At 40.6% G+C, this 288,358-nt stretch overlaps 15 protein-coding genes, 1 long non-coding RNA gene and 1 pseudogene across 21 annotated transcripts; 10 read left to right on the top strand and 7 right to left on the bottom strand.

Moving 5' to 3' along the window:
- Positions 1–11,668: 11,668 nt before the first annotated feature.
- Positions 11,669–12,724, top strand: LOC132979926 (trace amine-associated receptor 13c-like). The gene has a single exon (XM_061045751.1). The coding sequence runs from the start codon at positions 11,693–11,695 to the stop codon at positions 12,722–12,724; it is 1,032 nt and encodes a 343-aa protein (XP_060901734.1). The 5' UTR covers positions 11,669–11,692.
- A 4,313-nt stretch (positions 12,725–17,037) lies between these two features.
- Positions 17,038–18,369, top strand: LOC132979865 (trace amine-associated receptor 13c-like). The gene has a single exon (XM_061045700.1). The coding sequence runs from the start codon at positions 17,059–17,061 to the stop codon at positions 18,079–18,081; it is 1,023 nt and encodes a 340-aa protein (XP_060901683.1). The 5' UTR covers positions 17,038–17,058; the 3' UTR covers positions 18,082–18,369.
- A 5,242-nt stretch (positions 18,370–23,611) lies between these two features.
- LOC132979925 (trace amine-associated receptor 13c-like) lies at positions 23,612–24,625 on the top strand. The gene has a single exon (XM_061045750.1). It carries the CDS (start codon positions 23,612–23,614, stop codon positions 24,623–24,625), a length of 1,014 nt encoding a protein of 337 aa, XP_060901733.1.
- Positions 24,626–26,798: 2,173 nt separating this feature from the next.
- Positions 26,799–29,000, top strand: LOC132979864 (trace amine-associated receptor 13c-like). The gene has a single exon (XM_061045699.1). It carries the CDS (start codon positions 26,799–26,801, stop codon positions 27,816–27,818), a length of 1,020 nt encoding a protein of 339 aa, XP_060901682.1. The 3' UTR covers positions 27,819–29,000.
- Positions 29,001–43,545: 14,545 nt separating this feature from the next.
- LOC132979924 (uncharacterized protein F54H12.2-like) lies at positions 43,546–44,817 on the top strand. Its single transcript, XM_061045749.1, has one exon. It carries the CDS (start codon positions 43,546–43,548, stop codon positions 44,815–44,817), a length of 1,272 nt encoding a protein of 423 aa, XP_060901732.1.
- Positions 44,818–52,384: 7,567 nt separating this feature from the next.
- LOC132979863 (trace amine-associated receptor 13c-like) lies at positions 52,385–53,488 on the top strand. Its single transcript, XM_061045698.1, has one exon. The coding sequence runs from the start codon at positions 52,385–52,387 to the stop codon at positions 53,402–53,404; it is 1,020 nt and encodes a 339-aa protein (XP_060901681.1). The 3' UTR covers positions 53,405–53,488.
- A 1,950-nt stretch (positions 53,489–55,438) lies between these two features.
- LOC132979923 (trace amine-associated receptor 1-like) lies at positions 55,439–58,058 on the bottom strand (annotated as a pseudogene).
- A 4,080-nt stretch (positions 58,059–62,138) lies between these two features.
- LOC132979922 (trace amine-associated receptor 1-like) lies at positions 62,139–63,134 on the top strand. Its single transcript, XM_061045747.1, has one exon. It carries the CDS (start codon positions 62,139–62,141, stop codon positions 63,132–63,134), a length of 996 nt encoding a protein of 331 aa, XP_060901730.1.
- Positions 63,135–66,184: 3,050 nt separating this feature from the next.
- LOC132979921 (trace amine-associated receptor 1-like) lies at positions 66,185–68,843 on the bottom strand. Its single transcript, XM_061045746.1, has 4 exons — positions 68,833–68,843; positions 68,415–68,490; positions 66,892–67,180; positions 66,185–66,822 (listed from the first exon to the last, which is right to left on the bottom strand). Exons 1-4 carry the CDS (start codon positions 68,841–68,843, stop codon positions 66,185–66,187), a joined length of 1,014 nt encoding a protein of 337 aa, XP_060901729.1.
- Positions 68,844–71,379: 2,536 nt separating this feature from the next.
- Positions 71,380–72,375, bottom strand: LOC132979919 (trace amine-associated receptor 1-like). Its single transcript, XM_061045745.1, has 2 exons — positions 72,087–72,375; positions 71,380–72,017 (listed from the first exon to the last, which is right to left on the bottom strand). Exons 1-2 carry the CDS (start codon positions 72,373–72,375, stop codon positions 71,380–71,382), a joined length of 927 nt encoding a protein of 308 aa, XP_060901728.1.
- A 3,152-nt stretch (positions 72,376–75,527) lies between these two features.
- LOC132979918 (trace amine-associated receptor 1-like) lies at positions 75,528–76,523 on the bottom strand. The gene is made up of 2 exons (XM_061045744.1): positions 76,235–76,523; positions 75,528–76,165 (listed from the first exon to the last, which is right to left on the bottom strand). The coding sequence occupies exons 1-2, from the start codon at positions 76,521–76,523 to the stop codon at positions 75,528–75,530; spliced, it is 927 nt and encodes a 308-aa protein (XP_060901727.1).
- A 3,217-nt stretch (positions 76,524–79,740) lies between these two features.
- On the bottom strand, positions 79,741–80,831 carry LOC132979917 (trace amine-associated receptor 1-like). The gene is made up of 2 exons (XM_061045743.1): positions 80,543–80,831; positions 79,741–80,473 (listed from the first exon to the last, which is right to left on the bottom strand). Exons 1-2 carry the CDS (start codon positions 80,829–80,831, stop codon positions 79,836–79,838), a joined length of 927 nt encoding a protein of 308 aa, XP_060901726.1. The 3' UTR covers positions 79,741–79,835.
- A 2,877-nt stretch (positions 80,832–83,708) lies between these two features.
- On the bottom strand, positions 83,709–180,154 carry ngef (neuronal guanine nucleotide exchange factor). Of its 2 annotated transcripts, XM_061045621.1 has the most exons (16): positions 180,145–180,154; positions 111,948–112,188; positions 103,884–103,989; positions 101,800–102,144; positions 101,342–101,406; positions 97,960–98,210; positions 95,208–95,368; positions 94,958–95,110; positions 90,840–90,969; positions 88,338–88,412; positions 87,761–87,850; positions 87,302–87,465; positions 87,042–87,200; positions 86,397–86,476; positions 86,202–86,306; positions 83,709–86,105 (listed from the first exon to the last, which is right to left on the bottom strand). In XM_061045621.1, the coding sequence occupies exons 2-16, from the start codon at positions 112,180–112,182 to the stop codon at positions 85,846–85,848; spliced, it is 2,379 nt and encodes a 792-aa protein (XP_060901604.1). In that variant the 5' UTR covers positions 112,183–112,188; positions 180,145–180,154; the 3' UTR covers positions 83,709–85,845. The 2 variants fall into 2 exon arrangements, with proteins under 2 accessions (XP_060901604.1, XP_060901603.1); XM_061045620.1 differs by lacking the exon at positions 180,145–180,154 and having other exon boundaries at positions 111,948–112,480.
- On the top strand, positions 120,975–124,671 carry mrps23 (mitochondrial ribosomal protein S23). Its single transcript, XM_061046093.1, has 5 exons — positions 120,975–121,154; positions 122,114–122,293; positions 122,968–123,042; positions 123,426–123,549; positions 123,838–124,671. The coding sequence occupies exons 1-5, from the start codon at positions 121,039–121,041 to the stop codon at positions 123,964–123,966; spliced, it is 624 nt and encodes a 207-aa protein (XP_060902076.1). The 5' UTR covers positions 120,975–121,038; the 3' UTR covers positions 123,967–124,671.
- On the top strand, positions 127,062–238,522 carry myo18ab (myosin XVIIIA b). Of its 5 annotated transcripts, XM_061045590.1 has the most exons (44): positions 127,062–127,171; positions 129,584–130,710; positions 165,548–165,613; positions 166,227–166,314; positions 167,448–167,554; positions 169,448–169,624; positions 169,796–170,006; positions 170,682–170,824; positions 170,962–171,062; positions 171,389–171,452; positions 172,228–172,372; positions 175,360–175,530; positions 175,844–175,934; positions 177,806–177,998; positions 179,585–179,671; positions 182,392–182,533; positions 182,837–182,996; positions 183,228–183,414; positions 183,555–183,762; positions 183,966–184,075; positions 187,018–187,083; positions 192,093–192,221; positions 197,134–197,277; positions 197,578–197,667; positions 198,341–198,460; positions 201,170–201,281; positions 203,112–203,239; positions 204,018–204,172; positions 204,637–204,760; positions 205,939–206,046; positions 206,319–206,411; positions 207,550–207,660; positions 209,018–209,122; positions 211,488–211,634; positions 211,754–211,867; positions 215,561–215,677; positions 216,701–216,784; positions 218,339–218,476; positions 219,649–219,834; positions 220,484–220,623; positions 223,840–223,884; positions 229,957–230,079; positions 231,415–232,930; positions 235,056–235,188. In XM_061045590.1, the coding sequence occupies exons 2-43, from the start codon at positions 129,691–129,693 to the stop codon at positions 232,919–232,921; spliced, it is 7,557 nt and encodes a 2,518-aa protein (XP_060901573.1). In that variant the 5' UTR covers positions 127,062–127,171; positions 129,584–129,690; the 3' UTR covers positions 232,922–232,930; positions 235,056–235,188. The 5 variants fall into 5 exon arrangements, with proteins under 5 accessions (XP_060901573.1, XP_060901576.1, XP_060901575.1 ...); XM_061045593.1 differs by lacking the exon at positions 231,415–232,930 and having other exon boundaries at positions 235,056–238,522; XM_061045592.1 differs by lacking the exon at positions 165,548–165,613.
- On the top strand, positions 153,761–160,061 carry LOC132979846 (uncharacterized). Its single transcript, XR_009674104.1, has 3 exons — positions 153,761–154,681; positions 158,823–159,400; positions 159,925–160,061. It is a non-coding gene; the product is annotated as an uncharacterized LOC132979846 (long non-coding RNA).
- Positions 238,523–250,861: 12,339 nt separating the features above from the next.
- pipox (pipecolic acid oxidase) lies at positions 250,862–277,161 on the bottom strand. The gene is made up of 8 exons (XM_061046091.1): positions 276,965–277,161; positions 275,344–275,492; positions 270,943–271,156; positions 268,995–269,177; positions 266,523–266,675; positions 263,573–263,722; positions 258,755–258,830; positions 250,862–251,687 (listed from the first exon to the last, which is right to left on the bottom strand). The coding sequence occupies exons 1-8, from the start codon at positions 277,073–277,075 to the stop codon at positions 251,557–251,559; spliced, it is 1,167 nt and encodes a 388-aa protein (XP_060902074.1). The 5' UTR covers positions 277,076–277,161; the 3' UTR covers positions 250,862–251,556.
- Positions 277,162–288,358: the final 11,197 nt, after the last annotated feature.

The raw sequence follows: 288,358 nt of genomic DNA, 5'->3' as shown, positions 1-288,358 counted from the left end.
GCAGCCAGCTTCTACAAGAAAATATCCTTTGCGACAAAGAAACCCACCTAAAACACTGACATACAACACATTAGGTCAACCTTCAGTTATACATAGAAAGTAATGTTTACGAGAGAAAATGAAAGACAAGTTCATAGTCACATGTTAAGTTCATGGCAGTGACAGAAAAAGAAAGTAAATAAGTTCATGGAAGCACTTAAGGCTAGTGTTAAAAGGTAAATTAATGTAGCATAGGATGTAAATGCACTTGATATATTACGTTTAGTACCAGAAAGTAGACCACTAACACATTTAAAGACACTGTGATTTGTGTGAGGCATACAGTTGTATATGTGGGTCTGTATAAAATGGGTTATTGGTAGTAATAGGGTTTTCACCTTGCAGTCCAAGATATTAACCCGCAAAAATGGCGGAGTAGAACTTCAGGTGTCACCTGGCCAGTGATGTCTGTTGCTCACACATGACATGAAGAGGGAGATGTATGTCATGTAATAAACTGTTGTTGTGCAGAGAGTATCACGAAAGACTGACTCCCATTCAACCTACCTTCCAACTCATAAGTTGAAGACTGAAAGACTCTGGGAAATTCTTAATGTCGAGACGACATTTATTTTGGAGGGGAGAGTGTGGGGCCCGTATTAATATCAGGCATGTTCATGGACACTAGGCACCCCCCCAGTCTCATATTGTTTTTGATATTTTATTTTATTATCTTGTTCAATCATACTGTTAGATATTCCTGTACAAAGGCACTGTGATATTTTAGTTGGTACATTTGTGGGTCAAATTGAAGAAGTATCACACAGGCACTTTTGGGGCAGCTCTGGGCAGCACAGGGGTCTTGGATGCCATGCGTAGCTCAGTCGACCCAGTTGTCCGAGAGTGTGCAGCCACGCTGAGTTGATGTGTTTGTGTCTCTGTGTTTCAGGTGAGCAAAAGTGATAAAAGTGACAGTAGGAAATCCACAGTTAGCCTTCTTTAATATTTACTGTGTGTGTGCACAGAATATTTGTATAAGTGTGTGAGAGAGTCATAAGCATCATCTTTGATTAGCAGGTCTTGGATGCCATGCGTAGCTCAGTTGACCCAGTTGTCCGAGAGTGTGCAGCCACGCTGAGTTGATGTGTTTGTGTCTCTGTGTTTCAGACCGAAGTAAAAGAATAATCATAAAACCCATGCACGCTTGGTTCTTTGTGTACAAGTGTGCAACAAATATTGGAGGCACCGCTGGGATGATTAGCGTCGTGTACAGTGTGACAAGAACGCGCACGGAGAACTTTGAGTGATGACGACGGGAGCGAGCAGCCTCGGGGGCGCGGCCGCGGTCGCAGCCGCAGCGGACATGCAGGAGCTTGAGTTGGCAGAGACATTGTCACAGAGACTATGGCTGCTACAGATGGATAAGCTCAAAGAGGTGTGTGTTTTCGCCAAGATCTCAAGTGAAGGTGTCACAACTAGACGAGCGTTAATCAGATTAATCACCGAATCCATGGACAATGTTATTGATAAAGAAGAAGAAGATGTTGCAATGTATTTTCTAAAGACACTATTTAACACAGTGGAACATAATAAAGAAAACGTTTTAAATACTGAAAGTGAAGAAAATACAGAGAACACAGCACAAGACATTCAGGAAACCATGAAAGAAGTGAGTTTAGAAGAAAAGTATTCACAGCTACAGAAAAACAGTCTTGCTCTGCAGGATGAAGTGAGAAAGTGATAAAAGTGACAGTAGGAAATCCACAGTTAGCCTTCTTTAATATTTACTGTGTGTGTGCACAGAATATTTGTATAAGTGTGTGAGAGAGTCATAAGCATCATCTTTGATTAGCAGGTCTTGGATGCCATGCGTAGCTCAGTCGACCCAGTTGTCCGAGAGTGTGCAGCCACGCTGAGTTGATGTGTTTGTGTCTCTGTGTTTCAGACCGAAGTAAAAGAATAATCATAAAACCCATGCACGCTTGGTTCTTTGTGTACAAGTGTGCAACAGATGGTATCTGACAACTCTGGGGAAAACCAGGGGTTTTCTCGTCCCTTCACCCTGAATTTCCTGATAGGAGCATGTTTATTTACAATTTTCACAAAATGAAAAATCCTTAAAGAATGTCCAAGTTAGCTCAACATCCGGCAACAGACCTATATGCCCCCAACTAACCACAGACAAATCATGATGATAAGCTTGTTCATTGATTTTTTTTAAATTCCTCTTGAAAATAATGCGTGGTTTACATTTGGGGATTTTAGTGTCCCTGCAAGTAGCAACAACACAATGATCACTCAAATCATTGCAGAAGACTCCCAAGGATGAGAATTTATGAGGAACATTTGTTAGAATTAGATCAATCAAAGTGGACTTATCAGAACTTTTAAGATTTGGCCTTGTAGGTAGGTTGACCAGCTGGCTAAGATTAATAGAGTCACAGAAAGATTTAAATTCATCAGAAACTGCATTTAGCCATTCCCAATTCAGATCTCCAGCCATTAAAACTTCATTATAATTGAGGTTGAGGTAGCTGCTGCTGGGGGTAGCTGCTGCTGGTGGTAGCTGCTGATGATGGTGGTAGCTGCTGCTGGTGGAGGTAGCTGCTGCTGATGGTGGTAGCTGCTGATGGTGGCTGGATGCTAGCAGGCCAGGCAGGTGGCTGGAGGCTGGATGCTAGTAGACCAGGCAGGTGGCTAGAGGCTGGATGCTAGCAGACCAGGCAGGTGGATAGAGGCTGGATGCTAGCAGACCAGGCAGGTGGATAGAGGCTGGATGCTAGCAGACCAGGCAGGTGGCTAGAGGCTGGATGCTAGCAGGCCAGGCAGGTGGCTGGAGGTTGGATGCTAGTTGATTGGTGGAAGCTGGCTGCTGCAGGGCTAGTGGGAGCTGGCTGCTGCAGGACTAGTGGAAGCTAGCTGCTGCTAGCATACATCACCAGGTAAGATTCCAGAATGGCTCAAGGCTTCCAACAGTCCAGACAGTTCAAACAGTCCAGTGCTAGGCCATGCACTACCAGGCTGATTCCAGAAAAACTCCAGGCTTCAAACAGCCCATAAGCAGGAGCAGGCCTCAGCAAACCCAGAGCAAATTAATATTAAAGTGTCCAAAAATAAGCTCCAGAGATCTCAGAGTCGAAAAATAACGAAGCACTTGCAAAACATCCCAGACTCAAACCCAATTTTCATAAAATAGAAGACATATAACAACTTAAAATTCAGACCTCACATTCAGACCTCACAAACAATGCGGGTTATGCGCCTTGAGCTGGAAAATCTGTGTTTGCCTCCGTTTGAGCCCCTGGCAGAGATGGTTATCAGCAAAGGCTGATTTCCTCCTCGCCATTACTACAGAAAAGCAAGTGGGGGAGCTCTCTAGATCCTACATGTCTGAGGAGGAGCCCAGATGACTCAGGGGTCACCTTACGGCCAAAGGCCACATTTCTGCCTGAGGTTCTTTCAAGGTCCAACCTTGATCAGCCGATACTGCTGGCACGGTTGAACCGTCCACCAGGTAAAGACAACAGCAGGTCAGTATTGCTCTTCCCAGTGCGGGCCTTACGAGCTTATGTAAACGGTACTTTGAGTAAGCGTGGATGAGACCAATTATTTGTGTGTCATGGTGGTCCTAAGTGAGGTCATGCTTTCTCGAAGCAGCGGTCTTCTTCTGCCCTCTGGAATGTGGTGCCATTTCACGAGGGGTGTCTAGACATCGTGGGCAGCCCTGAGAGAGGTGCCCCTGGAGGACAATTGTGCTGCAGTCTCTTGGGCTCTCGCCTAGCACCTTCATGAGGTTCTACAGAGTGAACATCCTCAACCCCCATCCACTGTGTCTGGTCCTGTTACCAGATTCATCAGATTCAATGCAATGAGGTTGGTATGTGGGGATTCCTCGTGACTATGTTGGTATGAGTCATCCAGTGCTTAAAGCACCGCCTCTGGCGGTCGGGAAGGATGCCATAGAACGAAGGTTTGGTGTGTATGCATCTATGAAACATGGATGACCACCAGAGCTTCTGGTCACTTGGAATCATCGTGTCTTGTGAGAAGATTCTGAAGGAACAGATCCTCCTATGACACCTGAAGATATAGACCAGTCGGGGATATCAGGGGTCACACGTGACTTTGTTGTTATAGCTACTCGACCTGCGCATGCGCGATATGGTACAATTCAGTGTTTAAAGTCATCCTGGATTCATAGAAACATAGTTTCATATGTAACTGTTGTTGTCAGAGTTATATATTACTCCTTTAAATAACAATCTGGATTATCTCTTTAAGACTACGAGCCATAATTCTCCTCTGTCACAGGTTGCATATGCAGACTGACTGGGCAGGTTGGACAGGTCAGGGAGCAACTTGTTGTGGCATGTAATAGTAAAAAAAAATAAAAAAATAAAACAAACAATTTAATATTGTTAAACACATACACAGGTGCTGACATCAAGTCCAATTTGTCATTGGCCGTCAGGGCCATTAGTCCAAGAAAAGTGACTCCTGTCGGCCATTTTTAAAACTCCCAGCAAATCATTGAAAAAGTTAAGTTTAAAACTTTCAGCTAAGAATCCATTGTTGAATTGTGAAGGGACATTCACTACCTGCTGTATCTCTTTTTCTGTCTGCTGGGAAAGATTGTCCAACCTCCATTTCTGAAGGTCTTTTATTTAACCTCTGACTTTACTGGCTACAGAGGCAGAGCTCATTTGGTAGAAGAAAAGCCGACCTCATGTGGCAGATTATGCTCTGCTGGCCACACTGTCCTGCTAACTGTGGAAGGTATGTTTAGTTTTTGTATGTATGTATTTGTACAGTATGTAAACTTGCCCTCATATCTTTTATTTCTAAGAAGATGAAATTATTGTCTGGAAATGTTTGTTTTTGTAATTGAGCAGACTGTCTATTAGCAATGGGGTAGGCCTAATTAAACCTTATGTTTTACAGTAGTTCTAAGCTGTGTGCAGAATCATGAACCAAAAGAAATAGACAGTTGAGACCTGATTTTGATTCACTGATTTTAAGCCAAACTTTAGTCCGATTACTCTTTTTCTCAATAAAATCCATTCCTATTTCGTTCAATTCTCGTTTCATTTCAAACAGATGGAGCCAGAACGCTGCTTTGAGTCCAGAAACACTTTGTGTTTGAAGTCAAATTATCCCATACCTCTACGTGTTACCCTCTACATCATTTTAGGGGTCATAATCATCCTAACAGTGTGTGGAAACCTTTTGGTCACTTTCTCAGTGGCTTATTTTAAGCAGCTCCATACGCTAACAAATTACCTGATTTTCTCTCTGGTTATGTCTGACGTGCTTTTAGGGATAATAGTCATGTTTCCTGGAATGATTCGATTTATAGAGACTTGTTGGTATTTTGGGGACTTCTTCTGTAAAGTCTCAATAAGTTCAGATATCACGTTGTGTACAGCATCAATTCTGAATCTGTTATTCATTTCAGTCGACCGATACTACGCTGTTTGCCAACCTCTGCTTTACAGAAGTAAAATATCAGTGAATGTTGTGTTGATCCTGTTCCTGATCTGTTGGAAGTTAAATATTTTGGGTGTTGAAGAGTTTTACTATAACCATGTTGCATGTGAAGGAGGATGTGTTGTGTTTCTGAGTGGAGTGTCAAGTACTGTCTCCTCAGTGATTAACTGAGCCCGAATTTCCCCTCTGGGGATCAATAAAGTATTATCCTATCCTATCCTATCCTAACTTTTACTTGCCCGGAATAATAATGCTTTGTGTTTACCTTAAGATTTACCTTGTAGCATGTAGACAATTTTGCAGCATTCAGAATGCAGGATGTGTGAACTCAGTAAAAACATCAAACACAAGCCAGACAAAGGCCACTAAAACCCTAGCTATTGTAATGGGGGGTTTTCTGTGCTTTTGGACTCCATTTTTTGTTTGTAACATCCTCAGTCCTTTTGTTAGTTACTCAACACCCCCAAAATTGTATGAAACCCTTGTATGGTTGGGATTCTTGAATTCTGCTGTGAACCCAATGATATATGCATTCTTTTATAGTTGGTTCAGAAAGGCTTTTAAATTATTAACCTCAGGTAACATCTTTAAATCTGACATTTCAGAGACAACACTTTTCAATGAGTGAACTGATGATGTTTTTGGGTAGTTAGTATTTATTTTACAAGCAAAATGATTCTGAATTGATGTTGTAAATGTGCCATTTGGCTCAAATAGATCTGTTACATCCCCAATCTGCTCTGAGATCAATTCATTTTAAAAAATGTTTGATATTTAGAATTTAACATCTTGACAATTACGTCATGAAGGGGGTCTGGCGGAAGTTGTGTGTGAATACAATTGTAGCGTAATTAAATTATTAAGATGTTATATCTTTATTTAACCTCGGATTTAAGAAGGGGTACCACTTCCTGTTAAAGGAAGAAAATAACTTTAATGGTATAAGTTAATTAATGAATCAGTCAGTTTCATATCTTTAAAGAAGTAAGTTCTGGAAATGTTAAACAAGAAAACACACAGACAAAGTCCTGAATTTTATGTGTAAAATTTAATATAAAAGGGGTAAACAATAATGTATAGATGAAACAGATAAAGAATAGGATTATTATGATCAGGATAATGCAATTATAATGTATGGTGACATTTTATATTTAGTAACGAGATAAGACGCGATATTGTTTGAATGACTTAATCAGAAAATGATCAAAAAGAAAAAGTTGATAAAGGAATTTTGGGATTCTATTTGGATTTAAAGGAGGGCTCTGAATAGACACGACTCATGACTTAATCTTCCAACGCCCCTTGCCACCAGCAGTCTTACTGTGAGATGTGTTCAATTGAACTCCGCCGGCTGGTCCCGCGTTTCAGTCTCTGGCAAGCGATTCTTTTCAGGCCCAGAGAGGTCCACGGGCCAGATTAGATGCCTTGACACCTTGGTCGGAGTATGCAGCTGGGATGGAGATTGTACGTCAGTTCAGCCTTCGTCTCAGAAGCTCCAAGAGGATCCAACAGGAAAAGTATTAAAGAGTCTTTTGATACGTCGATTTCCAATTCAGATTAACCGGATGGCCATCTTGATGAATCCAAATTAAGGAATTGGCGTTCAAAATTGAAGAGCAAAGACTTTGGAGAAGAAAGTTCAAAAACCTTGCTTGAGCCAGAAAGAATTGATGTTCCAAAAATTGTGCGTGAAAAAGAAAGTTCGGCAGAGACTCGTCTCTACGGCACAAACTTAAAAGAAGTGATTCAGACCGAAGTCCGAAGAGAAGAGAGCAAGAGCTGAAGCTCTAAACTTCAAGAAACCAAAACTAAGAAGAACCCAAGATCTGAGCTCAGTGTGAACTCTTATCTGCTGGCTGAGAGGAGGGGGGTCTGCAGGCAAAGAGGGGTGCCGCCCACGGGTGACTCCCATTCTGACCGGAGGACAATTGTTTAAACTAAACCAACTTTACTCAATAAGATTAAGACTAAGAATCTAAACATATATACGTCACCATACATTCATTTCGATATTATTTCTATCAGATCCACGTTGATGTAGGTTCACGTCATCAGATTCATGTTGAGATGAAAATCACACCATCTGGGAACATCCTCAGTCAATCCAATCCTGTAGGTGAACAAAACCATGTTATACAGTCAGCATTCTTAATAAGACATATTAATAAAGTAGAAAAAGAAGTTGGTGTCTTTAAATAACACCTTCTATAGCTAATATCAAAGAGTATGCTTTATAACACATCTAAATGTATAATTATGAAGGTTACGTATTCATGGATATTCTAACACTAGATGGCTATAGCGCTCCACATCAAATTCCTATTAAACATAATATAACTCTTATTCCTGTTCTGAAGATCAGATTTTGAGTTTAAAAAAGATGATTATAATACATTCAATGTGACAATTACAAATATCTAGATGAAGAAAGACATAAATGTTAATTTGATGCAGAATTGAAAGCTGTGGTTTAATTCAGCTCTTCAGCAGTCCTTCAACAGATGGTCAATTTTACGACTTTGCAGAGACTGGTTTCTTTCACAGTTCATGTCTTTGGGGTCAATTCGTAGATAGCAGAGTGTTCTGTTTCCGCTCGATTGTTTATTCCAGGTGTTGTAAAAGTTCATAACATCCTGTCTGAGAGGGAGACTTAAATCACTGATCAGTTCCTTTGTTCCTTGGTGAAAGTAATGTTAATCCACAGTCCTGAGTCCTGCAGGAAGAGAGTTGTAAACGTGGCTGCTGATAACGGCTACACAATAACCATGCGAGACGAGGGACAGTAATAAGCAGTAATTTTTCTTTCCCTCAGCACAAATCATTATAATCCTGATTTAACCACAGGCTCCATTGTTTACGTGAGGTCACATGAGGTGGTAATGAGGTGATAATCTTTGTAAAGTCCTGTTAGTGTGTGATGTGCCAAGATTTTCACATGTGTTTAGATTCTCCTTATGTGTGTGATGCTACCAGAATTCAAAATTGGGAAGGATTTTAAAACTCCAGGCACTGCAGCCAGGCTTAAAATTAAATAATCTGGAAACAGCTGACTTTTATATTGTTATGCATGTCACAGGTGTGGGAAAACAAGGAGGTGGATCCAAGTGCAGAATAAACTAACAAAAACGATTTATTTTAACAAAAAGGCTAGAGGAAAAATGCAAAACAAAAACTTACAAGAACAAAATCCAAAAAAGGTAAAACAAGGAAACACTGGAAACACTTGAAACTCTGACATTGACGGACAACTACTCAGAACTTACAACAATGATATGACAACACGAGGGAAGGAACACAGAGGCAGGAATACAATACATGAAACACTGAGGACAACTACAAACTGAATCATGAAACACTAAAGACACACAGAACTCAAGAATGTAACTAAACACATTACAACACAGAGATACACGAGGATAAGAAATGACAAAATAAAACAGGAAACACTGAATCCAAAACTAGGAAACCATCAACACTAGAAAACATTAACACAAGGGAAACAAGCAACACTGGGATAAAACGGGAAACTCAAATATACAAAACTAAACCATGACAATGCAGATGATACTCAATTATCCCTTTTAAAGAAATCGCATCAAATTATTTAGTTTCCAAAACTAAATGCATGTTTTAAATATGTTAATGTGTTGTGGCCTAAACAGCTGAGAGACTTTTTGAATTATCCCTAAATGGCATCAACCTGCCTCTACCACCATTGTATAGACAAGGCTATGATCCTTCAACTTTCACAGAAAAATACATTATAGTAATTGTTTTTTGACTTGCATAACTGCTAAAATCAGGCACATCCTGTCTGAAAAAGCAAAAGCATTTTTGATTTCTAAGCAGGGTTTTTGACTTTAAAATCTTTAACTCACTTCCAAAGCGATTGATGGGCAGGCGCCATCATATCTTACAGATCTACGGCGCTCATAGTGCAGTCTTAGGGCACACTCATGCTAGGCAATCTGTACCGTGCCCAAGCATGCTTCAACCCTAAAGTCCAGTTTGTTTGACTAGTGTGAGTGTTCTGATCTGTGCTTATAGTGTGTACAAGAGGTAAACGTGCTCAGGCCCGGTTAGCCCTGGCATTCATTGAGCATTCAATTAAAAGCCTACTTTCTGATGAACCATCTTCCAGTTTGGTCCTGGGAGGAAGACATCCTCTACATTAAGAGTAGGCTGAAAACATTCCCTTTCAGTAATGTTTATAGATAGGGCTGACACAGGCCTGACATGGACCTGCACTTAGCTTTGTTGCTATAAGTTAAGACTACCAGTGGGACATTTTTTCTAGGAAGATGATATGGTTGGATCTTAACATTAAATTATAACTGGGGAATATATTCTATCAAATTGGACAACGTTTGAGTGCCAGATTTCATTAATGTCAGTCATGGTCTAACTGCCCTTTTCTCACCAAGGTCTGATTTTCCAAGAACGTAGTTTGAAAACACTTGTCAAATGTGCATTTATTGGGGCGCTGGTGGCGCAGTGGTTAGTGTGGCCCAGGTTCAAATCCAGCCTGTGGCTCATTTCCCGCATGTCATTACCCATTCTCTATAGCCACTGTCCTATCTATCCATTAAAGGCACAAAGAGCCCAAAAATAAATATATATATATTTTTTTTTAAAGTGCATTTATTCATTCATCCATATCACATAAAAGCAGGTCAGGGCAGTTAGACAATTGTATATCTTTCCAGCAATGTTTTCAAGCTACTACTGGAGTATTCCAAGATGTTCCCTCGCCAGATGGGATAACTTCATCCTAGCTTGTTCTAGGATCAACCAGGGTTGTCCTATTGGTTCAATGTTCCTGGAAAACTTCCAAAGGAGGGCACTTGGGATAAATCAGATCATAACACCCTCTGCAGGCTCATTTTGATATAAAGGAAACAAAGCTTTACTCTGAGTTGGGGTCGAATAGTAAACCCATGTCAATACTGTCACTTGTATAACGTTCTGCCATGAAATAGATTTTTGCAACACCGTCATCATGTTTTAATTACACACATTTGGTTGTTGTGCACACATGGGGCAACATTGATGCCACCGATAGCTCAACCTGCCAACCACGGTGGTAGGTAGATAAAAGTAACGTAAAAGAGATTTGTGATATACAACAGCTCAGATTGAATCCCGGAATTCTACATGTTTCCCTTTGACACTTGAATAGCAGAGCGAGGCAGATCTACACGCTCACTGACCAAGTGACACTGCCTCCTCCACATGACAGAGCGGGTGTCAATATTCCCAATAAAAGTTAATTGCTGTACAGCAATAACGAGTTCTATCCACGAGATCCCTGTTCCATTTCCTCCAGGGTTTTGCTCAATCTGACGGCACTGCCTGACCTACTGGGTCTGTATCTGAAAGGTAACCACAGTCATGAGCACTCGCAGGCTCAGAAGATCACAGGACAACTACAAGGTTGCACGGTAATAAAGAAAACAACGTGCGAAAAACAGGTTACTTTGTCTTTCCATGATCGATTTGCTGTGAATTTGGTGCCTGTTTTGGCATTATGTTGATAACGTGATAGGATAATGAACAGAAGTCTGTTGATTGTGTTTCATTTTGAAACTGACTGGATGCTCTATGCATCCAGTCAGTTTCGATGTTGATGTTCTCTGTTCAGCCAGTAATATAACCTCCAGTAATCTTCCAATATGGTGGGAGCAATTGTAAATAGTCTGAAAGCGAACCAAATGGATTTTATGTTTCAACCAGTCTGAACATTTTGATTTAACACATACAAGGCCACACATGATTTGCATGTGCTCAGCGGATATATACAACTTATAGCAGTGTTTACCCACCCACCAATCATGCCTTGAATATATATACAGTATATTTTCTATTTTTCAAGATGTATGGCATATTTTTTTAATGTAATACTTTATATAACAATAAATGAATCAGAATAAGAATCAGCTTTATTTGCCAGTTATGCTTAAACACACAAAGAATTTTACTTTGGTAAACTGTAAAATTCCTGACTACTTTTTAACTAATTTTCCCAAATTGAATAGTGTGTGCAGACTGTTTATTCATGATTTTCATTGTCCAAAGAACTTTCGATTGGATGGCCAAATATGTGACACAGGGTAGGCGGCGCTAAGACACTGTATTTTTTATTACAAGACCGAGATAGCCTCTCTACATACTTCCCCAGCACATGCCTCTTTATCTCAGTTAATGTATTGGTATATGTTTTTAGTTCATGATGGTAGTTGGACTTTCTCAGGAGCAATTCTGTTTTCCTGAGTCTAATGCCTCTTGTGTCCTGACACAGTTCAGTGTGGGGACCAAATTCATCCTCTATTTGTTGTTTTCTTTAGGCATGCTGATTACAATTTTAGGAAACACTGTTGTCATTGTGTCAATTGGCCATTTCAAGCAGCTGCATAATTCTACCAATGTGCTTATTTTATCTCTTGCTCTGGTTGATCTACTAGTTGGTGTTATTGTGATGCCTTTCAGTGCCATCAGAACTGTTCGTGGCTGCTGGTTTTATGGGGAAGTCTTCTGTCAGTTGCACTCCAGCTTTGATATGTTTCTTACTAGTGTCTCTATCTTCCATCTAATTTGCATCGCTGTAGACAGACACGAAGCTATATGCGATCCTCTGCATTATTCGATGAAGATTACAATGCCAGTGGCCTGGATTATGGTATGTTGCAGCTGGGCACTGGCTGCTGTCTACTCTTTTGGACTACTTTACTCAAAGGCAAATGTTGCTGGGTTGGAGGATTACATAGAATCAATTTACTGCCTTGGCAGCTGTAACCTTCTCTATAACCACCTTTGGGGAATCCTGGACAGCATTATTGCCTTTTTCTTTCCTTGTATTGTAATGGTTTGCCTGTACACTAAAATATTCATTGTTGCTAGAGATCACGTTCGAAAGATTGGAGATATGAAAAATTCTTCAAATGAGAGAGGGAAAATTCGCTTTGTTAAACAATCTGAGCACAAGGCTGCAAAGACTCTAGGAATCGTGCTTGGTTCTTTCATCTTCTGCTGGATGCCTTTTTTTCTAAATTCAATAGCAGATGCATATACTGGCTTTAGCACACCAGTTGCTGTCTTTGAAACATTTGTTTGGTTGGGCTACTTTAATTCAACCTTGAACCCAATTATCTATGCCTTATTTTATCCTTGGTTTAGGAAATGCTTTTACCTCATTGTTAACCTACAAATATTTAGCCCCAATTCTTCATCCATAAAGGTGCATACTCTGACACAGTTATGACAACAAGTTTCAGTATTTCTGTCTTGCTTATTTTTGCATAAAGGGCATGTTCAGATGATACCGGTTGCCTTTTTTAATGAAACTTGAAAGACACAATGTCCCATTAATTTTCCTTTCTGCATCTTCTATGGATTATAGAGAGCCAGTTAATGCTACATTTTCAAATGCTTGGACACATTTGATTGAAATGCATGTCATTATCTTAAAGACATTTTGATCTAAAGGCTTATGCTGAAATGTTTGACGTGTTTCTTATATAAATAGAAAAAGTGAAGTGTATGCATTTCTTTCCAAAACAAAACTGATATAAAATGTTTTATTTTTATAATTTTAATACTTTTTTTCTTACATGTGGAAAATAATACAAATAAATATCAGTCGTATGCCCGATATAGAGCTTACAGTAGCTATATTGTAATCATATAGTATACTGTGTTATTGATAATACTGTTACTTTTGTGTGTCCAAACTTTTGACTGGTAGTGTATAAAATAATATTATTATTTTACTGTCCACAGACAGTAAAGACAAATTTATAAAATCATTTGACCAAAGGTTAATGTTACATTATATAGGCTGGTTTATTCAATGCAGAATTTCCTTTTCTGCTGCTTTGTGCACTTTTCTGATGATGCTTACATTGTATCACTACTTTAATTATTATTATTATTATTTTTTTTTTTTTCAAACTGACATTACTGGATAATAAAAAAAGAATAGCAAAAAATCAATCAATCTTAATATTAAACATGTGGGCTAAAACATTTGAAGTGGTAAATAAAAACTTGACCTTTTATTGAAAGTGCAAAGGGTTGATTAAAGGTCCACATCTTGTACTAGTTTGCCTCCTGTCTATGCGAGATGTTCTGCAGCTTGCTTCCATGTGTACATTTAATACAGGAACAAAAAAAAGCATTCTCTGACATCTATAAACCTGATTTTGAAGCCAAAGATCAGATGTTTTTTTCAGCCTTGAGTGCTTAATACATGATTTAATAGACAATTATTTTAAAATTGTCTTGAAGCCTTAGAAATAGAGCTGATTATTTGACTAACTTTCATAATGATGCCTTTACCAGGAGCATTAAAAGTAGCTGCATTATAAGGTGTATAAAGCTTAATTAACAATATGAGCAAAAACATATAATATAAACATCAAGTCAAGCAGTTCAGTAAAACTGTTAAAAAAGTATATAATCTTGCATTCATGCAAAGAGTTCTAGGATGAATATTGAGTTCATGTATGGTTAGTTAACTGGAAACTTTGATATGATAGATGTGCTGCAAAATGTAATCTTTGAGGATTTAATTTGTATGATATCACATTTCAGCCACTCAACTAAAAAAAAAAGATTCTCATGGAAACTGTGAGGCAGCAAGGATGAGACGAGGACTAATTTGCGGTGACCACGCTTGAATAAAGATCTGCATCAATTTGAGTCCTCTGACCTTTGTAATTATAAAAAAGCCATTTTCCCTTTGACACAGGTCAAAGTCCATACAGAGTCTGTCAATTTTCATAAAACAACAGAACACAATCAGTTGAACTCAATACATTTATTTTCAACAGATGATAACGTTTGTGAAAACAAAATTCCCTTGAAAGCAAGGGCCAAAATGAACATGCTATTCATGAGCATGTATCTCCGCTTGGAATGCCAACAAAAGGACGACCCAAGTAGGGAAACATGAAAACTCAACCATCTGCTGCAACAAGGACAGAGAAGGACATAATGGATGAAGCCAGGTTTAATCTGTAGAACCTGGCAAAGATTGATGAGGATGCCCAGCCAGCAGCAGTGCACACCTAGGGCGGCTGTGGCTCAGTTGGTAGAGTCGTCGTCTCTCAACCGGAAGGTCGAGGGTTCGAATACCCAGCTCCTGCAACAACATGTCCGATGTGTCCTTGGGCAAGACACTTAACCCTGAATTCATCCTCGGCGTATGAATGGGATTAGTTTCTTCTGATGGTCTCACCACATAGCAACCTCTGCCATCAATGTGTGAATGGGTGTGAATGGGTAGGTGTGACATGCAGTGTAAAAGCACCTTGAGTAGTCAGAAGATAGACTAGAAAAGCAATGTATAACATTGTATATGTGGAATGCGCTGAGAGCCTGGAAGGGGTGTCCACTCTAGAACTCTATACTTCTTCCTACTCCTTTTTCAGGCATATCAATTGAATATATGTAATTTTCTTTTTCTTTTTTTGTGAAATAAATTGAACATTGTTTTTTGTTTATTGTATTTTCGTGCTTTTCATTTTGTTTTGTATTTTTGATATGTTTGATTTTATTTGATATGTCTGAAATAAATTTAATCAATCAATCAATCAATCAATCAATCAATCAATCAATCAATCTAGTATCCACACATTAGCCACGTAGATCATATTAACTATCCAATGGACCAGACAGTGTTTAGAGTCAGAGACTTCTGCCCATCGTAGAGGCTCCGTGCTTCACAAAACATACATCAGACGTTTGAAAATACTTTGTACAGTCAACATAGTGCCCAAGAACCCTCACTGGGCACAGATTGTGAAGCCATACATCCTCAGCAGAAAGGTGTGGAGGACAGAACGTTAGAAAGCCCTTAGACTGTGCCCTCAAAGTAGCCAAAGAGCTCTTGCATGCATGTTGATGTAAGACACCACTGCCATGCTGTCCATTCTCAACATAACTTGCCTCCCTTGTAAAACAGGTAGAAAGTGTCGCAGAGCCATGTAAAACGCCTCGATCTTGAGGAGGTTCATATGCATGACCCCAGTGACCCAAAACAGACCTACGCTCCCAGACAGCGCCCCAGCCTGATTTGGGGGTGTATAGATGGCTTTTTTCAACATCAAGATGTAGCCCGAGCAACACCTAATGAGCCAACACCTCTGCTGTGTGCCTATGTGCCAGAAATTTTGATGGGGTAAAAACAAATCAGTTGTCTAGGTAGTTGAATACCCGAATGCCACTTGTCCCCAGAGGAATGAAAGCAGCATCCATATATTTTGTGAATGTGCGTAGGGAAAGGGAAAGATGAAAGGGGCAGACATTGTACCACCTTAAAGGGATACTTCACCCGTTGAAACATGAATCTGTATTGACATTGGGTCATATATGTAGTAGAAATGTGAAATAAATTTTAAAGTTGGTGCCTTCTTGGCCGAGAAAAGGCAAAAGGCAAGTGTCTTTTTGGCTCATGTGGATGAAAGACACCAAATCCTAGAATGCACAGCACCGCAGGCCACTCACACTAAGGTCCGAATCAGTATCAGAAATACTTTATTAATCCCAGAGGGAAATTCGATCGTTACAGTTTCTCCAAAATATACAGTATAGCAGTAGAAATATAGTAATAAAAACATTTACAGACATATTTACTTCAACACATAAGGCCATTTCCTCAACTGATTCCGAGATTTCTTCCAGAATTGATCTTGGAAATTCCTGGCAGAAAACAGACTCTATGTCTGTGTCCATAGACAAACAGTGAGAGCACCGACACTACCAGTCCGCCCCAGCTCGAGCCGGCCTGAGCCGACCCACTGATCTGTGATAGGTCTGTAGCTTCAGTGGTGGAAAATATGAGGAACTAGCGTTGTAGTTTCACCCCCGCTAACCGCAACAGCTTCCGATGACACAAAATGACGATTTTAATAGACATCTTGTGAGCTCCATTGAAAAAAGTCAAATGGTATCATCTGAACACAACAATGCAAAAATAATAATGAAGCATTTCAAATGTTCCGGTTTACAATGATGTAAAAGCATTTCTTAAGCCGGGGAAAAAACAAGGAATAAATAAATTTCTGACAGCAAAGACCCTGAACATGCGTTTCACTTCACTATGAATAGATTTAGTCTTCTTTGCTATATGACCACGTCTGTCATATTCGCCGGTTTGAAAAGCGCTCAATGGCTGAATTGTGTCCACTCCTGAACTAACCTGAAGGCTGTCTTTGAGGGAAGCACACAAGCTCCCTGCCAGGAAAAGTCCCATTGGCAACCAAAACTAACAAGAAACAAAACATCAAAATACAGGAAGAGGACAGAGTCTCTTCGTACACAGTCACCACCCGACATGAATGGATGCCCATTAGTGATTATTGAGTGGTACTACTTTTGTAAATTTGTATATTTGACTTTTTAGGAAAAAGCTACTGAATCTATCATTTAAAAATGAATAATACATTGTCACTATTACACTTTTTGGCACAGTGAATCACATGATTGGTGGGTGGCTTTGCAACCATGTTTTCAGTTACATTAAGACTTCAGCATGTTTGTCTCATCGCCCACTGTCTGTTGGGTTGTCTCTGAGGTCTTTGTGTCTAAGGATATATGATGAGTGGTGGCCTTTCTGCAGAGCATTACTGTTTTCCAGGCTTTAATGTATCATGTGTTAGGACACAGTTCAGTGTGGGGACCAAGTTTGCCCTCTTTTTGTTGTTCGCTTTAGGCATGGGTATAACCATTTTAGGAAACACGGTTGTCATTGTGTCAATTAGCCATTTCAAGCAGTTGCATAATCCTACCAATGTGCTTATTTTATCTCTTGCTCTGGTTGATCTACTAGTTGGTGTTATTGTGATGCCTTTCAGTGCCATCAGAACTGTTCATGGCTGCTGGTTTTACGGGGAAGTCTTCTGTCAGTTGCACTCCAGTTTTGATATGTTTCTTACCACTCTTTCTATCTTCCATCTCATTTGCATCGCTGTAGACAGACAGCAAGCAATATGCGATCCTCTGCATTATTCCATGAAGATCACAATGCCAGTGGCCTGGATTATGGTATGTTGCAGCTGGGCATTGGCTGCTGTCTTCTCGTTTGGATTGCTTTACTCAAAAGCAAATGTTGCTGGGTTGGAGGATTACATAGAATCAATTAATTGCCTTGGAAGTTGTTACCTTCTCTTTAACCACCTTTGGGGAATCCTGGACAGCATTATTGTCTTTTTCTTTCCCTGTATTGTAATGGTTTGCCTGTACACTCAAATATTTATTGTTGCTAAAGAGCATTTACAAAAGATTGGAGATGTGAAACATTCTTCAAAGGACAGAGGAAGAATTTGGGTCATTAAACAATCTGAGCACAAGGCTGCAAAGACTTTGGGAATTGTGCTCGGTGCATTCATCTTCTGTTGGATGCCATTTTTTTTAAATTCAGTAGGTGATGCATACAATGGCTTTAGCACACCAGTTGCTGTCTTTGAAACATTTGTTTGGTTGGGCTACTTTAATTCAACCTTGAACCCAATTATTTATGCCTTGTTTTATCCCAGCTTCAAAAAGTGTTTCTATTGTATCATCACACTGGAAATATTTAGCCCAAATTCTTCAACCATGAATGTATCTCTTAAATGACACAGCTTTAAGAAGTTTAAGAAATGCTTTTACCTCATTGTAAACCTGAAAACATTCCTCAACCATAAATGTGTATACTCTTACATAGTTATGTCCTCGTGTATTATTTTTGCATAAAAAGCAGGTTCAGATGATACTATTTGCCTTTTTTCAATGAAACTCGGATGATGGATTTTCAAAATCTCCCCTTCATTTTCCTTTCTGCATCTTCTGTGGATTATGCAGAGCCAGTTATTGCTGCATTTCCCGGGGCACCTATACTTTTTTAATATGACAGTTTTCCCATTTTCAAACGCTATGAAGACTGAATAATTAAATTAAATTTTAACATTGAATTCTATATTATAATCAACATCATTATTTTTCTGTCCAGTTATTTGTTAATCACAAGGCCTGTGTACATCCAGTTAATTAAATTGTTATAACATCTTTGACCAAATGTTAATGGTGTCTTAAATAGGCACATTAATTTATGCAGAATTATGTATGCTGATTTTTGCACTATTCTGGAGATGGTATCAGTCATAATAACTTTAAATGTTTTAATGAGTTGTTTTTAGCAATGATCTCAGTAACGAACTGGGTCATAAAAAAAAAGATAACTCAGAATGGTTTCTTTAATTTTCAAAAACGTATCACATGCTATCCTACACTGAAGTGTGCAATCATTCTCCACACTAAACATTAGTTTGAAAACAGTTAATACCATGAACATGAATAATAAAGTGTGGGAAGGGGTCATGAAGTGGTCCAAAAAACTAAATTGAAAGTAGAAAGGGTTGAAAACCGATCCACATCTTGTTCTAGTGTGTCCCCCATATGTGCCGAATGTTCTGCAGCTTGCCTCCATGTGTACATTTAATGCATGAACAAAAGAGCATGGATCACCAATCCCTGATTTTTAAGCCAAAGATCAGATAGACATTTAACCCTCCTTCATAATCAGGACTTTATCTGCAGCATTAAAATAAGCTGCATCCATACAGCTAGAAAAAAAAAAAAAAAAAAGAAGAAGCTGTTCAAAGGTTAAATAAAAGTATTTTGTTTAAATCAGAGACGGGTATGTATTCATAAAGCTTGAGTCTAACCCTAACCCTGGACGAGGTGGTGGTAATGGGAGGACACAGTCCGATGGTGGTGGCTGGGAATCAGGGACGTTGTGTGGTTGTACTGCCAGATCACCTTGCTGAACGTTTGGGGAGCTCCGTCTACTTGACAGCCTTGCTTCTGCTGCTAAGACAAGGCCTCCTGGGCTGCTGGCAAGGAAGGGGGGAGGGGTCTATAGCAGCAGGCCGTGCTCACCAACAATTCAGAGGTACCTAAAGGACCTGAGAGCTCAGAAGCTTACAGGAAAATATGTGCTCATTAAATACGATTTATAGATAGCAACCTCCAATATGATGTGAATGCACAGAGAGAGAGAGAGAGAGGGAGACAGTTCCCTCGGTAGTCTAAGCCTATAGCAGCATAACTAGGAGCTGGTCTATACCTGCACCAGCCCTAACTATAAGCTTTATCAAAAAGGAATGTTTTAAGTCTATTTTTTAAAATACAGAGTGTGTCTGCCACCAAGACCCTGACTGGTAGAAGATTCCAAAGGAGAGGGTCCTGATAAATTAAGACTCTACCTTCCATAGTACATTTAGAGACTGTAAGTACCACGAGCTGGACTGCATTCTGGGAGCGTAATATTCTCGAAGGGTAATACCGCACTATTAGCTCTTTAAGATAAGATGGCGCCTGACCATTAAGAGCTTTGTAACTGAGAATATTGATTTTAAATGAAAGTCAAGATTTTATAGGGAGCCAGTGCAGATAAGCCAATATGTCCCTTTTCCTAGTTCAAGTCAGTACACGAGCTGCAGCATTTTGGAATAGTTGAAGAGTCTTTAGGTAAGGTGGGACCCTGTTTAACAATAACAATGAAAGCTTTAAATTAATTTAATTCAATTCAGATGTAAACAGAACTGCTCAGAAAATTGGATTATAAAGAGCAATTAAAACCACAAGCGGTGATGAAGGGCCCTCGCACCCCGGTGCATGTCGGGGTGTGTCGCGACCACGGGAGTGCAGCAGCTGCGGAACGTGGCTAAGCAGCAGGCCGTGCAGTTCGATTTGTGAAAAAGTGGTAATACTGGCATGTTGAAATAGGCAGCGTAATGAAGATCACAGAAAATGTTTACGTAGAGCAGTTCAGGCTGGCACTGTCATGATACCTGTGACATTTGGAGCAAATTGAGCATTGTGTAGTACTTAGTCCTTGCAGTAGGAGGTGCTATCCTTCCAGTTACTGCCATCAGTCAGACGCTACAAAGTTCCTCTGGCCCGGAAATCCTTCATTCCCTCTGGAATAACCATTCTGAACAAAATCAAATAGACCCCCCCCCTTTTTAGAAACTGTTGTTTTTAAGTCCTCTTTTAATGTACTACACTTTCTGTTTTTAATATAAGTTGTGTTTATTGTTCGAGCCTTGTCAAAGGAGAATTTCTGTCTCTGTTGGGACAGACAATAAAGTATATCTATCTATCTATCTATCTATCTATGGTTAAAGTTGACTATTGTTATGTCTATGTGTTCAGAGGCCAACCCTGATCATACATGTGAAATTTCAATCAGATTAGACAAAGTATATATGATGTATTACTTAGTCCTTGCAGTAGGGGGCGCTATGGTTAAAGTTGAATAATGTTATGTCCATGAGTTCAGAGGCCAACCTTGATCATACATGTAAAATTTGAAGCGGATCAGACAAAGTATATAGGATGTAGTACTTAGTCCTTGTAGTAGGGGGCGCTATGGTTAAACTTTATTATTGTTATGTCAATGTGTTCAGAGGCCAACCCTGATCATACCTGAGAAATTTCAAAAAGATCAGACAAAATATACAAGATGTAGTACTTACTCCTTGCAGTAGGGGGCGCTATGGTTAAAGTAAATGATTGTTATGTTAATGTGTTCAGAGGCCAACCCTGATCATACCTGGGAAATTTTAAGCAGATCCGAGAAAGTATGTATGATGTAGCACTTAGTCCTTGCTTTAGGGGGCGCTATGGTTAAACTTTATTATTGTTTTGTGTCATTGTGTTCAGAGGCCAACCCTGATCATACCTATGTAATTTCAAGAAGATCAGACAAAGTATATAAGAGTTACAATCACTTCCTGTTTGATGGTGATGTGATTTGTGGACTTCCTGTTGAGTTTTGGGCATGGCTCGTAGAGGCTTTTTTGTAGGTTTTGTCATGTTGGAAATGCATAGTAAAATTCAGAATTGTACGTTCAACGTGCTACGGGGGCTGAATGTTTGAAATATTGTAGGGGGCGCCACTGAGCCATTAAGCCACGCCCACTCACTTAAACGGTATAATATGTTTGACTTTACTACCAGGATTATATGTATGAAGTTTCGGGACAGTATGACAATGTTAAGCCCGTGAAAAAACTACTTCCTGTTTGATGGCGAGCGACGCGTCCGTATGGCGACAGCGTTGGACGTAGGCGTTTGAGCTTGAAAGTGTTGTATGGCCAAGGTGTTAGCATGGTCCACACCAATTTTGAGGGGAAAATTAGCTACCATGTAGCAATGGCTAATGCTAATTGGGAAGCAGTAACTTCCTGTTGTCAACAGGTGGCGCTGTGACTAATCAAAATGTCAATCATGGATGTGTTCAGGGCGGGTCCCATATCATGTATGAGACATTTTAATAGGATTAAACACTAGATGGCAGAGATATAAGCATTTACTTTTTTGGCAACTTGCCAAAACACTCAAAAAACTTAAAACGCACGCCACGGCCACGCCCTTTGACGAAATAATGTGCAGCGCACAACGAGATATGCTGAGCCTGTCTAGAACGCACGGACACTGAGTTTGCGCTGATCGGATGAGCGCCCTCAGACAAGTTTGTTGAATTAGGAAGGCTGAAATGGCGATTTTGAGCGATTTTGGGCCGTTATTTTGAAATTCAACTTGAATTTGTGGACTTCCTGTCGGGTTTTTTTTAAACGTTGCAAGAGGATTTTTAGTCCGCCCTGACAAGCTTAATATGCGTACCAATTTTCCTGAGTGTACTTGAAAAAAACCCTTTATGGGGAGGCCATTTTGAAAATTTCAAGGGGGTCCCATTTTGCGAACTCCATTTACGAAACCACCAAAATATAAAAATTTTCACGAGACCTGATGAGCGTGGAAAGTTTGCAAAGTTTTCTGGCACGTTCAGGCCCTCAGAAGTGGCCTCAAAGAGGCGGAACAATAAAAAGAACGAGAATGAGAAAAATAATAATCGCTAGGGTTTCAAGAGGGTCCTCACACGTTCGTGCTCGGGCCTTAATAATCAGCCTGTTGTGCCTGATTGGGGCAACAGATCAGTCAAACAACTCATGCAGCCAGAGAACAATGTCGAGTTTCTATTTTTAATAGGGCTGGGCACGCTAACGCGTTATTTTCGCGTTAACTCATTAATTAATTATCGCAATTATTTTATCTCGCATTAATGCAGTTTTTATTATTTATTTTTTTTATTGTAAAAGTCTGTTGCTCACTGGCTTTTATTTTGTAAAATTCCATCGTGAGCGAGCGTAGTATGTTGCTTACTGCTGCGCATGTCTGCTGCGGCGCTCACAGGAAAGAGGAGACAGTTGCCAACTTGGCGACTTTCTCACTAAATCTGGCGACTTTCCAAACCCCCTTGGCAACTTTTTTTGTCAACAGCTACTAGCGACAAATCTAGCGACTTTTTCTGGTGTTATCGGAGACTTTTTTGGTGTAAGAAACTGACGTGAAAGCACGTATTGCTCTGCAGTTACTGTCCTCAATGAGCAGCGGGTGCTGCCGTGAGCCCCTCCCCCTTCCAAAAGCTCTCACAGGCTGTCAGTTTAGCCTCGCGCAGAAGACCCAGCTGCAGTCAGAGAGCAGAGAGGAGATCCACACACACTCTGCGTCCAGACTGCAACGAATGCAATAAACTTTAGTTTTGTATTTATTTGCTTTGATTACATTGTTTAAGTTGAGAAGTACATTTACAATAAAAGTGCGCTATACACTACTTTTGAATTCATTATTGGATTTTGCGTATAACAATGCGATTAATTGCGATTAATCACAGGAACTCATGCGATTAACGAGATTAAAACTTTTAATTGTTTCCCAGCCCTAATTTTTAACCACCCTGTGATGATGATCCTAAACTTAACCTTGTAGGGCGTTTTGCCTTAACATGGCCTATAGTTTATGCTTAAAACTACCCAAAGAGACAGGTTCATGTTAAGCATGTCTGTGGAAAAATGACAACATAATTTATAGAGTTTAGAGTTATAACTCTTTTCCAATTCACTGAAGAAAGACCTGCCAGTCCGTTGTATTGTATATTGTATTTTACCTGCAAGCTTTTGATTCGTTGGCACAGTGAATCAGGTGATTGGTGGGTGGCTTCGCAACCATGTTTTCACTTACATTAAGACTTCAGCATGTTTGTCTCATCGCCCACTCTCTGTTGCATTGTCTCTGAGGTCTTTGTGTCTAAGGATATATGATGAGTGGTGGCCTTTCTGCAGAGCATTACTGTTTTCCAGGCTTTAATGTATCATGTGTTAGGACACAGTTCAGTGTGGGGACCAAGTTTGCCCTCTTTTTGTTGTTCGCTTTAGGCATGGGTTTAACCATTTTAGGAAACACGGTTGTCATTGTGTCAATTAGCCATTTCAAGCAGTTGCATAATCCTACCAATGTGCTTATTTTATCTCTTGCTCTGGTTGATCTACTAGTTGGTGTTATTGTGATGCCTTTCAGTGCCATCAGAACTGTTCATGGCTGCTGGTTTTATGGGGAAGTCTTCTGTCAGTTGCACTCCAGTTTTGATATGTTTCTTACCACTCTTTCTATCTTCCATCTCATTTGCATCGCTGTAGACAGACACGAAGCTATATGCGATCCTCTGCATTATTCCATGAAGATCACAATGCCAGTGGCCTGGATTATGGTATGTTGCAGCTGGGCACTGGCTGCTGTCTACTGTTTTGGATTGCTGTACTCAAAAGCAAATGTTGCTGGGTTGGAGGATTACATAGAATCAATTTACTGCCTTGGTAGTTGTTACCTTCTCTTTAACCCCCTTTGGGGAATCCTGGACAGTATACTTTCCTTTTTCTTTTCGTGCACTGTAATGATTTGCCTGTACACTAAAATTTTTATTGTTGCTAAAGCGCATGCACAAAAGATTGGGCATGTGAAAAAAGGTTCCAATGAAAAAGGAAGAGCTGGGTTGCTTAAACAATCTGAGCACAAGGCTGCAAAGACTTTGGGAATTGTGCTCGGTGCATTCATCTTCTGTTGGATGCCATTTTTTTTAAATTCAGTAGGTGATGCATACAATGGCTTTAGCACTACTGTCTTTGAAACATTTATTTGGTTGGGCTACTTTAATTCAACCTTGAACCCAATTATTTATGCCTTGTTTTATCCCTGCTTCAAAAAATGTTTCTATTGTATCATCACGCTGAAAATATTTAGCCCGAATTCTTCAACCATGAATGTAGCTTTTAAATGACCAAACTGTACTCTGGAAATGTACTATTCACCCTTAAAGATTTCTGAAATTGAAGCCTGCATGTGCAGGGTCTTTGCTGTCAGATATTCCATCATGCATGTTTATTTTGCAAATGTTACTTTACAATACTTGTCAATAAATGTGATGTTTTCGAATGCAACCTGTTTTTTCCCAAATTATTTTCTCCCTATGACTGCTGTTGCACACACTTTATTTATGACCTATGTTTCAGTATTTGAATTGAAAAATATATCAATGATCAATGATGACTTGTTAAATACATTTGTATCTATCTTATATCAAAGATCAATTTACACTTGTTACAACTAATCACTGTCTATAATTTTTTTAAGATGATATGCAGGGCTTATCTGAAATATTTTACATCGTTTGCAGAATCCTTATCTTGTGTGTTTTTCTCCACTAATGGTGAGAAGATTTTACAAAGTTGACACTGTTTTTGTTGTTGTTTCACACTTATACTTCAGTTACTTTGTCCCATAAATACATACAAATTGTCATTGTTGTTAAATTTAAGAGGAGAGCCTATAATTTATAATCGGTTCAGTCTTCAGAACAGTAATTGTGAGGATTACATTGTCCCAACTAATCAGCATGACTGCTTTATCCTTTCTAGTTTATTCAGTGGACACGGATGCTTATGTGTTGACTTCCTGGAGCATTAAAAAAAGAATGTGAATAGAAATATATATTTTGCGATTTGCGTTGAAAATTTAGACAATAATTTTGAAAAAGGGATTTATTAAGAAAAACTTGCAACACCTCTAAAGGTCATCTAGTTCAATGATATTATAGTATTAAGTGTGTTCATCATTTTTCATAAATGGTTTTAGGATAGGATAGGATAATACTTCATTGATCCCCAGAGGGGAAATTCGGGCAATTGCAGCAGCACAAGAAAAGTAGGTCAAACAAAATAAACATTTAAACAGAATAGATCAGATAAAAAATGATACAAATAAAAATAGAGGCTACAAGTACAATATGAATGGTGAAGTGAACTATGCAGGGAATTAAGACATTATGTGCAGTGAATGGCAAGATAAAGTGACAAGTGATGATTAAAGTGACTTGTCATGATTAACAGCAGCGTAAAGAGCAGTGAAGAGAGGCAGTGTTGTATCGCTGTAATGTAGAGTGCAGTTATATAGTACAATATAATATAGTGCAATATCATACAATATAGTGTAATATAATACAATGTAATATAATATATAGATTAATATAATATAATAGGAATATAAAGTATATATATATATATCAATTCTAAATGATAATACAGTATAATAATACAATATAATACATTTTATGGAGATGTTCATAAATGAATTTAGGTCTGTATATGTATCTGGCATATTTCGGCACATGAATCTATGATACTTGGCTGCCAAATAAGGTATCCCTGAGCACTCATTTTGGTCTTGTACTAAAGAGAACAAAGTGTGGAATGAGATTTAAGAATGGATGTCTGTTTTATGTCGAACAAAAATCTGATTTTCAGCTGAAAATGAAATTAATAAAAAGTAATTCTAAAAAAAATTTTTTTAAAAAGGTATACTTGACCAGACTGCAACGAATGCAATAAGCTTTAGTTTTGTATTTATTTGCTTTGACTACATTGTTTAAGTTGAGAAGTACATTTACAATAAAAGTGTGCTATACACTACTTTTGAATTCATTATTGGATTTTGCGTATAACAATGCGATTAATTGCGATTAATCACAGGAACTCATGCGATTAACGAGATTAAAACTTTTAATTGTTTCCCAGCCCTAATTTTTAACCACCCTGTGATGATGATCCTAAACTTAACCTTGTAGGGCGTTTTGCCTTAACATGGCCTATAGTTTATGCTTAAAACTACCCAAAGAGACAGGTTCATGTTAAGCATGTCTGTGGAAAAATGACAACATAATTTATAGAGTTTAGAGTTATAACTCTTTTCCAATTCACTGAAGAAAGACCTGCCAGTCCGTTGTATTGTATATTGTATTTTACCTGCAAGCTTTTGATTCGTTGGCACAGTGAATCAGGTGATTGGTGGGTGGCTTCGCAACCATGTTTTCACTTACATTAAGACTTCAGCATGTTTGTCTCATCGCCCACTCTCTGTTGCGTTGTCTCTGAGGTCTTTGTGTCTAAGGATATATGATGAGTGGTGGCCTTTCTGCAGAGCATTACTGTTTTCCAGGCTTTAACGTATCATGTGTTAGGACACAGTTCAGTGTGGGGACCAAGTTTGCCCTCTTTTTGTTGTTCGCTTTAGGCATGGGTTTAACCATTTTCGGAAACACGGTTGTCATTGTGTCAATTAGCCATTTCAAGCAGTTGCATAATCCTACCAATGTGCTTATTTTATCTCTTGCTCTGGTTGATCTACTAGTTGGTGTTATTGTGATGCCTTTTAGTGCCATCAGAACTGTTCATGGCTGCTGGTTTTACGGGGAAGTCTTCTGTCAGTTGCACTCCAGTTTTTATATGTTTCTTACCACTCTTTCTATCTTCCATCTCATTTGCATCGCTGTAGACAGACACGAAGCTATATGCGATCCTCTGCATTATTCCATGAAGATCACAATGCCAGTGGCCTGGATTATGGTATGTTGCAGCTGGGCACTGGCTGCTGTCTACTGTTTTGGATTGCTGTACTCAAAAGCAAATGTTGCTGGGTTGGAGGATTACATAGAATCAATTTACTGCCTTGGTAGTTGTTACCTTCTCTTTACCCCCCTTTGGGGAATCCTGGACAGTATACTTTCCTTTTTCTTTTCGTGCACTGTAATGATTTGCCTGTACACTAAAATTTTTATTGTTGCTAAAGCGCATGCACAAAAGATTGGGGATGTGAAAAAAGGTTCCAATGAAAAAGGAAGAGCTGGTTTGCTTAAACAATCTGAGCACAAGGCTGCAAAGACTCTTAGTATTGTGCTCGGTGCATTCATCTTCTGTTGGATGCCATTGTTCACAATCTCTTTGTTTGAAATGATCTTAGGTTTCTCCACACCAGCTGCTGTGTCGGAGTCCATTTTCTGGTTGAGTTACTTCAATTCCACCTTGAACCCAATTATTTATGCCTTATTTTATCCCAGCTTCAAAAAATGTTTCTATTGTATCTTCACGCTGAAAATATTCAGCCCGAGTTCTTCAACCATGAATGTAGCTTTTAACTGACAAAACTGTACTCTGGAAATGTACTATTCACCCTTAAAGATTTCTGAAATTGAAGCCTGCATGTGCAGGGTCTTTGCTGTCAGATATTCCATCATGCATGTTTATTTTGCAAATGTTACTTTACAATACTTGTCAATAAATGTGATGTTTTCGAATGCAACCTGTTTTTTCCCAAATTATTTTCTCCCTATGACTGCTGTTGCACACACTTTATTTATGACCTATGTTTCAGTATTTGAATTGAAAAATATATCAATGATCAATGATGACTTGTTAAATACATTTGTATCTATCTTATATCAAAGATCAATTTACACTTGTTACAACTAATCACTGTCTATAATTTTTTTAAGATGATATGCAGGGCTTATCTGAAATATTTTACATCGTTTGCAGAATCCTTATCTTGTGTGTTTTTCTCCACTAATGGTGAGAAGATTTTACAAAGTTGACACTGTTTTTGTTGTTGTTTCACACTTATACTTCAGTTACTTTGTCCCATAAATACATACAAATTGTCATTGTTGTTAAATTTAAGAGGAGAGCCTATAATTTATAATCGGTTCAGTCTTCAGAACAGTAATTGTGAGGATTACATTGTCCCAACTAATCAGCATGACTGCTTTATCCTTTCTAGTTTATTCAGTGGACACGGATGCTTATGTGTTGACTTCCTGGAGCATTAAAAAAAGAATGTGAATAGAAATATATATTTTGCGATTTGCGTTGAAAATTTAGACAATAATTTTGAAAAAGGGATTTATTAAGAAAAACTTGCAACACCTCTAAAGGTCATCTAGTTCAATGATATTATAGTATTAAGTGTGTTCATCATTTTTCATAAATGGTTTTAGGATAGGATAGGATAATACTTCATTGATCCCCAGAGGGGAAATTCGGGCAATTGCAGCAGCACAAGAAAAGTAGGTCAAACAAAATAAACATTTAAACAGAATAGATCAGATAAAAAATGATACAAATAAAAATAGAGGCTACAAGTACAATATGAATGGTGAAGTGAACTATGCAGGGAATTAAGACATTATGTGCAGTGAATGGCAAGATAAAGTGACAAGTGATGATTAAAGTGACTTGTCATGATTAACAGCAGCGTAAAGAGCAGTGAAGAGAGGCAGTGTTGTATCGCTGTAATGTAGAGTGCAGTTATATAGTACAATATAATATAGTGCAATATCATACAATATAGTGTAATATAATACAATGTAATATAATATATAGATTAATATAATATAATAGGAATATAAAGTATATATATATATATATATATATCAATTCTAAATGATAATACAGTATAATAATACAATATAATACATTTTATGGAGATGTTCATATATGAATTTAGGTCTGTATATGTATCTGGCATATTTCGGCACATGTATCTATGATACTTGGCTGCCAAATAAGGTATCCCTGACCACTCATTTTGGTCTTAAGTACTAAAGAGAACAAAGTGTGGAATGAGATTTAAGAATGGATGTCTGTTTCATGTCGAACAAAAATCTGATTTTCGGCTGAAAATTAAATTAATAAAAAGTAACTCTAAAAATTTTTTTTTAAAAAGGTATACTTGACCAACAGGGTACCCCATGCACAGCCAACCTACAACCTCAGGTTCAAAGAACATACAATAAAAAAATAAATGAACTGTGGCCCACATGCCATGCTGGACGAACCTGAGGAAAATAAAGGCCAAACATGTTGTTCGCTCACAATAGAGTCATTTACAGTGTGCCACGGTTGATTTATTTTTCATAATAAGGTATCCCTCTTCCATAAATTGAATCAGACATTAACCAGTTAATGTATCTGAGATCAGTGATATATATTATTAGCTTGTTGTATTTTATTTTTGTTTTTGCTGTTGTTGTTTTTTTTCTTCTTCTGTTTCTTCTTTGTGCTCTGTAAAATGTCTTAAAATAACAATAAAACAATGAAAATTGTGGAATTGATTCATACATATTTATTGTATTATTATTCTTTTTTGGTGTGTATATTTCTGTTTGTTGGAATAAATCCTTATTCACTCAGTATAGAAACAGGTTAGCTCTTTTTTTTTTTTTCAATTGAATCTGTGTGTGATCTCCCTTTCTCTGAGCAAGGTTATGACACATTGGGGCTCGTCTTTATTGCTATCTGTGTGGTTAAGAAAAATCCAGTATTAAGGCATGATCACACAAAGACAAGGTGCTAGAAAAACGTTGTCACCATAACCATTGTTTTCCTATGGTACAGCTCTCTTTCATCTGCTGCTGTGGGATATGTTTTTCTAGGAGATTTTGGGGGCACATAAAATAAAAAAATTAGATAAACTTTCAACTCAAAATGGAGAGTCGCAGTGCTCTTGAAAAATAGAAAATTTAAAAAGTAGGAGCGTGCTTAACCCCTTACCAGGCAGGGCTTACTGATGAGATGGAGAGATTCACTATACTATATACTGTTCAATTTTTTTCAATATCATGTACGCAAAAATCCAGCTTTTTATGTAATTTCCCCATCCCTGCTCGCCAAGGAGCAAAGCAAGCACGAGAGCTCTACATTTGCTCAAATCCATTTTTCCCACTTATTTTATTTGGTCGCACACACAGGTGCTCGACAGGCACTCAAGTGCTCAAGTCAGGTGCTCAAGAGGCCCTTATTGTTATAACACTTAAATACTTAAATTTTGATTGGAAATCTGGTTTGGTACTTTTTAAAAATGATTTCTACATTTAAATTCAAAGGCTTTACTGTAATGAAAGAAAGAGATATAATGACGCTTTTTGTTCAAGCTTTCAACTTAAACTTAAATCTGTTCTTGACAACTTATTTCACTTTGCAACATTATTTGTAAAAGAAAAGCGTGGTTTTTTGCACATGCTTCTTACAATCTTTATTCAGTTAAACGAGGTAAAGTAGACATTGCTCATAAACAGAATATAACAAATAAAATTTTTAACAAAAATGTATTGTGCCAAGTCTTCAACAGCTCTCTGACCTGTACTATAGCAAGTCACAAGAAAGGCCCCTGCTATATTGGGCTGCTCTGGGCGTGCCCTGATGAGGGATTTCGAGTAAAGACGACATAAACATACAAAACATACCGATTATTAAATTCATAATGTAGTAATATTTGTTCTGTCATATACATTTCTGCAATAAATTCCCAGTTGTAACATTCTAAAGTTTAAAATGACTTGATTGCATGCCTGGTTGATTCGAATGCTGTCCAAACCTGTTGTAACAAGACCCCTGAACAGATAATTAGAAGACAAATTGTACATTTTAATTAATCTGTTTGTGAAATGATCAACAACTTCTTCCTGCAACAGGCCTCTACTTTTAATCAGTTTATTCCATGAAAAATGCTGTCTCTGAAAAGTCAGATTTAAAGATGGGTTGTATTGAATGCAATATTCAGAAAATAGTTCAACAAAGTCCAGACCTATCCAGAAAAAAACAGACTTTTTTCCAACTTTAGCTATTGTGAACATACTTTAGTAGGTACATAGATTAAATATATGAACCCCAAAAAGGGCATAATATGACCTCTTTAACAGAAATGTTGGTCTGAGACACATTATGCTCACGACTTCAAACGATCTATCAATCATTATATTAGTGTTACCTCGAGACCCTGTGATGATGATCCTAAACTTAACCTTGCAGGGCATTTTGCCTTAACATGGCCTATAGTTTATGCTTAAAACTACCCAAAGAGACAGGTTCATGTTAAGCATGTCTGTGGAAAAATGACAACATAATTTATTGAGTTTATAGAGTTATAACTCTTTTCCAATTCACTGAAGAAAGACCTGTGAAGTGTCTTAAATATCTAGGACAGAGATATTATAATGATCTTTAAGTGTATACTGCACACATCTGTTAAAGGGGTTTCCTTCAGTGGAATGGTTGTTTAGAGGTGTTGTTCGCAGGATGAGTGATGAGTGTCAGGAAATGCCTAGATCAAAGCTAGGATCCCCCACAGTGGAATGGGAACAAATGGACCCTTACGTCCAGAGGGTTGCCCAGGGACAGCTGGACAGGAGATTGTATCTGTGACCTGTGTTGTCCTTTGAAGTTTATGACATACATATATCTAAGACAGAAACCCCTGCAGTTGTAGTAAGAGGGGTTGTCCTGAGTCCAGAGAGATACCCAAGAAGGAACAGATGTCCTCATGTGCCCTGTAACATTGTGTATAAATAGCACTCTCAATGTATGCTTGGGAGAGATCACTTTTGGCTGTCTCTCCCAGGTCGAACCATGGCGAGCCTGGCGATGCTGTAACTTGTTTGTCAATAAAATGATCATTATGTAAGCAAGTCAGTGTCAACGGCGAATTTCTTCATCATCAAACATATCAACAACAAGGAAATCCACATCAATTTTGGCATCACGAACAGGATCAGTTGGGGCCTTCTGCAGTGGACGAGAGTTTCAGTGGGAGCATTCCTCCATCACCTCAGAGCGTGAGTGTTGTTTTTACACATTGGGGAGTTGATTCTGTCTGACATTTGGCTCCACTGTCAAAGAACTGAAGTGCAACGATGTGTTGATGTTGGAGTAATTCTCTGTCTAAATTGGGGTTTATTGAGTTAAAAAGTATATAAATAAAGGTGAATAAATAAAGAAAAGAGAATAAGAGATAAAATAAATAAAATAAAAGAGAATAAGAGATAGATAAATAAGAGTTGAAAGGTAAAGTTAGCATAAGCGCAACAAGTAACTAGAGAACAGTTAGCTAAAAAACTATGCAAGTTTAACAAGGACAGGGCCTGTATCCTTTTAACAGTAAGTCATGTGTAAATTAGACACTGAAGTGAAAGTTGGCTTTAAGAAGTAGTCAAATTGAGTAAAAATAAAACAAAGGGGATCCCTGGCCAGGGAAATGGGAAATTTGAGAAATTAAACATATAATGTAGGAAATACAGATTAAATAGATGAGAAATAAAGAAGAGAAGTAAAAAGATGAAAAGAGAGCTAAAAGAGTTTTGAGAAAAGTGGAAAAATGAAAGTGCTGAATAAAGGGAAAAGTGTGCATTGAAGCATGCAGTGTGAAGTAATTTGTTAAAAGACAATTTGTTAAAAGTTTGGCCAAAGTAAAACATTTTTGATAGAGGGAAAATTATAAATAAGTCGATATTTAAGCCTAATAAAGGACGTTTATAGATAAATATATATAGTATCTGTTTTCTAACAGAAGTGGAGAGTGCAGTGAGGATAGTCTGCACATATTCAGGGAATAGGAATAGAGAAAAGAAAATCATCTGAGAAAGTTAAAACTGCCGGCTGATTGGAGTGTGAATTTTTCCCTCTTTCTGTCTGCTTGTGTGCTTATGCTGCGAATTTTGTCTGTTCAAAAGAACGAATAGTCTTCTTTAAAATAGGTGGAGATGTTAGTTTTTCAGAGGATACATTTTGTATTTGGCTGTTGATTGGGAGAATATTGTGCTGATTTTTGTGTGTGCGTAGACTCTGTGCATTAACTGCGCTGGGTTTGGACATGATGTTAACTCTTTGACAGCCAGGTTATACTGGAAGCCCTTGAGAAATTTAGGAGGGGGTCCAAGAGGCGTTGCCTCAAATAGAGAGCCAATTAGATTGCTCCTCTTTCTTCTCTCTGGGGGACACAGAGGGAAGGAAAACACACCCCCAGCAGGGAGACAGCTTTTGACACAGATAGAAAAAAAATGAATGACAGATAATGTGTGCATATTTCACTGAATTGTTATTGCATTGTGTATACAAATTCAGAGCGACCCTAAGACACTAAACTTTTGTTTTGTTTCTTTCTTTTGTCTTCTCTGTTTTTACTATGTTGTGCGAGAACTGGAGGAGATGGAGTGTCTGAATTGGATCAGTCCAAAAGGCAGATGATGAGAAACCTGGCAGTACTTCACAAACACTGGAAGCTTGCAGATGACAGCATGTAGGGATCCTGAATCCAGCTTGATCAAGGCCAGTGCGGTTTTGTCCACAAACTCTTTCAACAAACACCTGCATTTCTCTATGTGTGAATACATTTCTTTATAGTCAACATTTTTGACATATGTTTAGTTTGTTTTCACATATAGGGCTTACAGTATTTCTTCGTATATATCACATTGCAATTATTTAGGAGGAAATCTTGGCAACAGACTGACTAATTGAAGCATTTGGTTAATTAATGGAGTATTGATGAGTTGATTGATAATTTGTGGAGAAGTTGATTTGATTCAAATGCTGTGAATGCTGGTTTCATTATCTGAGTATGATTTATCTTGATTTGGGGCTATTTTGAGATGGAACATTGACATTATTGCCATAATTTAAGATAAATAGGTGTGATTAGATGTATTAGGTAATAAACAAGTGCTTTTGCTTTCATAGTAAGAAGCCTTTGGTCTCCTTTGGGGTTGGCAAATTTATTCACTTTCAAGTGTGGTTACACGGTACTTTCTAAAATAGTTTTTAACTATTTCAGTTTGACTTACAATACGAGGAACTAAGAGGGTCATTGTAATGTCAAAGATGGACACCAAAATTACAAAAGCAATCACTTCTGTTGATGTAGTACAGAAGACGAATCCTCTAGTTAAAAATATTCCAAAAATATCGGAAAAATGGAGCAAGCGTTGGCCTGACATTGAACAGCCTTGGCCAGTAGAGGGGACTTTGAACCCGGATGTGATCAAAACAATACAGGTGCTTGTGTCTACATATTAGGTAAAGCAGAAGAAAGGCAAATGGGGAAAGAGATGTAAGGAGAAAAGACAAACTGAACTTGGCATTCTGCAGTTGTTTAAAAATGAGGGACAGAAATTGTTAGAAGCTGCGAGAGAAAAAAGAGACCACAGTATGCAAGAAATACAGAAAAATTATAAGACAGCAGGAAAGTTAATGGAAAAGGTTAACACATCCTTTTCACATACTGCATTAGCAACGAAGCCCCCACCTTCTGAGAAGGAAGTGAAGTTTACTGATGTTTATCCTCAGCTCCCAGTGATTAGACAGGAGGGCAACTATCACATCACAGATGATGGATGCAGCACTTTAAGAGAGGTTGAGAGAACTATAAATAGATGTCTTGTGAACATAAGTGACTCTACCAGTGCAGAAACCAAGCAATTATTGGAAAAGCAATTACAGGAACTGCAAAAAACACAGAGAAAAATACAGAAGAAGTCTCAAAAGTATGACACTTTGGGGTATGTATTACGTCCAAGAAAAGAAAAGAGACTCGATAAAATGTGCCCAGTAATTGTGCGAGGTCAAAATTTAGAGTATAAACCTTGGCAAAGTACAGATATGTCAAACATACTTGAAAAGTTACCCACTCTTCAGGATGGAGCACATCCTTGGATTTCAAAGTTAGAAGAGGTTTTGGTGGGAACACAGCCTGCCATGGGAGACATTAAGAGAATCTTGGCTAGTCTCATTGGGGTCCCAGCGATGGAGGAAATCCTGCAAGCAGCTGGCCTTAATAGATATGTGGTGACTGCAGTGTATGATCCAGAATTGTTAGCTGCAAGTAGAGGTCGGATGTGGAGAGCATTGAGAGATACGTTTCCAACAAATGTACACCCTGATAATATTTTCATTGAATCATTAGGCCCACAGGAAAACCCAAGAGCTTATGTGTCTAGGGCTCATCAAGTGTGGAGAAATGTCACAGGAAATGACCCGGATTTGAATCAAATGGAGCAATCAATTTTGAGAGCTAAGATACAGAAGGGGTTGCCCCTACCAGTGAGGAGCAAGTTGGCAGAGGTGGTTGGTCTTGGAAGCATGGCAAAAGGTGTGTATACGGATCACATAGCACATCAAGTTGAGCTATGTCGGAAAAAGGAGCATGACCAGAAAGAACAGGACCAGGAGACTCTTAGAAAACTTAACCAACTACAGCTGGTGGACAATAAGGAAGAGAAGAAATAAGCTGTAGTTATGCAAAGTCAACCTCAACCAAATCAATTACCACCGCAATCGCAGCATGAACAGAGCCAGTTTCAGCTACCTCAGCTGTTATCAATGATTCCCACTGCACCTTTTCCACAGTCAGTTTTTGATCAACCACAGATAGGAAGTTTAGGAAGAGGTAGAGGAGGAAATTTCCAACAGTCTTCAGGAATGTGTCATAATTGTGGACAGCTAAGTCACTTTGCTTGAGAATGTTACAGAGGAAGAATAGAGGAAGTTTCAGAGGAGTATAGATAGATGCTGAGGTTGGAGAGGACTTTTCTGTTGTTTACAGGAAAGGTCAAGGAGTTACATTTATGTTGAAGGTATTGTAAGGTAGAATAGTGAAGGTTCAGGAAGTAGAGAGATAAGTGAATGCTCAGATAATTAAATTGTTAGACCTGCTAGGTCTGATGGTTCAGGAAGCACATGGTTTAGCTCATGTGCAAGGGGGGAGTTAGGAGACAGATTATGAAATAGTATGGTTTTTGGGTACTGTATTTGCTTGAGCAGATTGATTATGTCATAGGCAGGTGTACAATTTGTCTAAAAACAATGTTAGGACACCAAAAGGTCCTATGTGTGAGTTAGTTGTGGATTTTGTTGATATGATAAGACCGGTAGGAGGTAAAAGATATATGCTAGTTGTTGTGGATAGATTTTCAAGATGGCTTGAAGCCTGTCCAACCAAGCGAAAAGATGCTCAGTCTGCTGCCAAGAAAGTTTTTGTGTTGTAAGGTTATAAGCAGGTGGGGTCTCCCAGACTGCATATCTTCAGATAATGTGAAAGAATTTGTGAATAAAACAAAAATTGGGAATTAAATAACGTCTAGGAGCTGTCTATCATCTGCGAATCCAAGGTGTTTGTGAAAAAATGAATGATGTGTTAAAAAATGTATTGTTAAAATCTGCCAACACATAGGTCTGAATTTGATGAAGGTGTTTCTGTTGGTGTTAATGGTGTTTTGATTAAAGCCACTTAGAGGTCAAAGTCTAAATTTAACTGGAGGTGACTGTTATACTTTGATCCCTGATGCTACTGACAACATGACTAGTGTCATAGATGCACTGAAACTTATAAGGAATTCATTTGGTCCATCAGAAGGAGCAGGATGGTCTGCGAATGCTTGGTTACAAGACCAATTAGGACCAATGGGAGCTATAGTGGCTCAGATTCTGGTGGCTACTCTTCTATCACTATGTGTGATGTTTTGTTTTTGTACGCTGTTGTTGACCTTTGCTAAAGCTATGATATTGAGATGGGTAGGAGTAGATCAATTGGGAGAAAAGATTCAGATGCCACTACTGAGTGGTAATGATCTAAGCGAAGATGAGGAGGTCATAGAGATTGGACAAGAACTGGTGGAGAAATATCCAGGATGAATATCTGACTTCATCATTGACTCCCTATTATTTTGAACAAAGAAGTGAATGGATAAAAGGGGGGAAATTGAATATGTTAATCGTGTAATGGAATAATGTGAAAGTATGATACAAAAATGAATATATTTTTGATGTTTTTGTATGTGCAAAGATACTGGTTGTTTATTTTTCTTCCTAGGACAATATTGGGGAGACCAAAGTGAGGGTGGCTAATTGTCCAGAGATCCTTCCAGCCTAATGGACTTGAACAACCAAACTTAGGAGAATGGAGGATGGAAATGAACAGTGGAAACCTGAATGAGGACATCATGATGAGGGGTTTCGATTGAAAAATCATTGAAGGGTTATTACAGTAGAAGCTGATGCTGCTAAAAAGCAACAGTTTTGATATATACGTATGTTTTATGTATGTTTTTATAGTATTGGATTTTCTTCATTACAATGTAACTTGTATTATTGGTTACTATAATGTACTTTTTACTATATAGTAGATATTTTTAGTAAAACATATTATTTGGATTAGTATTGGAGTTTTTGTATGAGATGCATATATTGGGACCTCAGGTGTTTTCTTTCTTTATCAATCCTTAGGGAAAGTGGTGTTAGGTAGGGAAAGGTCCATTGGAAGGTGCGATGGGTCGACCAGCCTGACTTTGGACAACTTTTTTGATTTTATTTCTGAGGGTTTTAAATGTATGCATTTATATATCATCCTATAAAGTTTTTATAACCTTTTTCTTTTTGATTTGATTGGTTTGGAGTACTATATGTGGTTGCCTGGGGCAGAGGGACCGTGAGAGAGTTTTCCTGTCTAGATTGTTTGATGGATAAAAAAGAAAGATAGCTGCCAGATGGGTTTTTCGCTCTCACACTCAGGAACAAACAAATATTTTACTATATTGCTAAGGTTAAGCATGGATAGAAGTGATTCTTATGAGGCCAATTAACATCATAATTGTATAATTTTTCTTGTTTTCGAGACTATTGTCTCGAAGGGGGGAAATATGAAGTGTCTTAAATATCTAGGACAGAGATATTATAATGATCTTTAAGTGTATACTGCACACATCTGTTAAAGGGGTTTCCTTCAGTGGAATGGTTGTTTAGAGGTGTTGTTCGCAGGATGAGTGATGAGTGTCAGGAAATGCCTAGATCAAAGCTAGGATCCCCCACAGTGGAATGGGAACAAATGGACCCTTATGTCCAGAGAGTTGCCCAGGGACATCTGGACAGGAGATTGTATCTGTGACCTGTGTTGTCCTTTGAAGTTTATGACATACATATATCTAAGACAGAAACCCCTGCAGTTGTAGTAAGAGGGGTTGTCCTGAGTCCAGAGAGATACCCAAGAAGAAACAGATGTCCTCATGTGCCCTGTAACATTGTGTATAAATAGCACTCTCAATGTATGCTCGGGAGAGATCACTTTTGGTTGTCTCTCCCAGGTCGAACCATGGCGAGCCTGGCGATGCTGTAACTTGTTTGTCAATAAAATGATCATTATGTAAGCAAGTCAGTGTCAACGCCGAATTTCTTCATCATCAAACATATCAACAAGGAAATCCACATCACCTGCCAGAGAGTATATAATGTACTTCTTGTCAAAAGTGACAGGTCTATTGTTCTCATTGTTCTGTATGGACCAATAAGAATGCAGCATTAGGATCAACCCCCTCCCCCTTTCATCCAATGCGAATGCAGCATTAGGATTAGTCCCGCCTCCTGTCCATCCAATGAGAATGCAGCATTAGGATTAATCCCGCCTCCTGTCCATCCAATGAGAGGCAAGGTTACCTCATTATTCTTCTGATCAGGGGGGGTCGACGAGACGCAACATTGTCTAGGTTTTTTTAATCTATACTTTTTTTAATCTTTTTAACAACCGAATTAAAAAATATATTTACAACGGATCGAAAAATAAACTGCAACGATGCGTTGTAAACAGAAACCGTTAAAAAGACACACAGAAACACCCGAGGATTCTTTAGTATCAGAATCTTTAGCGATGCGTTGGAAACTAGATTCTACAAAACGAGATAGCAGGGTGCTTTCTGAAACTCCTGTGACATGGTTTCAGGAAAAATGGGAAAGTCCAAAGAAACGTATAGCACATCTATGCCGCCTTCAGGCTTCTTCTTCAGGCTTCTTCTATGCTTCTCCATAAAAATTGGCCGTTGTTATATGGTGGTTGCTGGGGTTACTCGTTCAACTACAGCTCTAACGAAGCCTGTTTTTATCAGATCTATAGCCCTTCGACTGAGTTTAAGGCCAACCTTACCTCCACAGATTGGTCTATCTTGTGCGTGTTTGGATCAACAACGTCAAAGCCAGAAGCCCCTCAAAATGGTGAAAATGGAGAAAGAATTGTATCCAGCATGGTGTGGGAGTCCAAAACTTCAGTCTCCGGCAAATGGTACTTTAGAGCTAGCCATCAGATGTGTACAGAAGCAGAGAAGACCGCCGAGTATTTTGTCCTGGAGTACTTTAGCAGCGAATGTGGGATATTTCAGCCAACATTGCGCATTCCTCTCGAGGAATGGTTGAAAGTGATGGAGGTAGAAGACCGCAATGTTAAGCAGCTATATGTTATTAGCCGAACCTTCAGCGATATAATGAGGGTGAAGACAGTTTTGTAAACCGTAGACACTCCCATCTTCTCCACAACAGCCAATCAGGAGCTTAGCCCTCCTCCTCCTCACCATCTAAAGTGTTTAAAAGACACGAGAATTTGTATCTACAAGTACTTTTTTTTTGGCCCGCCTCGAGACAATGGAACTCACTCAGGAAAATCTGCAGCCCACTCCTCCTCCTTCACCACCTCCTTCTGACCCTGAGTCAACGCCGTCGCCGTCGCCGACGCGTAGACAGCCAAGACCAACCATCCTGGTGCTTAAACCTAAGCGTACAGCTTCACCACGGAGAAGGGTTAGTAGTAGTAGTCCTTTTCCAGAGTGTCGCAATTTTTTTCGGAGCCTGAGCTTCTGCACCATTCTTGTTCTTCTCTACCATCAACCATGCAGGAAGAGATCGAGCCAGGGTCTCTGCTCGACTCTCAACCATCACCACCGGCGGAACCTCAACCGCTAATACCGGTGCCACCTCCTGCATATTCACCAGCAACACCATCAACCCCGCCATCTCCTGAGCAGCGAGAGGACGAATCAGAGGACGACTCGGAGGCCAACAAAGAGAATGAGACCGACGGTCATCTGTCCGCCGTTCTCATGAACACGGTGAAAGCTGTGGTGGTGTACGTGTTGGACCACGTACTGAAGTTGTATCGACAGGAGATTTGCAACGGCTGAGTGGTGAGTCATCCTAGCCAGCATCAGCACCCGTGCTTGGACGATGAACCCGACTTCTTCTACATGTCACAGTTTGAACCTGTGAACAAAAGACTGTTGAAGGAGACGCTTATTTCAGCCGTCTCAGGTGCTCTTGAGAGACGGTTCATTCGTATCTCATCCGGCAGGATCCTCGGGCTCGTGGAGGCCTTTCTGTATGATCTGAAATACGCCACTCGCATTAGCAGTAAAATACAAACGGTACTTGACACGTTGGTTGGCGACAACAGAGCTAAGCAGTGCATGTTGAAGGATGCGTTTGAGATATGGGAAGACAAACAACCAGAGGAGGGTAAAATTGTGCGTGTGGAATTCTAAATACCGCAAGTTGTGTTGTCGTGATTAAAGATTTCTTCATATTCTCCTGAAAACAAGCAAAAAAAAAAAAAAACATGGGGAATCTTCCTCAAAGAATGTGGGCCTGTGTAGAAGAACACACGATCGTTTAATATCTGTTTTGAATCAAGTTATTAAAAACAAGACAAATTGCTATCTGTTTAGAGACGATGAGGTTATTCACAGATTGTGTTTTTGCTCTTACTTTTGTTGTAGCTAAAAATGAAAATAATGTGGTGTGAATAAAAAACATAAAATGCTATTCATGTTTTGTCGTTTTTCATAAACTTTGGAGAGACGTGGGTTAAACATGTCTGAGAAATGTGTCATGAAAAAAGTGTATTATAACCCCTCTCACCCGGGGAGTTTTGGAGGGTTAGATAGACTACACAGAGCTGTGCAGGATGAAATCGGCGAAAAAGTAAATATCGAAAAAGTCAAAGAATTCCTTTCAGAGCAGGACACTTATACTCTCCATAAACCAGCCAGAGTACATTTTACCCGAAATAGAGTGTTTGTACCCCGACCTCTGGTTCAATTTCAGGCAGACCTTTGCAATATGCAGGCTTTGGTGAAACACAACGACGGTTACAATTATCTCTTGACCGTTATAGATGTATTTTCAAAAAAGGCCTACGTAAGGACACTAAAGAGAAAAACAGCCCTCGAGGTTGTCAAGGCCTTTGAGTCTGTTTTGATAGAGAGCCAGAGCCCTGAAAAGTTACAGACAGACGCCGGTAAAGAGTTTTTCAACAGAAATTTCAAGAGCCTGATGAAGACACACGGCATTACTCACTTTGCCACAGGGAGCGATCTCAAAGCCTCGGTGGTGGAGAGATTTAACCGCACGTTGAAAACGAGAATGTGGAGGTATTTCACAGCCAAAAATACACGCAGGTACTTGGATGTGTTGCAGGATTTGCTCAAAAGTTACAACAACAGCTACCACAAGAGTATAAAAATGACCCCTGTGCAGGTCACGGTTGAAAATACTCCTCAAGTTTTTCAAAACCTGTATGGTTCTTTTCCTCTCCGCTACAAAGAAAAGTTTAAGCTTAATTTTAAGCAGGGGGATCTGGTGAGAATATCTAAACTGAGAGGTGTGTTTGATAAAAAGTACGAACAGAGCTTTTCCGACGAGCTGTTTACTGTATCTGAATGCACTCCTCATCTACCCCCTGTTTACAAACTCAAAGATTTTGATGGGGAACCAATAAAGGGGACCTTTTATGAAGCCGAGTTGCAAAAAGTACAGGTGGCTCCCGACAAAATGGACAAAATTTTAGACAGGAGAGTAGTACGAGGTGAAAAACAGCCTTTGGTACGGTGGAAAAATTAGCCCGAAAAGTTCAACAGCTGGGTCAAGGTCAAGGATCTGAAAGACGCATAAAACCGCTTCTCTACCACCCCACAACCTTCACTCTGTTACTACAAGTACTCCATCATGGATCAACGGCTCAAGGAGGGTTTTTACATTACCCTACCCTCTAACGCTAGCGTCACTGTGTTTAAAAATAACACAGCCTCTAGATTTCAGGTGGATTTAGCCCAGCATATACATTTAGAGGGTCCCTGGCAGGTTGCATTGACGGAAATCTCCTACCCTCACACCTGGTTTAACGTGCCTATAGACACGGGGTTCTTTGAATGGCGAGATAAACCTGTTGAAGGTGCCGCTTCAGAGCCCGAGGTCAAACGTCAAAAGATTAGAGGAGGTTATTACAGTAACCTGACTCAATTTACACACAAGTTAAATGCCTTTCTAAAAAAAATTGGAGCGGATGTGCAAGTAGTCTATAGCAACATTCAAAAGAGATATGAATATCAGGCAGGGGGTGCAACTCATCTACGCTTTCATCCCCCCTTGGCCTACATTATAGGGGAAATTCCCGGGAAATGGGCTATTTTCAACGAGAGGATGGCTCCCTACCCGGCAGATATAAAGGGAGGATTCTATCACCTCTTTTGTTACAGTGACATAGTAAGGCACCAGGTGGTGGGTGAAAGGTACATTCGGGGACGTGATTACCCAGCATTTTAACCCACCCTACTATCTACCTGTAGCCAAAAACCACATTGAAAACATTTCCGTTGAGATTAAAACGGATCAAAATCAACCGCTCAAGTTTACCTTTGGCAAGACGGTGGTGAAATTACATTTTAGACCCGTTTCTTCTCAGCTGTAAAAATGATGCATCAAACCCTCGACCCTCACCGTTTTGTGAGCTATTATGAAAATCATATGGGAGGAGCCCTCCCTGGTTTTTACGGGGCCCCTGTAATGTACGGGAGAGGGATAGGTTCTGTATTTTCAAGGCTATTTCGTTTTGTATCGCCTCTGGTTAAGAAAGGTTTTGCCATTGCTAAACCCCATCTAAAAACAGTGGCTAAAAACATAGCCTCACAGGCCATCTCCCACGCTATGAGCAGAATAGCCGGAGAAGGAGATTCTCAAGAAGGCTCCGGAGGTATTATGGTGATGGCCAGAAGACCCAGGAAGAGACCCCCGGGGGACCGTGTTTTAGCAAGGTCTAAAAATAACCGACGCGGGGCAAAGAAGAAATCAGTAGGGAGAGGCCTTCCTAAGGGAAGGAGGTCCGTCGCAGGCAGAAACCTATACTCTGGAGACATATTTCTCTAAACAAAAGTTTCAGAGAAAAAACAAAACAAAACAAAACAAAAAATAAAATAAAATGGCTTTATTGCATCACAAATCGACAGAGTGTAGCATGGCTGAGCTGGATTTACTTTCAGCTCCCATGACGCAGTTGTCTATCGACGAGAAACTCTACACAGAGGTCATGCCTCTGTCGGCCATTACAGATACAGGTCCTATAGAGTTTTTTATACCAGGGGACGGTGAAAAATATTTGGATCTAAATGACACCTTGCTCCATCTCAGGGTGCAAATTACCAACGCCGACGGCACAAACCTAGTGGCCGATGCCCCTGTAGGGTTAATCAATTACCCTCTGAATACAATCTTCAGCCAATGTGATATTATTCTGGGGGATAGACTGATATCACAGTCCAGTGCCACTCATCCTTACAGGGCTATGATTGAAGCCCTGCTCAACTTTTCAGAAGCTACTCTACAAACACAGTTTAGCTCAGGGCTGTTTTACAAAGACACTGCCGGCTCTATGGACTCTGTGGTGACCGTCAATGGTCCCAATCGCGATCTACGCAACAGAGCCGAATTTACAGAGCAGTCCAGAGAGCTCCACCTGTTGGGACCTCTCCACGCTGATATATTTTTCAGCGAGAGGCTCCTTTTGAACTCTGTGGACTTGAGAATTAAGCTGACCAGAGCATCCGACTCCTTTTGTCTCATGGGCACGGCCAACAGCACCTACCGTCTGAAAATACTGGGGGCTGCTCTGTTTATGAAAAAAGTCACCGTTTCTCCACCCATGCGTTTGGGTCACGCCGCCGCCTTGATGAAGGGCAACGCTCTCTACCCTCTGTCACGGGTGAACGTGAAAACCTACTCCATCCCGCAAAACTCGAGGATATGCAACCAGGAGAACCTCTTTCTGGGTACAATGCCAAAGTATGTGGTGATAGGGATGGTACACCACGAAGCTTTTACGGGGAGCAGGGATCTGTCTCCTTTCAATTTCATCCATAACGATGTGGAATACCTGGCCTTGTGTCAGGATGGAAGACAGGTGCCGGCCAAAGCTTTTCAGCCTCAATTTAACAACGGTGTGTCTGTCAGAGAGTTTTACAACATGTTTACAGCTACAGGGAGACACTTGAAGGATTTACCTCTGAGCATCAACAGGAGAGAGTTTGAACAAGGATACTCTCTGTTTGTCTTTAATCTCAATGCGGGGGAGGATGCTGACGCCCTATCCCCCGTCTCCAACGGGAATTTAAGGCTGGAGATGAGATTCAGAGTGCCTTTACCTCAGTCCACTACACTGATTGTGTACGCCTGCTACGAGTCTATTTTGGAGATCAACTCTAAAAGGCAGGTCATGGTGGATTATTACTAAAAAAGAAGAACATGAACAGCCATCAACTAGAGAGTCTAATGACTCGCTTGGTGGGAGACGCTTTCTGTGGAGTGTGGGCCTCAGATCAGCTGCAGCTGCTGACGTCATCTTTTAAAACCCCCGCCTACTTTATCGTCAACACACACCCTGCGCATGAGCCGGGGGAGCACTGGCTGGCCTTAACCCTAGAGAAAGATGGAACGGCAACTTTTTTTGATTCATTTGGATTTCCTCCTCGTTTTTCAGTTTTTAAAAGACCGTTCCAGCGCTATTTTATATCACTTAAAAAAGAATTAAAAAATGACGAGACTGTAACTGCGTTTGTGAAAAAATATCAAAGCTGTGTGAAGCGTTATAAATGTAGTGAAGTTCTCTCCGCTTCCGAGGTGTGCAGTGACATAAAGCACTCAGCAGAGGAGCGTTCCTTTTTATGCGCTCAGACATTTTTAGGCAGATTTTTTAGACAGATAAACCACCGGCCACTGATGAGGAAGTGTGCTGGCTCTTAGTCTGTAGCGCTCTGGACAACTCGGCGTGAGATCTACAACTAAATATGAAAAGGGGTTCTGAGTGGCGTCTTAAAAACTCTGAAGAAAAAAGCTTTTTCTCCCTGGAAATATTTGCTGAGCCAGCACATTGATCTGCAGCTTGTCTCGCGGGTTGTTAAAGAGCACCAGGTAGTTGGTGTTCAAGCTGATGGTGCGACTGTGTTTACCTTTGTAAAAAAGATTTTGAGTAAGCAACATCACGCTCATATTTTTATGATCCCTGTATTGCGTGAAAATTCTTGCCACTTCAGGATGCTCAGCAGCCTGTAATAACACATCGTCCAATATAACGAGGTGAGTTTGATGAGGGGGAAACAAATCAGGGTCGTCAAAAGAATCAGCCAGTCCTTCGATGAATTTAATATTTTTATTATTTTGTTGCAGTTCATCATACATCGGTTGACAAGAAGTATAAATCCATACAATATTGTCAGGGACTCGTTGCATAGCATCTTTGCAGTTTTCTAAAACATTTTTTACAAAATGGGTCTTCCCGCAACCACTAGGTCCTACAATCTGACATGAAAAGGGAACACACAATCTAGGATCAAACTCTATTTCTTCAGACATATGTGACATTTTTTTTAAATTATTTTTTTTTGCCCCCTCAAAAACCGAAAGGCAGAGTATGACCGTTAGGCAGCAGCCTTCTCTTGTCAAACACTACACAAAACTTTTTTTGAAATGATGTGTTTTTGAGAAGGAAACCTTTCTTATCACGCTGAATTCCCTATTGGGGGGTTTCAAGAAAAAACCCCTCCTCCTCCTCATCCTCCTGCTCCTCATCCCTCTCTGCGCCCTGCGCTGCAGGGGGTCGTCTGCATGAACGCTTCACAAAACCCTCCACCAGCTTTTTTACACTGTCAAAGTTGATTTTCTCACAACAGGCGTGCGTCTGTGTTATACCCTTCACCTTCAAAACCACTTTGTTGTTTCTTGTTTGATAGGCATAACTTTTAGGACCCGCGGCTGCAAATTCCTGAATGGTGTCTCCCCCCAACTCGTCCGTCAAGTCCCCCAGATAATTACCCAGCTTCAGCATATTCTCTCCTGTTTTCGTCGTGTAAATGAGGCTGTCTGTGTCAAAATAAAGCACTCTCGCCTGCATTCGTTGTAAATAGTCGTACAATTTTAGACGCCCGTACGCCGTCGTGAAAGCGGCGATGAACACGTTGTCTACTTTATTCCGAGGGGCAATGTACCGCTCACCGTAGATCCACTGGACCAGAGCCACTCTGTCGTTTAGAAAAGAAAAGTATCTGATAAAGTGTTTTTCTGAGAACATTAACGAGAAAAACTCTTCAGGCTCTGTAATGAGCACCGTCTGGCAGAGGTTGCTTCTCTGCGCAAACTTTCCCCAAAAACTGTTGAGGCATAATTTAGAGAGTTGTCTTTTGGCAGGATTTGGTTTAATTTTGTCAGCGTCCAACAAGATGCCCAGATGCTATTGATATTCCCTGATGTATTTTTCTCTGCTCTCCTGGTCTACAGCCTCGGGAGGGTAACCCGAAGCCTCTTGCTTTCCTTTTAAAAACGTCTGCATGTACTTTAAAAAGATTGAATCGTCGCGACGTTCAAAATGCCAGACCTCTGTGATTTGTGACAGGCGATAACCCATCTCCAGAGCCTTGTTAAATTTGGGAGTGACCCATACCCCCTTTATCGCTCTGGCCTCATCGTCGTGACTACAGGGTCCGCTTTGAGCATTCAACTCAGCGCAAGTGCGGCACAGTGTAAACACCAGTTTACCAGCGAGTGTTCTGTAAGGTAACACGGGAAAATACAAACCCCTCGGCGGATACACCGTGGCTCTGATTAACCCAAAGTAGGCGCTCGGATCTTTAAAATCTCTGTAAATGATTTCCGGGTGACCTAGAGGATAAGGGAAGCTACAGTTTACATACGGGTAGAGAGACGTGACGTCTACGTAACGCACGCTCTCATTCTGTTCTGCCGTATGTCGCAGTCTCACAGCGCAGGTCCTCCCCCATACAGAGCGTCGTGGGGAAGGAGCGGCTGCGGGGGGTCGTAACGCCTGAGGAACTCTTTCACGCTTGCGTCACTTTTTTTCAATTCATTCCATCTATGCTCCCTCATAACTATCACTTTTACCCCATACACAGATTGTAGCGTTTCCAACCTCCTCATGGTGCTCGAATGAAGCTCTTCGAATGTGGTGTGGGTGAGCGGACAGCGGTCCTGCGGCTGAAAACACTGGGGGCAGCCATGATAAAAACAGCCTAAAAATTCCCACACATACTTATCACCCCCCCTCTCTGCATAACCGTCTACACAGTAGGTCCCCAGCTGTTTTTCACCCGCGTTAAGCGCGTGGCGAATAAAGATACCTTCTTCGTGAGAGACCCATTCCAACCATTGTATGCTGCAGTGTGAGAATGATCTGTATTGTCTTTTGTAGTGGTCGGGTGAAGGGATGGCCAACGAGTTTGGGGTCAGAAAATTAGTGACAAATACTTTCATGCAAGACGAGGCTATAGTGGAGCGACTAAATGGATCTACTCCCGTCTCCTCAATGAAACCTTTTCTAAATGTTGTACAGGCTTCTGCGAGAATGTTGACTTCATTTTCACAATAAAGGAGTGACTCTTTTGCAAAGTTAAACACGCCGTGACGCACCTGCTCGTACCACGTCTCAAATTTAAGTTTGCCTTCTACCGACATGCGCTCTGTGCCGTAGGCTTGGGATGAGGGATAGGGACCCACGTACTTCAAAGTCGCTTTTGAGCTAAATCTGTGAGGAAAATAGCCTTCAACTTTATCTTCAAAACCCAGAGCCCTGGGCATTGCTGAAAGAGGCATAGTTAAAAAACACAGAGAATCTATGTATTTTTGTTGAAAATCCGGTTCTGTAAAACAGATTACTTTACTCCCATGCATGATAAGAGAAGGTTTTATTCCTAGAGCTATCATAGCGTTGAGAACTAGGTACCCGCCAAATCCTTTTGAATTGTGCGCTATAAACACAGCGTTGCGATAGGATGTGTTTCTGAAACGCAGAACAAAGTCGGTGGCGCACACGAAGAGCCCCAAGAGCTCCATTTCTCTCCCTTTAAGGATTTTGTGCACACCAGGAACGGTCTGTGCACGGATCTCTCGTCTGCGTATGTTTCAAAGTCGTAAAAAACAATGTTTTGGTTGTGACCTTTGTCGGGTTTTAACTGTTGAATGAAACACTGGTGGGTTTTTTTTGCCATCGCCCTCGGGAAGTATTTCTCCACATATTTTACATTTAAGTTTTTCACACACGTGGGGTTTACACCCGCCGTCAACCCCTGTGTACCATAAACGGTGACAATTTTGGCATTGTTTATACAAATCGCATTGGCTGCGTTTGACGGAGGTTTCTCGCGGAGCCGAGCTTGTTCTATCCACCTGCTCTTTATGCTTTCTCATACAGTAATCCGAACGACACGTACGGTGACAGTCTGCGCAAGAAACGGGCTGAAATGTCAGTTTACAACACCGGGGGTCTAAACACACAGAGCAGTGATCCCAACAGCGATGGCTGCATACGCTGTTGTATCCTGTATAGCACTCTTTACAGACATAAGAAGTGCCCAAAAAAGACTTTAGATTTCTTATGCCATAGTAATGATTTTCATGGAGAAAAAGATACGCTGTTATGTCTTTTTTGGGAGTTGCTGTGTGAAATTTAGCGAGGGTGCGGCTGCCTTTATTTCTGTAAAACACTACGGTCTTACAGTCTAAAGCCTTTTCAAAGAGTGACACATCACTAAAACTCACATCTCTGTGATCTGTGAATCCCACTCTGTTCTGAAACTCTGCCCCTATTCTCTCAGCCTCTCTGTGACTGATGGACGGGTGTAGCAGGAGAGCCAGATTAATGGCAAAACACAGATTGTTGTCTGGGTTTTCTACAACGTAGAGAAACCTCCTCCTCCTGTGCACTACTTCGTTATCTAACATAGAATCCAACTTTATACGACCTGCACCACGCGGATTACGAATCAACTGAACCGCTAATTCTAGATCCTGATCGGTCATGAGTGACATATTAGACTGAACGAGTTCATCCAACAAGTTTTGAAAAGTTGCAAGACCTGTGTCATCTTCGTTTGTTCTCGTTAAGCGGGACACGTTCTTACTAAAGTGTTGTCCCCTCAGTTCAAATCTCCGTAATCAGCCACACCTGAAGGAGTGGGAAACCTTAATATCTGTCTTATTTCAACGTTGTTAAATCTATCACGAATCACTACAACGGGTTGAGACTGCGGTAGAGGATCCCTCTGGGGAACTCCATCAACTGTCTCATCTCCCAATTGTTGCTGCGGTGTTCGCGACCGAGGCGGTGATAATGCTGGGGTTAAAGGGTCAAGAATATGTTCTCCATCTACAGAGGAGACGGGACGGGGGGATAGGATTTGCTCCGTGTTACCCCCTGTCTGAATTTCCAAAAGCTCCAGGGCATCATCTAAATCTCTGAAGCGTTCTAATTGTGATACTCCGGGGTCGGGTTCATGGTTGGGAGAGCGTGCGGCCCTGTGTGAAGGCGTGCAGGGCTCTGAGAGGTATGAATTGGAGGTTTCATTCTCTAAGCTGACAGTCTTTAACAACGAGTGAAAATGATCTAAACTTTCGAGTTTCGGGGTACTCATCAGGATCCATGATTTACTAATAAAAAATAATAAAAAATAATAAAAAAAACATTAAAACATTAAAACATAATACCCCTTCTTGCATTGTTGTTGTTGCAAAAGTACTCTAGAACCCTTTGGAAGTTTTGGCAATATCTACAGACAGGACCCCATGGTACGTGGGTGTAACGGCTTCTCCTCCTTTCTCGTCTCTCTCTCCGTCGGCATCCTGGATTAAAAAATAAAATACAATAAAATAAATAAATAAATATATACATTTATATTACAGATCTAATGTTTAAAATATAACACACCTTATAAAAAAAAAAAAACTTACGGTTTCTGCGAATATCGTAGTCCGATCCCGAACTACTCTCAGTCGGGGTCCTGGAGCGTCTGCGCCCGCGGGTACTGTCGGCACTCGGGTCCCGGGAGGAGGATGAGGAGGATGAGGAGGATGAGGAGGAGCTCGATGCAGAGGTGGAGCTGTCCCGTCTTCTGGTTGTCTTTTTCGGCCGGCTGCTGCTTGGAGCATGGGCGGCCGTCTCTCTCTCTTCTCGTTTAGCGGGGATTTCTCTATCATTTGATGATGCACCTGCGACAACGGGGCTTGATGGACCGGCGAGAACTGGGCCTGGGTCTGGTTGTTTCGTCAAATTTCCCTCAACAGGCGGGCCTTCTACAGCTCTTGATGGAACGGCAATAGCATTTGACGGCTCGCCAGGCGGGCCGTCAGCGGGTTTTGATGCAGCCGCTGGGTCGGGTGAAGGCTCTCCTGGTTGACGCGTTGAATCTTCCTCAACAGGCGGAGTGGCAACAGCGTTTGACGGACCGGTTAGGATGGGGGGTCCGACCGGCTCATTTGCGGCGACAGCGTTTGACGGGTCGGTTAGGCTGGGGTGTCCGGCCGGTGTATCAGGTGTGTTGAGGAGTTCTGGAGGCGGAGGAGACGGCGGGGGTGGAGAAGGGTAACCTTCCACTGAAACATAAATAAAAATATATAATAATAATGTAAAAACACACTAGAATTTGTGGTAAAATAAAATAACACACTTACAATGATCGAAGACGAACTCCAGTTCTTCAAGAGTATAGTCTCTCACGATTTCTGCAAAATGTCATTATATCATAAATATGTCACAAATTACGTGTTAGCAAAAAATAAATAAAATAAATAAATATAACTTACGGGGCTGGTTCATGTACATCGTAAGAGCGTTTCAGGGTTTCTGTCATGTAGCAGAAGTTGTCTCCAGATGTCTTCTGAACAGGTTCTGGTATTTTTACACACTCTCTCTTATAACATTTCATTTTCGATGGATTTTCGCTCTTAGCTATTATTTGCAGATTTTTCCCATACGGTATAACTCTGCGTTATATAGATATGTATATTATTCTCTGTTTCTCACACAGCATAACGCTAAAAAGGGTGGCGACCTTTGACCTAGCAGTTATGAGAACCGTATGCGCAGCGGGTTGTATGTCTGCTATAATACCAAGACGAGACGGAAGGATTCGATCTTCAAAACCTGTATAATGTGGGAACCCTAATTTTCATTGTATTTTACACAACTCCCCTTTTCTCGAGGACCGCTTCTGTTTGTGGTCTCTGCTCTTTTCATTTCTCCCCACAAACCGGAGAGCCTCGCACGGATTCACACCTCTCCATCACCCCGTAGTTCCATCAACGGCCGTCTTTTTAACATTTTTATATTTTGCAGTTTATTTTTCGATCCGTTGTAAATATATTTTTTAGTTCGGTTGAAAAAAAGATTAAAAAATGAAGAATATAAAAACCTAGTCTTCGGTACTAGAACCAGCCGGTGTGTCTTTTTTCACTCTGTTTACAACGAATCGTTGCAGTTTATTTTTCGATCCGTTGTAAATATGTTTTTTAATTCGGTTGTTAAAAAGATTAAAAAAAGTATGGATTAAAAAAAACCTAGACAATGTTGCGTCTCGTCGACCCCCCCCCCCCCCCATCAGAAGAATGATGAGGTAACCTTGCCTCTCATTGGATGGACAGGAGGCGGGATTAATCCTAATGCTGCATTCTCATTGGATGGACAGGAGGCGGGACTAATCCTAATGCTGCATTCGCATTGGATGAAAGGGGGAGGGGGTTGATCCTAATGCTGCATTCTCATTGGTCCATACAGAACAATGAGAACAATAGACCTGTCACTTTTAACAATAAGTGCATTATATACTCTCTCCTGCCAGTCCGTTGTATTGTATATTGTATATTACCTGCAAGCTTTTGATTCGTTGGCACAGTGAATCAGGTGATTGGTGGGTGGCTTCGCAACCATGTTTTCACTTACATTAAGACTTCAGCATGTTTGTCTCATCGCCCACTCTCTGTTGCGTTGTCTCTGAGGTCTTTGTGTCTAAGGATATATGATGAGTGGTGGCCTTTCTGCAGAGAATTACTGTTTTCCAGGCTTTAATGTATCATGTGTTAGGACACAGTTCAGTGTGGGGACCAAGTTTGCCCTCTTTTTGTTGTTCGCTTTAGGCATGGGTTTAACCATTTTAGGAAACACGGTTGTCATTGTGTCAATTAGCCATTTCAAGCAGTTGCATAATCCTACCAATGTGCTTATTTTATCTCTTGCTCTGGTTGATCTACTAGTTGGTGTTATTTTGATGCCTTTCAGTGCCATCAGAACTGTTCATGGCTGCTGGTTTTATGGGGAAGTCTTCTGTCAGTTGCACTCCAGTTTTGATATGTTTCTTACCACTCTTTCTATCTTCCATCTAATTTGCATCGCTGTAGACAGACACGAAGCTATATGCGATCCTCTGCATTATTCCATGAAGATCACAATGCCAGTGGCCTGGATTATGGTATGTTGCAGCTGGGCATTGGCTGCTGTCTACTGTTTTGGATTGCTGTACTCAAAAGCAAATGTTGCTGGGTTGGAGGATTACATAGAATCAATTTACTGCCTTGGTAGTTGTTACCTTCTCTTTACCCCCCTTTGGGGAATCCTGGACAGTATACTTTCCTTTTTCTTTTTGTGCACTGTAATGATTTACCTGTACACTAAAATTTTTATTGTTGCTAAAGAGCATTTACAAAAGATTGGGGATGTGAAAAAAGGTTCCAATGAAAAAGGAAGAGCTGGGTTGCTTAAACAATCTGAGCACAAGGCTGCAAAGACTCTTAGTATTGTGCTCGGTGCATTCATCTTCTGTTGGATGCCATTGTTCACAATCTCGTTGTTTGAAATGATCTTAGGTTTCTCCACACCAGCTGCTGTGTTTGAGGCCGTTTTCTGGTTGGGTTACTTCAATTCCACCTTGAACCCAATTATTTATGCCTTATTTTATCCCTGCTTCAAAAAATGTTTCTATTGTATCATCACGCTGAAAATATTTAGCCCGAGTTCTTCAACCATGAATGTAGCTTTTAAATGACCAAACTGTACTCTGGAAATGTACTATTCACCCTTAAAGATTTCTGAAATTGAAGCCTGCATGTGCAGGGTCTTTGCTGTCAGATATTCCATCGTGCATGTTTATTTTGCAAATGTTACTTTACAATACTTGTCTCATACACAAGTATGATACTCAATGATGACTTGTTAAATACATTTGTATCTATCTTATATCAAAGATCAATTTACACTTGTTACAACTAATCACTGTCTATAATTTTTTTAAGATGATATGCAGGGCTTATCTGAAATATTTTACATCGTTTGCAGAATCCTTATCTTGTGTGTTTTTCTCCACTAATGGTGAGAAGATTTTACAAAGTTGACACTGTTTTTGTTGTTGTTTCACACTTCTACTTCAGTTACTTTGTCCCATAAATACATACAAATTGTCATTATTGTTAAATTTAAGAGGAGAGCCTATAATTTATAATCGGTTCAGTCTTCAGAACAGTAATTGTGAGGATTACATTGTCCCAACTAATCAGCATGACTGCTTTATCCTTTCTAGTTTATTCAGTGGACACGGATGCTTATGTGTTGACTTCCTGGAGCATTAAAAAAAGAATGTGAATAGAAATATATATTTTGCGATTTGCGTTGAAAATTTAGACAATAATTTTGAAAAAGGGATTTATTAAGAAAAACTTGCAACACCTCTAAAGGTCATCTAGTTCAATGATATTATAGTATTAAGTGTGTTCATCATTTTTCATAAATGGTTTTAGGATAGGATAGGATAATACTTCATTGATCCCCAGAGGGGAAATTCGGGCAATTGCAGCAGCACAAGAAAAGTAGGTCAAACAAAATAAACATTTAAACAGAATAGATCAGATAAAAAATTATACAAATAAAAATAGAGGCTACAAGTACAATATGAATGGTGAAGTGAACTCTGCAGGGAATTAAGACATTATGTGCAGTGAATGGCAAGATAAAGTGACAAGTGATGATTAAAGTGACTTGTCATGATTAACAGCAGCGTAAAGAGCAGTGAAGAGAGGCAGTGTTGTATCGCTGTAATGTAGAGTGCAGTTATATAGTACAATATAATATAGTGCAATATCATACAATATAGTGTAATATAATACAATGTAATATAATATATAGATTAATATAATATAATAGGAATATAAAGTATATATATATATATATATATCAATTCTAAATGATAATACAGTATAATAATACAATATAATACATTTTATGGAGATGTTCATATATGAATTTAGGTCTGTATATGTATCTGGCATATTTCGGCACATGAATCTATGATACTTGGCTGCCAAATAAGGTATCCCTGAGCACTCATTTTGGTCTTAAGTACTAAAGAGAACAAAGTGTGGAATGAGATTTAAGAATGGATGTCTGTTTTATGTCGAACAAAAATCAGATTTTCGGCTGAAAATTAAATTAATAAAAAGTAATTCTAAAAAAATTTTTAAAAAAAGGTATACTTGACCAACAGGGTACCCCATGCACAGCCAACCTACAACCTCAGGTGCCGGTAGGTTCAAAGAACATACAATAAAAAAATAAATGAACTGTGGCCCACATGCCATGCTGGACGAACCTGAGGAAAATAAAGGCCAAACATGTTGTTCGCTCACAATAGAGTCATTTACAGTGTGCCACGGTTGATTTATTTTTCATAATAAGGTATCCCTCTTCCATAAATTGAATCAGACATTAACCAGTTAATGTATCTGAGATCAGTGATATATATTATTAGCTTGTTGTATTTTATTTTTGTTTTTGCTGTTGTCGTTTTTTTTCTTCTTCTGTTTCTTCTTTGTGCTCTGTAAAATGTCTTAAAATAACAATAAAACAATGAAAATTGTGGAATTGATTCATACATATTTATTGTATTGTTATTCTTTTTTGGTGTGTATATTTCTGTTTGTTGGAATAAATTCTTATTCACTCAGTATAGAAACAGGTTAGCTCTTTTTTTTAGCCTTGTTATTTTTTCAATTGAATCTGTGTGTGATCTCCCTTTCTCTGAGCAAGGTTATGACACATTGGGGCTCGTCTTTATTGCTATCTGTGTGGTTAAGAAAAATCCAGTATTAAGGCATGATCACACAAAGACAAGGTGCTAGAAAAACGTTGTCACCATAACCATTGTTTTCCTATGGTACAGCTCTCTTTCATCTGCTGCTGTGGGATATGTTTTTCTAGGAGATTTTGGGGGCACATAAAATAAAAAAATTAGATAAACTTTCAACTCAAAATGGAGAGTCGCAGTGCTCTTGAAAAATAGAAAATTGAAAAAGTAGGAGCGTGCTTAACCCCTTACCAGGCAGGGCTTACTGATGAGATGGAGAGATTCACTATACTATATACTGTTCAATTTTTTTCAATATCATGTACGCAAAAATCCAGCTTTTTATGTAATTTCCCCATCCCTGCTCGCCAAGGAGCAAAGCAAGCACGAGAGCTCTACATTTGCTCAAATCCATTTTTCCCACTTATTTTATTTGGTCGCACACACAGGTGCTCGACAGGCACTCCCAGTTGTTTTTTCCACCAGATGCACTCTGGTGTTTTTCAAGCAGGCCGGGCCTAATAGGTCTCTATGTGAAGAGGCCCTTATTGTTATAACACTTAAATACTTAAATTTTGATTGGAATTTTGGTTTGGTACTTTTTAAAAATTATTTCTACATTTAAATTCAAAGGCTTTACTGTAATGAAAGAAAGAGATATAATGACGCTTTTTGTTCAAGCTTTCAACTTAAACTTAAATCTGTTCTTGACAACTTAATTCACTTTGCAACATTATTTGTAAAAGCAAAGTGTGGTTTTTTTGCACATGCTTCTTACAATCTTTATTCAGTTAAACGAGGTAAAGTAGACATTGCTCATAAACAGAATATAACAAATACAATTTTTAACAAAAATGTATTGTGCCAAGTCTTCAACAGCTCTCTGACCTGTACTATAGCAAGTCACAAGAAAGGCCCCTGCTATATTGTGCTGCTCTGGGCGTGCCCTGATGAGGGATTTCGAGTAAAGACGACATAAACATACAAAACATACCGATTATTAAATTCGTAATGTAGTAATATTTGTTCTGTCATATACATTTCTGCAATAAATTCCCAGTTGTAACATTCTAAAGTTTAAAATGACTTGATTGCATGCCTGGTTGATTCGAATGCTGTCCAAACCTGTTGTAACAAGACCCCTGAACAGATAATTAGAAGACAAATTGTACATTTTAATTAATCTGTTTGTGAAATGATCAACAACTTCTTCCTGCAACAGGCCTCTACTTTTAATCAGTTTATTCCATGAAAAATGCTGTCTCTGAAAAGTCAGATTTAAAGATGGGTTGTATTGATTGCAATATTCAGAAAATAGTTCAACAAAGTCCAGACCTATCCAGAAAAAAACAGACTTTTTTCCAACTTTAGCTATTGTGAACATACTTTAGTAGGTACATAGATTAAATATATGAACCCCACAAAGGGCATAATATGACCTCTTTAACAGAAATGTTGGTCTGAGACACATTATGCTCACGACTTCAAACGATCTATCAATCATTATATTAGTGTTACCTCGAGACGCTTTACAAAAGAGCATGGGATAATGCGCAGGTAGGATTTATATGTGACTTAGCTCCTCCACAACCTAGAGAAACAAGCTTTTATCTAGGAATGCCAGACCTGTTGTTACAGGACCCCTGAATAGATCATTTGAGGAAAAATTGCATACTTGAATTAATGTTGTTTCTGAAATATCAGATTTAAAGATGTGACCTGAGGTCAATAATTTAAAAGCCTTTCTGAACCAACTATAAAAGAATGCATATATCATAGGGTTCACAGTAGAATTGAAGTAACCCAACCATATAAGGGTTCCATACAAACTAGGTGGGGGTGAGTGACTAATAAAGGGATCAATAAAGTTAAAGAAAAGAAAAAAGAAAGAAAAGCCCCCATCACAATAGCCAGGGTTTTAGTGGCCTTTGTCTGGCTTGTGTTTGACATTTTTACTGAGTTCACACATCTTGCATTATGTATGCTGCGAAACTGTTTCTGGGCCACAAGGAAAATCTTAAGGTAAACACAAAGCATTATTATTCCTGGCAAGTAAAAACAAATCACTGAGGAGACAGTACTAGACACATCCTCCTTCACATACAACATGGTTATAATATAACTCTTCAACACCCAAAATATTTAACTTCAGAAAAATCATTCCAAAACCTAAAATAAATTAAATACTCCAACTGATCAGGATCATGATCAACACAACATTAACAGATATTTTACTTCTGTAAAGCAGAGGTTGGCAAACAGCGTAGTATCGGTCAACTGATATGAAGGACAGATTGAGAATTGATGCTGTACTCAATGTGACATCAGAACTAATGTAGACTTTACAGGACAAGTCACCAAAATACCAACAAGTCTCTATATATCGAATCATATATAGGAAACCAGGAAACATGACTATTATCCCTAAAAGCAGGTCAGACATAGCCAGAGAGAAAATCAGGTAATTTGTTGGAGTATGGAGCTGCTTAAAATAAGCCACTGAGAAAGTGACCAAAAGGTTTCCACACACTGTTAGAATGATTATGACCCCAAAAATGATGTAGAGGGTAACACGTAGTGGCATGGGATAGATTGTCCCTCATAGCAGAGCTCTGGCTCCATCTGTTTGAAAGAAAACAACAACAAAAACATTCAGGAATGGATTCATGTTCAATAAGGCCGTGTTCACACTAGACTTCTTTTTTCAACTGCCAGCGCCTTTTTTACATACAAGCCTATGGGAAAATGAAAAAGGATGACGCTTTTTAAAAAGCGGACGCCTTTTCAAAAAGCGCTGCGCCCGACGGCTTTTTCAGTTGAATTCTTTCAACTTTTCAGAAAAGCGCTGGGTGACGTCAAGCGCCTTTCTGACAGCTGACCAATCAGGACGAGTAGTAACCTACGTCCCTAGTTACCGGTGCCCAAAAAGATGTCATGCACCCAAAAACGGCAAACTTCCACCAGATATGTATGCATTGCGTGTCCGCTCCGGTCTGTTACGGGTTCGTGCATCCTCATCCGTCAACACCCACCGGCTGCGTTCTCAGTCTGCAGCACGGAGAGCACAGCCGGACAGCTGGAGTACGGAGACACAGGAATTTCCGCGGTAATTTAACAGATTCACAGGCGACAGCATGAGATAATACGATGTCCGTGGTATAAAACTCAATAAAAACCTTATAAACACATAAACAAACCGTCAAAACGGAGGGTGTTATTCTGAAAATAAACCGGATGTTTTAATGTTGTATCGGTGTCTGACTTCCCGTCCCGTTTGTTCTTTTCTGCACCGCAGACTAGATCCTGTTGTTAAGGTTACAGAACACTTGCACATAAGCGCTCAAAAGGCGTAAGAAGCCTTTTGTCATATCTTCATTTTGTTCTTTATTTTATGAGCAAAAGTAAAGGTTTTCAGTTTGGGTTTAAGGCAACTTTCTTTGCAGAAATCACTCTTTCAGTTTAGTTTTCATGATAGGCAGATCACTCTTCTTGGCTTTGATAGTAGCATTCGACAGAGCTGCAAAAACAGCACCTAAAACTAACATCAGAAGGTTTGGTTCCATTCACCTGTATTATTTGACATCTGTCCATAGGATATTTTAGGGCCTTATTAAAAAGGCAATTGATAGAGAAATTGAGTAAAAGCACTGGCTAAAATCAAAATACCAACTATAACAATCTGAAAGTACCCCTATATATTGGATAAACATTAGACAAAATCCATCTTCAAGTCTTACATGTCGATTCATTTTGACTTTTCTTTTACATTTCTATGCAGCTAAGAGCTATGTCCAATTACTGAAACTTGTTTTTTTCATTGAAAGTGAAGACAAGCCATAAACCAACAGTCAGCATTCTTAAAACAAACATTTGTTATCAATTTAGTCAAAATATGTTCCTGTATCACTTCAAATAAGACCATCAACAAGCTCTTTAAATCCTACTAAGCAAAATTGCCCACCAGTCCCCACACTTACCTTCCATACTAAGCTGGACAGTACGGCCACATCCACTTTCTAATATGAAATCAGTTTGAGTACTTATGTGTTCTCTGGTACACCTGGCCACTATAGACAGGTCCAACAATCTGTCCCAGTGGATACAGTAAGATGACACTATGAGATGTACATCCTTTGCAGGTCATTATATTGTATGAAGACCTCTAAAATATTTTTTTTAAAGTTTGTTTTCCAGTTGAGCCTATAGTTTAAAAACAGTCACTTCTAATCAACAACCAATAGAAATTATCCTTAAAATTAGAAGTATTGTTGCACACCTATGAGGATTTTTTGTGTAAAAATATGTTTATGATCATTATAGATGCACTTTAATGTGCACACTAAAATGTATGGTTCAAAGTTCAAACAATTTTGAGTGCACTTAAAATTGCACACATAAAAGAGCACTTGAAGCATCCATCTTTGAAGTGCACTTGTAAGTGTACATCAAAGTGCACTCATAAGTGCAACATTTGAAGTACAAATTGCACACTTTAAAGGGCACTTCGAAGCACCTAGTTCAAGGTTTACAGGATAGCCTTTAGCCACACCTTTTGGCCAGGCTGGTAATCTGGGGCTGGAATGTGATGGCGGTCTGCCAGTCTCTGGTTCTGAGCAGCAACTGCTACGACCTTCTCCTGGGAAGAGTGGGGGTTTGAAACCGTTAGAAGCTATGAATGGAGACATACCTGTGACAGAACAAACCAGGGAGTTGTAGGCATATTCAACTTAGGGTAGGTGGGTGGACAAGGAAGCTGGGTGATGAGCGGTGACACAAGGAAGTGCTGTCTCCAGGTTCTGATTCGACCGCTCCCTCTGGTCATTGGTTTGAGGGTGGTAACCAGATGACAGACTGGCAGATGCCCCGATTGCCTGACAAAAAGCTCTCAGAGCGCACATTAAGAGACAAAACAGGCTCCAATTGATGATAGATGAGGCTGAACAGTCTACGCCTTGATTGTGGATGGATTGTTAAACTAGGGGAAAATCTAACACGAGCAGTGAAGTGGATGACAAAAATAAGGGAGAGTGAAATTGTTTTGTGCAGTACGGTGAGTGACAAGTGTAAGAAGCATTTCGTCTAAGGAAACATGTCCTTGGATTTAGGAAGGGGCCCTGAGGGTAGATTAGACTGAAACAAAATCAGAGTCAATATAATTGTCATCTGCAGCAGAATCTACCAAGACTTGGAGAGGGAGACACACTTGAGACCAGGAAAAAGCACCTTTAGGCTGCAAGCACTTTGGGTCGATGTACATCCTCTGCAGGTCACTAAAAAGTAGGAAGACATTTAAAAGACAATTTCAATTTCAGCCTATTGTTTAAAAAATATCAACAAGACTGGGACATGTCACTATAGTATGCACGTGTGAGATTTGGGAAATCAACTTTATTTGTGCTTTGTCTGTAATAAGATATGGTTTTCTTATGAAATAATTCATATGGTCTATATTTCTATATTTTCATTTAAATACTTCCATGCACGATGAAGTGTGCACTTTGAAGTTCACTTGTGGACTCTCAAGTGAACTTCAAAATATTGCACTTAGAAGTACACTTTGATGTACACTTATAATTAACCTTCGAAGATGGATGTTTTTTTTAACTTATGCACTTTTAAGTGTTTGAACTTTGAACCATACATTGTAGTGTGCACATTGAAGTGTAGTTAATCTAATCATGAACCCATTTTTAATCTGACTGCAACATTAAAATTTAGATTATGATTTTGCAAATCTCCTCACAAGAGCATATGGTAGTGACTTTATCAGTCTTGTTTGTAATTTTTAACTAGGCTGAAATAAACTTTTGACTCAATTGACTCAGATGTCAATTTAATGACCTTGGAGAATGTACATCTCATAGTGTCTTCTTACTGTGTCCACTGGGACAGGTTGTTGGACCTGCTTATAGTGGTGAGGTGTACCAGAGAACACATAAGTAAACAAAATGCTGACCCTGATCTCATACGAGACAAAGTGTTTGTGGCCATAGTGTCAAGCTTAGTAAGGAAGGTAAGTGTGGAATTGGTGTGCGATTCTGCTTTGCAAATATGATTTAAAGAGCTTGTTGATGGTCTTATTTGTAGTGATACAGGAACATATTTTGACTTAATAGATAACAAATGTTTTAAGAAATCCATGTTTTATGGCTTCTCATCACTTTAAATGGAAAAAACAAGTTTCAGTAATAGGACATAGCTCTTTGCTGCATAGCAATGTAAAGGAAAGTAAACGTGAATTAATATCTAAGACTTGAAGAAGGATTTTGTCTAATATTCTTCCAATATATAGAGATACTTCCAGATTGTTAAGGTGGATCTTTTAATTTTAGGCTGTGCTTTTTCTCAGTTTCTCTATCAATTACCTTTTTAATAAGACCATCGAATATTAAAGAACATGTGAAATAATAGCGGTTAATGGAACCAAACATTCTGATGTCTGTTTTAAGTGCTGATTTTGCAGCACTGTTGAATGCTACTATCAAAGCCAAGAAGAGTGGGATCTACCTATCATGAAAATTAAACTGCTGTGCCTGCTGCTGCAAATAAAATTATATTAAACTCAAAATGAAAACCTTTACTTTGGTTCCTAAAAAGAACAATATGATGATGTGATGACATTAATCCTCCCTGGTTTTTTCTTTTCTTGTTTCCTTTCAAACAGATGGAGCCAGAGCTCTGCTATGAGTCAAGCAATGCTTCATGTCTGAGGACAGTCTATCCCATGCCACTACGTGTTGCCCTCTATGTGATTTTAGGGGTCATAATCATTCTAACAGTGTGTGGAAACCTTTTGGTCACTTTCTCAGTGGCTTATTTTAAGCAGCTCCATACTCCAACAAATTACCTGATTTTCTCTCTGGCTATGTCTGACCTGCTTTTAGGGATAATAGTCATGTTTCCTGGTATGATTCGATATATAGAGACTTGTTGGTATTTTGGGGACTTGTTCTGTAAAGTCTACATGAGTTCTGATGTCACATTGAGTACAGCATCAATTATCAATCTGTCCTTCATATCAGTTGACCGATACTACGCTGTTTGCCAACCTCTGCTTTACAGAAGTAAAATATCTGTTAATGTTGTTTTGATCATGATCCTGATCAGTTGGAGTATTTCAGTTGTTGTAGGCTTTGGAACGATTTTTCTAAAGTTAAATATTTTGGGTGTTGAAGAGTTTTATTATAAACATGTTGTTTGTGAAGGAGGATGTGTTTTGTTTCAGAGTGGAGTGTCTAGTACTGTCTCATCTGTGATTTCCTTTTACTTGCCCGGGATAATAATGGTTGGTGTTTATGTGAAGATTTTTCTTGTGGCGCAGACACAGTTTCGCAGCATACAAAATGCAGGATGTGTGAACTCAGTAAAAATTTCAAACACAAGCCAGACAAAAGCCACTAAAACCCTGGCTATCATAATGGGGGTTTTTCTTTGTTTTTGGACTCCATTTTTTATTGTTAACATCATTGATCCTTATGTCGGTTACTTAATACCCCCTGAATTGTTTGAAACCCTTTTATTGTTGGGCTACTTGAATTCTACTGTGAACCCTATGATTTATGCATTCTTTTATAGTTGGTTCAGAAAGGCGTTTAGATTATTAACCTCAGGTTACATCTTTAAATCTGACATTTCTGAGACAACACTTTTCACTGAATAAGTTGTATAAAATAACATTATGAGAAGTTAATATTTATTTTACACAAAATCATTTAAAAAATATTAATGGGAGAAAAATTACACTTTCCTTAGAGGCTTAGAAAGCATCTCCATGGAGTCCCCCTGACTTCTATCTAAGCTGAACCTCCCCTGACCCACGTTGTCATGGCTCTCTCACTCTGGCAACCTCCTGATTGAGGTTCATTCCTTTCACCTGCACACCAGCTCTCCATATCCTCATCAACTCAGCAGTATATATACCCCGTCTCTCCATCCACTCATCGCCAGATCGTTGTATCAACTACTGCGGTAGACTACGGCTCAGGCTAAATTAAGATTTTGAAAAAACCTTTGAAATTAATCTTTTGTGCTTGTGCTTGTTTTGGTTTTTGAGTCTCACCCTGTTTTTCCTTTGCTTCAGGATCACCATTCACCCACCTGCCTTCCTGCTCAGCCATCTGCCTCCACCTGCTCTCTGGACTCAAAACTGCTCAGCCACACTCACACCCCTACTCTGGTCTGGTCAGCCTTCATCCCCTTCACTCCACTAACCTCCAAAATCTTCAACCCATCTCCATCTCCATTTGCCACAATAAACCTCATTACCAATCAACCCCTCTGTTTATGTGTCCTGCATCTGGGTCCTAAATTCACTGGTCGTAACACACGTAGAAAAAATGTCTTTCAAAAATGAACATCAATTTTCATTGAGAACATCCCAACAGACCTAGACACACTTATTCTCACCAAAAGACCAAGTGTGTTATCATGATTTTAGTTCATATGGTCAAATAGGATTTTTAAAACTCCAGAGCAGACAAAGCCTCAAGCTCCCTCTGAGATCTTTGGTGCCCCCACTAAGGGGCCTCCGCACCCCATGTTGTGAACCAGTGATGAAGAACATTGTTTTGCGCTGCTTCATCACATAATTTGTATTCCATAATTTTTAATTCGTTCATTTTTTTTTTTGTCCAGTGTTGTTTATTTTTTGCCTTTTACATATTGTTAAAAGTACAGAGCCCCTAAAGGGACATTGGAGTAAAACAGTTGAGACTTAGTATCTCAATATAATGAGATAGTTTCTCATTATACTCAGATATTATCTGATTATATGTTGATACTAAGTCATTTTATTGAGATACTAAGTCTTTGTATTGAGATACTATCTCGTTATATTGAGATACAATCTCATTGTATTGAGATACTTAGTCTCAATTTGTTTTTCTCCCATGTCCCTTTAGGGGCTCCGTATAAAAGGGCAAAACAGTGATTAAAAAAAAGCAAAGACAGAGATGAAGCTACATTTTACCTGCAATGGGACATTTAGCAAATTTGAAACCAGCTGCACAGTAGGAATTGGCTGGAAGAGCCTTTGTATTGATGCTGTTTCCACAAAGAAAAACACACGTGATTTTTCACAATTTACACCTTTGTCCTTTTGTCTTTTTACTGGTCCCTTGCAGCAATAGAAGAATAAACGTACCAATAAAACGTCAAATAAATTAAATGACTAGTGTCAGTGATTGTTACGTTTTCTTATGAATTTTCTGCTCGACATTGTTAATCTGATGCAGTGCCATAGGAGTCACATTTGCCAACAGAGTGGCCAATCATTGCATTTTATAACTTTTTATCGCAAAAAGTTGTCTCAGAATAAGGACTGGGTTTGAGATAAATGTATTTGATGTATAAATTAATTGATCAATTTGACCCATGTTCCATCCATGTTTTTTAACATATATTTGGGTGGCCTGAGTGTATAAAAATGCAAAAAAAAATGCAAAATGTGAAATAAACCCATTGAGTCCTTTGTTTGTGGTCTGCATAAGTCTTAAAACACAGAGAAAAATCATTGTTTCAATTTTTTTCTCCTTGTGACATCACAGTGGGATTCTGGTTAAAAAATACACTCCCCTCCCCTGGTACCTCCACCCATGGACACCACCCCCAGCCTAGAGCAAAACTTTTGCGCAGGTCTGCCATTTTTATTTTCGCTAGCGAAGGAGTGATGTCTACTGGGAACACTCAGGGGGGGCTCATTGCATTTAAAGAGACACACACACCAAAACGGAGCGTTCTGCGAGAGCTGGTTTATACAGGGTCACAAACCTCCTCTGGTGCTTGATTCATGTTATATTTTGACCAAAGCACAGCACAGATGTTTCATTTAGACTACAGGGGACTGTTTGAAAAGGTGGAAAAGGGGTATAATATGTCCTCTTTAAAACATTAATTTTGATTAAGGTCATAGTTAAGGCTATAGCTCAGGCTTGGACCAGTCCTTAGTTATGCTGCTATAGGCTTAGACTGCTGGGGGACCTGGAACACTGAGTCGCCATTCCAATTCAATTGTTATTACTGACATTGTAGCACAAAATCTGCTTTATCTGTTGTTGTCATTCTTGTTATTTCTGTTTGTCTCATTTCCCCTCTCTGTCTGCAAGCCCAACACAGATGCAGCAGACGGCTAGTCAACAAAAGTCTGGTTCTGAACAAGGTTTCTGCCTGTTAAAAGGAAGTTTCTCCTTGTCCGTTTGCTTATAGTGGATTGATTTTTGGTCTCTGTAAATCATATAACAAAGAATATGGTCTAGACCAGCCTTTCCCAAACTCAAGACTACCACAGCCATCTTTGAAATACAAATTACTCTGGGGCCATTCTAAAATAAACGTTTCATGACTACAGCTATCACTCTCACATATGATAAATTATTGGACAACAAAATATTATGGCAAGATAGATGAATACAAGAAAGTTTACTAAACAGATAGTAGAATATTATATTATAGTATGTCCATGAAAAGTCATGAATAGGCCTGTTTAAGTAGCCTGTAGAGTTTGACCAATGTGCACTTGTGTTCTAAAATTTGTAAGTTTGACTTGACTTAAGACACTATGGTGCTTACAATACTGATGACTGGTTGCAATAATTTATAAAGTAAAGAGGGAATCCTCTCTTCTATAAATCCATACATAACAGAATCAATTTAATGTCAAACATTATACGAAGACACAAAGTCCACACCTACTGTAATTTTATTTTATACAGTTTATTCAGTGAAAAGTGTTGTCTCAGAAATGTCAGATTTAAAGATGTCACCTGAGGTTAATAATTTAAACGCCTTTCTGAACCAACTATAAAAGAATGCATAAATCATTGGGTTCACAGTAGAATTCAAGTAGCCAAACCATACAAGTGTTTCAAACAACTCAGGGGGTGTTGAGTAACTAATAAAAGGATCGATGATGTTACAGACGAAAAATGGAGTCCAAAAGCACAGAAAAGCCCCCATTACAATAGCTAGGGTTTTAGTGGCCTTTGTCTGGCTTGTGTTTGACATTTTTACTGAATTCACACATCCTGCAATTTGTATGCTGTGAAACTGTGTCTGTGCCACAAGGAAAATCTTCACATAAACACCAAGCATTATTATCCCAGGCAAGTAAAAGGAAATCACAGATGAGACAGTACTAGACACTCCACTCTGAAACAAAACACATCCTCCTTCACAAACAACATGTTTATAATAAAACTCTTCAACACCCAAAATATTTAACTTCAGAAAAACCATTCCAAAGCCTATGATGGGAGAAATACTCCAACAGATCAGAATCATGATTAACACAACATTAACAGATATTTTACTTCTGTAAAGCAGAGGTTGGCAAACAGCGTAGTATCGGTCAACTGATATGAAAGAAAGATTGAGAATTGATGCTGTACTCAATGTGACATCAGAACTCATGTAGACGTTACAGAAGAAGTCCCCAAAATACCAACAAGACTCAACAGTTTGAATCATACCAGGGAACATGACTATTATCGCTAAAAGCAGGTCAGACACAGCGAGAGAGAAAATCAGGTAATTTGTTGGAGTATGGAGCTGCTTGAAATAAGCCACTGAGAAAGTGACCAAAAGGTTTCCACACACTGTTAGAATGACTGTGACCCCTAAAATCATATAGAGGGTAACACGTAGGGGTATGGGATAGATTGTCCTCAGACATGAAGTGTTTCTGGACTCAAAGCAGAGCTCTTGCTCCATCTGTTTGAGAAACAAGAAAAGAAAATTCAGGTATGGATAAACGACAGAAATATACAAACGTCCTCATAATGTTCGTTTACATTTGTGCCAGAAGTAATAAAGAAGCCGTGAGGTAAATTACTGTAAAATCTGCTGCTCTTTTTGTCTTGCTTTATGGTTATTCTGAAAGGGATCTATATCCATATCCTATGTCCTTTTTTCCAACTTTAATTCTCCACATATTTTTTTGTAACAGTCTTTCACCTTATTATTCAATAGTAAAAAATATCATAACACACAGGTTACTGCCTCCCTGGCTACAATAGAAGGGATCAACACTGCTGAAAATCTTGAATGACATAAGAAGGTTACCTTCACACCTGTTGTATTTAAAAATAATCTTAAATATTTTATCCTTTAGAAAAAACAAGTTAACATACTGAAAAAGCTTTGGAAAACATTAGAAAAAACAGATCGGAATGGTGGATGAATATCTGTGAATAGTACAAGACATTTCATATTTTTGCCACGGCCACTGATGATGAGCTATCAAACAACATTCAGAAATCTCAGCTAAACACTTCACGATCAATACTGAAGTCAAAAACTGCTTCTAATTTAAATAGACCATTGGCTTGCTTCTCAAATCAGTCCCATACTTACCTCTGATAATCACCTGGACAGTATTGGCAAAAGGAGTTAATCAGAAATGGGATCAGTTACAGTGATTCTTACTTTCGTACTTATTAGCTCTCGGGTTAACCTCGCCACTATAGGCAGATCTTAAATCTTAAATCTGAAGGGAGTGAATTTGTCCCAGTGGACACAGCAGGATGGTACTGTGTGGGTTGAATAACCCTTTGCAGGTCATTTACTTGTAAGAAGACAAGAGAGTGGAGTGGTGGTTAAGGGAACACTCACTCAGGTGATGTCTCTGGTTAGCCCCGCTAAAAAAGTTGTGCTTTCTAATGTGCCCCCGTTTTTAAAAAACAACATGTTGGTGAAGGAGCTGGCCCGACACGGGCGGTTGGTGTCACCGATTAAAATGTTACCTCTGGCTTGCAAATCACCGAACCTTAAACACGTTGTATCTTTTAGGAGGCAAGTGTTCATGATCCTCAAAAAGAACGAGGAGCTGAATTTAGTATTCAGTTTTCGTATTGATGATTTTGTTTATGTTGTTCATGTGTCTTCTAAGACTTTAAAATGTTTTGGGTGTGGAGCAGAGGGACATCTGGTCCGCTCGCGCCCGAACAGAGCAGGTGACCGCGGGGCTGCTGCGCCTGCAGCGGAGCCGCCTGTCAGTGAGGACGGTCGGCCCGCAGCGCACACTGACACACAGAACATACAGAATCACACACCAAACACGAAAAACAACACCAAACACGCAGAACAACATACAGACTGAAACACAAGACAGTGAGAACAAGAATGAAAGTGTTGACAGTGACATTGAGTCTGATGACGTTGACTGTAATATCGCTGACATGGATCAGAGTCAGCAGGATGTGCTCACTGATCAGAGTCAGGTTAATCCGGATGTTGTAGATACATGTCCGTTCTGCACGCAGAGAGAAACAGTGTTTGATTGTTTCTTGGAGTGTGATCGTCTTGTGTCTCTGTTCCAGATGTTGATTCTCATGTTTTCTTTGTTTGGTGAGGTTTTTTCCCACCAGATGTTCATTTTGGGGTATAAATACATCAGACATCAAAAGTTGAGATGTCAACTGTTTAATTTCCTGTTAGGTCAAGCAAAGATGGCTGTGTACCTGAGCAGGAAAAAAAAAGATGGAAGGATCTTTGGATGCTGATGCAAAGATTTTTTATGTTCATATGTTGAGTGCTCGTCTGAAACTAGATTTCAGATTCTTCAGTTTATCGAACAATCTAAAAGAGTTTGAAGACACTTGGTGTATCAAACATGTTTTATGTTACGTTGTGAATGATGATTTTTTTTTGTAACATTTTGATTTGATTTTGGTTTTATTTTATTTTGTTTTATTTTTGAGTGTTGGCTGTTTGTTATTTGTGTTTGTTTTTTTTTTAAATGCTTTGAGCAATTAAAAGAAGTTTGAAAAATCTAAAAATCTCTCTCTGTGCATATACAGTACATCATACTATTGCATGTATCTATCTGTAAATCTCAGTCACTAACCACCTACTTTCCTGGGACCTCTTGAGCTCTCAGGATCGTTGGTTGACGGCCTGCCAGAACAACCCCCCCCCCCACCCCACTGGATCGTTGATGGACGGCTTGTCTGAACAACATGTTTTGTTGGTTAGTTAAATTTATATTTTTGTGAGGGGAAACACCGTGATGTCAATACCACTGCTCTCCCAGCCAATCCCAAAACAGCAACACTCAAAATTATATTAAACCTACAGAAACACTTGATGTATCTAATGCTGATCTAATAAAAGCTACAATTAGTGAATAGCATCAGCTGAATATAGACACTGATCAGTGAGCAGCTCGAAGAGAGAAGGATGTGAAAGGACAGTTTGTTATAATGAACGCAGGTGGCACCACAATACAGACACAAAACAGTCTTTGATTAAAGTTCAAAAGTTATTTATTGTAAGTCTGTTGGATACTGGCTGGAGTTCTGAGGTAAGAGAGCTGGCTTCTTCTTGTTGAAAGTATGCGGCCCCAGAGTCAGTGCTGAAGCAGAGGTGAGTTCATAGAGCTTGGCATGTAATACTGAAGATGAGGTAGGAAATCTGGACACAAAGCAAGTAGCAAAGCGAATCTTAAGTTCTGACAAATATGTTAAACAAGCCTGACTAAGGAATACCACAGGTGGTAAACAGACGACCTGGCATTGAGTGGAAGACTGAGCCGGCCTTTATACTGTGGACTGTGTAGGTGGCTTGATTGAAAATGAGCTGCAGGTTTGCAGACCTGATTGGTGGCAAGGTGTGTGGATCCACACCCAACTCCAGGTGAACACACAGGACAAACAAGAAAACACATAGGGAGGGGGAAAGAGGAAAATAGACTAGGATCCTCACACAGTTGCCATTGCTATCTGCTGCAGAAATGGAGAAGCAAGTTTTTTTTTTTTTTAAATCTGCCCACCCTTAACTTTATTCCTTGTTGCACACTTATATTATACAGAAAAAATAAAAAGCACTCTCAGTTTTTACTTTATTAAATTGATTTATTCTTTATTTATTTTATTTTTTTGAACAAGGTAAAGAAATATACATGCTGGAAAACCAAAACAAAATTAACTGTCAGGAAATAAACATTCAATTCAAATGCAAATACTACTGCAAATCAGCTCAAAGAATCATTTACATCAAAATCTCAGAAGTAATGTAGCTCTTGGAGAAATAATTTTCATTTGTTTGATTTGCTTTAAATGTTACTGTTTTATCTCAACTTTATCTTCCTCATCAAGTACCCTTTTATGAACATTACACTAAACAAGTACATACTTGACCTCTCCTGTAGTCAGGTCCGATGGAAGGCCTATGCTGTATTGGAACTTTCCTGGTCACCTCAGCCACGATATCGAAAGATACAGATATTGTGCCCTGAGAAGTATATTTGAATAAATATTTTAACTCTATGACATCTCCTCCAGGAAGGCCTATGCTCTTATCAAATATTCCCTGGTAACCTCTTGTTAAAAAACCTATCTTCAGCCCTTATATAGAAATAGTTCTTGTCTTAAGAAAAATAACATTAAAAACTGTTTTTACTACACAACAAACAGTAGATTGGATTTGCGCAATATTTTCTCCTCAGGACTTAATGCACTCTTGCTTGTGTTGCATTTGTAAGGTTTGCCTTTTTTTAAGACTTTGCTGCAACTTGATCCCAAACTGGTGGAATCATTTGACCTGACTTGACAAATTATGGTGCTTACAATACTGATGACAGGTTGGAATAATTCAACACGTAAAGAGGAAATCCTCTTCAATAGATCCATAAATGACAGAATAAAGTTCAAATCAAACATGATAGCAAAACATTTTACAATATCCATATCTACTTTGATCAGTCCATTTTCTGGTGCTGTCATGTTATTTTAACAAGAATGATTCCCTTCTATAGCTTTAGGATTACAAGTACTCTCTTATAACAACATAAAGTGCAATGTCAGCATGATGCTATTTAAAATGTCACTTTTTTAAAAACAAAATTTAAGAAACTCAATAGGGAAGAGCATGGCATAATCATTTCATGCAAGTTTCTACTTTTTTTTATGAAGTTATTCAGGTAAAAGTGTTGTCTCAGAAATGTCATATTTGAAGATGTTACCTGAGGTTATTAATTTAAAAGCCTTTCTGAACCAACTATAAAAGAATGCATAAATCATTGGGTTCACCGTAGAATTAAAGTAGCACAACCATGCAAGTGTTGCAAAAAATGCAGGGGGTATTGAGTAACCGACATAGGGATCAATGATGAAACAAACAAAAAATGGAGTCCAAAAAGAAAGAAAAACCCCCATTATGATAGCCAGGGTTTTAGTGGCTTTTGTCTGGCTTGTGTTTGACAATTTTTTTGAGTTCACACATCCTGCATTCTGTATGCTGCGAAACTGTCTACGTGCTACAAGGTAAATCTTTAGGTACACACAAAGCATTATTATTCCAGGCAAGTAAAAACAAATCACTGTGGAGACAGTACTAGACATTTTACTCTGAAACAAAACACATCCTCCTTCACAAACAACATGGTTATAATAAAACTCTTCAACACCCAAAATATTTAACTTAAGAAAAATCATTCCAAACCCTATAAAAACTGAAATACTCCAACAGAGCAGGATCATGATCAACACAACATTAACAGATATTTTACTTCTGTAAAGCAGAGGTTGGCAGACAGCGTAGTATCGGTCGACTGATATCGATAACAAATTGAGAATTGATGCTGTACATAACGTGATGTCAGAACTAATGAAGATTTTACAGAAGAAGTCCCCAAAATACCAACAAGACTCAACAGTTTGAATCATACTAGGAAACATGACTATTATCCCTAAAAGCAGGTCAGACATAGCCAGAGAGAAAATCAGGTAATTTGTTGGAGTATGGAGCTGCTTAAAATAAGCCACTGAGAAAGTGACCAAAAGGTTTCCACACACTGTTAGAATGATTATGACCCCGAAAATGATGTAGAAGGCAACACGTAGGTGAATGGGATAAATGGTTTTCAGGCATGAAGCATTGATTGACTCATAGCAGAGCACTGGCTCCATCTGTTTGAAGGGAAACAAGAATGAACAACAATTCATCAGTTGAATGAAGAATAGATACAACTGTTAAGATCAATTACCCTCTCATTGGCTAGTAAAGAACTGTCGAACAGTGCTGGAAAGCATTGATATTCCTTTGCTTCCAAAATTGTAGACAATATTAAATAATATTGAAACTTAATTTCCTACAGTACATTTTTCAGCTTGGTTCAAAACCAGAATGAGTTCATCAGAACAAACCCAGTTGGTCTTCAGTCCCACACTTACCTTCCATAACCAGCTGGATTGTGTGGCCGACAAACGTTTTGCCTCCTATGTCAAACGTTTCAGAGATCATTGTACTACTAAGTGCTTAAGTAACTTGCCAAATAAAGTCTGAGGTTAAATAATAGATCTTAGGGTGAGGTTGGACATTTTTTCCCAGTGGACGGCATAGGATGGTTCAGGTGAATTCCTTTTGCAATTAATCTAATAGTATGTAGATGTTAAACTAACTAAAAGTATGTTTTTTAAAACTTTACCTTTAGATATTTAAAATGAAATAAAGGATTTCAATTTTTCTGATATGATTTGTAGTTCTTTACACACTTGTTTTCTTTTCCAGGTTTAATGCAATGGTTCAAATTTAAATCAGCTTGTAAAGCTAGAAAAAAACTTCTACTAATCAACAAATGATGACTGAGATGGTGAGTTCTTAAATATTTAAAAACTAGGATTGTTAAATTATATTTTTTTGATCTCTATTGGTCGCTGAATTTCGTAAGTTAATCACAATTAATCACAATTTTAATTTTCCCTTGTTTTGCATTTCAAAACAGTTTTTAACTTCACATTAACAATGTAAAACAAGCGGATGGCCCACGTTCATGTTCGGCCTATGGCTCCTTTCCTGCATGTCATTCCTCCCTCTCCCTATTCCCTGACTCCAACTCTATTCACTCTACTATCAAATAATGTCAGAAAGACCAACATTTTATGTTAAAGTAAAGCCATTCATACCAGTGACTTGATTTGGGTATTAAATAACTGCAAAGTAAATACCTTTTTGAGCTTGATCTTTAGATGTAATATTTCAATGACGACTTGAAATAATATGATGGAGCCACTGCGTCACCTCCTCCCGGATGTTGATGATGTGGGGCAACCTGAAAAGGTAGTCAGCAACAACATTGGACTTCCCTTATTGTTATTGGATGGTGAACTTGAATGGCTGGAGTGAGAGATACCATTGTTTTTGGCAGCTGTTGTGGTCTATCATTTACTTGATCAAGGTTAAAGCTCTGTGGTCTTTCTCAGGATCAATCTCACATCCAAGCAGATAATACTGCAGGCCCTCGAATGCCCACTTGATGGCCAGGCCCTCTTTTTTCACTGTGGAATATCTGGTCTAATGTGGACCTTAGCTTGCAGCTCAGGTACAGAATTGGATACTCTTCTCTTGGGTCTCCTTGGACTAGAACTGCTCAAAGGCCGACTGCTGAGGCATCCACCTGTACCTGAAATTTTTGGTGGAAATCTGAACTTTTGAGGTCAGGGGAAGAACTCAGGTGTGCTTTCAGGGTGCTGGTCCTTGCTGGAGACTACTGTGTTTGATGCAGCGATGGTTGCAATTTGGGGCACCATCCTCCTGTACCAGCCAACCAATCCCAGGAAAGAGTGTACCTCCTTCTTGTTGCAAGGTCAAGGGCAGTTCTGGATAGCTTTCCCCTTATCCACTTTTGGTAACAACTCTCCTCAGCCCAGTAGGCAACCCAGGTACCTTGTCTCCTGCCAGGCAAACTCACACTTTGAGGAGTTGAGGGTCAGCCCAGCAGGCAGGATTTTCCCAAGAACCAGGTACAGATGTTGTACATGATCCTCCCAGGTATTTCTGTATATTACCACATCATCCAGGTAGGCTATCAAAAACATGATTTCATACCACTAAACAAGTACATATTTGAACTCTTTGACCTCTCCTGTAGTCAGGTCTGAAGGGAGGCCTATGCTGTATTGGAACCTTCCTGGTCCCCTCTTGGTTAGAAACCAATCTTCAGCCCTGATATGAAAAGATACAGAAATTTTGCCTTGAGATAAATAATATTAAAAAGCAGTTTTTACTGCACAACAAACAGTGGACAGGATTTTCTCAATCTTTTCTCCTCAGGACTTAATGCACTCTTGTTTGTATCTGTTTTTAGGACTCATTTAACCTGACTTGACAAACTATGGTCATTACTATACTATTGACAGATGGCACTTCTTCAAAATGTGAAGACGAAATACATACATGACAGAATATATTTCATATCAGAGATGATATTAAGAAACAAAAAAATTGCACACCAAGTAGCTCCCGTTAAAGGATTTATTAACAAGTGACGTGTCAGGCCAACATGCTCTTCCTCAGACTCTACGAATCTGAAATACATCATTTTCTAATCAGGTGCCAAAAACATGGAACTATACATTTTTAAGTAGCATACTAAATTTTTATCATAAATATATCTTCAAAATAGAGACATCCTCTGTAGAACACAGACATCCATAACACGTGCGCAGTTAAAGCATGTGTGTCATGCTTCTACACACAGAGAAACATTAAATAACAACCTACCTGCATATGCATACCTGACACAACTGTGATAAATACCAATGAAAAACATATCAGGATATATGGGAATACTATGTACATAACATAGAGCTATAAACATTAAGATATTTATGTAATCCAGCACTCACTTAGGGATGTGCATCTTTTTTTAATATCAAACATGATAGCACAACATTTTTACAATATCCACATCTACTTTGGTCTGTAACAGTCCACTTACAGGTCCTGTCATGTTATTTTAACAAGAATGATTCCCTTCTATAGCTTTAGGATTACAAGTACTCTCTTATAACAACATAAAGTGCAATGTCAGCATGATGCTATTTAAAATGTCACTTTTTTAAAAACAAAATTTAAGAAACTCAATAGGGAAGAGCTGACAGTGATAAATGCAACCCAAATACAGTGACTAAATGTGACATTTGACAAATGCAATAATTTATATTTTTGTTAATATTATGGTCGACCCAAACTCTGTAAAGTCCAGTACCATTGATTCAGTTGACCCAATGTTGTGCATGTCATAATCATTTCATGCGAGTTTCTACTTTTTTTTATGAAGTTATTCAGGTAAAAGTGTTGTCTCAGAAATGTCATATTTGAAGATGTTACCTGAGGTTATTAATTTAAAAGCCTTTCTGAACCAACTATAAAAGAATGCATAAATCATTGGGTTCACCGTAGAATTAAAGTAGCACAACCATGCAAGTGTTACAAAAAATGCAGGGGGTATTGAGTAACCGACATAGGGATCAATGATGTTACAAACAAAAAATGGAGTCCAAAAAGAAAGAAAAACCCCCATTACAATAGCCAGGGTTTTAGTGGCTTTTGTCTGGCCTGTGTTTGACATTTTTACTGAGTTCACACATCCTGCATTCTGTATGCTGCGAAACTGTCTACGTGCTACAAGGTAAATCTTTAGGTACACACAAAGCATTATTATTCCAGGCAAGTAAAAGGAAATAACTGATGAGACAGTACTAGACACTCCACTGTGAAACAAAACACATCCTCCTTCACAAACAACATGTTTATAATAAAACTCTTCAACACCCAAAATATTTAACTTAAGAAAAATCATTCCAAACCCTATAAAAACTGAAATACTCCAACAGAGCAGGATCATGATCAACACAACATTAACAGATATTTTACTTCTGTAAAGCAGAGGTTGGCAGACAGCGTAGTATCGGTCGACTGATATCGATAACAAATTGAGAATTGATGCTGTACATAACGTGATGTCAGAACTAATGAAGATTTTACAGAAGAAGTCACCAAAATACCAACAAGACTCAACAGTTTGAATCATACAAGGGAACATGACTATTATCCCTAAAAGCAGGTCAGACATAGCCAGAGAGAAAATCAGGTAATTTGTTGGAGTATGGAGCTGCTTAAAATAAGCCACTGAGAAAGTGACCAGAAGGTTTCCACACACTGTTAGAATGATTATGACCCCAAAAATGATGTAGAAGGCAACACGTAGGTGAATGGGATAAATGGTTTTCAGGCATGAAGCATTGATTGACTCATAGCAGAGCACTGGCTCCATCTGTTTGAAGGGAAACAAGAATGAACAACAATTCATCAGTTGAATGAAGAATAGATACAACTGTTAAGATCAATTACCCTCTCATTGGCTAGTAAAGAACTGTCGAACAGTGCTGGAAAGCATTGCTATTCCTTTGCTTCCAGAATTGTAGACAATATTAAATAATATTGAAACCTCATATTCTACAAAGACATTTTTGAGCTTGGTTCAAAACCAGAATGAGTTCATCAGAACAAACCCAGTTGGTCTTCAGTCCCAAACTTACCTTCCATAACCAGCTGGATTGTATCACCGACAAAGCCTCTGCTTCTTATCTTATAACTTTAAGAGATCCTTATTCTAATGAGTTCTTAAGTAGCTTGCAAAATAAAGTCTGAGGTAAAATTATAGATGGTGTGATTGGACATTTTTTTCCCAGTGGACAGCATACTGTAGGATGGTTCAGTAGGATGGTGAATATCCCGTTTTGCCTCCTATGTCAAACGTTTCAGAGATCATTGTACTACTAAGTGCTTAAATAACTTGCCAAATAAAGTCTGAGGTTAAATAATAGATCTTAGGGTGAGGTTGGACATTTTTTCCCAGTGGACGGCATAGGATGGTTCAGGTGAATTCCTTTTGCAATTAATCTAATAGTATGTAGATGTTAAACTAACTAAAAGTATGTTTTTTAAAACTTTACCTTTAGATATTTAAAATGAAAAAAAAGGATTTCAATTTTTCTGATATGATTTGTAGTTCTTTACACACTTGTTTTCTTTTCCAGGTTTAATGCAATGGTTCAAATTTAAATCAGCTTGTAAAGCTAAGAAAAACTTCTACTAATCAACAAATGATGACTGAGATGGTGAGTTCTTAAATATTTAAAAACTAGGATTGTTAAATTATATTTTTTTGATCTCTATTGGTCGCTGAATTTCGTAAGTTAATCACAATTAATCACAATTTTAATTTTCCCTTGTTTTGCATTTCAAAACAGATTTTAACTTCACATTAACAATGTAAAACAAGCGGATGGCCCACGTTCATGTTCGGCCTATGGCTCCTTTCCTGCATGTCATTCCTCCCTCTCCCTATTCCCTGACTCCAACTCTATTCACTCTACTATCAAATAATGTCAGAAAGACCAACATTTTATGTTAAAGTAAAGCCATTCATACCAGTGACTTGATTTGGGTATTAAATAACTGCAAAGTAAATACCTTTTTGAGCTTGATCTTTAGATGTAATATTTCAATGACGACTTGAAATAATATGATGGAGCCGCTGCGTCACCTCCTCCCGGATGTTGATGATGTGGGGCAACCTGAAAAGGTAGTCAGCAACAACATTGGACTTCCCTTATTGTTATTGGATGGTGAACTTGAATGGCTGGAGTGAGAGATACCATTGTTTTTGGCAGCTGTTGTGGTCTATCATTTACTTGATCAAGGTTAAAGCTCTGTGGTCTTTCTCAGGATCAATCTCACATCCAAGCAGATAATACTGCAGGCCCTCGAATGCCCACTTGATGGCCAGGCCCTCTTTTTTCACTGTGGAATATCTGGTCTAATGTGGACCTTAGCTTGCAGCTCAGGTACAGAATTGGATACTCTTCTCTTGGGTCTCCTTGGACTAGAACTGCTCAAAGGCCGACTGCTGAGGCATCCACCTGTACCTGAAATTTTTGGTGGAAATCTGAACTTTTGAGGTCAGGGGAAGAACTCAGGTGTGCTTTCAGGGTGCTGGTCCTTGCTGGAGACTACTGTGTTTGATGCAGCGATGGTTGCAATTTGGGGCACCATCCTCCTGTACCAGCCAACCAATCCCAGGAAAGAGTGTACCTCCTTCTTGTTGCAAGGTCAAGGGCAGTTCTGGATAGCTTTCCCCTTATCCACTTTTGGTAACAACTCTCCTCAGCCCAGTAGGCAACCCAGGTACCTTGTCTCCTGCCAGGCAAACTCACACTTTGAGGAGTTGAGGGTCAGCCCAGCAGGCAGGATTTTCCCAAGAACCAGGTACAGATGTTGTACATGATCCTCCCAGGTATTTCTGTATATTACCACATCATCCAGGTAGGCTATCAAAAACATGATTTCATACCACTAAACAAGTACATATTTGAACTCTTTGACCTCTCCTGTAGTCAGGTCTGAAGGGAGGCCTATGCTGTATTGGAACCTTCCTGGTCCCCTCTTGGTTAGAAACCAATCTTCAGCCCTGATATGAAAAGATACAGAAATTTTGCCTTGAGATAAATAATATTAAAAAGCAGTTTTTACTGCACAACAAACAGTGGACAGGATTTTCTCAATCTTTTCTCCTCAGGACTTAATGCACTCTTGTTTGTATCTGTTTTTAGGACTCATTTAACCTGACTTGACAAACTATGGTCATTACTATACTATTGACAGATGGCACTTCTTTAAAATGTGAAGACGAAATACATACATGACAGAATATATTTCATATCAGAGATGATATTAAGAAACAAAAAAATTGCACACCAAGTAGCTCCCGTTAAAGGATTTATTAACAAGTGACGTGTCAGGCCAACATGCTCTTCCTCAGACTCTACGAATCTGAAATACATCATTTTCTAATCAGGTGCCAAAAACATGGAACTATACATTTTTAAGTAGCATACTAAATTTTTATCATAAATATATCTTCAAAATAGAGACATCCTCTGTAGAACACAGACATCCATAACACGTGCACAGTTAAAGCATGTGTGTCATGCTTCTACACACAGAGAAACATTAAATAACAACCTACCTGCATATGCATACCTGACACAACTGTGATAAATACCAATGAAAAACATATCAGGATATATGGGAATACTATGTACATAACATAGAGCTATAAACATTAAGATATTTATGTAATCCAGCACTCACTTAGGGATGTGCATCTTTTTTTAATATCAAACATGATAGCACAACATTTTTACAATATCCACATCTATTTTGGTCTGTAACAGTCCACTTACAGGTCCTGTCATGTTATTTTAACAAGAATGATTCCCTTCTATAGCTTTAGGATTACAAGTACTCTCTTATAACAACATAAAGTGCAATGTCAGCATGATGCTATTTAAAATGTCACTTTTTTAAAAACAAAATTTAAGAAACTCAATAGGGAAGAGCTGACAGTGATAAATGCAACCCAAATACAGTGACTAAATGTGACATTAAAATATATAATTTATATTTTTGTTAATATTATGGTCGACCCAAACTCTGTAAAGTCCAGTACCATTGATTCAGTTGACTCAATGTTGTGCATGTCATAATCATTTCATGCGAGTTTCTACTTTTTTTTATGAAGTTATTCAGGTAAAAGTGTTGTCTCAGAAATGTCATATTTGAAGATGTTACCTGAGGTTATTAATTTAAATGCCTTTCTGAACCAACTATAAAAGAATGCATAAATCATTGGGTTCACCGTAGAATTAAAGTAGCACAACCATGCAAGTGTTACAAAAAATGCAGGGGGTATTGAGTAACCGACATAGGGATCAATGATGAAACAAACAAAAAATGGAGTCCAAAAAGAAAGAAAAACCCCCATTACAATAGCCAGGGTTTTAGTGGCTTTTGTCTGGCTTGTGTTTGAAATTTTTATTGAGTTCACACATCCTGCATTCTGTATGCTGCGAAACTGTCTACGTGCTACAAGGTAAATCTTTAGGTACACACAAAGCATTATTATTCCAGGCAAGTAAAAGGAAATAACTGATGAGACAGTACTAGACACTCCACTGTGAAACAAAACACATCCTCCTTCACAAACAACATGGTTATAATAAAACTCTTCAACACCCAAAATATTTAACTTCAGAAAAATCATTCCAAACCCTATAAAAACTGAAATACTCCAACAGAGCAGGATCATGATCAACACAACATTAACAGATATTTTACTTCTGTAAAGCAGAGGTTGGCAAACAGCGTAGTATCGGTCGACTGATATCGATAACAAATTGAGAATTGATGCTGTACATAACGTGATGTCAGAACTAATGAAGATTTTACAGAAGAAGTCCCCAAAATACCAACAAGACTCAACAGTTTGAATCATACAAGGGAACATGACTATTATCCCTAAAAGCAGGTCAGACATAGCCAGAGAGAAAATCAGGTAATTTGTTGGAGTATGGAGCTGCTTAAAATAAGCCACTGAGAAAGTGACCAAAAGGTTTCCACACACTGTTAGAATGATTATGACCCCGAAAATGATGTAGAAGGCAACACGTAGGTGAATGGGATAAATGGTTTTCAGGCATGAAGCATTGATTGACTCATAGCAGAGCACTGGCTCCATCTGTTTGAAGGGAAACAAGAATGAACAACAATTCATCAGTTGAATGAAGAATAGATACAACTGTTAAGATCAATTACCCTCTCATTGGCTAGTAAAGAACTGTCGAACAGTGCTGGAAAGCATTGATATTCCTTTGCTTCCAAAATTGTAGACAATATTAAATAATATTGAAACCTCATATTCTACAAAGACATTTTTGAGCTTGGTTCAAAACCTGAATGAGTTCATCAGAACAAACCCAGTTGGTCTTCAGTCCCAAACTTACCTTCCATAACCAGCTGGATTGTATCACCGACAAAGCCTCTGCTTCTTATCTTATAACTTTAAGAGATCCTTATTCTAATGAGTTCTTAAGTAGCTTGCAAAATAAAGTCTGAGGTAAAATTATAGATGGTGTGATTGGAAATTTTTTTCCCAGTGGACAGCATACTGTAGGATGGTTCAGTAGGATGGTGAATATCCCTTTGCAATTAATTTAGTATTATGTAGAGGTTAAACTGACTAAACATAGTTTTGAAACATTACCTTTAGCTACTGTTTAAAATGACAAAAAGGATTTAAATTTTATTGATACGATACGATGATACGATGGGTTCACAAAACTTAATCAACAGGCTGGTAAAGCTAAAAGAATTTTTGCTAATCAATAAACGATGATGTTTTGATCACTATTAATTGCTTAATCACAATAGTTAATCACAAATTTTAATCTCCATTCTTTTGCATTTCAAAACTGTTTTTAACTCAACATTCACAATGTAAAACAAAGTGCAGATGGCCTAGCTTAGCAATTAGGTCACGCCCCATATAGGAGGCTATAGTCCTCCAAGCAGGTGACCCATGTTCATGTCTGGCCTGTGGCTCTTTTCCTGTATGTGGGTCTCGTGGCTCCGCCGTGTCATGTTGCTAAGGTACATTAAATTTATTCTTCTTCATTTGTCTTGTTGTTTCTACTTCTTCGTCTTCACTTGTTAAATAGCGGTTAGCAAAAAGCTCAAGCAGATTACCGCCACCTGGATTGGGGTGTGAATACTGCTCCATGTGATTGCCTTTATCTCCACTTTGAAGTATTCGTATTGTGACTACATCAAACTGTAACAACCGTACTGTAACAGTTCAGGACGAATACAAAAACTGTAACAGGCCTATTAAGTGTTAAATCCTTTAATGGATGTCTGTCGCTCAAACAACTGCTCAACCCGGCACACAATACATGCCTATGGAGCGTCTGGGTAGGAGGGGATGAGTGTTTTATTCTCTGGACAAGCTGATGTGGGTAAATCAGTTGATCTGATATCTGAAGACAGATCAATGATACATGTCATTAACATGTGCATTAGTTGGGCTCTTTGAGGTGTCATTCCAAATCCACGATCAGCCTATATCTTCTTCCTGTTTGAAAAGTACAACTTATATTGAACAGAACTTGAAAGCTATACAAAGTAAAGACGAGGAGTTGCTTCCAATTAGACATCATGCTACTTGCAATTGTTTGCAAACATATTTGTCTCTTGTGTATTGGAAACAGCAAGCATTCAAAAGTCTAAATGTGTGTCTGATGTAATAATGAACGCAACATAAACATTAATTAAAGGTGTGAATAATGGTCTGCTGGGGGCTCAGCTGATGCCATCCTCTCTGGACTTCTCACACCTCCAAGTACAGGGAACTCATTAACATTGGTAGCAACTGGCACCTTTCACCCAGGGAGCTAATTTTCCAAAGTTTATGACTGTGGCATTAATCGCATAATTTTATGTCAAAGAAATTAGTGACATGTCACTTGATACCAAAACACAATTGCTGGGACAACAGAAATGACATGCTATAAACAAGCTTAATCAAGTTTATGAATCATAATTAACCGCCACCTTTGTGACATAATCAATCACTAGTTATGTTTCTAACTTCACTAACTGTTGACATACACCACACTTAACTGCCCACTTGAAAAAGTTTCTGTGCAGAGAAGAATGTTGTCAATTGTTGCTGATTGTTCAGCATGTTGTCTGTTCACCTATAGTTCAAATTTACTCGTCTTTAAATAAGTATATTTCCACAATTCCACAATTTTGCTGAATACAAGGCAGATGTCCATGGGTACTTACAATTCATCCACCCTCAATATGCATATTCTGGATTTACTTGGTAGCCCGTGCCTTTACTCCTCCTGCCTGAACAGCTGATTGTCAGCCCAAGGTTGTCTTGAAACCTCCCTATTCTTTTAACTGAATTAAATATATATTGTTTTCTTTCCCTTCTAATAACTTAATGAGTTTTCCTATAAATACTTGAATCTAAACCATCGTCCTTTGATTTGAAAAAGAAAAAAATACTTGATTGAAGGGATAGCTTCACAGCGTGGCTGCATTAATCAAGTAGTGGACCGTAATGGACCTGGACTACCTTTTTGTTTTGGTGACTCTCAGGGACGTTGTCAAATTGACTTTTAAAAAGCCAACATGTAAAAGTATGTTTTGAGGCCCAGGGGGCAGACCTGACTAAGGGAGGAAAGCTGTTCCACAACAGAGGGGCCTTGATTGCAAAGGCTTGGTCACCTCTAAGTTTCCGATGAAAACAAGGTAAAGTCGGGAGGCCCATGTCTGAAGATCTAAGGGGCCTAGTGGTTGTGTAAGGGCTAAGGAGGTCATTTATAAAAGAGGGTGTCAAGCCTCTTTCTTGCTAGAAATTTAGTTTCTCCAACACCTTGATTTACACTGAATGACACCCAGTATCAGACGGCAAACTTAGAAAAAATGTAAATCAGAACACTTTCTATGCTAAAATTCAGACATCTAAGTACATTATTTTACATTTGTAGAATCTGTAAATACAAATCACAGCAGTTCTGCTCTTTGTAAAGATTAAATCAGTCAGTTGTGATTAATGCTTTTTTATGAACAATAATTTACATTTTACAAAATGAAAGAACAATTATTTAGTAATTATTACTTTAAACATCAGATGTTTGCAATACTGTACACCGTATTTAAAGACACGTTTTACAATCATGCTGATCCATAGTGATGATACAGTACATTCTTTACAGTTAGAATATATTGCAATTATTTGGCATTCAATTCTTACTTCTGTGGATTTAAAGTGACACAACGGAAACTGTATGTTTTGAGTATGAACCACTGTAGGCTTAGAGGATGGTAGTTAGTGTGAAGTTTGTTCTTTGACAGAGAAGACAAGCGGCAGTCTGATTGAATTCATGGCAGGAAGAATAGGGTTTTTTTTTTACTAGCAGAGATATCCTTTTTAAGGTGTAATCAAATGAAAGCCTTCTTGCACCAAGGTACTGTGGAGAAGACATGAACTGACTTTGATCAGTTTCAGACTAGCAAAGGTATTGAGTGAAGAACTTAAAGGCCTTTAAAAAGGCTATCATTTCTAAAAAATATAAGCTGAGTAGGCTGTCATTTTGATTTGGGAGTGGAGCTATATTATGAGTTATGCGTTTGCCAGCATAGGTGTATTTTTTTAAATATGTAATAATCTATTTCATAGTCTTCTATACTTCTATTCGAGGTGCTGGGCTAAGGAGTTAGTTGGTTGAGTTGCCCACTAATAAAAAGATCAAGGATTTGATTCACAGTATCTCGAGTTTAGAAGATGACTTCATGACATGTATGGTGAAGTGCTTTAAGCGGTTGGAAGACTGAAATAAACTTAAGACCCCATCCAAATGATGTTTGTTATAAATCGATGGCACTAACGTTAGCTGCTTTTAGCCTGTGTTTTCAGCCTGCTGCAGTGTCACAATTGCTGCAATGCTTTCTGTGTTCATTTTCTTAAGACTGTCATATATATGTATCCTGTTCATGCCCAAAGACGACGCTCAGACTTGAGGAGGATTGGGACAATTGCAACCGGATTCGTCCCTTTTAACAATTGGAAAATAATCTGGTTAGGGATCTTGGTCTGTATCGACGATCTGCCTAGATAATCTGGAAATCCAAGGACTTTGCAGATAAAATCTCAGACCATTCACAGACTCATCCATGCAATTTCTAATATTTTAATTATTTAGGATTAACAATTTTGATAAAGGGGTCAACATTTAAAGAAAGGGAAGACATCAACCTGAGGGAAGCCAAGAGTAGTTCCAAGCAACGGTAAAAATATGGCCTTGTATGTTAAAATGCTAGCAGGACAATATTCTTTCGGAAGGAGAGCTCTTTGGGAACAACTTACATTAATTGGCACATGACTTCATGTTGACATTTTACCTTTACCTGAAGAGAAGTCTCAGGTTATTCTGAACTCCGTGAGGAAGCAATGGCAGCGATGTAGCTTATTTAGTTAAACTAAATGAGTACAAATTGAAAGGTGAAAACAATCAATTGTGCGCTCCAATCTCGTTGGTTTCTATAGAGGAAGTGGCAACCTTTGTGTGAAGCCAAGATGACTGCTGCCTCTGTTCTCCGTCATTGAGTCTAGTTGGTCTAATGTTATAAACTTATAACACCCATAACATACACTATTTTTGGTGGAGTATCACTTCAACTGACTCTCTTTTTAAAATATTGTAAGACAGACTTTTTAATGGATAGTTGGTGTTTTCCATACAACACTTATTGTATGTATTCTGTAAGACTGGACTGTTGTGTTGTGTGGGCTGTAATTCAGTGTCGAAAGGTATTTCACAATGAAATTAACATATTAAGAGTTTTAAAACTTGCCCATGCATCTGAGGAACCTGTGCAAGAAATTTCCAGGTTCTTGCCACCCCTTACAAAGCTCATAACCAAACACAGAGCTGGTTGTCCTCCATGCATCACAAACGTTTTTTGAGACATGCAGCATTGCTTGTACAAGGTTATCTACCCAAGCACTTTGATCACGCATCCCAGATCACCGAGACCAAAACTGGGGATTTCTAAGAAAACCACCCACCGCTAAGTGTCAATCAAAGTGTCTTAGTTTGTGAATAAAGTCACATGTACCCTGATTATTTCTCTCTTAGTGCACATGGGACTGAATGTTCACATTCACCACTGTTACTGCTTCACTGCTTCATTTCACTGCTCTCCCCTTTCGGATCAATCCAGTTGTTGGAGAAGCTGGAGACTTTCGGTGTACGTCTCCCAACCCTTAAGCCGCTTCTGGTTCCAGTTTGTGGGCCTCCTCCGCCTTCCTGGGCCTGCTGGATCCTAAGGGCCTCTCTCAGGTTCTGAGCTCTGATCTCCTTGCTATGAATCTCCTCCACAACTCGACTTGGGAACCAGCCCCTTTCGCCGTCATGAAGCCTTTCACCCATCATCCAACCTGGTAGACGAATACACAATAAGACCAAAAGTGAGGTGAAGATTTTTTTTAAAGCCGTAAAAGGAAATGAAGAAGCAGATTTGTGGCTCTACACACCATCATCTGTTCTCTCCAGAAGGTTCAAAACATCGGCCATCTCAATGGAGAGTTCATCTGGCTCTTGGGATGAGTATGACTGAATACATTGCACCTGTGGAGAGTCTGACAAACATCACAGATGGGTTAAGTTCATCACGTCTCATGTTTGAATGTCTGGGACTGGTATCTGTAGGTGTCACCCCCTTTTCTTACCTGGTTGGTGTGCACTGGTAGACATGAAGCGTGTGCGTCGGTTTGGAGTGAGGGCACACACCCAACGAAGCTTATCACTCCTGTGCACAGGATGTGATAGATTAGAAAGATAAAGGAAGGCGCTTAACAAAGTCCTAAATATAGCATTACTACATCATAATTTTAGGTTGTTTTGTCCTTAAAATAAGCTGAATATCGTGGCACAAACGGCCAAGTCTGCAGCGGTGTAAAGCCTAGTCTCTGTGCTGGCACTTTGATTGGTTTCTCTATGACATGCATCTCCTGTTGCTGATACGCTTACTTTCGACATATACCTCACACTATCCCAATTCAAAAATCCAGAACTGTCCCTTTAACTGGCAGTGACTAGGCTACTTTTTTAATCCCCTTTTTTTTCCCCAAAGACATCCCCTCGTTCAGTGTTTGATGATGTTGATGGTGGCGAGCATAACAAGTGAAGGGAGATCTGGTGGCTGTAAAGGTCATGATGTCTTATTAACTTCATTTTTGTTCTTATCAATTCAGAGAAGCCAATCGTCTCTTAAGCTACTTCAACTTTGAATTCCTGCTAGGTCACTCCATCACCTCCATCTTCTCTACAAACAATAATTAGAGCCTTTTGCTGATTCTGTGTCGGATACTCACATGCTGCTGGCCTTGAGCATGTAGCTGACCGGGCGCTCCTCTTGGTTCTCCAGCAGCTTCAGATTAAAGACGTTTGCAAGCATCTGGCCCTGATCCTCCAGATCCTCAGTCCTCAACATCGCCCTCGTGCACGAGTCAAGAACTTGGAACTTGTCCCCACTGATAACAAAGTCATTGAATTAATATTTCTTTCTTCAAATGCAACAATATACTGATTTTGATGAACAGGACATTTTTTTAAAACTACCGTAATAACTTACCTGGAGCTACGTTTGGTGACCAGCAGCAAATTGTTAAAGAGGAACAAGTACACAGGCTGGTAGAGCTTACGACTCCGCATTGTCCTGGTGCTCTTCGGGCCAGCCATCAGCTGCACCTCACCCTTCTTCAGCAGCCAGCGCGAGTGGGAAATGATGGGCACAGACTGTGAAGGTGTAAAGAAGTGTAAATGTTTATTAGGACGTGTGCTTCTGACTTCTTGGCCAGGTCACCCTTGTGAAAGAGACCTTGATCTCAATGGTTAAATAAAGGTTAAATTAAAAAAAGAGGGTTGAAAGTAAAATGTAAAGATTCAAAACTTAAAAAGTAACATCTATATTTGCTACTGTTTGACTTTTATAAGCAACAGTGGGTCACAAAATCTTCCATGTGCTTACCTGAAAATCAGAAATGTTTGTCATTAAAGCTGATGAAAATGCAAGATGGTTGACGATGCTCACCTTGGATTTAAACTCCAGAGTTTTCTCGATGCTGATGAGCTCCTCAGTGCGACTCATCTTTCGCACCCCCTCGTTACACTCTTTCACAATCTGAGGGGGACACATAGATAGAATACATGCCATCAGTCCAAAGAACAACATATTACCCTCCTTTATTTCTTGTAATTTTTATTATAATACCAGAACCAGTTAAGTCTGGGCCAGGAGGTGTTCTACTGACTCCATTTTTAGATCCAGTGACTTTTTTAATGAATCCCAGTGTTACAGAAGTATGTGTAAAAGGTATTTCTTAGTACAGGACACATTTAAAAAAAATCCTCCATCTGGCTCTCCTATCCATGGAAACTTACTTTTCTCCATTATTGATCCCTGACTTTACACTTCAGGAAAAAAGAAACACTCAAAAATGTGAGCTTTATGGAGTTTCAGCAGCAAATACACACAAGCTCAAGTTCTTGCAAAATAACTATTTGAAATATACCGTGTGATTGTTAACATGTACCTGATTGGCCAGGGCAGTAAAAGAATATAGATGTGTCACCAGACTTATTGTCATATAACCAAATCTGAAGCTCACCTGCTCCAGCTGCTGGTGGGCTTTTATAGCATTTGCTTCCCTCTCTGAGTTCTCCTCTGCTTTTTTCAGGATATTCTGTGGGGGGAAACAAAACCTTTAAAAACAACAGAATGCTGCTTCAATGCAACCACACCTCAACAAAATTTATAAACACCAATCTGATACATGTTCAAAGCAAATAAATCAGAAAAAAACCCTGAAGATAGTGATATGTCAGTCATCTCTGAAAATGAATTACTCATCATCTGTGTGATCTGCTGCCCTCTAGTGGACACAGCCATTAACTCATAGAGAAACTAACTTAGAGGGTAATTTCTGTCCTTTTTGACCTGGGAAACATGACTTTTGTCATCCATGCTATGGAAGCGATTAGTGATCAAAATTCTGTTAATGCATTTGAATTCTGATCACTAATCGCTTCCATACCATGCAACCTAAAGGCTCAGGTTGTAATTCTGAAGCAGCTGTGTTATCTGCTGCCCTCTAGTGGACACAGCCATGAATTTACAGATAAATTAACTAAGAGGGTGATTATTATTGTACTGAATGTGACTCACAGGCTCGGGTTGTAATTCTTAAGCTCCTCTCAAGTAAAAAAGACAATTACTCTTCTCAGTGATGTTTATCTTAGAGGCTACAACCACATGGAGAGGCCAAGTGAAGCGCTGGTATGTTATAAAAAGCACAATGATGCAATTTTCTGAGTTCTGGAGACTGCAACATTAAATAAATTAACAATCTTGAATGCAAATATTGTTTGGGCTTCTTACTGTTTGGTTAGCAAACAAGAGCACACTGTAACTGTGACAACACTGAGGTTGTCCTGATTGGTGTGTAGTTCTTTCTAATGTGTTTCTGTGGCCTGCAGATTGTGAGAGGAGCACGGGGTCGTTAGGCCAACCACGCACACCTGGATCATTGGCTTCCATGCAGCTATGGAAGCGACAGACCCACAGCTCTCTCCCTCATTCACAAGTTGTGACTGTGTTTTGTAAGGTGTCTTTTTTGTTATGAATTAGGGATAAACAAATAAAGATTGATGATTCTGTTGGACGCATTAATCAGAAGGCAGTGGATTACAGCTATTCTTAGGCCCTATAGTCCACACTTAGGCCTGTTGTTTTGAAAACTGAGGTTTTTCTGTGAGTTTTGGCCTGTCGTTCACAGACATATGGCGTTTTAGGTCACTGAATAAACCAGGGTGAAGATATTCAGAAACTCAGTTTAAGGTGTTTATGTGTAGATGGGGAAAACTGGGTTTGGGACTTGTAATGTCACACTGTGTGCCAGTTTCTCCTCCGTTTGACGGAGTGTCATTGTGCGACGCTGTCACTTCTGTTTGAATGAGATAAGTACCAAACTACTGCTCCTACTATGTTGACAGTCAGAGGTGCCTGAATGGACAACTTTGTAAAAGAAATGGTCATTGCAGAAAAATTGTGAGAATATTTTAGCCTGTCGAGAACATTGTTTTTTGCAGAAGTTTTTGTGGCAGAAGTATGAGTAAAAAAAAGAATTCTTGGTGATTGAAAATACTTTTGTAAAGAACTCAAGGAACTCTAAAGCAAACATTTCTAGTTCATTTACATCTTGTTTTTTTTCAGGTCTGCAGCAGCTGAGGCCAAAATGGAAATAAATGAACTTTGAGTAATCTGTGGGAGTTTTAATCGGTGTGCGACACAAAGCTTACTGCTACCCATAAAAACATTAGCAGAGGCTCACAGACTTTTACTGCAGATCATGTGTTAGCAGACAACATGTCTGACAACATTAAGGAAAGGATCCATCATCACTACATAATGAGAGCTTCATTTATAGAACCTTGATGTCTTCATTCCAACCATACCTTTATGTATGCTAACTGGGCACCCTGCTGAATTTGAATGTGGGGCCATTAACAGTCAACAGGCTGTAATATCTAGAAGTGTATACACACAGGTTTTATTAATGAGTTTACTTCTATTAAATTTGCCTAGCGTCCTATTCCTTTGGTTTCTGTTTTGAATGTGGTTATGAGCTGCAGTCAATTTTGTTTTAGTCTGTGTCAGGGTTATCACGATACCAGACATTTCAACTTTGATATGAAAATTGTGGAAAACGGACGATATTGCTACCTGTTTGGGTACCATGGCAACAAAAATACAAGTCCTAGGCACCCAATATTGACTGATTTCTTGAGAGGCATAGTTGTAACTTTTGCCTCTTTATGAGACGCCAAAAGGACTTATGAATAAATGATGAATGTTTGTATTTGCCAACTTGTGAATCTGAATGAACCACAACTTCTCTCTCTTTCTCTTGCTCTCTCTCTCTTTCCCTTCTGGCAACTTTGGGTAAAAATATGACTGAAGATTTGAAGTATTTTAAAGCTTTGGTACTTTACGATACTATCGATCATTAAATTAACAGATGTTGTATCCAACATGTGGTATCGAAAAGTATCATAGAGTCAAAAATTGTGAGTGTATTGACAACTCAGCCAATCCATGATGGCGTGCACACCTGTATGAGCAGCTTGAGCCTGGTGATCCTCTGGAAAGGAAGGATGAGGAAGGATGTGAAGGACAGACCCCGGACACGAGAATGGTTCTCAAGAGTCGCCATGGCCTCCCTGAACGCCTGGTTTCCCTCTCTGCATAGACAGACATGGAAAGACAACACACATTACACACAGAAATACACACGCCTCTCTTCTTTTTTTTTGATGCAGTCATAACAGAGAGAGATAGTCCAGTCGAGTGTCCGGTGGACTAGCAGATCTTCAGACCTTGTGCAACACTTTCTAACTGCGTCTTAACTTTGAATAATCCAGCAATGAAAAATAAAACACAGGCAAGTAACAGCAGGTTCATAACAAAGACGCTTTATGAGCTAAAACCTTCATGATTTCTGGACTTTGATAGACTTCTCCTTTAGTGGGGCTAACACTCTCACCACCAATGAACATTTATTTTGGACACAAGGTGGCACAAGATGTCACTGCTTCCAAGTTTAAAAATGAATTTGTGGCTTTTATTTACTGAATACAATTCATCACACTAGCCATATATTTTATGTCTACCCCCGATTAGCTTTTAACAACCTGAATAAAAAATCCATTGAGCAGCTTCACCACATTCAGCACAATGAGAAAAAAAGGGAAGTTTGTATGATTACATTAACATTGTTAATGACTGGTGCACTAAACACGAAGGGCCTGATTCACAAAAGGAGTAATCAGCTATTGGGCTGAACCTGTGCAAGTGAGTCAGAAAGGCACAGATGGCCTAGCGGTTAGGTCCCATCCCATGTACGGAGGCTTTAGTCCTCCAAGCAGGTGGCCGTGGTTCAAGTCTGACCTGTGGTTCTTTTCCTGCATGTCATTCCTCACCCTCTAAACCCGATTGCCTTCTCTATCCACTGTCCTGTCCAATAAATGCAAGAGCTGTGAAATAAAAATAAAATATTTAAAAAGACACCATCTAATTCACACATGCAAAGAGTATAATGATCCTCTAATAGCTCTGCAGAGCAAAAAGGGTCTTTGTGCGCTGGTGCTGTCTGCCTGTATTGAAATGATCCATTATGCATTCATTTGGTGAAAAATTGCCCCCTTTCAACGCTGATGAGCCTCATTGTAAAAAAGTCTAATATCCAGACGACTGCACTTACAACCCCGCTCAGTAAGGGTGAAAAATCACCATCTGCTGAGACTACGTGGTAACTGTACCACATGTCATGCGCAAACTTTCCAGTGATCAGGATAATAATTCCACCTCTGATGACTGAAAAATAAATCATCGATTGATACTACCAGGCAGACACAGGCTCGCTTCATCCATATGTGTGGAGACTGTCTTGTGTCACAATGCATGGCATATATGCCAGTTTTTTTTCCTGTATGAGTTGCCCTTAAAGGGAGGAAGCTTTGTTTATAAATGGAGAAACACAAGTCACATTTTTTGAGTCTGGCCTCACAATAAACTGGATTAGTGTCCCCTCCCCTCCCAGTTTACCATCACTACTGTATGTGGACAGCACTTGACAACTTTATGGGCGTGTTTGTACTCAAATATCATAATATTCAATATATTTATATCACAATAATTTGATCTTAACACAGTAAATGGTCCTCCACACTTCTTTTTGCTATTAGCGGCTTGCAATTCAGTCGATTCATCTGAGTCATTAAAGATAACACAGACTCTACTGTACAGTCATCAGGGGAAAAGAGTCACTCTGAAGATGCCGACACGTCAGCAGGGCTATGAATCCTGCTTGAAGCTACTGCTGTAGCATGCATGTTGTTGGTATTCTCTCAACAGTAATAATTAGACAAATGACTGTCAATCACTCTGCACAAGTGACGCCCGCTGTAGAGCAGTGATTTATTCATTACTAACCTGTGAGGACACACTGTTTAAGAGTTTTAAAGCCAAGCGTCTGAGCTAGAAAATTATGATTAAGTTCAACAGAAGAACAATCAGAAACAATGCGTAAACCACACCCACCAGAGGAAGAAACATCATTCCACAAAGTGCAGCAGAGAAATAAAACACCAACAACATGCCTGTGACTTTGCAATTCAACAAATCGTATGTTATTTTAGCCTCCACTGTCTTCCTGAATAGTGCCACTGTTCTCATTGCCTTTTCTGAAACGTGTCTTTGTGTTTTATTGTTGTTGTTAGTTAAACATTTTGAATCTACAAGCCTTGATTGATGAGAAAACCTTATAAAAACAGTTCTCCTCCGAAGCATTGGATAATCACTCACTTGCTTTTCACACAGTTGTGTCATGTTTTTAATACCTCAGCTGATACAACAAACATTTCCACATTGCAGCACGGCCACAGATGTGATTGTATTTGACAAGTCATGATGCCTGCCACTCCTCACACTATAACAAGTGTGATCAGACTGACATTAAACCTTCTGTGGAGAGTTTAAAGAACACAATTCACGTCTACAAAACCAATGATCAACAAGGTCGACTTTTTTAATTTGGTAAATCTTAAACAACTTCATGTAATTCTATGTTTATATTATTTAAAACAACCATCACTTCCCAGATGTGATTCCAGTATTTGGCTGAGATCCAGGTGCCACCTGGCCTCAGCAGCTCATGGGAACGCCACACTCTCTGTCAGGTATGTGTTTGATGAAGAGCAACATACGCATTACATTCAAGTCAACCACACCCTGCACATTACATTTGTCATGATCCAAAGCAAACCTGTTCTCTGCTGAGAAGAGACGGCCGGCTGCATTCACAGACAGAAAAAGTGGCACTGAAACAAAGCTGAACGATGGATGACGCCTATTATCCCTTCTCACAGTTCATCTCTCTTATCAAGCACATATTCATCAGCAGCAGTCAAGCAGGCTAAAGTTTGACTCAACAGCTAATGGCTACTGGACTCCACTGTTAACAAATAGTGTGTGAACAGACCCCAGGATCTACCATTTGGACATCATGGGGACATTTTCAGGGCTCCTGGGCACAAAAGTCCTCGGCAATAGGAGAAAAGAAAGACGCTTGTATTCCTATTTTTAGATTCTGAGCTCCAGTAAATACATGGTCCAAAGCCCGACCCATTCTCCTAATCTTGAAATTATCCAATCTGAATGTAAAAGTTATTTCCAGGAACTGATTGTTATGTCGGAAAAATGGTTATAGAAAAGGTGATAAGCAGTGACAGGAGTTACTAGTAACCTAGCAACACCTAAATGTACCTCCACTACTTTTTAAATTCAGTAACATCGTTACAATGAAAGAAAATGGCTAAATACTTGCTATTTTATATAACATAGCCAACAACTACATAAGATGAAGGTCTTTTAACCAGTAGCATATCCATGGGATGGCCTTTGATTGTATTGGCCTTGTCAGAGGCAGGAAGTTATCAACTATTATCAACTATTTGGGCTTTGTTGGAGGCTGCTAGTGGCTGTCTTAGCATTTCAATGTAACACTTTCCCTTTCGTCTTTACTTCTGATTGATATTTTAGGAATACATCTTCTTTTGAAGCCCAAAGGGAAATCTATATGTTTACACTCGGTTGTGTTACTTATCAAACTTCATAAACTGTATGCAGGAATAAAACATATTTAAGAGATACTTAAATATTAGTTAACAGATATTATTAGTGCCAATAGAAAGGGTAAATAATTCTTCTCGTCCCGGTGTGAGACCACATAAAACTTCATGACACCCCTGTATAAGTCAGTGCCACAGTTTGGTCAAGAAAGTCTGACTCTGCCACTGCTATTAAGATCGGATTTTGGCCAAGAGGTTTCACTAACTTCAGCACAGTAGCATCCTGGGAGAAAGAATATCGCACACAGTAAACACACACGATGGCAGGTTTGAGCTTTCTGTCTTGTAAATTATGACATTATCTTTCCCTCCTCAAGGTAAAGAACAAGAAGAATATAGTGATGAGTCTATACCCAGGACAGGAAACTTTGTCCACCACAGGCAAACAGATGGGGAACAATCTGCTCAGATTTAAGTAGTTTGTGAATTAACTTAATCACAAAGCAAAAATATTTGTTTTAAATTGTGGTCTTAAAATTAGAAGAGCTCTTTGAATAGCTTGACAGCATTAATAAGTTTGCAGTATAATCCAAGTACTCACAGAATGCGTCTGTAGTTCTTCTCCTGGTACACCTGGTTAATGACATATTTGATGAAGACATTGAAGTGCTCCGCAGCATGGTGCGAAACGATGTCACACACATCAGAAATCAAAATGGACTTCTCAATTCTGTGCTCAAGGTCCATCAGGAACCTGGAAACATTCAGAGTTTAATAAGGCATGTTAAGATTTAAATAAAAATGTGTTTGCTGGAAGAGAATATGAGAAGATAATTGAGCCCCCGTCCTACCTTTCACTGGCCTTCATCACCTCCTCGATGTTTGAAAACAAGAAGTGCATGTCGGACTGGCTGAGAGTGTTGATTAAAGCAGGGTTACGTAGAAAGTGGGTCTCCAAAATCTCCAAGCTCTTGTAGTAGGATGCTTCTGAGGTGACAAGCTCAAACATGGCCTACATGGAAAAGAAACCAAAATTGTTATTGCTAATGACGCAAGTATAATGACTAAGAATGATAAGTCTTTTAAAAGTTTATTTTTAGGCTTTTTATGCCTTTATTTAGAGGACAGTGTATAGAGTCACAAATCAGGGAGGGAGAGAGAGAGTGAGAAATGACATGCGGGAAAAGAGCCACAGGTCGTATTTGAACCGGGGTCGCCTGCTTGGAGGACTATAGCCTCCATACATGGGACATGTGCACTAACCACTAGGCTACTGGCATCCCTAAATTAAGTCTTTAAATGACAAACACACAAATTAAAACACTAAGTTTAATCATGGATGTATTTAACAGTGGATCATAATGATTTATATTACTCATCATTGAAGGAGCAATTATAAGATAACAATCTTGGCTCAAGGATTCACTCACTAGTTTTTAGGAATTCAACTGCATATTATGGTCTTTATTGAACAGCAACAACGTCTTTACATAGAGCAATGCAGGTAATACATGGTTTAACCACACAAGTTCAATTCCCTTAAACTGCGTCCGATAGTAACTTTAAATATTTAAATGCCAAAGCGTCGCCGATCCGCAACCAGTTCACAGTGTTTATTAATTCATGTTAATGTTGTGAATGTTTTACAGTCTGGTTTGGCTTCAGAAAAGGATAAATAATCTGGGCTGAAAAAAGGTGTCGATGTGATCTTTTTGCTCTCACACGGGGCATCAAAACAGCTCCACTGATGAAGAGAAGGACCAGGTATACAGGCAAGACTTCCACATTTTTGATTCAACCATCTACACAACCATGTGTAAGTATAAACTCTGGGATTTAAACCATTTTCTTGGTCAATTGTCTGAATGAAGAACAAGAAACATTAACATCAGGTGTCTGTTAAAACCATACGAAACCACTTACACATCAGTCGTAGATGGTTTGACAAGGATTAAGGAGACCTTCCAACAGAGATACCATCTCCTCTTTTTCATAACCTTTAAGTCTATTGTCGTATTTTTCTCTTGTGTCCAACATGATGGCTACAGAACCAAGATTCATTCACTCTAGAGTGCCACTTGAAGTGGTGGAGAGCTCAGAGAAGCTTGTAGTTGAACCTTCAAGGTTAGTCTGTCAATATACACTCAGTTGCCAGATAACTTGGCACCAAAGCTAATATGAACAAAGTACAATACACAGACCTTCACGAAATCCTTTTTTCTTGAAGGTCATAAAGTTCAGTGTTGGCTGAGGTGTTGAATGGAAGTGTTGTAAACAACTTTAGGATCATTATATTGAACCTCAATCACATTAATCGCATAATTTGTTGTCCCTTTTGGCTCAGTGTAGGTAAGCGAAAAAGGTTTTTAAATGCAAAATAATTAAATTTCAAATGTGCTGTTAAAATGTGATTAATTGCAGTTAACGTCTGCTATTCAGCAATACGTTGCAATTAAAAAAAGGTCAGACCTTGTTTTTATTATGAAGACACGTAAATTAAATTGTATTGTACAAATACTGCAGCGTAACTTTTACTAAAATGCAGCATAAGTTCACTTCCAGTTCATATTCTGTTTGTCATGGATAATCAGTACACCATTTCTATGGAGGAATTCAAGTCTGCAAATTATTTTAACTCATTGAAATTATCTTCATTCAATCTGTCCCCTATCAGCTTCAAATTAACTGCAGACCTTGCAGGTCACCTGGAACACAGAGCTTTATCTAACACAGATGTTTAGTATAATTTATATAAGATGTGTTGATAAGTCTGTTGTAAGAAAGAGCTTAGTAGTAGTTAGTTTCTGTGTATGTATTGTTGACTTTTATTTGTTTTAAGGCCGATTTAGGGACGGGCATTGCAAATTAGCTTAGGCTATAAATGCTGTAGTGTGTGGCAATGGTTTATTTGCTCCATTCTTGTCCCTGTAAAGATAAACATGAAATAGATCAAATATTCTCTAGAAAATACTAATGAAGAAAGTTGAAGAACTCTTTTTGTAATTCCAATTTAACATGAATTAACTCTCTGGTAAATTACTGCAGATGTAGGGGCTGCATAACTTGTTTTTACAGGTTGCATTGTTCCTAACAACCATAATAGCACACCTTTTTGCATCTGTTTGCATTCAGATTAGTTTTATTATGTAGATTATTAACAGGTTTCGATTGTTGGGTGTAACATTTACAGTATGTCAAGTTTTTATGATGGTGTTGATCAGCCTCCGCCTCTGATGATTGCCATCCATATGAGATGGTAGAAGAAGAAAAGTAGCATGCATTCATTCAGAGGTGAAGTCCTTCTTCGGAGACATTGTCCAGTGACCAGTGGCCATTGTGGTTTATACAGTAACTGTCTAAAGAAAAAAAAGAACCACTTCCACCATCCCTACAGAAACAATAACCAATGACCTGCGTGGGGATTCATTGTCTGCCATCTTGTTAGTAGCTACATCCTTCTTTGTATTAATTATTTTATCCCAATGTTTTAGCTAGTTGTACCTTTTAAACTGGCTACTTGCGGTGTGCAGTAATACTCCAACTAAAATGTACATGCCCACATCTCATGCTAACGTTGGTACCTCGCCAACACAAACTTCTTACCTCCTGCATGATGACTTCTTTCTGTGGCAGCTGGTTGAGCAGTCCGCTGGCCTGAACCACGTCCAGGTTCTGCCACAGAGTCAGAGAGCGAGCGCTGTTCCTGAGCTGCAACTGTAACGCCGGGGGGGGCACGACCCCAGACCCCTCCACCACCGTCCCTGCAGTGACCCCCGGAGACAGATTCTCACGCTGACGCCGCTGCTCGATCTCCTGCTGCTTGGAGGTGTCCCGGTACTCCTGGTACAGGAAGGCTGGACGGTCACAGAAACACAAGAAACCCAAGTTTAACTTCAAGACCCGAGTAAGACTGTGACCAGGTGATATTTTTAACGCTGTTCTAGTTTGTGTTGAGCTCACGGATTTCATCAACAAGGAACTGTAAATCGAATCATAGTGAAGCAAAAAGCAAAGCGGATAAACCTTGTGTTGGCTTTTACCCTTGGATGCGGAGTTGGCCTAATTTCTGTTGAGCAGGCAGGTGCCAGACAGCGGTGGTTAGCTTGTGATAGCGTGCGGTAGCTTGAAGTGTAGGCACAAGCAGTAAATGTACACACTGTGTCCTGCAGTGAGTGTGCACTTATGAGCTCGATGACTCCAGGAGGAGGGGCCTAGTTTTGTGTTTACAAGCTGCAACTAACAATGCTACTGACTGCACCTTTAATTATAATTTATTCATCTTACATCTTTCAATAAGAGAGTCCACCTCTCCCGCTTTTGACACTGCCATACAAAGCCGACAGGTGATCAATGCACAGTAATGCCTCTGCCCATTAATCAGTTATGTCTGTTGTTAAGCACATGAATGTAAATCTTATCAAACAGTTCAACCCAGCCTGTAAGAGGATATGCAGGAGACAAACTAAATGTAACATTCATTCATTGCAAACTCATGAAAACCGCAGCCTACTTCTTAGATTCAAAGTCACACATGAACACATCTTAATTTCTTCTTTTAGAGGTCGGATACTGAAAATATGCAGCTCCTTGGTGATCCATTTATTTTCTTAGATATATCTCCATCCTGCATGCAGGAGGACTGTCACAGCTGAACAGATCTGGAGCAGTCAGACAAACATCCAGCACTGTGTACATTTCCTTATTGGATCGGTTCTCCCACACACAGCTCAGATCTGTTATAAAACTCCACACTCCTACATTTACAGTCAGAAATGAGACATAACTGATAGGTTAAACCTCTTTCAAGAATGAAAAACAACACAACACAAATATTATTGCTATTTTTACAAACTGATTGTAAATATTGTTGGCTGTATTACTCTTTAGAACTCCACATTCAGAAACCTCTCAATGATTTTTGAGTATCTTCTGATATTCATATCTCATATCAAAGCTATAACCAGGACAATGACGCTTCATTTTCTATAATCAAGTGAACCTGAACCTGTAATCCAGGTTTTTGTATCTTCCAAGTCTTTATTTCTGTAACTCTGCTTCACTGGAAGTCTTGTAGTTACAATGCTGCAGCCAGAATTGTCACCAAAATGATCTCCCTGAAGATCCCTTTAAGTAAAGTTTCAAATTCATGTGCTGTATTGGTATGTGTGTTTTATTTTGTATTCTTTACAAAAATATGTCCAAACAAATGTTCTCTAATTGATCCTGATGCTGCACTATTTTCAACACTGAGACGCAGATAGAGACTCATTAGTTTACAAACATCATCTTGACAGAAAATGAGGAGATTCGACATCCACAAGAAGGCTGAATTACTTATTCCTTTTGATTTAATTACATTCTCAATAAAACAACGCATGGCTTCATCACAAACCCGATGAAGCCATGCGCTGATCCTCATTTGCCTACAAGATGATGCTTCCTGCCATCACCTGCAACAAGATATAAGGACTGACATTGCCGGACACATTTGTTTGATTTGAGTACAAACTTGTTTAGACCTTAGGAAAACATTACTTCTGTGTGTATAGCATGAAGAAGGTGACTCTGAACACGGGGGCTTGTTGCATAATCTGCCTCAGTCATATACTGCAGATTTGTGAGGTGGGCGTAGAGCAGGAATGAGAATTACATAAGAGAGAGAGAAACACACACACACACACATAGAGACAAACAGCAGCTTCACATACGTCTGTATTTCTGCCCTCTGAGCAGCAGAACAGTCCTGCAGGTGAGCTGCTGTCTTGAGTAAATGTGGACTAATCCCTGCAAATAACCATTATCCTGAGCACACAGAGAGCGAAGCGACAGTCTGTCAACACGCAGACTGTCAGCTCAGAGGCCTCAGTGCTGAGAAACAGCTCAGAGATTTGAATAATCTAAAGAAACTGAAACCTCCATGGGTTAATTATGTGATTATTTCAATAAGTGCATTTTGAGTCCTCATAGTGAGGGGAATTTAATATTTTTTCTGTGATCAGTCTTTTTCAGTCAATTCTATGATTGGTGGTCATGCACATGATGTTTACATGAGCTTGGTATTTTAAAAAAAACATTAGAAAAGGAATAATTTAACCTCTGCATGTTGATTGTTTGCTTTCTCATTCTGCAACACTGTTCATCTGTAACGTATTGAAATGTGCAGCCATATTGAGGAATAAAAAGTATCCCTGTTTTCTGACCAGAATTAAAGCATTGATTCATAAATAATCACAATCTGTATCCTATTCAGACTTCAAAATGTTATTTTTTTACGAACACGTATTTGTGTCCCTAGTTCATCTACAAACCCCCTAAGTATGAGTAAAGTCCATTCGCCTGCTCCACTTTTCAGAAAATGTGTGCTCAAACAGGCTGTTTGGAGATTTTCACTTGACATCACAAAGGACAGTAACCCCTCCCCCAGGTGGGTGACACTCCCACAACTAGGTGTTTGTTCTGCCTTCTGAGTCTGCCTTCTCAACGTAAACAATAGGACATGGAGCGAGAAAGAACCGAGACACCCGAGCCCTTCCAGAGAGGGGCATGGTCAGACACAGCTCATTTACATATTTAAAGGTACAGACACAGAAACAGCCTGTTCTGAGCAGGGCTGAAATAGAGGGGTTTATAGATATGATCAAAAACAGGATCAGATTGGATTTAGTTTTAGGGACCTCTGAGACTTACTTGTTTAAAAGGAAGATAATGTGTGGCCTTAAAACAAAGTTTGCTGCTCTTTACAAACTGTTGTTTGTTTGTTTTGATGCCTTTTTGTATCCAGACGCTCTCAAACGAAAGTCCCACTATGATTTGCTCTTGATTTTATTATTCAGGAGGATTAGGAAGATGTTTCTGTGTTGTACTTAACAGATACATCACAGGATCAACATTTCATTATGTGAAAAAAGAAAAAGGACTAAAGGAAGAGAAAGGAGCTCTTATATGGGAGCTGTCTCTCTACACTCACCACCTCGTCTCTACTCACCGATGTTTTTGACGATGTTGATGCCATGGTGGATCGTCTGGGAGCCGTCTCCATTGCTCAGCAACCTGAGGAGGAAAATAAAAAAGGAAGTCCATGTTTGGACGGTGGATGATTAAATTCACTTCATGTTTATTTTTTGTACTATTTAAATAATAATAGAGCAGCACTGCTCTAGCAAGCAGTTCTCTCATCCATCAAACCCAAACACAGGGATGATTCTCTGCATTTTGATGGAAATAACAAAAACATCTTTCACGCCTCTTCACATTCACATTCTCACCACACAATGAGTCACTAATCAGTCATTCCAATCATTCCTTTACCTGCTTTCTATTGTTCAGCAAAAAATCTGTTTTATTTTGAGTTTTATATCTAGGATTAACTGTTAGAAGAAAGCAAGATTCAAAGCTTTATAAAAACAGTTTTTTTTATACATTTCTTAAATATTTTGGTCTTACCCGAGGTTGCCGTTCTCCCGGTCTGCTCCGTCAGAAGTCGCCCTATGTGAGCTCATGGTTTTCCCTCTGACTTCCTGTACGCTGCAGGCTGCGGAGGTTTGCTCGGACAGCTGCTTGATGTCTCCACTCTGGATGTTGTGAGTCCGGTAAGTGAAGCTATCGGCTGTGAAATCTCTCTGCTGGTTGTTTGAGGAGGAAGCAGAGATGTCCACACTCCTCCCTCCTCCCACACCTCCTCCCGTCCTCTCCGCAGCATCTCTTTTGTACTGAGCTTGTCGGCTGCTGGCCTCCCCATTGCTTGGCAACGCCGTTCTGGAGTGATGGAGCAGTGGTGAAGGCGGAGGGCTGAATTAAAAACAGAAAATAACACATTTTAGAATCACATATTTAACAGCCATCTTCATCTTCACACAGATATTCAGATTACTGACGGGAAGATTCTCTGCTTGTGTCTTGTGCTGTGTGGCATACACGTCTCTTTGTGTTGTGAGTCGATGGGTTAAAGAATGAACAGACCTGACTGAGGATTGTTAACCTGTTGATCAAAGGTAACACCTGCTCTGCTGCAATCAATATTTGGACTTGTTCAGAACCAAAGTTGTCCTCCAACCTCAACATTTGTCTTCCCTCTAAAGCAGTCAAAGTGAACGTCTCAGTGACTGTGATGCATGAACAGAGAGTCATGCTTTGGAAGATGCATGAGCTCTTTCTGACCTTGCATTCAATTGGCTGATTCATTTTATTCAAGATACGCTTGGCAGTCATTTCACATCATGACAAAAATGTGGTGAAATCTTTTGTCACACAGGCGATGGGCTGAATTTTAAAAAGCGCCTGCATCACAACTCTATAAGCATCAAGGACTGAGATCATATCTTCAAAATTCTTCTGTGGCAAGACTGCTGGGGTTGTATTCACAAAGCATCCTGAGTACAAAGAGTTGATCCTAGGGAAAATTCTACTAGGACTAGATCCTTTTAAAGATGAAAGTTATCCACAAAGCTTCGAAGCCCGTAAGGTGAGATAGTGTTCGGAGGAGTGAGGAGGACTTTTACCAGGCTTTAGAGTTTCTCAAACTGAGGAGAAATATTCTCCAAACAATACACAAAGAATAGAATCTAATCATCGTAGAGAAAGAGACAAAAATGATTCATGCAGACATTTCAATCCATCTATGACTTTTTTTCCGTAGAACTTGAGACTTGCATGTTGAGTTTCTCTACATGTTGTTACCTCCACAGGTTCATCCAATCACCTTTACATGCTGATGTAACTCTCAGCATGTGAAGAAGCTGCTGCACAAGTGGGCATGTGATTTCAAACATCTTGTAGGCTGCATACTTTTAAAGTAAGTCTTACAAATGATCACACAGAGATGCTAATTTCTTAATGTTCATAATTACTCATTGTCTGATTGGATTCTCAATTTCACTGTCTGTCTTTGCCCATTATCACTAAGGCCTGGCACACACTAAAAGAGTATTAAAATCTTAAACCATTTTGAAAATGTGAACCAACCGACTGAGCTTTAGCTGTTTGGTTTAATGAATAATAATTAACCAAATGACTCAAAGATTTTTTTTTATTTATTTTTTGCTGTGGTCTGATTTAGCCTGCCTTTCAAATTATATTTTTAGGTGATGATATGTGCCTGTGGGTCTAAAAAAAGTAAGTGAGTAGTTAAGTATCTTAAGATAAAAAAAACAACATATCAGTTCTGATCGTTGAACTCTGAGCACACAGTTTTCTGAGGGCACCTGAACACCCCATGAGGCTGCAGAGCCACTGTCACTAAATCAACCTTCAGAGAGACTGAGAGTGTTCTTATCACAGACATGATAAGCCATTTATAGTATGTTATGTGCAGTATAAAGTGTGTGTGTGTGTGTGTGTGTGTGTGTGTGTGTGTGTGTGTGTGTGTGTGTGTGTGTGTGTGTGTGTGTGTGTGTGTGTGTGTGTGTGTGTGTGTGTGTGTGTGTGTGTGTGTGCAGTGTCTAAACAGTCACAGCGTGTGTGTGTGTTTGTGTTTCTGGGTGTGTTTGTGTTCAACTGCAGGGTTGGGCAGTGCAGGCATGCAGACTCACCGTCTCGCCCCAGGCAACAAGGGCGACTTTTGGGGCGAGGGTGCGTTAGAGGGGGAGAGTCCTGCTCTGTAACAGGGACTTTGGTCCGAACCGGGTCTGGTCAAGTCTGCAGAGAGAGAAAGAGAGAGAGAGAGAGAGCGAGGGAGATAAAAGAGAAAAATTAAAGAGAGAAGAGGAAGACATATTCTTTAAAATCCACTCTGTAAATGGAACAAGGAAATTAGACTGCGGTTATTAACACTCCCTTTTCAATCACTTGTCACTTTCAACACAGACACACACTGCCACAAGGCAGTTTCAAGGCTTTTAGTATAATTTCTGTAGCTGCTGCAGGTCTGATAATCTTTAAATCCTGCTCTCTCTCACTTCAACTATTCTGGTCATGTGAAAGGAGACTATTTAGAGTGTGACAGCATTCAGGCTGCACAATCAGCTGATCCCCACTGTTACCAGAGCTATTTTCACAAACAGAATCTGCTGCTGCACGTTAATGTGTGATGATCCCAGTGTGTGTGGGCGGGTGCATGAATATTTTACTCAGAGGGATTCAGATAAATAAACACAGACTCTTCAGATTTATGTGAAATTCCTCTCCACAGTTGAATAAAAAAAAAAACGATCGAGTTCTTCGGACAAAACGTACATCACCAACCTTCAGTTTAATCAATGTGTTTACATGATCAACCATACAATGATGACCTCCTCTGCCATCCAATGCAAGCCGATACAACTCTATGATTAATTCTACTTGGAAGTAGCTTCTGCATTTATTCGTCTTCGTTGACAATAGAGGTGATCATTCTGCTGTAAAATTATGACTGACGTTGTAGTGGGTGGTGGTGTGCTGGAGTGTACTCAAATGAAAGGTGTTACTAATATTTTGCCCCCCTCATGTATGTTAATGGATCGGCAAGATATAAGTATAAGAAACACTTTTAAATGTAATGCTGCCACCCCCACCACCACCCACTATGACTCTAATAATACATATAAAGCCCTGAAATTCTTATTCATTCTGACACAGCAAAATCTGAAACTAAAGCAACTTTTTAGAAATATAAATCATAGTAGAGCTGTTGTATTGGATTGCATAGGTGGCCATAAAAATATTAAAAATAAAATAAAAAAGTAAAAATTCTGTGTTTTACTGACATGTGTGTTCTTTTTTAAATGTTTTCTTTAAAAGCTCCACTGAGTCAGATTCCTGACACGATTAGAACAAATCACAAACCACCAGGAAAAACAACTGCATCAACTACGACTTATTTAGGGGTGCAGAAGTGTTTGTGTCTGTAGGGGGAGGGATAAAAAGTTGAGAATTGATCAGGATTTCCAGAGTTGTGTCTTTCAAGAACAGACGCTCAAACACATCTCTGAGGTCACTGAGTTAGTTACATTTAGGCTAGCGAACCAACACTGTTTTTTAAATTAGCATAAGCATTAGCTGTAACAGAGACATTACGATTTTAGTTTTCAATCCAGCATTAGCATTAGCTTTATCAAAACGATAAGTAGTCTATGATTTTGGACTTAGGTTCTACTTTATCTTTAGTACTTGCTGAAGCAAACACACATTAGTATTTGTTGTTAGCATCAGCTTTAACAGAGACACAAGGATTTCTTATTATTACTTTCTGTTTTAAATTAGAATTAGCATTAGCAATAGGTCAACCAGTGACACTGTGATTTCTTTATTTCTGTTTTGTCGACGTAAAGCGCACAGTCAAAAGCACAAAAGTGAGCATGTCTGACACTCTTCTTTTTTTTTATGCGACACACTGGGTGCTAGGTGAGACGCAGGGTGCAAAGAGGTTGGATGAAGTCAATTGATTATACAAAGGTGTGTTTTGGGCGTAACTTGAATCCAACCAATCAGAGTGTCAGCTCTCATTCAGTTTATGAGTCCAGATTTCATTGTGAGATAAATTCCAGCCGGGTCATTTACTGTAGCTTCTCTCCTCTCCCTGAACACACAGAACACACAGAACACACAGAACACACACAGGCTGTAGGAAATATGGTGGATTAAAGTTATATGTCGCTGAAGCATCACCACAACATCAGAAACGATCAGAAAGACACAGTGAACACTTCTGCAAGAGGCACGAAAGCATGACCTCATTCATTGGGTGTCAACAAGATCAGACAGGATCTTGTGTTCTGTGAGCTCAACATCAATAAAGCTAGGCTGTAAACATTAATTAACTTATTACTCCCTCTATAATCCTTGGCTATCCTCTTAAATGTGTGCGTAGTGGAAACTGGACAGTCTGTATCAATATCTGTTGGCTAAATTGTTCGTGTGCACTCATGGTTAGATAAATCTAATTCTCAGATGCATGAAAAAAAGTATATGTAGTTATTGCAGATCATATCATAATCTCAGTCCTGAACAATGTTATTGCACACAGCAGATTTCAACATATTGTGGGGGCCTAAAAGATGAGATGCCTGCAGAGCAAGGAGGATAAAGACAACAGGCTGTTCACCATGCTGTCTGTTCATCTGTGTGTGTGTGTGTGTGTGTGTGTGTGTGTGTGTGTGTGTGTGTGTGTGTGTGTGTGTGTGTGTGTGTGTGCATACGTGTGTCTGTCAGTGATTCTGTGTGTCTGTTGTCTTTCCATCAGAGCAGCTTCTCTCCTCACCCTCGTCCTCCACACTGCATCATAAAAATAGTTCTTCTTGTGTAACATACAGAGATTACAGCTAGAGCTTACTGTGGAAACTGTGCTGAAGAAAAACAAATACATGAAGCGTGTGGATCAGCTGGTGTGCAAATCAAGCCCTGAATTTCTTATTATAATAGATAAGACGTATTATAAAGGCAAGTGGCCACTAAAGAAGGCCAACATGAGAAATACAAAATATTACATTCCAGTGGCGATATGAGGTGCAAAGCCAGAATAACAAAAAAAACATTTCAGTCCATTATCAGTGATGAGGAAGAGTCTAATTTTGTCAAACTGCCTGTTTAGATCTGCCTTTTAAAGGGCAATCAAGCCTCTATTCTAATAATATCAAAACCATATATAACACATACTCATCACAGCTTCCCCAGAGCATAAAGTGATGTTTTAAAAATGCATCCTTTATAAAACCAGTGCAAACCCAAAATACAAAAAGATAACTAGCTGTGGATCCTCATATGTAAGAAGCAGCAACTAGTGTTTGAAAGATTGATCAATAGTCAAAGTTTTGATTTAATGTCTCTCAAAGTCATTCAATTGGTGCAGCTTCAGTCTTAGATGTGGCAGCTTTGCAACACAAGGCCATGTTTCCTGAGTGCCTTGAGGGAAATAAAGCTTTCTTTATAGGTTTTTGGTACCTGCAACACAATCAGAATCAGAGTCCAAAAATAAACTTGGCTGTGTCTCACTGCGATGCTGGGATATAAAATGATGTCATGCTACTCTGAGTTTTTGCAAAGTCATACGTGTCCGCGCACGTTGAGCCGAGAGGCAGTAACTCATGCAGAGGCATCCCATCATCCATCCTTAAAGTAAACATCAAGTTATAGATAATGTAAGAGAGGCATGTCGTTGGAAGGTGTACAAATGTATAACACAAAAGATTCAGCTGCGTGCTGTGAGAAATATATTTAAACCCTGCTTAATGCACATTCAGAAACACAACAGATGCTCCAGTATAGTATATACTCCATAAGTATAGTCTTATTTGAGTAGAGCTGAATTAATTGATAAAATTGATGTAATACAATATGATAAAAGCTAACAAGGGACATCGGTGGCCTAGTGGTTATGTCTCACGCTGAATGTACAGAGGCTATAGTCCTCGTCGCAGCAGCCATGGGTTTGAATCTGACCTCTGCCTTTGCTGCATGTCATCTCCCCTCTCTCGCTCCTCTCAACGTTTCCTGTCTCTCTTCAGCTGTCTTATCGTATAAAGGCAAAAATGGCCCAAAAAAACAGCTAAATAAAAAAAGCTAATACGAGTGACAGGTAGCAGAACATGTCAAAGGTTACATGGAGTTAAAGATGTTAGACGTTATAAGAGATAAGATTTACCGATTGATGCTCAATTATGACCTCGTATTACTGTGCAGGAGTCAATGATATTTTCTCTAATTCGAGTTATTCATGCCTACTGATCACACTGAAAGGAAGCTGCTTTTTTCCATCTTATACCCTCTGTTTATTTTATTGTATTATAAACATCCATTTCCCGACAGAGCTCTAATAAATTACTTCAGGTAATTTAATTTCATACTGACGACACTCAGTACACATTCTTTTGTTTTCAGAACCGGATGAGTCAGTTTCAGGTTTTCTCAGCATGTTATATAATCATGAGAGTGTTTTGGACTAATTGTGTAATTTATCAAAGAGTGGCCTTTAAATTAAGTTCTAAGAAGATTTCCCCTCTCCTTACGTCAATGAGAAAATGCTCAGGACTTTTGATTCTTTCATTTAAGGATTCAAGAAAACATGAAGAGGTGTAAGAGTCTGCCAAACAATCAGTGTGGTTCATGTTGACATTAACATTTATAAATAACTGACTTTTTGTCCACAAACTGATTTTTGCTTTTGCTATTCCAACATCATTCTTTGTCTTTCTTTAAAGACTGGACGGTCAGTTCTTTGGAGCTGAAAACCCAAAGTCAAGAAAAGGACAACCAGATAATGGTTCACCTGCAGAGACGGACGTCAAAGAGAGTATCATTGTGCCCACAGAAAAATATAATTTTGTGAAAATATTTATGCACAATGACCGATAATCAAGTGATCAAACATATTGATTTACAACGGATGCAATGGAGATTAATAATCTTAATTTTTAAAACTGATAAAGATTGCTGGAAAATAATGTGTGCAGACAAATAAATAACAGTCTCACTTGTTTCATATTGAGTTAATGTAAGGCTCTGATGGTGCACGTCTTTGGAGGGTGATTTTAAACCTGATGGAGATGAAGGGGGAGAACAGCTCTATGGGGAACAAAATCATTACGTATCAGATTCAGTTATGTAATTTGTTTGCAGTTTTCTGTTAATCTGTCAAACATGGTTTTTCTTCTTCTGTGGAGATGAAAAACTTTCTCTACAAAACAGTGGGTTTTTTTTTATTTCACTTTTGCCCATTAAAAATGTCAATACTAGTGTTACTGCTGTGTGTTTCTCCCCTTCTGCTGTCTTCAGCTCTACCCAGGTGAAGCTACTGATCACCTGACGAGGTGCACCTGGCCTCAGTCATTAAAAGGCCAGCGCTGGCTTCAGAAGGAGAGAGGCTTTAGGAGTTAGGACTGCGGCGCCGCTCAGTCAGGGATTGTGTTGTCTTCTTGATTTAGTCCTTTGGTGACTTTTGTTAACTGTTTAGTTATTTTTGTGTGTTATTAAAATCCTTTCAGTGTTTACTTTGTTAAGGTGTTTGATGTCTATTCAGTAAATCAATGTATGGGTTGTTGTTGGCCCCATGGTGGGGTGTAACAAATAGAAAATATGAGATCTCCAGAAACTCTCCTAAACAATAGTTTTTAGTGTACCAGTGATTCTTGCACGAAGAGTTTTCTGTTCCTCCTGGACTGAGAGAAACAGGCATGTATCCCCTTATGATGATGATATCAGCTTAGATGCTTTATAAATAGATTACCTTTAGTTAAATGTTAGTAAATGGACTTGGGCTTGTATAGCACATTTCTAGTCTTCTGTCTACTCAAAGTGCTTTCACACCCTGATGGCAGAGGCTGCTTTGTAAAGAGTCCATTTGTGTTAACTAATCCATTCATCCACATTCGTACGCTACCAACAAGCATCGGACATGTTGCTCCAGGATCGAACCCCTGACCTTCCGGTTGAGAGATGACTGACTCTGAGAACAGCCGCCCAATAACTAATGCACAACTGATCTCTGTAACTGGACCGATTTCCTACAATGTACACTGCCATCCTTTGCACTGAGGATGTCAAAACTTTCAATACTTTAATACTTTCCGATACCACTTTTTTTACAGGATACAATCTCCATTAATTTAATGATTGATAGTATTGGAAAGAACTAAGCCTTCAAAATAAAAGAGACGGATCTTCAGTCATTTTTAACCAAGTTGGTAATAGTCTATACCTAAATATTGCCACCGTATTTGTGCCATTTAGAGTGTGCAGTGTGCAGGAGTTTGTCTGCAATTTTTGTGAACTGAAAAACAAGAAACTCCCTGTTGCCTAGGAAATCTATTTTTGTTGCCGTGGTAATATAACAAGAACCATATCATTGGATTTTTTACTAGAATCATATCGATGTTTACCCTACTTAGCACTCTGTGGTCGATATTGATGTATTTATGCGATAGTGCCATCACAGAGCGGTTAGCTGATGTTTGAAGCGTTGGCTCATTTTCAACCCTTGTCTCTTGTTGAACTTGTACATATACAGTGTGATAGCATTTACAGCGTTCAGCATCATAAACCAGATAACACTAAAGATATGACGATACAATAAAATACACAGCAACAAAACACACAAAAGTCCTTCAATGTTTTTAAATCTGAAATAGAAAAAATGGAAGCAGATTCTACAGGATGTTGATGTTTTTAGCTCAACTGCTTGAACTACTGACTCCCAGATTTGACTCATAGATGGTTCTCTTTTAATGCAGTGTTTTGTAAATTGTACTTTGTCTCCTTTTTTGTCTCTGTAACTCTGTGTTTTTGCTGCTGCCTGTCTCGACCAGGTCTCCCCTGAAAAAGAGGTTCTTAATCTGAATGGGACCAACCTGGTTAAATAAAAAAATAAACAAACAAATGTGTATCTGACTCAACATATTTGTTCATCGAGTTATAAGACGAGCCACTCGAGAGTTTCTCTATAAAATGCTTAGATAAAAACTTCCAAAGGGAGGTGCTTTGGAGGGTCCTGATCAGAAGCAGTTTCTCTACTCTGAGCTCTAAACTCGACCTCTTGGGCTGAGCAGGGACTCCTGACAAAGGAAACTCATTTTTGGATTACTTGTAAATGCAACAACACTCATGTCTCAATAAATTCATTACACAAATATTATGGTGCTTAATTTCTATATATGGATGTGATTTTTACAGTGAAGAGTGCTGGTTGTCTAACACAGTCTTATCAGTTTCATATTTTGCTGTGACTGCTTCTTCCTATATCTGACATGCCATCTTATCTGTGGTGAAAAGGAAAGCCCCAGAGTTATTAGTGCCATGTGCAGATTATCTATAAACCTATAAAATAAAATATTCATCAATAATCATCATTTATAATCTTTACACTCGTAGTCTTTTGTGTGAAAGCACTCCACTGGTTTAAGTTTCCTTTTTCTATCGTCGTCTTAAATGATCATGTGAGTGGATTCTGTCACGTTATTGGGCATGCTTTGCAGTTTTATGATTTAATGTTACTTTCCCTTTTTATGAGCGAGTGTGATGCTGACAATCGGCTGGAGTTATTGTGTGTTAAGTAATCGCTTTGATCCCTCCCTGTGAGGCCGGCCAAAGTCTCAACTCAAACACTTTATTGTTGAGTTTGATTTGGCTCGGAGGGGAAAAAAACACTGCATTCCTCTTCGAGAACATGCACTGGACAGAAACCCATTAACATTTTGAAGGAAAATAATCATTAGAAGTTCCTGTACCTTTAAAAGACTGTTCAATAAATCAGTAAAAGTCACAACAACAACTTTTCTGTTTCATTACACATGTGTAATAATAGGTGTATTGACAGGTGTTTTCTGTTGTTTCATTCAAACACACTAACGTCAGGTTGTTTTTAGCTTGAAGTCATGAGGTCAGAGTGTGTGCGTGTGTTTGTGTGTGAGACCTGTTCAGGTGTTTCTCAGATGTGTGCGTCTCAAACAGAACAAGTTTCTCTGGTTGTTTTCATTCAGACATCACAGCCTTTTGTTCCACTCACAATATTCAGTTTCTACGGAGGCTCCTTTAACATGCTAACGAGCTACTGATTATCTAGCTGAATACACAGGTGAGTATCTGATTAAACACCTGTGGCTGCGGGGCCAGGAAATGGAAAGTGAAATGTAAACGAAGCAGCATTCTTCAGGTGAAGCAGGTAAACATGAAAGCTGAGGAGTTCTTACTGTCAGACAGCTCCCCTGCCGCCTGTTTCTTCTTCCTCATGGAGCTGTAGAAGCGGGAGTTCCTCAGCTTTGTCTTTCTGCTGAAGCCCACTGATGATTCGTCTTCATCATCCTCATCCATGTGACTGGGCTGAATCACAGCTGCTGAAGGCTTCTCCTTGCTTTCAGTCTTCTGCCCCCACTTGCCTCTAAACAGGGCAGTTACAGACATGGTAGATGATTCCTTATTCTTCATTTAGGGGTCGGGGGGGGGGGGGGGGGGAGAAAAAAGTGAGTCAGGAAAAGTAGTGCTGTCTGGAGGAAACTTGATTGAATTAACCAGAATCCAGGAGCAGATCCATGCCGAGAAATGAAAGGTAATGCTGAAAAGTAAATCCAGAGAAGAAGAGGAGCACAAACAGATGTGTTCCCTGGGCCCTGTGTGACGCCTGTCAGATGGACAGAAGTGTTGTTAGCTACGCAGGCAGCCTGTTGAACCAGGAGAGTTTTTCTGAAGCTGTAATTATTGCATTTATGACTCTCTCGCTCTCTCTCTCTCTCTCTCTCTCTCTCTCTCCTGCTCTTTGTCCCTCCTGTCGGCCCCGTCCCTCCCTCCCCCGTCGCTCTCTCTACACCACCCTGTTACGTGCTGACATTCCTGAACTGAACCTGGCCTTACCAGCCCGCCTGACTCTGCTCCTAAATGCTCTCTGTGGACGAACCTGAAAAGCCACCTGATGACTAAATGCAGTCTGCTCAGTGCTCCATGAACCCTCCTATAAATGTGTCACTCCTCTTTATTCATGCAGAGTTTCACTTTATTTTTGTTAAAGCAGAAAAGAAAAGAAAAGATGAAGCAGTGAGCAGGTGGTGTGTGTCCCCCTTCCTGTGTGTTCCTGCGTGTCTCTCCAGCCCTCTTGAACCGCGCAGTAATAAAGGAGTTTTATCTGCAGTCAGCTGACAGTTTAAAGTTCACTTTCTCCACACAGCAGTAAGCCGTCTGTGCTGCTGCTCAACAACACACACACACATGCGCGTCTTAAATCCATGAAACAACCGGCATAATGTCCACAGAGAGAATTCCTTGCATCGTAGTCCATTCAGTGAAATGTTAATGACACACAAAAAAAGGCTCAAACATTTCAAAAACGTCATGAAAAGTCTGTTGTGGTTATATTACCTGCTGTTAACCCCATTAACATAAAGTTCTCCCTCATATGTTCCCTTAAAGCATAAACCTGGCATCATTTTGTATTTTTCTCTATTCTCTCCATCCCCCCGTCTGTTCTCTGCCCTAAAATCACCAGTCGTGTAGAGATTTCAGAAGGTTAAAGCCTGATAAGAACTGAACCGGTGCCTACATTTTCGCCCTACGCTGCTGTGAGAATTTTACACCCACAAAACTGTAGCTAGCGTTGGAGTTTAGGTCCAGCATTTTTGGGTTCTTTATGTACAACACCGACTGAAACTGAGTGGATCATGTTGGAGTTACTTTCACTGCAGCACTGAAAATCTGCACACACTATATAGCAAGACAGACACAGAGACCAGAAACCAGTATTCATGTTTTAGCATTGTCCCTGGAACACTCTTTAAGGAAGTATGTAAACTTTATTTATGGAGCACTTATCATGGATAAAGGTCACAAAGTGATTCAGATCAACAAAGGACAACAAACAGAAATACAAACAGAAAAAAAGGGGATGGCTCACAGGCCGATAATTGGCACAATAAAACCTGGATGATTCACAGTAAGTAGACTGGGTAAACATGATTACCAATAGGCCTGTTTAATGAAAGGCCGAGTCAGCAGAAGGTATCGACCAAAGCAGAGGATTCCAAAGGTTTGGTGCTACAGCCTCAAAAGCACGATCTGCGTGTCTTAAAGTCTGTTTGGTTGACAGCAGGTGTAGCGTGTCTGACTTCAGTGAACAGCTTCAGTCTCAATGTTCAGGCCAGTAAACGATGCTTCATCAGTGAAGGTGACTCCAACGCTTATTTCCATCAAGTGGTCCATTTGAGTTCGGTTCAGTACAGAACAGTTTTATACACAAAACCCAGATCTTGCTTGCGTAGGGGGCGTGTAAGTCGGATGGGGATAGTCAGCTACGTAATAGCGTGACATCATAGCAGTGTGACACAGTATCCCCCACCAATGAATTCAACAGAGATGAAGAACGTGTAGCAATGGAGGAAGCCCGGCAAATTTTGTGTTCTTCTCTTCCTGGCATGTGGCTGTTTATTACAAGAAGCAGTCAAGCTTGGTTTAAGAGAAGGTCGCATCCTGGGATACATCAGCCAAAAGCTGGAAAAACAAAGAAAGTTTGGGATATGATACTTGAGAGCTCAGGTGAGAAGGACAATCTACCAACAGACTGCAGTATGTCTAGCTCCGCCTTTTAAGGGTCAGATCCGTTCCTTTGGCACTCCAACAGAAGGGAACCAAAAAAGTAGGGCGGTACGGATCAGTTATTTTGATACCATTCACAACTTTTGACAGTGGAAACACCAATAAATGCATACTGTACTGCTCAAGCAGAGAAGCAGGGACACCTCCTCTCCAACAACCAGCTCCATATCTTAAAGGTGATTCCTGAAGCATTCATGAGCCACGAGTGTCACGATTGTCGGAAAACGAGTAGAGGTGGACCCAAGTGCAGAATGAACTAAAAGTCTTTAATAAACAAAAAGGCAAACAAAAACTTACTTCCAAGATTCAACAAACAACACAAAAACAGGGAGCCACAGAGGAGCATGAGCAAAAACTGACATACCAACGAACGACATAGAAACAACATACAATGAACTGACCCAGAGGGGAAGAAACACAGAGACTAAATAGACATAGGGTAATCAGACACAGGTGAGACTAACAAGACACAGGTAAGGACAATCAGGGCAAACACACTGGGAAACACACAGAGGCAGGAATACAAGAAACACCGAGGACAACTACAAAATAAATACATTTGTTGACACACTGAAGACACACAGAACTCAAGAATGAACAAAACACACTAGAACATAAAGAAACACTAAACACTGAAAAACAAAACTAAAAAAGACCAAATCATGACAACACGAGAACCTCTATAACATGCTTAAACAAAAACCTCCATTGGGGACATGTTCTGGAGAATCCTGACCAGAAGCAGTTTCTCTGCTCTGAGCACCGACCAATCGGGCGGAGCACAGAGTCCTGACAAATGAAACTAACTTTTTGTTTGGTTTACTTAAATATTAACTACAGATTGTGTGTTCATGGTGATGAAGGAACATGTCAGCCAGTGAAGCAGCGTGGCTCAGTGGAGCTCAGTGGCTCTGTGTCTGACAGCATCACAAAGTAAATACTGTGAGTGAAGATGCATGGAGATGTTAAAAATCATTAGTCAGAGTAATGATATTTCTATTCTTTCAAGGCTGCACTTTTGCACAAGTTTGAGATATTCTGCATGTCTCTTCCCCGAAATGTGGCCAGTAATGACTTGAGTATTAAACAATATTAACATGAACATTCATTTCGTTTTTTTGTCTTAAATATATTTACCGCAATGAAGAAGAGCTGCTGAACACAGCTGGCAGACAGGGAAGAAAAAGGGCCCATGAAAAAACAAACACATTACTTCACTTCACAGTCCAGAGGAAACTAATAATCTGAAACTTGGACAAGGTTTTGTGTTAAACATCTTGAGAATAAGATCACGTCAGGGTGTAGGGCTGCATTTTTTACATTCCCCGGAGCATTTATGAAGAATTTACTTGTTTTCATGCTGCCAGGCGGATTTTGTAAATCCACTCTTTTCTAATTTGGTCGCAGAGGATTTACAGTTTCCTTGTGTGTGCAGAGAGACAACTAATCCACTGTCGTCATGTGGAGAAGAGGAGATCAACACAAACAGAACGGAGAAAATACAGATCAGAATCAGTATCCGTCACATCCATGAAAAAACAAAGAAAGCTGACCCAATTGCAGACTAACTATAACAGTTTACTTAATAAAAGGCAAAAAAAAAAAAAAAAACGTACTTAGTCTCAAATCCATACTAATTCTAAAAGATCCACTAGGCAAAACAATGAGCCATGCGGATACATATCACAGAACATGAGTAGGAAGACATGAGCACAGAGGTGAAAATAGACAAGGGGGCTGATCAAGACCAGGTGAGTAGACACAGGTGAAACTGATGAAGCCAAACAAAAAGGAGGAAACCAGACAAAGAGAGGAAGAAAGACAAATCAAGAAACACTGGGGGCAAGGCTCAGGAAATGCACACATAGGGACATTTAGAAACACAAGGAGGAGACAAAATAAAACAGGAAAGACTAAAAACAGAGAAACACAAGGATACAAATGTTATTGATGTTTTGGAGAGCATCTGAGACAATAGGTTAGCCAAAAGTGCACGGCCACATGTGTCTGGGGTTTGCATAATACGTGTCGTTTATAACAAATTCTGGTTGTATGGCTACTATTTGATCTATCAAGCGACATAGCTCCCCTTGTAACTTAGCAACACAGTACGTCTTAAAGGTACATTCCACAATTAAAAGTGTTACAAGACCGTTCAGGTTTCTACTTTTTTCAGGTCTATAAAGTCAACGTAAGTCAGAGATCAAATCTTGGAGAGCTTTGAAGGTGAGGATTAAAATCAGAACATGTCTGTAGTTAATAGTTAATTGAAAGACTATATTTTATTTTGTTGACATTAAGAGAAAGGAGGGGGGGGGGGTTTCCTTCCTCTGTTTTTTTTCTAGTCCTGCTCCTGCTCTCTGTACAGTTTGGATCCTGTGAATTGTTTTCCTCATAAAAGCCTCATGGGATGAACTGAACAGAGAGATAACATCTTTTTCATTATGAATCTCCCCTGAGACTCACGCTGAGAGACGGACAATAACCATTTAATATTAGAGTCCCCTGTTTGTCCACAGGAAGGGGCTGGACTTCACCTCTGTGAGTGGAGAGCAGAGAATTAAATGTCAAATTAAAGCCAAGAGCCAGAATCAACTGAAAAAAAATATTCTTTGGCCCAATTTATCCTTTGCAATAAACATGTAATTGTGATCAATTTTTATTCAATCCTCGACTAAACAAAGCAAATATAGGGATTCTAAAATGTTCCAATAGTACAAAATAAACTGTTTTTTTGTTTGTAGTTCTGGTTTCATGTACGTTGAAAAGCTTGGGATGTTTTTTTTTTATTTATTTAACCTTTATTTTACCAGGCAGAATTGCTTGAGATCAAATGACCTCTTTTTCGAGCAAGGCCTGGATGTTTATGTAACTACTGCCAATTTCTTTAAGTCTAAAGTGAAATTTCACCCTGACATGTTTCATTTATTCTACCTGTTAATCTTGACATCTGCAGTCAAACACATCTGGATCAGCCTGTTACGAAACACAGCACCTTAAACATAAAACTGTACATAGAAACTCATCAAACAGGACTCTGTGTTTAATGCAGTGGGACAGAGACAAAGACCCCAATACATGCTCAAAGTTTACCTCCAACATCACTAAAAGATGACAAAATGAAGGACAACATGTCTGGTCGAGGGAAATCTAAGAAGTCGTTCAGAAAACTGAAGGACAAGGAATGTTGGCTTTTCTAAATGCGACTTGATTTGAAAAAAAAGGATTTAAAAGGAAATTAATTATAAGGTAGACTACATGAAATACAGATGGAGGTAAAGCAAACTGACATTGAATTAACCAGAATCCAGGTCTTCTCAGGTAAATCCAGAGAAGAGGAGCGGAAGAAGAGGAAGAAGAGGAAGATTGTCAGAGCTCGGAAAATGTGAATGGAAATTTGAAAGAAGAAGTGTAGAAGCAGTGAAGGTGTGCAGAGGGTGCAGGAGGTGAAGATTCTTGAGCCTGTTGGGGCCTATAGGCAAAGATCAATCAGCAGGGCAACAAGAGTGAATGCTGTCAGGAGAGGGCTCCCTTAGGGAAGTTTCCTACTGTGATTGCAAAATTTGCACATATTGGGCCGCTGCTTTGGTTTAAAGTTTGTCAGCCCTCTGGGGCCCCTACTGGTCTGGGGCCCCAAGCAGTTGCCTCCCTTGCCTGTTGACAAGCAGCGCCTCTGTGTGTAGGTATATGGCTGACGCATGGAGTTGTCAAACAAAACAGCGGAAAGAAATCTGTGAGGAAAAAGATAAAAATAGCTGAAATCTAAAGCTGACGGGATGACAGTGAGACTGAAATAGAAATCCATTTGGCTGGGATGAAACTAACTGACAGCCAGAATGTGGCTTTAAATTTGTCGGACAAACATTAAGTTTTACCAGACCACATCAGTTATCTATTAGAGTAAAGGCCCTTTCATCACAAACCCATTCAGTACTGGAAGTTTGGACGCAGCTCACATGTGTGTAGACATTGTGCAGCAACACTTTTGGATGTCAAGTGCCTTTATAAACCAAAGAAGAAGAAGTAGCCTAGTAGAAGAAGAAACCCCCAACTTATAATAGAATAGAATAGAATAGATGTTTATTGCCATTTGCACAGGTACAGGACAGTACAGGTACATTGGAATTCTTGTGCGTTTCTCCCTGAGTCAGCTTCTACAAAAAAGTTAAAATTATATATAAAATAGACTAGCATTGTAAGAAAAAAAGAGAGTACAAAAAGTAAAAACAAGTTGTATTAACAGCTAAGTAAATTAAAATAAACTGTACAGAAGTTATACACTGTATTAAAACTAAGATATAATACAAAAAAATAAAAATAACAAGGGGAACACTGTACAATGAAATGAAAATATAAATATGTTTTCTTATTGCACTTATTATCTCTTATTGCACCTGAGGTTATTGCACACATATTTTTCACATTATATAATTGCACTGTTTTTTGTTTTTAAGGTTAATATTGAACACTTGTATTGCACTGTGAGGTGGTCAACTGTCCATCTAGTCTGTGAGGTGTGGGGTGAAGTACTTCCTTCCCATCTTAATGTCCTGTGCTACAAGTCTCACGGCAGCAGGGAAAAAGCTGTTGTGGCAGCGGGCCTTGTGGGTGGAGATGCTCTCTGGCCTGTGATGTCGCAGGTTATAGCCCGAGTTCTTCCACCTGAACAGAGCATGAGCTGGGTGCCGTTTGTCCTTGAGGATGCTCTGTGCTTTTCCTCTGCAGCGCTGTGTGTACAGTGTGTCCATGGAGGGGAGGTTGGAGCCAGTGATTCTCTCTGCCGTCTTTATGACCCGTTGAAGCGATTTCCTCTCAGACAGTGTGATGTTTCCGAACCACACAGTGATTCCACTGGTGAGGATGCTTTCAACGAGTCCTCTGTAGGCCTGGGTGAGGGGCTGACGTTTAAGTCCAGTCTTCTTCAGCAGCCTGATGAAGTGGAGCCACTGCTGTGCTTTCTTCACTGTTTTAGCAGTGTTTTGGGCCCAGCTCAGGTTTTCCGCGATGTGAAGACCAAGGAACTTGTAGCTGTCAGCCCGCTCCACCACAGTCCCCTTGATGGTGAGAGGCTGTCGAGGGGGGGCTTTCCTCCTGAAGTCCAGAATTAACTCCTTTGTCTTGTCTATGTTCAAAACTAAGTCGTTGTCCTCTCCATAGACAGTGACTTTGTGGACCAGCTCCCTGTAAGAGGACTCATCCCTCTCTCTGATGAGGCCAAGGATGGTCGTGTCGTCTGCATATTTAATGATGATGCTGTTATTGTGGGTGTCGGTACTCCAAGGTCTGCCAGCTTCCCAGTCAGCTTCATTGGCCGAATAGTGTTAAAGGCGGAGCTGTAATCCAAAAAGAGGAGGCGTGCGTACATGTTGTTAGTGTCCAGATGTTCCAGTGTGGAGTGGAGTGCCAGGGCCACCGCGTCGTCCACCGATCTGTTGGTGCGGTAAGCAAACTGTAGGGGGTCTACAGTGTCTGGAATCACAGAGTTGATGGAGTGAAGGACCAGCTTCTCCAGACACTTCTTGGCCACCGGCGTGAGTGCCACTGGCCTGAAGTCATTCATTGTGGTTGTATGTGGTTTCTTAGGGACTGGAACTATGACAGATGATTTAAAGGTGCGTGGGACGGTTTCCTGCCTGAGAGAGGTGTTGAAGATGTCTGTGTACACCTCTGCCAATTGTTCAGCACAGGCTTTTAGGACTCTTGGTGCCACCCCATCAGGGCCTGCAGCCTTGTGGGGGTTCACCTTCTTCAGAGCCCGAAGGACCTGTGTCTGTGTTACTTGTAGTGCGGTCTCCTCTGGGTTATGGGGGGACTTTGTAGGGGTGTCGCTGTTCTGTCTGTCGAATCTGCCATAGAAACTGTTCAGTGTGTCTGGTAGGGTGGAGTCACAAACTTCGACTCTGTTTGTGTTACTTCTGTAGGTGGAGATGGACTGTATTCCCTGCCACATACTCCTCGTGTTGTTGTCCATGTAGCAGCTTTCAAGTTTTTGGGAGTATGTTCTTTTGGCAGCTCTGATGGACTTTTGTAGCTCGTACCGAGCATGCTTGTACTCCACGGTGTCCCCTGACTTGAAGCTTTCAGCTTTGTGGTGTAAGTAGGCTGTAGCAAGACTGCTAGGTGGTCAGACTTTCCAAAGTGAGGTTTGGGGACAGCAGCATAAGCATTTTTGATGTTACTGTAGTAGTGATCCAATGTGTTGTTACCCCTGGTGGGGAAGTTAATGAACTTAATGAAGTTAATGTTAATGAAAGCAGTTTAACAGTTCCTGCATGATAAGGGCTGGATGTGTGGATATTAAAAGTGAAAGTGTCAGTAATTCTTTATTTGTTATCCTGCGGAGGCCAGTCATACCTGGTAGCGTCTAAACTGTCACTCACAAGTGGAGGAGGAAGAAGAAGACAAACCTATCTGTGGAGAGCATCTTCACTCTCTTCACTGCACTCTGCTGGATGAAAGACTTATAGATAAGTTAGATAAGTGTGTCTGTGTAGTTGCACGGTGAAGGATTTGAAAGGGTGCACTTTGGGTGGACACTACATATTTTTTTGTCCTGTGTGAAGCTGATAATACCCAGTAGGTGGCGGTAATGCAACAACTACGGATGCCAAGCGCCATTAAATGCCACAGAAGTAGAAGAAGAGTCTGCTGGATATTCGTTCGTAGAAGAAGAACGACACCTCTGGTGGCACACATGGATGTATGATCATAACGTGTACCGCTAACGTCATTAACGTAACCTTTGAGGGCACATTAGTGGACCAAAGAAGTGCAATGGCTGGCAGCAGACTAGAGAAGTTTGGGAATGTGTTTACCCGGTAAGAGAGCCAAACTGTACGCTGTGGCTGTTAGCGTCTGCTAGCTTTAGAAGCTAACAGAGGATATACACGTCAATATGACGAATAGCATGTTGTTGTTCACTGTGTTGGAAATAGTGTGATACGATGCGTTATTTAGTTAACAAAGACAGTAAATATAAACATGAAAAGCAGCTGAAATGAACAGATCATACATTAATGTCATTTCTCAAGAGCATGACCGCGACCAAAGACGCTGAGTGCCTACGTCATAGCTATGCGCCCAAAACTGTAGTCCTGCTTGTAGGTATTTAGGAAAACCTGGGACTCGGTGTTTCCGAGGGAAATAGAACTGACCTTTAGGGTTGGGCGATTTTTTTGGACCAAAATTATTTTTCGATATTGTTTAAGCTGAATTGCGATACACAATATATATTAATATTTTAAATAACAGAAACAAAGTCAGATTAAGTCAAATCCACATGGGCCAAATGCCACACTGTCACTTTAATGAACAGTGCACTGCTTAATGTCAACATGCACACGGAAAATAACACAATTAAAATGGTCCTTTCATCAATACAAAATACACAAAGCTGTGCATTTTACACAAATAAATCTTAAAAAATAACAATGCACAATCGATCAATATCCAGAAGGTTTTTCAGAGCTGACACTTAACACATTTCATACACCTATTCATAAATTATAAAAAAAACTATGCTTCACTGCTTCATATTTGCTTACAAAATCCATTTTAATTAGGTGTTGAAACATGGTGTTTGACATGAAATAAAGGGGTTAAAAAGCAAAAGTGTTGGTATAAAAGTATATATAACAGTCTTATCATAGGGCTAGCACAAGTGAAAGTTCAGTATGTAGCATTTATTCTGATTTGATTTGCAGTTTGTTTGTTTTTTATTTACAATAAATGACCCATCCTTAAGACTCTGACTCTTCCATCTTTGTTTGATTTTCAGGGTCCGAGATCTGATGCGCTCTGGAGTCGTTAAGCGATCAGCGAAACCGGTCTGGTACGAAGTTTATGAAGCTTTTCCTCCAAAGAGAGACCCGCTTCATGTGAAACCATGGAGGAGACCCGGGATCAAGAAACAGGAAACCGTACCAGAGATCTTCTACAGAGAGGATGAAGTCAGAGCGTAAGGACGATCATCACTGTCAATGAAATAATAGAATGTCAATTTAGGCCCTGTGTCCACCACACATTTATTTTTTTATTACTTAGCGCTGGCTGTGAGCTCTGGAGCGTTGGGATGAATTGCTTGAGTGCTGAGAATAAAACGGCTACATGTGTGTCTTGTCTCTATGACAACAGTCACTTTTAAACGTCCACTGCATGACCATCGCTGCTCCCTTACTTTTTACTGTAGCCTATGTTTAATTCTTCAGACAGTTTTCTTTCTGTCACAATGCTCATGATGATTGCCCTTCTGCTTTGTCTGGATGAGGAGCATGGAGGGTGTGATACATGACGCATCTGTTGGGGACAAAAATAAGGGGTATATCATATATTTTGAAAAGAGCGCTGGGGACGTCAGCGCCCATCTGGAAAGTTTTGAGGATTTTCAACTCTGAGCGGCCGCACCAAAAAAGTGGAGTGCATGACGCTGCACGCTCTCTCCTCATATCGGCAACAATTGAAACAAGACGCTGCCGCTCAAAAAAACAATAGGTGGACACAGGGCCTTAGTCAAGCTTTTATGGATAAAAACAGTGATTTTAATAAGATTCAGCTGTTTCATATCAGCATGAACAGTTTTTGTAAGATTTGTATTCAGGCGATGCTCACACTGTTCTGTCTGTCTGCTTTCAGAAAGTTCTACGAGCTGTACGTACCTGGTCGGCCTTTTGATCTGTCCAGGTCCAACTTTGTTTCCACGTGTCAGAGGTACTTCACTAAACAGAAGACAGACATTAACATTCTGACTGTGTTCTATGAAAAGATATGATGTGCTGACATGAATACGACTGATGTGATCTAAATGATATGGTAAAGTGTTTTGTGTTTTAACCCTTATGGACTCTTTAAAATGCAGTTCATCACATGTTTTCTCTTAACTAAATTTTTGTGGCTGTGTCTTTTAGGGTTGTCACAATTCCAGATTTTTAAGCTACCTTGTGTTTCTGGTAAAAAGTCTCAGTACCAGTTTTGATACCACAGGAAAATGTTTTTTATTTGTTAAATTTGGACCCTGCTGTCTCTCTTTATGTTGAAAATGTCTCAGAAGATCTGTACTTTTTGACGACCTTAGTGTCTCTGGGATTCTGCAGGTTTGTAGATAAATACACAGAGTTGCAGAGCCGTGCTGAGTTCGAGGACTCGGCTCTGTTCGAGGAGACGGGGAAGGCGTTACTCGCAGAAGGCATCATGCTCAGACGCAGAGGAGATCCACTTGTGAGTATAAGGAGTAACCAGAGCTGCAAGCCAATTAAACAGGGTTGAATCTGAACCATTAGCTGCTGGTGCCTTACTTTTGTTGTTATTATAGCATCTACCTTTTTGTTCAATAATTAATCAAAGAGCTACACATGCTCACAGCATTCAGCCTGCTGTATTGTTATGTCTATTCATGGAAATATTTTCTGGCTTCTTTTCCTTTCTATGGCAGTAAATCACACTTGGGTTAATGGTGAGAAATGTTTTATTTGAACCCACGCTGATAGTTCTCCTCCCGCCCTGCAGGTGTCAGCAGAGCCCAGAGACGCGGTCCTCAGCCTAAATCTGAGGGACATGTTGGCCGAGCAGCAGACAGATGCTGACGGCGAGGAGACGACACAACAGACCACACACACAGAACCACAAACTGCATAGACTTTAGCGGCTCGAAGGATGATCAGCTTTTATACTTAACAAGTCATCTGATTTATTCACGTGAGCGAGCCCTGACATCAACATGAAAATGTCAGCGGTCATGAAAAGAGACTTTAAACGTGCAGCTTCACGGCTCCTGAGGCCTATAATACAGAGATTCGATGAGTGTGTACACATGAAAGCGGCGGTGTAAGCTTCCTATAACTTATCACCATCATGAACGAGCCTGCCGTCAGCTGATCGTCATATTCAACAAACTCTGAGCAAACTATGTAAAGGAAATGATGAAGAAGTGAAACACAGGCTGCTACAGACTAAAATCAATGTTCTGAAGCAGGTTAAGTGTTCAGCATATGTTACCATGACAGTCTATCCCGATCAGAAGTGAACCCTGATGTGACCTATGATGATGATAACCGCAAATCCTGCTTCGTACGGTAACCCTGCTGGATCGATTTCACTGACATGTTAAATCCTACAGAGCATTTCTGCAATACCAGGATGTTTCTCAGTGCTTCTGAGATAGTCCACTTCTTCAGGTTTCTTTTGTGTGATTAATCAGACATGTGAATGCAGCGTTACTTGAAAGGATTTCCAGTCAATTTTCATGTTTCAAGAATGAGCTGATGAAAGTGTTTTTTCTGTTCACAGTTTACACACTTGCTACAAAAAAAAAACCATCAAAAAAATAAAAACATACTTGGATTTGATTGTTTTATTCTCTTTGTGCTCTGGTGAAATGAAAGTCTGACACAGTAACATCTCCTCTTCATCATCTTTGTCGTGTTCCCTGCACCATAGAGAGGAATCTGAGAGTTTTTGTGTCCGTCAGTCGTGAAACCAGCTGTCAGTCACTTTGTTTGATGGCTGTGTTAAGTGTGTGGAGGGGCAGATGGTGTACAATGTGAAAGAAGTTGGGACATTTTAATGGCTCAGAATTATTATTGCATTAATATTTTTTGTAATCGCTGACTACTCACCCATTATCTTTTACCACTTGTCTTGAGCTGATCCCATCTGTCATTATGCAAGAGGCGGGGTACACCCTGGACTGTTCACCAATCAATCCCAGTGCTGACATATAGGGCCAGATTTACTAAAGGTTTGCGTGTCTTAAAACGTGTGCAAACTTGATACCACCAGCAAAAAAAGTGCTATCTGATCTACTAACAACACGCAGTGAGGATTGCGTCTTTCATGTGAGCAAAACAACACGCATTGTCCATTTAGTACGTTTGCCTTAATGAATATTCAATATGGGGCGTTTCTGCCCTAAAGTGCAAAATACTGGGAGGAGAAAATGCAAAGAAGTTAAGTTAGTACCCGCATTGTGATTTACCAAGCCTGACAAAAATTGCGGTGATTGTGACGGTGTCTGAATTTAACACCTTGGAAAGGAACCTGCTAATCCAGGAGACCAGTGTTACACACAACAGGCTGCTGTTATTGTAGTTAGGAGGAGACATAGGAACAACAAAAGAAGGCATAAAGATCACGTTTTTCCCCACATGTGTTTACATGTTTCAAATGACAGAAAAATAAATGGCATGCATTTATTTATTTTATTTGATTCAATATTCTAATCGTTAAGGAAGAGAAACACCATGATTAAACTACAGGCTATTGTTGCCAAACAAAACTGAACATTCACAGCCTCTGCATTCTAAAGAATTTCAACACTGACGTTTATGTCTTCCTATTTCCCTCTTCTCACCAACATTGCATTTTAAACTGGGGATTTCCTTTTTCTCGGGTCGCGCGTCTCTCCCCCAGCTCGCCCCCTCCGGTGCGCTCTTCTCCATAATGCGCTCGTCTCCTCCCTCTAAAGCCCGCTGCTGCTACTCTGTAGGACGCTTGGATTGGGGTACCTCACCACTGTTTGTACCCCCGTCTTCGACACCTCTTTCCAGGGAATTTATGTCCGATCAGACACAGCGCTGACCAGCTGTCTGGTGCGCAACAACGGCCCGAGTGTAGAGCGCAATGTATGACACTTCATTCTTAAGATGAAGGGAAGAAAAGAGAGGCCCTGTTTAATGCCGAGGTTTTCTTATATCCAAAATCTTCTTTGTAATATTCAGATTTTTCTCCTATAACTCGAAAGTATTGTGCGTTTATTTGCCTCCCCCACTAATACATATTTTGCGCTTGCAGTCATCCTGCTTTCTGTCCAAACTCTCCGTGATGTAAACCAGTAGAACACGCAAAAACCTAACTTAAATAGTACCGCCTCCACAAGGTTTGCACCTGTTGTCATTCACGCAAATGTTCTTAGTAGATCACCCGCAAAACGCCCACCAACCAAACCTTTGGAGTGAACACGCAATTTAGTACTCTTTAAATGGGAGCTTAGTAAATCTGGCCCATAGAGACTCACACCTAAGGTCAATTTGTTTTCACTAGTTAACCTAACGAGCATTGGACTGTTTGTATGGACTGTGGGAGGAGGCCAGAGTACCTGAAGAGAACCCACACATGCATGCAAATTCCTCTAAGAAAGGCTCCTGTCAAACGGGGATTTGAACCAGGAATCTCTTTGCTGTGAGGCAGCAGTACTTACCACTGCACCACCATGCGGCCCACACAGATTTAAATCGATAGTGATGACCAACAAAAGCAAACAAAAACACAAGATTTATTATTTCTATGCAAATATCTTCAGTGCCTAAAATCACTGCTGGCGGGTAGGTGTCAGACAAGTTGATTCTGAGCTTGATGGAAAAACATTCTTTTTTATATATTTTCCACGGGAAATAATCACAATGATTGTTTAAGGGAAGTAGGAAAATATTGTTTTGCTGTTAAAATAAGCAAATTTAAGAGGTACTGCTTTGTCCACAGTCTTGAAAGAGACTTTTTGGTGAATTAAAACAAATCAATGACATCGACCCCATTTATCTACAAATAGAACACTAAATGGGACTTTATCAATGTTCTTGTATTTCTTATTTTAAGTGTGTATAGGTTAGTGTGTACAGGTTAGTGTGTACAGTGTATGGTTGGTTACACGGCTCCGGTTGTATCTCTCTCTCTCGCCCAGCAGGTGTCGCTGTTTGACCGCCTGTCCCTGCTGTCTGTGAGCCTGCAGAGGCGGACTGGGAGCAGCCAGCTCTGATAGCTCACAGACCAGTCTGCGGCTTCTGTTCCCAACGAGCCGAGCTGCGCCCACCAACACACACAGCACCCTTTGGTGTCCTGGAGCACAGTGAGTATTTCTTCATTTATTAAGCATGTGTGTTCCCAGTAATGGAGGCACTTTGGGTCTGAGGATAGGACAGCCTGGGATCATTTTCACGGGATCCCGATGTGTTGTTCCTAAAAATGAGGACTGACTGGAGCCAATCAGGCTAGTTAGCTAGCTGGATTACTCACTGGAAAGTTAAACACAATCATAACGTATCACTGCTGGCTCTTTCTGATGGTGCCTATGAATTTGCTGCGGGGTTAAAAACGCAGATATTTGTCCCGATGTAGCGTTACACCCTCACACAGAAACAGCAACACCAGCTAGCTACAAGAGTTAGCCGAGAAGCTACATCTATTTTAGCTCTGTCATGCTTTTTGTCCTCTGACTTCAGGGGGCTAATAAACGCTGCTTTTGTACCAAAGTGTGCCAGGTGTTAGCCCGGGTTTTAAGCTCAACAACCAGGGAGATAAACAGAACAAACCCTTCATTTAATTAGATTTATAATCCCAGGTTCTTAGGACATTTTATTTGCAGGCATAACATGAGGCTAATGATGACACAAAAGCTGTCAGTCAACTGGCCAAACATGACTGAAAACATCTTTTAGGAAACTATTTCCGACTAATTAGACATCACATTATCATGAGCTGCATTGTTTTAGGGATTTACTCTGTTGTTATCTGTGTGTTGTGTGTGTGTGTGTGTGCAGGGTTTAATCTGTGACCATGTATTTATCTGACAGGACGCTTTCCAGGCACAGTTTAGACTTCTGACATTTCTATCTGGGAGTACAGACATCTAAACCCACTGTAATTACCTGTGTGTAATAACAGAAGTGTGTGTGTGTGTGTGTGTGTGTGTGTGTGTGTGTGTGTGTGTGTGTGTGTGTGTGTGTGTGTGTGTGTGTGTGTGTGTGTGTGGTTCAGCTTAATGAGAAGCAGGGCTGCCTCTCTGCTTGTGTCAGTCTGCAGCAGAAAGAGTCCCCTGCTTGATTTTTGAGGGTTTGGATTCAGAGACTCAGTTTGAAAAAAAAAAAAAAAAAAAATGAAGCCAGGAATGTGTTTTGGTCCTGCCAAGCTCCTCCAGTGGGCCTCAGTAATGTACGAGTGCTGGAGGTCTTTATTTTACAGTCTTCTTACGCTTCTGATGCTGTTCAATTGTCTCATAAAATAAAAAAGAGAATCTATTAAAATATGCAGCAGCCAGGTGTTAGGTGGAAGCAGGGCACTTATTGTCCATTTAAACTGCTCTTAATCTGACAGGACAATGCATTGTTGTTAGACTACTGATGTAATATTTCAGCGAGATAAGCAATGAATTGTCAAGAAGAACCTATGAAGAACCTAATAGTAAACTGAGACACAATTACATATTAAAGAAGTACTTATACTTTGCTGACATGTACCGAGTTGTCAAAATGTAACTACCTGTTGGGTTTTTGTTCTATGGCTGCAACTGCAAGATGTTTTAGTGTGAGTTTTGTAGGTGTTAGAACATTTCAATTTTACTACACTTTTATTAAAAAAATAAAAATAAAAAAAATTAACAAGACAATTTCACAAACAGGATCATATGGACATGCACTAATGGAGACATGTCAGAGTCAGGGGCAGTTTCTGCCTTCCTTGCTCAAGGGCACCTCGGCAGTGCTCAGTAAGTGAACTGGCACCTCTCCAGCTACCAGACCAATTTCCAGACTTGGTCCACACCTGGATTTGAGCCGGCAATCCTCTGGTTCCCAACCCAAGTCCGTACAAACTGAGCTACTGCCCCCCCACCCCCTTAACCACCCCTTTTCTTTCTTATACATTTTATGACAGTAAAGTTAAGTTCTACTGAGTAAAGTTTCTTTTCTGTTTGGACAAAAGCAAAGACTTGGCTTTGGAATGATTCTTTACATGTTTTGATACCCATTGTGAATATAATCAGATTGAAGATAATATGTCCTTGCAGTTCTTATTGAGTTTTATTTGATTACTGCTGACCGTATTGATAACATTTTTCAAATTTGAATGCTTTAGCTTCCTACCATGCAACAACAGCCCAACAGAAGATTTCACATTGTTCGTTTTGGCTCAACAAATGTCCAAATCTTATTATAGTTACAGCAAATAGAGAAAAGAAGTAAAGCAATTTAAGAAGCTTGAACCAAAGATGGCGACCAATTTTGACTTGGTAATGGTTTTGGGGAAATAATGATATTTATATGTTGTGAAGAAGTATCTTTATTTGTGAAGTTTTCATATCTCAGCAGTCTTTCCTGGTTGGATATTTTTGTGATATAGAAATAGGTTAGTGTAGTATTATTTGTGAAAAATCCATAATAATTTTTGTGTTTTCAAACTTCACAGGATTAATCAGCGACATGTTTTGATGAATGTTTCCTCTTAAATGATTCTGACTCAGTTTGCTCTGCCTCCCTCTCCTCAGGGGATTCGTCCCTGTCGGTTACAACCAAAATACCTGACAGGTGACCTGGACCTGCAGCTCTGCAGGGAAATTCAGCTACGCTTGACGGGAACATTCAGTCTGTCACCATGTTTAATCTGATGAAGAAGGATAAGGAGAGAGAAGGGAGCAAGAAGGATAAGAAGGACAAAAAGGAGAGGATGTCTGCCGCAGAGCTGCGCAGTCTGGAGGAGATGAGTATGCGCCGCGGCTTCTTCAACCTCAAGAGGGAGTCCAAGCGCGAGTCCAAGAACAAACTGGAGATCTCCAACCCCATCCCCATCAAGGTGGCCAGCAGCCACGAGCTCACCCTTACTGACATCGAGTCCGATGGGCTGAGCAACCGGAGCAGCATGGTGCTGGACGACCAGCTGAGCGCTGCCAGCTCCACCGACGACCTGAAGGGGGAGGGCGGGGTAGGACAGGATGGACACCGCAACTCGGTGAGAGAGCGCGTCGCTCAGTTTGGATCAATTGCCAAGCAGAACTCCGCTCAGGTGGGTCAGATGATGAAACGCTTCTCCTTCTCCCAGAAGAGCAAAGAGGAGAGTCCTTCAGAGGGATCCACACCTTCAGGACAGAACTCTGCAGCCCCCTCCCCGCAGGTAGAGAACAAAGTCTTTAGCATGCTCCGCAAACACAGCCTGAAGCAGCAGGTCGGAGCCCCTCCCACCAAAAAAGTCTGTATCCCTCAGGTGGTGGATAAGACCTTCCCCGCTGTGCTGCAGCTGCCGGCCGTCGTAGCTCCGAGTGCACCCGAGATACGAGAGCTGGAGCTCCAACGGCGCAACACCGGAGACTTTGGATTCTCTCTGCGTCGCACCACCATGCTGGACCGCAGTCCCGACGGGGGCGTGTACAGGCGGGTGGTCCACTTTGCAGAGCCGGGTGCGGGCACCAAGGACCTGGCTCTCGGGTTGGTGCCAGGGGACCGACTGGTGGAGATAAATGGGCGGAACGTGGAGAACAAGAGCCGTGATGAGATCGTGGAGATGATCCGTCAGTCGGGGGACACGGTGAGGCTGAAGGTGCAGCCCATCCTGGAGCTCAGCGAGCTGAGCCGCTGCTGGCTGAGGAATACAGAGGGCCAGCGCAGAGAGGCAAGACATGTAAGTTTGTCGTTTATACAAACACTGAAAGGTCACTGGGTCACTCTTGGTGGGGCATTTTTTTTTTCAATCTTCTTTCTCTAGAAATGTTATGAGTTAATAGTGTCTGAAGTCTCAGGAAATGTCCCAGAAATCTGACGGATGCAGTGATTGCTTACAGCTATACCAAGTTTCTCTAGGACATCAAATGAAAGAATCTGATCGCTCAGTGTTCTTCTAGAGTCCCTCTCCTGTAGTTCCATGTGCTCTGATGGAGTCAAAAATGGAGGTCTAAATCACCCACATGTTTCCTCCGTCTCTTTTAAAACATTATGCAACAGAGGGCTGATCCGCTCTGCACACTATTGACTTAATAGTGCTTTAAAGTGTATGTTATCATACTGTTAGAATTAAGTGTCTTTACTGTAAAATAGTGCATTAAATGTCTCAGTATGAAACTCCTGAAAGCAAACATCAAGCAGGCAGCTGCACAGGAGACCATTTTTTACATAATCCTGTTTACATCGGAAATAAACAAATATAGTAGCTGGAGCGTTTGTTCCTTTTTGCAGCTGATCGGATGGACAGCAGTCTTTGCACCATCATGTCATATGTTTGGTATTTTTCTTATTGAATATCTATGTGCACCATTATCATTCAAATTTTCACTCTGCTGCTCATAATAATGGACTTGAACTTTTAACATTTTTAAGGATTTGAGATACCTCCATTATTATGAGCAAAGTTCAAGTTCAATTAACATCTTGAGTGTTCAGAAATATTTTGTTCATCAAGTGAAAAACTGTCCTGAGTTCTGACAAGTCAAAACTTGACTTTCTGGTTTGAAATCCTGGACGCCCCGTTCTCTGGGCTAAAGAGGAGAGGGACCAAGCAGGCTTGTTATCAGTGCACAGTTCAAAGTCAGCATCCGTGATGGTAAGGTGGTGCATTTGTGCAAATGGCATGGGTAACCTGCACATTTGTGAAGGCTCCATTATCGCTGAACCATTTACACACTTACAACATGTTGTTAAAGAAAAAAAAAACAGAGTAGTAAACATGACCCTTTCCAAAACTTTTTGAACATCTTGCTGGCAACAAATTCAGGTTGGCTCATATTCTGCTTTTACTTCCATTCTACACAGCATCCTGACACGACTGGTGGTTGTATTTGTATATCTTACTTTTGTACTGTGTGCCATTATATACCACGTTTTTCAATGTTCAAACTATTCGATCAGTCCAGTGTAGATTATGTTTCGTATCAGTAGTTTTTTTCCTTGTAAATGTAATGAAAACGTGATAAGAGTCCTGACATTAGTACTCAGAGTGTCACATTTCCTGCATTAACAGTATCCGAGTGTCCTCTGGTCGGGCCTGCTTGGCAGCATCAGAGGCTTTGTTTGTTTGCCTCTGTTGGCTCTGGTTCAAGGGTCCTTGTGACACAGTCGGACTGAAAGGGACTCTGCCCCCACCCCACCACACACACACACATACACTCAAGGAGACAGGGAGTGACTCTGTGCTGCCCACTTTCTCATTCTTCCTCGAAGACTTTAGAAAAATGTTCCTCTGACTGGACGAGAGTCTGACTTTGTTTCATGTGAAGAGCTGCTGTAATGATTTCCATGAAGCAAACAGGAAGTGCACACCGGAGAGAGCTTTGTTTAGGTGTACAGGCACCGTCGGGTCACACACACACACACACACACACACACACACACACACACACACACACACACACACACACACACACACACACACACACACACACACACACACACACACACACACACACACACATGCATTTCCCTTCCTCTAACTTCATGAGTCTATCTGTGCAGCTGATTTGTGTATGTGTGTGTGTGTTAAACAGCAGGCCTGTCTTCAGCTCTTTGTCCGCCCTAACAGATATCACCAGCTCGACTGCTGGTTCGAATAAAAACAAGCCAGCAGGAAGGCCATCATTCAGTCCTGACCGAGGCTCTAACAGGAAACTGTACCTGCCTGATCTAGGGTTGTCGTTAAACCAGAAGACTTTAAACTCTGATACTTTACTAGTAAAAAAACAATATTGTTACCTGTCCTGTATCCATCTACAGCAACAACTCCTAGGTGCCCGTTATTGGCTTATTTCTTATTTTTAATTATCAAAAAGTGAAAGCAAACGCCTGCACCTGTCTAAATTGCAAACGTGGTATCTTCTGTATCTTTATGCAAAAGACACCAGAAAAATGTTGTTGAAAAACATCTTCAGTGATATTCTTACATCTATATTTTGAATCTCCTGTTCTATGTTGAATTTGGTAATCATACTTGCCTAAATATTTGAAGTGGCACATCTTCATTTTCCACACTGAACTTGATCCAGGCACATTGGGTCCTGGTTATAGAATATGAAGTTACACGGCTTTAATTATTTAAATGATATGGAAGAAGTTAACTCGGGCAAGCGTGTTCACCTCCAAACTTGGCTTTAGATTTGCAAAACTCATATATCATGTTGTTTCTTTGAAGTCCATACTTTTAATTGATTAACCTGAAACAAGTCAGTTCGGCTGGTACCCCAAAAGGATCTATGTTTGATGACATTTCTTAATAAACATTTACATAAATGTACAATTCTAACAATAATACAGCTGTGTGGGGAATTGAAAAAAAAAAACACTTCTCCAAATCAGCAGTTCGGTACACTAGATGACAGCATAAGAATTGATACGATACAACAGACCAACATTGGATAATGACGTTGGTTCATGCCCCATTATTTGCGTTTGTTTTGATGCCTGGGCAGATATCAGCTGAGACTGATGTTAAACCCCTTAGTTTTATTGATTAAATAGGTCAATCCTTCCTTTCAAAAGATAAATGATTGGATTTTATAAAGTGGTGTTCTGGCTGTTCATGCTGCGGTCAGAGTTAAACAGCCCAAGTCGTTTAGTATTGTGTAAGTCCACTTAAAGCGGGTGCCAGGAGTCCTCTGCACAAACAAGAGCGCATTAAGATTTAATCAAGATTTGGAAGCAGACAAGACAGGATGCACCTTTTCTTTTAGACCAGTACAGACAGGATGTTCTTATATAAAAAAAAAAAATTCCACTGGGATGTCTTCAGACAATAGGTGTTTTTGGAACTGAGGATCTCTTCAGTAGTTTTGAAAACAGCCGGAGGACCCTTCCCTTTTTCCTAGTGAGCATACTGTAACTACTGGAGTGAACTACATCACTGTTTAGAAGGAACTTTAGAAAGAATAAGGCAGGTTTTCTCCCTATCTTTGAACCTGTTTTCCATCGTCATATGAAGATTTAGGTTCTTTGGATGACGGCCAAAGTTACTGACATTTGACATCCATGTAAAGACTCTGTACTTACTACTTGTGGGTCTGGATTTTATTGGCAGTGTTCTGGTTTTTGTTGTATATTTATAGTCTGAGTAGTTTTGGTCAGTTAGGTATTGGCAGGTTTTGGTGTAGGAAAAACAGTCCGATCACAATCCTCCATAACGACACCCCGGCTCCCATCAGAGGTAATCTGACAACAATGTGTTCATCTCTATAAACAGAAGTCTGCATGTAAGTGCAGCTAACAATCTATACTGAATCAAAAAAATCAACTTGAGTGAACCATCTGCTTGACGCTGTGATGATCAGCGTTAAGATGAAGATTTCCCCACTTCCTGGAATGCATCAGAAATAATCAATCTGACCATTCAACAAAAAAACATTTGAGTGTTTTTTCTTCTTCTCTTGAACACAGACTTGACATGGCTTGAATTTGTACTACTTACAAATCTTCACCATAATGTTGCTATTTAAGACCCTTAAATTAAAAGTAATTCACAACAAAATGTGTCATTTTTTGGGGGTTCATACGGTGATGTAAGCCAGAGGGAAGCCTCTGTGTAACTTACTAATTCCAGTTAAAGTGAGACTCACCAGAAACAGATGAACAAATAAATCAAGAAATTACATCAATGTTTATTTTACAGACATATCTGGAGGTGCAAATTTCGCTTTCCATTCGATCTAAAACACGTTTGCTTCTCAAGTTGCTAATTGGACTGCAGCGCATGGAAAAGGAAGTCATGGAAGTCATTATGGCTTACCACTTGCTACTCCAGAATAGCCGGAAAGTTGGCCATTGTTCCAAGATGCATAAATGCTTGTGAGATCATAGTTGGTGGGTTCTGAAATTGCATCAAAATTTGTCCATACAGTGAATGGATAGACTTTAAAGATGTACCAACACACATACAAGTGGAGCAACAGTGAAGAATAAATGAAGCCGTACAGCCTCAAGTTTAGCGTGTTCCCTGAGCAGAGGCCTCAGGACTAGGTCACGGAGTTGCTCCAGTAAAACCGGATGTGCAGCATTCATCACTGTGCTGTGTGCATGCAGACAGAGGCTACAGCTGACTGGGACTGACTGTCCTTAAATTTCCTCCAGGCTTTACCCTGTAGGATGTTGATGCTTGTGTCTCATGTTTTCAGAAGGTTCAGGTATTTCCTTGTTATTAGCATTGTGTTGAAGCAGGTCTATTGCTGACGACAAAGAGACAGCATAGCAACCCCAAAAGTCTTCTTAAAGCTGTCTGTAAGCACCACCCCTCTGATATGTCTTTTCATTAAATAATGTAGAAGTTAAAGTTTGACAGATCTGTCCTTCATTAATCATTCTATTTTTAATCCAATTATTGCAGTTGCACTTCTCTAGTTTTAATTGTAGACATTTAAAAGCACATCCATCTTTTCTCTCCCTTAAGTCTTCCTCTCTGCTGTGTGTACCCTCAGCGGTGCCTGTTAACTTTGGCATAGTCGTTGTTGTTTCTGCCCATTCAGGAAGTAATTCTGACTTAACTCGCTTCCACTTTGATTCTGGCCCTCTCAAACTTTTCTGCCTCAAACAATTTCCTCAGACATCCATATAATTAAAAGATTTCAGACTTTTTGATGATAAGAGAAGTATGACCTGTGTCATTGTTCAGTTATGTGTTTTCTCTCTCCATGTTGCTGTCAAACTTGGGGGGGTAAAAATGTTAGAATCCTTTATAAGTTAAACATTCCTGGTTATGATCAGTAACAGAAAGTCCTTGCCATGGCTCGTAAGAAAACCCTTATTGAATAGCTACCTTGGACTTACTCAAAGTTCTTTTTTTTTTTGAGTTAAACACCTTTTGACTGCTGTTCCGAAAATAATGGAAGTCAGTTTGGTAAGAAAAGGAAGTTAGATTTGACTGGATTAGTGGGACTTGTTTGTATGTATAGACTTGTTTCAAAACCCAACTCACCATGACGTGTATTGGCTGAAGCTGTGAGTCACAGTGAAGTAGAAAAGGTTGTACCACTGTACAGTTAGAAAGAAGTTTACTAAGAGTCCTTACTGGAACATAGAGCATTGGACAGCCAACAGACCGGAGGCGTAGCAGCCAATGGACCGGATTGATAGTAGCAAACACACCGAATTTGTGGTGGCCAACAAACTGGAGTCATAGTAGTCTAACGACTAGAGTTGTAGCAGCCAAGAGACATGAGAAGGATCAGCCACTAGACTCCACAGACTGGAGTCAGAGCAGCAAACAGATGGTGACCCTCTTGCAGGGCTCCCGATGGGCTGACAACTAAAGAGTCAATAACAGTGGAGAGTATGAGCTTTTGCCTCTATCTGCTTGAAAATAAGTTTTAAGTCATCGTTGGAGCAGAGAGCGTTGAAGCAGACTGTATTTTACTCAGTTACTTTGTCTTGATAACTCTGCGACCCTTGTTTTGTGACCAGATGTCATGTAAGATTAATCATAACACTTGGTTAGGTTATTTCCTCCTGTGGTCATCCTTCTCTGTTCCCATAGGAGTATTAACAACCAGATGATTAAAATAGCTTGAGTTGTAAAACCTGAATTCCCAGGTACACACTGAACAGAGCTAGTTAAGCAATCATCATGTCTGGTTTCATTTACATCAAACTGATGTCATTGTTTTAGCCTGAGAACAGCACAAATCTGTGCGCTCATGTTATATTTGCTCTGGCAGGTGCGTCCAAGATTGCTGCTACTTATGGGTTGCCTTTTGAATCCACTCTTAGGTCTAGTATTAACCAAACTTTACGGTAATAAACCGTATGAACTAGCTACCTAGCCTAGCATCCTGGAGCTATGGCACATTTTCATTGCTGCAAATGTTTGAGTTTTCCAGGTAACAACAAAAGTTGCTGACACATGACAGGCTATTACTCAGTTGTAGAGCCACTGGAAACATAAATCAACTTGAAACTTTTTCTGCACTGCATCTATGTGCAAATGGGAAACTTTGACAACTAGAGTGCAAAACCTCTGAAATGACACTCCTTTTAAAATATGCCATGACATAAAGGACGGGAGAATCAGCAGAGGATAACATTACCATATAATTTTTAAGATTTTTGTAAATTGTTCTTTAAAATGGAGACTTCAGAGATAGCTGTTGATGTCAGAGTACCCACCTAAATGAATATGTACAATTTATTTCCTTACATGTTGTGATTTTTCCTCGTATTTCCTCTTAATTCCAAATATACAAATTTGAAGATAGGAAAGCACATTGGAGGTGGAGTTGCTGGAATTTATATATAAAGAATGAAATTCATACATGAGTTCAGGGGCATTAAACGACCTCATACCTCCAGTGATAAAAAAAAAAAACAAGTGCTGTGTGAAGCATTGCTCAGGAAGCCTGCATCCTCCTCGTACACACATGTTTTCATATATTCTCCAAACCGCACTCACAATAAGCCTATTAGTTAGGATAATATACAGTATGGAAATACTTAAAGTAAACTTGTCAGCTTGTAAATCTGCAGGAGACTTGTGCCCCAAACTATTTGAATCTTGCAGAAGGAATTCAGATGGAAGCGGCTTGTAGGGAGAGGAGGGGGGGAGGCTGGAGCGTGAGAGAAAGAGAGTGAAACAGGAGGTTAAAGAAGCAAGACGCCATCTTCACTTGTCTTAACAGGCTGACTGGAAACAACGGGAAGCAGGCCTCTCCCTTTAGGTCTCACTCTGGTATTTGTGGAATCTTCTTTGGAACAAATAGGCCGCTTCCTGACCCTTTCCCCCCGGGATTTTCTTATGGGAGGAAGGACGTTTTTGAGGCTGACGGGGGGGAGGGAACTTTATGTCTGTGGATGTACTTGATAAAGACATTGTTTGTCCATATACTGTATGTCTGTCCCACTCCTTAGCAAAGTAATCTCACTAAATTGCATCCTTTTTTACATTATTCAGTCCCATTGGTCAACAGAGCTGTCGATCATATTTGTTTATAAAGCAACAAATAAACAATTCATAGAAAGGTATCAGAAAATGAGATGACTTGTACATGAAATGGCATGATGATAACTATCACCGAGTGTGAGACGAATATGCGTTTTGATTCTATAATTTGACACGTCCCGTCTGCTTTCAATAAGGAGGCGGGGTTAATGACCTATAATGCAGCCAGCCAGCAGAGTTTTTCTCCGTCCGTTCTTCATATCCAGTCTATGAAGAGAAGCATATTAACGGCCAATTACTATAATGACAGCAGACATATCAGCCTGTGCCGGTAGCTGAGGTGTAGTGTGATTGGACAATGTTTTTTCACATTGTTAGAGGCAACAAGTGTCACATATTTCAGTATAAGACGAAAACAATGAACATTTCTCTTCATTGTATGAACACTACTGAACAAACAATGAGTGAATTCTAAGCTGCAGATCTAGGAATAATTGAGTTCTTCCAGTATGTTTAAACCTCTCAGTCAAACACATTTCCTTTGGCCCTCTCATTGTGTCATAATGTTAACCACTATGTGCTGTTGACGCTTACATCCTCTTGTTTTCTGCCTCCAGTCTGAGACAGGAAAGAAAGGCGGAAACAGCAGGAAAATCTGAGCAACATGTGACCACATGTTCAAGACTTAATCAAGACGAGTTAATGTTTAGGTTTACCATCTAGATTTTAAATCTTTACAAGCGTAGTTATGTCAGGAAATTAACTAGAAGTATAAAACTTCTTGTTCTATTTCATTGGTGTAAAGACAAACGACAGCATCAGACACAGCGTGTGTCCTCCTAAATCTTCTTAGTTTTTTCCATTGCATGAAAAAAATTCAAACCCCACAGCGTGTTGTGAAGTATTTTATACAAAGAAAACATGTGAGACATATTTGGCATCTTTTGGAAAGCTTGAAAAGCCCATGAGAATCTGAGATGAAGCTCGGGGCCGTGCTGAGAGAGACCACAGTCAGAATGTGTGATGTGGTCGGAGCACAAGTGTGTTTCCATGCTGCGGTTATAAACACACTGTTGAATTCTTCTGACAATAAATGAAAGTCATACTGTCGAGTTTTTGGATTAAATAAAAAAACAGATTGTTCATTTGTACATTGGACAACAACAGCAAACTCAATGCATGCTCCAAAAACTTCAGTCATGAAAGTTTAATATCCCTCAGATTTTCATTGATACCTATAACTTTTATTCATTTATGGTTAATTTGATAGGGACAGGTACAATAAACAAGCTGAAAACCGCCATGCGATGAAAGTATCATAGTTTTTATAGCGGATCCTAATTTGCAACACCCCGCCTCTTGCCCAATGGCAGCTGGGATCGGCTCCAGACCCTCATGGGAAAAGCGGTATAGATAATGGATGGATGTCCCTAGAAGGGGTTTTGTGTAAATACAAGATTCAAAACCTTTCAGTTAAGTTGGGTACAGGAAGATACAATAAGACACACATTTAGCTGTGATAGCTACACAAATTAAAGGAGTACACGTCTGTTGCTGAACTAACCGCATGATTTGGTGGCTTTCTTAAAAGTGGTGAATTTGCAGTACGTTTCAAGTGAGTTGGCGAGTTCCAGGACTTTGCTCCTTTCATAGAAAATATTGTGTTTAAACCCCTCAATGCTCAAAGTCATTCCACTTGACTTTAGTATCCAGAAATAGGAACACTTGTCTAAAGAGAGATTTGTTCTTTCTGTTGGTGGTGCTCTGTTGTGTTTCTTCATCATCCTACATTGAAAAGTGATATCCTTATTTTGTGTTTTGACTCCTGTTTTATGGGCTTTGAGCTTCAGAAGCAGTTTTTATTATTATTCAACCACATATAGGCAGAGTAAGAACCTCTTCTTCAGGGATACACAGCCAAACATATCTTAAGTCCTAATCTGACATCTTTGAAAGGTCTTTAAAGTCCTTCAGTTTGGTTGTCAAATCTGGTTTTGCAGCAGATGAAGTGATGTCTTCTTGTGTTTGTGTTGTAAATGAGCTGTGCTGGTTTTGATGAACGGGCGTTGAAAGGCTGCGCTCTGTGTTTTCTGTAAACCTCGCTGTGTGAGAGTTCAGAGAGCAGTCTGGACAGACGAGCAGGAGACAGGAATGACGTAGAACAAGTTGTGAGGCTGTGTGAGAAGCGACTTACGCACACGCACACACACACACACTCTTAATCTCTTTTAATCACATCTATGCGGAAACAATGTGCCAACTTTAGGATGTAATTACTGGTAGACAGATACGAGCTGCACCTCAGGGTGGGTGTCTAAAAATACATCAGACATCTTTATCTTTATCTTCAGGCTGCCTTCTTTTATAAACACTCGGGGACAGAAATAGAAAACTGCAAGAATTTACGTGCTTACACTAAATCTGAATAATTTCAGAGTTGAACCGTTGGGTGTGAAATTTCAAGAATCAGAGTGAATTAATTAGCTCCTTATGTAATGAATGAAGAAACGACTAGTAGGCGATGTTGGAGAATTACAAGGTGCAGACACATTGTTTGAAGTCTTAACATGCAGGTCAGAAATACTAGAAAATTAGAGAGAATGAGAGACTTTCAACTCAACACAGCTGACATATAAGAATGCTGTCTCGTTTAGGCTCAATCTAAGAATGTGACAGCTTTAGCCATTGTGCAACGACTACTGGTTTGTTGACGATCTTTTTAAACAGGGCTGAACAAAACTTTGTTTTAAAATTGAAATTGTTTGATGTGCAAACTCCAACTAGTTTCTTCGTTTTCCATGACTAATCTACAATAAAGGTCACTTGAACTGGGGCGCCGGTAGCCTAGTGGTTAGCGTGTGTGCCCTATTTACAGAGTTGACCTTCAATCGGACGGCCTGGGTTCAAATCTGACTTGTGGTTCCTTTCCTGCATGTTATTCCCCATTTTGTCTATCCCTGATTTCTGACTCTATCCACTGTTCTATCTCTAATTTAAGCATACAAAAATAAACCTTTAAAAAAGAGAACTGGCTGCTCTGCAGACTGTTCCCTGTCTGTAAAATGTAAACATGCATGCAGAGCTGCTGTCATGACAGAAGCTGCAGCATTATTCCTGTAGCAGATGCACGATACAGATTTTAAATTGGTGTATTCCCGCTCTAAGCAGCACCCTGTCCATGTGCTGCTTGTCACTGTGTCTACATATATGGACCCTTTACAGAGTGGGTGTGCTGTGGATTGTTCACTTTGACTGGCTACACCTGCAGCACACACCGTGAAATATTGTGTGAGTCACTTAAAAACAGATTATTGTTTCACTTGATGCTTGAATGATTGATGGGAGAGAGCCTGACGACTTCCAGTGTGCTGCTTAACAGTGTGTGACAGGTTTTGCTAATCTGTGTGATTGGTGAAAAGAGTGTGTGTGATACTCATTAGTCACCCACAGTCACGTCAGAGGATCATAAACCTGATGTTTCTGAATCACCAAACAAGAAGGTTAACCCGACACTGCTGGGCTCTTAATCCTCTTTCCCACTTATTCACCTCTCGCTGGCTCTCTCTGGGCCTCTCGGAGCCAAGTGGCCCGATCAGAGTCTCCACCAGATGTTCCAGTGAGGCTCATGCTGGGAGCTAATCCTCGCGCCTTCCAGAGACTGGGATTAACCAGAGCTGCAACCGTAAGAGAGAGAGTGAGAGTGTGATGCTGTTTAATGACGAGGAGGAGGGTGAAGAGAGACTTTACTGCCTCTGACGGGGGCGAGCAGATGAACGGGCATTAACACAGACTATTCAAGCTGACAGTCATCAACAAATAATAACTCAATGCTTTGACAGGCACAGAAAAAAGTGTCTGACCCGACCCACATTCTTCACTCTGAGTTTGAGCTTTTACCCTCTGGGAGAAGATTCAGGGTCCCTCAGAGACCAGACCAGCCTGAACCGCTATAAACCCTGGGCAGCCTGTATCTCCAACCAGACGGGAGAAGAACCAATTCCTCCGAGAGAGGACGGTCGGTCAGAGCTAGCCAATATTGACTTTGCTTTACTAACATTTTTGTCTATTTTACTGGCTGCTTTAACAAAAATGGAAAGGCAATTTTTGTTGTGCACTGAAAGGTTATCATACCATAAGATAAAAGTAAAGGTTAAAATGCACTCAATAAAAGATCGGTAGAATAAAACATCAGTGTCTTGTCTACATTAAAAGTATTCATTCTGTGCAGAAAGTCGAGTCTCTGCAGGCCCTTTATGCAGATTGCATTTGTGTTCTGGTCACGATCTCTATTTATGTACTTTTAAATTCTCTCTAACTGCAGGACATAGTCAAAGACACATTTCCCTTTAGGGTCAACAAAGCATATCTTATCTTACCTTATCATATAGCAAATTAAAGAACATGAGTTACATTAATTTTTACAAACAAATCACTAAACTTAAGGCGCAATGAAAGCAGCCAAAAACAGCAAGACAATACAAATGTACTGTCAATATGATTTATGACCAAGAGGACAAACAAGGTAAAAATGTAAAAACACAACAGAGAGGAATGCAGCTAACATAAAGACCTAAAACGTAACCTTCTTGGTGGTAAATATAACACTCCTTAAGGTTGGACTAAAGTCCTGTACTATCTGTTCTCTTTTTATAGACAGGGCTTTTCCTTAAACAAACAGTGTGGTGAGGAGGTCAGACGCCATGTTCCTGTAGGTTCTCTGAATGTGTAGATGTATTTCTGGTGCCAGTGTGGCGACGTTACACTTTCTGCTGTTTCTGTTGGCTTGTTAAACTGATGTGGCAGCACACTGACCTTCCCTCCAGCTTCAGGATCAGTGTGCGTCTGCTGCTGGGGCGTTGGGTGTCTCCCCAGCTCTTTTCTTTTTTTTTTTGCAGACTGAATAATTTACAGTGATGCTGCAGGCCAGATGAATAATACAGAAGAGAGCTGAGGGAAGACTTGTCAGGACAAAGACGGCAGGTCTGCAGAGTTCAGCAGCTGCTCTCTCTAGGAGACATGGCATCGATAACTAGAAAAGAAACATGTGAAGGCGTTACTACTGATGTCCCAAAAAGTCATTTAAAACATAATGTAAATGGACAAACGCTCCACAGCTGAAACAGAACGCTGTTAGTTAGAGTCCATCAGATAAGTCCTGGTACTGCTCCGAGCTATCAGGTCGTCAAACTGGACATTTGTCGGCCTCAAGTAGCTGGAAGCAGAAGGAGAGTTTATCTAGATAGTTCATGGAGAAAGATGGAATATTAACCCAGCTGTGTGAGAGTCCATGTGATACCGACACAGACATGGTGGAGTTAAGCTTTCAAACAAATGTGAAAGGGAACATTTTACCTGTTTTTTTTTTTTTTTTTAGGAATGAACAAAAAAGATATCACAACATGAGAAAAAAGTGTTTCTTACCTTTTCTAACTTCACAGTTAGAAAGTACAGAGTAAGAAAAAAAGCAACATACATGTGTAGGATGATTGTAAATTATAATAATTTTTAATTATTGCTCGCCCATTTCTTACCCTGGAGCTTTTGTTCTTTAAGAGTGTGTCAGGGTGTGTGTTTGTGTGTGGGAGTGTGTGTCAGGGTGTGTGTTTGTGTGTGTGAGTGTGTGTCAGGGTGTGTGTGTGAGATTGTGATGGGTGTGTGTTTGTATGTGTGGGAGAGCGTGTTGTGTGTGTGTGTGTGTGTGTGTGTGTGTGTGTGTGTGTGTGTGTGTGTGTGTGTGTGTGTGTGTGTGTGTGTGTGTGTGTGTGTGTGTGTGTGTGTGTGTGTGTGTGTGTGTGTGTGTGTGTGTGTGTGTGTGTGTGTGTGTGTGTGTGTGTGTGTGTGTGTGTGTGTGTGTGTGTGTGTGTGTGTGTGTGTGTGTGTGTGTGTGTGTGTGTGTGTGTGTGTGTGTCTGTGTGTGTGTGGTCCAGTGTTTTGCCGTTGTAACCGTGTCTGTGTTTGGCCTCTCTGGGTGCTGACTGCAGCTGACTGAAAAACACACCGTCAGCACTCTCCTTTCTCTGCACGCCCAGCACAGTGACACAGCTAAATCACCTGGCTGTTTCCATGGTAACGCGACCGCTCTCCTGACCTGTTTGCGGTAATGTTTAGGGAGAAAAACTGTCGATTAGAAAATGACTCAGACAAAAGTGAAGGTATTAGAACTCAGTGTACAGTAGAGGGAGGAAGAGAAGATATTTATCTAAAAACCTTAGAGCTGACTTGTTTTAATATAGCTTGATTTTAAATAAAGTCCTTGTATGAGTCAAGCCCTGCAGATTTCTGATGAACTCTGTGTGTTCTGGGCGTGCTCAGATTGATTCCACATGGGAAAACATGGTAAACAGGGAGTTGCTCTTAAATCTGATAATTACAGGCCTGATGTCAGTCTGCAAATACCAATGCAAATAGAAGGACAGAAGGCAGTAAATAAGTTCATCTCATCAGCCCAAATACTGCTCAGAGACTCCTCGAAGTTCCCCTGACATCAAAACAAACTTTTATGTTTCCCACATATGTCATGAATTTATTTTCCCGTTTATGCAGCTATCCACAGGGCTCCCGTGGATTCAAATTCAAGGTCATGAAATGTCTTTATTCTTTACTTACGAGAGGTGTTACATTTTGTATGGCACTTTGACTGAGACATGGCTGAACACTTGATCTGATCTACCCTGGAGTGGCTGTGGCTCAGCGGTAGAGTCGGCCGTATCTCACCCTGAAGGGCTGGGGTTCGATCCCCAGCTCCTGCAGCCACATGTCCGGTGTGTCCTTGGGCAAGACACTTGATCTGTTTCAGCCAGAGTCATATCAGAGGATTCTAGTGAAGATTTTCTAAAGTAAAAACAAAATATGTCGGTATTACCGCTGCTCATGTCAACAGATGTTTGCTAATCTTCTGTTTCCTTACATGACAGGCAGCTTCATGAACGTAATCACCGTCCCTGCTCCGTTTCTCCAACATTTCTCTCAGTGCACAGTTGTTACAGTCCCGGACTTGTTACCATTTAGTTTAGCATGTTTCCACGTCGTCAGGCATGTTGACGGGCACGTTTGTCGCTCTGCAGTGGAAATGACAAATCCTACAGATGTGGATAATTGCTGCCTCGGTCTATCTGCTTATCTTCAAAACGTTCTGCCATTGTTGCCCCTGCTCCTGTGTTGACTCACATCCCTTCTGCCTCTACACTGCCCCTACTGTTCATTTGCAGATGGTCAGCTGATCCTGTAGCGTTGACTTTTGAGGACGTGCACAGCTGACGTTACAGACACAAGACATCCTGTGCAGCCCTCAAGCACACATGAACACATGAAGCAAGGATATCTCTGACCTTAAAGATTTTAAAGGTGGTGATCTTTCACTGGACGTATTATCAAAATATGTTTACTTTCCCTTTCTTTTCTCAGGGGGCATTCATGATATACTTGGGTATGTTATCATGATCATATTTTGCTTGTCCATTCCAGGGAGAACTTATTAAGCCATTTCCTGTCTCCACTATCCGTCCAACATTTGCAGCGTGACCGTTGACACTCCAAAGTCGGGTGGAGGGAGGTCGGAGGGCACAGGAACTCCCATTAGCACTCCCCTCTGAGATGCTGGAAGGATGTTGGTGCTATTTACATCTTGAGCTGCATGTGGGAGGAAATCTGTTTGATCAGTGGAACATGTTTTGTGCTCAGTCAGAGTTTAGGAAGGTGAATGTTTGAGACAACAAAACAAATCAGGGGATATTTTAGACCAATCGTCAACTCCTCAACTCCCACTGCTGGTGGGTGAAAAATTCTGCTCGACCGCGCACGGCTTTGTTTTCTCAATGAAAAGGTTCTTTTGTTCGTACCAACCTGCTTGCATTTATCATAACTGCAAATATACTGGAAAGTCAACGTGCCAATGTTACACAATCACTCTGTCAACACATGCACACACTCGACTGTGTCCAGTGGCTCTCAGCTTATCTGCTGTTGAGTTTCCGTTTGAGCAAACGGGGCAGTGAGAGTGTTTTATCTGAGCTGACCTGAGCCCTCAGGCACACACACACACACACACACACACACACACACACACACACACACACACACACACACACACACACACACACACACACACACACTGAGCAGCATACTCTTCGAATGTGTGTGGGTGTGGACATATTGTAACTGTATTTATTGTCTGCTTCTGATAATGCAAAACTAATACAGAACTGCTCACCATTCATATGACATGAAAAAAACAAGCTAAGCTTTGGCTTTATGAAATCAATATATTGAAAAGTCAAGCGGTGCTGTGGTTAGCCATGAACACAGGAATGCAGTTACAATGATGTTTGCAGTCCTTCTGCAGTAGCTGCTGAACCTTTTTTAAAACCTATTTGGGATCTGAAGGAGTGGCACTTAGCAGGTGACTTTAAATTATTTAAAGTAACAAACTGTGTTTAGTTTAGTCTTTACTGCAGCACTGTATGTGTAGTGATTGAATGAATATTTGATTTTGGTGTCAGGTCATTGATACGACCCGTCACACATGGAATTATTCAGACACATTAGCTAAGACAGTCAATCAAATGTTCCAGCATGTCACTTAGCCAACATCACAACGGCACCATTAACATGACCCACCCCCCTTAATAAAAATAACTAAGGCCTGACCGATATGGGATTTATGGGGCCGATATAGATATAGATATTGGGAAAGAAAAAAATGTGATACCTATATATCGGCCAATATGTTTCTTTGATCTATGAACCGAGGCTCTGATAATAACACTCCAAGCAGTCAGACACAACCATTATCAACACAGCCCCCCCAACACATGTGTAATACACCAATACAAACAAAACGAATCGATCGACTTTGTGTAGTAGTTGCCTAAAACTATGTGATAGTCACTGTTGAGACCAAGTGTGGACTAGCACAACTATATGGTCCCCCCCCCCTCCCCCAGTTTGTACACTGTACCCCCAGCTGCTCTGTCTCTGATCCCCCCTGTGTCTCTAAACCCTCGGTCTCTGACCCCTCTGCTCATGTGAGGTTAAGAGGAGCCAGATTCTTCAGAGTTCATTTTAAATCATTGTGTTGTGTCCTGCCCACACATACCTCAGAGATTAGAGTCAGTGTGTACATGACTGTGAGGCTTGTACATGTTGTGAGATGACTGCTTCTTATCTGCTGGATCTAAACTCTGTTCAAAGTCAGCCCCTGAGGAAAAGAAACTCTTATTGAAAGACTAAACATGGAAACTACCGTCTTGAACATATAGTGTACTTGAAGTGGTACCGCAGAAAGCCAGATCGATCAGGTTTTTATTTATGCCTCTTCCGGTTACAGATGATGGGATTTGTTTTCTATTAAACGTTTTTATTTGTCTTTTTTGTAATCCTAGTTTTACACCAGCTGTTCACTATGATATCTTTGCACAGGAGATACATGTACGTCTTTGTACATGTTGTGCAACTTCAATCTTCTCTGAGAAGTTCTGTTCATTAAGAATGATTCCATTAGAATTCAGTTTGAAGCTACAAAGTTCAGTTGTTTAGTCGTGAATTTTTAAACCTTAACTTCTTTTATGGACGAACAGTCTTTGCTTTAAGCCTCTTAAATTGTGGTTTTGTTTTTGCTCCATGTTTAAGGCATAAATCTGAGTATATTTCAATCCTTTATCAAAAGAAACAATACAAGTCGTCTTTTTGGACTTTTATAAACATAGATCGACTTTTTTCCTTTTAATCGACCACACTCTAATTGATAGAATATAACTTTATTTCTCCACAATGTGGAAAATTGTCTTTGTCATCATCACGGTCGACTTGGTTTCAAAATAAAAAACAATATTTAGTCAAGTAATAAGTGAGTTTTAAAAACAGTCATTTTTTTCATATAGTTAGAGTTTTAACACAGGCAAATTTAAAACAAGGACATTAAAAACAACTGAAACAACTTCTAAAATAATCCTAAATTGCAGCCTGAGTCTTCCTGAAAGATCATTAAATCAACCTTAATAATTCTCTTTTAAAGGTTCACCTTGAAATGCACACTTCAATCTTTGATTATTTTTTTCGATGTCAAAAAAAAGATCTAACAGAGATGTGATGTCATAGATATCTCAGTGTCTTTATTTCTGATGTGATGCAGCTTCAGTTCTCGTTCACATGGACACACTGTGGTTTCAGACCGTTTAGTTCGAGGTCAAAGTTTGCTGTTGCATTCCTCAGTGTCGGGTCCGCCTTCATCTGTAAACATGCTTGGACAGATTCCAGTGTTCCATTTTATGTCACACATACATGTATTTAACATGACGCAGCAGTCCTGCATGAGTGTTCATGCATTCAGGTATGAAGTCAGCAGTCTTTGAAGTCAGTAACAACCTGGGTGTGATAGGTTTGTTGATCAAAAATCTGTTTTAAACTTTAATTCCTACATTTAATGTTAATAAAGATATTGTGAATGGGGGACTAAAAGAAAACTAAAGAAAAAGTGGAAGCTTCACATACACACACTCGGCCATGCACACACACACACACACACACACACACACACACACACACACACACACACACACACACAGCGCTACTCTTCCCTGCTGGTTCCCCTGATGTCGTCTTGCCCTCTGGTACTACCTCCCAAGCCCCTCCATTACGCATCAGTGACATTCATAGAAAAATGTAAGACGTTACAGAAGCGTCAATATCGGGACAGTCTGAAAAGGACTTTAGTTTCTTTCCCTGAGATAAGGCAAATAATTGTGATTTGGAGCGGTCGTGTGTGTGTGTGTGTGTGTGTGTGTGTGTGTGTGTGTGTGTGTGTGTGTGTGTGTGTGTGTGTGTGTGTGTGTGTGTGTGTGTGTGTGTGTGTGTGTGTGTGTGTGTGTGTGTGTGTGTGTGTGTGTGTGTGTGTGTGTGTGTGTGTGTGTGTGTGTGTGTGTGTGTGTGTGTGTGTGTGTGTGTGTGTGTGTGTGTGTGTGTGTGTGTGTGTGTGGTTTCTGTGAGCATCACATGTGCACTGAGACACAAAGACATCTTAGACCCTGTCTGACCTACATCTGCCGTCCTGCAACACATATGAGACGTGAAGGAGTTTACTCGAGCATAAAACACACACACTTCATCACTTACTTACACACACACACACACACACACACACACACACTCTCTCTCTCTGTTGCTCCTTCTTTGTGGATGTTAACCTGCAAGTGGGACTGAAGTCTGGATGTTCTAGCGGTGCTGATGTTAGCCACACTCGGCAAACCCAATCACATTGTTTTGTCCTCTAATTCGACTGTTCTGAGTGTTTTCTAACCTTTAAGCTCGTCAGTTAGTCTGAATCATAATTTTCCTTTAACTGGGGAAGAAATGAGTCACCTAGAAACATCCCTAGTTAAGGACAAAGACTGGAGGGAGAATACATCTGCTTACCTGGCTCTTTTAAAGAGTGGGAGCACAATAATAAATATGCTTTATTTTCATTGTGACTCCTGTTTAGGTAGCATGAGTGCAGATAGAAACACATACACCAACATGTTGTGTTTTTAGAAACAGATGCGTCTTGCTTTTCAAAGGGTTGGAGCTCCACACTGACTCAGTTAGCTCTGTATGTTTCTGAAGATGATGCTGCTGGTCTAATGCAATGGATGGTGTCTTGGATTACTATGTTGTGAATGGCGGCAATTTGACGCAATGTTGAGGAGTGGAGAGGTGTGTGTGTGGGTGTGTGTTTGTAATGCAGCAGTCATGACATGTCAGGAATTTTGCTGAACCAAGTTTCAATTTGCTACTGTAGGAAAGCCTGAGCTCACTGATGTCTCAGGCTACGACCCATCATGATGTTTTATGTTTTTTTTAATAGTTACTTTGAGTTTTTTTTTCTCATCTGAGAGTTTATTCCTTACCCCCTCACCTCCACCTTTTCTTGCATTCATCCCCTCTCTCTCTTCCCTGGATTTCCACTCTCTCTTCAGTTTCACATCTACTGCAGGCAAAAATGTTCTACATTTTATCTTTAAAAAGCCCTTACATTTAATTTTTTGCACAAAGAAAATCAGCTGAAGTAACATTAACTATCAGAAAATCCACCAACTACCTTCAAACTTTGACAGCGGGCCAAAGACACACTCTGTTACATTGAGAAAAATCACAGATAACTTAACATTTTGGAAAACACATTTCCATAAATCTCTGTTTCTCCCTGTGTGAAAATACTTCAGTCGGGTTTCCGTTCAACCTGTGACTTGATCTGCAGTTCTTTCAAAAGTCTACCTTTTGAGGCAGTGATAAAAGCAAAAGTTGTGTTTAAAATTATAGCTGAAGAAGTGTGGATGTATCCTGACTGAAAAGGTTCTGGGACAGTGTGTTCATTGGGGGGGGTTGGGTTTGTGTGTGTTTAACTGAGCGATGGCACTCGTTCAGCGCCGAGAATCAATGTGTCCCTCAGAAAGATGTTCAGTCACGTCAACACGGCGGCACAGATGAAATCAGCTCCTGTTAGCAGGAAAATATGATTGAATGGATTTTGGTATAATCTGTATGTGTGTGTGTGGTGCAGATTTATCTGCTAATCCCTCACAGCAGACGGTATTACAGTCCTGCAGGATGCATTAGAGGAATGTCACATGTTGAAGAAATGCACGTTTAAAGTGTCACTTTAGTGAGTGCAGGAGAAGACTGCGTGTTTATAGGACTACTACTACTACTTCTTAAACAACAACGACAAGGCCTCCTGGTCGTTTATATCAAAGTGAGTTGTAAAATATGCTGACCTACTAATCTTAGTTTGACAGTAATATCTCACAACTGACTGAGCGCTTAAAGACTTTCCCTTCATGTCTGTTTTCATTTTTTTTTTTTTTTTTTACGAGCGAGACTTCCGTGAGTATTTATTGGGCTCTTAGTGCTGCCAAAACAGTGGTGACCTACACTTGATGCTGTGCTTGAACTCATCATGTGTGACACAAATTAAGCTACTTTCATGCTGTTCACACTATGAAGGCTGAAGCAAAAATCCAATTATGTAACTGAAAACTGACAGGAACAGGGTTAGAGTTTAAAGACTTTGTTACTAATGATGTGTGCACATAGTCATCATCATCCACATGATCAAGCATCACCACACCATCGATGTTTGTGTAAAAGCACTATGAGAAGTCAGAACAAAAGCGCTATACAAGCTCAAGTCTATCCACCATTTACCATTTACTTGAAGAAGTTTGCAGCATTACAAGTCTGCATCTCTCCTCTGCATGTTCCTTTCACTTCTTCCTTCTGGACTGAAGACTTTTTCAGGATAATCTTTCTTTGGAAAGTTTCACACTAACTTCCACATTCCTCTCAGCTTCTTAAAGCAGCTTCTTTCCATCTTACACACTTCCTCTCCATTCATAATAGTTGTTGACTCTGTTGTTACATCACTGCATTTTTATCCTCACCCTTCTCACCCCACCCTCTTCTTTAAGCTTCAGTCTTTCTCCTCCTCCTCCTCCTCCTCCTCCTGCTCACAGTCAGCTGGATAAAAGCTGTCACTCTGTTCATCTCACAGCACACTTTGTTAGCAGTGCATTGATACCACTGTGATGTTTCCTCTCTGGAATATCATGGCAGCCGCAGGGAAATAATGGAGGCTTTGTGTGGTGTTGTTCCTGGACCTCTAGCTCCCTCCTGTGGTCAGAAGGCAGAGGTGCACTGCTTTAGCTGCAGCTGATAGTACCCAAATCGATTTAATCTGTTGCTGACAAATATGTCCTCATGTTGGTGGATAGAAGGAGTTATTTTACTTAAGTAGAAACAAATGCAATACATCAATACTTTCTGATACCACCGGGTTTAAAACATCATGTGTTTTAACAATCTCAGGGTATTATAACGGTTGATAGTATCAGTAAAGAATCAAGTATACTGCAGTTTAAAAACACAATACAGATCTAAAGTCATATTTCAAACCAAAAGCTGCTGTAAGCGGAAGAGTGAGACAGCTTTGTCTAAATTGCACAAATAGGCAATTGGCAATGCTTTTGCATGCATGTGTGCATTTAAGACAGTGTGCAGGAGTCTGTTTTTTGTCATTAAAAACAAGAAATTCTAATGCAGCAGTGTCGCCTGTGTGTCTACCTTTTACATTTACACACACTCTGCATGCATAGTGGTCAGCAGCCATGCACTTTAGGGGTATCAGTCAGATTTGATTGACTATACTATAGTCATGGAAAACAAGGAAACTGAAGGTTTTGGTTTGCGTCAAACAACAGAGTGATGACAGCATGACATTCTTCAGATCCTGTGATGTGTTCTTTTGTACATGCACACATCACAATTGCATTGGTAGAGCAATATATATCATTCAGCCCATGCAGAAACTAGAATACAATGGTGCACTGCAGACCACTCACCTGCATGTCTGCATGTTTGAGTCATATCGGTGTCAATGTGAACAACCCTGATTCAATGCTATTCTTATTAGAGGTGGGGGAAGAAATAGATACAGCATAGTATTGTGATACTTTATGTGGTGATATTATATCGTATCATGGCCGCCAAGTATCGCTAATTTATTTTATTAATAGCAAATATGATTCTTTAGTTTTTAATTGCTGAAGGGGTTGCACAATTCATTTTGAAGAAGTTGCATTGTTAAAAATGAATGCAATTGTTCAGTCGTCTGTACATGTTTGTGTCCAGTTAAGTTGGATTAGACTGAAATACCAACAGTTCAGAATGTGAATGAATGAGAATGAGCCTTTTACAGGGTTTGACTTTAATCACTGTGTTGGTCAGTCTGTGCGCTTGACTCCCCTGTGTAGAAATAAAAAGACTGAAGTGAGATGAGGAGACTGAGGATGTTTTCTTATTTGACAAAACCAGTTCTTAATTTAGTTGAATTTTGTGGACATTGGGTGTTGAGTAAACCTTCATCCTGTTACGTGCTGCTTTGAGATGGTAAAACTGATACAATGACATCACCTCTATTATGTGTGTTACCTTAACACACACAAACCACATCTTTGTGAGGCATCAGAGGAAAATGTTGAGCTGTTTTTTTTTTCTTTCAATGCCAGCAGTGTGTTATTTCTGGTAACATGTTGAACTCTGCTTCTGCTTTTCTCTGCTCTGCCTTCCTTTTAACGCTCCTACTTCTTCCTCTCTGCTGCACACGAGCGTTTCAAACAGGAAGACAAGGCAACCTGCACTCATATGTCGAGATACAGACTGAAACAGAGGACGTGTCTATTAACTGAAACAAATGGTTAGAAGAACAGGGGGAGAGAGAGATCGTGAAACAGGGCACAGAAGGTTTTGAAGTCTGGATGTGGGATTTAGCAGCCAAACAATGACGGGACGATGTGTGAAGGTACGTCGTCGTTTAAACAGAACGCAGCATCACAATAGATGCTGGTTTCTAACCAGCGCGCTAACTTGCTTGTTGAGCTACTTCAGGTTGGGATTCATCTGACTAGATATGTCTCTGTTAACATCCTAGAAACACCTTTTTTCAACTGTCAGATTTTCTGTATTCTGTCGGATTTAGCAGAAAAAATCATTTGAAGTATTTTGAAGTAAAGGAAGATGCAGAAAAAGTCGGGGCAGTCTGGTGTGTGTGTGTGTGTGTGTGTGTGTGTGTGTGTGTGTGTGTGTGTGTGTGTGTGTGTGTGTGTGTGTGTGTGTGTGTGTGTGTGTGTGTGTGTGTGTGTGTGTGTGTGTGTGTGTGTGTGTGTGTGTGTGTGTGTGTGTGTGTGTGTGTGTGTGTGTGTGTGTGTGTGTGTGTGTGTGTGTGTGTGTGTGTGTGTGTGTGTGTGTGTGTGTGTGTGTGTGTGTGTGTGTGTGTGTGTGTGTGTGTGTGTGTGAGAAGAGAGGTGTTGGTGTGAGCGCAAAGTCAGATCGTCATGTATCCTGAGGAGTGAAGCCAATATACATGAAAGCTGTTTGTACACATGGCACCCGTGTGTGATCCTAGTGGGAGGACTGTAATGGAGACATGTTATGTTAATATATGGAAAATATTCTCATTCAGAAAACTTTAGATTTAGACTAAACAGTGAATATGGTTACCATTCAAACATTAGCTGTAGCTTCAGCTATCAAGCAGGTTGTACTGTGTTTGGTCTGAAAGCACCAGCAGAGCCCTTTTGCTTTTTACCATTTACAAGATTCAAATAATTATTAAGGAGTTTTTATTTTTGATCGTTTAAGTTTAGAATTTTAGTATCAGTGCTCTCTATTACAGTGTCAGAAAAGCCCCTGAATGCACCATCATGTTTACTTCCTGTCCCGATAATTATTGACCTACAAACCCAGCATGTTGTCAATGACATTAACACACACACACACACACACACACACACACACACACACACACACACACACACACACACACACACACACACACAGAAGCAGCTGAGATGACACCAACTGCAGCAGCAGCAGCAGTGTGGCTGCTCTGTGGTGGAGGAGGTTGTGGGATTGAGGTGTTGTGGTGGGGGGTGGGTGGGCGGGGCTTCATGGCAGACCCATCCAGCCTGGAGAGCAGAGTTTCCTATTTTTACCCCCACTCAACACCCTCATATCACAACAGCTGTCCCCACAGCTCTTGTCAGTCTCTGTCAGGAATAACCGTCCAATCAGATCGCTCCCCCCTCCTCGGCCCGGTCGGTTCTCTCTCCATTCTGTGCGTCTCGAGCCCCTCGATCAGATCTCCTGCACTTTGGACAGTTTTTTGAACTCATCGCTGATTCGAGTGGATTCAGGAGTTGTGGAATTACTTCACTGACAGGTAGAAACATTTGTGGATACTTTTTTGGTGAGACATTAGAAGGAAACTCTGACAAACGTGGGGCCTGGAGGCGCCACAGCCGGTGGGACTATTTTTAGAAGAGAATTAGCTGAGGTTGGCAGCTCGACTCCTTTTTCCACTGAAAGAAACTTTTTTTTACAAAAACAATTGTTGTTTTATTTTGACGTCTCTGATTTCCTTTCTCTAAGGTCAGTCATTAAGAAGGGTCAAAATTAAAGGTAGAAAGATGTGGGACACAAAGAGGGGGTCCACATGTAGGTCTTCTAGGATACATGCTCTTGTGCCGGTGTGTGGACTGCTGGGAAATGTAGTCAGCACTTTAGATATAAAGCACTAGTTTTAAAATCATACTTAACATTTTGTCATTGAAGGAATCTGATAATGTCGTATGAAAAATAATTGTCGTATTTGTCATGTTTAGACTGTGAGAACATTCAAGGCAGAATAATAGTTCAGTGTTTTTGGACTACAGGTCTGAGTATATCCTGATGATTCAAACTTATAGTCACCATTTAAATTCTGTTTCTGGATTATGATCTGAATCTGTCATATCCTCTCATATCTTCAGCTGTTACTTTATGTATTGATGATGTTTGTCATAGTTCATACAGAGTACTTTCTCTAGAAGTCCAAAGAGGCTTGATTGAAATTCAGATCAAGCTTGATTTGTGCGCTCGTATAGTTTAATGAAATCGAATCAGAGACAAACTTTCTATCAAATCCAAAAGGTTAGTTTTAATTATTTAACCTGAGACCAAGAGGCTGTGGGAGCTACCTTTAGATAATCTCAGTTCAGTAAATCTTAAACTGAGAAACTGAAGAATCTGTGAGATAAATATGATAACTCTCTGATTAACAGATCAGCTGAGTGCTTGTTGCTTATGTTTGTTGGAGTTGTAAATCAGAAAATATATAATTCCTGAAGGAATCTTGTTATTTTTCCTGCAAAGCCCAGGTCTCTGTGGGTCGCTTTGCTTGTGTTTTGACTTTGTGTCTTTTGCTGTGAAGCATCACGCTGCTGTTTTCTCTATATTTGGGCTATGAGTGTCACAATACCAGATTTTTAAACGGCAATACCATTCTGATAAAACTCAAACAATATCGTTAAGCGTTTTTAAACTGAAGCAACAAAGATAGAAGTCCTAAGTCCCCAATATTTGGTACATTATTGTTTTTAAACACCAAATTGCAGGCAAACTCCTGCAACCAAAGCTTTTGTCCTCATCCTAGAGAGAAAATGTCACAAACCAGATTTTTAAACTTTGACAGGATTCTAGTGAAAGTCAAACTATATTGATACCTGTTTTGATACCACAACAACATGAACAGAAGTCTTTGGCACCCGATATTGGGTACATACATTCTTGTTTGTAATGACCAAAAATTGCAGGCAAACTCCCGCACACTGTCTACATCGTCGACAACATTGACAACATTTCAGTACGGAAAGGTTCCCAGGAATCCAAGTATTGAACATTTTGACATCCTAAGTTTTGACTAAGTTTTACATTCAGAATAGGCCTCCTTTTTTATATTAAACTATGACTGTTAGTCTTTCAATTTGTCCAATACAAACCAGGTTTGAGTCTGTTCACTGTCAACATTACTAAAGCGTAAAGCAGCTGTTTGTTTCTGGTGTGGAGGAATGTGTTAGGGTTTTCTTTTCTGCTTTGTAGACACATGAGCTCTGTTGCCTCTGAACATTGCTCTCCGATTTCCTCAGCCAGCTGTATGATATGCCTTGTGACAAATTACCACTAACTGTTATCAGGTATCTAACGTACAGCCAGCTGCATGGCAGACTGTTGGGAGAAAATACGTTTTTAATAAGTTCTGATCTGTTAAATCAAGTGTTTAAATGCTTTTGATGCAATGTTAGGAATCACTTTGGTACGTTTGAAGTATTTCAACCATAGTTCTTTGGATTTAGTCTCTATATTTAATAAAATTCAGTCTTAATGCTGTGTAAAAGTTGCTTAAAAGTGAAAACCTGGGTCATAGGAGGTCATATTAGTCCAGAGTAGAATGAACAGTGACTGTACATGATGGTAAATAATACAGGTTATTGGGTTTGTGTTTAAAGGAATATTTTAAAAGTTAGCAGACCCATACTGCAGTCTGCTGCAAAGAGTCTTCTAATGTTATAGTCACAGTGAAGTCCAAGGAAACTCGTATGAACTGTAAAAACTGAAGGTTTCCCATGGGCATCTTTAATCCAGGTGAAAATGACATTTATAACATATATGACATATATGATGTTGTATTGGCATTTTTGCAGAGACAGTGCACACTTTGAGTATTTGTGACAGAGAAAGCTGGTGGCCTATTTGTGTCTGTTGTCCTTGGGCAGATAGACAAAAAATACATCCATAGAAAAATAAATGCAAATGGAAAACACTACACTGCACTGGATGTAAGGTGACGCTTTTATTAAATCAGTGATCTCACCTCACATAAAATCTTCCCCTCAGAGTGACCGCACAGAGAATACTGTCACCGTGCTAGAACAGTCGACAGCGTCTCTCATGTGGTCATGTCCCTGTCTCTGGCATTTACATGTTGTAAACATTAACATTATATACACAAACATTTAACCCTCAGAGATTATTTGAGTTTAAACTGAAGAGGAAAAAAAACACAAAGAATATTTAAGTTCCTTCCTATAAAATAACTTTAAACTATAACTATAAAGTAAATGTCAGATTGTTAGTTGGTGCCATCTACCATCAAGTCTTCGCTCGGCTTAGTATGAACAAGATGTTTGGGATGTGTGACTTCAGCAGCCGTCGATGCTGGTCCCTCTCTGCCTTCTTGGCCTTTCTCTGTCGGAGTATTTTGGCCCACAGACCTACAGTACCACTGTCTAATCCAAAAATAAGCCCCTTAGTCAGTGTGCTAATTCAGTGACCGCTGATAAAACCCACCAACCTCAAGCCAGACCTGGACACTGTCCGACACCCAGTAAGGGTTTCAGTGGAGGGACGTTTGTGCTGTCACTGCTCATTTTATCAAGGCAGAGACCTCCAGTATAAGGAGCTCAGCTTGATTCTGGTTTGTGTACAGAATATTTATGACTGAAGTTAAAATCTGTAGGCAGGACTAACTTTTCAGAACCATGGCATCCCTGTTCAATGTGGTAAATAGATTTACCAATCACATCACAGCTACATTAAATTGAAACTTTAATGTGAAAGTGATAGGTTACACAAAAAGAGGGATTTGAGCCATGCCACACTCATAAATGTAAAGGTGCGTTTGAGTTTGTTTTTCCTTCCTAGAATGGGGAAAGAAGCGTTGGCCATCTTGGATTTGTGTTGGTTAATATGCAGCTCAGATACCTCCTGGATAAACCCTCTCATAGTGTAGTAGTTGATGAAATAAAACATTTGTTAAACCAATTAAGAAACTGCAATACTTTCAGTGATTTGTAACAATGGATAGCTGATAAAGTAACACTTTTTATACCATATGGCAAATTGAAAATGTTGTCCAAACCTAACTATTTGTCAGCCTATAGTAACAGACAAAGAGGTGTTGAATTGAGGAACTACAGTTTTGCATTTCCACATAGGCTTTTATTTTTTTACACCAGAGGTTACCGCTTGATTTCAACCCTGCTCATTGTTTGGATAACGTGACTCCATCTCCGTTGACAGCTTAAGAATTGACTAATCACCAGTTTTCTCAAACCTAATTATCGGTCTCTGTATTCTACCATTCTTACTCTACCAGCTTCCAAACCTGCTCTTTTAACCTCTTTATTTTCTATTTCTTGTTGAAACCCTTTTTCATTGCTATTCCATCAACATGTTGCTCTGCCTATGTTCTCAGTTTATTGATCTCTGTCCTGTAGGTTCTCAATCCTATCCTTTCCTCGCCTATGTATCCTCACCATTCTCCCTCTCCTTCCTCCATTCAGCTCTCCAAATCTTCTTTTACCATCTGTAATCCCTCTTCTCTCATTGACCATGTTCATTGCTGTTTCTGCCTCCATTGATTGCCATTATGTCAACATGTGGCTCATGCTGAATACATGGACAACTTAATGATCTCTGTAACTTGAAGATCCTATATTCTATTCAACTGTCTTTGTGTGTTCTCATCATTCTCCCTCTTCTAGCTCGCCTACATCTCCTTCTCCTTCTCCTCCTCCTCCTCCTCCTCTTCCTCCTCCTGCTGTGATCTGATCCATCACAGCCCATGACAGCAGATCAAACAACATGGCATTTTCATCGCGCTTTTCATTCTGGGAGTCAAAGGGAAGTCTCATTTGGACTTTTTTTTAAAACTCCAACACTGCATGGTGTTAGAGTGTTTTAACTAACATGTGTGTCCATAGATTCCTCTGTACCGGTATGACACTAGAAGACGTGATCGCTTTCACTCGTAATTATAAGCACACATTCACTAACCAATTTGCTGTGACTTGGCACCAAACATGCAATTGGCCGGACACTTACCAAGTGCACTTCCAATTCAATGACAGTTTTCATTTCAAGATATTTAAACAGTAGGACATTTTGTATCCAAGGTTCTTTGTAGGGAAAATATAATCTTGATGCAGAAGATAAGCATGCTTTTGACTTGCATGGTGTGTGATGGACAACAACCATATAAGGTGTTCAGATTTTGATCTGGTTTTCTTTTTTATATTATCGTATTTAGATCAAAGAGGAGAATACTCCAGAATCTAAAAGTGTAAGTAAATATTGTGTGTCATCAGAGATTTTCTTAGAGTACATATTCCTATTCATGAGGGCAATGTTTATCACTATTAGCTGTAATCACAAACATACTAAATATAGTTAGATAGGAGGTGAAATGAACAAGCAGGGAATCATCACCTAATTTTATGGATATAGTTGAGAGACATTAAATAACCAAGAGTGGGCCTCATTCACCAACGGTTCTTAGGAAGAAATTTGTACTTAAAACCCATTTGCAGTTTTCAAGAAAATGAGATTCACCAACTTTTTCGTACCTGGGATTCTTTCTTAGATAAGGAGAAAATCTACAAACACTCGAGAGCACTCTTTAGATAGATATGATAATCGTCTCTTCTGTTTCTGGTGATATTGGTGAATGTGGCCCATTGGTCTGAAACTATTATCTCTTACTGGTCTTTTAGACACATGGACTACAGATACATTCAGCTCAACATAAACATAGCCATATTCATTGTTCATGTCCTAATACCTCCTCTCTTTGTTCTCTATGAGTAGCCAGAAAGTGATGGGTCACTCAGCAGGGCCAAATCAGTACCAGCTCTAGACCCTGGCCGGGGGTTATTCCGGGCAAAAAGTCCCCCAACAGTTTCTCCCACGGAGTCACTAGCCCGGGTCAGGAGTCCCTCCCCACCTAAAACAAGACCAGCTGTAAAAGTACCGGAGCGGTTCAAAAGCCCTGAACCTACCACAAATAAAGCAGAGCGTTTTAGGAGTCCTGAACCGACAAAAGCTGCTTCGATCCCAGAGCCAGTTATGAACAGTAAACGAGAGCAAAATGGCATTCTGGGCAAAAGTGTAGCCAATGGGACATCTAATGGTAATATGAACCATCCAGTCAGCAACACCAACCAGATGGATGCTACAGAAGACCAGGGTCTGACACGTAAGAAGGTAGTAAAGGTGGTGCGACGTGTTGTCAGGAAGGTCCTACCCAAAGAAGAGGATGAAGCCGCTGTGACATCACAACCAGACAGAGCACCTGAAGCAGCCAAGCCAGCTGCTGAACCTGTTAAACCAGTGCAAGCACCCACTTCAGTGGCCCCCAAGGCCCCCTCAATGTCAGGGTTCTCTTTTAAACATGACGTCATCAAAACAGAAGACAAAGATGACTTTTCAAGAGGATTGGCGAACTTCATGGTCAGAGGTAGGACAAGGGAGCCCCGCCCACGAATACGCAAGGATGAACGGCCAGAAAAACTAGAGTTGGAAAAGAAAAATGAGAAGAAAGAGGAACATGTTGAGCCAGAACAGAAAAAAGAGGATATAGCCCCCCAAAAGCCACAGAAAGTAATTGAAAAACTTTCAAGTTCTGGTCCGGTTATACAGGAAGTCAAATCTCCTGTCGTTGCTGTCAACCAAACCAACAAAACACCTGAACCCTCCAATCCAACCTCTTCCAAATCTACTCATTCCAGACCTACATGTTTTCCAACAGTTGTTGGCTTTATCCCTGCTCCAAAGCCCTCATCTTTGGCTCCACCACCTGGTTTTGTACCTGCACCAAAACCAGCTTCAGCCACAAAGATCACGCCTGTAAATCCTACTTCTGCCACTCCAGTGGAACAAAAACGTTCCTCCAAATCCCCCCAATCACGTTTCATCCCAGCTCCTAAACCTTCTCCAACTTCTGTGAGCCCTGATCCTTCCCGTCCCAGACCTGGTCCAACATCTCTCCCCCCAGTCGTCATTCCCATTCAACAACCTTCTGTCCGTCAACAAGAGGTACTGTAGTGTGTCCACACTTGGCATGGCGGGTCAACATTTAGGACATTGGTGTGGAAATCGCATGGAGATTTGAAAAGCATGTTTGAAACAAAAAGGATGGTGTAGTTTGACTTTACACAACACATTTGTGTAATCACAGAAAACTGAATTAATAATTAGTCAGTTGAGAATAACCAGGTTAAGTTAACTGAGAACTGTGTTTTGCTGAGCCACTGGGGAGAGACAAAATTAAGTGACGCCAAATAAATGATGCACATCATTGGGTGGTTGGTCTCTATCGTTTACTGTCCAGATTTTCAACCATGCAAAATGTTGGTCTTGAACAAAAAAGGGTGATGTTCATGATGGTTGAGTGTTTGGAGTTGAAGCCAAATGGTAAAAGGGAAAGAAACAGTGTACCCAATGCTGTGCATGTTAGTAATGAATCGACAGAGTAAATCTTTGGACTGGGACCAGGTTAAGCTGGACCAATACAGTTGTGGGTAGGACTGTCATGATACCATCATTTAAAACTCCATACATGAGTAGTAAAAGTCATGATCGTATATCCCATCCCTTTATCGATGCATTATCTTTTAGTTCTTCTGCATTCTGTTGTGCTAACGCGTCAGAAACTGTTCCAGTAGGGCGCAGGGGTTTATGGGATTTTGCTGTATTATCATGATCTTCATGAGCTTTAAGCGCGTTCTGTGGTAGAATCTACGCTAGCCCCTGCTCATGTGACTTCATTAGCCCAAAATGTATTGTCACTAGCAGGAGACCCATATAGAGCTTATTCCCTTAAACATACCGCACTTGCTCGACTGGCTGAAAGGCCCAAGAACAACCATATCTGTCTAGTTCTTTTTTGTACTTTGACTTATCTCGTATTCATTCATGCTGGCTCACATATTCACTGGCTCGGTAGGGTTTTTGATACTACTTGTGTTTTGCAAATTTAAAGTGTGAATGTGTTGATTTTTTATTGTGCATGTTGTTTGAAGTGGATGTTAACTCTCCATCAGGGAGGTTCAGCTAACAAAATTGGATTCCACAATAACCCAACCGTTGCTTTGTGAGTGTCCTCGAGTGGTTTTGACTGACTTTGGGAACAAATCTGAATGTATTTTAAGTTTTTGTGTAGTAAAAGGGCTTTGCTTTATTGCTATCAGTGGGCTTACTGTAGTGTCACTGTGTTGCTGCTTTGACCTGTAGGAGGCGCCGCTAAGTCCCACCGAGGAGGCTCAGAGACGCCTGATGAGGATCTTCGGTGCCCCTGTAAATCACCGCTCTGTCTCTCCATCTGTGTATTATTGATGTCTTGTCTTTGTCTTCACACACACCCCACCCTTTTAGTTTAATGCAAAACAATGATGATCACTTTGATTTAACCTTTAAAGCAAAAATGTTTATGGGAGTTGAAGATTACGACTTTTTTTACGTTGATATTTTTCCTTTGTTACCAAATAGGAATGTGTCACAATTTTCCAATATTCCATTCATTTAAAACAAATCAAAGTTTTCATGCAACTCATAGCTCATGTTAAAAATATATTTTTTCCCAATATTTTTACCGACACCTGGTTGTAATGCGCTGCCATTGCCAGATAGTGGCTGAAGCATATCAAAAAGCTGGTTGCTAACTGCCATTAAATAACAAAAGAAGAAGAAATCAGGTGACACAACTGCAGTGTTACACACGGTAGAGTTGCTAAAAAACGTATTTTCTTCTTTCTTGCTTTTTTTCTCTTAACTTAAGAAACGATCTTATGATACTTTACACGTTGACTGCATCTGTAATCTTACTTTACGCTAAGTATAATTGATTGTTCCTTAAGATAAAAGTACGATGATCGTGATACTAAATCTGTCAATGGCCACTTCTATTACAGTATGTTATCATCACTTAATGAACCAAATCCCGATCCATCTCTGATCATTCTTTATTATTCTTAACTTATAGCTTCACTCCGCTTTGACTCCTCTGCTCTAGCACGTTCCTTTTCAAGTAACATCACCGATGGCCCATTAACGATAGCTGCACTCGTTTGTATTGAACACGTTGGTATTCTGTGACTATTAGGAACACTTCCACTGAGTTTCCATGCTTTTTTTATGTTTGCTTGTAAGCATATTCTTCATCCACTGTTCCATGTTCACCTTGTCTTCTCCTTTTTCTTCTCCTTGTTCTTCCCTTCATTCTCTCCATGCCTCACTCACACTGCTTTTGCTGGCTGTCGTTGTGTCTCTGTGGCTGCTTTGTGGCTAAGCTGGAGCCGGCAGTCAGTGTGTCGTCTTCTGTCCAAGCCCCCGCCCCCGTGGCCCCCCAGCCCCTGGGCCCCCTTCAGGTACCGCAGCCCTCCAGCCTTCCTCTGGGCCTCCTGGCTGGAATTTGTACTCGTGTGACTTGTCGGAGTGTAAGGCCCGAAATCCTTCTAACCCCCCCCTCCTCACCCCTCACCCCCCATTTCTCTTTTCTGCAGTTTTGAATCATTTTTATTAGATTGGAGATTAAAAAAGACTTACAGGATGTAATATTGAATCCATTAAAATACTATTTGATGGATCGGATCCCATGTGAGATATTTAATTATAAGGTTTACCAAGACCACAATCTTGGTTGTAATTTGTTGGAAGTTTTGTCTCAAGATACACTTTTTTCAGTTTTGACGAATCATTGACTTTTATTTAGAGCCCGACCGACTAATCAGCCAATCGATAACATCAGCCGATATTAGCATATCCGGTATCGGCTCATTTCATTTCAGATATGCGCCGATATTGCTAGATTTATTCACCAGTCAAAGATATCGGCCGATATATTGCTTTTTTCCTCTCTCCAGTATCGATGTCGTTATCAGCCCCAAAATCCCCATATATATCGGTCTGGCCCTACTTTTATTTCATTTTTTTATTGTAATGAAAGAAACATCAATTAAAAAAAAAAGTGAGGTAGCCTGTAGGAACAGTCCAGGGGCATTTATACATATTCATCCTCCTTACATTGTGCAGAGATAGATATGAGACATTTGAAGCCTCATTCAGAAAGAACAAAACAAGGCATAGAATTATATAACTAGAGAGATTTTAACCTTTCCAAAAAGAGAAGTAATCCGAAATATTCAGCCTTTCAAGCGTAGGTAGAATTTAGTGGGTGGAGTGACAGCAAAACAAACCATTTCATACGACTCTGTAAGCGTGATTCAACTTAAGTAACAGGTTACAAAACTTATATAAAACCTTACAATAAGAATACCTTAGCGTTTTGGCAGAGCTGGGAGTGAAGTTTCATCTTTGTTTTTTGTTTCTATGTTAAGCTCAAGTCTTTGACTCACCAAACTGCCTCTTATGTCTGTTTTCTAATCAGTCTCTGAGTTGTTTTTGTCTCTCAATGTTTTATTAAGTGTGAATTATTCAGTCAAAGGCTTCTCTGGCAGTTCTTTGTTTTTGTTTTGGCTTTTGGTATAAGCTCCAGTTTTTTAACACAGTGGCATGATGTTACCGCTTCAGGCTGATAGAAACTCAAGCTGCATGAGCTTTGATGGAGTGACACACTGAAACATGCATGTGTGAGGTGTGTTACCACAAAGTCCAATTGTTTTTTTCTCTCTTTTTGCATACCTAGAAGTGAATGAGAGTTTGACTCATTATTTGTTTTCTTCTAAATATACAATACAAAAGCTTTGCAAAGTCATTAATTTTATTATTTGAAATGATCAGGGACACATGTAATGAAAAGTATAGATGCCCTGTATACAGGTGTCTAGCTGTGGTTAATTTGAAACTCATGTTCCTGGTGAAGCTTTTAGGATTAAAACAGAAGCAACAAACTAAAAGAAATACAGAAACATATTAAATCAGACACTACAATACAACACAGACTGTACACATATGATTTGATTTGATGTATTCGTATATATCCTTTAAAACAAATAGATGGTTTTCTGAGTAGCTTTCTCATCTGTAAAAACAGGAGAAATAAAAGGTTATGGCAGGACAAGTGTTTGTTGTTGTAATGCCATTGTTGGCCACTAGGGGCTGATATGCTGCACCACACCTAACTCTCCATACATGTATGATGAATACATTCAGGTGTTTTTACGCCTTTTCTCCACTGTTTCATATAAGATACATTTTTTTACATCAGACCTAGAAGGTAGTAATCATTTATTTGTCCTTAATATTTTTTTTCCACTTGCCGTTCAATGCCTTTGTTTTAAAGCCAGTGAGTGGATCATAACAGGTCCTTTCTAGATGCTTCTTTAATACACTTCTCTCTCACAGGTTTGTCTGCAGCGTTTTAGAATAACGTTTTTTGTCCATTTGATCTCTATGTTTGTGCCTCTGAAACATCTGTTTCTCATGTTTAACTGTGAGCTTTGATTTCACCTCTTCATGCTGACCAAAACACCAGGGATCAGTGGAAGAGGACCCTGTGACCCTCCTTCAGGCGTCTCATGCTGCAGCTAATCAGTCCCAGGTCTGGTCTCCTCTGTGCCTGAGTGTGGTTCACCTGCAGCTCACCCACAAATGCCCCCCCACTCATCCCCCACCCCTCATGCATTGTGGAGTGCTGTGTTGTGTTATCTACATTTTGCTTGCAGAGTGCAGTGTGTTTGGTTCACTTTTTCATTAATATTGTGTGAAATTCAACCAATCATTGATTTATTTTGTTATTTAATTTTAGTGTGGTGTCTTCCTCCCTCACTACCTGCTCCTGGTTGCGTTAATAAAAGTGTGATTACCCCTGACATTTTGGTTGCTGTTGAAGCCCCCTCACTCTCCCCTGAAGCCTGTTTTTTTGACGTCTTGAGTGGTTTGAGTGTTCTCATTCACAAACTTGAACACACACACATTTTCACCCTGCAGGACAACACACACAGACACACACTCACTCAACCACACACACAGAAGCATGCACTGCTCAGTGAAGTGTGGGCGCTCCACTGCATGCTCATCATGCTGTGCTGTATCAGACTGGTGATACTGGTGGTCACAGTAAAGAAAGACCCTCTGTGATTCTGAGCGGTCCTGTGATGTGTGTCGTCTCTGCTGTTCCTGTAACGTCCCTCCTCGTTCTCTGTGCCCTGCAGGTGAAGACTGAGGAGCAGATTGCAGACGAGCAGGCCTGGTATGGATCCGAGAAAGTCTGGCTGGTACACAAAGATGGATTCTCCCTGGGTGAGATGGGATTATTATTTTCCCCTTTTTGCACAAGTAGTACGATTTTTAAAAAGGAATATAATATCAATGAAGGTGATTGTTGTTGTCTAAAAGCATGTTTCACCCCTGGAAACGTCTTTATGGTCATCTAGTTAAGATGTTAACAGAAATATATTATCCAATTTAAATTCTGTTATGTTGTAAATCATGTTGTTTATGTATATATTCTAACTTATATTCATGTTTGACTTTAATGTGCTCCACTTGCTTCCTTTCATTTCTCTTCTCCACACACACACACTCACACACACACACACACATAGACATGCACACACGCACACACTCTCACACACACACACACACACACACACACACACACACACACACACACAGACACACACACACACACACACACACACACACACACACACACACACACAGACACACACACACACACACACACACAGACATGCACACACACACGCACACACATGCACACACTCTCACACACACAGACACACAGACACACACACACACAGACACACACACACACACACACATACACACACACACATAGACACACACAGACACACACACACAGACACACACACACATACACACATAGACATGCACACACATGCAAACACTGAAGGTAACTCACATTTATGACTTGATTCTCTTACATTTTTACCTTTTTTCTCATAAATAAACAACTTTAAACACATATTTATAACTTTATTCTCCTAAATTAATGACAACTTTAAGCTTAAATTTTTATTTTTTTATTTTATAAAATTTGACTCAAGTTGATCTTGTCAAATTGAGACTTTAATCTCAAATTCTTAGATTAGTGCTTCATGGTAAGAATATCAAATCTTCTCGTCTCGTTGTTTTCAAGGATCATCCTTCTTTAGTTAGAAAAGCTGCACATGTTGTATTTGTGGGGCGTTATGTTTATCCACAACGTTTGTGAAGTTTTACTCCAAAACTCTGCTGCATGTAAATATTCACAAGGGAAATATTTTCTGTGAAGAAGCAAAAACTGTCTCTGCTTCGGTTGAGCTTTTTTACATTTTGAGTCAAGAGAAACAGATGAGTATCAGCTGGCAGACAAGTAACCATCAATGCGTCCTGTCCTCTTCTCCCTTCAGCCACCGTAGTGAAGACGGAGGCCGGCTCTCTGCCAGAGGGAAAGGTGAAAATCAAACTGGAGCATGATGGGACTTTACTGGACGTGGACGAAGATGATATAGAAAAGGTGAGTTAGATCCCTTTTTTGAGTCTTCATGAATAAAATAAATTGTAAGACTGAAACCGTTCTCATGTGAGGATGCAGTGTTTCACAGTAGTTTTAGATTTGATATATCTACTAGTGAAGTGTAGGAAGTGTGGCTAGAATAAAAATGAGGCTAGCCGGAGCTGGCCTGAAGCTGACAGGTGCTTGGCAGTCTCTGATCAGGACCGAGGAGGTCTGATCTCCACCTGTCACACCGTCTGTGTCAGAGCCTCGAGGCCGCCACAGATGGTCACAGAGGACACTGGCTGCCACAAGGAATCATGGGAAAGGTAGAGGAGAGGTCACAGGGGACAGCTGGGGGGTTGGTTTGTTTACATTTGTTTACTCGGTCACAGTTTTGTTGTGTTTACTCAAACAAACGGCCTAATATTTATTCTAATCAGAGGACAAAATCTATTAATTATAATCTTCATGATGTAATGATGAAAGTAATTCCTCTGTTTAATGGGTTATTAAAAATCTGCTGTGTCATCATTAGTCTATTTTTTAAGGGGGAAAAGGAAGTAGAGGGGAAGGGTTCTTTGATAATTGTGTCAAATTAAAAGCATAAATCTGGAAATATTTCATATTTTTCCGACTCTTAAGAAACACATGAATGGTTTCATTAACATGAAATTGATCATGTATCATATCCATATCCAAAGCATGACTGCCTTTCTGTCCATCTTGCTTCACATTGTAGTTTATTTTGATTTAATTTGAAACATGCCGTCTTGCAAACAAACTGGTGAATTTAACGCACGTCTAATATTCATCAGGTGCGATCGTGCGTTTTCCCTTACTGCACTTTCTGGGACTTGAAATGCTTGAACCCAGACTCAGCTGTTCCTTGATGATCTTCCAAGGGTTAACATTTTATGTCTGGTTACTTTTGCAGCCCATGTTGACCCCTGTTTGAATCCAGTACATGAAATAAGGCACTAATCTGTCCCCCAAACAAACTGTTTTTGAGTTGACTCATCCATGAAGCTCTCCTTCTCTCCAAAACCAATGACCCTGAGGAAAATAAATAGATCATAGAGGTATAAAAGAAATGTCATGTTAGAAGTTAGTACATCTTAAAGCTTTTTTTCCGCTAGGCTTTGGAGGTCTGTGAGCACAGCTGCTGCTAAATGTAGCTTAACGCTAAGTGAGAAGAAGTAGTAGCAGTAATAGTTGAAAATATTGTCTAGTTGACATCTGATATTTAAAGTAAACTGTTAATTAGTTTAATCATTTATTTACTCAGGATCATCATTAGTTCCCTCCACAGGAACAAACTTTTAGAGCTGACTCATCCATGAAGCTCTCCTTCTATCTAAAATCCATAAACCTGAGGAAAAGAAATAGATCATAGAGTTAGTAAAGAAATGTCATGTGAGAAGTTAGTACGTCTTAAAGCTTTTTTTTCACCAGGCTTTGGAGGTCTGCGAGCACAGCTGCTGCTAAATTTAGCTTAACGTTAAGTGACATAGTTCGGTAGTTTAACACTAAAAAGCTTGTTGGCTTGAAACAATGTAAGGTCCAGTTGACAGATGATATTTATGGAAAACTTTTAGTTTACTTATTTAATCTACTCAGGATCATTATTAGTCCTCTCCACAGGAACTAAAACACAAAACAAAAATAAGACAAGGCATTTACTCACCTCACATCAGACACTCCTCATCATCCTCAACAAAATGAAATCCAAACCTGAATAGAGATCTTTACTCTGATGAATGTGAGACCTCCAGGTACAATATGTCACTCATGGAGACTTATATAAGCCTTTATTTATATTTCAGTTCAGCCCCACACCAGAAGAACTCATCAGCCATAAGATCGTCTGTCTTTAAATATCCTTTTTAATATCCTCTTTCTCTTTCCCTGCAGGCTAATCCTCCCTCGTACGACCGCTCTGAGGACCTGGCCTCTCTGCTCTACCTGAATGAATCCAGTGTGATGCACTGTCTGAGGCAGCGCTACGGAGGAAACCTCATCCACAGCTACGCCGGACCCAACACGGTGGTCATCAACCCCCTCAGCATGCCCTCCATGTACTCCGAGAAGGTAAGCTTTAGAGTCTTTAGCAGTGCTCAAGTTTCTTTGAAATGTCCGCCTGAGTATTGAATAACTTCCAGAAATGTGGGATTAGTTATAATTTTTTATCTTAACGCTGCTCTGCTTTTCTGTTTCTGTTTCTTATTGCCCCTCCCCCTTTCCTTCCTCCCCCACCTTCAGGTGATGCACATGTTCAAAGGCTGTCGGCGTGAGGACTCAGCTCCCCACATCTACTCGGTGGCCCAGTCGGCCTACAGGAACCTGCTCACCACCCGTCAGGATCAGTCCATCGTGCTGCTGGGAAAGTCTGGCAGCGGCAAAACCACCAACTGCCAGCACCTGGTCCAGTACCTGGTCTCCATCGCCGGGAGCACGGGCAAAATCTTCTCTGGTGAGTCTGCAGACGGAGAAAAAGGGGGCAGAAGAGCCATCACAAAAGCTCAAAATACAGACCCTAAAAAAGAGAGAGAGGAACAGTTAGCAGGCTGTGGGGGAACTTTGACATTTAGTTTTATGGGACTTTATTAAGATGCTAAATAGCTGGTCACATAAACGAGAAACAACAGATAAAATCATCACTGTGGTCAAATGATAACCTTGTTTTTAGAAGTTTATCTGTAGATAAATATACTGATTCAAAGTATATCCATAAATTATTAATATACCATTTTCTTGGAGGGTTATTCCAATAATTTTGAACCTGGGCCCTATTTCCTCAAAACAAAATCAGCCAATACACCGCTTTCTACAAAGCTACCAGACTCTATTGATAAAAACAGTGGCAGCAAGATGTTTTTGAAACTGGTGTTCGATTGGGGATTTCCATTTTCACCCACAGCTGTAGCAACTTCTTCAGTTAGCTTAGTGCTCTAATGTCAAGAGCAGTTCTGTGTAATCTGTAATTTGTTGCACATTTGAGTGCATCATAGTTTTGTCTCTCTTGTGCTGCGACTCTTTAAGTCCTCTGTAGCATGAAAAATGTAAATAATCTTGGATTGTGGGCTTTAACACTAATCCTCCAGAACAAACAACAAGACACTGTTTATTTTCTTTTTCAATGACCCAGCTGAGAAGTGGCAGGCCGTCTACACCATCCTGGAAGCTTTTGGAAACAGCTCCACGTCCATGAACTCCAACGCCAGCCGCTTCTCCCACGTGGTGTCCCTCGACTTTGACCAGGCGGGGCAGGTGGCGTCCGCCTCCATCCAGGTAAAACACAGCATCAGTGTAAATCACAGCTTGAATAAAAAAAACCTGTTTAAACAGTTCTACAGATGAATGTTTAGAGTTTTATAGTCCTAAGATTTACATCAGGTGTCTCTGACTCATGTTCTCCTCCTGCTCAGACGATGCTGCTGGAGAAGCTGAGGGTGAGCAGACGACCTGAGGCCGAGTCCACCTTCAACGTTTTTTACTACATGATGGCCGGAGCCGACAGCAGCCTCAGGTGACTCCTGCGTCACTTTTTAATGCCTTTAATTCAACTACACACAGACATTCAACTTCCAGCCTTCCATTTTGGAGAAATCTCAGAGTTTTCTGGCTGTATCCGACTAACAGGACTGCCATGGTGTCTGTGTTGTTCTCGGATGTGTGGATGCAGAGTCTGTCTGTCTTGTAAACTAAGCCCGCTTCCTGATCATGTAAAACCATGCATGTGTTGTATTACGACGATATATAGACTTCAAGTTGTAACCATGCTCTGGCCCGGTTAGTCCTAGTTAACAGTTCCTTACTTTTCTCTCTTTTTCTTCTTCTTCTCCTCTCTGACAGGACCGAGCTGCACTTCAACCACCTGGCTGAGAACAGTGCTTTTGGGATCCTCCCCCAGTCGAAGGTAATCACAGCAGAGATTTCATTTTGAATGTATCTGTTTGAAATGTTTCATTTGACACTTTAGGAGTCACTGCATGACAGAGTCAGGATTTCAGAGGCAGATAGTGACACGGAAATGTAGAATCACAAGATGTTCAGACAGACTTTGCTTTTATTAAGTACAACAGCAGACGCTCCGATATGAAGCTCAAAGTGTCAGATTTCACTTTTCACACGAGGACAGGAAGGACGTTTGACTCAGAGCCAATAAACCAGCTGACAGAGAGGATATAACCTGACAGGTCAAAGTCATGCTGCGCTCACAGAGAAGTGTACGGACAGGGAAAGATGAGACCTTCTGATGACACCGCAGAAACAAAATGTCGGACAGGACAGCATGACAGTGAAATGTTGTGCTCCTCTTGTGTCTTATTTACACAAAACAACTAAAAGAACTTCAAATATGGAGGGCAATGGTTTCTTTCTTTCTTAACCCTTGGCGGTACTTTCTGCTCTCCTTCACTAGGATGATATATCCATGTGAACGTTTGGTGTTCCACAGATAATGAGCTTTATTCAAAATGTAAATGGTAACACTGGTGTATTTACTGGGAACATTTGATTCCCATTGCATCCATTATCACTATTATGTGACGGACAAATTACAGGAAAGAGACTCTGAGTCAGCAGACAGATAAGATTGATATGCTGTATTCATTTATAAAATAATTATTCATCATGAGTAGTTGCTTCCTACTTTTGGATCAGTGAAGTCTTAACCGCTCTCCCTCTTCCAGCCGGAGGACAAACAGCGTTCCTCTCAACAGTTCACAAAGCTGCAGGCGGCCATGAAGGTGCTCGGCATCTCTGCAGAGGAGCAGAAGGCTCTGTGGCTCATCCTGGGAGCCGTTTACCACCTGGGGGCCGCAGGGGCCACCAAAGGTAGGACCACATAGTCATTATTTAGATCGTTTCCTGATGACAACATGAAGCCTAAACTTGCGCACATGCTCAGTTGATCCGTTCTTTATTGTGAGTGTGAGTGTGAGTGTGAGTGTGAGTGTGAGTGTGAGTGTGAGTGTGTGTGTGTGTGTGTTGTCGAAACACTAAGTGGAGTTTGTCATTTTTAGAAAAGTGATACCTGGGACTAACCTGTGTTGATGACGTCAGAATGAGAGGGAGATTAACTTCAGATATGCATACATCTGGTCTCCGGTTGGCTTAGCGATTAGTTTATGCGGCCAACGTACATGGAGGCTGTAGTTATCTGGGTTGGACTCTGACCCGCAGCTCCTTCCCCGCATGTCATTTAGGGGCTGAAGTTTCTTCTTCTTTTTGTCACCCTACCTCTCCGTCTCTGGACTCTCAGTTTAGTCATTTTATTCTGCATATCGCTCCTCTCTCCTTCTTACCATGTACGAATGCCTCATTAGTCCAACATCAATGGACCCTCTCAGATTACCATAAAACTTAACAGAATTAAATGCTAATTATTTTTTATTGGGTAGAAAAAAATCTGCCTGTGGTATCACAAAGTGCCACTAGGTGTCAGGCTGCACACACTGTTGGTAGGCACAATACTGACTGCAACAACAAGAAAAAGGGAAAGAGATTTCCTCTAAAAGATGCTGCGATGCTTTAACCTGACATCAAGAGACAGTCGGCTGAAAGGCTCACTAAGATTACAAATATTAATCTCTGGATTTAGTTTGAAAAGATAATCAAATACGTCTTATTTCTGCAAATTCATTGTCATCACAGTCTGCAGAATTGTGTTAACATTCAGATACAAAAGCATCAGTGAGGTACAATCTCTCACTCCACATAGCCTCTTGTTTTAAAGCTTTTTATCATATCACAGTAGTCATCTAAATATTGGCTCATTGTTACCATAAAAGGTCCAAACATTGTTACTTTCTATGATTTTTAATAGAGTTTCTTCTATGTCACATATTTTTTCTGCAGAATATGCAAATTATGAAAAATGACCATTGCATTTTTGACTTATTTATTTTCACTTACTGGTTGTTTTTTTGACAAATACTTGTGATGCAGATGTTGTAAAATTAGAGTTTTTGTGTTAAATAATCGTGATCGTCATTATCAATCAAAATAATATTTTTTTGTCATAATCCAGCGACCCTAATGTATATCGGTTCCAAATATCAGTTATCGGCCTCATGAACTACAAATACTCGGTATCAGCCCTGAAAAACAATATCGGTCAACCCTTATTAAAAAGTTAAAAAGCTTTAAAGGTTGTAATCTGTAGTAAGACGCCCCCAAAAGTGTCCCAGGTATCAGAAGGGAACGCATGAAAATGGGTGCTGGGAAAGAAAAAAGTACAGATTTTTCTGCCATGACATCAAATGAATCAATCTGTCAAGTCGTGTACCAAAACTTTTTCAGATTGTCCAAATTCTCCGACTTGAACTGAGCTTCAACTGTACTTAGCCGTGAGCTATTTTTTCCAGATGATTCTTCCACTCCAGTAACAGAATGGACAGTGGACTCAGCACCTCCGTGTATTTCATGTCTTTCAGGAAAATACAAGTTCCAAATTGTAGTTCAAGCACAGTCTGGTCAACATGACAACAACAATCTTTCAGTTTTAAAGGAACAACATTGTTAGATTTTAAAAGTCTGCACTTGCAGGAGGTTTTGTTCCTTTTTTTTTTATTTGTCTCTGGTGAAACCCTGCAGGAGTTTATTTAACCCTTTCCTCCTTTAAAAAACAGGCTGCTGGACGATACTCCTCAGCATGCTGCTGGGCTGCATGTCCCTGTTGTTTAATGTTTATGTTTCCTGATAGATCTAATGAACTGTTCTCTCTAACCTCTTGTGTTTACTTGCATGTTTGCATGCTGCGCCTATCAAACGCAGACGGAGATGAAGGTAATGGAAACACAAGTTGTTTGACTGTTTTTCACCTTCTAAAACTTTCCCTTCAGAGCTTTTCTTGTTTGCGTTTTCTCACTTAATGCCTTTATCGTTCCTCCCAGGTGTTTGGTCATTAGCATTTTTATTGTTTCTCCTCCTCCTCCTCCCATCTTCATCCTGTTTTCCTCGCATTGATTTGTCCCTGTTCCCCGTCTCACCCGATTCTGTTCCCTGAGATGAAAATCACAGGGATCACACCTTCACTGTTCCTTTTATAGCGCTCTCTCTGATTTCTCCCCATGTCGGCCACGTTCAGCTCCTGAGCTGCCACCACACAGCTACACACAACAACAACAACACCAACAACACACTGTGTAAAGCAAAGTGTTCACTTTCACTCCTCTTGTTCGAGTTGTGACTTTCCACCACAAAACTTGTATTTCCCTGAAGTTTCAGTTTTGGCAGCAGCCTCTTGTTGGTTTTCTGGCTCTGTGTCTGAGCTCTGCGATTGGCTCGCTCGCACTCGGGCTTTGAATCGCATCCAGACTAAATGAAGACACACTCAGAGACACACACGGATTCATGCAAACACTAACTGAGAGGAGGGGTGTGATCACCAGTGATTGGCAATCTTAATCTTCTCTGTTTCTGTTGGATTTTGAGTTTCAAATTCTGAATGTTTATTGTCTTTAATTAGTTGTTTTGTAAAGTTCTCTTCTATTCTTCAGAGTATGAATCTTGACACCTTAGCTGTCAGTTATCACACAAGTTTTACACAAAATACCTTCAACTACATTTAGCTACACAGAGAAAATATCTTCTGAAAACCAGAGCTGCCATGCTAAATGATCCAGCTATAGTTCATGCTGTAATGTTACTTTTTTAAAACTCAGGGTAGCTACAACCTTTTCTCCTGAATCTCTTTTGCCTCCCTCATCTTTTCATCTTTTCATCTTCTTCAACATGCCACCTTCATAATCTTGTTACATCAGAGTCAGAGTCAAAGCGTGTTTTTTCATCAGATTTGTATTATTTTTTTGGTTTTTCAGCGGGTCGTCGTCAGTTTGCGCGTCATGAATGGGCTCAGAAGGCGGCTTACCTGCTGGGCTGCACCTTAGAGGAGCTGTCGTCCTCCATCTTTAAACACAAGGCCAAAGGACTGCAGCACTCCACCTCCTTCAGAGGAGGGTCGGACGAGGCCGGACAAGGGGACGGCACAGGTAATAACTGCAGGGGTGTTAAATCATCTCTCATGCAAACTGCCTTTCATCCCCTGAAACAGGAAGAGGTTCTTTAAAACAGGGAAGCCCTCGCTTATAAAGATCCAGTCTAATGTCCTGAACACACTGAGATTGTAACCAAAAATGTAAAAGACGCTTATTAAAAGTTTTTTTGTTTTAGAGAAACTTTGGTCATTACCCAAAAAGAATAAGTTATTTTTTTAGTCATCCCTCAGTGGTATTTTTGAGGTTTGTTTCCATACTGGCTTAACTTTTTGCTGATTTTCTGCATCTTGTCCTCGTCATCTCACAGGCTCTAAGGTCACAGCTCTGGAGTGTTTGGAGGCCATGGCATCTGGACTCTACTCGGAGCTCTTCACTCTCGTCATCTCCCTCATCAACAGGTCAGACCTGAATTACTCTAATAGTTTAAAGAAGTCGCTAAAGAAGTTTAAAGGTCAGACATTATCCTCCTTTTCAACAAGTGTGAATAAATCTCAGAGCTCCCCAAAACATGTCTGTGAAGTTTCTTGTTCTAAATCCACTCTGATCCTGTATTTGATCATGTCTATAAACCCCTCTATTTCAGCCCTGCTCAGAACAGGCTGTTTCTGTGTCTGTACCTTTAAATGTAAATGAGCTGTGTCTGACCACGCCCCCTCTCTGGAAGGGCTTGGGTGTACTCGGGCTTTCTCGCTCCATGTCCTATTGTTTACAGTAAGAAGGCAGACTCAGAGGGCAGAACAAACACCTAGCTGTGGGAGTGTCATCCACCTGTGGGAGGGGTTACTGCCCTTTGTGACGTCATGAAGGGAAAATCTCCAAACAGCCTGTTTGAGCACACATTTTCTGAAAAGTGGAGCAGGTAAAAGACAGAGAGGATGGACTTTTCTCATCATTGGGGGGTTTGTAGACAGACTAGAGACATATATTAGTTTAATTCTGGATTTACACATAAATAATTTGTTCAGTCGAACACTTCATCTAAAACTTCCTGCAGCTCACACACTTTTCACTGTTCAACTTCTTCTTCCTTCAATAATTTCCTCAGATTTTTTAATTAATTATTATTATTTTTGTTTTCATATTTTTTCTACCAGTAATTCTCTTTCAGCTGCCGTGGCTCCTATTCAAACCACATTCCTGCACCAAAACAAATGAAATCAGAAGTTCTGAACGTGTATAGATTCTCCTTTAAGGACAATCCTAAAAAGAAACTCAGCCTGGAGGAGTCCATTGTGTTGTGTAGTAGTTGAACATTAATAAGGCTTTTGTGTAGTACACATTGTGTTTGGTTTTTCACACAGTCTGCAGCTCTCCATTGTTGTTTTTTCCCGTAGAAGCTTTTATTCAATTAGTCTTGGCAGTGCTGCTCAGATGACTGTGAAATCAATTGTTTTATTTGTCTGCCGTTCATCTCTTATTGAACAGATTTGTTTTTGTGCCTTTGTTTCAGTATGCTCCACTGCAGCTTCCTTGTTTTTCTCGCACACACACGTTGTTACTCACAGTTAGCAAGATTTTAGTAGAAAGTTGCATTTTCATGTTGGTGGACTTTTAAGTGTTTTCTCAAAATGCAAGATTCTTCTACAATAATCAGAACCTTCAGTCATTTGTGGTGTAGCTTCTACCTAGCAATGAAAGGGAAGAAGGGAGAAAAAATAAAAAAATGAAACAAGGAATGAAAGGAAGGATGGAAGGGAAGAAAGGATGGAAGGAAAGAATGGAAGAAAGGATTGAAGGAAAGGAAGTAAGGAAAGAAGGAAGGTAGAAAGGAAGGAAAGGAGGGAAGGAAGAAAATTAAGGGATGAAGAAAGGATGGACGGAAGGATTGATGGAAAGGAAGTAAGGAAGGTAGGAAGATAGAAATGAAACAAGTGATTGAAGGGAGGAAGAAAGGATGGAAGGAAGGATTGATGGAAAGGAAGTAAGGAAGGCAGGAAGGAAAGAACAGAAGGAAGGATTGAAGGAAAGTAAGGAAGGAAGGAAATAAAGAAAGGAAGGAAAGAAATAAAGCAAGGATGGAAGGAAAGATTTAATGAAAGGAAGGAAGGAAGCGAGGATGGAAGGAAAGTACTAGGAAATAAAGGCATAACGAGAAAAAGCGAAAGGAAGGAAGAAAAGGAAACAAGTAAACAATAGTTCACATTCTGTTTCTCATATGAAACAATGAACTCAGGAAATGTCTGTCCTGAGTAAACGATCAGATTATTTGAGTCCAGCCTCATTAAAACCTCCGTCACTGACTCTTCCTCGTGTGTTTGTCTCTCATCAGAGCTCTGAAGTCCAGTCAGCACTCTCTCTGCTCCTTGCTCATCGTGGACACGCCGGGTTTCCAGAACCCTCGTCTGGCTCAGCAGCAACGAGGAGCCACATTCGAGGAGCTCTGCCACAACTACACCCAGGAGAGGCTGCAGACGCTGTTCCAGGAACGCACCTTCGTCAAAGAGCTCGACAGATACAAGGAGGTGCTGAAGGCCCGCACAACACGACATACATAAGAAGTTTACTTCATCAGTTTATTTTTTTTGCTTTTCAGGGGAATATTCATGCTGATAGTTTTGGTTTTAGATTTCTGTTTCACCAGCAATACAGTGAAGATCAATGGAAGTTAGATGGTGCTCACAGTGTTGAAAACTTAGTTATTAAAGGTGGAGTCAGTAGCATTGTTCGCTGCAGCTTGGAAACCCAACAGGCAAACTAGGCACCTCCTCCTTAGTTCACCGCCACCAGAAGCGCACACTCACTGCAGGGCGAGGTGTGTACCTACACTGCAAGCTAACTGCTGGTGTTTGGTTACTGTCTGTCCAACAGGAAGCAGACCAACTCTGCAGCCGCGGGTAACAGTCAACACAAGGTTCACCCTCATTTTAAGAACAAGCTTTATCCGAGTGGTGTTTCCCCTCACTATGATTACATTTTCTCTCCTTTGCCGCTACGCCCAAGTCCGTCACATTCACCTGTTTGAATTGCGTCCAATCGCTGAATTGTATCCACTCCTAAACTCACCTGCGAGCTGTCATTGGCTGGAGGAAGGATACCAGAGCCTCGCCCATAAATATCCTGAGTCAACCAAAACAAACCACAACATCAAAATACAGCTCAGGGACTTGGGCTGTGTATTTCCCACAACCCCATGATCCGATATGTATCACGATACAGAGGCAACGATACATATTGTGATATACATTGATTTTGGATAATGACCATGTTCTACTCTGAATTCACTACGGTCACAACAGCTGTTCTTTATTGTTAAGAATAGCAGAGGCATAGGAAACTTTAAACACTTCAGTTAATGTCCTCAGAGATTCTATAAATACATTGAAATAGTTTAATCTTAGAGCTTTGCTTATGGTGTTTGCAGCCATATTGATTCTGTAACATCTGCATCGATACATGCACTTGTAAAGAGTGCATGAGGATATATTGCCTTATCGATATTTTGAGCACAGCCCTACCCGGGTACAGGGTCTCTGCAGACACAGTATGGAGGCCCAGAAGTGAAGATTGAGCAGCACGATATCTGTCAGGAAAAAGCTACTGACTCTGCCTTCAAAGTTTAGTTTAAAGGAATTTTGATCCAACACTTTTAACACTTCTTATTAAATCCAGTAAGCATACATGTTGCTCTGTTTGTTTGGTGAAGGCTGACAGAAATCTAAAACACCGGGGGAAATGAATTAAAACCCCATTTAGCATCGATAAAAATCCCTGAAGTCAACTGAGAAGTCATGTTTTATACAAGCTCATGGATAGCATATGCACTGAAAATCTCTAATGCACATTCACCTTTTTCATTTATAAACTGATCATGCAAAAATCAATCCTTCTTTCTAACAGTTGATTACAGCACTTATAGGAGATGATTTAACTGAATAATAATGATGAGTAATGTCATATTCTAGATACATGATGCTAATTACAAACACTTTAAAACAACCCAATCTGCTGGCTGATTTGATACTCTAAGTGAACATCTCTCGTTGTGTATCATGATGCTCTAATGATTCTCTTTAGGTTACTAACCTCAGCCTTTATCCCTCCTGTGTAGGAAAACATAGAGCTTGCTTTAGATGACATAGAGTCCAGTACATCTCTGTCTGTAGCAGCTATTGACCAAGCCTCCACACAAGCTCTGGTAAGAAAACGCCACACTCTGTCTCTGTTATTCAGATGTGCATGTGTTGTCTTTGTGTTTCAGCTCCCACCTGAACGACCAATGTGTGACATCTTAAGGTTGTGTTTGTGTTGAAGTGTTGACCTGTTCACATCCACATCCTTCTGCTGCTAAATACATACTCCAAAAGCTATACACAAGTTATAAGACGACCGACTCTACCATCTGAGCCACAGCCGCCCCTAATACCTGAACCTGTATATTTGTCACTTTCCTCACTGTGGTGGATTAGCTTTGCTCACGCTGTTGATTTAGTGTCATCTCATCAGGAGCAGGATTACGGAATCCAAAATTAGAAATGATTGAGATAAAGTGTGCTTTGTAAAGTGAAGGAGTCCTGTTATATAGTTAATTTAGCTCTTTGTTTTTCAAAGTGGGGTTCCCAACCCTGATCCCCAGGGGGCGCTAGGGGGTTGCAGAAACTAGGAGGGAAGGGGGGTAAAACAAATTTAAGAAAAAAAGTCAACTAATAACATAATTTGTGACAACATTTTAATATATGACTTTTTAGATCTTACCAATCACTGCATATCTAAATCTATGTGTTCTTTTTCTGCTGGTGCTGGTCTCTTAATTAAAAAAAATACACTCACCAAAAGTCACATAGTACAGTATGTAATGTATGAACAACAACAGAGAAAATTTGGGGGAAAAAATGGCTACTGTTACTATTACTGGTTATCGCTTAGATGGAAATTATGAAAGAAGAAAGACACTAATACAAATAAGGACACATCATTTTTTTAAGGTTAATTCTTGGGACTTTTTGCCTTTTATTAAAGAGGACAGCTGAAGAGAGACAGGACATGTTGGGAGGAGAGAGCTTGGAGGTATAACATGCAGCAAAAGTCTGACAAAAAAAGAAATAGGGCAGTGGATAGAGTCAGAAACCAGGGAGAGAGAGAAAGAGAGAGAGAGAGTGGAATGACATGTGAGAAAAGTGTAAAAAACTGTATCCTTCTCCGCTCTAACTTTTTTTTTTTAAGGTTTATTTTGGGGGTTTTATTGCCTTTATTTTAGAAAAATATTCAAACAAGGGTGCAGGGTCATACATAATGTAATGCCATGTTTATATTATTATTATTATTATTATTATCACCAAAATATCAACTGGAAAGAGTTTAAATATTTGTGTATTATTATGAAGTCTACTGCAGCCCAGTTCAAATACACCAAACATTTACACAATAACCCTCTAACACTATCACTGTTCAGTCTCCAGGTGTTTGCTCTTTAAAACTCATGTCATGTCTTTAAATTAACTTTTGATTCTAAACAACGACACTAAATGAGTGAATGATCACTCTGCCAGCTCTCTAGGCTCCGTCCTGTTCGTTTGGCTCAGCAGGATTTTGGCTCATTTTTTTCTCCAATTTGCTCCGTTCCCTTTTGGAATTTGTCCCACATCAGACATTTTTATTGGCATCAAGTTTGTCCTCGTGTTGGCAGTAAGATTGTCATTCTCTATTCTTATCGGATGATATACTTAAAAAGCACTTTCTAATATGAACGTGGCATTTTTTAAGAACATCTGCAACTTTGAGTGACATTTACATTTTGAATAAATTCAATCAACGTGTCTGACTTCATTCTTAACTATATAGAGATGTGATATAAAGCAGAAAATGAATTCTAGTGTGTGAAATTTGGGAGTCAGCAGCACAGCTCAGCATCTCTCCTGTGATTTTAAAGGCTCTTTGATTTTAACCTCCTTTTAACGATTGAAAGCATCTCATGAAAGAGGTGCATCTCCTCATTAAGAGATTCTGCTCTCTGCCAAACAAGCACGCACACATTTCACAGTCCCATTGGATGTCTCTGAATAGATTCACACTTTGGGATCCGAGCCGTTTTTTTTTTCCACATGAATCATGGTTTAAAAGGTTTGTGTGATCTCAAGGCTCACTGACAAATCACGTCAAAGCTTCTGAAGCTTTTGACTCAAAGTGTTGTTGTTTCTGAAGGTCTTCTTTTTTAAATGTAAGTAAACATTTCAGACCTTCACATTGTTCAGCAACACATTCAGGATGTCAAAGTGTTATCTTTCAAGCTGTGTTTGATCAAAAAGACAGAAATGAGAACTATTAGAAAAGGTTTTTAAAACTGAATCCCATTTGATTTATTAAAGTGCCGTCTTTGAAAAGTGAAGCAGTTTCTACACAAGTTAGATTCTTTCATGAATAAAATAAAGCAGGATACACTTTGGATTCTAGGAACTCTTACTTTGCTATATCTCATTTTTTAAAAGCTTTTAAACAAGCCAAAGTCAGTCTGACACTCAACCTAAAATATAAGGATTATTTAAGTCCAGAGCAGCATTTTTTCATAAAAGAGGAATAAAATCAGACATAAAAAAAGAGAAGGCAGGTTTTCTACTTTTTGTCCGTTTTTCTTTGACAAACCTTCAAAGAGTATTGAGTAAAAAATAATCTGGGTGTAAAAACATGGACTAAATATTTCTTATAACTCCAGAAGACATTTGAATTGTGTAAGTTTTTTGTCCTCCCACACCTGCCAACATCCTTCTGTTTTATATTTGTTCCTTATTCGTCTGCAAAGTACCTGCATGTTGTCTCATGATGAATGAATAAAGCTTTATGTACAAGTCTAAAGAAAAATAATCTTAAAGAAGAGTGATGGAGTATTTTTCTTATGTTTGCATTTGTTCCTTTGCGCCTCAGGTTCGTACTCTGGCGCGGACGGATGAGGCGCGGGGTCTTCTGTGGCTGATGGAGGAGGAGGCGGTTCAGCCTGGAGGTTCAGAGGAGACGATGCTGGAGAGACTCTTCAACTACTACGGCTCTGCACAGGGAGACAACAAAGGTGAGAGAGATCAGCTTTGAAGATTGACTGATGTGAACTTTTAACTGTGACCATGAGTGTTTCATCCATCAATGAGTACTTGAACCATAGACGGTATAAAACCTGGACGTAGGCTCAGTGACATCACTGTTCACATTCTGAAACCAGTGAAAAGATGAATCACTCCGGAAGTTAGTTTCCCAACGATGAATGATTTCAGATTTTGGTGTGATTCCAAAGTTTTAGAAAGAAAATGAACATATTCTCTCTGCTGAAATAGGAATAGGACTGATCATCCTCCTTACATTTGTGTTTGTGTTTCAGGAGCCAATCTGCTGCTGCGAGGAGAGAAGCCCCTCCTCTTCCTGCTGGGTCACAGCCATGGGACGGACTGGGTGGAGTACAACACTCAGGGCTGGCTGAGCCACGCCAAGAACAACCCTGCAGCCCAGAACGCTGCCATGTTGCTGCAGGACTCCCAGAAGTACGCAGAGCTGAAATATTCAGTTTTCTGATTTTTTTTTTACAAAGTTTAGCTGTGAAATCCATGACAATTGAAAATAATTCAAACCAAATTTTAAAAAAATTATCACAAGTGAGAACCAAACACCTTTAGCTGCAGGCCAGCATGTGTCTGATTAGCTCCCTGTGTTTTATTAAATCAATCACTGCACACTGGTAATCAATCATATTAACCTTGTCCATTTTTCTACAGGAAGAACATCAGCGGTCTGTTCATGGGCCGGGCCAGCGGCGCCACGGTGCTCTCAGGCTCCATCGCCGGGCTGGAGGGAAGCTCCCAGCTCGCCCTGAGACGAGCCACCAGCATGAGGAAGACCTTCACCACGGGCGTTGCTGCAGTGAAGAAGAGGAGTCTGTGTATACAGGTCAAACTACAAGTGGTGAGTGGAGGAGACTTTTTTTATTCCTAGAAATCAACACCAGTCAGCTTTAGAGTAGGTCTACAAGGACCTAGAAGATGTCGATGAAGCAGATGTCTGATTGTTCTCCTCTCTCTTTCTCTCTCTCTCTCGGTGTTTAGGACGCTCTGATCGACATGGTGCGTCGCTCCAGGGTTCACTTCGTCCACTGTCTGCTGCCCAAAGCTGAGGCGGTGGGTGGAGGAGGCGAGCCCCGCGTGACCCACGGAGAAAGCTCCGACTCAGGCCTCATGACTCTGGACGTGGATCTCCTAAGAGCTCAGCTCAGAGGGTCCAAACTGCTGGACGCTCTGCGGATCTACCGACAAGGTGAGGAAGAACTGAAGGTGTTTGATCTCGGCTTTAATGTCTGAACAGAAGTTAGAGTCAGATCGTGATGTCTCTTTGCTTGTAAATTTGTTCAAGTTTTCTGGCTTTGTTTTTGTCTTTGCTGTCAAAGATTACAGTTGACTATGTTGGCTGTGTAGACGCTCCTCTGACTTTTGTGTTTTTGTCTCCCTCCTTCCTTTCAGGATACCCCGACCACATGGTGTTCTCTGAGTTCAGGAGGAGGTTTGACGTCCTGGCTCCACATCTGACCAAGAAACATGGACGTCACTACATCGTGACGGACGAGAAGAGGGTGAGTGTTGTGCAGGGTTAGAGGCAAAGACAGCTGTACCCAAAAAAAAAGAATAAACACCAAAAATATGTCATACTTAGCGTCACAATTTCCAAAAGTATTTGTCAGTTCACCTCAAGACACATTCTGACAATCGTGGTTTCCACAAAGGGCATGCAAGACTTTTAATAGATTCACTGGCCGTGCAGAGGACTAAGATATTCTCCAGGAGAGGATCCAGAATATAATAATTATTAGTAATACAGCCCTCCCTGAGTGACCTTTAGATTGTATTCATTTGTTCATAACCCTGTGATTAATGAAATCTCATATATGACGTTCTTCTACTAGTATCACAATCAGGAAAGAGCTGCATGGAATCATTACAGACCAGTTAAAGACAAAAGCACATGCTTAATGAAGGTCTTTAAAAATGTATTTCACAATGCATCACGCTTGATTGCAGCTGTTAATTGATTAACTAGCCAGCAGAATCACATTACATTACACTTCATCACTAATGTGTAGGAGATGGTGGATGTTCTGTCTTTATTTCTCCAAAAGGTTGTCAGATTTTGACATATCAGACATCATTTAAAAATCTAAGTGATGTTTAGATCGCTTGATTCAGGTACCTTCATCAGCAGCTGTCTTAACTTCTTAATCCAGTTATGTATGCTGCTGTCACAGTCAGCAGGCAGCAGCAGACGCTACAATGCCACCACAGTTACGGCGGCTACCGCAAGATGGCGGCGCCCACAATCAGCCGTTGGATTCCTTGATACTCTGTCAGTAACATAAATCAATGTTACAGTACAGATGTGTAAGAAGCCGTTGTTTACACTGGTTTGAGAGCTTTGTTTCATACTGGAGAGTATGAGTCAGGGTATCGTTGTATCTGCTGCATGGATATCGATGATTCTATCTCTTGTTAACCCTCGTGATTTAAAAGAGAACTACTCTAAATCACTGAGTGCTCCTGAGTTATTCTCTCTGCCAAAAATCAGTAGGATGTTGATCTTTAGAGTCTAGATATTTCTCTCTTTGCCCTCCACTTACTAATCTCTCGGTGTGAACAGAATCCTTTTACTCCTCCTCGCTCCTGTCCTCTTCCTCTTCCAAGAGCGCTCTTGTGTGTAATTAATTATGATTGTGCAGGCTGGCAGCATACGGCTACTGTACTGATTAATTACTGGCGGTAAGAAGAGCTCTCTCTCTCTCTCTCTCTCTCTCTCTCTCTCTCTCTCTCTCTCTCTCTCTCTCTCTCTCTCTCCTCCCGTTCCCTCGTCTCTTCCCACGTTTTGTTTTCTTTTTCTTGTCTCATTATCTTTCCATTCCTTTTGTATAGGAGGCCGTACAGTTAAGGAACATCCCCGAGCATATGATTAATGTCTCCTCTACATGCAGCTCGGCCGGTGTACAGCAGCTCTGCACATAGGCGTGATTAGCTTTCATGAGGGGAGGAGGAAAAAACATTTCTACATGAAGGTTTCCTGCAGCTCATGAGCCAAACTTTCAGTCAAGGATTTTTTTTCCCCTGATGTTTATGAATCTAAAAAGTTACTTATTTTATGTTAGAATATAAAACTAACATTAAATGAACCACTTTGGACAGCCACTGTCCAAAGAGTTGATCTAACTGGAAAAAACAGAAAGTAGTTTTGGTACCCAGATCTCTCTGGAGAACAGAAAGGTGGAAGGATGCGGTTTGAGATGGAAAAATGTGAATAATAATTAAGGATGAGGAAGAGGAGGATATCTGTTCGCTGAGCCCGTCTGAGTTTTATTTATTTTTTTGCGTCTTGCAGCCTAGTTCTGTCAGTTCCTCTTAGTGCGGCGTGATGTAGCTGTGATGTCAGCAGACAGATAGCGTACCTGTCAGGAGCTTTTTAAGAGCGGCCAGGCAAACAAACAGAGAGGACATAGAACACATCACACAGAATCAGGTTCCTCTTCCATCAGGTCTCACTCCTATTAGTTCCACCTAAGAGATCCTGAGCTTTAATTCTACACATATTTTTACTCTGTTTTCTAACATCTGAGAAGTCCAAGGTATCTGTTAATAGGACCAAAATCACGAGTCAGAGAAAGTTTTTCCTCAGATAAATCTGGGACTAACAAGAGACCGAAGAAATGAGAAAAGAGAGAAGCAAGCAGCAGAGTTCAAAACACTTCTGTTCCAGAGTGAAGATCACAATCTGCATGCCACCATGGTGTGAAGACTCTCGTGTGTAGATACATTTCTACTTTATTTTAGTTTTAATTCATTGGTTGCCAGCAAGAAGAAGCCCTGGAGAAATCATCACACACTTAAACAGGGGCATCATGTGAGCTAAAAGTCTGGGGGGGCTAAGTAAGTTAGAGTGGGGTCAAGGGGTTCTTCTCGGAAAAAATGGGAAGATTTATGCTATTTTCTGTAGATCATTTTATAATCAAAGGCAAAATGGGTGTTATTTCTGGATCAGTCTGAAAATATGAGGAACCCTCAGGTTAGTCATGCAAAATGAGTCCCATCCTAAGTGCTATCAGATCTCTTCCATACATAATATCTTATTTATCATTACATATATATTAGAGTGTCCCCCTGTAAAGAGCTAAAAACACATCACAATGTTTAAGAAAAATAATCAAGTTTGTTAATCTTCTGTTGTCAAACCTGGAAAGACCTCTGAGCCCTGATCTGCAGACATACTGCAGTGTGCAGTTTGTCTTCAAAAGGTCGAGTCGACAGAATAGATGAAACTTGACAGAAAAAGACCTGAGATGCGTTTCTGTCCGTCTACAGTAGTTCTGTCCTCTGATGTCCCCCGAGGCGGATCAGAGAGAGCTGTGTGTGTGTGTGTTTTTGTGTTAGCCGGTGCTGAGAGGGGTATGCTGCTTGTTGCTGCGAACAGAAACCAGGAACAGACGCTGATGGTTTCTGTTAAATCTGTCCGCTGACGTCTTTGTTGTGATGTTTGCAGGCGGTGGAGGAGCTGCTGGAGTCGCTGGAGCTGGAGAAGAGCAGTCACTACATGGGGCTGAGCCGGGTGAGTCGAGTAACACGTGCACATTTTAACATCTCTATATACATGCAAGCACTGCAACCATTAGGGATGTTCCTAGCAACCAATCACTCTCCACTAAAGGGAAATTTAAATTCAAACCAGTCGACTAGTCTAAAGGGAAGAAAACGCTCAGAAAACCGTCACAGTTGAACACAATTTATTTGACCTGGCTAAAATCATATTACATGTTTTCTATCTAAACATTGCACAAAATGTAAGGAAATTTGTGTTTGGTAGATTATTTATTGTAACTATGCTTATTGCCAATAAGCCTGTTTAATTCCCTTTTAAATGGGGCCACATTTGTAAGGATCATGCCTTTGTGGGATGAGCAGCAGAGCTGAGTATGTGGGTTGCATCCATGAAAAACTTGCCAAATAGTCTCTGCCAATGCCAAACAGCTTTTTCTGCTGTTGACTCAACAAGGCTAACGTCCACATGTCTGCTACTCTTTGCTTTAGTCTAGTGGTTGTTTGCCCGTTTACCTGAGCTGCTCCAATGAGAAGCCATCTGTCCACAGTGCTGGTTTACATCCAGGCAGTAGAGCTACAACCCCGCCTAGTGGCAGGTGGCTGCTTTACATCTTTGACACAACATTTAACCAGCATTGTGGGCCTATGTAAACAAAAAAAAATATTATATATAATACCTCACTTCCATCTACCATCTCTTCAGTCATTATTAACGCTGCTAGCTAGTTAGTTAGTGTTGCGATCTTTGTCTTCACCTTCTTCTTCTTCTGATGCTGCTTATTCTTCTTTGTCTTCCCTCCGTTTTGTAGCAGGTAGAAACCAACGTTAAGAACCACTACTGCCCCCAATATGAACCAATTATTTACACGGCATTACCGTATGCCTATTTTTAGACAGTTAACGTCAACACCTGGATATTGCGACAGCCTAAATTTGAATCCAACATCTCAGAATGGACTTGTTTATATTAGTGTATCTATTATTTTGAAGTACGACATCTTTCCATGTTTCTGTACTTCTGCGCCTTTCTGTATGATGCTTTTTGCTGCCACTGCCAACTCCTCTCCAAAACTAGTTCATGCAGTAATAGCTATGTATACTGAGATGTATTTATTTTCTGCAAAACTGTAAACTACATTCACATTTCCCAAAACAGAACACATTTCTAATCTTAAACCTCATCTGTAGAAATGTTCTAAAATTGTTTTTGGTCTCCTTAAATTTTCTAAGAACTATTCTCTGTGATCACCTATTCTTTTACAACTTACCCTCTCTTGGACTGAGTATCCACAATGTGACTTTGCCCAGTGCCATGTCACTCCCTCAAAGACCCCCAAGAAGTATCCCCCCCCCCCCCCCCCCCACATGTATTCCAGAAAACATAATTTTCAGAATTCTTTTGACATTTTCACTTAGAGGCAGTGTCCAGTTCATCTCAGGAAACCATGAAGACCCTCATAAACACTCCATACTTCACATCACATCACGCTTAAGCTTGTCTCTCCGCTTGGGCAGCGTGTTGAGTCCAGACGTTTCTGACAGCCGTGTCTTTTGTGTCACCGTCAAGGAGAGACCTGCCTTTAAGTCCTGACGTCCTTTCACACACTGACACTCTCAATTTAACGGATAATTAGAAACGTTTTCCATTCTCCTCGCCTACCTCTCTGCCAAAGTCGCTGCTGTTTTGTTCCTCACATTCTCGTTTTCACCTTCATTAGTCCTGCCGTGTGTTGTTTTTAATCTCTCTCTCTCTCTTTATGTGGAGGAGGAGCTGATCCTCGTGGCTCTCTGTATCTGTGACCCTAACCGAGTCAGACGCTGCCAGACTCCGACTCTTTGAGATAAAAAAAAAAAAAACAGCTAATCAGAAGGAAAAAGACAGGCTGATGGTTTTGTTAATTAGATCTGTGAATGTCTGTGGAATAAAGAACAGTCAGGGCCTTGAGCTGTCAATTAGAGAGGTTCCTTGGCAGATATTGCAGAGAGTTTAACCTTGCCTTCGTGTTACTTTTCCCGAGTTCACATAAAGTTTCAAATCAGAACTTTTGCTTCTTCTTTTACTGGCAGACTCGAGACACACACACACACACACACACACACACACACACACACACACACACACACACACACACACACACACACACACAGACACACACAGACACACACACACACGTCCAACCGACCCACACAGGACGGCAAAGTGCCACCAGCCCACACAGCGGGCCACTTACTCCTCTAATTACACTGTCTACCTCCTGCAGTGTGGGAATCGGTCTGAATTATGAATAAATGAGCTCCTTTAAAGTGGAAAATAGCATAATACTCTAGCTTTATATTACCTGTGCATCAGTCACATCTGCTCACAATAACAGTCATATTTAAGGTGGGCGTACCTGCAAAGGGATGCTAGGCATTTAAACCTACTTACTAATTCTGTCTTCACTTTATAATATTGGTTTATTTTTTAAAAGCAAAAAAGGAGAATGGCTACAATACTAAATAAAAAAGCGTAAGAAGCAGATGAAGCAACAGAGTCTGCTTTATATCAATGCTATGTGTAGTGTAACAGAATCGCAATGTCAACAAAATAACAGAGAAGAATACTGGAGAACAGAAAACATAATGCAGCAGTTTAATAACTCCACTCTCAGGATATAAACGTCACTCCCTCTCCTATTGGCTTGAGGTAAATTCTCCGTATAATATCCTGCTGCGTTCTCACATCAGCTCACTCGGACTTGCTGCGCTAAAAATAGTAGGAGGCTGGCAGGAGAAACTCCGGGTGCAGTCCGAGTGAAAAATGATGCTGTTTGCCTTCACACATACAGCTGCTCCTGGAAATATCAGGAGTCTTTCAGGAATTTTCTGCAAGTGTGAAAGCCCTAATAGTGACAAAAGCTGCACCAAATCCATTTCAACACAAATTGGTGCCAAATGACGTCATCAGTGTGGGGGTATGTTGCCTTCAACAGAAGGAAATGGAGGCTTGTGGTCTATATTTATATAGTTTAAGACCAAGTCGCAACACCAAGAATGCACCAGCAGTTTAACTTATCCTGCTTTTTGCAAGTTATACTCACAATGCAGTACATCTTACTTTGGTTAAAGGATTAATTATCATTCAAATTTAAAGTGTCACTAATGACACATAAGGCAGGGACTGTGCAGGTGGCTGTGTCTTCTCCACCTCCCTGCCAAACTGCCCCTGAGCTTCTCTGCCAGCTCGTCTGTGGCTCTCTGCCTGAATCATTAAAGCTGGCCCTCCCTGACAAACGGCTCTCCACGGAGCTCAGCAGCTCATGTTAGCCAGATGTGTTATCTCCTCCCAGGCTGCTTCGACATCATCGGCCCTCAGCAGCTTCTCCCAGTGGAGGACGATTTATTTCAGGGGCTGAGTCCATTTAGATCGAGAGAAAAGAAGGGGGGAGAAAAGAAGGGGGAAAAAAAGAATGTGAAACAAAAATTGGTAACATTTTGAATCCAGTGTCCTTGGGCACGACACTGAACCCTAAATTGCTCTCGCTGGCATCGCTGGCAGCATGTGAATGTGTCTGGATGGGAATAGTTTCCTGTGCATAAGGGTCTGAATGTGTGAGTGATTGGGGGATGTGACATGTAGTGTAAAAAGACCTGGACAGAAGACAAGAAAGGAACTTTATAAGTACAGTCCTATTACCGTTTAGCAATCTTTGAAATCCTTGCTGCTCAGTTTGAAATCCTTTTGTTCTGGACAAAAATCCAGAGTCCTTCAGTGGATACATGGATGTCCTTTGAGGTAAAGAATTTCTGCAAAAACTGAAATGTTCATGTGAGTTTAAACTCAAAGTACATATCAGGTTTAATAAATATCAACTTGTACAGACAACATCGTTTTACAGGCACAAGGTCAACAGCACATTAGCATAATTTTTTTATCATGCCCAGAATTTCTCCATTTCTACAGTTTTTAAAAATTGCAGAGTTTGGATCAATCCTTTCCTATGAAGGACAAAGCGTCACTCAAACGCCGCTTAATGAATCAACTTCCACAAAGAGCTTCCAGCTAATTCAGGCTGAGGAACAGAGCAATGTCTCCTCTCAGACACAAATTATCCAGAAGGAGTAAGCGACATTATGATGTGGGCTTTTAAAGGGGTCAGTGTCAGCCTGTCTCAACGCTTTATAGTCCAAATGAAAATGTGCGCTCATTGGCATTCAGGAAGAAGCACTACTGATGGCCCAATCATCAGAAAAGGACATGAAAGACAGAGAAATCTGTATGGGCGAGCAAAAAAGTAATCAGGACCAATAAAATCAGACCCTTTTTTTCCATGGGAAGGAGCTACAATGAGTATTGTTGAATTCATTTCATGCATCGTTTCTAACACTAATATGTGTCCCTAGTCTGCCGAAAAATCCCCTCTTAATGAATAAAAGTCCATCCTCTCTGTCTTTTTTTTGCCTGCTCCGCATTTCAGAAAATGTGTGCTCAAACAGGCCGGTTGGAGAAATTCCCTTTGTGACATCACAAAGGGCAGTAACCCCTCCCCCAGGTGGGTGACACTCCCACAGCTAGGTGTTTGTTCTGCCCTCTGAGTCTGCCTTCTCACCGTAAACAATAGGGCATGGAGCGAGAAAGCCTGAGCCACCCAAGCATCTTCCAGAGAGGGGGCGTGGTCAGACACAGCTCATTTACATTTAAAGGTACAGACACAGAAACAGCCTGTTCTGAGCAGGGCTGAAATAGAGGGGTTTATGGACATGATCAAATACAGGATAAGACTGGATCTTTGGCAAGAAACTTCACAGACATGTTTTAAGGACCTCTGAGACTTATTTAAACTTTTTTTTGTACATATTTCAGTAAAATAACAACAATAACAAATAACCTATATGGCTAGTAACTGGCAGGCAGCTGGCAGGTGGAAGACCTCTGGCTGGGAGGGGAAATTTGTGGTGGCTTTATCTGTACATGGCCACGTGTCTCTTCCTTAAATAAAAGTTTAGTATGAATCACTAACTTTCTCTCTCCTGCTGCAGGTGTTCTTCAGAGCTGGGACTCTCTCCAGGCTGGAGGAGCAGCGGGACGTTCAGACCAGGAGGAACATCTCTCTGTTCCAGGCCGCCTGCAGAGGATACCTGGCCCGACAGGCCTTCAAGAAGAGGAAGGTGAGCCTGTCACACACACGGGAAGGGTTCACTTATGTCATTCATCCTGAGTTAATGTGTTTTCTAAAGACCATCAGGGTATTTCAGCTTTATTGGCCGCTTCACAGAGAGATGAAAGCAGATCAGACCCTGAGAGAAACATTTACACTGAAGCCAAATTAACTTTTTGGATGATTCACCCGAGTCGCCCTTGTTGAGGATTTTGTCTTTGCTGTATTTTACTGTCCGTGTGTGTGCGTGTGCTGTGTTGTTGTTGGGAGATACAATGCCTCTATTTGTGTCTGACTCTTGAAGATGCCTGCAGGGATCCGTTGACTTTCTCTGTGGGTTCCTTTGCAGAAGTTTTGAAGTTGTTTGTGGAAGTTTTCTAATTTGAACACACACTTCATTTGCTGCACTGTTTTAAAGTGTGTGTTAGTGTGCGTTTGTGAAGAGATTAAACTTTTGGATCCTCGTCCGCCTTTCATTAGCATTTCACTTTATTTTTTCCCTTCCCTCACCGAGCTCCATCCTGCCAACTAAGATTACTTTTCAAGGACATTTAGGTTTCACTTGTCCGCTTCCTCTGAAAGACTCGGTTTGAGCTTCATCTCTCGGGGTAAAAAGTAATCTCATCTAATTGATGCAGTTTGGAATTATGTCCATTTTGTTGTGGCCGTCATTAGCAACCAGTCGCTAATGAGCGTTTTGTTGGGATTATTTTGGAGTCTTAGATTCGGACCAGAGAGCAGGAAAACACTCACACTTGATGTTATTTTAATGCACCTCTGCAGGTCTTGTCCTGGTTTTTGGGGGGTTTACTCAATGAGTTTTCAGGTCCTGCATTACTTGTTATGTTTTTTTTTTTTTTTGTTTTGTTTTTTTTTGGGGGGGGGGGGTGTGCACATAGAAAGAGTGAGAGTGGAGAAATGTTGGAAGGGGAGATTTAACTCTCTTTTATTTGTCACAGTTGGTGATGAAGGATTACAAACAGAGGGAATCTTTATCCATAACAAAAAAATATCAAATATTGGTTGCCTTGGAATCTCAATTGACACAAGTGTCACTATGGTTAGATTTTTAATTGAATCATATCAAAGTTTAAAATCCTGGTATCGTGACAATCTTTGCACAGAGTGTACAATAAACTCAGAGAGACCTTAAACAATAGGAGAAGAAAGAAAATACTTTGAACTCATCACAAACTGGGTTTTATTTCATGAAGATTGCACTTCTTACTATAACAGACATCTTATAGACATGCTAAATAAGAAGGGAACAGTCTCTGCATCTTTATTCATGAAACTCTATTTCTCTCACGGTGACTACGAAGATGGAAGCCTGACAGGCAGATGTTGGTTTGTTCTGTTAAGGTGTGTTAATTAAATATTCTGTAAGCAGTCGGTCTATAGTTAGTTAACAAATAGTTCAGAATCTACCAAAACATCTGCAAAAAACCTCTGGACTTCTGCAACATCTGGATTTCTCTCCCGAAACTAGTTCCTTGCTCTGACTCTGTTTTTATTGACACAACACAAAATCAATCCGTTTGTTCCTCCATGAAGTCTGCTTCCTGCTCAGGGGAGCATCCCCTCATTTCCTCCCAACTCCTCCCCCACCTGCCTCCCTGCCCGGGTGGTGGGGGGGGGGGGGAGATCGGTGTTCAAAGAGCTCTGTAGAACAAGTGAGAAGGAGTAGGAGGAGGAGAGAGGAAGAAACCGAGAGAGAGTGAGGCTCACAGAGGAGGAGAAGACAAACAGAAGAGATCCGCTGAAGGCTTTGAAGCCGAGCAGTCTGTCTCTGTCTCTTTGACATTCAGGGGGAACAGCGCACAGAGAGAGGAGGATCATGGGGGATTCCTCCGCCAGACAACCAACACTGAGCCTAATTAAATAGTTGCCTAAAGACAGAAGTCCCCCCCCCCCCCCTGCCCCACCTCATTCCCCCCACCAGGGAGCAGGTGTGCTCAGACTCACTCAGCTGCTCAGTTTGTGTGTGTACATCCAAGCCTCTGTAGCGGCATCCATGGAGTCAGGTGTGAAGGACAGGTAGAGGACACCTTATACACAGTTACACTTTTACTCCACAGTGTTGTTCTGTATGAAAGGGGCCGAGGTGAAAGCTGGGAGGTGTGTGTGTGGGGGGGTGGGGGGTGGCTACTTTCCTTTTTGTCCACAGGCAGCAAAGGTAGACACAGCTGAGCTGAGGTGTGTGTGTGTGTGTGTGTGTGTGTGTGTGTGTGTGTGTGTGTGTGTGTGTGTGTGTGTGTGTGTGTGTGTGTGTGTGTGTGTGTGTGTGTGTGTGTGTGTGTGTGTGTGTGTGTGTGTGTGTGTGTGTGTGTGTGTGTGTGTGTGTGTGTGTGTGTGTGTGTGTGTGTGTGTGTGTTGGCGTTTCTGTGTGTGTTGGCGTTTCTGCAGGACAGGATGGTGTTGTGTGTGCGTTCAGGAGATAGCAGTGCTGTTGTTTTCACATTTTGAATTGGTTTCTGTTCTGTTAGTTCAAGTAGTGACGTCCACAAGCCTGACTGTGTGCAGGAAAACACTCTGTGTGGAGAGCAGAAGAGGGGCCGAATGCAATTTACCGTAATACAATTTAGAACCCATAGATGGCCATCTAACAACGTTTTATCTTCAAACTGAAGTCTGTAAGCAGATATCACCATGCAAGAGCAGCTAAAAATCTGCCTTTAAAAGTCAACTCCCTTCTCCCTTCTCAAGTTGAACTGTGAACAATGCAGTGCATGGAAAAAGAAGTCTTGGCAAGAAGTTGTTTATCCTTAACCGCAGGCTACTCCAGAGTAACCAAAGGTTGGCCATCTTTCGTCAGACAATAGCCAATGGCTTCCAAGATCACCCATTATTTGCACCAACTCTAGTTTCAGCCTTAGTTTGCACTTCGTGGCTCCCACAATGCAGCATGCTCTGAACAATCAAACACTGCATAAGAAGAAAAATATAAAAACATAACTGCAGTATTTATTGGCCAGGACTTTGATATCAGAAGTGTTCTGGTTCCCATTTGCTGTCTGAATATGATCGGAAAACAGTCTGTTTGGAAAGCAAAAGAGGAGGATTCAATCCTGGAAACCCATCAGCACTAATCTGATGATTTGGCTTATATAAATGTCTTAAACATACATTTGCATAAAAGCATGGCCAATGATAACCTCCGAGACGTTTCTCAACTCCACTCTTGCCTCTAGTTGCAGTCAGACTGTAACAATGTTGGCGCCTGGAAAAGAAGTCTTGGGTTGAAGTTGTTTTTTGCTGATCACTTGGCTTCACCCGGGGCCCCCCTAAAGATGCCCATCACCCCCAGAGGATACACCATCGTTGGATGATAGCTGATATGTTCGGAGATTGGCAGTGTGCAAACATACGAGCTCAGCTTCTTCTTCTCAGCTCAGAGTCTTATGGCAGAATCTCTTTGTAAAAAGGTCTGTGTGTGTTATTACGTTTCTTCTATCATTCACGCTAACTGATCACAGTCTGCCACCTTCAAGTAAAGGGGTAGAGGAGAAAGCTGATGTCTTGTCTGACTGATAAGCAGGTTTCTAAAGCGTTAATCGATCTGGACTAAGACTTCAGACTGAGAGAGCAAAAGCAGATCGATGTGCATCTTCATACTCAACGTATTACCCATTTTCTTAATTAATACAGCAGATATAAAGGAGCCACGCTTCCATTATAAGAGCTCAGTGAGACATCTGATAACTACCCTGCTGCACGTAAACACAGATTTACAGTAACCATGTTACCACAGTGCATGTAAACAAACACATTCTCCGATTACCTGAGTTACCTGGCTGTGCAGGTGAACGGTGACGATGGATGGAGCTGTGTGCTCAAGCTGAATTTAAAGATCGGACAGAAACTTCAATAGAACATTCAAAAGAGTGAGTAAACATCAACTTAATGTAGTATAAAGTAAAAATAAATCAGAGTTTGAGGAAAGTGAATAAACAACGTTGTTAGGTTTGAGAATTGTGCTTCCAAATTGGTCACCAAAGCGTCTCCCAAAGTGAAACACCGAACGACGTTAGAAAAAGAACCTGCTGGTTTGTTCTTATTACCTGTATATAAGTACAACAATCTTTGTCATCTCTTAAGCCTTCTAAAGCTTCTTTCTTCACATTTTTTTTCGCTAAAAAACTTATAATTTACTTATTTAATTTACTTACTTATAATATCCGATAGCATGATTTAAAATCTTCTTCTGCTTCTGATTCCTGAAGATGCATCGCCCTGCAGAAGGCAGAGTTCAGTTTAATCAGTCTAATATGAGATGAAAGCCTTCCTTGATTTACTCCTCCTGCTGAGTGGAGGCTCGAACGTGGAGTGTTTTCTTGTCCGGGGGGGGGGGGGGGGTGTGGGAACCAGACGTAAAGTGTTCAGATGAAGACTCCAGGGAAATAGTCTGGATCTGAGTCTCTCCACCTGCTGATCCTTCCTTTCATCCAGCCACACTCACCTTTTCCCACCTTCAGTCATCTCCACAGACTTTTCAAGAAGTCACTCGATTAGTGGTCGAGTTTTCAGGTGTCTCAATCTGAATCTTTCTCTGTCTGTTAATTCAAGGAATTCCTTCTCCCACAACTTGAAAATAAAAAGTGTTCTGGAAGAAAACAAAAAGATCATCTTGCAAATAGAGATTCACTTGATCCGATTATGATACATATGTTCAGATACCGATACTGATACCGATATTTTTATTATCATAACTAATAGTGTTATCGTTGTTGTTGGTAGTATGTGTGAGGCTACACAAAGCTGCAGTAAACCCAGAATTGCATTGCATTGTTCTGGCTTCACATACAAACAGGAAGCTGCAAAAACTGTCAGGTTTTTCAAATTAAATGTAAGAACTGTAAGATATAGTCCACGTGTAGCTACAGTTCTAAAAATGCTGTTTGTGTCTTCTCTGTGTGTGACAGATCCAGGATCTTGCCATCCGCTGCATCCAGAAGAACATAAAGAAGAACCGCGGCGTCAAAGGCTGGCCGTGGTGGAAGCTGTTCACCACCGTCAGACCTCTGATCGAGGTGCAGCTCACTGAGGAGCAGATCCGTGGCAAGGACGTGAGTCTACACACTCATATAGACACACTCAGACACACAGATTTGCACTGTACTGAGATGCTGAAATGCTGAAAATGTTGTCGGCTTTGATGCGTCTCTTTCCTCCGACATCTTTTTCTTTTAATTTGATTTTAGAAGTGTAACTCATTTTCACCTTTTCCCTGACAATGTGACTCTCTTTTCACTCAAGAAACTTGACTTGGAACAACTAGAACACCTATTTAAATGGTGTTTAATTTAAACCTCTATATCCTGTATCAGGAAAAATAAGACCCTTGTTCCTTCTCTTTTGTTATTCAGGAAGAGATCCAGATGCTGAAGCAGAAACTTGACAAGGTGGAGAAAGAGCGGAACGAGCTGAGACTGAACACCGATCGACTTGAGAGTCGGGTAAGCTTAAAGAAACAGATTTGAGCCATTCCTCTGAATCTACCATTTAAAAAATCTGGACAAAAAGAGAATATTTAGTCAAAAGGGTTAGACACATGAGAAGGAAGAATTCAAATTTGCTCACATGACTTGACATTAGCTGAATAGATTTATCTAAAATCCTGTTGTGAATCAGAAGACAGTCTGAATGTAGTCCTGGCTGTGATAACACACCTGAGCATCAGAGCGGACCGATCCGCGTCCTCTTACAGGTGTCCGATAAAGAGGTGTGTCACTTCGATCACATATTTCTGCAGAAGAAGAGTTCCGTATCCTCTTGTGCAGCCGCTCTGCTCGTCCAAACAGAAATAAGAGAATTAAGACGTAGACCTGAATGATGGTGGAACAAATAGATTTTACAGGTGAGCTGAGGAAACAAGAGGCTGTGTGTGTGTGTGTGTGTGTGTGTGTGTGTGTGTGTAGCGATGAGAGCTGTGGAGGAAAACAGAGAGAAGCACAAACAGAAGAGTTTGGGATTTATTTTCCTAAATAACTTTGGTTTTATAAGTTGCTGTCATTTCCCTGATGCGACTTAAAGGAACAATATTAAACAAATCTCAATTCTCAATTCTTGATCTGTGTGTGTGGCTGTGTGTAAATGTGTGTTTGTACTCATGGTTGTGTGTTGCATCAGATCTCAGAGCTGTCGTCGGAGCTGTCCGATGAGAGAAACACCGGGGAGTCGGCCTCCCAGCTGCTGGAGACGGAAACCTCTGAGAGACTCCGCCTGGAGAAGGATATGAAGGATCTTCAGGTAGAGACACACACACTGACACACTCTGACAAAGACAATACAGCTTTTTCTTTAAGATGAGAGAGCCTGGATGCCCTTTTACAGCGTTGTTCTATTCAGGAAAATAAAACTGAAAGTAGCTTTGTGTGATGGCAAATGGAGACAAATAAGAGTTTATTGTCCAATTAGCCCCTTAGCTGTGAAGTCATAAAGTTTCCCTATCACGCACACACATCTTCAGTCTTCACATGAAAGTTTAAAGCTACGACGTGTCAGACGATGCAGTTAAAAGGCTCCTAATTTAAATATAAATATAACAAAAGCACATCAGCTTAAATTATTAAGAAGAAGAAGCCTGTTAGCGAGCCGGCTTCCTCCTCCAGTTTGTTTCAATATTTCAAAGGAAGTATAAATGTGGTAAAAGGTCTTCTACTAAACTTGGATAACTGAAAGGTTTTCTTATTTATATTTATATATCACATATATAATAGTGATAATAACCTTTATTTATAGAGCACTGTTTTCAAATCAGAGATACAAAGTACTTTTCAAAGGCAGCCAAATAAAATATGCAGGTCATCAGATTATCTGCAAACACAAAGACTGAGAAATTGTAATTCTTTGTAAAAGAAACAACATTCTGCATTAAGGGTTGAGGTAGGAAAAATCAGTAGTATGTTCTAGACATTGCTGATTTCTCAAGACAAGACAATTTACCTGTAAATTTGAAGAAGAATAACCTTAGACCAGAAAGAAACACAGTGAAATGTATCCGTCTGTTAAAGGGGAGCAAAGGTGACAACCAAAGGAATCTTATCACAGACTTTGTGTCAAACCCGAGGTGGCAGAAGCTCAGGCTGTAAGGACTTAGGCTGTGAATTTGAAGGTCGTTGGTCCCGATGCAGACCAAGTCTGGAAAAAGGTCTATGACGCGGCGAGCACGGTCCCTGCAAACATCGAGTCGTTTCATACTGATTGCGGTCAGAGTGTTCTGATTGCTCAACACGGCCCGAAGAAAGTACTTCCGGGCCCTGCAGCCAATCATTGCAGCCAATCATTGCAACGCGGTCGGCGCAGTGCGCGGCTGGGCGCTCAGATCCTCCGCGGACCATTCTCGTGCCGACCGCCATTGCGCAATATCTCCGCGCCGACTGCAAGAAGCATGAAACCTGATTTAATGAGTTGCAGTGTGCAGCACATGGCTAATTTAAAGTTATTTTTCCATGAAAACACTGGAAAGATTCGGAGTCTGGCTAGCAAGCCAGCCTTTCATTAAACATACTGTCTGATCATATTAACTGTTTGGTTGCCATAGGTAAAGATGATGAGAGAAATGTGTGCTAGCTTGAAGGTAACTTGATACAGATTTCTGGTTCATTATTATCTCAGGCAACACTAAAGTGACAGTGTCAACACGTAATAAGGCCAGAGGGAATATAAACTTAATGAAAACCAGCAGGAGCAAAACATCAGGTTCGTGGGAGCACGGGTTTTTCATGTTTCACTGAAGCTTTATCAAAAAGTAAGAACAGAACATAGATATCGACAAGCAAATGTGTTTTTCTTATTGTTTGCTTCTTTAGTCGGTCTGAATGCTAAAATTGTCTGTAAATTAACATTTTAAAGCTGATATTTAAAAAAAACATCTTCCCGGGGGTGCATGCCCCCGGACCCCACTAGGAGGTTTGGATCCATGTCACCTTTTTCATCCCTGATGAGTTTGCACCCCTGTTCTATATATGTTCAAACATAAACTCTTGAGTGAAACACTTGAATTACGTTCTGTAGTTTATTTCCATGTAAAGGTGCAGGTGTGTTTGTGCTCCGCAGCAGAAGAGCTGCCTGCTGGGCTGCAAACATCAACGTGTAAATGAGTTTCTCACCTGTAACAACAAACCCCGGTGTGCAGGTGTGAGGCCTTTCATGTGTTCCTCTGTTCTGCTGTGTTCATGCGGAAATGAGCAGAGGAGGGTTTGTTTTCTCCTGAGGCGGCCATTGTTTAAAAAGACATCTTTTGAAAAGATGGTTAAAGGTTTATGTTCTTTGCATGTGGAAACGAATCCACCATCTTTTTTTAGGATGTGGATTCATTGGACAAATGTTCTGTCTGTGTGTCTTCAGGAAATATAACAAATATAACAAACTAGTTGTTAAAGGAATACAAATAAAGACAGGTGATAAATGAAAGGGCAAAACTGGAATCAATGAGGAGAGAAAAATAATGAATCCAGATGCTTCCACGCAGGTGTGCTGCGAGGTGCAATTAAGCAATTAACATCAAATTATGTAATCAAACACTGAGCAGGCACCGCTGATCCTGATCCTGAATCATGACAGCATGAGGAAAATATTTCACCTTAGTTACCTCTTTACAGTTTGTTTAAATGATCACTTAAGAAGGTGCAGAGCTTTTTCTGTCTATAACATCCAATCTTTCTGCAAAAAATGCATTTGTACAATTTTCTCCTCACAACTAACAACAGTGATAATAAAAGCATTTATAATAATGATATACTGAGGGCCACAAGTGTCATATTTTGCAGCAGAGCTTCCCTTACCAAAAGTTACACCTGAAGACACTCAGTCAAAAGACACATCGACCACGAACCAAACGTTCCTTTGTGGTTCCCTACGACTTGTGTGTGTGTGTGTGTGTGTGAGATGATGTGCAAACTCATTAAAAACCCTGCCATCACAGAGACCTCTCCCTTCCTCTCATCTCCCTACCAGGCGAAATTCGACAGCACGGCGAAACAGATGGAGTCCATGGAGATGGAGGTGATGGAGGCCCGACTCATCCGGGCATCCGAGCTCAACGGAGAGATGGACGACGACGACACAGGTCTGACACACACACATACACACACACACACACACACACACACACACACACACACACACACACACACACACGGACATTATAACCAATCCAGGGACACTTTGCATATTTGTTATTGTCTTCTTAAACTGCTGAAGCTGCCGCACGCCCACACAGGTGTGAGGCTGATGAAATGTCTCCTCACGATTGTGTGTGGGCGTGTTCTGATCGGCCTGAGTGATGGATGTGTTGTTAAAGGTGTGGAGGAGGAGAAAATTAAGAACAGTGTACTCCATCACACTGATGTTTACACAAAACGTGCAACTGCAGTTGTGTTGAATTAAAACACACCGGCAGTTCTTTTGTTGTATTTCCACAGAACGATTCTCAAGACAAAACTCAACAGACTGATGATTTATTTCATCTGATGAGTTCAAAATGAAGACTTTTACAAACCTAAAAACATGAACTTGTTGGAAATGAATAATTTTAGAATAAGATTAAATGTATACTACAGATAAGGGTATTGTACACACTAAAGCCGGGCTCACACTGCAGGAGTTTTAAAATCCTTCCAGATTTTGATTTTGAGTAGCATCACACACATATTCAGATATTCTTCTCCATAATCTCAAACATGCTGACACTAACACGTGAAGATCTTTGCACATCACATTCTACAGGATTTACTTCAGATTAAAGTGCCTGGCGGAGGAACGCACCACCTCACGTGACCTCATGTAAACAATGGAGCCGGCGGTTAAATCAGGATTATGATGATTTGTGCAGAGAGGAAGAAACGTAAAAAAAAAAGAAGTAAAGAGGGTAAAGAATTGTCTGGGGAGACGCTGACAACACGGGTTGTGTATTCTTCAGTGAGAGCTGGAGGTGAGATTGTAACTGTCATATGCAGATGTCCGACACACCTGTGTGGGTATTTTAGAGAAAGATTGATTTTTGATATCAAGAGACATGGAGGCTTTGGATTATAAAAACAGGCACTCCATCCTCTTGTAGCCTTCATCATGGTCGCTTGATGAATTTGAAGTTCTAGTTTGTTCATAAAGTTGATCTTCATACTACAAGTGTTCATACTACGAGCTTTTTGACCTCTTTCACTCTCCATGCACCTTGGTAGTTGGTGAAGTTGTGCCAGAAAAATCCCTCTCTGTTTCTTTCATGAATCCTCCGACAGTCTCACAAAGTCTTCCTCAAACTTGTTTTTTTTTTTTTTTTTTCCACTTCCAGTGTGAACACAATCCCTCTCACACGCAGACGTTAGGGTAGTACTCACTCACTCCCGGGTTGTTAGAAAAGCCCAGAGTGAGCTCCTCAGAGGAGCTGCAGGAGGGGGAGAGGAGGGGGTTTGCAAGATCGATGCTTTGACAAAAGCGGTGAAAAATGCGATGTGAAGAAGTACATTAGAAATGGATCAGTTAAAAGTGAAAAATGAAGTGAGTGAGACGCCCCGCAGGCAGGCTGCCAGCTGTCTTTGTGTGGCCTGCACACAGTGTGAATGTACCATCGATTTCTCTAAGTGTCTTCATTCATGTTGCATAGGTGGGAACACATTCTCTTGTTTGTACTCTGGCAGAGCTTTGACTGAGGGGAAATAACACTTTTTATGTCAGGCTTGGAGCTTCACGTTGATGCATGTTTTTTTCTGAATCGTCAAAGCGGTTTTAATGGCAGAGAGTATCGGAACGGACGTACTAAAGTAAAGGAATCTGAAATAATGGAAATGATTAGAACTTTGCATATGTGACGATCTAAGACACAAACACACAAAGATACTTACAAAGGTTTCACAAAGTCAATGAGTGAGGCGGTGACTGTGATGTGCCGCTGTGACAGGAGGAGAATGGAGGCTGAAGTACGAACGAGCCATCAGAGAGATCGAGTTCACCAAGAAGAGGCTGCAGCAGGAGTTTGATGACAAGCTGGAGGTGGAGCAGCAGAACAAACGGCAGCTGGAGAGGAGGGTGAGCGGACACGCTGCAGACACTTTCACTGATACACACAACGCCCATTATGAATCTATTTCTCAGTCATTACTGTTCTCAGAACCCATCTGCAATAATCCTCCACCACCACCGTCTTATACACGAGGTGTGCTTCTTGGAGCGGAAGCCAATTTTTTAGTAATTTCAGGTGTAACATGCAGACAACTTCCAGACAATACTTCCTGTTCTGTGCGGTGTTTACATCTGAAACGTTGAAGCCGTCATTTCTCAATCATAGACTGTTTGTTGTGTTTCTGTTGACATATGGCTGACTCAGCTGTATGAGCCCCAAAAACAAACATTTCTTTGGATTTACTTCATTTAATGAGTCCTACGTTTGACAGATTAACATCATCGTGATGCAAATTTTTTAATTTTAAGAAAAGCTTTGTCATGATCGTCCTCAAGAGGAGAAGAAAATAACTTTTCAAATATTTGTTTGTTTGATAAAGATCAGGTCGGAAGCAGGAGGTCAAAAATGATTATTTAATTCTTAGCTTTTCACATGCACTGATCCTACTTTTTTAAGTTCTGATCCGATCTAGATACATTTAGTATACAGATAATGATCACATCATATCATCATTTGAAGTTTTGTTGTTGTTATTATGTGTAAGGCTAACATGGTTAGTTGCCCCATTGTTGCACATTTACAAAGACTGCCTGGACGTTTCTCAGCTTGTTAGAAGTTAAATTGATATAAATTACTGTATATTTTCACTCATTAAAAGAGTTCTGATTTGTATGTCTTGTGCAGATCAGCGACCTGCAGGCCGATAACGAGGAGTCTCAGAGAAACGTCCAGCAGCTGAAGAAGAAAACCCAACGACTGACGTCTGAGCTGCAGGACACCAAACTCCATCTGGAGGGCCAACAGAGCCGCAACCACGACCTGGAGAAGAAGCAGAGGAAGTCAGTAAAAAAGAAAAAAAACACAAACACACACACACACACTCTGTCTGTGGATGCACGTGACTTCACACACTTGCATTACTTGCATTGTGTGCTGTTCCTGTGCACTGTGCAAGGTCCAGTGGTGTTGCTGTAGTAACAAGAAGAACTGTAAAGAAAACGTGTTTTGTGCTCCAGATTGTTTATAGCATCATGCTGTGCAGACGAGTCTCCAGCTCATTTATTCTGCAGATAAACTTGTGTGTGTGTGTGTGTGCGCGTGCATGTGTGTCCTGCCCTGTGAATATGCATGCTGTAGTTAAAACAGTCTTGACATGAAGGATCTTCACACGTCTCAGCACATTTGAAGTCATTTGCTCTGTTCATGAACTTCCACACGACGATGTCTGCTGCTCTCAGTTGTTGTAGCTTCTTCGGAGTGTTGTGACGGTGTTAATCAGCGCAGTGTGTGTTCGTGCGTGCAGGTTTGACAGCGAGCTGAGTGCAGCGCAGGAGGAGGTGCAGAGGGAGAGGAGCCTGAGGGAGAAACTGGCCCGAGAGAAAGACATGCTGAGCGGGGACGCCTTCAGCCTCCGACAGCAGCTGGAGGTTTGTGTCTGTGTTCTACAGTTTGTGTCAAACACTTTAAGATGTTTTTATTGTTTCTGCATTATTGTTACAATATATAGACTAACTATAACTATGGTGATGGAAGGGGTTTCTTTTCAGTACTGTTCTTTTATATATCCATTTTTATTCCAGTATCAAATGTGATACAAAATATTTTCACTATCATCACTTGTTGGCCTTTTTCTTCTGATGTCAGGTTAAGGGCAGGTCGCTCAAAGGCTGTTAGAATGATGTAAGGGCGTGTTTCAGGTTTGAAAGTCTCAAAATGTTGGACAAATACCTGTTATTTTTACCACTTCTTGATTGGCCCACATCCTAAAACATAAATCGATTTTGGAAAGCTTCCTGACATTGGGCCATATTTCAAAACTTCACTCCACTTTCTAGCTTACATTACCGTTGCATGATATTAAAGGAGAGGTATTAATTCCTGGATAATGATGTCAGCAAGCTTTAATGAAGAATGTGTGCTGTATATCGGTTGGTAGTGGATGAGTATTAAAAACAGTATATCTGTGAAATCTCTCAATTCAGTCACAGGAGCTAACATTTAAATAATCACTTGCTAACATTAGATTTAGCTAAGTAGCCACGGCAACCATTTAATACACATTTTCAGTTAACAGTTTAAACATTTACCGCAGTACAAATGAAAATCCAGCTGCATCCAGACACATAAAAACATGACGGTCCAGAGCTGAAATACTCAAGAACAAAAGCACTTTAACTTTGAAAGAATTTTCTGACACTTAGTTACATTTTTGAATATAGTATAGTTCATGCAATGCGTTAAAGTTTGAGTGTATTAAGCTGTGGTTACATTGTGTGATTCAGCCAACAATGTACACACAAGCTGAATACACGTTTGTGTAAACTGCCTTCAAATCCCATAATTATTATTTTTATCAAAGATGGATAACATGCATAATCAAGTTCTGCACATTTGTTCTGTGTCGGTCCACGCAGCAGGAGTTTGTAATTACGAGGCCAGGTTGTGGACGTATTGTTCTGTGTGTGGGTTTGTGTTTGTACACCTTGTAGCTACCTGCTGATCTGGGTAAATACAGCCCCGCCTTCCCTCATCGTGCGTGTGCGTGTGTGTGTGTTTTTGTTCCACGCTCACACCGTCTCCTCCTCCTGTCTGCTCTCTCCTGCAGGACAAAGACCTGGAGGTGTGTGCGGTCAACCTGAAGGTGGACCAGCTGGAGGCCGAGCTGCAGGACCTCAACTCCCAGGAGTACAAGGATGAGGCGTCGCTGGCCAAGGTCTACTTCCTTTTTTTCTCTCTTCTATAATCCCTCTTAGGGTTTTATCAAATGTATTGCTGTGTCCTTTTTTTCCTGTGATACTGTAAAACTTGCAGGATGCTTTATGTTAGGGCTGCACTCAGTTTATAATACACACACAAACCAACTATGCAAAAAAACACCTTTCCCTCTGCCTGTTTAGAGGAATAAATCTTTCTGTATTAAATGCATTATGCTTAAACTCTGCACTTTTTTAATTTTGTTGCTACTTTTGTGCTATTTTTTTCCAGGTGAGGAAGCAGCTTAGGGACATTGAAGCCAAGGTGAAGGACCAGGAGGAGGAGCTGGACGAGCAGGCCGGCACCATCCAGATGTTGGAGCAGGTACAGACAAGGCACAGTGTTACACTCACAGGAAATGAATAACAACATTTAGGCCGCTTATTGGTCATTTAAGACAAAACTAAATTTATAGACAAAGTTCTTCAGTTTTTGTGTCACACTGATGAATTGTATTTCAAAGTTTACTCTCTTATTTTGTTCATTTAAATAAGGAGGAACACAAATCAATCTTTACAATAATCACCACATTCACAGCATCACCAGCACGTTCACACAGATGGGAGCTATAATTATTGACTACTGCAGAATAATCTTTAATGTCAGACATTAAGGTTTGACAGACGATACACACTTAAATTTAGACCTAAAACATGGATACACTCTTAAATTTAGACCTAAAACATGGATACACACTTAAATTTAGACCTAAAACATGGATACACTCTTAAATTTAGACCTAAAACATGGATACACTCTTAAATTTAGACCTAAAACATGGATACACTCTTAAATTTAGACCTAAAACATGGCCGTATTAGTGTTGACTTTATGATACACACACTGAACTGAAAATAGAGTGTGACTTAATTGTTATGTTTGAGCAGTTTGAGATGAAATCTCAAAGTTTCAGGATATTTAACTACAGATGAAAAAGAGTCAAAAAAAATGTTTGGGTTGGAGCGCTGATGGCCTAGCAGTTAGATCGCGCCCCATGTACGGAGGCTATAGTCCTCCAAATAGGCAGTCCAGATTAAAGTCCGGCCTGTGGCTTCTTTCCCTCATGCCATGTCCGACTCTATCCACTGTCCTATCAAATGAAGGCCATTTGGTGTTAGGTGACTTTGGGTTGGGACTGTGATGTTATTCAAACAGAGCGTAATGTGGATACTTTGGTTTTTAGTGTATAAAAGCTGTTTTGAAACGACGCAGCAGCCCAAGCTGTGGTGATTCTAACGGACAGGAAAGGAGAAAAGCAGAGGTTTTTTTTTTATCTACCTCCCTGCTCTCCATGCACTCTGAGTAGATGTCAGAGCCTATTAGCAGAGTAAAGAAACACCAGCGAGTAGCGTGGACACACACTCGCCCATGAATAATGTATTGAAATAAGGTTGGAAATCAGCAGCGTTGGTTTGAGCCACGATGACAGCGCGGCGTACCGTGTTTTTATTTTTTCTTTCAGGCCAAGCTGCGTCTGGAGATGGAGATGGAGCGCCTGCGTCAAACACACTCCAAAGAGATCGAGAGCAAAGACGACGAGGTGGAGGAGATCCGACAGTCCTGCAGCAAGAAGGTAACCAGGTTTATCACACGCACACGGCTGATTTAGCTTCAGCCTTCACATTATCCTGATGTGATGTGAGGGAGGAGCGGGCACATTTTTAATATGACAGAGGAAGAAAAACGAGACAATGAAAACACCTTAACGATGGAAAATAACACTACAAAAAATAAAAATATAACACTACACTTCACATAAAGTCACTTACAGGTAAATACTAAAAAGGATAAGACTAACAAAAACGATCAGAAGTGATGCTGCTGGAGATAACCATACAGTCTATAGAGATAAATCAGTATATATATATATATATATATATAACTTATTTATGTTAGGAGTTATTTACAAGAGCTATGCATCATTTGCATAACTGAGAGTGTGGATGATTTGATTGACAGGTGGGCGTGTTGGGTTTGTTTCCCAGGAGTCTTAAGGCTCCTTTGCCCCCTGTTTTTACATTGATAGAAAGTTGGGTTGAGATAGCATTTCCAGTATATTAATTATTCAGTTGAATTAGTTCTATGTAAGTGTGTTTAAAGCTGACTTGTAATGGTAATCCCTCTCCTGACCTGCTTCTGTTCATGGTGATCACAGCGTTAATTTTAGAATGCAACATACAGTATTTTTGTAACGTTGATAGCACACCCCTAACCTCAATCTGAATGATCTGACTTTTCCATGAGTCCCATTTGTTTTTTTATGAAAGCTCATTGGCTCTAATAGGTGTCTAAATGATATCAGTATGTTTGACACGCAGTGGAGCAGAGGGCTGTTTGTGTTTGCTAATGTGTGGGTGTCTGAGTGGGTGTTTTGTAAGAATATTTAGCTTGATAGTTATCACTGAGGTTAATTCCCCCCCCCCCCCCCCCCCCCATAATGGCCTCCACCAGGCGAGCCCTCGTTAGCCCACGCATAATTAGCTTTCTCTACACTTACACAGGATGGGATCAAGGCCTCTGCAATGCATCTAACACAGACGTTTACATACATATGTATATTGTTTGATGATGGATTATGCTGATGTGCCCTTTAGGACCGTTTGTGGAAACTTCAGACTTTATGTCTGGCTGTGTTAGCATTTTTAAGAGTTATATTCAAAGTATATGAAAAAAAAATAGAGTTAGCAGTATTCGAATCGATCTGTTTTTAAAGCCAATTTGATTAGAAGAATGTAAACGCTGCACACCTCGTTTTATCTGTCAACCAAGAAGTCTTCAGGGCCACTTACACAAATCGGTCGATGGTTTCAGACTTCTTAAGAACACATCAGAAATCTATATTTTACTGTGAAAGGCGCGTCCATTTCTCTACTTCTGTCCGAGCTGATTAATCTGATTTCTACGTTTGTTCTTTTTCTGTGTGTTTCCAGCTGAAGCAGATTGAAGTCCAGCTGGAGGAGGAGTACGATGAGAAGCAGAAGGTGCTGAAGGAGAAGAGAGAGATGGAGTCAAAGCTCCTGACTGCACAGGATAAGGTAACTACACCTCACACAGCAGGACAAATCTGTGCTCTGTACTGAAACCAGTGACTGTAAATAAAGATAGATGTCCTGACCCGTGGCTCTGACCAAAAATCACACATTTAACTCACCGATAACACCTCAAAGATCTCTCCCCTGGTTACAGTCCACAGCAGGAGAGTGATGTGTGTCTGAAGCAGACATTCACGGTAAAAGAAAGTTCAATGACCCCTGTCTCGTGTCTGTTACGTTTTCTCTCAACGCTCCTCCTCGACGCTGATAATCTGGTGCACACAGCGCTGCTCAAGCCTCATTTGTCAACAGAGCTGTCAATCATGGCATTCAACTTTTATTTCTAGCTTCAAATATCTTATTAAATAATCCTCGAAGAAATAATTTACTTTGATGTGTATTTTGATTTTATAGTTTAGCCCATTTTCAATCTGCTAACATAGAGGAGGCGGAGCTGATGACCTATACCGCAGCCAGTCAACAGGGGGCGCTCCAAGTGCTTTGTCTTCAGTTTTGGGGAGCTTTCATGTTGTCCATCTTTTGTATACAGACTATGAATGAAAATGAAAAAGCATATCTCACAACTATGATATTTCCTGCAGCTTCCTTCTAGATGAAGCTCAGGGGGGTAAACTCCAGATAAAAGATAAATGCTAAACGGACTTGAGCTTGTATATCGCTTTGCTAGTCTTCATCTCTAATCGCTTTTACACTGCAGGTCACACCTACACATTCACACACTGATGGTAGAGACTGCTATGTAAAGAGTCCATCAGAAGTAACTTATCCATTCATACACATTGATACACATGCTATCAAAGCAGCGGAGCGAATTGAGGTTAAGTGTCTTGTCCTCATCGGACATGTGGCTGCAGGAACTGGGGATCGAACCCCCAACCTTCCAGTTGAGAGACAACCAACTCTACCACTGATCCACAGCCACCAAAGTTATTAATACATCCAGTTATGAATTGAAAAATAGAATAATTTTGAAATGACAGAGACATTGATCTATGTATCTGTATATGTGATGTGTGCAGGGAGGATGTTAATTACATTTGGTCCAAAGTTTCAGTTTCACAGCCGCTGAGTTGTGTGGGAGGAGATGTGGGCTCTGAAATGATTGGAGTGACTCATTTAGTCTGACTCAGTCTCATATATATATCTGACTGCCGACTGGATCAACGAGAGTCAGCAGAGTCGATCCGGTTCAAACTGAGGTCCAACACATAGGCCATAGACGAGGCCTTCTGCAAACTGTCAGAATACATTACTGTAATTTACTTCTATAAAAAAATCTTTTGTTTTGTTAACTTTCCTTTCCTCACTGCAGACTGTAATAAGCTGGATAGGTGTTAATCAATGGCTTATATAGAAGGGGTGGGATTTGATAAGTGTATACTTCTTCCCACTCCTCTGGTCAATCATCAAGTGTGTTTTTTACAATTTCTTTTAAAATAAACACAAGGTACTACTTATGCCTTAATGAATTGGTTAAACGCTCAATAAAGACATTCCTCGTCCCAATTAGGCCCCTATGTGCTGCTGATGAGTTACATTACCTACCTTATGGCCCTTTGTTTCCACGGCAACCAAAACAGCATAGCCACCTTCGACAGACATAGGCTGTTTAGTCTTGATTATTTTGTGAATCCTGGATTCAGTTTTTATTTTCAGATTGATACAGTCGGCCAGTCGGAACGTCTCCCTACACAACTTAAATACTGGCAGAGTTTGTTTTATATATTTTAGTAGGAATCGATAACACACTTTAAGTAATAAAACTAACAAACACAAGACTAAACTGACTTTTTGTATGTTTTCTGATACTTTTTAAGTTTCTATTATTCATACTATTGGGGGACAAAATAACTGTCTTTGAAGGAAAAGAAACACAGTAATATAATGTTAGATCTGGAAGTCAAAACCCGATATTGATTGTGTAAATGGCGTGGCTCAGTTGGTAGAATCAATCGTCTCCTAAACGGAAGGTCGGGGGTTCGATCCCCAGCTCCTGGAGCCACATGTACGATGTGTCCTTGGGGAAGACACTTAACCCCCAAGTTGCTTCCGCTGCAGCGTATGAATGTGTAAGAATGGATTAGTTATTTCTGATGGTCACTTTACATTAGCAGCCTCTACCATCAGTGTGTGAATGTGTAGGTGTGACATGCGGTGTAAAAACGCTTTGAGTAATCAGAAGACTAGAAAAGTGATATACAAGCTCAAGTCTATTTACCATTCAAATTAGACTCATGTATTTGTAGGAACTTGTAGGCTGATACTTTGATACAGTAAACTAGTTGGAAGATGTAGACTGTCATAACATGTCGAGTGAGGAAGCCTCCCTGTACTTTGTGTTTTCCAGGTGAGAGGAGGCGATGTAGAGACAGAGAAGCGTCTGAGGAAGGACCTGAAGAGAACCAAAGCTCTGCTCGCCGACGCTCAGATCATGTTGGACCACATCAAGAACAATGCGCCCAGCAAGAGAGAGATCGCCCAGCTCAAGAACCAGGTACGACTACTGGTTTTCAATCACTTAAACACCATTAGCTGCAACTTTAACAAATGGCCTCTGGTATGACTCTTACATATGAAGTGGTGTATTCAGCTTCTTTTCTGTGTCTGTTCCAGCTGGAGGAGTCTGAGTTTACCTGTGCGGCCGCAGTGAAAGCTCGCAAGTCCATGGAGGTGGAGATAGAAGATCTGCACGTTCAGATGGAGGACATCTCCAAAACCAAACAGGCGGTCAGTACAAAACTACTCCTCCTCCTCCTCCTCTTCCTCCTCCTCTCATCTTTAAAAAGCTGTGTTTCTAAAAAACTTTCCTCCAGTGACACGACCACATGTGGCAGCCCCATCGACTTTATGATGAAGTTTAGTGCGTATCGTTGAAAAGAAGGGAAAACAAGCAAAATCTGTCACATCATATGGGAGTGATCATCAGTTGTGACCACGCAGGTTGTGTTTTTTGAGCCTTTTTATAAGCCTGCACCATCTGTGGCGGTAGCAGAGCGGCAGTAGAAATGTCAAATCATCGCCTTCAGCCAGAGATAAGGGGTTAGAGGACACATCTGTTCCCTCTGAGCTCGTCCTCCGTCCTTCTCTTACTCCCTCTCTTTTTCATTTTCTTGCTTCTTTTATCGTTCTTTTCCAACTCTCCAGGGTCTGATCTTTCTTATTTCTCTGCAAAAACACACTGACTACTTTCTATTCCGTCAACACGTCCATCTTTATGTCACCTCTTTTCTTTCTATATATTCTTAAAAATAAAGTATCTACTGTCTCTATCTCAAGAATCTCCTAATCTTTTCTGACCTTTATATTTTTCTGTCCTTTTGGCATGGCTTTTCTTACTTAAAGCCCTGTTCCCATGGCAATCTGCTACCACATGTCGCTCGAACTGCCTCTTTTTTCTTCTTCCTTTTTCTTTTCTGCTTGCACATTTCTCCTGCCGTTAATTTACCCTCCATCTTTCTTTACCCTCTGCGTGTCAGAGAGCTTTAATCTCCTCCTGCTCTCTCTGTCTCTCTGTCTCTCTCTCTCCTCCTGTCTGTAAATGGGAAATCACTGAATGTTCAAACTGGTTGGAGCAATTTGCTGAGCCTAATTTAAATAAGACACCTCGTCACCTTGAGAAGTTTGACTGCGTATTTTTGGGAAGGTGAATATTATGTCCAAAGTGAAGTGAAGGGTGAAGATAATTGAGTTGACACAGCTGTGGGTCAGAAGCAGAGACTCGGCAAACAGGCATGGAGGGGAGAGATGGATCGGGGAAAATGTCTGGATGACTTTTACATTCCCTCAACTTGATGTTTTCACCCCGTCTTTTTTAAGCTTCTAAATTTAAAGAGGCTGTAAAATGGATTTATTTTTTCAATTAGCAAAAAATGTGGCAACCTTCTCTTGTCTTAAAATATGGCTTCTTTTTTTAAAATGTGCTCTGAATTAAAAAAAGAAGCTTCTAAAGTCGTATTTTTCCAGGTTTTAGAGTCTAGATGACTCATAGGGCTTCCACACTTGCAGAAAACTCTTGAAAAACTCCTATGAAAAACTATTTCCAGGAGGAGAGAGCTGTATGTATGGACGCAAACAGCCACATTTTTCATTCGTACTTCACCCAGAGTTTCTCCTGACAGACCCCCCTAGTATTTTTTTCCACAGCTGGTCCGAGTGAGTCGATGTGAGAACACAGCAGGATATTCTCCGGAGAATTCACCTCAAGCCAACAGGAGGGGGAGTGAAGTTTACATACTTTGTGTAGTTAAACGGCTGCATTACATTTTCTGATTGTCAGTATGTTATTGTCCGCTCTACACGTAGCATTGATATAAAGACTTATATCTTCATTATAGCATCGTGGAGCCGATTCTGTTGCTTCGTCCGTTTTTATTTTTATGTCACATCTTACCTCGGGAGAACTGGTGAACTCTAACTTGTCACAGCTGGAGCTGGAGCCATTTGCTTTCTGTTATTATCTACTGAGTAAAAATGATTTATGCTAAATTTATTGTTCTTTCAGGCACAGGTGGCTGAGTGGTTAATTCATGCATTCCTGTGTACCGAGGCAGTAGTTATCGAGGGCCGACCGGGTTCAAATCCTACCTGTTGTTCTTTTCCCTCATGTCATTCCTCGCTCTCTCTCTCTCTCCCCCGGTCTCTGACTCTGTTCGCTGTCCGCTGTCCTGTCTCTCCAACAAAGGCTTAAAAGGTTCTAAAAAATGTAAATAAATTCAGATTTCGTTCAGCTTGTTTTTTTTAGGAGATTCAATATTATTAACATCCATCTTTTTGTACTGTAATGCAACATAGAGTGAAGTAAAAACTACCAAGACAACGAGCAGAAGCGTTGTGTAAAGAAAATGAATCTTAATTGTGGAGTCGGAGTTATAAAGAGGGTGTAGCAGGGAGAAGATAAATGCGTCAGCAGCTGTTTGGTTGGCCATGTGTCTTTGAGGACGACCTCTACATCTCCCATCAGCAGACGCCCGCGTGCGCTGATGACAGGAACGGTTATTGCATAAATGGAGGGCTTTTTGAGGCAGCACCGGTCACATCATCCTCTGCAATTCAACACAAATAAAATCATGCAAATAACATTTCTTTCAGATGGTCTGCTGTACCCCCCCCACCCCCCCCCCCCCACCCTCTCCCCCCATTCCCCCGCCGTTCCATCGCCGTAATTGCAGTGTTTTGAGGAAATTGTCTCGCATGTTTTCGACAGCTTCCTGCTGAGAGCCGTGGCGATCCGAAGGGGGGAAAAAGGCAAAAAAACAAAGAGCCAGGACACGTAATTGGGTTGAGATTGCACAGACAGCCTATTGTTAAATGTGCTAAATGAAAGTTTGATGCTGCAGACTGTCAAACATTTTCCCCGAGCTGCAGAGACGGCGCTGCGTTCAAAAGCTTTTTCCTGAGCGCTCGGCGAGGCCAATGGTGGATCTAAAAAAGGAAAGTGTAATATGTAAATGAATCCGCCCCAGATTCCACATAGATATATTTAGATACTCAAGTACACCTTGGAACATCTCATCAGTGGGAGGTGTTTATAAAAATAGATTAAGAATAAATAACTCTGGCAGCTTTCTTTTGATTGGTTGACTTGAGTTTCTACTTCCGGATGTCTCACCTCTGCCTGTCCCCGACTCTCTCATCCTGCCTCTAAGTGCAAATGTATTCATTAGCCCTTTCACACAGTCACGTTTAGTCATCATTTATTAATCTGTCGCCCTCCACCTGAAACCCCTCACGCTCTTTTTGTGCATCATCTGAGTCATTACTGAAACAGGATTACTTCAGCACCGACCCTGCTTTCAGCTGGAGGTGCGACGCAGTCACCGCTAGCTTTTAGCAGCTAATTGGATCCGTGTGATTGGATGACTGGGGCCTGAAACAACGGCTGCCGGGCCCTGTGATCTGAGCGGGGGCTGTGGAGGAGTTAATAAGGGCTCTCCTCTGCTCTGCATAGAGAGACTGTGACAGTTTAGACCCACTTTACACACATTTATGGAGTTAGTGCAAAGAAAGAGTCTATACAGGGGGTAAAGAAATTCTGTTACTTGTGCTTTTTCAATCACTTCTAATTCTTACTACATGTAAATATTACTCTTATGGTGTGATGTAGTAATTCTGATATGCATGCATGCAAAAGAGAAATTCAAGTGTGGATTTAAAAGGGCAGGGTGAAACATTTGAGAAGGCATCAAGACTCACTTTTAAATGTGTATTTTATGCAGGACCTGCCTTGAGAATCCTCATTAGTTATCTTAATAACTCAAATGTTTGCAGCACAGACTCTGTGTGTTGGATTTCTCCTCTCTGATATTTTGGGGGTTTAATAGGAGAAGCAGCTGCCTTCTCGTGTCTAATTTAGTCCAAGGCTGTGAAAACACAGCTGTTGGATCTATTTAAAAAGGAAACTTTTTTTTCTGTGTTCCTCAGCTGGAGGAGCAGCTGAGTCGTCTGCAGAGGGAGAAGAACGACCTGCAGTCCAGGATGGAGGAGGACCAGGAGGACCTGAACGAGCTGATGAAGAAACACAAAGCTGCCGTGGCCCAGGTGGGATTTATATCTCTGATTCTATATCAGACACACTGTGCAGATACTCAAGCACACCTGATCAGCCAACAAAAATAAATCGATTTTTGGAAGTTATGAATCTATTTAAAATCTCAGAAGACAGGAATCTGTCATACATGTATTTACATACATGCATTCAGGATGATAAGGACAAGGCATGACTCTTACAAAAAATGACAGCTCTGTAGAGATGAAGATTTTCTTAAACTCCACAGGGAGCCTTTAAAGCTCCTCATACACAACTGCCGCATTATTGATGAATTCTCCAGCTGATTCCGAGTGAAGGATCCGACCTGATGGAGTATAATTTTTATTAAAAAGCAATATTCTCCCTGTATGTATCATCTATCCTAACTGGTCGAGCCTCGCCCTGCCTCTCCATCATTACAAAAAAGCAATCCCAGGTTCATTTATAAAATGTAAAAATCCAGGATCAAGCTTTACATCGGATTGTTTTAACACCATCCATCCTCGCCAATTGAGTGGTTTTAGAGCAGCGGGGGTATTTGTCGAGCTCGGAGCATGAGTATTAATGTAGCTGTACAGGCAGATGAGCAGCAAGTGGAAATGAAAGTGGAGGGAAAGCGTTTTCCTTTTCCACCGCGCTGATGGTATGATGAGTGATCTGCCTCCGCCGGCTCCAATGAATCCATCCTTCTCCTTTTAAATTGAAGCGGCTGAATTCCCGGTGGGACTCGTTGCAGCAGAGTGCTTCATCTGCTGCAAAAAGAAAAACACTCGTTTCAAACATTTCACACAGGTCACATTGAAATGAGATTTATTGATGTGCTCTCACCGCTTTAAAAAATCTCTCCGGTAAATTTATTTGGCGAGGTAATGTCACTGTGATGTCATCATGTTTTACTGGATCTGCTTGATTTTTTACACCTAATGGACTTAGATTTATCTGTTCAGGCTTCCACAGTTCAGGTTTGTGTTGACTGCAGACTTACTAATGGAGGAAGTACTTTTAAAAAATGACTTTTCTTTGCTGTTTTTCAGTCGGCTCAGAACCTGGCTCAGATCAGCGACCTTCAGGCCCAGCTGGAGGAGGCCCTCAAGGAGAAGCAGGAGGTCCAGGAGAAGGTAGAAAATGTTTATCAATTTAACAAAAATTTGCCCCTGATCTTCTTTGTGTTGCCGAGTTACTTCTTTCCCTAAAAAAATCTACCTATCAAAAGATCATAAAAGAGGGGAAATAAAAGACACAATGTGCAGATTCCGTGGCTCTAAATCAATACTACAATAACAAAGATGACATCGAGGCTGGGGGGGAATCATGGGAGTTCTAAAGACGTCCGGGCGAAACCGACCTGAGGAAGAGAATATGGATACAGACGATGTATCTGAATATTATTTACATGACGTTTTTTATCACCGCAGCACGTACACTAACAGTACGGCCGCTTTCAGTAGCAGCTCCTGCTTCTTTATGCAGCGGTCTTTGACGTGTTTCCATGGCAACAATAAACATTCTCTCAGTCTTGGCAGCTCTGTAATGGCAGCCGCCACAACAAGAAACATCCCGTTATAACAATCAAATTACGTATTTCTCTGGCTTTGATAACTTGGGAATATTTGAGGTGATGTTAGTACTCAACAAGAAAATATATATATAACATAGGTTTAGTCCATTTTTAATTAATTAAGATATTTTAATTTTAACATTGTCATACAATTCTACATCTTGTACGTTTAACTGTTCAGAACAATGAGGACTGTTTGATCAGGAAAGTATAAACGAGATGAAGGCCGACACCTTCCATCTCATTTTTATATGAACTGTGAAATGATCTCTGCTTGATGTTTTGTACTTAAAGAGCAGTCACAACAGAATACTAAGATGTCAACAGATAGAATAATCTAATATGTGTTTGCTGTTAAAATGGTCCAGTATCACTTACACAGGTTCAGATTGCAGCCCTCCCCTCGTTCACCATCCTGGGAAGTTTCTCGGGTTTCCTTTGCAGCGTCCAGCAAAGAATCCAGTTTGCATTAGTGTGCAGCCTCAGTCCATTTGCTTTGCCTTTGCACTGCTCTCTTGACAAATACAACCCTTGATGTAATTGATGTGTCATTCAAGCAGGATTTGTTGCTGCAATATGTGACACAGATGGCCGACTTGGTTTCCCCAACTCAGCCGAGCAATAATGCTGAACATGCTTGTGCTGTCATCCCCGTAATGACTGCTGCCACACAAATCTGTTTCTCCATCAGAAACAGATGTACCTGACAAATTAAAGCCAGCGAAGGAGGAGGGGGGGGATTACACTCCGCCCCCACCCTGAACAACGGACATGATGTGACTCTGACTCATGTCCTATAGAGAGTGAGGGAAAATCCTGAAACTTCTAGAAAGTTTAAAGACATAAAACTCTCACACACACACACACACATTGTCTCACAGGTTAACTTCTGTTATTTCAAAGCAACAATGTCATCTTAAATGCATCACGGGATGAGCATCTTGAGTTCTTCAAAAACTCTTTTGCATCTTGAAAATTTAAAAACACAAATCATCAGTTGGGTGGAACAAAACCCTAAAGACGCAATGTCTCATTTTTGTGACACAATAAGAGCTCAGATTTGATCCCACTAACAAGTGTAGTGATTTTTAATGTGCGTTTCTTTCTTTCTTAGATGCAAGCGCTTCAGAGCCAGCTGGAGTTCCAGGAGCAGTCCATGGTGGAGAAGTCTCTCGTCAGCAGGCAGGAGGCGAAGAACCGCGAGCTGGAGACCAAGCTGGAGTTTGAGAGGACCCAGGTCAAACGCCTGGAGGTGAGAGCTAAAGACACACGGAGGGGCTGCTGGTCAGGGGGGGATGCTCACTGCAGGAGGGGAGGGTTAAGGTTCAGCTGCAGAAACAGAAACCGTCTCGACAAACACAACATATATGAATGTATACTGTAGCTCTGTAAAACCTCCAAACACTGCCGGTTTTTATTTATATAAAACCATTCCAGCTTCACCTCGTCCTCCAGCCTGTGCTTCTCTCGCTTGACAATACCATTTTTATTCTGTCATTTTCAGAATTAATTTCAGATTTTGCCTGAGACAAAAAGCACAAGTGAAGGATAAAGGTTACCATCTGCACGCTCCCGGGGACAAATTGAAATCCTCTCTCGCCCACAGATGAAATGACCCCGCACTCACATTTTTTGCACAGGTTCAGTTTAGTAATTACTAGCTGTGCAGCGTGCTCACCGCCAGGCAAGCCTCCCTCTGCTCCTTGCCCTACAAAGTCAAAATACATTTAATTATTTATCTTAAAGATAGCCAGCCTGTAGTGAAATGTGAACGCTGAGGAAAACAGACACAAGGGTTGGACTGTTTCTGCCTTTGGGTGGAGTTTTTTTTTTTTTTTCCTTTTTTCTCCTCGGCAGCAGTAAAAAGCGCAGTGGGTGAGTATTTCAGGTTGCCGGAGTAGTGTAGCTCGTCAAAGCTTGGAGGTAGCAGAGCTCAATCAATACAGACATGAGGAGGCCACGGAACAACACCCACTCACTATGTGAAATATGGACAAAGCTGGTGGCTAATGCAGGAGCTCTCTCGCTGATAAAATGAGCTGCTGGCATTCATACACATGCAACAACTTTAAAAACTCTCACACAGGACTCACCTGCTAAAACAAAACTAAAAACCAACATATGTGAAGACATTCCGCTGCACCACTCCAATTCATTATTGATAGAAATACTCATTAAAAGTTAAGATTTATTTCTGACTGGAGAAGTGGTTACGCTTGGTGGTTTCTTTACTCTGAGAACTGCACTGTTCATTTTATTTAAGGCTTTTATTGGAATGTATTGAGTTCTGATTTCGATGCCCTCCTCGATGTAGAGCTTTATGTGATTTCTAAAAAAAATACAAAGGGGGGATTCGACAAATGAAGCCAAGTTTGCTAGTTCAGTAAAGTAAGTAAAACTTGTCTCCTCTTTTTGTCTGTGTAGACCCTTGTCGCTCGTCTGAAGGAGAACCTGGAGAAGCTGACGGAGGAGCGAGACCAGCGCAGCAGCAGCGAGAACCGAGAGAAGGAGCAGAACAAGCGTCTGCAGAGACAGATCCGAGACATCAAGGAGGAGACGAGTGAGCTCGCCAAAAAGGAGTCCGAGGCCAGCCGCAAGAAGCACGAGCTGGTGAGGACGGGACCGAGAACTTACAGAGTGTTATCAATGAGCAGCAGTGCAGTCTGAGGTTGTCATGATGATACCAGAGATTAAAACTTTGATAAGATACTGGTCCAATTCAAACAATGTTGATCCAAGTTTGATACCATTGTTATAAAAAGGCAGTTTAATATCAGGTCATTTCTTGTTTTTAGTTACCAAAATGTGCAGGCAAACTTCTGCACACTGTCTGAATTGTACCAATACGTTGGCAACATTTCAACTAGTTGTACAATTAAGGCAATGTCAACTCCTCCGCAGCCTGTCTGTGTGAGACATAAACATAACCTTTGCATCTTTATGAGACTCCAAAAGGGCAAGAGAAACATCCGCTTTTACCGACCTGTGAATTTGAATGGAGTACCGCTGCTTTCTCTTTCAGCAGCTTTTGGTTAAAAATATGACTAAAGATAAAAAAAAATGTTTTAAAGCTTCAGGACTTTGCGATTCTATCGGGCTTAAATCACAGAGATTGTTTCCTTTGAAAACTTGGGGTATCAAAACGTCTCAAAGTACCGAATATTTGGACAACCTTATTGTCACTCCTGATCTTGTAGGAGAGCCTGCATGAGAATTTCCATCCGAATATCTTCAGCTGAGTCTCCATTTCTTTCATCAGGAAATGGACATTGAGAGCTTAGAGGCCGCTAACCAGAGCCTGCAGGCGGACCTCAAGCTGGCCTTCAAGAGGATCGGGGACCTCCAGGCCGCCATCGAAGACGAGATGGAGAGTGACGACAATGAAGATCTCATCAACAGGTACAGAGATATAACTCCGATGTTTGGAGCGCTTTAAAATCTCAGAAGATGGAAGTCATATGAGTTTGATCACAGGAAGTTTTACCACAAGCCAAAGCAATGGTTTAGAATAATTGAAAAACCTTTTGCATACCACGAGGAGGGCATTTAGGTAAAGGGCGCTATGAAGATCTCAAGACTTTAGCTAAACCTAAAGTCTTAAAACCATGCCAGCAAAATAGTTAGGATGCTTTGCAATAAAACATACTGAAGTTAAATAAGGACTAAATAAGGAAATCTTACATTAAAGGTGTAATATGTAAAATATTAAAAAATATCCAAATTAATTAAAATGGATGAAACATAAAATTGTATATGTTTTTTGATGAGTACTTATATTTCATCAAAGATTTCCAACAGTTGTCAAAGCAAGAGAAATCCGTAATTTTATAGTTGTAATGGGACGTGTTTATCGTTGCCGTGGAAACCCTGTATGTTACGTCACAGACCGCTGCATAAGGAAGCAGGAGCTGCTACTGAACGCTGCCAAACTGTCGCTGTATGTGCTGCTGTGATAAAAACGTCATTTAAATAATACTTGGGAGTAGCAGAGAGAATCACTCCCATGATTCCCCGCCAGCCTCCATGTCATCTTTTGTTATTGTTTTGATTGAGAACCCCCTGGTGGTGGAATTTACAAACTGTGCGTTTAAAACTTGTTTTAAGTAAAATGCAACATAAAGCAGAAAGTCTGCAACTGATGCAATCAAACGTTTCTTCCATTTTGCACATTATCCCAACCTTTCTAGAGTATAGATTGTAGTTCACTCATTGCTTCCAACCACATCTTTCACTCTTTATTAACATGTTGGAAGTTGACGTTATGAAAACAGAACAAACTGTATCTGCAAATCAAGACGGAGAAGTGTAATTGGCTCTCATTTTGTGATAAAGAATTCCCACTGCTCATATAAATATTACACCTAAATACAATTTTTACTATTATAAGTGTATCAGCTGCTTTTGTAGGATGTTTCACCACCTTTTCTTTACAGGTCACATGATCCCTGCTGCACTCCAAAAGCAGTGGGACAGTGCTGTGGATGTTTATAGCTCATCCAGTTATGAATTTGTTCTAATTAAAGGTCCACATTCAGGAGGAGCAGTCTCTTTTTCTGCATTTGACTTCTCTCACTGGAGTATTTGTATCTGTGTCTCTTTTTGTCAGGACCGTCCATTGTAACCCCTCCTCACTATAAATCTTCACCCTGCCCTGATAGTTTTCTGGGGGTGAAATAGTTCCACGTGTCGTCTTTCCTGCTTCTATTGTCTTCTCCACAAAAGATGTTTGTTTTTCGTTCCCAAAGTGAGAAGAGGAGATCAATATCAGCCGGTGTCTGTGTGTACAACAGAAACAGATCTGTGATGAAGGGGAAAAAAACACAGCCAGGCACATAGAGTTCCTGTAGTGTAGCGTTCACAGTGAGGCTTCCTTGTTCCGCTGTGCTGCACAACAACAACAATAACAACAACAACAACAACAACAACAACAACCTATGCCCAACAATCAGCCCTGTCACAGAAGCCCTATTTATATAAAGTGATTGTAAAGAATTAGTAATGGATAAAGTTTGATCAGTGAGCTTTAGTGACACATTTAAGATCCTTAGACAAAGCTAGGCTAGCTGTTTCCCTCTGCTTCCAGTCTTTATGCTAAGCTAAGCTAATCTAATCACATCCAGACTCTAGTTCTATCCTTCACACACAGACATCTGAAATATTATTTTTATAGAAACACATATTCCCTGAAACCCTCAATGTTTTTTTTTCTCTATGTTGAGTTAGTTAGTTTCACTTTCTTGGCTAGAGGTCGACCATTAAAATTTGATATGATCATTTATTTAGCTGCTAAAAGACGTTCCAAATAGTCCATTTTTACAGCAGAAATGTACATGACCTGCTGTCCTAACCCTAACCCTAGTACAAAAAATGATATTTGTCCTATAAGTTATAGTCCTTATAGGCACACATATAGGCACACACTGTCGAGGGGGTGAGTTTTTATTCCATAAATATTTACAGTCTATCGTAGAATCAGGTAACTTACATTTTTTTGCCCCCATTCACTGCATCATCATCTGAAGTTTGCCTCACCCCCTGCCACTCGCTCGCATTACATTTTAGATGAAATTTACCTGCTGTGTTTACACATTGACTCAACCCTGAAAACATGACATTTCCAGGAGTTTTGTGTATGTGTGAATAAAGCATTACAGACAGTTCATTATTATTCATGTTCCTGGGGGAATATTGCTCCTTAATATGGGAATCTATTTTTTAAAAACAGATGGTTATGTAGTAGCACCATAATCTTAAACTCACAGACAGTTGAATGGGTTCTTGTCATTATGTAACCTGTAAGTTTCAGCTCATATTTTCTCATCCTGAGAGCGCCCTTGTTTGTCACTTCCAGAGACAGGTTTCACCTATTGTTGATGCTGATAAATCGTCCAATCAGTTTACCGGTCGACCTCTTAGAATGTCATATTGCCATTTCACCAGTGACAGTTTCAACAAACCAATCCAAGCCTTGCAGATTTTGGTTTTCCTGCTTTCAAACACGTATCACACCTCCCTCCATCCCCCTGAGACAACAATCCTCCGAGCCTACATTTGGTGCAGCTCCTCACAGATAACACATAAATACCGAGAGTGTTGGTGACGCAGTCTGAAGGTAGTTCTTTCACTGAGTCAGACTGTTTTTCTCACACCCAGCTCAAACTCCCATATTTCCTCTGGAGCTCCTTGTAAGAAGACATTCACACTCTCCGAGAGGCCTGCTGAGCTTCACTAGTTTTTTTTTCAGTCAATGAGTTCTTCTCCCTACAGCAGCAGCAAACGGTGTGTGAGTCACTGAGACTCACTCTGTCAGGATTTCTCCTCCTCTCTGTATGCCAGACGCAAGATCAGTCTGAGGCGGCGTGCTGAGTCAATGTCCCCACAAACATGATGCGTACAGTGCGGTTAGCTCGCCAAAGGAGGAAGAAAGGAAAAAAAAAAACTGGGTCATCACAGCATCTTCCATGACCTCCATTATTACTGAGATATTTTTAGCTATCATTCATGTTTTATGTATTATTTTTGACTCTTCTTTCATGTCTTTGCTTTCTGTTTTTTTTTTTCATTGTTTCTTTTCTCGTCCGTCCCTCCACACATCATCATCTTCATCACGACCAGTTTGCAAGACATGGTGACAAAGTATCAGAAAAGACAGAACCGAACGTGAGGAACTGTTGTTTGTTGGGTTTTTTTTTCTGTTTGCAGCGCTGAAAATGATGCAGAATCCTTCGGTCTTTGCACATCTAGTGGAGAACAAAACTCACAGCTTTTCTCTGGATTTAGTTTCAGTCCAGTCAGTGCTTCACGTCTGGCTGTTACTACAGACAAGAGCCGAGTTTTAAAGGAAAATAATCCCCCCACGACGGAAAAAAACTAGATAAGATATTTGGCATTCTGCACATGTTGTGTTGTTTTGTGAATTTTTAGTGATCCTGGGATAATTTTCATCTATTTTAAGACTTCAGCTGTCGGTGTCAGGCCCTCAGAATCAAAGAGCGATGGCTCAGCTCCAGATCCAAACATGTTCAACAATTCAAACAGAAAAGAACTGCTTCATGAAAGAGGCAGAGATACATAAAATCCGAGGTGGGTGGGGGTGTTCCTTTGATGTGTGAAGGCTCAGGGATGATGCATCATCACCAGTGCTCAGAGATTCCCTCATAACCCCCGGTTTACTCCACTCTTCATTGCATGCCCTCACATGCTGAGATGCATGAATATCTCTGGCAATATGTTCCTGCATGAAAACAGCCTCCTTCCTCAGACTCTCCTCTACGGTTTTACACTTTCAAAGCTTTGAATTGAAAGTCGCACCGCCATATTTTGTCCAGTCATGTCCCTCGAGGTGGAGATCTTCCCCTCGCCCTCCCGCCTGAGGGGGACATCCTGCATCGTTTACCGCCTCATGTCGGTGAAGGGGCATCATGTCGGACGTGCTGTGTCATGTTCCAACAGACGACTCGGCCTCTCGCTCCTCGGGTCCTTTAAATTTTTCATCGTCCCTCTGCAGGGCGAGATGTGACCGCGGCTCGGCGGTGACATCCCCTCTGACAGCGGGATAAAAAAAGGGTGTGTTCCTCATCAATCTTTGACTCGCACCTGTTTAATAATGCAGGATTCTCAAATGTCTTACAAAAAGCGATCCTGCTCACAAGACAAGGAGCACAGACACGACTCTAACCTCTGGATCACTGCCGCTTCAGCCTCCGTTATCCTTTGGTTTTCTAACAATTTGAGGGATTTTATCAGAGCTAAAAGGAACAGGAACAACTTTGTGTTAGGAGAAAACTATAAATTATACATGTTTACATTTTGATACATAAATATTGATCCAGTTTAAATCCAGTAGGATTAAGCTTTGCTAAAATAAACAAACCCCTACAGGCACAGACCTACTTCTTAGTCCTTAGAATATCTTTGAATTAAATCAAGTTTTTTTTACTACTACATGAAGATCTTTACTGTAGATGACATTTCAAGATGTATTTTTGACATGGTGTTACTGCCCAACAGAGAAACATTTATATTTGAGGTTTTTTGTTTCCTGTTGGCATATTTAGCCAATGATTTTCTCTTCATTGTGTATAGACAATGACTGAAATTTAAATCAGAGGGTTAAACCAGCGGCTGTGGCTCAGTGGTAGAGTCAGCCGTCTCTCAGCTTTGAAGGTCGGAGTTCGATCCCCAGCTCCTGCAGCCACATTTCAATGTGTCCTCGAGCAAGACACTTAATCCCAAGTTGCTCCCGCTGATACATCAGCGACGTATCAATGTGTATGAATGTATGAGTTACTACACGGGCATGCCCATGACTCGTAGAGGAAAATGAAATTGCGTCTCCTGCCACTACTGGATTCTAAATCTAAAAAAACAAGAGACCAGATAAGTCACATAAGTAAACCAGTGTTGTAGATCTTAGAAGTCCAAATTCAAAAGAAACACAAAAAACACAGCATATGGAGTCCAGTTCCTCTTGGACCATTTTAGTTGTTTCCCTCCTATCGTCAACATGGCCAGAATTTAAATTAGAAAAATCCAGAGTTTTCTTTGTCTGAAATTATTACAAAATGGAATCAAAATTATGGGCAAATCCAAGACAAGAAAGATAATTTAAAGGTTGTATATTATGCAAAATACACTTCACCATGTTCCTCTAACTCTAATATGTGTCTCTAGTCTGTCTACAAACCCCCCAATGATGAGACAAGTCCATCCTCTCCGTCTTCTGCCTGCTCCACTTTTCAGAAAATGTGTGCCGTTTGGATATTTTCCCTTCATGACATCACAAAGGGCAGTAACCCCTCCCCCAGGTGGGTGACACTCCCACAGCTAGGTGTTTGTTCTGCCCTCTGAGTCTGCCTTCTCACCGTAAACAATAGGACATGGAGCGAGAAAGCCAGAGACACCCAAGCCCTTCCAGAGAGGGGGCGTGGTCAGACACAGCTCATTTACATTTAAAGGTACAGACACAGAAACAGCCTGTTCTGAGCAGGGCTGAAATAGAGGGGTTTATAGTCATGATCAAATACAGGATCAGAGTGGATTTAGAACAAGAGTCTTTATACACATGTTTTGGGGAGCTCTGAGATTTTTTAAAACTGTTTGAAAAGGAGGATAACATGTGACCTTTAATGGAAACTGCTTGAAACATTTACAACATGATCTTCTAGGGCATGCAAACCATCAGCATCAAAATGATCTAAATGCATAATAAAAAATCAACAGTATTGATTTAAGATTTCTCTTTTTGAGAATTCAGTGACATCCCTGCTCTTGTCACCGTTATTGTTCCCTGAAATAAATAAAAAACGAGTCCTCTTTTCTAATATTGAGACAAGACGGAGAAAAAAATATCTGAATCCAGGACGAGACCAAGACCTTCAAAAAGTGGTGTCAAGGCAGGTACCAAGAGAGCGAGACAAATTTACAGAGCTGTCAAACATCGAATCAGACCGCCCCCTCAGATGCTCGGAGGAAGAAGGAACATCTCTGATATATTTCTTTCTAACATTGAAGTCTTAAAGGCCTCTTCAGCCCTGAAATTGGACTGCAAACAGTCATGGGTGTAGTGCGTTAAGTAGCTCCTCAGCACAGTTAATAAATGACTGTTTGGATAAGTGTAGTTCATATTGTTCTGAACTCCAGGCTGACTGCAGGGGGAGATTAACATTACCTTTTCATGCGACCCTGTAAATGAGCAGAGTGTTTTTTAAAGGGCGAGTCTGCTGATGGTCTCTGAGAGGACGCATATGTCTGTCTGAGCTGCAGAGCTACAGGGACGTCACCCCGGTCCACAGCTTTCTATAACAGGGGCAGGAGCGGGGCGTCTATAAGACCCAGGGCTCGCAGAGGAGCAGAGGAGGATCCATACAAGCTAATGATGAATGTAATAGTGTGTAACAGAGATGTACAACCAATGGCGGCAGAGTGTCACAGACAATTAATGTCTCCTCAGCGCTGTGTTTGTTTGCCTCCCCCAGGCTTTCAGCAGGCCTTAACTAATGGTGTGGTGGTCAAGGACATTTATTGCGGTTGACACGGTGTGTGAAGCGCTCAATTACATAGTGCCCACCGTTGTGGTTGTGTGTGCAGACCTGAGAGAGGACTCTATGTGCTCTGAATGTATCAGGAAAGTGTCCACAGATAGGAGAGCCGCTGAGAATAATGACAGTCAAAAGTTTCCTCGGCTGCAGAATTAGAGGGAACTTTTTCTAAGAGTCATTATTTCTCTTTAACTTGTCGAGTTTAAATTCTGGTTTCCAGGTCATCACATGCACATAGTGGGAAAATTGTATAGAAAAAAACAGACTCCCAAGTGCGTCTGAAAACGTGTTAGCCGCAGAGGCAAGTATCTTTCTGTGACCAGAGGTGTAGAAACATGATGATATTATAAAGTGCATGAGAATTTTCATGCAGATGTTGTTAGGGTGTTCAGCTTTACAGATTAGATAAAATTAGAAAACTGGTAACCTGAATTTGGTAATGCTTCAAAGCGTTTTGCAGTGTCACTTGGTTTACAAGGTGTAAAACAATCTTCATATCATGTGCCCTATTTCAAATTCATGATGTTTCAACGAGGGATTTATTTAGAATTTAGAAGTGTTTCCAGTCATGCAGATGTTGTTAGGCTGTTCAGCTTTACAGTTAAGATTAGAAAACTGGTAACCTGAATTTAGTGATGCTTCCAGTTGTGGAAAAAAAAGAACGTGTTGCAGTGTCACTTGGTCAACAGGGTGGAAAAACAATCTTTATATCAAGTCCCCAATTTCAAATTCATGATTTCTCAACGAGGGATTTATTTAGAATAAGTGTATCCAGTCATAGCAGAGGTTAAAAGACTAATTTCCCCCTCAAAAACTCGATCTTTGCAGAGATTTAAGTATTTGATAAGAAAACATGTCTGGATTTTAGTTTCTGTCACCTAACGTCGCAGCGTCCTCTCCGCTCGTTAAATGATGTTTGCACAGTCTTTTTCTGATAAAGCCTCCGCTGCTCCGTCATCAGAACAGTCGGCAGCAGCGAATCCCCGGCTTGACTAATAGTCGAGGCATGTTCTGCAAAGCTAATTACAGCTTTAAGAGTCCGTCGCCCCCGTCCTTCCTCCCATCCATCCCTCCCTCCCTCCCTCCTCTTCTTCGGTGTGAATGCAGCCACCACGCGAGGTTATTGTATTCTATGAATGCCGTGCGTTTAAATCTCACTGGACGGATCTCCTCTTTGAAATGCAGCGAGCTTTTTGTCTCTGCCTGCTAATGATTTTAATTATAGGTGGTTCTCTTGTGTGCTGGAGAACAGAATTTTTTTTTTTTCTCTGCACACGATAGAAGTGGTTGTGAAACAGATGCAGAGATGTGGAGCCGCCCCTGCCATGTCTCTGCAGGACTATTAAGCTGTAACAACTTAATTTCACAGCGCCACACAAGCACTGGGCTCTGACGGCACTTAATGAGTGTGGCGCTCTTTTCATCCGTGTCAAATTTTATGACAAGCCCTCTCTTTTACTCCCCGGCTCGCGGTGGTTTGTGAACATGTAATGATAATTGAGAGGAAAAACAGTGCAGTGCCCAGCTGTGTACCAAATCATTCTGTCAAGAGCTGAAATTATGAGAGCATGCATATCAGTGTGTGTGTGTGTGTGTGTGTGTGTGTGTGTGTGTGTGTGTGTGTGTGTGTGTGTGTGTGTGTGTGTGTGTGTGTGTGTGTGTGTGTGTGTGTGTGTGTGTGTGTGTGTGTGTGTGTGTGTGTGTGTGTGTGTGTGTGTGTGTGTGTGTGTGTGTGTGTGTGTGTGTGTGTGTGTGTGTGTGTGTGTGTGTGTGTGTGTGTGTGTGTGTGTGTGTGTGTGTGTGTGTGTGTGTGCGTGTGCACCGCTGCTAATGGAAATAATTATCAAATGAAGGATGAATCTGGACTTTTTCCCGCAGTGCAGGTCATGGAAAAATAAAGTTCCCTTAACAAAGGTGTTGCTTTTAGGTTGGATTGTTCCTCCTTCTTTACGTCAATCTCCTCCTCCATGTTTGTACAAATCACATTTCCATGTGCAGCAGGACCTGCAAGACTCCAGGTTGTGTTTGAAACCCAAGAATGTAAAGAATCGAGGGATCAAGCGAGGAACGCTAAAGTGTTTCCTGTTCTCTACTGCTGCTACACTGTACCGTCATATCACTCAACCCTGACACCAGCAATGACTCAGTTACACGAGTTCATTTCATAGCTAAAAGACATGAGAGAGGACCCTGTGACATTCAAAGTCAGGTTGTAAAAAAAACAAAACAAAAATAAAGCTCTGTGTTTGGGTTTTGTTCCTGTCATGGTTGCACTTGAGCTCCGAAGCAGCTTTGGACGAGCAGAGGTAAAATGTTTGTTGTAGCTGACTGCAGAACATAAAGTACTCGTCTAACAATGACAACAGTGGGAATGCTGCGGCGTTTACAGCTTTACAACCTGTCGTGGGCATGTTTGTGTGTTTACAGGGACTCTCTGAGCTGACTGCATGAGCTGCCTTTTCATCCAGAATAAATGCCACAATCCCTCTCTGCTGCCACACTAACACGTTACAGCCTGCTTTTTTATCGTCTGCTTCCACAGCAGACAGAGACTCACAGGAACTATTCTACCAGTGTTGACCCTCTTTTTTTTTGCACTAACATGTTTCTTATTTGAACGTTCCTCTCTTAGTATGACTCGCTCTTTATGACGTTCCTCTGACTTGTTGTCCTGTCTCTGACTCCTCATCAGTCAGGGGGATTCAGATACAGACTCTGAGCTGGAGGATCGAGTGGATGGGGTGAAGTCCTGGTTGTCCAAAAGCAAAGGTTCGGCCAAGAACCTTTCAGACGACGGCAGCCTCAAGAGCTCCAGGTCAGTACTTAAAGCTGCTGCTGTTTCTGTCACTCAAGCAGCAGTTAGTGAGCATATGACATGTTTTCTGTTTTACATGATCCGACCCAGAGGAAATAAAGCAGAGCAGAATATTCTGAAGAAATAAAACCTTTTCTTTTCCTAAATGTATTTTTCTCACTGCTTTGTCTTGGCTGTCAGCCGCTTGGTGAGGAGGGGACTTTCTTTTTCCAAAAAAACAAACCATCTCCCTAGTAGATTTATCGACATGCCCGATGGCCAGCTGGCATCGTCTACCTGAGCAGCGTGCTGAGATTAATGAATGTGTCTGCAGGCTGACAGCTTCGATTGCCCTAGATTTGTCTCCTTACCTGAAGATTTAACTTCCCTCCCCCAGCTGAGCCACTCCCAACTTTAAAAACTTTGAGAGTTTTTAAATCTCTGTTAGCAGCGTGTCCCCGTCGGCAGCCACGGAGAGATTCATAGATCTACCGAGCGCTTCCCACTCTAGTGCCGTCATTTAAATTCCAGTGACTTGAATTCACATTTAAATGAGTACAAGTACAATGAAATTGTTCCTCACTTCTCACAAGTTAACTAAGAACAGGCCAACAAGAAGAGGTAAAAGGAAAATAGATTTAAAAGTTAAGCGCGTTGGTTCAGACCACTGACTGTAAATAAGATGGACGAAAAGTCTCTGCTGATGTTGTACAAAATTGAAGGCTAAATCCCGCAGCAACGGGAGCTGACATATTGCTCTTGTGATGTCATTGGGAGTCTGTGCAGTAGGAATCGTCTGGTGGAGCTGTGTGCTGACAGCACAGCCCTTTTGCCAACTAAAACACACATTAAGCTTACTGATAAAACATCAGCACAATTTAAATCACAAGTAAATTAGTTGGTAGTGTACTGTTTGTAATAGAATTTGAACAAAATGGCTGTGTAAATGTTAGAGTCTGGTCAATATGCCTCAGTTGCACAAATATTCCATTTGCTTTAACGTGGTTCTTAAGTGCAGGATGTTCCATTATTATCATGACTCTGGCCTTTGTTCGTCCTTGGTGGGCAGTCAAATGATTGTGTTGTTTATTCCAGGACAGAAAATGGCCTTGTTATTCCCTGCTGGTTGTCTCCATTTGCACTCCTCTTAATCCTTTTCTTTTATGTCATTACTGTACCTTTTTTTTTTTTTGGTTAATTTCCAGCTCTTACATTTCTCATCACATTTCTGTTTTGATTAATTTGTTCTTCATTCTCCTCTTTCACTCACCACCTCGTGATCCTTTATCTCATCTTTGTCATCTTCTCTCCCTTTGTCTTCATTCCTCTGTCCTCTCCGTTGTTGTTTCTCTCTAGATTTGCTGTAAATGTAGACTCAAAGGAAGGGAAAGAGTGGAAAGAGGGTAAGGAATGGAAAGAGGTAAATAAAGAGGGTAAAGAGGTAGACTCGAACAGGTCGGTGTCGGTCATGAGCTCCCTCAGCTACAGAAAACGATCCAACCTTGATTCCATCGGGGGCAAAGGGGATGCCCTCTTCAGTGCCCTTAAGGAGAACGCTGATTCAGAAGACACTCTCTCCTACCATAAAAGTAAACCCAAAAGCACCGATCAGGATGACACGTACTCCTTCAGTTCCAGGAGGAAGTCTCAGGCAGGCGATGACAAGAACGGCAGAGAATCTGTCATTTCTCAGGCCTATTCTGAAGCCAACAGCCGAGCCAGGAAAGGCATGGACAGCCGCTGGGGCGACTTTGACAAAGAATCCACCGTTTCATTCACTGCACCAAGTCGGGCCTCCACACGTCTCGGGTTGAGCCCAGAGGATGATGCCAAGTCTACCATCAGCTTAGGTCTGTCTAGCCCTCTTGGAGGCCGCCGAACCACCTCACGCTTCGAACAGGACAGAGGTGGACGCTCAATGTATTCCAGTACTCCCAGTAGTCCTTCCTTCAGCAGACGGTCAGGGGGTCGCAGTCCTGGAAGTGTGAGCCGGGCCGACTCTCATATGTCGCTGGCACGGAGCTGCCGCCTGAGCGAGTTTGACGTCGATATGGATGACAGTAGAAGTGTTGCCTTCACAGAGAGATCTGCCTATAGTCCTCACTCGTCCATCGGCAGAAGTATCTCCATGCCTCCATCTCAAGCCAGAGCGACGACGTCCGATAATGACCCAATTGATACCATGGACATCAAAACAGTCAGTCACCGGAACTACCTGGACCCTGACCTTGAGAAAGCCATCAACGAGGTGCTGAGCTTCAAGCCTATCAAATTCAAGCGCAGGAGCTTGGAAGATTCAGAGTGTGATGAAGAAAAGTCCAAGAAAGAAGAAGCGGAAGAAGACAGCACCCTAAAGCGAGACAGTGCTCGCCCTGCCAGCAGTCTGAGACGATCTGCATCAGCAGTGGACTGCATGAGGCCGGCCCGCAGCACCAGCAGCTGCAGCAGCCGCCATCGCAGCAAGAGCAAAGGAAAGAGCAAGAAGAAGAAGAGAAGCCACAGCTCCGAGTCGGACAGCTCAGGAGACGACCGTCGGCACAGGAGCAGCTCCAAGAGGAGGTCCAAGAAGTCCAAGAAAAAGTCCAAGAAGAGGGACCAGTCTTCCTCTTCATCCTCGTCTTCCTCTTCGTCTTCAGAATCTGAGTCTGGATCGGACTCGAGCTCAGGCGCCTCGACCATTTCCTACCGAAGCTCCAGCAGTGTGAAGAGGGCCCCTACTCGCAAGACGCCCAGTCCAGAAGAGGAAGAGGAAGCCAGGCCGCCGAGCGAGAACCAGCAAGTGAACAAAAAGGACGATAAGAAGAGGAAGAAGAAGGTGGACAGCCTGATGATGAAGTACCTCTACCGGCCTGACAGTGACTGAGGCAGGCAGGTGCTGGTCCCCTGAAAAAGGCTTGTTTTTGAAGCATGGATTGACCTAACCGATCCGCTCACACCTCCACAGTGTGAATTCTAATTTTCACGTTGGATTTGACGTGTCCTCGTTGGCATGCTAACAATGTTTGATGTTTCAGCTTTAGGTAAAACACTCGTAACCAAAACGTCTAATGTTGTCTTTTCACTGGTTCAGAAGAGCTCAGGCTTTGATTGAGGACTCTTTGGGGAGCAGAAAAGACTTGTTTTACCACACTGGGAAGTGTAGTTGGTGAGATGCTTCACCCAACAGGGATGTAAACTCAGCCTTTAATTACTCCTGAGATGTCACATTGATTTATGGCCCCAGAAAGGTAAAAATAACAGGAGTCAATTAAAAGAGGCCGTAATCACTTTTTACCTTCCAGCCCCAACGCTGCAGGCATAATTAGACCCCGAGCATTGATTTACAGCAACTGGCAAATTCATTTGAGATGCACATTTGACAGTAATTAACCCCCAGTTTGCAATATTTAAGCAGTTTGAATGCTAAATAATTTGAAAAAAGCTGAGCTGAACTGCATGTAGACCGCGGATTGGAGTGTATTTTTCTTGCATCAGAAGAGTCTGAGAGATTCACACACAAAAAATATCTCTTAAATCATGTTAGACATTTCCTTTTCTTATTGGTTCTTTCTAGTTGATTGTTTTATCGTATTCATGCATACTCACTTACAAGTGTAGGATTATTAAGAGGATGATTTCACAGAGCTTTGTGTGTTTTTTAAACAGTATAGACATTGTATTCATAACCAGTGTTTGCTAGAATGAAAATGCATTGCATGAGGTTTTGTGCTCATAAGATGTGAGAGATGCTTTGTGTTGGTAGGAGAGCTCAATGCACTGCAGCACATAATGATATGAACCTCATTATTACTCTGGTTTTGTTTGTCAAATTTAGAAAAACATTTGAAACATTCCTTACATGTGCAAAGTTAGAAGACAGTAAAGTAAAACAAAATAGTCCAATCACATTCAATTCAGCACTTTGAAGCCACTTTGAAGCCACTGTGAAGCGACAGCATGTTTTTCATTGTGGATTACTGTGAAGAAGTCTCCAATTTGGCAGCCCATCTTAAAGGTAGAATTGCTCCAGTAAATTGCTTCACATCCAGCAATCCATCACCGGCTGTAATGGTGACAACTTGAATACACCCTGATCACAGTGGATTCAGTAAAAGTTCTTGTTTCGTCACCGACAGACTCAGATTGTTATTGTGAGGGTCTGACAGCATTACAGAAAGGATCCATACAGAGATGGACCTTTTTGTTCAGGACTTACATTGACTGTCAGACCAGACTCCATTGACAAAATCACTCATTTTAACTTGCAGAACATTGGAGTTGTTTTTTCCTCTAACTGGTTCACTCAGAGAACCATGGTTACACATCGTAACCGTTCATTATGTAGTGTGTTTTTTAGTGTGTATCAATACTGGCACAAAGGCAAAACAATACCAAAGAACTAACTGATCAAGGCGTACAGCATCGCCTTTAAAATAACTGTTTCTGTCAATGGAGTCTGGTGTCGTTAAAGAGAGTAATGTAAAAGCTGTCTCTGGTTAAAAAAAAAAAAACATCTTCCTCTTTAACAAACAGGTCTATCTCAGAAGGCATTCTTTTTGTAAAGTTGCCAGACACTCAGAATAACAATCTGAGCCTGTTAGTGACAAAAACAAAGAACTTTCAGTGGATGCACTGGGACCCAGCAAGGTTTTATGTTGGAGCCATTACAGCCTGTTTCACTGCTGCAGGCCAAATAAATCTACTGGAACAATTCCACCAATTTGTGAACGGATGGTGCCAAATTTATTTATTAGTATAATTGATCATTATCAATTATACTTTCAGAAGCCTACAAACCCACGAGTTTAACGTTGAATATTTTTTCAGTATAAGATTTTTTGAACCTCCTTTCTTGCCCTTTTTTTCTTAAAACAATGATGTATTCAAAGTAGTAATGAGGATTTTCTTTCTTCCCTTATTTTGCTGTTTCAGTGGACTGAGCTCTCTTGGCACTATAGTGTTTTCTGCTCTTTGATTAGATAATAATTCAAGTCTCTGTTTGTTCATTCCTGTTGCAGCCCCACTGGCCGAAGACGCTACTGCTTCAATGGATCTGATGAAGAAGAGGAAGAAGAAGAAAAAGAAGAGGGTGGGGCGACCCCGGGCTCTCACTACTCCAGACACCGATACGGCAGCCATGTGAGAGATGACGACGGCGAGGACACGCCTCACGAGAGCACGTCGTAGTCCTCTCTCTGACTGCGCACACATCACTCGTTCATCTGAGACTGTTTGCATGCAAAGGTCGACCAAAAGGTGTGGTCAGGCAGAAATTCACAATCCTGCAGGAAACATTTAAACACTGTAGATGCTCAAACACTCAGTCAAATCCTCGCAGGATTTGGTCATATTTGTTACAAAACCAAGAAACTCATGCGTGACCTCACTGCACTCTCAGCAGCTCCGTTGTTAACGCCTGCTGGTTGCATGCATGCAGCAGTTTAACTCAAGTTATCATGGTCATAACTGAGCCAAAGAACTCAAGGTTGCAGTGCTGAAAGATTCTCTCTCCTTGTCTCTGTCTCTCTTCTTTAAATATAATACACCACAATAACATGTATTAGCATTGTACAATGTATTTGCCAAAAAGCCTTTGTTAGAATATGTGTGCACACTCTTGTACTTATTGTTAATGGAGTCGTGGGAAAAGTCCCAGCCTTTTTGTTTCTTCTTCTTCTTTGTTCTTGGGGATAAGTGCCATTTGATGTAAGTGGGCTCCTCCACAGCTGGCTCCTCTGCAGCTGCTGTTCTGTGCGCTGAACGCTTTCTCATCTTCATCTGCTCGCCTTTTGTTTGCCTGCAAAGTTTTTCTGCCTTTTGCTGGCAAATTATCTCCTCCTTCCAGGGGACGAGGATTGCATCGCTGACTGCTGCGAAGCTTTTTTTTCTCCATTTGAATCTCTTGTTTTTGATGTTTGACACTTTTTGTTTTGCAGAGGACTTGCCGTCAGGCTAATTACTTTCCCTACGGTTTACCTCTGTGAAACTCTTTGTCTTATCTCTCTTTGACTAAATACTCGGCAGAATTCTTCAGTGATGACAGGACTCTGTCCTCATGTTTGTCCTTGTGCTTGTCGTCTGTGTTTTAACTATGACGTGCTTTCCTTCTCTAAAGGGAATGTACTTGACGATATGCACCACTTATTTAATGGTTTCTCACTAAAACTTCAGATCACATGGCATCCCAACCCAGCATGTTAAAGGGACAGACCAGTGTGTTTCTACATTTTTCAACTGGCATCAAATCACATGGGAAGACCAAAATGAAAAGAAAAATGGAATTCTCCTCTTTGGAAGTATTTTAGAGCTTTTACAGCATGTGTCTGTCTTCTACACACCATCATGACCTTAAACCATCTACTTTCAGCTTTTCAGAACATACTGATGGAAAAAGTGTTGGTACTTCCCAAAATCCCCAAAAGCTCAGCTAGCTTCGTTGCTAACTTGACATTGAGATATTTCAGAAACATATTTTATCCCCAAACCTTTTTCAATATCAGTCTGAAAATCATGACAGCAGTTAGTCCAGCAGCGCTTTTCAGCATAACAATGCTGAATCTGAAGGTATGGGACTGTGTGTTCTGGTTTAGGTTTGTAGTCCAAGTAGTATCGACCATAAGCATTTCAGCAGGCTTTGGTTGTGTGCAGGCAAACAGTCTGTGTGTAGAGCAAAAAGGGCAGAACGACCTCCACCTTAATGCAATCATTGAACCCTTCGTGTTTAAACAGACATCTACATAAAAGTGCATCTAATGATCATCTCTTAGAGGTGTTTTCTCGACTTACGTTGTTAGACTGTAAAAAAAAATAAGAACAAAAAGGGAAGTGTTAGCTGCTAACTGCTGGCTACACCCAAGTTGGCCACCTCGTGTGGAAAAATTCAACCAAATGAAGCGCAAAAACCTGCAGTTCCTCATGTGACCAATTTAGGCTTGCTGCAAAATCCAATACACACCCATTCTAAAATGCCCATTTAAACAGCAGAAATAAAGATGTTCACAGCCTGGTACAAGAACCAAACTCATCAGGTGCGTTGTTGCTTTTCACTAGGAGGCTCAAGGACCCTCCTCAACTCAACTCTTTGCCTGTTACTAGGTCGACTGAAGGCTAGTTGCAGACAGCATTTCCATTATGGCGACCACCATCGAAGTCTGTTTTAAAAACCAATGGTTTAAGTAACTCTTGACTGTCTGATGACTTATCATAAGTAGGTAGCCTACGAAATCAGGGATTGGTCAAAACAAAATTAGACACAGTCTCTATTCAGAACTCTCTAGAATTAATCTCACTCTGTTCACCGTTCCTTATGAAAAGTGAAAGGCTGGAATTATGACGATAGTTATTGTCCTGTTGGCATTATTCATTGAGTGTCTGACATGTCAGCAAATTGCGCCTTGGTCAGCGACCCAAAGCTAAATCTGTGGTTTGTCATTGGACCAATGGATGCTTGGAACAAACACAGGGTTCAACTCCGAAACAGTGTGAAACATATTGTCAAAGTTGGTTTCTACTTAGGCTATCAAAGTAGATTGGTAAGTTACACATTTGATTAAACCTACATGTCAGTAACTTCAAAACTTCAAACCAGACGTTGCTTGGTTGTAATTATTGCCAAAACCGGTCTCTTAAATTTGAAACTATAACCTCAAATTACTTGTGTGTTAGCACTAACTTGCCCCTGCTGCCTGGCACTTGCTAAAACCTGGATAGTCATATGTTGAAGCCCTGGGCCTTGAGCTTTGTCAGTCCTGCAGACGAATCAGCTCATCACAATAATGACCTGAAATGATTCTTTCCATGTGTTTTTGGTGCGACAAAGAAAGATGTAGAAAATCAGCAGCCTCGTTTTTAAAAAGCCTCATTTTGGTACTCTAAGTGTATCTTCATGAACTGGACACACTACATCCTGTTTAATGAATACTGTGAACTCATGCTCTGTGTCTGTGAGGCATGTCTGTCTGTCTGTTCAACCCGACGAGGCCTCTGAACAGCAAGAAAAAAAAAAGGAAACCTACATCTTCATGGTCGCTGACATCCCTCCCTGTGGTCATGTGTCTGTTGTTCACTGAGTGGCATTACGCTGTGGTAATGGTTTGGAAGCCATTTCAAGTCCAGAAGTGCTTTTGGGGCTGAAAAAAAAAAAAAAGAGTAAAGTGGATGTTGTTTGTTGTGGGAGACGTTGGGTGTGATGAACACATGCTTTTTGTAGACTCTTCATTTTTATTCTCTATGCAGTCGACACGTGTGGAAATGTTTTTTTTTTGACCCTGATGTGTCTGACTTTAACAAAACAAAAAAACAAAAAAAACAGCAGACGTAATATCGCTGACTGCACACACTATTTATATATAAATGTGTATGATCCATGCTAGCTTTGAAAATAGTTCATGTTTATTTTCATTATTGAACAAATTGACCACTTGTTATAAATTTTGCATTACAGTTTAATATATTGTAAATAAATGATGGTGATTGTTTTAAAAAAGCCTGCAGGCGTTGTTTTTCTGTCTTCGCTTCATGTTTGAAATCTTGAAGTTAAATGTGCTTTTGGTTCTCACATGTCCACGGGGCATGCACATGAAACAAAAAAGAGCAAATGTTGTTTTTGTGAGGCGTCCACTTCGGTGTTTTTATGCTCTTTGAGAGAAGTCAAGAGCAGTGTTGACCCTGTGATGCCTCAAAGGGAGATGAACCAGGCCGATTTAGTTTTTCACCTCTCATTAAAGAAAAACAACTAAAGCTGAGCTGAGAGAGACAAACAATAATGAGCTCTCCAGGTATTAACACAAACTGAATGTCTAAAGGCAGCTGGATTTCTGGTCTATAAGAATCTACTTTACATAAAGGTTCAGGTGGTGTTGTAGTCCAGACCACACTAACCGAGACCAGAGTGCTCAGAGACCAAGACATTTAGGGATAGAGACCAAGTCAAGACCGAGGCAGGGCGAGTCTAAGACAAAGACCTTAAATATATCAATGAAAAATCATCACATTTTGTGCAGCAGGGGGGCGGGTCACTCACTTCGAACGTAACACCAGGAAGGTTGCGGCTGTAACTAGGGGATATCAATTAAAGTTGTTTGTTCTTTTAGAAAGAGGCCGTTTTCCTTCTCATTACAGTCATGATGTTAAAATAGCCGATCAGTGGTGGTCTTGACCAGTCTTCATTTAAAATCGAGAGTCTGCCCAGTCTGAGACCGAGACAAGGCCGAGTAAAAATGCTTTTGATTCTGAGACCAGAGCGAGACCTTCAAAAAGTGGTCTCGAGACCAAGACCACTTTGGAGTACTACAACACTCGATTCAGGGTGATGAATGAAGACTTACACTTAATTAAAACATGTAAAAATCTCACTTATAAAGGGATCCTGATGTGGCTTCTTTATTAAGTCAATTAAGAAATATTGACTCATTGAAAAATGTATAAAGGTCGTCATCCTGTAACAACAAATACCATATCCTTAAAAAAGTTGGTTTGTTTAGATTAGGCCTGGGCTACAGGACTAAAAATGTTATAACTATAAAAATGTTCATATCAGTCAATATAGATGACTTTCACCAGATAGTTCTACAATTCTACAATTCACTTAGCAGATGCTTTTATCCAAAGCGACGTACATCAGACAGATAGTTAATGGTGGTTTAATAAATTATTGTCAGAACATGACAAACTATATTTGATCAGAGGAACATTTCACAATCATAAGAAAAGTGCTCGGTGCTGGTCAACGCTGAGAAAAGTTTTATCGTGATAATTATGTGAAGAGAGACGTTGGGAGGAGAGAGAGAGAGAGGGACGACATGCAGCAAAAAGCCGAGGTTGGACTGGAACCCATGGCCACTGTGACCCTCGTACATAGGGTACGCAACATAACTGCCCTAGGAAAATAGATTTTGCATATAAAATAATAACTTAGTATCAGGTTCTTTAAGGAGAAAATCAACCGGTGAGTGAAGGACAACCTGAGGACCAAAATAAATGTTCTCCCAAAGCCTGTCGCATATTCACTGAACCATCCAGCAGAGCTTTCATATGACAAACCTCTGTGTGTGTGTGTGTGTGTGTGTGTGTGTGTGTGTGTGTGTGTGTGTAGACTTCATTAACTTCTCAAAGTGTCCTTGAAAGAGATGTTATCCTCCATCACTGATCAATATTCAATCTGATATTTTGATATGTATTTTGTCCTTCATAGGACATCTGACTTCAGAGAGCGAACTCTTTTCTTTTTTTTTTTTGTATCAAAGTGACTTAAGACTTTAACTGTATCCAAAATCTTAGTCTTCACTTCATACGACTCTTTCTTTCAAGCCGACATGCACCAAAGGGACGCATACATCTTGACTTTGCTAATCCATAAATAAAACCCTCCTGAGGACTTGTTTCACTCGTCCTTCTTCGTCACATGATGAAGACTGATGAAGAGTCAGAGGAAATGCCAACAGTCAAGGAACTCAAGCATTTTATTTTTGAGAAAATACGTGGATGCTGGGCGGTCGCTCTCATGCTGTATTTCTCTTCATGGGTCAAATACTTTTGGCTCTTTATGTTTGTTCACCCCTCACCCCTCCCCCCCGCCTGCAGTGTGGTCTCACCGACAAGCAAAAAAAACCTGCAGGAGTCGACCTGCGACGAGGTCAGATCCTGTGAGGAGCCAATAAGTGAAAGTGAATCCTCCCTGACTGTGGCTGTGCTGCAGGGGAGCGTTCACACACAGCAAGCGGCTGCTGCTCACACTCAGGATGTCAGAAGTTTCTCCCTTTTTCCACACATGTACTCCTGCAGACTTCTAGAAGATTTCAGGCAGGCTGCCCCAGAAATCGAAGTGAGTCTGCTCTTCACATGTTGGGCAGTAGCAGCTCAGGCTGAGTGATCGCCAGTTCATGTCCTGGTACGAACCACAGTCTGGAAAAAGACTGTCAGAACAGACTCCAGTGGCTAGTGTTTGTGCATTTTGGGTCCATGTGTGGGAGGAGCATGTCTCTTAGAAGGAGAGTTTAAACCTGACTTTACCATCCTGGATGCATAAAGTATTTAAAATGTTTTTATTTATTTTTTAAATGTCCCTCAGAGCGGTAGACTTTCCCTGTCGGAGAGGAGAGGGTCTCAGGAGGCAGGACATGACAGAAACATGGATCCAAAAATGATGACTCGTGAGAGGCAGAGTTTGGTAAAAGCAGAATTTTAATAAACAGTCCAGGTCTGTACACAGGTACGCAGTCAGCGATGCAAAAAAAAAAAAATACAAAAGGGGCAGACAAAGGGCAAAAACAAGAAGGCAGGCAATGGTCAAAAAACACTAGAAGACTCCCGAGTAGAAAAGGCTGGACTAAGTCGACACAAGGGAACAACACAATGAACTTGAAACAAGAGGGAGGACACACAGGGATTAAATACGCAGAAAATCAGGAGGTAACCAGACACAGGTGAGCACAATGTGTGTAAACACAGGGAGCAGGAAAGTAGTACAAAGTAAAACAGGATATGACAAATACTTCAATACATGAACCAAACAATAAGCATGACCTCAGGTAAGTTGAGTCAGTAATATTGCGGAATTTTTTTTGCTGGTGTGAAAACAGTATCCGCTGCCTCAGCACTTTCTGCACAGGGAAACGGCAATTTCAGGCAATTCTCTCGGGTGTTAATACCTTATATTTCTCTTCTATCAGGAACGAAATGAAAAACTCCTCTCCCCTAAACAGCTTCAGCCCCTCTTCTGGTTTCAGAATGAAATTATTCCTCCTCTTCCTCCACCTGTTTTCCCAGAAATCCCTCTCCGACCGGGGGAAGATTGCAGATTTTCTGTCTGTGACCTTTTTACCTTTTTAATCAAAACTACTCGAGGCCATTCAGTATTCATGAGCTGAGTGATGGAAATTGGCCTTTCAGACACTGTAGCTCTTCTCTGCAGGAAAAGAGGGGAGGGGGGGGAGGCCAGACGGAGATGATGGAGAGAGAGAGGGGGAGAGCGAGCGAGCACACCTTTTCCCTAGAGACAGACAGTGACAAGCAGACGCAGGGAAAACATGCAATGCCTTCACTGTTTTCTCCTCACTTGGAGCTTATTAGCCTTCCAAATGCTGCTGCTGGTCCCCTCCCACCCCCACCGACTCCTTGGCTGACAGTCTGTCGTGTTATTTGGCCGACTCGCAGTCATTGCCTCTGACCTGGTGTCAGGGAAACGGCTGGCAGCCCCTCTGAACTGTCATCTGTTCGGGGGCTGTGACGCCTGGATGTGGTCTCCTCTAAACAAGAGCGAGGAGAGCGTATGCCTGGGGGGGGGGGGGGGGGAGTCACAGAGGTCAGAGCCTGGAGCAGGGATACACTGAGACCAGAACTACCAGTGAAGTCCTGTTACCATACCAGGACTCGGAGGGTTGTTCAAATTCTTTCTTCTTCTGCGACTGAAAATATATTTCAATAAATCATAAGTTGCTTATTTCTGTCTCACATTCAAGCTAAAGACCAAAATATGAAGATAGGGAAAACATCCGCTAAATCCTGGCTCAGTCTACAAGATAATGGGTTCGATTTGAAGCCGGGGGGAGTCGATGTGTGAATGACGTTTATATCACTCCACTGGTGAGCCCCCAGTGTTATTGTAATACAAGCATGAAGGTACTTCATACTTACTTCTCACCATGATGTTCTTCACCATACTGTGAAAATGACCGACTACACTTAGCACTGAAATGGAGGCAAAATCTGGCATCGGAGCGTTGGACAGAGTACTTTATGAAAAAATACATTTAAATCTTTATTTCCTCAGGAAAGTGCCAGAATAACATCACATTCAACATTAACATCATTTTGTACAGCTTGCAAGTAGGCAAAACTGAAAACCCTTTAACAAAAAAAACGTAGACCACAAAGAGGTTATGAATAACCAGCAGCTATGAAAACTGCATGTTGTCCAGTCATGTTGTGGATGCCCTTTTCTTTCTCATATTTTCTGAACTTCATTAGTGACTGTTTTGTTTGGACACTTCAGATTCTGTCGGTTCAGTGAAAGTAAAACCTTTTAAAATCTGAAAACAAGCACTTCATAAGGAGAACATTTTATTTATTGTGTTTACTTTGAATACAAAACTGACACCGTGCACGGCCTCAATACAACACAATGAAACTACGATGTATGGCAACGCAAAACTATTACAAGGTGAGGCAGTGAAGAAGATTCTTACCCATGATCCCTCGAGGGCTTTTCAGTAGAAGGTAATTGACAAAAAATATAAAAGGCTTGTGGTTTGGGCGAACTGCCCCTTTAAGAGTCAAAATGACTGACAGACAACATGGCCGCTCACTTAGAAGTTTTCAGTAAATCCAGTCAGAATCTCGGCAATCCAGGGCTTCTCCTCCACAGCTTTTACACAATCTAAACAAAGATTAAATTAAGAACCAAATATCCAAAGATTTTTGTCAAAGCTTGACAAAATCAACAGGATTTTAAAGGATCTGCAGAAGGAACAGGGCTCCAGCTGGACTCTAGGCCTGCTTCATCCCTCAACATGGACTCACAGGTACCCAAACAACACTTGTATTTGTTTCCTTCTTTTTGTACAGAGGATGGTTGTTGTTGGTGCAGATATTGGCACAGGATTTGTCTCCTGATTTGGATGCAATGGAACTGAAAACACAACAAATAGTTGAAAAAGTCATTATTTAAATGTGTTGAGGAAAACGATTTTTGCATGGGCTAATTATTATTTATTGCAATCCTGGTACATACATTCACACACATACATCACAGGTCAAAATATGAATTGAACCTAGTTTTAAAATCTAGACTGTCCTAATTGAAGCGCTCTCTAGAGGAGGAATGTTGCATTCATGTGGTGTCGGGAACATCGGAAAAACGAGTTTCCGTGTTGTAAAATGTACATGAACACATGCTCAAGTCGGAACAACTCTGAAAAGAATTAGGTGGCCGACTTGCCAACTTGATCTCAAGATCATCATCACATGTGAACTGACTTATCTTACCTGAAGTTGTCCATCAATACTTTAAATCTTTTCAGTAGAAGACATTGTTTTCTTACTTCCTGTAGCAAATCACACATTTAACATTATCTAGTTTATTTTCAGGAAGCACACACGTCAAGCTGCCATCTTGAACATGACCGGGTCGTCTGACCCTTTTTTGTTTTTTGTTGTAATGTTTGCTCCTCTTTTGTTTTCGTGTTATCAAGCGTCCATCCTAAGCATGTCACAGAAATCTGATTCTTGTTCTTTTTTTTGTTTGTTCATATTTCATTCAGCTGCTATCATACAAACCTCTCTCTCTCTCTGCTGGTGCTCCTACTTAGAAACTGGTCTCCTTACTTTCATGTGTATATTACCATGTGCTGACCTGTGTCCTGCTGGATCTGGTTCTGCCTCTGAGGCTCAGCTGGTGGTCTGTAGTACCGAGGTCCAGGTCAGCAGCATGCAGACACACGCGCACACACACTGCAGGGTGTGTGTGTGTGTGCATGTGTGCGCTGATCAGGAGGACAGGTGAGGAGGAGCCTGCAGGACTGGTGCAGGCTGACCTCGTGTCACGGCTTGTCTCTGGGGTTGTGTAGGAGTGTTTGGAAAAAGGCCTGAGAGCTACAGCTGTGCCCTCTGAAGGTCACAGCAGCTCCGCACATCAGCCCGAGACCCTCTTCACACATGTTAACACCAGCAGTGTGCATATTTACACTTCTGCATACTGGATCCTAACACGCATTTGAACAGGGAATGTTAAACACAGTTTTATACCAGAATTCTAAACTTGGATATGAATTAAGAATAAATCTCACATTATCATTCAGTGTTTCCATACACAGCTACAAAAATAGAAGTAGAAGGCCTAGGCACCCATTACTTTTTTATTTTTTTAAGATTTTTATTTCTGGGGCATTTTGTGCCTCTATAAGAGACAGGACAGTGGATAGAGTCAGAAATAAGGGAGAAAGAGAGTAGGGAGTGACATGTGGGAAAGGAGCCACAGGTCGGATTTGAACCCGGGCCGCCCTCCTGGAGGACCACAGCCTCCACACATGGGGCGCACGCTCTAACCACTGCGCCACCAGCACCCCAGGCACCCATTAATTTTTAATCGCCAAAACATTGTAAGGAAACTCCTGCACAGCCTAAATTACGAAGATAAGTTGGCAATGTTTCAATTTCAAAACGTTGACTTTAGTAAATGAATAAAAGGCTCACATTTTTGGAGGATTCACTCCAATAAATTGACTCTGTAGGGAGTTGAAAATGGTTTTATTGTAATCAAACTATCCCCTTCAAGTTGTTTTTGTCACTGACAGGTGCAGATTATTATTTCAAGAATCCCTACAGAGAGAGAGAGCTTTTTGTTAGTGGAAGGTATTTTATTTTATTTTTTTATGAAACAGCGGCAACACCTGACTGCTTTAAAAATACAACACGGCCAGTATTCACAAAGCCTCCTAAGTACGAAGAGTATTCCTAATGACCAAATTCTAAGAAAATTCTTAGAAACATGTTATTTTCTAAGAATTTCCCCTCAAAGTTAAGACTAGATCTTTTTAAAGATGAAAGTTCTCCTCAAAGCTTCTCAGCCCTTAACAGAGCTCCTTTGGTGTAAAACCGTGAGCAGTAGTGAGGAGGACTTTTAACAGGTTTAAGAGTTCCTCAAGCTGAGGAGAAAATGGAGAAATGTTCTTCGTCACACGACATGCAGAATATTGTGATTGAATCATAGTTGGGCCGAACGGACAAAAATGATTAATGCTGCTAATTCTACACCTCTGACTTTTCTTCAGTACAAAGTGAGACATGCATGTTGAGTTTCTCTACGTGTGCTCACCTCCACAGGTGCATCCAATCACTAATTAAAAAGCTGCTGCACAGGTGGGCATGTGATTTGAAACATCCCGTAGACTGCAGACTTTTAAAGCACATTTTAGAAATGATCACATAGATGTTAATTTCATTGTGTTCATAATTACATAATGTCTGACAAGATTCTATGAGTTACTTTTTTTCTAATTTCTCATCACAGCTTTTGAAAAATGTGTCATACCTAGCAACTGGGTCAACCACACATCCCCACTAAGATACAAGTTTCTGTCCCTTCCTTTGCTCAGAGTCCACTCTTTTAAGAATCTTTGGTCCTAATGTAAAGACACAACCTGACTTTTTCAACTGAAGTTTGTATTTATTGTCAGTGTGGTTCAGTAAGAAAGACGAACATCGTGTTGCTTTGGTTCCTGCAGCTTCACTGGAGCTGCTGTCTGTTCCTGCTGTTTGCAGCTGAGCTGGCTGATATTTGGTGAAAAGGTTACAACAAACCAGAGATGTTTGACAGACTCTTAACTGTTATATCAGAAAGTCAGGTATTTTTCTCCCAAAAATAGAGAAGGACCAAACCTTTTAATCACATGCTTGTTAATTGAAAACACATGTTTTTCTCTCCAGTGTGCTTTAATCTGAACAGCTGTCTCGTCCCATGATACACTGGTGTGTTTTTAACCTTTTCACACCAAACCAAAGATGGCCTCCTTTTGCTAACATATTAAAGAGCTCTTCAGGGAGCTAAGCTAACTCTTGTGCAATGCATCACTTGAAATATACTGTGTGTAGGAGGAGTTGCCCAGTTGCTCACAGTGACCGCTAACGGCAGCCGTGTTGTCTTATCTCCTGTGGGTCGGATCCAGAGAAACCCTCGGGCCAACACTCGACCTGTAAATATTCATCGCTGCATCCAGTCTGCTTGCATTCTGGGGGAAATGTCACTTATGATCTCAAACTTGTGTTTGCCTGAGACTTTTTTCACGACAGACAGACAGAGAGAGAGAGAGAAAAGTTGAAACTCTGAAAACTCGATCGTGTGGAAAACACTTCTGCTGTCATTCTCCGCCTCACTGTGTTTTCCTTTTTCTTTTCCATCTTTCCAATGTGACAGGAGCGGTTTCAGATACGGGTCTAACTGTTGGCTCCGGTCCTCTGGGACAAACTGGTGCTCATGTTTAGCTCTTCATATTCTGCTGTGATATTCAAAGATAGAAAAAGGATGGTGTTGTTTGTGGCTGCAGCAGCTTGGCTTTACTAGATTTCTTCTTTAATGACTTATTAACCAATCAAAGTCTCTCGCTCCTGTAAGGTTTGTGGAAATACGCCCACCTCTTCAGGAAGTGACGGTAACAGTCTCATTTTACATACAACATCCCTAAAATTTAAAATGACTAAATAATTCCCCATTCATCAATGAAGACGTCCATTACTAACTTTGTGTCTATTATCACAGTTAAAAATCAGAATGACAGCTACAGAAGGAATCTCTGCAGTTAAAAATCAGGATGCAAAACATTGCTGTCTTCACCAGACTCCATTGAGAAAAAAAAACCATTTCACTGTGCAGAACAAGGAAGTTACTGTTCTGCTGCTGCCTCGTTCTATCAGTTTGTTGTTGTGATGTTGTTTCAATTATTTATTACGGAAATATCACAATATCTGTCCAACACACACTCGCACAAGGCAGCCATGTTTTGTGGGAAAATTAGTGTCAACGAGGCTATAGGTTGTCAAATTCCTCGTATGTGTAAACGTACTTTGCAATAAAAATCGACTCAGATTCCATTGTCTTTAAAGAGAGTGATGTAACGGCTGTTTCTGGTTTTAAAAAAACTCATCTTCCTCTTTTACAAAAAGGTCTATCTCTGTAGGGAATCTGTCTCTAATGATGTCGGACTCTTAGACCAACAATCCCAACGAGACAAAAACAAGAACTTTTAGTGGATGCACTCAGCTTGCCACATTTACACTGCAGCCATTACAGCCTGTTTCATTGCTGCAGCCTTTCAGTCCAAAAAGCAAACAAAATAGCAAAGACTTTGCTGCAATTGTTAGTGGTTTCATCTTTTTGTATGAACAACCCCTTTCACATTGCACATAGCGGTAATGTGAAATGTTAATATACAAATGAAAGCAGCTGTAATTCACTTTTAAGTCGTTTTTTCCCCTCCATTAGAATAACTCTAGCTTGCATTCACACGTTTGGTTGATTGTTCCATGAGAACCAGATGACGTGTTCTCCCTTCTGCAACGCCTCTTGAGGCTGCTCATTCACTGAACGAACTGTGGACTGACACCATTACACAACCAGAGGGAATAACTATGCATGCACCTTGGAGAACTTCCTGATCTCTACAGTCAGGAGTCGTGTTTGTGCACCTGCAGAATTTCATGTGTGACTTTTTGGGATTGTCCATGTTAGAGATTGTTGCAGAGGGGGTGTTTTATTCATCCATGTGATGATTATTGGTGGTTGAATATTTGCATTTGCATGTTTAATGTTCTTCTAATTCTTGCTATTTGCATAATGGCCCTTTGCTATCCATCTGAAGTCACTTAGGGGCGAGGGAGCAAATGGCTGGCTGAGCTCTGCCGTCTCGCTGCATAATTTTCTCATTGCCGCTGATGGCCTTGCTTAGTATCTATTGTAATAGGCCGTCTGATTAGTGATTAGAATGTTTACCGGTACACGGGGAAATAGATCCAGGCAACAGGCTGCCTCAAGCATGAGCACGCTGCTGGTTTGGACTCGGAAACAAACGACTCACCGCTGATGTCTTTTTAACCATGTATTTAGTGGGCAAAATGGGGGATGCTGGGAGATTTACTGATGCATGAAATCATACAAGCCAATGTGATTATGGCTCCTTTTTTATTAACATTTGTCACAGATGGGTGAGTTTACAAATGTACAACAATGTCAGGTTATCAGAGGCGGTGCTCATGGTCAGAATCAAGGCAGCATTATTTAGTTAATGATACATGTAGCTCTCTGTTTCTACATGTTGTTCCTTCTGTAATTCATTCAAATGCAAATCTGTGTAGTGATTGGTCATAAGCCCTGTTTCCACCAAGTGGTCCGGTTCGGTTCAGTACGGTTTGGGACGTTAAATCCTGATCTTGCTTGCGTTTCCACAGCCAGCCGTACCCTGACTCATCACAGTGACGCGACATAGTGTAGACGGCCAATAAATTCAACAAAGAAGAAGAACGTGACACAGTAAACAAAGATCAATGATTCCTAGGAAGGTCTGCATCTCCGAGGTCATCCATGGGGCGATGCTACGCACTTACATTAGTAGAAAAAAACAAAAACAGCCTTGAAATGACTTTCTCAAAATCCACAGGATATTTGAACATGGTGCGCTTTGTGTTTGTTTTCTATTACGGCTGTTGCATGGTAAGTGGAGATTCTTTCGACCGATCAATGCACTGCAGCGTGTCTATCTTGATTGGTACGTTTGGCGCCCCAACAGAAGGGTCGCAGAAAAGTAGGACGGTACAGATCAGTTATTTTGGTATATTTCCAAACTTTTGCAAGTTGAAACGGCAATAAATGAACCGGTATAATTGGTTGATGATTGATAATTGGTTTACACACATTTAGACAAGACATTTTAAGTTTTTATTTTGGTCAGGAAATAAAGAGTTGGGTGGAACAGTTTTTAAGTAAAAATTGAAGAAAAAACAAGAAAGACAAAACGGGATGGATTGGTATATTTATTTTAGGATTTATAGAAGGCACAGAAGTCGTCTCTCAGGACTTCTTTAAGTCAACAAGATGAGCCAGCACATGTCTGAGAGCCATTCAAAACACTGCTGATGCTATGCAGTCTTTATCAATGTTTAATACATCCAGAAACGCCTCACCTCAGTTATCAGCAGGAAACACTCGTGGAAGCAGAACATCAAAGATGCATGGGAAAAAACACAACAACAAAAAGTACCTGTTTTTAAAAAGAGATGTTTTATCATTAAAAGAAAATGTGTCTGTAAAAGACTCTGTAAATTATCTTAACTATATAAGTGTTATTTTTTATGGATAACTTGCATAATTATTCTTGACATATCCCACTCATCAACCTTCAGTGTGCAGTGATATGAATGTGTTGACGATTAGGAATGTTGATTTTCATTTCTTAACACAAAAAATCAATACACAAATGTAATAATGTGAAATACATTTATTAATGATACATAATGCAACACCATATTACTTATTTTATCACATTTAGGACATTTTATTGAACAGTTTTTTTTAATCTACATGCATACCAATCACAAGTTCATCATTGTTTGTTATATTTGACAGAGTTATGAACTATTGTACTAAATGAAGAGTTCAAGAAGCAGAAATATCAAAGCTGAGCCAAATGATCTGAAGGCTGGAATGATGTCAAACTTTTCAATACTTTCCAATACGAAATGTTTTAAAAGGATAAAAACTGTCATTTCGATGAGCGATGGTATCGTAAAGTAACAGAACTTTAATAGAAAACGTCAGATCTTGAGTAGTTTTGACCAGAGCTGCCACGAGCAAAAAAAAGAGTGGACTGTCTAAAATGCACAAATACATGGGTAACCTTTCAGTACCAAAAAGTTGCACTTCTGTTTCTTCAATTTGGACAGTGTGCAAGAGCTTGACTGCTTTTTTTAGAAAGATAAAAACAAGACATTACCAACATTAACTGGGTGCCTACTACTATTTTTGTTACCCCCGTTTCAAAACAGGTATTGATCACATTGAATATTCACTCGTTTCATACTGAAGTTAAAAAGATATAGATATCCGATATATTTGCCTTTAAAAATATCAAATAACTTGGGCACCAGTGGACGAGTGGTTAGTTTGTGCACCCCATGTACAGAGGCTGCAGTCCTCAAAGTGGGCGGCCCAGATTCAAATGTGGCTTCTTTCCCGCATGTTGTTCCCCACTGTCTCTCTCCACGATTTTCTGACTTTTTTCACTGTCTTGTGTCTCCAATAAAGACTCAAAACTGAGTGTAGATAATGCTGAAAACATCAAATAAAGCATCAGATAAAACAACAAAGTGCTAAATTAAAAAGACAACAGGGCTTGACATTAATCCTTGATTACCTGCCTATGCAGGTTTATTTCAACAGTGAGCTGTAACAGTCACTGCGACTAGACATTTTGGCTGGTTGAATTGTATACATATGTATGTTTAAATTGCAGTTGTCTCAAATGGCATCTGCAGACCTGCCGATCTGAGCAGGAGCCTCTCTATTTTTAACCCTTTCTCCTGCTGTAGACCCAACCACTATTTCCCCCCCGATTATCTTCCTATTTCCTCTCCCTCAGCTCTGCTCGATTCAGTCTCTCTCTCTACGCACTCCATGACAGCGAGAGGAGAAATGTCAGAGCATTCAGATTAACCCAGTCTCTTCTGATTGTCCCAAAACAGAAGTGAGGGGAAAAAGTAAGACCCCGAAGAATGTTGATTAATAACATTGTATGTTTCTTCGTATGCAACAAGGAGCTCAGGGTCATATTGGATGTATTAATGTTTAATGAAAGCTGGTGTGCATCAAATGTGCACAAACACACATTTCCCAACACCAAAATTGAGGCTCTTAACTTTAGAAAACCACCAGCCACAAAAAGTTAATGTCAAGCCCTGAATGACAAATCAAGCTACAGTTAGATTTAATTAAGACTTCATGAGGATCTGATGATGTCACAGAATCCAGCCCTGGATCTATAAGGCTGGCTTGGTGTTTCCATGGAAGCGCCTGATTCTGAAAGGGGAGAGGTCATAGGAGGGCACCTCACCCAGGCTGAGTTCACTCAGGAGCTTGCCAATGATTGGTCCAAACTTGAAGCCGTGACCTGGAGAAGAGAAGTCGATACAGTGAGCAAAGTGGGTTCACAGGTCATAAAAGCACGTCGGATTAATCTATGTTCTAATGTGAGCGAGTCAATGCTCTGCAGAGCGTAACAAGTCCCTAAAAACGGGGATTTTAATTGGTTGTTTTTAAGCCAACCATGAGTGAATACAGAGCCACAATCTTCTGTACTTTGAAAACTGCAGTTCCTGGAGTGTCCACTTGAGGCTGTGTCCTAAAGCGAGTCAATCCTCATAGAGACCCATGTTAAAATGTCTAACTTTACAGCCGGAATAAACATGTTTACAGCCTGGTACAAGAAACAGTTTTGGTCTTAAACTCTTATCTGAAAGGGGGGAGGGGGTTGACCTACAGTGATGCATAATTACACTACCCCAAATTCTACTATTTTTCATATCTAATCAGCAGGTATCTGTGTCTGTGCTCGCCATACCTGACTTATTAGCTCGTTCACTGTTTGTCATACATTTATTCATTTGTGGCCTGTATGGAATCAGGATTGTGGTTTCCTTCTCGTTCTACAGAAGACAGGAAGGAGTTGTAGCGATGAGAGAATATTGGATGTCTCAAGTCACTGGTTTGTGGCGAGTACTCGTCGCTCTCCAGTTCATTATGTTCTACAAGCTTTTGTTAGCTTCTGAAATCAGCAATTAAAAACTATCACAACAAATTGAATGTCCTTCCGTGGGAAACACTATGGTTAACTAGCTAGAAGCTACTTCATTAGCCACAAGCACAGACTGTATACATTTGAAAACTTTGCTCCAACCTCACTTCTAAATATCTTCACTTCTGCCTTTAAGAAATCTTTCATAGCAACAGAAAACAAGTATTCAAAAAGTCAGCTAACAAGCCTATTTGTGACATCATGAAGGATACGTGCATCATGAATACAGTCCATGGTACAGTAAATGCATACAATAGTCCCACTGTTGCCATGTCGTTCTCTGAGAATCTATTCACTAAACTGGACTGGGATCAAAACCTTCATTTAGTGAAAATTGTCCTGTGTCAGTGTGATGGCTTCATGTGCTCAGGAGTGATATAACGTAAGAGCAGAGGACGTTTACAGATAGCTCTAGGCTGATTGTCCTTGCTGCTGAAGTCTGAGAGGCAAATAGTGAATGTGAACGGAGCTGGAGGAAAAGCAACACGTTGTCATCTGACAAAGGTCTTTGAGCTCCCGCGGATCCTGCGGCCTTTGATGTCATGAAAGCTCGGCTCTGACAGTTTTGGCCACGTGAATTTTATTTCTCCTCTCACTGGAGAAGGAGAGAGAGGGAAAAAAAAACAACCTCAATTGATAGCCAAACCCACGGGGTGACTTTGTAGCCATGGCAACCTCCTAGCACTTGCTTTAAAGCACTTGTGTCGGGCTTTGATGACAAGTGCCGGGGTGAAGGACGGGGAGGGAGGCAGCACATTTATTTCCTGTCGTACAAAAAGGCCCTGTGAACTTTTCCAATATGGCCCTCAGCTGCTTGCTGTAATTTTTATATTTTTATGTATTTAATGTCTTCTTTGGGTTGTTTTTGCCCAAAGTTTTTGTCTTCTGTACAAACATTTGATGTTTTGGCAAAAATGTCCTTAAAACTTTCAATTAAGCCAATAAATCCTTTAAATTTAAATATTATTTAAAAAAAAAACATTGACTGAAAACCCATCAAGTTGTTTTCTTGAGACATTTTGCCTAAACACAGATATTGTAACCCATTTCAATCATGTGCACACCCTTCACTTAATCATACAAATCATTGTACCTACTGGAAAATTAGCATTTTTATTAAAAATTATAAATTAAAGCACATCATAGAAAATTGACACTTTTGTCACACTTTGTCACATCTTAAAATATGTATACTGTATATACTCTCTCTCTCTCTCGCTCTCTCTCTCTCTATATATATATATATCAGTTAATTTTTTTCAGCCTGTGGTTAAAAATCATCGGTTCTCAACTTGTCTGGTCTCAGAACCCAACACCGGCTGTTTTTCCTTTGTCTCTATATACTGTATCTGTCCCTATCGAACAAACCATAAATAAAATACATAAATAAATAGATAAAAGGACGTTTAACTCTCTAGTTTCAGGTTTTTTTAATTCTATTTAAAATTCTGACATTTGTACATCATATATGTTTCATTTTTGTGTAGCATCAAGACACTACAAGTTTAATTTCAGTCCTCAAAAAATGGATAACCACTACATCTGTGGACCATTATCCTACTGGCCAGAAGCTGAACTTTTCTGTTTTTTAAGAACCATTAAAAATGAACAGATGTGTTCTCCTGTGCCACCTTGAAAAATCTTTCACTACAAATGCCCAGGTGATCTCAGACACTACGCAAAAAGGTAAATATCGAGGCAGAAAGTGAGGCCTGTGCATGCTGCTATGTCTATCATAGCATCACTGATGATGAAGTACAAATCTGCTGAACCATTGATTAATAAAATATGGCTTTAGTTGCACAATTCACTTCTGCCTTTGGTATGAAAGCAGGGACACAAGCGCTTTAGTTTCACTATACTCATGAGGCTCAGCAGTTATTATGCAGTTAATTTGTGCAACATTTTTATATAGTGGCTGTTTAGTATGTCAGTGCCTTTATCCCAGTGAGCTCCTCTGGAGGCAGAGCATTGTGAGCAGGATATTAATTACAGATATAATTAGGTAAAGGACATGAGTGCAGGAGGAGATGGAAAAGTGCCAGGAGACGCTGAAGGTAACTGAAGGAGAGGAGAGGTGGAGCGGAGTCGGCCTTCTGGGGGCTGCAGCCATGTTAATTAGAAGAAGAACACGAGAGGAGACCCAAAGCAGAGACGCTCCCCCCCTAACAATGAGCAAGAACCTCTCTAATTAAAAGTTAAAGATCTTTGTCCTTAGAATACGTAGAAGGTTCTGGTGGTCTGGTAAGACCCTGTAGATACGACACAAAGGGGTATACTATACCGTCTATATGCTGCAGCTCTGAACAGTGTGTTAGAATGTAAAGATCTCCTTCTGTATGGTCTCTTAATGTCGAACGTTTTCACATGATAAAGCTTCAAACAGAAGTTAGATTGGGTTATAAAATTAAACTGCTTTTTTTTCATCATCTCGTTGAGAGTTTTATCAGCCCTTAAGAAATAGTGGAGGAGATTAAACAGAAAAACACATTATTTTATTTATCCAGAGAGACCAGTGATAGAAATGTAATTTTAAAGCACTGTTAATGTCTTAGATTTTTGTATTTATAATAAAAGTGAATACAATTCATGTCCCTCACAGGCTGCACTGTAGTTTAAGCTTAGTAAAGTGGTGTTGCATAATAGCACTCGTCTTGGTCGCTTTCTATTGTCTCAAAAGTTTTAAGACTTATGGCTCAAAAATCTTAAATAAACTTAAAATAAAAGCTCATCCCATTTAAAGGCTCAGTCCCTTTTACAAGCCTGGTGTTGCAACACCTTTTGACAAACAACTGGAGGTCTGGGGCTCATTTATTGGCCCCCTATTTAGTGTTAAAAATGATATTTGAATAACTTGCTGGAATACATACGGGGCCGTGCTCTCTGAAAAAGCAAGATCAAATTAGCGATTCATAATTCATTTTGTTAAAAGGATATCCTACATTTCAACAGTTAAATGTTCTTTTTAGTGTAAATCAACAATGCTATAGTCCTCCCCATCTTTGCTGTGCACCAGTTTGGTTGGAAAATAATTAAAAACCTGGGGCGCTGAAAGCCTAGTGGTTACCGTATGACGGCCCATGTACAGAGGCAATAGTCATCAGCGCAGCAGCCGTGGAGGAAGTAGTCTGAAATTTACAGCAACCTGGAGTTCACAAAATGTACGTCAACCAGCTCTGATTCAACCAAAGTGTCCACCAGGGGTCTTTCAAACATTACAAAAAAATGTAGATCCTATTTTTTCCACATGTTCCATAAATAGTCGTCTGTTCTGTTAACAAATACTGTTGAAGGAACACTCTCACCTTGTCATCCTAGCCACAGTTAGCTGAGAGGATAATATCAGTTTCATGTCTGTACATTCAGTCCAGAGGTCATGGACAGATTTTGTTCTAACTCAGCAGAAACAAAGAGAAGATAAAATACTGCTTTCTTGTCTCTATAAAAAAAACGTACTTTCTTTCTGACAAGTTAGCTTGGCATCCCACATTTAGAGGGGGAATAAGTGTGAACATTTATAGAGAGCGTACTTGAAAGGTGCATTCTATAATGTCTTGCATTTGGAGTTTTTGTAGATGAATGCTCCAGGAAATATCTCTGTACCTAATACGAGATAAAACAGAAATCTCTGCAGAGGTCTCCAGGAAACAACATATTTCGATAACTTACTGTGCGGTTCATTGTACCCGTGTTTCTTTATGTGAAATAAACCAAAAGGTTTCAAAATGTTTTTATAAATGAAAGGTTCCCTGAACATCTTTACAGAGGGGTTCGACAATAGGCTGTAGATATTAATGGATGTAGTCTGAGTGACGTCAGCCATCTGTTCCTGCAGGGGGGGTTAGAGGCTCATGGGCAGCAGCCGCCATGCTGGAAATCCTGTCACCAGCCTAACGACAGGCTTAGAGCTGGAGCTGAGGCGGATTTTAAGCCCCCAGACAAACAGCTACAGCTGTCAATCAGGTCAGCCTAGCTCCTAACCAACCTCGTACAGTGTGCGCCCATGAGAACATGAACTAATCAGACCAATATTGTTTTTATTAACCAGACGGTGAACATTCATTTCTGCTGTCTAAACTGGCTTTTTTGAATCTGGTGTGTACGTGACTTCCAGGTCTCTTGGAGCCAGCCTCAAGTTGATACTCAACCAACTGCAGGATTGTGCACTTCATTTTTCAACACCGGAGGTTGCCGCTTGAGTTTGACATGTGAATTGATGCTCGTTATCGGTGCCTGACGTCGGGTCAGACAGACGGACGCTGTATAGGGGAGGAATTCTCATGAGGTAAATTAGTCTCCTCACTCCTCGATGCTAACAATGCGAGTGAGGGACGTGAGGAGAAGCGGTGAATTGAGAAAATGAAAGCTAACAGCAAAAAAAAAATCAAAATTAGATTAAAACAGGAGCAGTTCAGGAAAAAGGGTTTTCTCAAAATGGTATTAAATATACTCATACAGTAATAGAAGATAATTTTATTAACAAAGCATCTTGAATTAAAGTCTGTTACAAATAAAAAGCAACCTTTGCTTACAGCGCCTACTCTAGCTTCCTTTCTTTTCCCTCCTGTCACATAGATCCTTCATACGCTGTAATCTTGCTCTCTTAACCACAGACTCACAAATATGTACTGCTGGAGCTCTTGATGTTTGAGCTCCACTTTGCTGCTTGGCTCTGTGCTCCTCCAGGGTGAGGAGAGAACAAGTAATGCTGATCCATTTAGCTGCCGCTGCTGTGTGGGTGCTGTCTCTCATCAGCACACATCTGGTGTACAAGGTGCCAGATTCACTACTCTTTGCTCTTTGTCTTCTCGAGCTGCTGACATTTTCATTTAGACGTCAATGTTTTGTACTCTACTCCACTGCCTTGAAAACACAGACAATGTTTGTGTTTGGTTTTCTTTTTTAAAGACGCTCCTCGTGGCATCTTTCCTTTTTCCGAAATGATTGTTCGATAAGAGCAACACACACAACATGTGCCTTTAGTCCTTGTATTGATCGTTAGACAGAGACCCTCGTGTTTCTTGTTATTCTACAAGTCTCAGGGGACTCCACTAGTTTGCTCTAGACTTCAATACCTGACCAGCTAATGGACAGATCGTCATTAAATGTTGAACAGACATTTAATGACTGCAGGCATCATGACAAAAGCTGAAAAACATTCAGTTAAACAGCTATTTTTTTAAAGGAGCAATATGTAACTCTGACACCTAGCGTTTAAAATTGGTACTGCAGTCAAAATTCAAAACATTGGAGAGAGCTGTCTCCATTAACTTCGGTGTCCAGTAAGGTTGACAAAACGTTTGACACTTTGATTCTTTTAGACGCCACATTTTTTTAATTATGCATCTTTTTTTTATTATTATTTTTGGGCTATTCATGTTATTCATGCAGAGACAGGAAAGTTGATACGAGTCAGAAATTGGGGAGAGAGAGGACAGGGAATGACATGCAGGAAAGGAGCCACAGGTCGGATTTGATCCTGGGCCACGCACTTGGAGGACTATAGACTCTGTGCATGGGGTGCGTGCACTGACCACGAGGATACAGAGGCCCCCAATTATGATTTTTCATGAACAACTGAATTCGAAAAAAGTACCAAATCTTTAAAAAACAAAACTGAAGTCATATTTTTAAGCCCAAAGTATTTTGCGAGAAAGAGCAGTGTGGGTCCATTCATAACTCATAGGTCTTAATCATGACAGATAAAGATATCAAGATTACATTGGCAACATCCTTTGCAGTTTGCCTGCAATATATCTATCAGAAATGTATCAGTAAATGCGGATGTATAGTCGCGTTTTTAAGCCTTCAGTGAGGCAATATGCCATCTGTTTTATGCCATCGGCTGAGACCTTTTGGCAATGGTCATGACAGTAAGACAACAAAGGTTTGGGGTCTGACAATTTACCTTTAGCTTTCACTACAGTCACCTTTAGCAACTGCGTACATATTTTTACTTTGACCTCTTTTTACTTGACTCAGAAATGTCTGAAAGGTCATAAAAAAGAAGAAAAAGAATTCACAGAAGTTTCTGCTTCAGAAACCAGCGGGCGAACATTGCATTGTGAATATGTTTCAATTTGATGCAAATCACACAATGACAACACACAGCCTCATAGATCTGCTGTACTTTGAGTCTGATCAATACAACTGTACAGCTGCCTTTTCATAACTGTTCTTAATTCCTTCTCACAGCAGGAGAAGTCCGGGTTTGGGATGTCAACAGGCTGCAGCTTTGCGGGATAGTTACTGAATTCAAAATGCCATTTACTTGTTCACGTACCAAGTACTGGAATATCCAGCTAACAAACCTGAAAAGTCCAGTTTACTTAAGTTTGTTCATAGTAATTTTTGCTGTGATGCATCACGTCGTGTTTTGTTACCTGAGAATCCGGCTCCAATCACAATGTTGCTGTAGGTAGGATGGCAGTCGAGCACAAAGTGACGGTCAGGTGTTAGCTACAACAAAACAAAACATAGTAAGCAAAAACATGAATAACCAGCAGATTTAAACTTTAAAAATGAGATGAAGGCTGTTGGACCAATATTCATCAACCTGTGAGTGTCAATGTATTTCAACATTAAGCCTTGTCATCATTTCCATTTGTAAAAACTAAAAAGCTTAAAGTCAATACAGTCATAACAGTTAACTAACTTAACCAACCTATGGACCAATCACAGTACACCAACCTATGGACCAATCACAGTGCACTAACCTATGGACCAATCACAGTGCACCAACCTATGGACCAATCACAGTACACGAACCTATGGACCAATCACAGTGCACTAACCTATGGACCAATCACAGTTAACGAACCTATGGACCAATCACAGTGCACTAACCTATGGACCAATCACAGTACACGAACCTATGGACCAATCACAGTGCACTAACCTATGGACCAATCACAGTTAACGAACCTATGGACCAATCACAGTGCACTAACCTATGGACCAATCACAGTACACGAACCTATGGACCAATCACAGTACACGAACCTATGGACCAATCACAGTACACCAATCTATGGACCAATCACAGTACACCAACCTATGGACCAATCACAGTTAACGAACCTATGGACCAATCACAGTGCACTAACCTATGGACCAATCACAGTACACCAATCACAGTACACCAATCTATGGACCAATCACAGTACACCAACCTATGGACCAATCACAGTGCACCAACCTATGGACCAATCACAGTACACCAACCTATGGGCCAATCACAGTACACCAACCTATGGACCAATCAGAGTACACCAACCTATGGACCAATCACAGTGCACCAACCTATGGACCAATCACAGTACACCAACCTATGGGCCAATCACAGTACACCAATCACAGTACACCAATCTATGGACCAATCACAGTACACCAACCTATGGACCAATCACAGTGCACCAACCTATGGACCAATCACAGTACACCAACCTATGGGCCAATCACAGTACACCAACCTATGGACCAATCAGAGTACACCAATCTATGGACCAATCACAGTGCACCAACCTATGGACCAATCACAGTACACGAACCTATGGACCAATCACAGTGCACTAACCTATGGACCAATCACAGTTAACGAACCTATGGACCAATCACAGTGCACTAACCTATGGACCAATCACAGTACACTAACCTATGGACCAATCACAGTTAACGAACCTATGGACCAATCACAGTGCACTAACCTATGGACCAATCACAGTACACTAACCTATGGACCAATCACAGTACACGAACCTATGGACCAATCACAGTACACCAATCTATGGACCAATCACAGTACACCAACCTATGGACCAATCACAGTTAACGAACCTATGGACCAATCACAGTGCACTAACCTATGGACCAATCACAGTACACCAATCTATGGACCAATCACAGTACACCAACCTATGGACCAATCACAGTGCACCAACCTATGGACCAATCACAGTACACGAACCTATGGACCAATCACAGTACACCAATCTATGGACCAATCACAGTACACCAACCTATGGACCAATCACAGTGCACCAACCTATGGACCAATCACAGTACACGAACCTATGGACCAATCACAGTTAACGAACCTATGGACCAATCACAGTGCACTAACCTATGGACCAATCACAGTACACCAACCTATGGACCAATCACAGTACACCAACCTATGGACCAATCACAGTTAACTAACCTATGGACCAATCACAGTACACCAACCTATGGACCAATCACAGTTAACTAACCTATGGACCAATCACAGTACACCAACCTATGGACCAATCACAGTACACCAACCTATGGACCAATCACAGTTAACTAACCTATGGACCAATCACAGTACACGAACCTATGGACCAATCACAGTACACCAACCTATGGACCAATCACAGTACACCAACCTATGGACCAATCACAGTACACCAACCTATGGACCAATCACAGTACACGAACCTATGGACCAATCACAGTACACCAACCTATGGACCAATCACAGTTAACTAACCTATGGACCAATCACAGTTAACTAACCTATGGACCAATCACAGTTAACTAACCTATGGACCAATCACAGTACACCAACCTATCTATGGACCAATCACAGTACACCAACCTATGGACCAATCACAATGATGAAACACACATTGCCTCCTACAGCTTCTATTTCTGACATTTTAACTTTTTGACTTTCAGGAATATTCTGTCAGTCTCGTTTCTCTCACTCAGAGTTTGATGTCATAATCCCGTGGTTTCAGATTCCTCGTTCTGCTGTTTGGCAATAAACCAGATTTGTGATTTAATTCACTCGGTGTCGTCATCGTACTTTATTTACTACGACGTGTGAGAATATAAACACGTCATCCTCTGAGACAATCAACGCTACAGACGAGAAAAAAAACACACAAACACCTGAAGCTTCAGACGGAATCAAATCTGAGCACACACACACACACACACATACACACACACACACACACACACCCTCCATGCAGCCATGTGGCCTTGGAGCTGTTCCTGTCAAAAGTCTTAGTGGAAAATGTGTTTAAAAATGTGTTAAACTGGATTACAGAGTCTGAATCTGAGAGTTACATAATGACCTCAGACAGAAGGCAAACCACAGAGATGTGTGTAATTTAACTCTGCGTCCTCTTTAAAGAATCTCTGTTAATGGAACAAAACAGACGCTGTGATGTGAGGAGAAAAGAGCGTGACTGTCAGGATTTCAGGGGGCATTGGACAAGGTTACAGAAATTATGCTTTCCTACAGCCGCCGCATGTGATGGTGGTACAAGCTGCTCGCTGTGGTGCTGGAGGGCAGATCGGCTGCTCAACCACACACACACACACACACACACACACACACATACACACATCATATCTAACACTTGAGAGTTGCAGCATCATCCAGCAGTAAACTAAAAACTAATAGCTAAACGCTTCATCAGCGATCTTACTGCCCTGAAATAAAAAAAATTAACTTCTCGGTTGATGATTCACTCTTGTTACTGGCTTGAGTTAACCCCTTTCATGCTGCTAGTGCAGACATTAAAAGATACTCACAGAAAAGACTACAGAACGTTTTACAACCCTCAAATCTGTATGACCTCAGTTTAAAGGTCATAATTGCGTTATAAAAAACAAATCTTGAGTACAAAGGATTTTTTCAATGGTTTCATCTTCAATAGAAATACAGCGTTGGAATTGGTACACACTATAGTTAAGTCCTGAAACAACAGCAAGCAGCTGTAGGCCTACATTAACAGATATTCTGTTATTTATTGGAGTTCAGCACACAATCCGCAGCAAGCAGCTGTACATTAACATTTTTAAAACGGAGCCAGGAGATGCTTCAGTTTTGATGCATATACGGACAACGGACCTTATCGCTCCCTCTCTCTCTCTTGCTCTGAAGCTGATGTGATTCTGCTCGCTTTTAATGTCTTAACACTCCTCAGGAGTCGAGAGGGATTTAAAAAAAAAAAAGAGGCAGTTTTGCTATGTTGAACGCAGAGACTTATAATAAAGCGGCGCTGTTTGCCCAGGTATCGTGTTTGTGTGGGAAACACTGGAGACTAAATATTTCCAAACAGGTTGTTGGTATAAAGTTGTCATTTTTATTGTTCTGCACTTTTGTGTGTGCCAGTTCTAGCACTAGCCCTTAGTAGGCCTACAGTGTGGCTGCCAGCAGTCAATAATAAATAATATTTTTTTTTATGAATTAATTTGCCTCTTGCATGAAATGTGTGTTGAAATAGGCCTACAGTGTATTTTAACGTCTACCATAATGGTGGTACTTGGAGAGCCAAATATTTTCGGAGGTGGTACGCAGTCTAAAAAGTTTGAGAACCACTGACCTAAATGAAACATCTGTGCTGTGCTTTGGTCAAAATATAACATGAATCAAGCACCAGAGGAGGTTTGTGACCCTGTATAAACCAGCTCTCTCAGAACGCTCCGTTTTGGTGTGTGTGTCTCTTTAAATGTAATGACCCCGGCCCCTCTCTTCCGCGGGATGTGCTGACACAAGTTCAGCTTTGAGCTTCCACGGCAACTCGTCAGCGTGCCCCCTGAGAAAAACATGGCTGCTGGAGACAACACACGAGGGGAGGGTATTTTTTTTTTACCAGAATCCCACTGTGACATCACAAGGAGAGCACATTTGAAACGGAGCATTTTTCTCTGTTGTAAGACTTATGCAGATCACAAACAAAGGACTGGATGGATTTATTTAATTTTGTGGGTCGGTAGACACTCAGGTCACCCAAATATATGTTTAAAAACACTGTAGAAGTGAATTTTTCATAATATGTCCCCTTTAAAATGCCATGAGACAACATTTTATATGGAGATGGCAGATTGAGAAAATCACGGTCGATACTGATGTTTTGACATAACAATGTAGCCGAGAACCAATGTTTGTTATTACTTCTTTTGGTGTAAGACTCCCACAATGCACCATTTTCTCTCATGTCTGACAATTTAAACAAGTCAGAGTTTGTTCAACAGGTGACTTAATCTGCCCAATAAAAAACCTCTTCTCGTATCAGTAGTTAGGTGTAGTAGTTGCCAGCATTAAATGGATTTAGCACAACAAATAACCACATTCCTTTTCCTCTGTAAGCATTAAACTGAAAACATCATTGCACTGGATTACCATGAACAGAAACAGTGTGATGTTAAGTGTTAGTACTGACCGTGTACAGGCAGCTCTCCACCACAGCAGGTTTGGGCTCCAGGCCGGGTAGACAGCGGGCGATGTAGCGCTGCAGGATGTCGATGTCAGACCTGTCTGTCTGCTGGTCTCTGTGGTCCGGGTCTGCCACGCTGCCTGTATGGTAGCAGATCTGCACACACAATATTACATTTAATTTAATCTCTGAACAATTATTTCTTGTCAACCCTGCATACTTTTCTCCAAGTGCTTTTTCTGTTTTAATGCACATTTTTCTGTTTGTTATGTGTTTATTTCCTAAACGGATAAATTCTGTATTTGTCTATGTTGAATTCAGTACGAAGGGTCTTTGAATAATTAACACCTTGATGTGTTCTGACACCTTCTTGTCATATGAATGAAAATAACAACAAGCAGACCCAGAAGTCCTCTGCAGCACACCGGCTCCTGTTTAAAGGAGCAGCTTCACTCGATCTGTTCACCTTTTCAGTTTTTAAAAACGCAGTTTGAAGCCTGTGTCGTGCAGAGAGGACGAGCAGTTAAACACCAATCTGTTTGTCCCTGACAAATGCACAATATTTCCTGTAATCTCTGCACAGCCTGCTATAATGCATCAACTTTGAAAGACACATATTGGACTTCAGACCCACAAGCAGTTTATCAGAGTGTGCAATAAAACAGTGCAGTTGGAATATATGTGTTTCATGTTTATGAGAGGAGACCCAGCTGCTGTCAAGATCCGTAATCTGTGATTAACTGTATTTGTATCTTTATTGTTGTGCAGAGGATAAAATGGTCAAAAATTATCCAAAACCACACCATGGCGGTTCAAACAATACTTAATTTAAATATGAACAACAATAAAGGAAGAGATGTTTGGATCATACCAAGTATCTCTTTTGTTTCTTGGTCCAGAAGATGATAAATAATTATCATCATGTAGACTTCAACAGGATTTCTACACAACATAACACAGATTTTTGTGTTTATTTTTATTTATTTATATTCTTTGGAGCTGCTTTTCCTTCATTATATATGACAGCTGAAGAGAGATGGGAAATGTTAGGAGCAGAGAGAGTGGGGGGATAACATGCAGCAATGGGGCCAAGGTCGGATTTGAACCCAGGGCCGCTGGGTGTCACGGGATGTACATGGTGCACGCGACATAACCGCTAGGCTATCCGGCGCCCGCTGGTGTTTGTGTTTAATGCAACTTAATGCACATGATTCCTGCTTACAGTGGTTAAATGTTCACACAGTGTCAACTGACCATCAATTTAAATGATGAATAAAAATAAAAGAGAGATATTGATGTCAGTGGTCAGCCTCGTGGAATACTTTCTTTGAATGTGTAAAGTCATCAAACTTTTAGATACTTCAAAAACACAGAATAGTTTTAAAACAATACTCTCCATCATTTTGATGATCCATAGTATCGAAAAGGACCGAAGCTTGATGAAAAACCTCACATCTTCAGTCGTTTTATTTTAATTCATAGCTTCTGTGAGCGAAAGAGAGAGAGCACTGTTTATATTGCACAAATATGGCAAAAATGTTGCCAACCTATTTGTGCAATTTCGACAGCTTGCATGAGTTTGCTTGCAAGTTTTGCTTATAAGAAACTTCTCAAACCATGCGCCTAGGACTCCTATTTTTGTTGTTGTGGTAACAAACAGGTTTTAATATAGTTTGATATATCAGCAAACCCTAATTTAGACTGTGGTAGAAAATAAGACTGAAAATGCATTTTTTTTTATGTATATGTATTGTCCCTATAACCGAACCCCCACGTGCAATGTTTCTACACGACTTGTGCAGGGGAGATGTAAGGACACATATCACTACATGCAGACAAATGATGTGCACATAGTGCCCAACTCTAAATCTCAGGCTGCAGACTGAATCTGGCAGCTCTGTTTCTTCTGATCTAAATGTTTTTTTTTCTTTCAGAAAATGAGAGCAAAAGGCAGAAAATTGCATCTTTCACATGTCTATGTGACTTTTTTTAGGCTGCAGTTTGAAAGGTAAAGCACTAAGAGAGGAGGAGGAGAAGAAGTGACTGTCATACACACACTATACTTTAAAACTGCTCCTGTGTTCTGCTGTTGTCAGCCAGTCTGACACAAACAGACTCGCAGCACAGCGAGGAGGCTGACGGATTAAAAATCTGCACTTTTTATTTTCTTTCAGTAGTTTTTTGTATTTTTGTTAGAAGGTTCTGATGTAGAAAACTTTCTGACAGGTTCGTGCAGTTTGAAATGAAACCAAAGCGAAAAAAAAAGAGACTAATTCTAAGATACCTGTTTCTGTATATTAAAGGGTCTAAATATTACACATACAGTATCTGTGGTGACGCTGTCTCAGAGTGAATAATGGGATGTGTCATCGCCATCTGTCCCCCCCTCTTTTCTGTGCATGTGGTCTGCTATTAGGCTGTGAGCTCCTGCTGCTCCACCATAATGCCCAGAATAGAGACGTGCCATCTCATGACATCAAACGCAGCAAAACTCACACAAACAACACGACAAGCTCACACCTTGACGCAGACTCTACAGTCGATTCTGCAGCAGTGTTTTTGTTTTCAAAGTGTGATTATAGTTTTAGTCATCAATGGCAAATCGTTTTAATGTTACTTATGTCAAGTTTATAATTACGGATTAAGTGTGTGGGCCATCGTCAAGAGCTAGCTCAGGGAAGCTAAAAATAAAGCACATCTCTGTATAAGAGGGTGTGTGCATGGGTGTGTGTGTGCATGCTTCTTAATTTGATAAAAAGCTGTTTGCTTCAGTGCTCACACAGCTCTAGTTCACACATTGATGACTCATAGGGAACCCAAAGGATCAGCTAGAAAATCACAATAAAACATGAACCATTCTTATTAAAGTCAGCTTTGTTCTGTTATCATGAACACGTGAGTAGGTCTGTACAGGATTGAGGATTTCTCCTTTGTAAAGTCCAGCCCTGTGACGTACCTTCATCAAGCCGGGGTACTCGTTGGACGGGAGGCCGTAGATGTGCTCCTTAGACTCCTCACACTCCGTCTGTATGAAGCAGGGGAAACGCTTCTTTATGTCGTACGACCCGGGAACCTTTTCCTTCCAGTAGCACACGTTGATCTTTGCAACCTGCAATATGGGAAAAGAAGGAAAAACTGTTTGCATCACCCAGTTGTTTGCAAATCCCCAGTTTTGAAGCCTCAGCTTTGACATATGGCCATTGCCATCTTGCTTTTTTTTATAACCAGAAGAGAAACGAAACCCCCAAAGCAACCCCATTTGTGATAATATGACCATTGTGTTTAAACCAAGCAGCAACCTTCAGTGTTGAAAAATGAAGCCAATGAGTAGGTGCAAAAAGTCTGCAGTTAGTAGAGTGTCGACTTGGGTCTGGCTACAAAAGCAAAGGAATCCATTAGGTCCTATTCTGAAATGTCTGTTTTTGCAGCGGAAAAAAAATATGTTTACAGCCTGGTTCAAAATCAGTTTTGTACTGTAGCTCATTTCTGTATTATTACACACAGTACAGGGGGTGAATATACAAAACAATAATTAATCTTTTTTTATTATAATCAGTAAAAGTTGTTCATCATTTTTGCATAATTAGAGGTACAGCTGAGATGACTGCCAGGTGGGTTCCTCTTCAGAAACAAATGGGTGACATCACTAAGTCTATGTCTATGATTTGAACCAAATTTAATTTATCTTTTCAACAATGGCATCCCAATTTGGCCTCTTTTCCCAAGCCACAACATGTCCCCATTATTCTTTTCATCCTCTTTTTCCACAAATGTTTTCTATGCACATGAACACCATTATGAAGAGAGCTTGCTTTCTGCTGACCACCTTGGCGAGCTCAGCTTGATCAGGTTGAACCCCACTAATGAAACTGCATGTTGACTGGTGATTACTTGCCTTGCAGCCTATGATTCACTAGGTACTGCTGTGTACATGCATGTCGTACCCAAACTTGTACGAGCCTTGTCGCACAGTGGTTGCAATAAACTTTTAATATTGTAAAAATCTCACAGTCTGCAGGTGGCTTAAAGCCAAATACAGGTAAAGAAATGACAGATTATACATGAATGAAACAGGCTGGCAGAAGTACAAGCAGCCTGTTATCAGCTATGAAAGTACATTCTGGTTAATTCCTTAAATAAAAACCTACCTAACACCACCTCCTCCATCCTCATCACCTTTTTTTTTTTCCTCCTGTCTAATAGAAGTGCGATTACAAAAGCAGCTCGGCGGTGTTGAAGTGAGAATGAGGATTTAATGAAATGTACACATGGTGGTAAAACGACGTCCATCTGAGGGAGCTGATGATAAGGACACATTGTTCAGGAGCTTTCAGTGTAATGAACTAACCGTCCGTGCACTCATTCCCAGGGACTATAAAAAAATCAGGCGGTGCTCAGAGCCGGGGCTTTTCTACCAATTTACTCAGGCATGGCGTTCCCTCGGCCCCTCCCTCCAAAGCCTGCCGCAACCTGAATAATGCAACTCCAATATAAACTCCAATTCTCCTCTTTAACAGCTGTCTGCTTGTTTTGCCATCACCTTCTCTTCTCAGCCTGTGTGGCATATAGTGAGATGGAAAAAGACTGCTTTGCTGACTAAGGCCGTCAAGCTGTTAAAATACGGCGGAGTGATGCATTTGGGTCTGTGGTGTCTTTTATGATGGACATTTAAAGTATTATGCATGCTAAATAAAGTCCCAGTAAGGATTAAAGAGGGAGGAACAGGATTACAGATGGAGAAGAAGAAGTTGAAACTTGATTGGTCAAGGCAGCAGCAGATCAGCAACTCCCATATTATGTGAGCTAAAACCCCTGAGTCTTGAGGCTCCTACTGGTCTGGGGCCCCAAGCAGTTCATGCCTTGCCTGTTGACAAGCAGCGCCTCTGACTGTATGAAACACTGATGTAGTCTTAGTGACGGTTTCTGAAGAGGGGGTTTGAAGCCCAATGATTGCACTCGTCGTATTGGTATGCAATCTCGATCTAACTGTTAATCAATCTAGAAACAGGAAAAGAGGTGGAGAGGAGGCGGGCCTTCATCTTACTGGCAAACAGCTACAACCTAACTGTCAGTCAACTTAGCCACGCCTATAACTATGCAAAATCATCAACAACTTTTAGCCGTAATAGAATCAAAACGGATGAAATATAAAACTATTCTCCTCTCTAAAGTTTGTGATAATAATGAAATGAGCTATAAAGACCTGTTTTTTTTTGTACCAGGCTGTAAACATGTTTATTCAGCTACAAAAAAAACGACATCATTATGGGACCTAATGAGGTTTACTTTGCAGCCAGCCTCAAGTGGACATTCAATGAACTGCAGTTTTTTTTTTTGCACAACCTCATTTATTTTTCAATACCAGAGTTTGTCACTTGATCTTTACTCAGCTACATGAACATTATTTGCACCGCAGTAGTTTGATTACCTCTAGTGGCAGCTCCAAGCCGGTGTGGGCCAGCAGTCTGTTAGCCCAGGGTCCAGCAGTGATCACCACACTCTTGGCTTGATAAGCACCAGAGGAGGTAACAACGGTTACCACGGGACCAGGCTTGATGTCCGTCACCATCTCCTTATCTCTTATGACCCCACCCAACTTCTGAAACTGCCCCTGGAAAAGACAAGAGGCAAAGACATGTAGTAAGAATCCATCAGTGGTAAAATCTTTGAAGCTGTATTTTTTTTAGTGTAAATGCAAACTTCATAAGACTCAAATGTTGCATGTGTCAGCACGAAAAACAAGATACAGGTACGATATATTAGGCTTTCAAAAATATGCACCCTTTTTTAAGTTATTTACATGTTTTTTAGGCTAAACTAAAACCAGCTGTTTGTTTTCAGAGAGGGAAGAAGAAGCCATTACGAATTTTGCCACTCTGGGATAATTCAACAAGACAGATCAATTGCAACATATATTACGACATAATATTATAGGCAAGAGGCTATTAAAGAGCCGGGGCTCGAAAATGCACAAAGCAGTAATCTCCTGATCTATTACACATCTATCACTTCAAGCTTTAATTTATAATTGACTGCTGCTTCACGGCGAGGCGGACGAACAATCTGTCCAGTCGATTGAAAATGGCACCTCCCTGAAATAACAAAGCGCCGTTTTGTGCTTGACCTGGCAGCCGTGGAGGAGTCTGTTCTCCTCCAGTGCTTCCTCTCAGAGCTGACACAGAGCGCTAATGTGAATTTATTGCTCAAAGATATTCCTGGCATGAGCTATTATTGGATTAAAACAATGTGCATGAAATATGTTTAACAGTCCGCAGCGATGGTATAATTCTCAATCTAGGTTTTGTTCATGAAATCAGAAAATGTTTGGCTTCTTTCATCTTTTATCAACTCCCTCCATTACCTGCAGGCTCATTTTCAGAGGTACATTTGTTATGTACAGTGCTTGAAAAAGGTTTAATTGAATACATTTTGAACAGCTTACCGGCTAATTACCCATTATTGAATCAGATAGCGTACATTTGTTCATAATCTACTTGACTTTTTTTTTAATTTTCATGCCTTTTAGTATGTGAGGGATGAAGACACTGTGAGTACATTCATATCAGAAATACTGAATCCTTGACATAAAAAAATCAGGGGAATTAACTATTTATGCTTCTCTGTAATAGCCTTAATTTGATTTTAGTCAAAGTAACGCATGTGCTGAATTCCCACGTACAAAATACTTTCTCCAAATTCCTGTAGTGAGCCACATGTGAGACCACAAATAGCCGAATTTTCATCTCAAACTTTTGTCCTGCCAGCCCCCTGGTAAAATCTCAGTGTGAAGTCAGAGTGAGCTGATGTGTGAATGCAACAGATCATATCAAGTGACCAGTGCAATCTTTGTGCACGTAAGGAAGTTGCTTAATACTCTTCTTGCTCACCAGTAGCCCCTCCCCTTCTCTTTAGATGACACAGATTCCAGAGTATTTTATGCAATTAAAGGAACACACGTGCATTTAGGGCTGAACTGGACCGAGGATTTTGACAGTAAAATCGGTATTGGCAAAACAAAAAGCCTACATGTGTCTCAGTCGACAAAGTTTAACTATAATCATAATCTTTGGGCTGGACATTAAAATATTTCCTGATGACTGATTTTCATCTTTTTTGGATTTACCTGATAGAAACTAATTTCATCATGACAGTCGAATCTACTCAATAAAGCAGAAGAAGAAAAAAGCTGTTACTTTCTCCGCTTGCCCCCTCGCTGTGCGCCAGAGATTTCATTCCCCCTCTTTCGGTAATTTCTATCATGGCTGGATCTCTGATCAGGTTATTATTCCCATTATTCAGTAGCGTTCCATTTTAACATAGCAATGGACTCTGCAGTCCTTGAAGCTAACATAGCTAATGCTCTATCTGTGTTGTACCTGTGCAGTCTTGAGTGCACGGTCAGCATACAGAATTCCAGCAGGCACTTCCACCACCGCTCCGTGACCCTCGTCCAGGATGACATGGGGGATGTGCTGGCTGAAGTTGTCCTTGGTCAGGACCACCATGGGAACCTTGTTCTTCTTCAGGGTGGTCTTCACCAGTTCATAATATCGACTGTTCTCTGGTCCCATCACCAGGAGACCTGTTTGTCTGAGAGGGGAGATCAGTGGCGTTTTTATGTGATGTTTTGTTCAGGACACGTGCAAGTTATCCTATAGTAGGGAATTCTAAAAATAAATAAGACATACCGAATATTATAAGAAAACACTAGAGTACAGGGACACTTGATTGCACAACAGATACTTTAACAAAGACAGATTGAATGTCCTGTTAAGTACTGTATGTGGCAACTCATTAGAAACTCATATGACTGAGTAATAAAGCTCTTGTTAAATCAAAGAGGAAACCTCTCCGATTGAAAACTAACTTGCTAATGTGGAAGTGCAAAGAACTGCAGTTCACTGAAAAAGACAAGGAATACCTATAAGGCCTCTTGTTAAAATGCCGATTTCTAAAGCATGCGTTTATAGCCTGGTACAAAAAAACTGATCATTTTTATATTTGAAAAAACTGTACAGGGGGTTAATTTATTTAACTGTTAACTCATCTGTTTTATGTGAAGGTACAGAGTTTTGCAGAGTTTCACATAATAACAGTTGTGGCTGATTTGACTGACAGGTCAGTGTGTTGTAGCTGTTTGTCAGGAGGCTTAAGGCTCGCCTCAATCCGTTAACCTGGGTTGACCAAAGTAAGTTTGACAGCATTTACAATTTGGGCTTCAAAACATCTCTTAGGAAGTGAAACTACTTCAATGTTTCATACAATCTATGGTTCAAACAAGTATTTCTACAAATGGGTAGTCCGGATATGCAGTCTGAATAAAATGGTTTAATATGCTGATAGAGCAGATGGTCTTGATTATATATGATTATGAGATCTTGGAAGATATTTGACAAGGTGGAAATGCCAATGACTTAAATGTACAAATATTACCTGTCTTATGAGCTAGTTTGTGTAGCTTTTAATAATACAGTGAAAATTCTGCTCAACAAACTACTACAAACTACATTTTAATTCCTTGCTTTGCTAAAATTGATCTAGTTCTACTTATTCTTTAAGTCCCAGGTGGTTACAATAGGTCTTGTAATACTTCCCCACTTGTATTTTAATGCAGGAGTTCCACAAGGCGCTCTTTTGGATCCTCTATTATTTTTCTAAACATCAACAACAAACCAAATGTGTGTAAAAATCTCTCCTCTATGCTGATGACACTGTAATGTTTTTATGATTTAGATCGTAATGACATAATTCAGACTTCTCTTTTCATGTTGAGTAAAAACAAAAACTCTGTCAGTAGTAAGAAAACGATATATGTTGCTTGTTAATTTATTCGACTCACCCTGTTTAGTTTGCTTTACACTCTGAGGACTGACAGGAACTATCTCACAGAAAGTTTTATCATTAAAGCCAGGAAGATTTACTTGTATGGTGCTATGATTTTATTAATATGGTCATCACTGGGTTAAAACTTCAAAGGACAGTAAGGAAGAGAACATAGAGATTACAAAGTCTTCACAGGGATTCAAACTACATTTTCAGCAATCAACTCTTGTCTGTTTCCTGTGTTTTTTTACCTCCAAGTCTTTACCATATTGATAGGTAGCGTTGAAAGAAGATTTTCTATTAACCTTTTAGTCAAGCCACAGCGGCTATTCTCCCAAAAAAAATGACTTCAAGGATCTGTCCCTGCAGCTTTTCACTATATAATGAAAATGGAGGCTGTTGCTTATTTTTACCTTCATGCAGCAGAAGGCAGGCAGCTCAGGGTCATCAAAACCAATGTTTTGCCTCACAAACACCCTCGCCCCCCTTCCCATGCTACCTTGAAAAAACTATTAAACTTGACAAAGGACAGCTAGGTGGCCCCTCTCCTCCGAGACAGCAGCTCAAATATTCAGCAAGAGTTATTAAGGTTCAGGGTTCAGAGTGTGAATCACATGCCTTGCTGTCTCTTCAAAAATATTGCAGTTATTAATTTAAGCTTTCTCATCTCGTGAAAATATCTCAACTTTTATGTGTCATTCTGTGTAATCTAATAGTTAACGTTGACTCATAACCCGCCCAAGGAGGGAAAGAGTGCAGCTTTCTTTGCACGCATGCTGTGGAAATTTTAAATTTTTTTCAAAACATTTGTATGGTAGGAGGTTGAAGAATACAGATTTAATACAAAATATTTATTTAGAGTTTAATGTACGATAATCAAGTTCCAAAATTAATATTGCAGCACTCTCCAGATGACTTGCAGCAATACAAATTGTAACGAGGAGGTCAATAGGAGGCCAGTATATATTTTTCAGAAAGTAAAGCATTTGACACAAAAGATGGGCATGGGAAATTATTTAAAAACACTCTCGCTTCGCTCTGCAACAAGTGCAGCTGTTTTCACACAATATACTGCACTGTGCCTCTCTCAGATAAAGGCTGCAGAATACAACATTTCAAACAGTCAACATGTGACTGGCCCTTATATGACCAGTGGTGAGTAATACATCAGACCACAGCAGCTCCAGTATGAAGATATTGAGTCCCCGGAGTGAGAGGTTGTGAAACACAGGGTCTAAATCAGTAATCTGTCTGATAGATATTCGACTCGCCCTTTGCCAGCATGGTTTTCTAAAGGCTGCACCGACATCTGTCAGCCGCCGTGAGGCACAGACAACCCCAGCTAAAGGCTGCAGCCATTCATCAGAACACTTTATGACCGTGTCTGCCCGTGTGCTCGGCTGTTTACGAGTGTGTGACAGAGGAAGGAAAAACCGTGCGGGTGTATGTAGGGTCGTAAATATGATACCTCATCTAGTCGTACCTGTCAGAGCGGGTGATTGGTGGCACTAGTTCACCGGGTGGATGTGCACACATGTTGACATGTATGTGGGGGAAAATAAAAAGGTTTTGTGGGCAGGTTTTAGTTGCTCCGGCCCTTTTTCAATGGCTCCATCAGTCCCAGAGGCGGAGGCAGCAGAAGCGGGAGGCTGTGCTTATGCTCATTTCTCTTCTGGATGCCGACATTTTTTTACCCACCCAAGGGCACAGATGGCCTTCGATGTGGACGCATCCGTCATGAGCTGTTGACAGGTGCACAGGCGATGGGGAGGTGTGCTGTGTTTCTAGGGGGAAAATAATGTGGGTGTGGCTTCATATCAGGAACTATTAGTCTGAGATATGAATAATGAAGCCATACGAGGGCGTGTGATTTGTTTCAGCGCTAATGGGGACACACGGTGAGCAGGATTTCTTCCCTGAAAGTTTTGAATGTGAAACACTATTCTTTCTATATTCTGAATCTGCAGTATATTGTTTGCACTTACTTTGGTGGAAATGTTTTTAGTAATGCACAAGAAAAGTCAAAATGAATGATGCGTTCAAGTAACAAATGGCAAAAACTTCTTGTCTGTAGTTTACCTTCTAGCAAGACTTAAACTGCCACTATTCACATGGAGGTTTTATTCCAAATGCAATCAACAAATGCACAAATCAAATGCAAGGAGGAATCTAAGGAGGCAGGACATGACATGGACGCTGTGGTAATCGATGTAATGAATAATAAAAAACGCCATGATGACTGTTTTGCTTTTAAATCAGTGCTACATGTGATTGGACCGATTGTGCACTTCTAACTTCTATCTAAATGACAGCATGATTTTATGTTGATTGATTTTTATACAGAGGCTATCTTAACCTACAGCTATAATTCCTTTAGGTATCTTTTAAACATCAGGGCCCTGGTGACTCCATAAGCAGAACTGTCCTATGCAGGCTGAAAGTGCATTGGTGATTGGCGTTTAATATTTTGATGTATTTGAACAACAGAAGTATCTGGATATCGTTTGTGATATATGCCTCTCTTCCCTTCCCAACTTCATGCCCTTGCTTTAAGTGTGTTCTCCATCTCTGTGCTGCTGAAACAAACAAGGCGCGCTCAGAGCAGGGACGTTAAAGTGCTGCTGCAAGTTTTTTTTTTTTCCCCCACAGTTTGAAGCCACTGTCATATTTATAAACACAAATTCCTCCCTGCTCTGCGAAAGGAAAATCAAAGGTTCAGCGAGATGAAAAAAAAGCCCCCTGCTCCACATCCAAAGGCACAGGAGGTGTCACGGGGTGATTCAGTGACGCTGGAGGTAATGAGAAAGTCATGCATTTATGGCTCTGCAGATTGAGTCGCTGCTCCGTGTGCGCTCGTAGCACCTTGAATGTGACAAATCTCCGTGTTCTGGCTGGGGTTTTGTTATGTTCTGTTTAATGGGGTTTCTCTCGTTGTGTGTTTGTGCTGAGTCTACCTGTACAGTCTGACGCCCGCCTCCTTCTCCAGCTGAGCCCACAGCTCGTAGCACTCGTCCAGCATGTGGGCGTAGAAGTCCTCGTCGTAGGCTTTGCGAATGATGCGGGTCTGGCCATGGGAGCTGCCCCGGGTGTGGGGCAGCACGAACTAGAGAAATAAAAAGTAACATCACTTGATTAACTGAAGTGAACTTAAAAAGGGGACAAACCAGCTTTTTGTGTGTTTTTGGTTCCCCCAGTGGAAAAAAGCGGTACTTCAATTGTAGAAGAGATCGAGCTAGTCTTTTCTCCTTCAGTAAGTAAAAGCAAGATGATACTTCTTCTTCATGCAATACTTTAAACAACATTTGCAAGATTGGTAATTGTAATATGATGAAGGCACATCTTTGCTCATTTCGCTTAGTGCTCATTCACCTTGTTCAGCTCACAGATTTTGTTGCATATTAAAAGTATTTCTGCTGATAAACCTGCCACAGTTATAACATTCCCTTGAATGCTAAGTCTCCTCCCGCTGACTGTTATGACTACTATTCGCTGCAAACTTAGCAAAAAAAAAACTTTTTTTTTCTTTAAATCACTTCCCTGGGATCTTAAGCCTGGGACCCAGAGGTGGGTTGCAGAGCAAATGTGTGCCTGGCAAAAAAAAAAGTGTAAAAAAGTCTATGAAGCTCTTTTTAAACATTTTGTTTTGTTCAGTTTCTTGCTTCTGTCACATGTTTTTCTACCGACTGAGGTCCAAGCTGCACAATTTTTCAGTAAAAAAAAAAATCTGATTGGTCGAAAAATAAATTTGGGTCGCGATTTTTCATGAAGGAGTTGGTGGTAAGTCCTGAGGCTAGACAAGTTGAGAACCACTGGCTTAGAGCATTGGTTGTGCACGTCCCAGACATTAACATTATGCGTCATGGTTCAAAAACAAGTATTATTTAGCTTTTATACTGTAGTGACATGCATGAGTATTATATAATTCTAAAAAATGATTGCCTAATTTTTCTTACGGATGGTCATATTTTCTGTTGTTTATCAAACAGAGAAATCAGTGGTAAACAGAGACTGTTTCATAACTTTAATTTATGTTGGTTTGTACTTTCCTCACTTTCTGGAGGGAATTGGGTCAGCAGGGCCCCATACCAGATTGTTCCCCTGCTCATCTGTGATGCCCTGAAATCCAGTGTTAACATGTGTACACTGATGCACTGTATCATAAAGAGTTGTGATAAACAATCATTCTAGTTTCTGTAATCTAAGAACAGTTTTTGCAGAGGGGTTCCATAATGTCATGCATGAACACACATTAAATGAAATAAATACAAATAAATAAGAGGAGAAAAAAACAGCTGTCCCCATCACCTGTCTTGAGATTAATCAGAGCAGAGAGGTGGACACATGTTAGGGAACACACAGTCATGTTTGGCCGGACACAGCAGGGCACAGAGCTGCCAGATAATGCCAGCTGCTGCCCGCAGCGCACAGACTCTCAGGTCACACTGCATGTCTCACACGCAACATTTCAGTAAAGTCAGAGCCCTTCTGAGTCTGCTTTTGGGTCTAACTTACAGCCAGAACCCAGAAAAGTATTTCATATATTATGGGACAGAGTTGAGAGTGTGTGACACCCACCTGCTCCAGCAGCAGGGTCTTCTTGCCCTTCTTGGCCAGCTGGTAGGCCGTGAACGAGCCCTGCACCCCGGCCCCGATCACTATGCAGTCATACACCGCCTCCGCAGACATCGTCACTATCTTTAGCTGCAAGATCAGTGTGCACGATCATGTCACTTCATGTCAATAAGCGGAGAGAAACGCCCACACACAAGCAATGGAGGAGGACCGGTGAAACTGGTGCAGCGCTGTTTCTACCCTGAACTTTGTCTGCTAGGTGCGCAGAATATGCTCCACAGCGACCTACATCCATACCACGCCTCTGTTAAAGATTATAGTGAACGCTTAGGATCGTGGACATCGTTGCACGAGTTTAAGAGGGAAATGGAACCTGCAAGGAGCATGGCAGGACCCGGTGCCTGACAGTGTAACATGAGGGCAAAAAAACACACTTAAAGTTCTCATTTTCTTTCTGTAGAGACCAAAGTGCACCTGTTCCACTTACATAACCGTGACAAGCACTAAGTCCAGGGTCACTCCTCTTCAGCCTCACTGCACGGACATATCATAAAATGAATCCAGTGTTTTGGCACAGAAAACAATGTTTACTTAAACTTTTCAAAGGTTGCCTGCTGACAGCAGGTTAGTTAAGCTCTACATGAACTGATAATTAACACCTTGATAACAAGCTTCCAATAAAAAAACTGCAAACGAGGGACTAAAAGTCCGAACATCTGGGCCTGCGCTGCTCCTCAGTCAGCTTTGTCTTTTGATTAGTCCTTTGTGAGTCCTTAAAATTGATTGTTTATTGTTGGGGTCTGGGTCTGTGCCAGTTTGACAGGATCATTGGATTCATAAGAAGCATTACAGAGAATAGAATAGTTAAATATCTAGATTTTTTCTTTAGACATTTGGATTTTGGAGTCAAATCATGTTTTTACCATTTGTAAGATGACATATTATAAATGGAAGACGTTTTCTTGCTTTGACAATGTTCATTTTTCTGAACTAAAATACTTCTGAGTTAAAATAGCTCTAATAGTTTCCTCTTCATTTAACAATGACTGTGTTTCCATGGTTTTTCCTCAAACAAACCACAAACACACACATCATATAATGTCCTCTCTCAGACCTGAGCTCATTTAATACCTACTTATTACTGAGAGGAACATGATGAACTTCTTTTTATAAGCCATAATAATAATAATAAAATATTAAAGACAATAACCAAGGCCGCCGCGCTGATTACATTACACTGAACTGTTGACAAAAGGAAGCTCAGCAATTCAACCTGTGCATGCTTTAGATGCTGAAATAAACCTTTGGAAGACTAATGTTATTATCACTCTTAAAATCTAAGGGTGCTTTCACTCCTGGATCTTTTTGAGAAGCGGGGTGTTTCTCCTGATGGGTGGGGTCTTTTTCACACATGTGACCACAGCAATCGCACTCTGATGAGGAACAATACAAGCGAGCCGAGATCGCTTAAGAGGTGACCTCTTCGCTTGTGTCCAGCTGAAACCCTGGAGCGGTTCGTTTGGATTGAAAATGCAATCAATGCAGCAACCGGAACAAACAACTGGTTGTTGACTCAACACAGTATGCACAGAGTAGTTAGCTAGCAGCAATAGATGCAGTAATACAGCTACTAGGCAACTTCCATTACCACTGATAATCAGCACAAAATTACTGATAGGGTAATTCACTGTCTCCCTCCAATTGAACATTACGAGTAGATCTGATGTTAGATGTAACGTCACATGACTCAATAACATCCACAGCACCTCGTTTAGTTTGGAGAATTTTACTCAGCTTGTTGAACCCGGGGAATTTGTCCTTTTCATCACTAGAACCTCCACTTTTGCCGAGCTGTGCCCTTACTTTGAGATATTGCTCCTGGACTTTCTTGGCCTTAATGCAACGATGCTCAGCAGAGCGATGAAAGCCCCTCTCATTCACAGACTCACAAGCTTCTGTATCTCAGTGAGTGCTCTCCAACATGTGACAAAGAGGCTCATCTGCCCAAATGTTGTTCAGGCATTAGACCTCTTTGCTTCAAGTCGAGCTACAGGTGTGAAAACACCCTAAGATTAGCTTGTTAGCATCAAGAGACGGCAAAGGATGAAAATTGAAGCCAGAGCAGTTGTACAAATGATACATGAATAATTCATGTATTGATTTATTTCTGTGTCATGAATTTACTGGTCGACTAACAGACGTTGTACTGGTGTTATTGGCTTGCTGTGTACAATTAAGTTTTTTCTTTTTTGCCTTCCTAATTTGAACCAAAACTGATTTCTTCCCATGCACAAGACTTTTCTCTGATAGGAGTTGAGAGATTCAATCGTTCTCTCATTGATTTTTTTTTCTCTCCTCTCATTCAGCGGACAGCTGGAGCCTCAGTCTGAACAGTTCTCATTTGCAATCGATCAGCGCAGAGATAGCTCATCCCCATCGACCTCTGCAGCACACCAACACAGAGGTGAGGCCGAGTCTCCTCTAAACACACAACTTGACCCAAACTCCTTCGAAAAAAACATCCTCTGCCTTTCTCTGCACTTTAGTTGCAGTTAAAATACTCTTGTCGTCATTTGTGCACATTTATACAGATATTTTCAGTAGAAGTTTTACATGATGTGACCTTGTCATGTAGTTCTGAGAGGGGCTGCAATAGACGGGTTTATAGACATGATAAAATACAGAATCAGAGTGGATTTAGAACAAGACACTTCATACACATGTTTTGAGGAGCTTAGAAACATCTCCATGAACAGAGTCTTCATTTGAATGCAGAATCTGCTGCAAGTTACAATATTTTGATGCCAGAAGTCTGTTTGAAGTCTGAATACTTTTCTAGTGTTTAATCAGCTTCGGCTTTGTAATGAAAAATGAAGAAAGAAACACATCTGCCAAAATAAGATCCTAGACCAAGACCATACACTTTGACCATTATCAGTATGATTAAGTATTTTACTGATCTCCGTAAACAAACATCTACATGAAGTGTCATTAACACTCCTGCTGTAGACATGGTCTTTGATCTCTAAATTTTTGCATTTCTGAAGTTTTAGACTTTAAACATTGAAGGGTTGATTGAAAAGGAAGTCTTGGGCTGAATGAACCCCAATGTGCACAACAACGCAAGGATTTCTTTTTCTCTGAGGGGGAGCTTGATTGATATGTTGGGGAGCTATTTTCACAGTTTATTTAAAAAGGAATCAAAACTACCAAAATATGCGAGGGGGCTAAACCGGGGCTACACAGATTTGTGATGGGGCTATAGTGCCTCCTAGCCCCCGTGAAGCGTTGTGCTTGGTCTACAAGCTACATCGAAAGCCCCTGAAAAAAATGGAAGTCCTTGTTTTCCGCCCTGTCATTGTTTGATCGGTTTTAAATTGTCTGTATCTGATTCAACTAAAAACCCCTAAAGATTTAAGACAACACATTTTAAATTCCAAATAAATCTTTTCCAGATTTGTTAAAAACATTTTGTGATTTTTTTCACTTGATACGTGAAATGTAACTACTGCCATCTTGTGGCAGTGGCGTGTCATGACAAAATACAGTTCGTCAGGAAAAATGTAATACAGTGACGAAAACGATACATTAGAGAATGAGAGCGTTAGTAATATGATTACATTGTTGACTCTATCAAATTGAATTTCATAGGACTTCACATTTTTCTTCTTTTGATTAAAGAGGCCGTAACCACACTTTAGTATGTCATGTTGAAATGCATTGTGGGTAGACAGTGGGCTGGATGATAGACTGTCTCTGCTCTTTCCTCGGGGTGTCTGAGGACAGACGGCCAAGCAGATGGATGTTGAGGTTGGACAGACCTGTAGTTGGTCAGCTGGTCAAACACCCCGCTGTTCCACCGCGTCACCCACAGAGTGTGAACCCCCACCCCCCCGCCGCCCCCCCACAGCCTCCGTCCTGCTCCATCACGCCACAGAACATTAACCTCACACACAGTCTCCATCCCCTCTGTGTGCTGTTCTACCTTATTATCTGTAATGTTCACACGTTTCAGCACATTTAGTCCTGACTGCATATGCTGCTAACCAGTTTCCAAACGATGCTGCAACGTTTGGTTCGTTCAAATTACCACCCAGACATAAAAGATTCCAGGTTAAGACCATTCTAAAATTATATTTTGTAGTTTATTGCAATCAGCATAAACACAGTTTGTATGAAAAATAACATGCATTTTAATTGTTGACACCTTGAACAAGTGTTGTAGTACTCGAAATGGGTCTTGGTCTCAAGACAGATCTCAAGACCACTTTTTGAAGGTCTCATCTCGGAATCTAAAGCATGTTTACTCGGTTTTGTCTCGGTCTCAGACAGGGTGGACTCTGGATTTTAAATCAGGACCACTACAGACAGGCTATTTTTCCACGTCATTACTGTGTTTAGAAGGAGAACGCCTGTTCCTAAAAGAACAAATTAATTCAATTGATTTATTATTAGATTTTTTTCCCATGTTTACGGCCCCAACCTTTCCGGTCTTAAGGTCTAAGAGAGTGGCACGCCTGCTGCGCACAAGATGATGCTTTTTCATTCATATTTATGGTCTTGGTCTGGCCCTGCCTTGGTCTTGGTCTTGACTCGGCCTCGATCCCTAAATCTCTTGGACTTGTCTCGGTCTCCGAGCACTCCAGTCTTGGGTATGTCTTGGTCTCGGTGTTGTCTTGACTACATTGCTGCATTGAACAGTTCCTTAAGTCCCATGAAAAAATCAAATATCAAACAATTTTCTCTACTCATAAGACTCTTAAAAGTATATTGTACATTTGTCTTCTACTGTATTTATGAGCGTATTTCATTGGCTGAAAGGTCTTTGTGTGTTTATAATGTGTGAGTCTGTTCTTTAGCCACCAGTATTTTTTGTAGTGTCTTTGTCTCAAAGTGTCAGGATGTGACTCCCTGCAGTCCACACTGATTTGTTCTGTCTGTTCCCATCAAATCAAACGGCTCATAAAAAACAACCCACCGACAAACAAGAGGCTAATTTAAATGGAGCTGTCTGTCTACCTTTGATCTTTCCTCCCTGAGATACTTGAAGGTCTCATTAATGTGTTTCTGGAACACAATGTGAGATTGTTAACTTGTGTGTCAAAGGTTGTGTGTCCTTCACAGGATTAGCAATGTGCAGATCAATGTCCTGAATCCACCAGAATCAGGCAAAGACAAAAACATAAACATAAAACATGCTATATATATATATATATAAAGGGTTAATCATTTTGTTCAGTAATGGTGCAAGCGGATTTCCATGGTTCATTTTTTAATCTGATTAGCAGAAATGTGTGAATGAGCCTTTTCAGTGAGCCCACAGAGCTGCACAGAGAGATAAAATGAGACGTCAGGGTTGTGTTTATGATGTGGGAGTCTTACTGGGACACTGAAATCCCCATCTGCTGGTAGTGAAAGTTTATTCCCTGTGTGCACATGGCACAGGCTCGCTGCAGAGGCCCCAGCGGTCCTCTTCCCTCAGCTGTGTGTAATATGATGAACGGCCAGCCTCTAATACACCACTCTGCTCTGCAGCGGGGGGAGAAAATGCAGCGTCAGGGCATTTTCACTAAGCACTGCCACTGTCCCTGACATCAGGGATCCTGGAAGCAGTCTGACAAAATGATGTTTCTCCACCAGAAAATGCCCCCATCACCTCGTGTTAGGCTGACTTTGACAATTTAGAAAACAAGGCCACTTTTTTGTGTTTAAAGGCATATTTCTGTGGTTACAGGGCTATTTTGACCTTAAATCTGCAAAATAAATGTCATTCTTTGTGCTCGTCAGATATAGAATGTAAAATCAGTGAATAGCCCTAAATTATATTTCAATTCTCTACGTAGTGTGTCAGTAGATAGCTTCAACCTGCAGCAGTAAAACTGACTGCTGTATGATCTTTCAGAGAATACGTGCATGATCAAAGTGTGTCCACATAAAGTTCTTGGTGTTGTCAGTGACAGGTTGAGGTGTTATTCTAAGTGACTTACAGCATTACAGGAAGGATTCCTACAGAGAGTCACGACGGTGTTGAAAACAAAGGAGGACCCCAGTGCAGAACTAAACCAAAAGATATTTATCAAACGAAACTGCAAAAGACAAAACAGTAAGCGGCAAGACACTGGGGCAACAACTGACATGGACCGACATCCAACGAACAACAATGAACTGACAACTAAAATAGACACAGGGGTAATCAGAAACAGGTGGGACTAATGACACAGGTGAAGACAATGAGGGCAATCAAACTGGAGGGAAACACACAGAGGCAGGAATAAAGACAACACTGTGGATGCCTACGAAATAAATCTGGAAACACTGAAGACACACAACAATACATTAACACACTAAGGAAACAAGCAACACTAGGATAGAATGGGAAACTCAGAAAATATACAAAATACAAAACCAAATCATGACACAGAGAAGAAGAAACTGTACTGATTTTCTTATGACCACGGGAAAAATCAGAGACGTGCCGATCTCTTTCCTGATTTTGATTTCTATACGAGCAAAAGGCTGCGTGGCTTGCAGTGAGTTAGTCATCGCAATAGAAAAAACAATGAAATCTAAGTGATGTTATTTTGGGAGCCAGGAGTATTGTGGTTTCTGTTGACACAAATTGATGAAGGTGTGAAGAACTAGCATTTCGACCCACAGCGTCTCCCTAAGAGTCAAACAGTTCAGGTACCAATTTGAAAAACCTAATTAATGTAGCATATTAATAATTATATGAACGTTTATAGTCACTGTACATGTTCCTGAATGTGAAACGGTATAAATAATATTTAAATGTAAGATATCAGGCACAGCGTGCACAGTCCTCATTCTGTGCAAAGAAAAAATCTGAATTGTGAGAGAGACAAATGAAGCCAATGTCTTCAGAAGTCCCTCTTTGTGTTGCTCTCCCTCCACCACAGCGCAGCATGGACACTCTGACTGAAGAACTACAAAGAGGGAAAATTTACACCATAAAGAATGTTAACTTGCGAAGATCCCCATCTGATTTGTCCGGCTTGGACTGCTGAAGTCTCATATAAGCGCTAGATGAACAGCAATTTCTCAGGGAGAGGTCTTTGAAACTCGCCCCCTCGTAGCTTACCTTTGAAAAGCATTAGGAAAGGAACTTCTCACAGAGGAGGGGAATGATTTTAGCAGGAGTTCACTTTGGATGGACATATGGGTATGAACATTTTTAATTGTATTCGTAGGGTGTTGAGGGTAGGTGAAGATCCAACACATTTGCATGTTATGTAAATATAATCAGAGACGCTGCTTGTCAACAGGCAAGGCAAGGCAACCGCTGGGGGCTCCAGACCAGGAGGGGGACCCTGAGGGCTATCAGACTTTTAACTACAGCAGTGGCTCAAAATGTGCAAATTTTGCAATGACAGTTGTAAACCTTCCTAAGGGGTTCACTCACTCTCGTTGCCCTGCTAAGCGTTGCGAGCATTATTGCTGTGAAAACCAAAGTTTCTCAATGTGCTGAGAGGAACCAACATATACCTCAAAATGATCCTTCTCAATAGTGCTGTAGTTCTGCTGAGCCTGTGAGAACTTAAAAAAAAAAACCAGAAAAGTAGCACACAGGTGGTCAATGCCTGCCGGATCTTCCTGAATCAGAACAGCTCCCGCACTCGTATCACCAGCATTAACCTCAAGCTTGAACAGAACAGCAACATTTGGGTCAGCAAGGACTGGGGAGTTGTACAGGACAGCTTTGACAGCTTTAAAGGGCAAATGAAAGTCAACAAAGAAAAATAAATAGGAATGAACTGTTAATAGGAGAGAAAAAAGGAAACAGGAGAAAATAATGTTTTCTTGTATGTTCAGTAAAGACGATCAGAGAAATAGTAGAACGAGGAAAAGTACTGTCATTTCCTTTCATATTGTTGCAGGAATAAAACAATTAAATCTATCATTATTTGTCATTATTTGTGGGGTCTCTCACATTTTCAACATCTGCTTGGATTGAAAAAATCTTTTAGCGTGTGCCAAGCTTTAGAGTGTATCATCAGCTTGTCACAAATAAATGACCTGATAAAAACATCGGATCATGTCTGAAAACTAACCTGGATTTTCGAGTTTTGACAAGTTTGACATATGCTAAGTCACACTGAGTGACTGCCAGCTCTCTCCCTGCCTGAATAGATTATTTGGCAGAGAATCCAACCCTGTGACATAAGCTTCATTTGAGAAAAGGTCATGCAAAAAAGACAGCCCTCCCAGAGGTCGGAGTACTACTCGGCTGCTATTTACCTGGCATTTACTGCTGCCAATGTATTCCGAGTCATGTTTAAATATCAAGCACCTCTTGTAAATATTCATGACGGCGGCCCGTACCAACAGGACAAGAGTATTCTCAGGAACATCTAATGAATAACTGAAGCCTCATGAATAATTAACAGCGCTGCTTCAGATTGAGGTGGAGATTCTGCAGGTAGCGAGGAGCTTCGTCTTTGTTGCATTAATGATTTGTAGCTTTAGCAACGTTCTCATCTGACCTGAGGAATACTCTCTCCTCTTTGCCTCTGTTGTGTTAATGACTCTGTTTGACCACGCTCCTGTGCATGAATCGCTGCAGGATTAGCTTCTTCACTCTCCCTCCGTGGCCCCCGATCGCTGCCAATTTTAATGGCTGCTCTTTGCTGGTCAGATGGATGTGGGCTCAGTGAGGGGGAACAGGATTACCTTTGCTTCAGGAGGGTGTTTATGGATAAAAGCTCAGTCTGCTCACTTCACTCTCTTTATCTCTGGGTACATTAGAAATATTCATCTCTCAGCTCTCACAGTCACAACTCTCTGGTTATCCTTTTATGTGTATGCAAGCAATCAAATCTGGACACACTGCTTGTTTTTCAACCTACAAACAGTCAAATTTTAAAGCTATTCTATCTGTTTTCTTTAAAAATAAGAAGACAAATTGCCAGTAGAAAAGCTCACTGGATAGTGAGGCATATTTTAGACTATAGTGTCAGTTGGGGGATGGTGAGACAGCTGTCGATATCCCTCCCTATGGAGCCTGCAGACAGGCAGAGTCTCTCTACGAAAAATGACGACTATGAAAAAGACATGGCTGCTATCCCATCAGCCTGCAAATGTCGATATTAGAAACACAGACAGTGATATGATAAGCAGCTCTGCACAATTGTCAAAATAATTACTAACTCCTGTATTTACCTTATATTTAGATATTTATAAGAGAAATTACAACAGAATGTTTGGGGTTGTCTGTGAAGGCCGACGCTTTGGTGACAGAACCAATGAGAATGCAAGAGACTGGTTGTGGGTGGTGCTTTTTGCCTGGGCAGCAAAGTCTGTCTCCCTATTTGTTGTATAAGGTAAATAGGTAGCTTATATTATTTATAAGGTAAATACCTATATAGTATTTAAGTATATAAGTATTATGGATCTGGATTGGCAATGTTGAGCAGTTGATCCCAATCAGGGTGCCAAAGACTGTACTTCCTCCAGTGTCCACTTGAGGCTGGCTTCAAAAGCAAGTCGATCCCCATTTAGAACATTATTAATTCCCGATTATTGTCCAGCTCTACAGCAGAGATAAACATGTTTTCAGCTTTGTACAAGACATGTTTTTAGTCTCTAGTTAATATGGCCTTAGACAATTTTTTTATTTTTTGCATTCTTTTTGCATTTTATTTACCCCTGTGTAGCACTTTTTAAATTCTCTTTACTGTCCTCTGTGAGCTCTGCTGAGATCAAACGAGTGGATTCTGCCCTCTCATTCTCGATAAAGAACTGAAACATGTAGATAAGATTATCTTTTGTCAGCTCTGTGCGGCATGACTCTGCGATAAAGTCTTATGACAAATGTTAGGATGATTGTATAATGTATACACGGAGTATGATAACTGCTGGATATCAAAGCACCAGGAGCTGTGATATGCTTTAGAACAATAAATGTTTCCTTTTATGTCCCCGGGTTTATTACAGTACATGTATCATTTATTATTATGAATATTCACAGAGGATGAAACCAGCTGGTTTGTAGTATTTTAGACCTTTCCTCCCAGGCTCAAACGAGGGTGGAATCTGTCAGCTCTGACTCTGTCCATTTCTTCACAGTCCTCATCACAGGCTTAGCAGATTTTAATTTCTGCTTGTGGGTCGGGATGAATCAGAGATGATCAGAGAGTCCCAAAGCTGCATGTGGAAAAGAGCGATATGAGTCTTTTAAAACTGTGTAGCCGAGGTCCAGTGTGTTGGTGTCGTTGGTGGTACACTTTATATGCCGTCTGTATTTTTGGCAGTTCGTGCGTGAGATTGGTTTGAGTTCAAATCCTCAAGAAAGATGAGCAAGGAGTCGGGATGTTTCATCTCCACGTCTGTAATCTGGTCAACCGACCAGAACAAACGAGGAGAACTACTGCGGGGAATAATGGTTTCCAATTAATGAAATTAAGTCTCTAAGTGAGGACTGTGTGACTTCTACAGCACCGTGACAGCTTTACACCAACCTTAGTTTATGTGGGAGCAGATTCCACCGCCCCTCGTCTTCCCAGAAAGCTCCATTACGCGTTGTGCTCCTGTCCGCTTCCACCGTTAGCGACAGCGTAATGAAGCTTCTATTGCAAGAATCTCTGTGAAACCTTCTGGTTCAATTAAAACAGTGTAAAAAAGAAGCTGGGCAGAGGACGGACCCAACACTAAGAAGTTCTTCTCTGGTAAAAGAGGCCAGAGAAGCGGAGCAGGAAACTACACACATAAACAAAACCACGACCAGTACGAGAGAGCACAGTGCCGAGGCAAACATCAGTGGTGCCATCTTTGCAGAGATGAACTAAGAATACATCATTTGCTGCTTCTTAGTGCACAGCAGACTGGAGTAAATCCTGAAAAAAGCACCATTTTGTAACAAATATTGTCAACTGGTTTGAATGAAAAATCAAATCAAATCGTAAAATACTGAAAGATCCTTACTCCTATTTGATTATCACACTTAACTTTTTGTAATATCCTCCTTGAGCTCTCTTGAGAGCAAATCTTTGAACTGTTTCCTGTAACTCTTGATATAGCACCAAAACATGTAGTGAATCATAGTGTACTGTCACCTCTCTGAGGCATGTCTCTGTGAAGTTATCAGACAAATGTCGAAATGAAAAGATCCGTGAACTAAACTGCCACATATCGGAATACTTTTTGGATATTCAGGGACATTCAAATGTTTCTATGATGTCTATGAAATACAAATGTCACAGTTTGTATACAAACTGTCAAGAATAAGAGCTTCCAGTTTACTAAGATAACTTCACCGCCCAGATGTAACTAACTGCTCCTCTTCCCCTCCATCAAAACCATTTCATGACTTCATATAGATTATTCAAAAAGATGCAGCACCATCAGGCTGTTTCAGAAGTGTAAAGCAATAAAAAAAATGTT

This window comes from Labrus mixtus, chromosome 9 (assembly GCF_963584025.1).
Source record: "Labrus mixtus chromosome 9, fLabMix1.1, whole genome shotgun sequence".
In the NCBI taxonomy this organism is placed as follows: domain Eukaryota; kingdom Metazoa; phylum Chordata; class Actinopteri; order Labriformes; family Labridae; genus Labrus; species Labrus mixtus.
The sequence above is the reverse complement of the archived record's forward strand: the minus strand, read 5'-3'. Positions and strand labels throughout refer to the sequence as shown.

Coding starts and splice junctions, on each gene's coding strand:
- LOC132979918 (XM_061045744.1), bottom strand. CDS start 76,523: ATGGAGCCAGTGCTCTGCTATGAGTCAATCAATGCTTCATGCCTGAAA. Junction 76,166..76,234: donor GTATTTTGGTGACTTCTTCT/GTAAAATCTTCA, acceptor TATCGATATCAG/TCGACCGATACTACGCTGTC.
- LOC132979924 (XM_061045749.1), top strand. CDS start 43,546: ATGGCTGAGCTGGATTTACTTTCAGCTCCCATGACGCAGTTGTCTATC.
- LOC132979865 (XM_061045700.1), top strand. CDS start 17,059: ATGATGAGTGGTGGCCTTTCTGCAGAGCATTACTGTTTTCCAGGCTTT.
- pipox (XM_061046091.1), bottom strand. CDS start 277,075: ATGTCTGCGGAGGCGGTGTATGACTGCATAGTGATCGGGGCCGGGGTG. Junction 275,493..276,964: donor AGACCCTGCTGCTGGAGCAG/GTGGGTGTCACA, acceptor TTATTTCTCTAG/TTCGTGCTGCCCCACACCCG. Junction 258,831..263,572: donor TGGAGAGCTGCCTGTACACG/GTCAGTACTAAC, acceptor GTTTTGTTGTAG/CTAACACCTGACCGTCACTT.
- LOC132979926 (XM_061045751.1), top strand. CDS start 11,693: ATGATGGTAGTTGGACTTTCTCAGGAGCAATTCTGTTTTCCTGAGTCT.
- LOC132979917 (XM_061045743.1), bottom strand. CDS start 80,831: ATGGAGCCAGTGCTCTGCTATGAGTCAATCAATGCTTCATGCCTGAAA. Junction 80,474..80,542: donor GTATTTTGGGGACTTCTTCT/GTAAAATCTTCA, acceptor TATCGATATCAG/TCGACCGATACTACGCTGTT.
- LOC132979925 (XM_061045750.1), top strand. CDS start 23,612: ATGAGTGGTGGCCTTTCTGCAGAGCATTACTGTTTTCCAGGCTTTAAT.
- myo18ab (XM_061045590.1), top strand. CDS start 129,691: ATGTTTAATCTGATGAAGAAGGATAAGGAGAGAGAAGGGAGCAAGAAG. Junction 165,614..166,226: donor CTGCAGCTAATCAGTCCCAG/GTCTGGTCTCCT, acceptor TGTGCCCTGCAG/GTGAAGACTGAGGAGCAGAT. Junction 183,763..183,965: donor TCTGCGGATCTACCGACAAG/GTGAGGAAGAAC, acceptor CCTTCCTTTCAG/GATACCCCGACCACATGGTG.
- mrps23 (XM_061046093.1), top strand. CDS start 121,039: ATGATCATAACGTGTACCGCTAACGTCATTAACGTAACCTTTGAGGGC. Junction 122,294..122,967: donor AGAGAGGATGAAGTCAGAGC/GTAAGGACGATC, acceptor GTCTGCTTTCAG/AAAGTTCTACGAGCTGTACG. Junction 123,550..123,837: donor GACGCAGAGGAGATCCACTT/GTGAGTATAAGG, acceptor CCCGCCCTGCAG/GTGTCAGCAGAGCCCAGAGA.
- ngef (XM_061045621.1), bottom strand. CDS start 112,182: ATGAAGAATAAGGAATCATCTACCATGTCTGTAACTGCCCTGTTTAGA. Junction 88,413..90,839: donor GGCTCAAGCTGCTCATACAG/GTGTGCACGCCA, acceptor TTCCCCCCACAG/AATATCCTGAAAAAAGCAGA. Junction 86,477..87,041: donor ATGCTCAAGGCCAGCAGCAT/GTGAGTATCCGA, acceptor TCCTGTGCACAG/GAGTGATAAGCTTCGTTGGG.
- LOC132979864 (XM_061045699.1), top strand. CDS start 26,799: ATGAGTGGTGGCCTTTCTGCAGAGCATTACTGTTTTCCAGGCTTTAAC.
- LOC132979919 (XM_061045745.1), bottom strand. CDS start 72,375: ATGGAGCCAGTGCTCTGCTATGAGTCAATCAATGCTTCATGCCTGAAA. Junction 72,018..72,086: donor GTATTTTGGGGACTTCTTCT/GTAAAATCTTCA, acceptor TATCGATATCAG/TCGACCGATACTACGCTGTC.
- LOC132979863 (XM_061045698.1), top strand. CDS start 52,385: ATGAGTGGTGGCCTTTCTGCAGAGAATTACTGTTTTCCAGGCTTTAAT.
- LOC132979921 (XM_061045746.1), bottom strand. Junction 67,181..68,414: donor GCCCCGCGGTCACCTGCTCT/GTTCGGGCGCGA, acceptor TTTCTCAAACAG/ATGGAGCAAGAGCTCTGCTT. Junction 66,823..66,891: donor GTATTTTGGGGACTTCTTCT/GTAACGTCTACA, acceptor CTTTCATATCAG/TTGACCGATACTACGCTGTT.
- LOC132979922 (XM_061045747.1), top strand. CDS start 62,139: ATGGAGCCAGAGCTCTGCTATGAGTCAAGCAATGCTTCATGTCTGAGG.